The 245246-nt window shown below is 45.4% G+C and overlaps 6 protein-coding genes across 14 annotated transcripts; 1 reads left to right on the top strand and 5 right to left on the bottom strand.

The window, feature by feature from the left end:
* The first annotated feature begins 5010 nt into the window (after positions 1 to 5010).
* Positions 5011 to 18504, top strand: LOC115102563 (aldehyde dehydrogenase, mitochondrial-like). Its single transcript, XM_029622657.2, has 13 exons — positions 5011 to 5236; positions 5849 to 5953; positions 7709 to 7849; positions 10288 to 10367; positions 11279 to 11390; positions 12562 to 12690; positions 12786 to 12899; positions 13033 to 13135; positions 13972 to 14156; positions 15074 to 15238; positions 17453 to 17610; positions 17751 to 17865; positions 18059 to 18504. The coding sequence occupies exons 1-13, from the start codon at positions 5120 to 5122 to the stop codon at positions 18089 to 18091; spliced, it is 1557 nt and encodes a 518-aa protein (XP_029478517.2). The 5' UTR covers positions 5011 to 5119; the 3' UTR covers positions 18092 to 18504.
* Positions 18505 to 18547: 43 nt separating this feature from the next.
* LOC115102547 (taste receptor type 1 member 1-like) lies at positions 18548 to 21587 on the bottom strand. The gene is made up of 5 exons (XM_065027993.1): positions 21298 to 21587; positions 20370 to 21116; positions 20044 to 20256; positions 19788 to 19908; positions 18548 to 19627 (listed from the first exon to the last, which is right to left on the bottom strand). The coding sequence occupies exons 1-5, from the start codon at positions 21556 to 21558 to the stop codon at positions 18705 to 18707; spliced, it is 2265 nt and encodes a 754-aa protein (XP_064884065.1). The 5' UTR covers positions 21559 to 21587; the 3' UTR covers positions 18548 to 18704.
* A 9213-nt stretch (positions 21588 to 30800) lies between these two features.
* Positions 30801 to 130526, bottom strand: LOC115102532 (dual specificity tyrosine-phosphorylation-regulated kinase 1B-like). 5 transcript variants are annotated; one of them, XM_065027992.1, is made up of 11 exons: positions 129795 to 130526; positions 44058 to 44203; positions 41808 to 41927; positions 40869 to 41057; positions 38594 to 38741; positions 37821 to 38107; positions 36405 to 36551; positions 36157 to 36318; positions 34600 to 34918; positions 33770 to 33873; positions 30801 to 33625 (listed from the first exon to the last, which is right to left on the bottom strand). In XM_065027992.1, the coding sequence occupies exons 2-11, from the start codon at positions 44118 to 44120 to the stop codon at positions 32873 to 32875; spliced, it is 2292 nt and encodes a 763-aa protein (XP_064884064.1). In that variant the 5' UTR covers positions 44121 to 44203; positions 129795 to 130526; the 3' UTR covers positions 30801 to 32872. The 5 variants fall into 5 exon arrangements, with proteins under 5 accessions (XP_064884064.1, XP_064884059.1, XP_064884061.1 ...); XM_065027987.1 differs by lacking the exon at positions 129795 to 130526 and adding an exon at positions 85277 to 87562; XM_065027989.1 differs by lacking the exon at positions 129795 to 130526 and adding an exon at positions 85277 to 87562 and having other exon boundaries at positions 34615 to 34918.
* A 1548-nt stretch (positions 130527 to 132074) lies between these two features.
* Positions 132075 to 135886, bottom strand: LOC115120446 (rRNA 2'-O-methyltransferase fibrillarin-like). Its single transcript, XM_029649387.1, has 8 exons — positions 135779 to 135886; positions 134699 to 134854; positions 134446 to 134583; positions 134020 to 134285; positions 133749 to 133881; positions 133548 to 133660; positions 133183 to 133328; positions 132075 to 132525 (listed from the first exon to the last, which is right to left on the bottom strand). The coding sequence occupies exons 1-8, from the start codon at positions 135786 to 135788 to the stop codon at positions 132501 to 132503; spliced, it is 987 nt and encodes a 328-aa protein (XP_029505247.1). The 5' UTR covers positions 135789 to 135886; the 3' UTR covers positions 132075 to 132500.
* Positions 135887 to 155786: 19900 nt separating this feature from the next.
* On the bottom strand, positions 155787 to 183292 carry LOC115120447 (G protein-activated inward rectifier potassium channel 4-like). Its single transcript, XM_029649388.2, has 5 exons — positions 183170 to 183292; positions 182901 to 183033; positions 165605 to 165752; positions 164581 to 165460; positions 155787 to 156839 (listed from the first exon to the last, which is right to left on the bottom strand). The coding sequence occupies exons 3-5, from the start codon at positions 165692 to 165694 to the stop codon at positions 156478 to 156480; spliced, it is 1332 nt and encodes a 443-aa protein (XP_029505248.1). The 5' UTR covers positions 165695 to 165752; positions 182901 to 183033; positions 183170 to 183292; the 3' UTR covers positions 155787 to 156477.
* A 47350-nt stretch (positions 183293 to 230642) lies between these two features.
* Positions 230643 to 239838, bottom strand: LOC115140896 (protoporphyrinogen oxidase-like). 5 transcript variants are annotated; one of them, XM_029679349.2, is made up of 13 exons: positions 239680 to 239838; positions 237906 to 238013; positions 237604 to 237738; positions 237415 to 237530; positions 237142 to 237274; positions 236904 to 237048; positions 236586 to 236779; positions 236383 to 236443; positions 236120 to 236238; positions 235894 to 236007; positions 233112 to 233261; positions 232105 to 232147; positions 230643 to 231932 (listed from the first exon to the last, which is right to left on the bottom strand). In XM_029679349.2, the coding sequence occupies exons 2-13, from the start codon at positions 237990 to 237992 to the stop codon at positions 231799 to 231801; spliced, it is 1431 nt and encodes a 476-aa protein (XP_029535209.1). In that variant the 5' UTR covers positions 237993 to 238013; positions 239680 to 239838; the 3' UTR covers positions 230643 to 231798. The 5 variants fall into 5 exon arrangements, 3 of the variants coding, with proteins under 3 accessions (XP_029535209.1, XP_064884068.1, XP_064884069.1); XR_010465762.1 differs by lacking the exon at positions 230643 to 231932 and adding an exon at positions 232271 to 232911; XR_010465763.1 differs by lacking the exon at positions 230643 to 231932 and adding an exon at positions 232271 to 232380.
* Positions 239839 to 245246: the final 5408 nt, after the last annotated feature.

Here is a 245246-nt window from a genome sequence, read left to right as displayed (position 1 = left end):
TGATTACAAATTACACGACCCTTCCCTGGACTAGATTTAAAAAATACTAAACCCTCCCCTTGACTGAAATTGAAGAAGCATGACTCTCCCCCATTTTCCTCCAATTAATGATTCTGTCAATTCTGATCCATCCCTAACCTGCCCATTGTTCTCGTGACAGCTAAGCCAGGTGTAGCCCAAAGGCCAGCAGATGGCGATATTGAGTCGTTTCATTTTACCATCCAACGGGAATGCATGCAGCCGGCTACACACATGTATCCCCTGTGGACCGCTTCACACATTAAACATTCATCATTCAGGTTGCAAAGTTGTCGATTTCCTCCTTAACTCGATTTAATGGCAAGAAAGCGAGAAAAAAAACGGGGAAAATAAGCATACTTTCTTTATGAAACACAATTTTCCACTACCATGCTAGAGCGGCTAATGCTTCTTCAAGATGTTGCGCCAGCCTTCAGCCAGGGGTAAACAACAGACCGCTGCAACCTGATTGGCTAAACGCCATATGCAACATCTGGGACTAACAGTCCTAGGAATTATAGCCACTCTAGTATGGTGGAGGACGGTAAAACGAAACAACTCAATATCACCATTTGCCGTCCTTTGCACTATGGACGATGTAGGTGATTGGCTACTTTTCTGTAGAATGAGCAGTGGTGGAAAAAGTACCCAATTGTCATACTTTAGTCAAAGTAAAGATACATGCATAGAAAATGACTCAAGTAAAAGTGAAAGTCACCCAGTAAAGGGTGATTCTGCAACTTCAGGCACCTTGGCCCAGCAATTTTTAACAAATTAAAATGTTTTGAACCACCATTTTACCTGTATTATAATCGTCTTTGATTTGTCTAGAAATAATATCTGATCTTGGCTGCGGTCGTACTATTCAGGAATTTATATATTTTCGTAATTTTTCTCAGACGGCCATAGACAAATGTCATTTCCATCACATCATTAAACATCCATTTTAGTTGAAAATGCAATATCATACAAATATTTGACAACACATTTCTTATACATTTGTACATTAACTTGCATTGAATATTATTTTTATTTTATTATATTTTTAAGTTTTTCCTAAAGTAAATAATTCAACACAATGCCTGAATGTATAAACTTGCCTTTGTGACAGCTGAAAATATTTATTTATCATAAAATAAGATATTTCCACCCAACCTTTTTGTGAGATGATAACAACCATATGATGATAACAACCATATGATTTCCCTATCTAAAACAAATCAATCAATGTAAATTATACACAATATACTAATTTACCTAAAAAAATATGGATGTGGTGGAAATGACAAGGTGTGGTGGAAATGACATTATGTAAAAAATAAACTTATGAAAATAATATTTTATTGCAAACATTTTGAACAACAACAATTGTAGAACATGGTTGAAAAAGTAAGATTCCAAAAGTGGGCAGAGCTTAAGGAAGTAGGTCAGTGGTTTTGAGAGATAAACCCAGATTGCAGAGGGGTCATCCGCACAGAAGAGCTCAGTGAGCAAAAGGAAACGGTATTATTTGTGGTATGTCCAACACAGGTGTTGAGGGTCATCTGCATGTGAGAATAACCAAAGTGAACTGCTTGGATTTAACGGGTGTATTTATGCAGGTAGTTCTCTCAGTGGGGGGGGGATAATTATTATAATTTGTTTTATCCAGTTGAATAAACAATCCAAAAAGCATACCCGACCTCTCAGAGGTGTCTGCATGGTCCTAAAGCACACCATTTCCTCATTTTGTATCACATTCAAATGATAAAACTGGAGGGGACAAAAATGCTATTTCAGAACCCCCGCCCCCGTCCCCCTTCCCCAGTGATAGTTGCGCCCCTGAGTTCTCTGCAAAGTCAATCTGCACGATGATCTCCTCTTTCCACAGATGACCTTTTAATTCTCTCTGTTTGGAGTATTGGTGTTGAATGTTGTACACGTGTTTCCCCAACTTCTCTTTCAATCATTTGGAGAAGTCCTCCAGTAGAATATGTAGTGTGCCTCACACCTTTTCTTAAACTGTCAAATGTACAGTGAACTTTTCCATGTTTCCCTCTTTGTTTTTCCTTCTCTCTCTCTCCAGCTCTTCAGATATTTAAGCTCTTTGGCTTGGCAAAGGGAGAACTCTGTGTACATGCAGTCTTTCTTCAGGTTCTCACAGCAGAAAGACTCATTAAGGTTCTCATTGTTGTTGCAGCTTATCACTTTGTGATACTGTAGTTTGTCCGCCATGAACTGGAGGTTGGCGTGGGTTTTGCAGAGGCATGTGTCCCTATCTTGGACTGTTGGCTTGACAACCCAAAAAGGACGTCTTTTGCAGAATTCACAGTAGGAAATTGGAATTTCTGAATATTCCCTCAAACTTCAGATAAAGGTTCTGAATTGTGCCATTCAAGAAGCGCTTCTGCTTTTTCTTCTTGTTCCTCGTTAGTGTGTCCTTTTTCCCTGTTGTTGCTCTGCTGTTGTCATCACGTTCATAGAATCTAGTGATTTTTCTCTTCCTGTGGCTGTGCTAATTCTGTTACACATATTTTTCCTGGAGTATTGAAGACTTGATGGCCTGTTTTCATTTGCCCTCATTGCTTTTGCTGAAAAGCAAAAATCTCTGTTTGCGGCTTTGACCAGGCCATACTTTCTCAGGATGTTGCCCATGAGCATTTTTGAAGCCACTTGTTTGACCTTGGCACTGCACTTTAAAAAAAAATTGTATTTCTCAGCTTTCCGTAAAGCATTATCAAGTTTGACATTTGTCATACTAAGATGTCTGTATGCTTTTGAGCGACCTCTTACAACCCTTTTCCTTGCAGCAAGTATTCAACTTCTCATTCCTGTTGCAGACCATGAGGAAGGGGTATCAGGGCAGGTGAGTTAGGGGCAGGTATGTTAGCCCCATGTTCTGGCTGCAGGTCATCTGGTGACTGAGGTGGTGTGTCGCCTGATAGGTAGGTCTCATGTTCTGGCTGCAGGTCATCTGGTGACTGAGGTGGTGTGTCGCCTGATAGGTAGGTCTCATGTTCTGGCTGCAGGTCATCTGGTGACTGAGGTGGTGTGTTGCCTGATAGGTAGGTCTCATGTTCTGGCTGCAGGTCATCTGGTGACTGAGGTGGTGTGTTGCCTGATAGGTAGGTCTCATGTTCTGGCTGCAGGTCATCTGGTGACTGAGGTGGTGTGTTGCCTGATAGGTAGGTCTCATGTTCTGGCTGCAGGTCATCTGGTGACTGAGGTGGTGTGTTGCCTGATAGGTAGGTCTCATGTTCTGGCTGCAGGTCATCTGGTGACTGAGGTGGTGTGTTGCCTGATAGGTAGGTATCCATTGCAACTGTTCTCTTTAAAGTCTGTCTTCTATTCCGTTGGTTACATTTTCATTGCCATCTCTTGTTTCTTTGTTCTCGCTTTGTAAGCTCAGAGATAGATTTCACTTCTCCCTTCTCTTTTTTTTCTCCAGTATCTCTCCCTGTCTTTTTGCAGATGTCCCTGGTATCGTATAGGATTTTTATTTATTTTGTTTCTATGTCTGTGACCTCTGTGCTGTTTTATGTGGTATCTTCTAAAAAATAAAGACAAATACTACTTAGTTTTCAACTTGTGCACCCCTTGGAGCATTTTCTAGATTAAATGAATTTCAAACATGGTTAAATAAGCCTAAAGTTTAAAAAATAAAAAGGTAAAGTAAAAACGAATAAGATAATGGATTTGTCTCATTTCCACCACTTTCTGTAATTTTTACCACACTTAAGTTTGGAAATGACTGTGATGCAAATGACACTTCTACAGTTTCTGGGGAAAATTAACAGACTGCTTAGCATGCTTTGGTTAGTAATTACAGCTAGCATATAATTTACACTAAATGCATAAAATATCAAATTAAAGAAATTAAAGCCTGTTTGGAAATGACTGACAATTAAAATATTCTCTACACAAGCAATATTTACCTCGATTTTTCTTCAACTTCTGGACATCACATCTGGAACAACTGTCCACTGCAGCCATGTGGGTCAGTGTCACAATATGTTTCCATGGTAACTAAATGAACATTCTCTTGAAAAAACTTTATTAATTAGGAATTTGTCATCAGTGGTGGAAATGACACCACTCCCAAAGGACAGGTCTATTTTGTGTAAAAAAAACAATATAAAGAGCATACTCACAAATATTAATATAGATTTGATTTAATTGACTCTTTCTGTAGTACATAACATTATATAATGTGTAATTATTAATGTTTTCTCATAGAAAGACATAGTAGAAGCTTAAAAGTCTGGGTCAGGGACAAGGGCAAAATAGTGAAATTGAAGTATAAAATGCATCTGAAAAGTAGCTAGAATACTTGATAGAGGTGTTTAAAAAATGATGGGGTGATTCCACTGTGAACTTAACATACAAGTATTTGTTTTATTTTGATAAAATCCCCAAAATTGACCAGAGGACATAGTAGTGCCCATAGTTGCATAATCACCCTAAAATTCTACCTGAGTAAAATCATAAAGGTATTTGGTTTTAAATATACAGTACTTAAGTATACACAAGTAAATGTAATTTCTAAAATATACTTAAGTATCAAAAGTTAAAGAAAAAGTATAAATAATTACAAATTCCTTATATTAAGCAAACCAGACAGCACAATGTTTTTTAAATGTATGGATAGCCATGGGCACACTCCTACACTACTTAAGCACTTTACACCACTGGGAATGAGGGTGTGCATAACCTGTCTGCTTGTTTTTGCTCATGGTTTCTTGTGTTGAAAATGTGCCCTCATTTATAATATTGCTTTGTTAATGTTTCGCTTAATAGTTTACTCTCCATTATGTTGGATGTTGGGGAGGCTGTTGCAAAGATGAAGTGAAATATTGTAACAAAATGTGTTTTTGACGTCTGATTTGCTATTTTTTATTTAATTTATGTAATGTTTTACCCCACTGTTTCCCTCTTTATGAATTTGAACGGTATTGATGCAGGCGCTATAGCCTACATTTCACTTTGAAAACGTAATCTAAGGAAGGCTCTACTGCGCATGCTCTTGGGGTCGGGTGACAGATGACGATCGACTTCACTGTACAATACTTTGTGAAAGCCCGCTCTCCCTGGTTGACAAACACATTTGTGTTGAAGAAGAACCATGCTTCGAGTTGTGTTATCCCGAACTTTTCCTCGGATCTCTGGCATTTCCAATTGTCAGTATTCGGCGGCCGCCATCCCGGTTCCAAGCGCACAGCCCGAAGTCCATTATAACAAGGTAAGCGATAAGCATTGACCTGTTTAATGACCTGTTGATTAGCTATTATCATTTTTGCACACGACTGAAATTATCGGTTTAGTGTATTTCTGTCATGTGCAATTCATTGCAAGGCAACTAGGCATACGTGAGAATTGCAATATCTTTTGGACTAGATGCATTATTATTAACTCTTGTTGACATTAAAACACTTGACCTGATTGAACCTTGTGAGAACGTACTTATCCGATACATTAGGTCAACTGAACTACATATACACTAGATAATTGTTGGGTATGATGGTGTTATACAAAACTGTAATGTGGCAGACAGCCAGAAACCTTCCTGGGTTGCATTAATAAAACGTTTGCTAGAGTTGAAAGACCAGCTTGTACATAGAGAGCCACAACACACATAATGTACATGCATGTGTTTCTGTTCAATTGTTTTGGAGAAATGTATAAAGAGACTTCTAAACCATTGTAATATTTTGTCAGAGACAGTATCTGGGATGCAACTGGACAACAGTGTTTATACTGGCTCCAATTTATTGGATCTATTGGATCAAAGAGTTGTGATAACATATGCCATCTAAACATAGAGCCTAATCAAATCTCCTCTGTCTCATTACAGCTGTTCATCAATAACCAGTGGCAGGATGCCGTCAGCAAGAGGTCCTTCCCCACCATCAACCCAGCCACAGGAGAGGTCATCTGTCAGGTGGCTGAGGCAGACAAGGTCAGTGGCTGGAACTGCCTTGAAACCTGGCCCTGTTCTGTCTAATTACAAGACTTACATTCTCGATTCATTGGAGTAATCACTGATCTAATATAATTGGATTGGTGAAAGCAGGGGTTCCACTAGCCTACATAGCTTGGACCTATTTAGTCGTAAAGACTGTCTCAAGGGAGGGAGGAAGACGGCATTTTTCAAAGCATTTGAACAGGCCCCTCACTGTTCCTGTATTCAACAACACTACATCCTTGGCATGCTAAGACAACAACAAGTTGCCTGAAGCAGTAACATGACAATTAGGTGTGGTAGGAGGACGAGAGGGTAAAATAAACATGGAGAAAGTTAACTGTAACAACAGGTGTAATTAGAGCACAATCTTGCAGCAGTGTGCATTGTTTTCCTTTCTGTTTTCCATTTTTTAAATTATATAATCTAATATTTCTGATTTGGTTTGCTTGTCTTTTCATCTCCCTCTGTTTTCCCTCTGGCCTCCTTCTCCGTCTTTTTTTAATTTATTTTTTTAAATTTTTAAAAAAATTTTTTTATTTTTATTAACAACAAATCAATACATAAAGCACATGAGGGAACACAAGCATACATAGATTACAAACAATGGACAATCGAGCTAGGGGGTACAATATCACATTACAATTACACAAGGACCTTAAGGGACATGCATATACTTACAATTCTAACAGCTTTTTTGTTAGTAGAGCATTTAACCGTCTTAAAATACAGTTCAATTTATTTTTGTAGGATACGAAAATGTGGTTTTCTGTTTGTAAATTTACATTTGTGTATATGAAATTTGGCCAAAAGAATAATGAAATTAATTACATAAAAATGATTCCGCTTATTTCTATTGTATGTAAAGAATCCAAACAGTACATCTCTCCACAATAGTGTAAAATCTTCATAAATGTGTTCAATTATAAACCTACTGATGTCTTGCCACAGTTTTCTTACATGCATACAATGCCAAAAAAGATGCAAAACTGTTTCTGGGTGGTCATTACAAAAGGAGCAATTTGAGTTGATGTTTTCCTTAAACTTCTTCATATAGTGGTTGGCAGGATAGTATTTATGAATAAATTTAAAGGTAACTTCCTTAATTTTGTTAACAAGTAGGTATGTTTGTGGCAACATCCAAACTTTTTTCCAACAGATATTATCAATAAATCCATTCCAGTAAGGCATGACATACGGTATAGATACAACATCCTGCTGAAACAAGGATCGTATCGCTCTGTTGTTGAATGGACCAAAAGAGAAACAAATCTTTCCTACTGATGAGTCAACAGGGTCGATAGAGGGTAGGCTCTGAGGGTCAGGTCTTTCCTACTGATGAGTCAACAGGGTCAATAGAAGGTAGGCTCTGAGGGTCAGGTCTTGACATGTTCCTGAATAACATAGCAACACCTGAGGGAATGGCATCTAAAACAATTGCAAAATCTTTAGGTGTTACAGGGACCTTGTAAAGTGATAAGAATTCTTTATAACTGAGTAAAAGACCCTCTGCATTTACCAGTTGGCTCACCAATAGGATATTATTTCTGAACCAATATTCTAAAAACAGAGAGGTATTTTTATACAATATATCCCGATTATTCCATATATAATATCTGTGTGGAGAAAAATTGTGTTTATAAATTAAGGACCATGACAAGAAAACCTGCCGATGAAAAGCAGAAAGTTTCACTGGAACTTTGTCAATATTATAATTGCAAAACAACATGAAGTCCTTCTCCGTCTTTCCAGGCAGATGTGGACAAGGCTGTGAAGGCTGCCAGGGCGGCCTTCCGGTTTGGGTCACCATGGCGACGCATGGACGCGTCGGACCGCGGGCTGCTCCTGAGCCGGCTGGCAGACGCAATCGAGAGGGACACAGCCTACCTAGCGGTCAGTGACGCCGTCCCATTACTGCTGGTCAATGGAAATGATTAACCTGAAGTGGTGTTATGAGCGGCTAATTAGATGCACAACATTCCTGGTCTGGCACCCATGCCAAAGAAAGCAGTTGTTTGGGTTGTATTAGAGTTTACATGTGTGGCACAGTGCTTTGTCTGATGACAAATGTTACCTTCCAGTGGTGGAAACGTTTTACTCAGAAATATTATCTTCAAAAAAAAGTATGTTCATATAGATTTATTTGGCTTGTAAAACAGCAGCGCCATATTTTGCAGAGTCACTGTTAGTCCTGTATTCCACAGGTTGCTGACCTGAGCAGCTCCCACGCTGAAGCCACATGGTAGAGATAGAGACGCAGAGTCACTGTTAGTCCTGTATTCCACAGGTTGCTGACCTGAGCAGCTCCCACGCTGAAGTCACATGGCAGAGATAGAGACGCAGGGTCACGGCTAGGTCACATGATCAACACTGAGAAACCGCTGAGGAAGTGGAGTAAAATAATTCCTTAGTGCTGCTCTTACAAGACATACACAAAACATATTTGTTGGTGTTGTTTGGTGAAAGTAATAGGGGGAAGGCTATGTGAAAGGGTTTTCTCTGGGCTTGTTTTGATAGAAGAATGAACAGCTTCAGCATAGGAAGCTGCCCTACTTTGCCTGGTAAATGAGGCCCTGCTAAAATCAGATTTCCTTTTGTTTACGCAAGTGATTGGTTCTTGGAGAGAGAAACAAGCTTCTTAGTGTGTGTGTGGTGTATTACAAGACATTAGGATTGTTAGTACAGTATTTAGATTGTACTTGATTAACTACTATCATATTGGCTTGTCAGGGGTGCAAGGTCCATCAGGACTGGAAATAGCAATGATTCTGTCCACTGAACCGGCCCCACCTACATGTTAAAATGGATATGGTGTGTATTTGAGAGGGATTCTGTCCAGAGCCAAGCCAGTGACTCGTCAGTACTTGTAAGACTGGCCAATCTGTTCAAGTAAGTTCAGTCCAATGTCTTCAACATGAACTGTATGTGGCTGTAAATGTTGTATCTAGATACGTTTTGTCGTATGTGTTATGTTGACCACATATACCCTTGTGTTCCCATTTGCCAAGCCAAATAAATGGTGCGTGGACAACGATAGTCTTTGATTCACTCTGTTGGCGATGAGCCAATTAATTTATTATTGCAGATGGCTTCCAGCAATGTAATTGTCTGCATTGTTTCCAATTCCCCATATATATTTTTTGTATAAAACAACAAATGTATGTACATGTATAGTATTTTATATATATATATACACACACTATCGTTCAAAAGTTTGGGGTCACTTAGAAATGTCCTTGTTTTTGAAAGAAAAGCAAAAATATTGTCCATTTAAAATGACATCAAATTGATCAGAAATACAGTGTAGACATTGCTAATGTTGTAAATGACTATAGTAGCTGGAAACGGCTGATTTAAAAAAAAAAAGGATTATCTACGTAGGCGTACAGAGGCCCATTATCAGCAACCATAACTCCTGTGTTCTAATGGCACGTTGTGTTGGCTAATCCAAGTTTACCATTTTAAAAGGCTAATTGTCATTCGAAAACCCTCTTGCCATTATGTTAGCACAGCTGAAAACTGCTGTGCTGATTTAAAGGAGCAATAAAACTGTCCTTCTTTAGACTATTTGAGTATCTGGAGCATCAGCATTTGTGGGTTCGATTACAGGCTCAAAATGGTCAGAAACAAAGAACTTTCTTCTGAAACTCGTCAGTCTATTCTTGTTCTTAGAAATGAAGGCTATTCCATGCTAGATATTGCCAAGAAATTGAAGATCTCATACAACGCTGTGTACTACTCCCTTCACAGAACAGCACAAACTAGCTCTAACCAGAATAGAAAGCGGAGTGGGAGGTCCCGGTGCACAACTGAGCAAGATGACAAGTACATTAGAGTGTCTAGTTTGAGAAACAGACGCCTCACAAGTCCTCAACTGGCAGCTTCATTAAATAGTACCCGCAAAACACCAGTCTCAACGTCAACTGTGAGGAGGCGACTCCAGAATGCTGGCCTTCTAGGCAGAGTTCCTCGGTCCAGTGTCTGTGTTCTTTTGCCCATCTTAATATTTTATTTTTAATGGCCAGTCAGAGATATGGCTTTTTCTTTGCAACTCTGTCTAGAAGGCCAGCATCCCGGAGTCGCCTCTTCACTGTTGATGTTGAGATGGTGTTTTACGGGTACTATTTAATGATGCTGCCATCTAGATCCTCTGAGGCTGTGGACTTAATTTTGAACTTAAAAGAAAACATGAATCATCCGTGTATAATGACACCTTTGTTTGACAATTTTACGTAATACAGAATACAGCCTTGCTACTATCTGTCCTCAATCAAACTTCATCAGTTAGGCCATGACGGAACTTGTGACACTTTGACCTTATTTTGCCATAGGAACTGGAGACCCTGGACAATGGGAAGCCCTATGCCTTGTCCTACAGCGTGGACGTGCCCATGGTGGTCAAGTGCCTCAGGTCAGTCACAGTAATATACATTGCAGTGTGTATGTGTGAGAGCAGTGAAATACACGCATGCATTTTATCCTTGGGGGATCAGGCTTTCAGCTCGACTGCCCCCAGCCTCTGGAATGCCCCTTCCGGATCAGCTGAAGGCACCACAGACTCTGGGATCCTTTAAAATGGGCATAAAAACCTTTCTCTTTAGGAAGGCTTTCTGTTGATAGCTGTGCTCTTTGGTGACCCTTGTAGTGTCAGCTGTGTTCTTTGTGTCAGTTGCCTTCTAACATTCTATTTGGTTTTTATTTTATGCACTTTGATATTATTCTGTATATTGTAAAGGGCTTTACAAATGTAATACATTTATTATTATTACTTTTTGCCAACCAAAATGTATGAGTTGTCATGAATCTTAAGTGCCAGATGTGGCGTTATGCTATATGGTTGAAGTTGTAGGGTGAAGCAGAGACAGAATGGTGGGAAAGAGGGTGAGACTGACTGTGAATTAGTTCTTAAAAGAATGTGACTGCAAGCTGCCAAACCTCCCTTATTTGATTGGCTGGCACACAGCACCATGACCTAGACTGCTTACTGTATACTCACTGTGGATCCAATCACTATCTCAATCTACTGTCTGCTTGTTTACCTTTTAATGGATTGGAAATAGACTCATTTACAGTTTCCTTCTTTGAAAAAATACACATTTCCTTCTACTCTTGAAATCTGAAACTATAGTTGTTGCAGATCTATTTCATAATAAACATGTATACTTGGTAGCCCAACTGAGTCTAGTGTCCTGGTACTTACTGAATATGGAATGTAGTGAGTACTTAATGCAGTTGAGAAATATTGACACCCCCCAAATCCCTTTTGATGTATCTGAAAGGTGTAATATTTTTACGTTATGTTTACTGTCTGTGTGTGCACAGGTACTATGCGGGCTGGGCAGATAAGTGGGAGGGGAAGACCATTCCCATCGATGGAGACTTCTTCTGCTACACCCGTCATGAGCCCATCGGTGTGTGTGGCCAGATCATCCCGGTGAGTGAAGGAACTGTTCAGGGGTTAGAGATGGACCTCCTTGATGAATCTTAAACCGTTCAGGGGTTAGAGATGGACCTCCTTGATGAATCTTAAGCTGTTCAGGGGTTAGAGATGGACCTCCTTGATGAATCTTAAGCCGTTCAGGGGTTAGAGATGGACCTTGATGAATCTTAAACCGTTCAGGGGTTAGAGATGGACCTTGATGAATCTTAAGCCGTTCAGGGGTTAGAGATGGACCTTGATGAATCTTAAACCGTTCAGGGGTTAGAGATGGACCTCCTTGATGAATCTTAAACCGTTCATGGGTTAGAGATGGACCTCCTTGATGAATCTTAAACCGTTCAGGGGTTAGAGATGGACCTTGATGAATCTTAAGCTGTTCAGGGGTTAGAGATGGACCTTGATGAATCTTAAGCTGTTCGGGGGTTAGAGATGGACCTTGATGAATCTTAAACCGTTCAGGGGTTAGAGATGGACCTCCTTGATGAATCTTAAGCTGTTCAGGGGTTAGAGATGGACCTCCTTGATGAATCTTAAGCCGTTCAGGGGTTAGAGATGGACCTTGATGAATCTTAAACCGTTCAGGGGTTAGAGATGGACCTTGATGAATCTTAAGCCGTTCAGGGGTTAGAGATGGACCTTGATGAATCTTAAACCGTTCAGGGGTTAGAGATGGACCTCCTTGATGAATCTTAAACCGTTCATGGGTTAGAGATGGACCTCCTTGATGAATCTTAAACCGTTCAGGGGTTAGAGATGGACCTTGATGAATCTTAAGCTGTTCAGGGGTTAGAGATGGACCTTGATGAATCTTAAGCTGTTCGGGGGTTAGAGATGGACCTTGATGAATCTTAAACCGTTCAGGGGTTAGAGATGGACCTCCTTGATGAATCTTAAACCGTTCAGGGGTTAGAGATGGACCTCCTTGATGAATCTTAAGCAACATTCTCAATATACTTTCTCAATATGTAATTTAAGGTGACACCCTGCCTCCAAACCTGATAGAGCTGCAAGGCTGTGTTGTATAAATATAGTGGCAGCCTGGACTTTAATGTGTTGAGTGCCTGCCTGGATTCATGTCTGTGTACTTTGCATGAGTTTATGCACACGTTTGATATGGTCTGTCTTCACTCTACCGTTCACTGTTTTCCTCTCTATCTTCCCTCAGTGGAACTTCCCTCTGCTGATGCAGGCATGGAAGCTGGGGCCAGCTCTGGCAACAGGTAACACTGTGGTGATGAAGGTGGCTGAGCAGACCCCCCTCACTGCCCTGTATGTGGCCAGTCTCATCAAGGAGGTTGGTACACTAATACACTCACACACACACACACACACACTCCTTACCACATTCCTTAAGCTCTCTCTCTATCTCCTCTCTCTCTCTCCTCTCAGGTTGGTTTCCCTCCAGGTGTGGTGAACATCCTGCCTGGTATGGGTCCATCTGCTGGTTCTGCCATCGCCTCCCACATGGATGTGGATAAGGTGGCTTTCACAGGATCTACTGAGGTAAGACAGACCGCCCATACCTCAGGCATCTCAAAGAACAGAGTCACTGCTTTCAAAGGGCCAATGTGTTTTGGTGTATTAGTGTGTGTATGAGAATGAACCCTGTACTGTCTAAGCGGCTCTATGTGTCCAGGTAGGTCACCTGATCCAGCAGGCATCTGGCTCCAGCAACCTGAAGAAGGTCACTCTGGAGCTGGGAGGAAAGAGCCCCAACATAATCATGTCTGATGCCAACAGTGAGTACGGCTCAAGGCGACTTTACTTTTGGGATTGGCATCCAGTTAGAAATATGTCAAAAATGGGAACACCTCATTTGGATAGTCTGTTACAGATTATTTAGCATTATCTTAAGCAAAGTGTGGTGTCTGTTTTATTTATGAAGTACCAATTGCAGCAGGCAGCTGCTACTTTTACAACAAAGGACGTCTACCACAGGAGGCTGGGGGGATGAGTTATAGGAGTACAGGCTCATTGTAATGACTGTAATGGAATTAATGGAACGGAGTCAAATGTGGTTTCCATATGTTTGACGTGTTTGATACCGTTCTGTTTATTCCATTCCAGCATTACAATGAGCTCGTCCTCCTATAGTACCTCCCACCAGCCTCCTCTGAAATCTACTAAGGCGTGTGCATGTTTGCCTGTGTGTCTTTATTTGTTTGATTGCGATTGCTGTGTCTGAGTTAGCTGATATGTTTTGACTTGAGGTTATACACCTTCCGCTTCAAGTCAAAACTTTGCTCAGCTATAATGTTTGCACCGCAGTGACAAATGCAGGATAGGGCTAGAAAACATACCTCAGTCCAGGGATGGAAGATGTCACTGTACTCCTAATTATCCCATTATCCGACATGGAAAACCGAGAAGATTGAAATACTGCTAGTTTTTTAAACTGCCTTTTTCGTCAGCATGCTAGGCTAGCTAATGCTAAAGCAGCCCATTGGATTCCACAACTCTTCCGGCAGCTACTCACCCCAAGGCCAGGTGTCAATTTCATGGAGTCCAATGCTGCAAAACGTCAAGTGGAAACATATCTGCTATGTATGACTGTGTTCTCTCTCTCTTTCTGCAGTGGCGGAGGCGGTGGAACAGTCCCACTTTGCCCTGTTCTTTAACCAGGGCCAGTGCTGCTGTGCCGGCTCCCGTACATACGTGCAGGACACCATCTATGATGAGTTTATGGAGCGCAGTGTGGAGCGGGCCAAGAGCAGGGTGGTGGGAGACCCCTTCAACATGAAGACTGAGCAGGGACCGCAGGTTAGAAATACTGCATGGTGCACAAACACACACCTAGACGAGTAGAATAGGAGTTGAAGACACACACCCAGACGAGTGGAGTAGGAGTTAAAGACTCACCCAGACGAGTAGAGTAGGAGTTGAAGACACATACCTAGACGAGTAGAGTAGGAGTTGAAGACGCACACCTAGACGAGTAGAGTAAGAGTTGAAGACGCACACCTAGACGAGTAGAGTAGGAGTTGAAGACGCACACCTAGACGAGTAGAGTAGGAGTTGAAGACGCACACCTAGACGAGTAGAGTAGGAGTTGAAGACGCACACCTAGACGAGTAGAGTAGGAGTTGAAGACGCACACCTAGACGAGTAGAGTAGGAGTTGAAGACGCACACCTAGACGAGTAGAGTAGGAGTTGAAGACGCACCCATACGAGTAGAGTAGGAGTTGAAGACGCACCCATACGAGTAGAGTAGGAGTTGAAGACGCACCCAGACGAGTAGAGTAGGAGTTGAAGACGCGCCCAGGCGAGTAGAGTAGGAGTTGAAGACGCGCCCAGACGAGTAGAGTAGGAGTTGAAGACGCGCCCAGGCGAGTAGAGTAGGAGTTGAAGACGCGCCCAGGCGAGTAGAGTAGGAGTTGAAGACGCGCCCAGGCGAGTAGAGTAGGAGTTGAAGACGCGCCCAGGCGAGTAGAGTAGGAGTTGAAGACACACACCCAAACATAAGACACTGGATAAAAATAGAAGAGCTGCACACTCTATTATACTGAAATAACTGTGGTACCAGCATTTCCAAATGCAGAACCTTTATCAGAAAACAACTACAAGAACGCACTTGCATGCATACATATACACAAGCACATGTAATCTGGTTTGGTTTATAGCTCTCTCATTAATAAGGCACCCACTTACGAGCACTGTAAAACGGTTCCCTCTCTAGGTGGATGAGGAACAGTTCAAGAAGATTCTGGGCTACATCAGCAGTGGGAAGCGTGAGGGGGCCAAGCTGATGTGCGGGGGAGGGGTGGCTGCAGACCGTGGCTACTTCATCCAACCAACCATCTTTGGAGATGTCCAGGACGGCATGACCATTGCCCGTGAGGAGGTACAGCATGGCATTTTCTTTATTAACAACTCACTCTGTCAAGATTCACCATTTTGGCTCCTGGGGCTGCCTTGGCAGAACCCATGAAAATGGAAAGAAAAGCCAGTATATTTTGGTTGTCTAAAGTATATTTGTGTGGCTATTCTGAAGCTAGAATCCTTAGTTGCTACATTCATTTTTGAACGTGTAAATTAATAATATACAGTTGAAGTCAGTAGTTTACATACACCTTAGACAAATACATTTAAACTCAGTTCTTCACAATTACTGATATTTAATACTAGTTAAAAATCCCTGTCTTTGGTCAGTTAGGATCACCACTTTATTTTAAGAATGTGAAATGTCAGAATAATAGTAGAGAGAATTATTTATTTCAGCTTTTATTTCCTTCACATTCCCAGTGGGTCAGAAGTTTACATACATTCAATTAGTATTTGGTAGCATTGTCTTTAAATTGTTTAACTTGGGTCAAACGTTTCAGGGTAGTCTTCCACAAGCTTCCCACAATAAATTGGGTGACTTTTGGCCCATACTTCATGACAGAGCTGGTGTAACTGAGTCAGGCCTCCTTGCTTGAACTCGCTTTTTCAGTTCTGCCCACAAATTTTCTATTGGATTGAGGTAAGGGCTTTGTGATGGCCACTCCAATACCTTGACTTTGTTGTCCTTAAGCCATTTTGCCACAACTTTGGAAGTATGCTTGGGGTCATTGCCCATTTGGAAGACCCATTTGCGACCAAGCTTTAACTTCCTGACTGATGTCTTGAGATGTTGCTTCAATATATCCACATAACGTTCCTTTCTCATGATGATCTATTTTGTGAAGCGCACCAGTCCCTCCTGCAGCAAAGCCCCCCCACAACATGATGCTGCCACCCCCGTGCTTCAAGGTTTGGATGGTGTTATTCTTCGGCTTGCAAGCCTCCACCTTTTTCCTCCAAACATATCGATGGTCACTATGGCCAAACAGTTCTATTTTTGTTTCATGATACCAGAGTACATTTCTCCAAAAGTACGATCTTTGTCCCCATGTGCAGTTACAAACCGGAGTCTGGCTTTTTTTTTGGTGGTTTTGGAGCAGTGGCTTCTTCCTTGCTGAGCAGCCTTTCAGGTCATGTCGATATAGGACTCGTTTTACTGTGGATATAGATACTTTTGTACCTGTTTCCTCCAGCATCTTCACAAGGTCCTTTGCTGTTGTTCTGGGATTGATTTTCACTTTTCGCACAAAAGTACGGTCATCTCTAGGACACAGAACGCATCTCCTTCCTGAGCAGTATGACGGCTGCATAGTCCCATGGTGTTTATACTTGCGTACTATTGTTTGTACAGATGAACGTGGTTCCTTCAGGCATTTGGAAATTGCTCCCAAAGATGAACCAGACTTGTGGAGGTCTACAAAAAATCTTCTGAGGTCTTGGCTGATTTCTTTTGTTTTTCCCATGATGTCAAGCAAAGAGGCACTGAGTTTGAAGTTAGGCCTTGAAATACATCCACAGGTACACCTCCAATTGACTCAAATTATATCAATTAGCTTATCAGAAGCCTCTAAAGCCATAATTTTCTGGAATTTTCCAAGCTGTTTAAAGACAGTCAACTTAGTGTATGTAAACTTCTGACCCACTGGAATTGTGATACAGTGAATTATAAGTTAAATAATCTGCAGTAAACAATTGTTGAAAAAATTACTTGTCATGCACAAAGTAGATGTCCTAACCGACTTTCCAAAACTATAGCTTGTTAACAAGAAATGTGTTGAGTGGTTGAAAAATGTGTTTTAATGTCTCCAACCTAAGTGTATGTAAACTTCCGAATTCAACTGTATACCCATTGATTCTTAAAGAATAAAACGTATAAATGCCTCATGAGCTTAGTTCATACCCCATCAGAACCTACAATATAAGCTTGTTTTACTCCAGTGTTTGTAAACAACAAAGGTAAACAAACAATGTATAGCCTCAAAACATGGTTAAAACTATACATGGGATATCACGGATGGTCAGTTCTTGCATCCATCTGTCTATGAATTTGAGTGGTTACATTTTTTCCATGGCGAGGAGAACACTTTTGTTTCAAGGAAGTATTCTAGGTCTAAGGAAAGTAGCCAGACAAGCTCGTACATGTGTAACATGTTCTCTTCAGAGAACAGATCTCTTTAGGTTAGATTCTTTAAATTAATTTATCCTCAATAACACTGCCTGTGTCTGTGTTCAGATCTTTGGGCCGGTGATGCAGATCCTGAAGTTTAAGACTCTGGAGGAGGTGGTTGAGAGAGCCAACGACACAAAGTACGGCCTGGCAGCTGCCGTCTTCACCAAAGACATCGACAAGGCCCACTACATCTCTAGCGGAATTCGCGCTGGCACTGTCTGGTATGCTGATTTTCTAGCTTAGTTTATTTTACATTATGTCTATCAAATTATCAATTTCTTTCCGTTGTATAAAGGTCCAGAAGTTGGCCCATTATAATACGATAATTGTGTATGTGGTTTGTCCATTTCTTTCTCCTAAGGATTAACTGCTATAATGTGCTTGGAGCACAAGCCCCCTTCGGTGGCTATAAATATTCTGGTAACGGTCGTGAGCTGGGAGAGTATGGCCTGGACAACTACACTGAAGTGAAAACGGTAAGGACCCCATCACTACCACAATACTGTAGGAGAAAATGTTCAGGCCCCATTGGGCCACATACGTAAATGTATGAACGCTGTTGCCACGTTACATACGTAATAAACAGCAACATCTCATAAGTAGCTGTATCTATGTTCACAAAATGTGTTAATGTCAAAGCTTCAAAACATATTTTATTCTTTACCTCAGGTAACGATCAAGGTCCCTCAGAAAAACTCGTAAAGACGTCTGAACTCTGCCTCCAATCAAGGAAACTGACCATAGGAAGGCTCTATGGAACTAAATCAGTCTTTATTTTGTTTATCACAGAGTTCTCAGTTATTCAGTTGGACTTTAGTGTTACTTAGCCTCTGTACTCATCTCTAACTTCATGTAAAGAATTTCCAAACAAGATGAGAAAACAATTACAGGCATGGTGCTGTTAGTTTACACCCAGCTTGTTGTACAGCCGTGTCAAACTTCAACAGCTTATTTTAAGCACTTCATAGAGCGTGCCATAATATTTCATAATAGTTATTTCAGTCATTATGTTCATCCTGTTTTAATATGGTGAATCCCTGCTACAATGCAGAGTAGTTTTGTACTATTGTAGAGTGAAAGTGTGAACTTTCAATAAATGCACTTGATACTCGCTATTACTTGTTTTTAACCTAGTCTCATCTGATTGGACACAAACAATAATTTAGAAAGTGTTTTATTAATGGGAAAACAATAAATGCTTTTATGGAGGAAAACAGTATGGGATTAAAAAATATAGATATTGACTGAAAAGAAACATCACAGAACTAACTGGCAGTTCTAGTGCCACACAACAATATGTCTCAACATATGTACATTATCTAGGTTGAAGTGTGTAACTCTGAATTGCAGTTTGAAAATAGGCTGCTGTATTACGTTCCGGTGTAATGATAATGATATAGCATTTAGGAAAGAAATAACCAAAGAGTATACCATACAGACTGCACAGTACAGAGAAAGGATTGACAGAGAGTGTGTGCTTTCCTTTGGTAGACAGGTGCACCGTCAGAGAGATGACCCAAGAGATGAAGAAGATAAGCAAGCTGAAAGTGATAGATTTACCCTCGTTGTAGTTTTTGGGCAGGTCAGTTCCCATGTAGGCAAAACTAAAGCATGCAATACCCAGCAAAACGGCAAACAGTACTATGACATAAAAGATGGGGATGACTCCATATGTGCAATCCAAAATTATCTCGCTATACAATGTTATCTGATTGGGCTTGGGTCCTTCAATGGCTATCCACAAAATGCACAGAAACAGCATTATGACTGTGGTTGTGATAATCGTGATCCACTGACCACCATGCTTGACCCAGAAATCATACGCTTTGGGCAGTTTGGCGGCCATTTTGAAGATACAGACAATCTGGAAGGAGCGAACAGCGAGACAGGACAGGCAGGCCACATAGAAGACTACAAACACAGAATTGCGTACGGTGCAGATGGCCTCTGTGGGTTTGCCGATGTGGAGGAAGACGCTGATGGAGGACATGGACAAGCAACACAACATGAAGAAGCAGAGCCTCCCACCGGCTGACTTTACCACAGGGGTGTCCTTCTTACAAAGGAACAGAACCAAGATGGACATTGAGATGAGGATGATGGAGCTGGCCTGGAACATCAGAAAAATGGCCAACGAAGCATCAGAATGCAGATACTCTATAGAGCGCTTAGTGCATGAGGTACTGCCATTCCTGGCCCACTCGTCCTTTTGGCATGCTATGCAGCTGTAGGGATCGGCTGTTGGGAGAGGAAGGGAAGAGAACATCTGGGTGACAGATTCTAATATGTGTACAGATAACAATCATTCTTGTCATATGATTCATAGGTGTTCTTTCTGACCTCTTGACCTGTCCAGGAAAAACTCCAGGCAAAAACAGAAAGTCATGTTGCTCAGTACCTGTGTGGTTGATGTACTTTCCATCAGAGCAGATCTCACACTCAAAACAGCAGGTGTGGAAGCCAGTTTGAACTCTTCTGGAGCCAGATTTACACTCACTAGAACACTGCAGAACTGGAGCCTGCAAGAAGTATGAACATCTTAAAATATCACTGTGGAAAAGACCAGCATCAGTTATCAATCATTTGAATTACCACGCAGTGTTTTGATGGTGTATAATGTATACTTGCATGTTTTTGAACAATGTAGTACAAACCTTTGTGCCCTCAAACCAATGTATGAGAGTTTCATTAATATGGAAGCTTGGTGTGGGGTTGGTAACGTATGAGCCAATGTCCACATTAGAACATGTTTTATTTCTGCAGTCCCAGTGTACAATGTCGTAATGAGCCGGTGGGTCCCCGTTCTCATCAAACTCTATACTTTGATTGTCCAATTTGAATTTGACCTGTTTTAGTGCCTCAGTGACCTGGGAATGCAAGACAAAATGGTCAAAAAAAAGATAATGTCAATTAATAATCATATTTTTGGTGATGTGGTTGACCATAAGGCTTCATGTTGAAGGAGATGCAGCTCACTTACCATGTAAGGATAAGCAATGAATTCTGAGTTGGCACAGTTCCGTGTCCCACACCGCAAAACATTGTGGAGTGCATGAGCCACAGCATACACTGCAGAGTAGATGACAAAGCTGTATGTCGGGTCCTCTCCAATAATTGTCTGGGCACTGGTGGAGTTGCAGTCAGAGCAAATCTGACCACATCTTTCCTTCAAGTCCATGTCAGTGCATGCATTCTCATGTCTGGATTTTACTGTGTTGTTAATGAACTCATCAAATCCTCTCAGGTCCTTGTGCCTCTGTACAGTGACACCTAAGACCGTCCCTATCCTCTCAATCTGACTCTTCTTGATCAACTCTTGGTTCATGGACCATGTCTCACTAGCGATCCATATCTTCTCCTTCACTCTGAGATCTATGGCCTTTTGGATGAAAGGAATGACAAACTCCACATTGGCAAAGACTACAATAACCTGGATGTTGAACATGGCTATGTTGTTGAATAGACGCCCTATTAAGGATTGGTTTTGGGGAATGGTGTCTTGGTACGCCAAACATATGTTAGCTGGTCTAATCTTATCCTGAAAAACTGTCAAGGCATCTCTGCTGTAGTCATTGTCACCACCGATGAAAGCCACCCAGTTCCAGTTAAACTGTTGGAGTATACGGACTATAGACTCCACCTGATATTTGTCGCTGGGAATGGTTCTGAAAAAGGAGGGAAATCTGTTTTTTGAGCTCAGTTGGACACTTGATGCCCCATGAGTCACCTGTTGAAGTAAAACACAAAACGAAAATGCTTTTGTGAGAACAAGGATTGTCTTATTACAGTGCAGGTACATTTATATTGCAGTGTTCTACAGAACCATTCCTGAAGAGTACAAACACAAGGCAGGTACTGTATAAATAGCACCATCATGAGGTTATATTGTGCCATAAAATACTACTTACCATTGGAATCATCTCAGACATGTACAGAGGGGCGACACTGATGGTTTGGCTGCTTCCAAACGGGCCAGTGACTGAGATGACTTTAGGTCTGTAGTTTGTACCGTTCCACACGGGGATGGCTCCTCTTCCCTTTTGGGTCAGAAAGTCCAGAGCAGCCCCATAACTGAGCAAGTCAGAGCAGTAGTCAAAAATCTCATAGCCCAGGCTGACACCAGGCAACAGCAATGTGGAGTTGTTGATCTCTTCAATAGCAAACCTCATGACTTGAATCTGCTGGTAGCTTGCTGAGGAAAATTTAAACCTGGGATGTAGAAGGTTGCATAGTTTTACTGTCAATGTGTGCAAACAAAAAAGTTTGACATTTACAGTATTGTTTTTTTCCCCCAGTGGTGAAAGCAGACTTTGCCTTACCTGTGACATTGAAGCACCTCAGGTTTTCTGTTTTCAGTGTCAGTCGCTGGACCAGTCCTCCATACTTCTCATGCAGCTGGAATAGTCCCCCCACAATGTAGTCTCCATCCAGGCTCAGTCGTGGTAAAGAGGAGCATGTGTCACTTTGTTTCACCAGGTGAAATGACACCATCACCACAAGAAACAACATTGTAGGTTTCTAAGTAAGAGAGAGTTGTTAGAGCAGAGGCTGAAATGCTCTCCATCTACCGAGGTGACTGATATCAATCATCTCACTCTGTTTTACATGTTGCGTTACTTCCTTGTTCGTGTTCCATGCCCCAGATACCTGGATAACCACATCCACCTATCCATGGTTAGGCTATTATGGAAAAATGTCTTGAGGTTTATGAAAATATCTTTCACATATCCCTTTATACAAAATAATTAGACATTTCCACCAGAGGAGGCTGGTGGGAGGAGTTATAGGAGGATGGGCACATTAATGAATGGAATAAACAGTACATTTAAGTACAGTAGCGGCGCGTGGGTAAAATCACTGGGGAAGCCAAGCCAGAATAAAAAGCCATATTACAACCCATTTTGTGATAATTGCATTGTGCTCTATAACCTGTGCTCTATAACCTGTTAGTTCATATGCCTTGTGACTGTGATAAATATTACTAAGGCCGAGACAATAAGAAGACACAGTGGCAGAATAAATTCAACCACACCTTTGTTTCATCACAAACCCAGAAAGCAACCTCTGTCTCAACCTCTGTCCGGTGGAGTCCACAAAGCATATTGCATGTAACAATCCGTTACATGACCTACAGCATGGTCAAGCAAGTTACTGATTCTGACATTTTAGGACCACTAAACAACTATTGATTTAGAACCGTGGTGAGTTACCGCAAGTCGCAAAGGAAACATGAGCTGCCTCCACTATTCCAGCACCTTTTCACCTTCAACATTATCAAATCACCTCTGCTTTGTCTAATACAGTGACAGCTAAAAGACACCAAAAACAATTTAGTCCAATCAACATAAGCTAAATATGATGTGGCCATGCGCGTTCGTGCAAATAGAAAAAACATGTTGACTCACCCTACTTGTAGAGAAACGCCAATGCCATCCTCCTCTCATGTTGATGAAACGGTTTTTCACTCTGTCATACAGTACACACTTTCATGTTTTGATGTCCTAGGCTACCCTGGATAAAATGCTTGCTCGCTAGCCTAATTTTCTTTCATGGGCAATGTTAGCTAGTTAACATTAGCCTTCTACAACTAGCTACACATTGAACTTCCATCCTCTCTGGCCAGAGGCACAATGCATGAATTTATGGTTGGATCAGAATCGCCATTATAATCATTGGCCAGTACGGAGAATGAATTAAAACCACAAGTCCAAATCCCTATCATCCATGGCTAATTTAGGAAAGGGACAATGTTAGATAGCTAGCCACCAGAGGACAACAATACAATGAGATGCACAACGAGTTTCGGTCAATGTTTGCTCTCGATGCAATGTGATTGGAGTGAAGCCAAATCCAAACGGGCTTCCCTTGACACTTTTTATGTGTGCGCCAGGACCACTCACAGTTGAGCTCTACACTGATTGGCCATTATTTTATACAAAAGGCTTGCCTTGCATTCAATGCTACTGGCGCCATCAATTTCATACTCTTTTGGACCAGACAGCATCAGATAGATGGCCTACACATACAGAGACAGACAGTGCTGTTTAGCTCGCTTGGATGCTTTCTTCTGTGAGATTTGGGGAATTTTTTGGGGAAACCTGGCTTTCCTTTGCATCCATGAATACACACCACTGGGAATAAATGGAATGGTTTCGAACATGGAAACAACGTTTGACTTTGTTCAATGTACTGTATTTCACAATGAGCCCGTCCCTCTATAGGTCCTCCCACCAGCCTCCTGATTTTCAATCAGTTTTTAAACCCAGAGGCCCATCATTGTGAGACTTACAGGAATGCTTGCGAAACAGACAAAGCAGAACAGGATGGGGTTTGGTGTTTGAGAAGTCAATGAGAAGTGAAAAATTCTTCCTTGGTTAATTTTCTCAAAATCTAAAGATACAATCTAGATCTGAACCAATGTCTTAAGTAGTTGAACATGTTATTACGCCAACCTCATGAAAGTGACAAGATTTCCTTTTTTGTCAAAAACAACATATCTAAGGAGTGCATTTGACTTGACGGCCTGCATATGTGCAGTTCAGCGCAAGACGACAGTTACACCTCGATCACACCGACTGCGTCATTGCATTTTGGTCCACCAGAATTATATCTATTTCCAATGGAACGCTGCGTTTGCCTTGCAGCATTGCATTGCAGGGCGTTCTGTGTGGTGCATATGTTGGATTTATCGAATGTATGAGTCAAACTGTATGCTTAGACGGCTTGACAGAAATGGTAGGTAAATGTTGAACTTTTGTTGCACAAATATCCAGATGATGCTGCGTACCATTTTAAGCTGTCGGCGTGATCGAATAAGACCTGATGACGAGTTTCTGTACATGAGTTTAGCTAGCACACTTCGCCATAACATTGCCTACAAGCGTCATCTCGGATTTCTATTGGAGAAGTAGGCCAACTATGCTGAAAGAGTAAAGTGTGTGAGAGTGAGAGAGAGAGAGCAAGTTCTCCCACACTGTACTATGCAATTTACATATGCTCATCATCATTTGCATCTGAAAGGCACTGTTCATTCACCACTTGTTGCCATCCCCACATTATAGCTTGAAACAGAGTTTTACATCAGTCCTGCCTAGGGTTGCATGTAGCGACCAAGGTGGCTCCGATAGACATGGCAGCTCTGGTTCTAGCTCCAAATGCTAGATGGGACCAATACAATTTCAATGGGAGGGTATATTACTGGTAACCTTCAAAGTTTACCAGTAAACTACCAGAATTTGGGTAATTTCAAGTTTCTTTGGAATTTTATCACAGGACTTCTAGTGGCCTTTTTGGGTACTTCTGATTATCACAGATTATCACAGGTCTCTGGCCCTCTGTGTGGCCTTATCACATGTAAATAGATAAATGAATAAGATAACATGATTTTAAAATTAAAATAAATAGAATGACAAGCTGTAAAACATTTTCCTCAATATAAACCATTTAACTTAGTGAATACCATTGGTATTTAATATGAGGATTTCAGCATTAAATATACTTTATTTATTTTACAAACTTATCTCTGTTCATGTTTTTGCACCCAACTGGTGGCAGTTGTGAAAGACAATCAAGTTGGAAGAGTTGCAGAGTTTATTGAAAATAATGCCATTGTTTAGATTTCTTCATTCATTAAGCTATTTTCTCATTAACCATAAGGTTTATCCACCAGAAACTCATGGACAATATGGACCCAAATATACACTTTAAAAAAATACTATGAATGCATTTAAAAAAGTTATTCAAGTATAAAATGACCAATGTTACCATAGATTACATTTTAATTACCAAAATTACAGAATGTTCCAGGAACTTTGGCAAATTACCTTTGCAACCCTAGTTCTGCAGTCTTGTGTGTAAAATAGTTATGGCATTCTGTTTAAATATTCAATATACAGTGCCTTGCAAAAGTATTCATCCCCCTTGGCATTTTTCCCATTTTGTTGCATTACAACCTGTAATTTAAATGAATTTTTATTTGGATTTCATGTAATGGACATACACAAAATAGTCCAAATTGGTAAAGTGAAAAAAAAAAGAAAATATCACTTGTTTCAAAAAAATTCAACAAAAAATATAGAAAAGTGGTGTGTGCATATGTATTCACACCATTGCTATGAAGCCCCTAAATAAGATCTGGTGCAACCAATTACCTTCAGAAGTCACATAATTATTTAATAAAGTCCACCTGTGTGCAATCTAAGTGTCACATGACTAGTCACGTGATCTCTATACATACACACCTGTTCTGAAAGGACCCAGAGTCTGCAACACCACCAAGCGGCACCATGAAGACCAAGGAGCTCTCCGAACAGGTCAGGGACAAAGTTGTGGAGAAGTACAGATCAGGGTTGGGTTATAAAAAAAAATCTGAAACTTTGAACATCCTACAGAGCACCATTAAATCCATTATAAACAAATGGAAAGAATATGGTACCACAACAAATCTGCCAAAACTCACAGACCAGGTAAGGAGGGCATTAATCAGAAAGGTAAAAGAGAGCAAAGATAACCCTGAAGGAGCTGCAAAGCTCCACAGCGGAGATTGGAGTATCTGTCCATAGGACCGCTTTAAGCCATACACTCCACAGAGCTGGGCTTCACAGAAGAGTGGCCAACAAAAAGCTATTGCTTAAAGAAAAAAATAATCACACACATTTGGTGTTCACAAAAAGGCATGTGGGAGACTCCCCAAACATATGGAAGAAGGTACTCTGATGAGATTAAAATGTAGGTTTTTACCATCAAGGAAAACGCTGTCTGGCGCAAACACAACACCTCTCATCACCCAGAGAACATCACCCCCATCACACTGTGGGGATGTTTTTCCATTGGCAGGGACTGGGAAACTTGTCAGAATTTAAGGAATGATGGATGGCGCTAAATAGAGGGAAATTATTGAGGGATACCTGTTTCAGTCTTCCAGAGATTTGAGACTAACATAGGTTCACCTTCCAGCAGGACAAGGACCTTAAGCATACTGCTAAAGCAACACTTGAGTGGTTTAAGGGGAAACATTTAAATGCCTCGGCATGGCCTAGTCACAGCCCAGACCTCAATCCAATTGAGAATCTGTGGTATGACTTAAAAATGGCTGTACACCAGCAGAACCCCATCCAACTTGAAGGAGCTGGAGCAGTGTTGCCATGAAGAATAGGCAAAAAGCCCAGTGGCTAGGTGTGCCAAGCTTATAGGGAGGGGGGGATAGTTATGTAACCTCAAGTTTCCTGTTTTGTCTTATTTCTAGTTTTTTTCACAAATATGTTGCATCTTCAAAGTGGTAGGCACACAACCTTTTGGGGATACCTGTACTTTACTATTTATATTGACAACTTTTTATTTTACTACAGATATTCCGAAAATAAAACGCTTTACTCCCATACATGTTCCCTGACACCCAAAAGTACTCGTTACATTTCGAGAGCTTACCAGGACAGAAAATGTTCCAATTCACAGACTTATCAAGAGAACTCGCGGTCATCACAACTGTCTCTGATTTTCCAGGCTTACTAAACACAAATGCTTTGTTTGTAAATTATGTCAGTGTGCCCTTGGCTATCCATAAATAAAATAGTGCTGTCTGGTTGGCATAATACAAGGAATTTGAAAAGGTTTAGCATTTATTTTTGATACTTAAGTATATTAAAAATAAAATACTTACTCAAGTAGTATTTTACTGGGCGACTTACCTTAATACTCAAGTAAAAGTATCTTTACATTTAATCAAGTATGACAATTGAGTACTTTTCCCACCACTGGATATAGAAATAGATCAGATTGGTCGAGGTTACTGTTGAGACTCTAAAAATACAGTTTACCTTCCCACTGTGCTATTGTACGGGATTTGGCGCTGCTCTTTGAAGTGGATTTCATGACAGTCACAGTACAGTGCAGGTAGACGCTGTGGAACAGAGTACGGATTATATAAATCACTATTCACTACCGTTGTGGAAACATTTGTTTACCATAACATCATATAGCCTAACCGTGGCAGTGATTCGGGGGGACAGGAAAGCATCCACAGTGAAACGCAGGACATTTGACTCTCGGGAGAAGAACAGAGACTGACTGCCTTTCCGCCTGCTGTCCACCATACATCTAAAACACATACACCCGGATATACCCACCACTAGAATAGATACAAATGCTATAGCTACATCAGTGTGTGAGAACTTAAGTGTTTGATTACCCAAAGTTGTGAATGACTTCATGGCGGGGTGTGGTATGTGGGTCCTTGGATGTCGTAACAAAGCAGGAATCAACAAACACACCCATCTCTGGGGATAAAAGCTGCGTAGGCTTTGAAGTACATTGGCTCCCCAAGCATGTAGCTCTCTTCTGACGACAATTGTTCCCATCTCTCTAGATGTTGAGAAAAAGATGTTCCCCTCATTCTCTGCACCTTAAATCAACTTACCAACTCTTGTAATGGGACATGTTTACTTACCATTGCATGCAGTGAGCCTAAATATGTGTTTGCCATTCATACTATTCAAGAGAGTGCGGTCATGCACCTCGGGTACATAACCAACTTTGTAGGAGTAGTGGAATCTTAAGGAAATAGATGGTAAACGGCAAAAAACACTAATTCACACAGTAGTAAGACTGAAGTATAAATGTCTACTGTAGGCTAGTATACTGGGCACTATACCGGTTATATATGCACTGAATGGGTAGGTTGCGAGGTATGGCTCTTATCATTGGCCCTTGTGGTTCTGGAGAAAAGTGAAGTGAGCTGGAGTACACCAGCTGGCCATTCATGGTCTGGAAGTCATTAACAGAATAAAGAGTACATATTTTAGGGTCAGTTTAAGAGTGTGCTCCAAATGGATAGTGAGGGCAAAATGTATCCCAACACATCTTACAGTTTGAGTACTGCCACCGTCATTCAGGTCATAATGGAAGTAAAAGAAAAGTGGGGTGCCCAGGAAGAGCATGGAGGCCAGACACCTAAACCTGAGCTGACCTCTGTTGATGCGCACGGAGATCTGGTTGTACCCGCACCACACCTCCACTCCACGCGGATTACGCACGGGAGAGAAGTGGTTGCGCTCTGGACTATTTTGTGGCGGAAGCAAGAGGTTGGTCAAGATACTGGGGAAACGTATTTCCCGGTGACTGTTCTGAACAAGTCCCTATCGACGACGGGAACCGCCGAGTGCTGGAACATGGGAAGGAAGTAGTATGGTGGCCTCGTCTTCCCCTATCCGAGGCCTGATCACCCCACGCACTGGTACATTGTCCGGGAGGTGCCGCTCCGCAAATTGGTATTCCTGATGCTCTTGATCACCCCATCTGTCAACGTTAAAATCAGCTTCCGCTGATACTTGTGTGAATGGAAAGCCAGAAAAAAACCATACAAATAGGCAAAACATCCACGCAACTTGTGCCATGTTCAACGTGACCAAAGCCGCAGAAGAAAAAAATCCGTTGTCCAGAGCGCAACGTGGACACACTATTGTTAGCAAACTAGTGACCATTCAAAGATTAATGTTGTAGGCGCTTGATAATTGCGCTCAACTGGTTTTGGCGCAACAATTACGCACTTGGCACACACGGTGACGTTCGTTGCATGTAGGCTACTGGGCGTAGGTGATCAATTAATGATTCACTTCATATTTGCAATGATATATGAAAACGTATTATGCATAGCCTACAATGTTGTTACAATGTATGTAATTCACTTATCTTTCCACCAGATGCCAGTATAAACTGTGCTCTCAATTTTACTCAGTGACTTGTGTGAATACAACACTTAGCCTTCACCTGTTATATTCATATTCAATAACTCTCAACTAGGAAGAGCGCAAATGTGTTGTTGAACATGAGTCAAACGGTCCTAAATTGGTTCTAATTGCATGTCGTTTTATGGTATAGGTGACCCCACAGACAACCTTTTGAACTAAACAGCATTTACCATTGACAATGGAATAGATACACGGAGGATTGTGCTAATGTAAGCTGCGACCAAAGATACAGCTAGGGGCATAGAGTAGGCCTTCAGGGTAACAATAACCTGTCTTTAACAGCTAGGGGCATAGAGTAGGCCTTCAGGGTAACAATAACCTGTCTTTAACAGCTAGGGCCATAGAGTAGGCCTTCAGGGTAACAATAACCTGTCTTTAACAGCTAGGGCCATAGAGTAGGCCTTCAGGGTAACAATAACCTGTCTTTAACAATAACCTGTCTTTACAGCTAGGGCCATAGAGTAGGCCTTCAGGGTAACAATAACCTGTCTTTAACAGCTAGGGGCATAGAGTAGGCCTTCAGGGTAACAATAACCTGTCTTTAACAGCTAGGGCCATAGAGTAGGCCTTCAGGGTAACAATAACCTGTCTTTAACAGCTAGGGCCATAGAGTAGGCCTTCAGGGTAACAATAACCTGTCTTTAACAGCTAGGGGCATAGAGTAGGCCTTCAGGGTAACAATAACCTGTCTTTAACAGCTAGGGGCATAGAGTAGGCCTTCAGGGTAACAATAACCTGTCTTTAACAGCTAGGGACATAACAATAACCTGAACAGCTAGGCCTTCAGGGTAACAATAACCTGTCTTTAACAGCTAGGGCCATAGAGTAGGCCTTCAGGGTAACAATAACCTGTCTTTAACAGCTAGGGCCATAGAGTAGGCCTTCAGGGTAACAATAACCTGTCTTTAACAGCTAGGGAGTAGGCAACAATAACCTGAGTAGGCCTTCAGGGTAACAATAACCTGTCTTTAACAGCTAGGGCCATAGAGTAGGCCTTCAGGGTAACAATAACCTGTCTTTAACAGCTAGGGCCATAGAGTAGGCCTTCAGGGTAACAATAACCTGTCTTTAACAGCTAGGGGCATAGAGTAGGCCTTCAGGGTAACAATAACCTGTCTTTAACAGCTAGGGCCATAGAGTAGGCCTTCAGGGTAACAATAACCTGTCTTTAACAGCTAGGGGCATAGAGTAGGCCTTCAGGGTAACAATAACCTGTCTTTAACAGCTAGGGCCATAGAGTAGGCCTTCAGGGTAACAATAACCTGTCTTTAACAGCTAGGGCCATAGAGTAGGCCTTCAGGGTAACAATAACCTGTCTTTAACACTTCCAGTAGCACGTGTTCATCAATCGTCACCTCTAGGAAGACACTTGTTCAAATACAGTGGAGACACGGTGTTCTCAGTGTACCCATTTGATTGTAAACCACTAATCAATGTATCTAGCTATAATGCTATGTTTACACTTACACTTTACTCAGAGCTGCCTGCTACTGTATATTGGCAACAATAAAATATTGTCACAAGAGTGCAAGACTATCCAATTGACGAGACTGATTCCTAATAAGTTAATTAGTAGCAACACCAACTTTGTGGTTCTTCATAGACATCATCCCCACCACACCCAACCAACACCAGTTACTCAAGTACAAAAAAATGAATGAAATAACTTGAGGTCAAACGCAAATCTCAGATTTATTATGCCATGTCAGTGATCACTTAGCTTGCCACATCAACAGTTTGCCTTTGTGGTAGGCCTGCTACTGTATGCACATGCTCAGATGAGGGTCTGTCGACTGAAAGCTGAAAAAAGCAGAAAGCTGTGATTTGCATTTGACCTTTGTGTGCAAAAGTATACTCTTTATTCTTATATATCCAACTTTATTCTTACCCAGTTTCCCCCATTCAGGCCCCGCCCAGTGGCTGACTTAAACTAAGTCAGTGTTTTAATACCACCTTTAACTGTTACATTTAGTCAATGCCCAACTTTCACCAGCAGGAAGAAGGCAACCAAACAAAAAACAGAAAACAGGTTAATTTTTACCTTTTCTTTTTCTTGTTAAATAGTAATAAATACATGAGATGCAGTGGTTTATTTTTTCAATTTTTTCTGAAGCAGGAGGGTTAAAAAGTTTCATTTTTATTTATTTATCTGTCTGTCTGTTTGTTTTCTTTAGCAGCAATCCGAACATGGTTGAAAGTGTAGATAGCAGCCGAGAGAGAAGTAGTTCACTTTTTTTTTGACTTGATGGCAAACAGCACTCACAGAGTGTCGTGAAGGAGGGAGGGAAGGGGAGAACAAAAGACAGGAGAAAGAAAAGAGGCCAGAGAAGTCAGAGTCACGGGGGCTGTAGGGGTAAGGAGGGCATGAAAGTGTCCCCTCATAAGTATGTACTCCTCCCTCCTGCTATATATTGCCCCCCTCCCCCCTCTCTTCCAACAGAAAAATGGGGCAGAGGAGAAGAGAGCGAGACAGAGAGAGCGAGCAAGATTTGGCTTAGCATATCCAGTTACTCCAACCCAAAATGTGTTACATTTCTGTAGTTTATGGTCCAAATCAAAATGGAGTAAGAAAAGACAGAGAGAAAGACAGAGAAAGAGGGTGAAAGAGTCTGGTTAGATGTTGAAGTAGAAGGCAGACTAATTTTTGTTTTTAAACAACAGGGAAGCATTTTGGTTTTCCTTGTGGCAAAATGTTTTGTTGTTTTTCATTCTTGAATCACTTCCTCCTTTTGTGTAGAAGTTCTGTTCCCCCTCTCCTCTTGAAAGCGTCTCACTTCGTCAAATGTTTCAGCCTCCTCATCGTATAGTTTCTCACTGTGTGGTGACTACGGTTTTTGTCATTTGCTTCATTTCATTTCTATGATCTGTTTCGTAGTTTCAGATATATAAGCCAGTGTCAAGCCAAAGAAGATTGAAAAAAAAAAAAAATGTAACAAAAGTGTGTGTGTGTTTCGGGGGTGAGATATACTGAACTGAAAAACTAACTAAAAAGACCCTAGTTTGTTTGTTTCTCTGCACAAGTGTTTACTGTCCATCAGCGGGGGAAAAACCTGTATGAATTCAAATGAATAAATAAACCACCTCTCAATTTAGCGCTCTTCCGATCTCCCCGCTTACCCTTCTCCTCATGTAGTGATGTTTAATAAATAAAACATGTACAATTAAACCTAGACTTCAGAAAAACTAAACAAAAACAAAGAAAATAAAAAAGATTGAAAAAAATAGCATAAGGGTACTCTCTCGTGCCTCCCTCTTCTTAACCAACAATTACCACTTTTCAAACCATTCATTTACCTTTGCGGTCTTCATTCCAAAAAACAACCCAAACAACAAAGATCTCGCTGCAAACCTTTCCTTAAATCACATAAAATCAAATAATATAATATTAATAACAATAAAAACAAACTTATCTGAAACTTTCCATTCCAACTACTGAGCCCCATTTCTTTCCTTCAACAAAAGAAAAACAAAGAAACTGAAAAAAGGATAAAAATGGTTTCAAAGCCTTCCCTCTCTTACTCTCCCTCTCTTACTCTCCCTCTCTTACTCTCCCTCGACCTTCTCCCATGCAAAACAAAACAAAACTCCTTTGATATTTCACAAGTTTGTCTCTGTAACTCTGTATGTGTGGCCGTATTTGTTTCAAACTCAAGTGTGTATAATGTATATGTATGCGTGTTGAAATTGTAATGTTGTCGTTGTTAAAATTGTATGGCTTTTGGAATTTGTTCAAGATTTATCAAGAGTTGGCCGCGTTCTGACCACCGCCTCCTCCACTGCCGCACACACCCATCATGGTGGACTCCTCAGAGTCCGGCCTCCCCCCACCACCCCCTACTCCCCTGGGTGGGGGTCCCCCGGTGAGCATCCCGCCCCCGACCACGCTACCCTGGGGAGGGTTGTTATTGTTGTTACTTCCCGGGTAACATGGGGGGATGTATCCAAGCCCGGAGGCAGCGACCAAGCTGTCCTGAGAGGCTGGGGGCTGAGCCAACTGTTGCTGGGAGCCGGCGGGGGGCGGCTGGGGGGCCATGACCGTCCTAGTCCGAAAGGCAGAGAGGCCCAGGTGGAGGTTGGAGGAGCCGTACTGGCTGGAGTCCAAGCTGGATGGGGGCGGCATGATGGAAGACTGACCCAGATGGTGGTGGTGTGTGAGGCTGAGCTCGATGCTGTCTGGCATCTGTGGGGAGGAGATGGGCATCAGGGGCTGGCCCTGTGAAGCCTGGCCCTGGGGCTGGTTCCCCTGCCCAGTCTGCCGCAGGCCCCGCCCGTTGCCGTGGTGACTGCCGTAGATGGGGTGCGGGTGATGTGGTTCCATCATGCCCCCGACGCCACCGCCTCCCAGGAAGTGGCGCGAGTGCTGGGTGGCCGCCGGCTTGTGCAGCAGCAGCTGGGGGTATGGGGGGTCGCCAACGCTACTGCCGCTGTTGGACAGGGGACCCATGCCCCCCTCTCCACCCGGCCAGAGGCGTAGCTGCTGCTGAGATGGAGCCTTGGCAGTGGGCGGGAAGAGAGGTCATCGTTAGAAACAGAGAACGCAGCATCTACAGTACATCATGTATAAAGGAAGAACATGTTGTTCCATGTGATGAGATCTGAGACATCAGAGTGAGGTCAGATTTAAACCTCTGCTCACCTGTGGACTCTGCATCTCATAGTCTGAGTGAGTAACTGCACTGTTGTAGTACCGGTTACTGTACCGGTAATTCCGGTTGTCATTGGAAGAACCGCTAGATCCACCTAGACAGAGGGAGTAGGGGAGGAGAGACGGAGTAGGGGAGGAGAGACGGAGTAGGGGAGTAGGGGAGGAGAAGGGGAAAAGACACTCGGTCAATCAGAATACACAATAGTTGTGTTACGTCATCATACTGACAGTCCATCACTGCTGGGACCATAACCTGTTGCTGAGCTGCTGAACATGGTGTTGTAGCTAAGATGACTAGCTGTTGCCATGGTGAATGGGAGCTGTAGCTGTGGCAGAGGCCGCTGAGGCTGAGCTGTTGCTATGGTGATGGTGTGCTGCAGGCTGTAGGGACTGAGCTGCGGCTGAAGTGACTAGGAGCTTGTTTCTATGGAGACTGTGTAGCTGTTGCAGAGAGCGAGGGGCTGTAGGGGCTGGCTGAGATGTAACATTGAACCACCATCACTATGACGCAGTAGACTGCAGTGTTCCCCTGAAGACTATGTAGGTGGGAGGGATCTCCCAGACAAGATCCTTTACAGTACTGTACTAACCAACATGGCCTCAACGGACTTTGAATAGCTCTCAATCTAAGGAATCTTGGTGTTTTTCACAAACATAGGAGATAATTATCTGGGGGGAAACACTGCAGTAGGAATATGGGATCAAATAGGCTGCCAATGCTTAGTTTGCTCTATTGAGGTTTGACCTCTGCAGTGGTTTCTGCTAGATGTTTCCCCATGCAGTGGACTGTGACTTATGGTAAGGGTATACTGTATACTAACTGCTGTGTCCCGTACCGGAGCTGGAGACGGAGCTGGTGGTGGAGGTGGAGTGGCTGTGGTCCATGGCCGGGCTGGTGGAGGTGGAACTGCTGGTGTTGGTGCCCTCGTCCGTCGTCTTCTTGAAGAAGTTGTGCTGCAGCGCATAGAAGGGCGTGATGCGTGTCTTGGGGTCATAGTCCAGCATGCGCAGGATCAGGTCCTTGAACTTCAGGTAATCGCAGGGAGCATGCCCCTGCTCTCCGCCCCGCCTCCCGCCAGGACCCCCGGTCTCCACCCCCAGGATCTCATGGAGCCGCCGCGTCGCAGGAGGCTTGTACTCCTGAAGAGGGGGATAGAGGGAGTGAGGGAAGGGGGAGAACAGAGAATATGGATGTGGGGAGGTGCAGAGAAACACTTGAGTTCTCATTTTCTTCGAGGCAGTTTTAGTGACTTTGAGTTATTATTATGGTTGAATTTCACACATGCATATTGTTATGACGGTGAAATGGTTGATGGTCAGTAGAATGCATATTATGAATGGATAGACTCACTATTAGGCCTACATTATTCACATAACACCAAGCTGGAATGAAGCTGGAATGTTGAAACCAACATGTATCCTTACATGGTCTCCGGTCTAAAGACCATCAGTTCCTAGTCCTACAACTAACAATACGTTTTCTTATCCTGCACTATATCATTCACTTAAACCCTAATCATCTAGTGAAAATACATGCCAACACCCATAGGTGTAAACCCGTGCTCACACACCCACACAGGTGTGCCTGCCTCTGGGGTGAGATGGCTGATCCCCCACCATCTCCAATCCCTTTTGGACAAAGTTAATTAACCTCTGATCCAAACCTTTCTCCCCCTCTTTCTCTCACCTCCAACGTAACCCAGGCCTCTCCCTTTCTTCAACCTCCAGCTTCCACCAGCCTCCGCTGCTCCTTCACCTCATCCCTCTCTTATTAAGGGCTATGTAATGCTTCTGATACACACAATAATGGAACGATAAGGACCCCCTTTTTAAACGATTAGGGAAAGTTTATGACGAGGGGTTTTACAGTTTAGATGATGATGACTGGAGAGGAAGATGCTGAGGACTCAGATCTCCTTCCTAAGAGTGGGAGTTTAGGTTGTAAAGGAGAAAAGGGGGAAAATACCGCTTCTGCACAAACTACTTTCCAAAATCAAGCTAACCCTCCTCTACCTCGGTTTTCTACCCATCTCTCTTTATCTACGGGTAAATGGTTAATACAAGTAGGAAGTTCGTAGAGATGTTACCTCTAACCTCTGACACTAGGGTCAAATTCTTTCCATCCCCCTAGTAGTTAAGTTTAGGTTTGGAGGCAAGGTAATCTGATCCAAGATTTATGGGGTGACAGGAGAACTTGAACCTACTGCGTTGTGAGTGACAGGAGAACTTGAACCTACTGCGTTGTGAGTGACAGGAGAACTTGAACCTACTGCGTTGTGAGTGACAGGAGAACTTGAACCTACTGCATTGTGAGTGACAGGAGAGATGTAGTTCGGAGATGAGATGAGAAGATTAGGTAAGAGCAGAGTTTTACTCACGGAGGCCGAGGGGTAAAGTACCTTCTTTATGTCCTTGTTCTTCTTGACGGTCCACAGACCGTCGGACAGCTTGTCAAAGTACTTCCGTGCTTTGGGAGCCTGATCCAGCATGTGGTTGGGAGGGACCCCCAGCACCTCCACGATCTTATTCATCTGATCCACCTGGAGAGAGAGAAACAACAGGACAGGACAGGTCAGGGAGAGATTCGGCATCGACACCCAATGCTGTGTGTGTTCTCACAACCTACCTCGTTGGAGCCGCTGAAGAGGGGTTCTCCCGTGTGCATCTCCACCAGGATGCAGCCCAGGGACCACATGTCAATGGCCAGGTCGTAGGGCATGCCCAGCAACACCTCCGGAGATCTGTAGAACCGACTCTGGATGTACTGGTAGATCTGTGGTGGAGGAGAGGATGGAGGGACAGAATGAGGTGATGTAAGAAACAAAAAGAGGTGGAGAGGGAGAGAAGGTAGGTAGAAAGGGCGAGAGGACAGAGGGATGGACAGGTAGGGGTGAAGTAAAGAAATAAAATATATGACCAAAGAAGAGAGCGAGATATAAAGACGAGGGTAGAAAATGTGATGACAAAAGATAGAGGTATTAGCTCCAGTATGTTGGTCACAGCAGAACAGAGCTGTGGCCCTTTAATAACATTTCTAATCTAAATTAGAGCACACTCACTGGTGGAGTGAGACAGGATGGTGGTGGAAGTGGTGCAGTGACACCGTTTGTCCACACGGGGGCAGGCCAAGCTGAGTAGAAATATCTAAACTGGGTGCAGCAGAGCCGCTGGGATTCTATACTTGAGCACTGTAGTGAGGCCCATTTCCTCATCTTCCCAAGAGTCCTCAAAGACGTGCTGTGAATGCCAGTTCCTATTCAACCTGGCAACGGCCTCCCTCCATAGCTTCCCTCTCCATGTCTATTTACCCTCTGCAGAAAACTGAGCTCATTCTCTTTTGAAAAGGAGAGAAGGAATCATCATCTGTGGGCTATTCTGTCCCTCATCCATCCATCCGTCTCCCCCACCCTTCTCTTCTCCCTCATCCATCCATCCGTCTCCCCACCCTTCTCTTCTCCCTCTTCCTGAGATATCCAGAGGCATTAGCAGACAAATAATACAATGTTTTAGAAAAGGTTCAAATACAATGAACATTTATCTGGTTTAAAAAATGCTGTCTCTTATTAATTCTACCTCTACCATTTCCTCCCTTCCCCGGCGTCTCTCTCGGTCTATCCCCCCAACAGCTCCCTCCTCTCTCCCTGCTCCAATTTTCTTCTCTACCCAACCTCCCCCCCAGCATCTAGAGGGGGTATAGCGTGCATTAAGGTCCTACTATATAAACCACAGTCGACTGCTGATGTATGCATTGGTTTAAGTTGATCTTAAATATATAACACACAGGAGCATGCAGATATAGCCAGAACCATTCACAAAGGATCCATTGGGAGTGGTGAACTGCAATGCACTGATTTCAGGAGTGGACTGTGTATATTGATGTGCTTGGTAAGGTGTAGTCCTCCCTCCCCTTGCTTCTCCCTCTCTCCTAGCCCAATGGTGTTCTTTCCTCAACGCCCCTCCCCTGACCCCCACCCAGCACATGGATTGGGTTCATTATGGTCTTCTATATCTTTGTGCTTGGTTAGTCAGCTAGTCTCCTCACCCTCTGGCCTAGTTGACAGGAGCTGCCGAAGTCAACAATCTTGATGGCGCTGCGCTTGGGGTTGCACAGCAAGATGTTCTCGGGCTTGAGGTCGCAGTGGATGATGCTGAGCTCGGGCGTGGCCAGGAACAGCAGCGCCGTGCACAGCTGCTGGGCAAACTTTCTGGTCAGGTTGAGAGAGACGCCGCGGAAGTTGGTGTTGCGCAGGAGGTCGTACAGGTTGTAGGAGAGAAGCTCGAACACCAGGCACAGGTGGTTCCGGAACATGAAGTGCCTCTTCAGGTGGACTAGAGGGGGAGAGGAGGGAAGAGGGGGGAGGTTAGTAGGGGAAGCGGCATATTGCAGTAACCTATCTGGGTGCTCTGCTCTACATGGGTAGTGGTTGAGGTGACTTCCAGAGTGACAGTGTGCCCTTGGAGTGGAGAGCAAGGTGCTTTGACCACATGGAAAACAGCTCGGCCATATAAACGCCATCTATTATTATATTATTGTGTGTCAATCACCTCGCTCAGCGCTATAGGAGCTTAGTGAGGTAGAGGTGATTCTGTGACAGGTTTATCATTGCGAAGGCTACTGGATTGATATGTATGTAGCATGAAATTTATACATATGAGAAGTAGGGCATTGGTCTATATTTCAATTGAGATGTTAAATGTGGAGCAGATTGCATGTGACGTCAAAGAGGCACAGTATGAACTCATTTTAGTAGATGGTATACAATGCAATAGTGTTAGATCATAAGTGGGGGCTTAAGGCAGAGTGTGTGTCCTCACCTATGTAGTACTTCATCTCTGTGTCGTGTTTGTTCATGAGCTCCAGCAGTCGCAGCTCTATCTGGGCCTGGTTCAGGAAGGCTTTCTTGTTCTTGATGATCTTGATGGCCACCCACTCCTGCTCGTGGTGGTCATAGGCTTTCACCACCTGCGGGATGCAAAAGGTCACAGGTCAGACAGGCAGCCATGTTGTTTGTAGTATATGCAGGTGGTAGGGGCCAAGGGAAAGCTCCTTCACCAAACAAAATACAGTCATTATCCCTCTCCTCTTTCCTCTGGCCCACAAGAGCAATGTCCCGTTTATTCTCCACACGTCTGTAGACATACTTCATTCACCCCATGCAACTCTTCACCTTAAACTTTGGAAGTGTTTCTCCTCTCTTTTCTTCCATCCTCTTCTTTCTCCCTCCTCCCCCTGACCTATCCTCCCCACCCCTGACCTATCCTACCCTATCCTCCCCCACCCCCTGACCTATCCTCCCCCACCCCCTGACCTATCCTCCACCTAACCCTTGACCTATCCTACCCCTACCCCCTGACCTATCCTCCCCTAACCCTTGACCTATCCTCCCCTACCCCCTGACCTATCCTCCCCCACCCCCTGACCTATCCTCCCCTACCCCTGACCTATCCTCCCCCTAACCCTTGACCTATCCTCCCCTACCCTGACCTATCCTCCCCACCCCTGACCTATCCTCCCCCACCCCTGACCTATCCTCCCCTACCCCTGACCTATCCTCCCCCACCCCCTGACCTATCCTCCCCCTAACCCTTGACCTATCCTACCCTATCCTCCCCACCCCCTGACCTATCCTCCCCCACCCCTGACCTATCCTCCCCCACCCCCTGACCTATCCTCCCCACCCCTGACCTATCTCCCCTAACCCTTGACCTATCCTCCCCTACCCCCTGACCTATCCTCCCCTACCCCTGACCTATCCTCCCCCACCCCCTGACCTATCCTCCCCTAACCCTTGACCTATCCTACCCTATCCTCCCCCACCCCCTGACCTATCCTCCCCCTAAACCTTGACCTTGACCTATCCTACCCTATCCTCCCCCACCCCCCCACCCCTGACCTATCCTCCCCTACCCTCTGACCTATCCTCCCCCACCCCCTGACCTATCCTCCCCCCTAACCCTTGACCGATCCTACCCTATCCTCCCCCACCCCCTGACCTATCCTCCCCCACCCCTGACCTATCCTCCCCCCCTAACCCTTGACCTATCCTACCCTATCCTCCCCCACCCCCCTGACCTATCCTCCCCTACCCCTGACCTATCCTACCCTATCCTCCCCCACCCCCTGACCTATCCTTCCCCGACCTATCCTCCCTCTAACTATCCTTCCCCCTACCCCCTGACCTACCCTCCCCCTACGACCTATCCCCCCTACCCTACCCCCCCTGACCTATCCCCCTACCTATTCTTCCCCTACCCCGACCTATCCCCCCCTACCCCCTATCCTTCCCCCTACCTATCCTCCCCCTACCTATCCTTCCCCTACCGCCTGACCTATCCACCCCTTACCCTATCCACCCCCCTACCCCCCTGACCTATCCTTCCCCTGACCTATCCTTCCCCCTGACCTATCCTCCCCTACCCTATCCTTCCCCTACCTATCCTCCCCTACCTATCCTTCCCCTGACCGCCCCCCTCAACCTATCCACCCCTTACCCTATCCACCCCCTACCCCCTGACCTATCCTTCCCCCCCTACCCTATCCTTCCCCCTACCTATCCTCCCCCTACCTATCCTTCCCCATCCACCCCTTACCCTATCCACCCCTACCCCCTGATCTATCCTTCCTTCCCCCTACCTATCCTCCCTCTAACTATCCTTCCCCCTACCCCTGACCTACCTTCCCCGACCTCCCCCTCAACCTATCCCCCCTACCCCTGACCTACCTTGACCTATCCCCCCCCCTACCTATCCTCCCCCTACCCCCGACATATTCTTCCCCTACCCCGACCTATCCCCCCTACCCTATCCTTCCCCCTACCTATCCTCCCCCTACCTATCCTTCCCCTACCTATCCTTCCCCTACCGCCTGACCTATCCACCCCTTACCCCCTGACCTATCCTTCCCCTGACCTATCCTCCCCCCACCCTCTGACCTATCCTCCCCCTATCCTCACCCGTACCCCATGACCTATCCTCCCCTCTATCCTCACCTATACCATCTCTCCACTGACCTGTCCTCCCCTATACAGTCTGTTCCCCATGTCCACTGACCTGTCCTCCCCTATACCGTCTGTCCCCCATGTCCACTGACCTGCCCGAAGGAGCCCTTGCCGATGAGCGAGTCAATCTCGTAGCGGTCCAGCCACTTCTCCCCGTTCTTGACGATGTAGTCGTAGTTGTCGTCGTCGTAGCCATCGTTGTACACCTTCCGCTCCTTCTTAGTGCTCGAGTCCTCCGGGGGCACCTGCTGGGCACGCCGCTTCTTCTTCGTGTAGTACACCTGGACACAGAGGAGAGGAGATGGAGAGAGAGATGGAGAGAGGAAGGCCGGGCGGGAAAAGAGAAAGAGGGGTAAATCACTGATATTTCTCATTTTGCCACACTACTGTTTGGCTAGATTTCGGAGGACCAAACCAATGATGAAACTGATATCCTTCACTTGTACATCAGTTTATGCTAATGCAGTTATATATACCTAGGGTTGAAAAACGGATAACTTTCCAACTGGGATTTCTGGAAAACCAGGGACATTTGGGAAAGCAACCAGAATCTAATGTTTATACCAGGGGCGTAAAACAAATTTTGCCCTGGAGGCCTCATTCGGGCTTCATCGAGGTCCGGAGGGTGGCACTGAAAATTGGTTATACTTCCTCGCTGTCAATATTTGCAAAAAAATGTCTGATGTTCCCTAACCTGCTAGCTTTCATTTTGGTGCTAAGTTAGCTGGACAGTCAAGAAACTGTATGAATGTAAGTCCATTATCAATTCTAGACAGTTTTGATTATTTTGTTTTAGTTATTTAGTCATTTGAAAGTATATTGAAAGCCTCCCCCAACATAAATAATAAAAAACAATAAACACAAATAAAAACATTTTTATTTTACTCAAACCACCCGTGAGCCGGATTGGACCCTCGCGGGCCGGATCCCAGCAGGTAACCTGTGAGGTGACGTTTCCTGGAGATTATGACTCCTGCAGCAGCAGAGTCCTGTAGGACCTGATGGCTGGCTGACACACACACTCCACTCACCTCATTGATGTGCTTGTAAGTCTTGATCAGATCGACAGAGAGTTTTCTCAGCGGGGCGCTGGCGGGATCTCTAAAACTTGGGGGGATCCTCCTCTGCAGTATGGTCGCATCAGACAGCACCTGGAGGGGACAGGTGGTGAGGGGAGCCCCAAAACTGTCCAAGACATCCCTGCAGTATTCTAACTAGCGGTTATAAGAACTAAAGTAAGTAAAGGTCACTATACAATATGAGTGGAAGGAGTAATTTCCAATGAAATAACTGGGCATGTTTGAGTTAACCTATGTATACAGGCAACACTGTTGCTTAGCGACAGAACAATCTATCAGTGATGGTGGTTGTAGTTGCTTGTCAATAGAGTACAGTACCAGTCAAAATTTTAGAACACTCATTCAAGGGTTATTCTTTATTTTTTTTACTATTTTCTACATTGTAGAATAATGGTGAAGACATCAGAACTATGAAAAAACACATACGGAATCATGTAACCAAAAAAAGTGTCCAGGAAATCAAAATGTATTTTATATTTGAGATTCTTCGATGTAACCACCCTTTGCCATGATGACAGCTTTGCACACTCTTGGCATTCTCTCAACCAGCTTCATGAGTTAGTCACATGGAATGCATTTTAATAAGGCACATCTGTTAATTAATTGAAAGTTAATTTGTGGAATTTCCTTCATTCTTTAATGAGTTTGAGCCAATCAGTTGTGTTGTGACAAGGTAGGGGTGGTATACAGAAGATAGCCCTATTTGGTAAAAGTCCATATCATGGCAAGATCAGCTCAAATAAGCAAAGAGAAACAACAGTCCACCATTACTTTAAGACATGAAGGTCAGTCAATGTGGAACATTTAAAGAACTTTGAAAGTTTCTTCAAGTGCAGTTGCAAAAACCATCAAACGCTATGATGGAACTGTCTCCCATGAGGACCACCACAGGAAAGGAAGCCCCAGAGTTACCCCTGCTGCAGAGGATAAGTTCATTAGAGTTACCAGCCTCAGATTGCAGCCCAAATAAATGCTACACAGAGTTCAAGTAACAGACAGATCTCAACATCAACTGTCCAGAGTAGACTGCGTGAATCAGGCCTTCATGGTCGAATTGCTGCACCACTACTAAAGGACACCAATAAGAAGAACTTTGCTTGGGCCAAGAAACACGAGTAATGGACATTAGACCAGTGGAAATCTGTCTTTTGGTCTGATGAGTCCAAATTTTAGATTTTTGGTGCCAACTGCCGTGTCTTTGTGAGACTCAGAGTAGATGAACGGATGACCCCTGCATGTGTGGTTCCGCCAGTGAAGCATGGAGGAGGTGGTGTGATGGTGCTTTGCTGGTGACACTGTTGGTGATTTATTTAGAATTCAAGGCACACTTAACCAGCATGTCTACCACAGCATTCTTCAGTGATACGCCATCCCATCTGGTTTGGGCTTAGTGGAACTATCATTTGTTTTTCAACAGGACAATGACCCAAAACTCACCTCCTGGCTGCGTAAGGGTTATTTGACCAAGAAGGAGAGTGAGGGTGCTGCATCAGATGACCTGGCCACCACAATCATCCGACCTCAACCCAATTGAGATGGTTTGGGATGAGTTGGACCGCAGAGTGAGGGAAAAGAAGCCAACAAGTGATCAGCATTCCTCATTAATCTGGTTGAGAGAATGCCAAGTGTGCAAAGCTGTCATTAAAGCAAAGGGTGGCTACTTTGAAGAATCTCAAATATATTTGGATTTGTTTTTAACACTTTTTTGGTTATTACATGATTCCATATGTGTTATTTCATAGTTTTGATGTCTTTTGATGTCCACTGTTATTCTGCAATGTTGAAAATAGTAAAAAATAAAGAAAAACCCTTGAATGAGTAGGCGTGTCCAAAATTTTGACTGGTACTGTACATGATACTGACGTGTTTGAGGTTGTGGATGTATAGTACAATCCAACAGGTTGGTCAGCCTATCATTATGTCCATTCAGTATGTGATGCTAATACCTACGTTCACGTGATGAGTTGTGGGTGTGTATAGCGTCAGTATAAGGGTGTGTGTGTATAGCGCCAGGTTGTGTGTGTGTGTGTGTGTGTGTATATAGCGTCAGGTTGTGTGTGTATAGCATCAGGGTGTGTGGTGTGTGTATAGCATCAGGGTGTGTGTGTGTATAGCGTCAGTATAAGGTCAGTTCCTAAACAGAGTATTATTCTAAACAGAGCATTAGAGGAGTGTCCTGTGAGGGCGTTAGCCGCTGGGTACCTGCTGCTGTTCAGCCATGGAGTGGATGTTGCTGAAGGAGGGGTGGCTGTGCTGGCTCGACATGGTTGGCTCAGCGGGGGAGAAGCCCAAGGCGGCAGGCTGGCAGAGGGTAGAGGAGGGGGGCTTGCATCCTGAGCTGCTTCCACCTTCACAGGACAGACGTTGAGATGGAGGGAAGGGGGAGAAAGGATGAGAGAGGGGAGATGATTTTAGAAAAAAATAAATCGACATGAAGCTTCCTAACTCATCATACATACACTGGCACTGCCATGGGTGTGGGCACGAGCACTGCACTGCAGAGGAAAAGCACACATGTGCTCTCTCACACACCCTTCTTGGCTGTTCTTTGAAGTCACACACATACACCCTATCAAGGATGTAGAGCAAGAGGGTGGGGTGGCTACTTAGTAGGGTACCACTCCACAGGGCCATTTAGCTCCCTGCCAGAAAGACCACACAAATAATGGTGGAGTGAAATATCTCTATGCAAGAGGGTGTCCTGTTTCAGTAGAAAAAGCATTAGCGCAGGTCAACCTGACAAACCCGGTGTGTCTGTGAGTCTGTGTGAGTGTGTGTGTGACATAGAGAAAGATATGAGACCTTTGTGGAGGTCAGTAGTCCACATTGTCACACCTCAAAACCAGGAGGGTATTTCCAAGCAGAACTCTTTCGCTCCAACTCCTGTTTTTATATGAAAAGGAGGTGGCTTCTCACAAGATATAGAAGATGGAACTTAACCCAACCATTTTTGTTGCTGAATGTTGTGAGCACTAAAATCTTCTGATTCCATCAAGGTAGCTAGCAAAGATGGACAACGTGGGTTAGAGCTTCAATGGGACAAACCACTGTGTGACAAAACTGTTGCATCATCCTTCCAAAGAAAATGACTAGTCACTGTTTAGTGTGCTGCTTCGCTTCGTCATTAAGTTCCACCAGACTGTTTGTTCTGTCAGAATCCCAGGTTCAACTTGACTGAGATTTTCTGCAGTCTTGAGACTTTGCTTTGCCTGCAGTTTGACTGCAGTCGAGCTAAAATCATGGCTGGGACACAGCAGGCTTGGTAAGAGCAGTCGAGGGTGGTATTGACAGTGCTACACGCTCAAGCCTGATTTCTACCAAAGCCAAGACACAGCAGTTTGGGCCGCTGGCTCCTGGGTAAACCTTGGCCTCTGCAGAATGTTGAACTCACTCACTTAGCTAGAGGTGGGCTGGTCGCTTGTACAAAAACCAAAAACATCCGCCAGTGGCTCAGCAAACCAGCCTGGAAACTCATTCCACTGGCATTCAACATAAAATGAGTCAGACCACGCTTTGACCTAGTTGTGGACGTAGAAGGTTTACAACAATATGTTCATCCTGGTTGTTCTAAGTTAAAGTTTGAATCAAATTTAAGTTCAGACCAGGGTTTCCGTTAGCCTGTAATAGACTGCTTTTTAGCCAATAAAAAAAATAAAGAAAAGCTGGTGAATAAAATTGGTGCCGGCCAAAACATTGCAAAATAATGCTTTTTAGCCTATTCATTGATGGAAATACACTTGACTGGTCATGCTTATTGGTCTATTAGGTTCATTTGCATAATTCTGTGGAATTAAATTGGCGCATATACAGTACATTCGTTATGTATCATATTTACCACACGTACAGCATACAAATACAGAGCGGAAAATCTGAAAACATACTTAATTGTTGGAAACATCAACGTTTTACTACCTATGAGGCATGTCTTACCTTGCCTCAAAGTAGCCTGGCCAAAATTAGACCATATTCCAGGGAATTATTTTAAATCAACTTTTCTTACACTGTCCAGTAGCCAAAGGCACAATACTAGTCACATTTGCAACCCGTGCTAGTTGTTGCATATTAGATTTCCCTCTTTCTTAAATTTCAAACAGATTTTTCCATCTGTCACATGAAACCACTCGTATGTGCTTTACGCTTTTGCTAACGGTCTTTCCTGCGAATTGCATTATGGAATGAACATTTGCGTGTAGCCTACTACCATGTGCGCTTTGCTGCGCTTATAATGTGAAATAATATTTTATCAACATTTGAAGCTAAATGTTCTGATCGGTTGCATCAGACTCGTTTTCATGTAGCCTAAGTCTACTGGTTGTATGAATTTGGGATATATCGTTCCACAACTGTCCCAGAGTCTGTTTGGAATGGGCCATTTCTTTCTCGACAAGCTGACTGATAAACTTTTCCACCATGGGGATAGTAGATTGACAGGCTAGTGATGTTGCTGTTCGGTACTCTTCTTGTTCTTGTTAGAATAACTGCACGTTTACTTTTCCAACGTCTTCAAAGTGCACGTCAGAATTCAGTAAGAAGGACGCGCATCGTTGCATCCTCGACTTGCATGTTCTGTTAATACGAATGACCATCATGTAAAATGTGATTTCTGTCATTCTGAGGACTGTGGGTGGACTCCCTGATCAGGTTACGCACCCAATACATGTGGGTCCGGTAAATCTCTCAACTGTCTGGTCAATTAAAAATGCTGCTGGTCAAATGTCAAGACAGGGAAATGATGTCCCTTAACTTATACAGTCTGTCCGTCCCCAACTCTGTTCTTCCCTCCAGATGTGAGGAAGATTAAACAGAGTACATGGTGCTCCAATGACCTTATACCGCTGAACAGTACCAACAGCATGTCCGGTTCAACGGTTTGGTTACTTTTAGTGCAAACCCTTTCAACACATCTTATGGTGCAATGTCCTAAGTTGCTAATGAAGATCTCAACCACTGTGCTTAGAGTCCTGCAAAACCAACACATTAATTGCACGTCTCCAGTAAAGTGCAGAAAAAAAATCATATGAAAAGGGGTTAATGAAATTGATGAGATATTTCACAGCCAATGCTTTTATCACTGGATTTTAAAGTGACGAGTAACGGGGGTGAAATGTATCAACGACACATTACAACTTGAAATAGCCCGCCGGTCAATGGGCGTAGTTTAAACAAAGTGCAAAACAGCACGTCTGAGCACCATCAATCCTGAGGGGTGACTGCACGCATTCCCTCCTATTATAGGATGAGTCCCAACACCGACATCCGGAGCGGGCTGAGAAGGAAGGAGGAAACATTACATACGTGACTCATCTCAAACTGCTTTCTGTCTCGGCACAGATACAGAGAGAAAGAAAGAAACACACAGACACAAATATTTAGAATATTTCTTATTGTTGTTGAATTGTCAAGAAGGAACCTGCAAGTAAACACTTCGTTGAACAGTGTATGCTATGTGTATCCTGTACATACGACTAATAAAACCTCAAACACACACAGTATGTTTATATGTACACTAATAATTCAATATTAAACTGATTATGTCAGTAGGCAGATCATTTACTGAGCAATCTTTTTCATTATTAGGACATGTGAACAGCGACATTCCAGAGGTGTCTTTGATCTGCACATGTGCTAGCACCAGCAGGGCGAGCCTCCCTCTGTAGCCCGAGTGAAGTCTGTTTTAGAAGTCCTTTTCACATACAAACTTTGTCCGAATTCAGAATGAAAAATGCTCGCTGTGGTAGAACATTTATTTCCAGGAAGCCTGACCTCAGATGTGTCCATGTAAACAGGATTATTAGGGAAATTCTTCTTCTTGCAAAGCATGTAAACGTTTTAATCAAACTATTATATTAATCTGACTATCCACAATCATTTGCATTATTGTGAGCAGGTAACCACACACCAGACCTGTATCCAGAGCTTACAGTGTTACAGTTAATCAGCCTTTCAGATCAATACGACCATGTTCTACAGCAAAGACTGTTTAATACATCTCCATCAGCATTGGCCATGCATTGTGAGAGGTTAACAAGCCCAGCTTTAAAATGGTCAACTAAAATGGTCAACAGCTGCACCTGCAATGTTGTGGTTTTATGCTACAGTAATGACTGTAGATGCACTGGGATCAGAATTCCAAAGCAGTAGAAAACCAGTCTACAAAAAAACAGAAGATTCAGAACGCATGGAAACTGCTGTTGTTATGAGAGGCCTTGTTCTGCCCTGGCCTCAGTTGGGAGGGATATGACGATAGTTATGAGGGCTATCTGCCGAGCACTGAGAAATGTCACACTGTGCCTTTAAATGCTGAAGTGAACACATTGAGAACTTCCTGAGTGTGACACCCCCTTCCTCTCTAGCTGCTCATTGGCTGCTAGTATCCAAGGGCTGGACGGCGAGGTCTCTATAAATAAACCTGGTAGCTTGTGCTGTATCAGCAACCCTTCCCACAATGCCACTCTCGCCCTCCCTCTTCCTCCTCTATTTCGCTCTGCATGTTACCTCTCTCTCCCAGTCTCTCTCGCTCTCTCAGTCTCTCTCGCTCTCTGTCTCCCAGTCTCTCTCGCTCTCTGTCTCCCAGTCTCTCTCGCTCTCTGTCTCCCAGTCTCTCTCGCTCTCTGTCTCCCAGTCTCTATCCCAGTCTCTCTCGCTCTTTCAGTCTCCCAGTCTCTCTCGCTCTCTCGCTCTCCCAGTCTCTCTCGCTCTCCCAGTCTCTCTCGCTCTCCCAGTCTCTCTCGCTCTCCCAGTCTACCAGTCTCTATCCCAGTCTCTCTGTCTCCCAGTCTCTCTCGCTCTCTGTCTCCCAGTCTCTCTCGCTCCCAGTCTCTCTCGCTCTCTGTCTCCCAGTCTCTCTCGCTCTCTGTCTCCCAGTCTCTCTCGCTCTCTGTCTCCCAGTCTCTCTCGCTCTCTGTCTCCCAGTCTCTCTCGCTCTCCCAGTCTCTCTCGCTCTCCCAGTCTCTCTCGCTCTCCCAGTCTCTCTCGCTCTCCCAGTCTCTCTCTCTCTGTCTCCCAGTCTCTCTCGCTCTCCTCCCAGTCTCTCTCGCTCTCCCAGTCTCTCTCGCTCTCTGTCTCCCAGTCTCTCTCGCTCTCCCAGTCTCTCTCGCTCTCCCAGTCTCTCTCGCTCTCCCAGTCTCTCTCAGTCTCTCTCGCTCTCCCAGTCTCTCTCGCTCTCCCAGTCTCTCTCGCTCTCTGTCTCCCAGTCTCTCTCGCTCTCCCAGTCCCAGCTCTCTCTCTCGCTCTCCCAGCCTCTCTCGCTCTCCCAGCCTCTCTCGCACTCCCAGCCTCTCTCCATCTCCCAGCCTCTCTCCATCTCCCAGCCTCTCTCCATCTCCCAGCCTCTCTCGCTCTCCCATCCTCTCTCGCTCTCCCAGCCTCTCTCGCTCTCCCATCCTCTCTCGCTCTCCCAGCCTCTCTCGCTCTCCCAGTCTCTCTCGCTCTCCCAGTCTCTCTCGCTCTCCCAGTCTCTCTCGCTCTCCCAGTCTCTCTCGCTCTCCCAGTCTCTCTCGCTCTCCCAGTCTCTCTCGCTCTCCCAGTCTCTCTCTCGCTCTCCCAGTCTCTCTCGCTCTCTCAGTCTCCCAGTCTCTCTCGCTCTGTCTCCCAGTCTCTCTCGCTCTGTCTCTCTCGCTCTCAGTCTCCCAGTCTCTCTCGCTCTTAGTCTCTCTCGCTCTCAGTCTCTCTCGCTCTCAGTCTCTCTCAGTCTCTCTCGCTCTCAGTCTCCCAGTCTCTCTCAGTCTCCCAGTCTCTCTCGCTCTCAGTCTCACAGTCTCTCTCGCTCCCAGTCTCTCTCGCTCTCAGTCTCCCAGTCTCTCTCGCTCTCAGTCTCCCAGTCTCTCTCGCTCTCAGTCTCCCAGTCTCTCTCGCTCTCAGTCTCCCAGTCTCTCTCGCTCTCAGTCTCGCTCTCAGTCTCCCAGTCTCTCTCGCTCTCAGTCTCCCAGTCTCTCTCGCTCCCAGTCTCTCTCGCTCCTCAGTCTCTCTCGCTCTCAGTCTCTCTCGCTCTCAGTCTCTCTCGGTCTCAGTCTCTCTCGGTCTCAGTCTCTCTCGGTCTCAGTCTCTCCCGGTCTCAGTCTCTCCCGGTCTCTCTCGCTCTCAGTCTCTCCCGGTCTCTCTCGCTCTCAGTCTCTCCCGGTCTCTCTCGCTCTCAGTCTCTCCCGGTCTCTCTCGCTCTCAGTCTCCCGGTCTCTCTCGCTCTCAGTATCCCGGTCGCTCTCGCTCTCAGTATCCCGGTCGCTCTCAGTATCCCGGTCTCTCTCTCGCTCTGTCTCCCGGTCTCTCTCTCGCTCTCAGTATCCCGGTCTCTCTCGCTCTCAGTATCCCGGTCTCTCTCGCTCTCAGTATCCCGGTCTCTCTCGCTCTCAGTATCCCGGTCTCTCTCGCTCTCAGTATCCCGGTCTCTCTCGCTCTCAGTATCCCGGTCTCTCTCGCTCTCAGTATCCCGGTCTCTCTCGCTCTCAGTCTCTCTCAGTCTCTCTCAGTCTCTCTCGCTCTCAGTATCCCGGTCTCTCTCGCTCTCAGTATCCCGGTCTCTCTCACTCTCAGTATCCCGGTCTCTCTCACTCTCAGTATCCCGGTCTCTCTCACTCTGTCTCCCGGTCTCTCTCACTCTGTCTCCCGGTCTCAGTCTCAGTCGTTCTCAGTCTCAGTCGCTCTGTCTCAGTCGCTCTCAGTCTCCCAGTCTCTCTCAGTCTCTCTCGCTCTCCCAGTCTCTCTCGCTCTCCCAGTCTCTCTCGCTCTCCCAGTCTCTCTCGCTCTCTCAGTCTCTCGCTCAGTCTCTCGCTCTCTCAGTTTCTCTCTCTCGCGCTCCCAGTCTCTCTCGCGCTCCCAGTCTCTCTCGCTCTCCCAGTCTCTCTCTCGCTCTCCCAGTCTCTCTCGCTCTCCCAGTCTCTCTCTCGCTCTCCCAGTGTCTCCCAGTCTCTCTCGCTCTCCCAGTCTCTCTCGCTCTCCCAGTCTCTCTCGCTCTCCCAGTCTCTCTCGCTCTCAGTCTCCCAGTCTCTCTCGCTCTCCCAGTCTCTCTCGCTCTCCCAGTCTCTCTCGCTCTCCCAGTCTCTCTCGCTCTCCCAGTCTCTCTCAGTCTCCCAGTCTCTCTCTCACTCTCCCAGTCTCTCTCTCACTCTCCCAGTCTCTCTCTCACTCTCAGTCTCCCAGTCTCTCTCTCACTCTTAGTCTCCCAGTCTCTCTCTCACTCTCAGTCTCGCTCTCAGTCTCCCAGTATCTCTCTCAGTCTCCCAGTCTCTCTCTCACTCTCCCAGTCTCTCTCTCACTCTCAGTCTCCCAGTCTCTCTCTCACTCTCAGTCTCCCAGTCTCTCTCTCACTCTCCCAGTCTCTCTCTCACTCTCCCAGTCTCTCTCTCACTCTTAGTCTCCCAGTCTCTCTCTCGCTCTCAGTCTCCCAGTCTCTCTCTAGCTCTCAGTCTCCCAGTCTCTCTCTCACTCTCCCAGTCTCTCTCTCACTCTCAGTCTCCCAGTCTCTCTCTCACTCTTAGTCTCCCAGTCTCTCTCTCGCTCTCAGTCTCCCAGTCTATCTCTAGCTCTCAGTCTCCCAGTCTCTCTCTCAGTCTCCCAGTCTCTCTCTCAGTCTCCCAGTCTCTCTCTCACTCTCTCTCTCACTCTCAGTCTCCCAGTCTCTCTCTCGCTCTCAGTCTCCCAGTCTCTCTCTCGCTCTGACTCCCAGTCTCTCTCGCTCTGACTCCCAGTCTCTCTCGCTCTCAGTCTCCCAGTCTCTCTCTCGCTGTCAGTCTCTCTCTCGCTCTCAGTCTCGCAGTCTCTCTCTCGCTCTCAGTCTCGCAGTCTCTCTCTCGCTCTCAGTCTCCCAGTCTCTCTCTCGCTCTCAGTCTCCCAGTCACTCTCAGTCTCCCAGTCTCTCTCAGTCTCCCAGTCTCTCTCAGTCTCCCAGTCTCTCTCTCAGTCTCCCAGTCTCTCTCGCTCTCAGTCTCCCAGTCTCTCTCGCTCCCAGTCTCTCTCGCTCTCAGTCTCTCTCGCTCTCAGTCTCTCCCGGTCTCAGTCTCTCCCGGTCTCAGTCTCTCCCGGTCTCAGTCTCTCCCGGTCTCTCTCGCTCTCAGTCTCTCCCGGTCTCTCTCGCTCTCAGTCTCTCCCGGTCTCTCTCGCTCTCAGTCTCTCCCGGTCTCTCTCGCTCTCAGTCTCCCGGTCTCTCTCGCTCTCAGTCTCCCGGTCTCTCTCGCTCTCAGTCTCCCGGTCTCTCTCGCTCTCAGTCTCCCGGTCTCTCTCGCTCTCAGTCTCCCGGTCTCTCTCGCTCTCAGTCTCCCGGTCTCTCTCGCTCTCAGTCTCCCGGTCTCTCTCGCTCTCAGTCTCCCGGTCTCTCTCGCTCTCAGTATCCCGGTCTCTCTCTGTCTCCCGGTCTCTCTCTGTCTCCCGGTCTCTCTCTCGCTCTGTCTCCCGGTCTCTCTCTCGCTCTCAGTATCCCGGTCTCTCTCGCTCTCAGTATCCCGGTCTCTCTCGCTCTCAGTATCCCGGTCTCTCTCGCTCTCAGTATCCCGGTCTCTCTCGCTCTCAGTATCCCGGTCTCTCTCGCTCTCAGTATCCCGGTCTCTCTCACTCTCAGTATCCCGGTCTCTCTCACTCTGTCTCCCGGTCTCAGTCTCAGTCGTTCTCAGTCTCAGTCGCTCTCAGTCGCTCTGTCTCAGTCGCTCTCAGTCTCCCAGTCTCTCTCAGTCTCTCAGTCTCCCGGTCTCTCTCGCTCTCCCAGTATCCCGGTCTCTCTCCCAGTCTCTCTCGCTCTCTCCCAGTCTCTCGCTCAGTCTCTCGGTCTCTCTCAGTTTCTCTCTGTCTCCCAGTCTCTCTCAGTCCTCGCTCTCCCAGTCTCTCTGTCTCCCAGTCTCTCTGTCTCCCAGTCTCCCTGTCTCCTAGTCTCTCTGTCTCCCAGTCTCTCTGTCTCCCAGTCTCTCTCTCGCTCTCAGTATCCCGGTCTCTCTCCCAGTCTCCCAGTCTCTCTCGCTCTCAGTCTCCCGGTCTCTCTCGTCTCAGTATCCCGGTCTCTCTCGCTCTCAGTATCCCTCTCTCTCGCTCTCAGTATCCCGGTCTCTCTCGCTCTCAGTATCCCGGTCTCTCTCACTCTCAGTATCCCGGTCTCTCTCACTCTCAGTCTCCCGGTCTCTCTCACTCCCAGTCTCCCGGTCTCTCTCACTCCCAGTCTCCCGGTCTCTCTCCTCTGTCTCCTCCCTCTCAGTCTCAGTCGTCTCAGTCTCAGTCGCTCTGTCTCAGTCCTCTCAGTCTCCCAGTCTCTCTCAGTCTCTCTCGCTCTCCCAGTCTCTCTCGCTCTCCCAGTCTCTCTCGCTCTCCCAGTCTCTCTCGCTCTCCCAGTCTCTCGCTCAGTCTCTCGCTCTCTCAGTTTCTCTCTCTCGCGCTCCCAGTCTCTCTCGCTCTCCCAGTCTCTCTCGCTCTCCCAGTCTCTCTCCTCTCTCTCGCTCTCCCAGTCTCTCTCTCGCTCTCCCAGTCTCTCTCTCGCTCTCCCAGTGTCTCCCAGTCTCTCTCGCTCTCCCAGTGTCTCCCAGTCTCTCTCGCTCTCCCAGTCTCTCTCGCTCTCCCAGTCTCTCTCGCTCTCCCAGTCTCTCTCGCTCTCTGTCTCCCAGTCTCTCAGTCTCTCTCGCTCGCTCAGTCTCTCTCGCTCGCTCAGTCTCCCAGTCTCCCTCGCTCTCTCAGTCTCCCAGTCTCCTCGCAGTCTCCCAGTCTCTCTCTCTCTCGCAGGCTCCCAGTCTCTCTCGCTCTCTCAGGCTCCCAGTCTCTCTCGCTCTCTCAGGCTCCCAGTCTCTCTCGCTCTCCCAGTCTCTCTCGCTCTCCCAGTCTCTCTCGCTCTCCCAGTCTCTCTCGCTCTCAGTCTCCCTGTCTCACTCGCTCTCAGTCTCCCAGTCTCCCAGTCTCTCTCTCGCTCTCAGTCTCTCAGTCTCCCAGTCTCTCTCTCGCTCTCAGTCTCTCTCTCGCTCTCAGTCTCCCAGTCTCTCTCTCGCTCTCAGTCTCTCTCTAGCTCTCAGTCTCCCAGTCTCTCTCGCTCTCAGTCTCCCAGTCTCTCTCTCGCTCTCAGTCTCCCAGTCTCTCTCTCGCTCTCAGTCTCCCAGTCTCTCTCTCGCTCTCAGTCTCCCAGTCTCTCTCTCGCTCTCAGTCTCCCAGTCTCTCTCTCGCTCTCAGTCTCCCAGTCTCTCTCTCGCTCTCAGTCTCCCAGTCTCTCTCGCTCTGACTCCCAGTCTCTCTCGCTCTGACTCCCAGTCTCTCTCGCTCTCAGTCTCCCAGTCTCTCTCTCGCTCTGTCTCGCAGTCTCTCTCTCTCTCAGTCTCCCAGTCTCTCTGTCTCCCAGTCTCTCTGTCTCCCAGTCTCTCTGTCTCCCAGTCTCTCTGTCTCCCAGTCTCTCTGTCTCCCAGTCTCTCTGTCTCCCAGTCTCTCTGTCTCCCAGTCTCTCTGTCTCCCAGTCTCTCTGTCTCCCAGTCTCTCTGTCTCCCAGTCTCTCTCAGTCTCCCAGTCTCTCTCAGTCTCCCAGTCTCTCTCAGTCTCCCAGTCTCTCTCCTCTCGCAGTCTCTCTCCCTCTCGCAGTCTCTCTCCCTCTCGCAGTCTCCCTCGCTCTCGCAGTCTGACCAGTCTCTCTCAGTCTCCCAGTCTCTCTCACTCTCAGTCTCCCAGTATCTCTCTCAAATTCCCAGTCTCTCTCGCTCTCTCAGGCTCCCAGTCTCTCTCGCTCCCAGTCTCTCTCGCTCTCCCTCTCGCAGTCTCTCTCCCTCTCGCAGTCTCTCTCCCTCTCGCAGTCTCTCTCCCTCTCGCAGTCTCTCTCCCTCTCGCAGTCTCTCTCCCTCTCGCAGTCTCTCTCCCTCTCGCAGTCTCAAACCCTCTCGCAGTCTCAAACCCTCTCGCAGTCTCAAACGCTCTCCCAGTCTCAAACGCTCTCCCAGTCTCTCTCTCGCTCTCAGTCTCCCAGTCTCTCTCTCACTCTCAGTCTCCCAGTCTCTCTCTCACTCTCCCAGTCTCTCTCTCACTCTCCCAGTCTCTCTCTCACTCTCCCAGTCTCTCTCTCACTCTCCCAGTCTCTCTCTCACTCTCCCAGTCTCTCTCTCACTCTCAGTCTCCCAGTCTCTCTCTCACTCTTAGTCTCTCAGTCTCGCTCTCAGTCTCCCAGTCTCTCTCTCAGTCTCCCAGTCTCTCTCTCACTCTCCCAGTCTCTCTCTCACTCTCCCAGTCTCTCTCTCACTCTCAGTCTCCCAGTCTCTCTCTCACTCTCAGTCTCCCAGTCTCTCTCTCACTCTCCCAGTCTCTCTCTCACTCTCAGTCTCCCAGTCTCTCTCTCACTCTTAGTCTCCCAGTCTCTCTCTAGCTCTCAGTCTCCCAGTCTCTCTCTCACTCTCCCAGTCTCTCTCTCACTCTCAGTCTCCCAGTCTCTCTCTCACTCTTAGTCTCCCAGTCTCTCTCTAGCTCTCAGTCTCCCAGTCTCTCTCTCACTCTCCCAGTCTCTCTCTCACTCTCAGTCTCCCAGTCTCTCTCTCACTCTTAGTCTCCCAGTCTCTCTCTCGCTCTCAGTCTCTCTCTAGCTCTCAGTCTCCCAGTCTCTCTCTAGCTCTCAGTCTCTCTCTCAGTCTCCCAGTCTCTCTCTCACTCTCAGTCTCCCAGTCTCTCTCTCACTCTCAGTCTCCCAGTCTCTCTCTCGCTCTGACTCCCAGTCTCTCTCGCTCTGACTCCCAGTCTCTCTCGCTCTCAGTCTCCCAGTCTCTCTCTCGCTGTCAGTCTCCCAGTCTCTCTCTCGCTGTCAGTCTCTCTCTCGCTCTCAGTCTCTCTCTCGCTCTCAGTCTCGCAGTCTCTCTCTCGCTCTCAGTCTCCCAGTCTCTCTCTCACTCTCCCAGTCTCTCTCTCACTCTCAGTCTCCCAGTCTCTCTCTCACTATTAGTCTCCCAGTCTCTCTCTCGCTCTCAGTCTCCCAGTCTCTCTCTAGCTCTCAGTCTCCCAGTCTCTCTCTAGCTCTCAGTCTCCCAGTCTCTCTCTAGCTCTCAGTCTCCCTCTCACTCTCAGTCTCCCAGTCTCTCTCTCACTCTCAGTCTCCCAGTCTCTCTCTCGCTCTCAGTCTCCCAGTCTCTCTCTCGCTCTGACTCCCAGTCTCTCTCGCTCTCTCTCCCAGTCTCTCTCTCGCTGTCAGTCTCCCAGTCTCTCTCTCGCTCTCAGTCTCCCAGTCTCTCTCTCACTCTCAGTCCCCCAGTCTCTCTCTCACTCTCAGTCTCCCAGTCTCTCTCTCACTCTCCCAGTCTCTCTCTCACTCTCCCAGTCTCTCTCTCACTCTCCCAGTCTCTCTCTCACTCTCAGTCTCCCAGTCTCTCTCTCACTCTTAGTCTCTCAGTCTCGCTCTCAGTCTCCCAGTCTCTCTCTCACTCTCCCAGTCTCTCTCTCACTCTCCCAGTCTCTCTCTCACTCTCCCAGTCTCTCTCTCACTCTCAGTCTCCCAGTCTCTCTCTCACTCTCAGTCTCCCAGTCTCTCTCTCACTCTCCCAGTCTCTCTCTCACTCTCAGTCTCCCAGTCTCTCTCTCACTCTTAGTCTCCCAGTCTCTCTCTAGCTCTCAGTCTCCCAGTCTCTCTCTCACTCTCCCAGTCTCTCTCTCACTCTCAGTCTCCCAGTCTCTCTCTCACTCTTAGTCTCCCAGTCTCTCTCTAGCTCTCAGTCTCCCAGTCTCTCTCTCACTCTCCCAGTCTCTCTCTCACTCTCAGTCTCCCAGTCTCTCTCTCACTCTTAGTCTCCCAGTCTCTCTCTCGCTCTCAGTCTCTCTCTAGCTCTCAGTCTCCCAGTCTCTCTCTAGCTCTCAGTCTCCCAGTCTCTCTCTCACTCTCAGTCTCCCAGTCTCTCTCTCGCTCTCAGTCTCCCAGTCTCTCTCTCGCTCTGACTCCCAGTCTCTCTCGCTCTGACTCCCAGTCTCTCTCGCTCTCAGTCTCCCAGTCTCTCTCTCGCTGTCAGTCTCCCAGTCTCTCTCTCGCTGTCAGTCTCTCTCTCAGTCTCCCAGTCTCTCTCTCGCTCTCAGTCTCCCAGTCTCTCTCTCGCTCTCAGTCTCCCAGTCTCTCTCTCAGTCTCCCAGTCTCTCTCTCACTCTCAGTCTCCCAGTCTCTCTCTCACTCTCAGTCTCCCAGTCTCTCTCTCGCTCTCAGTCTCCCAGTCTCTCTCTCAGTCTCCCAGTCTCTCTCTAGCTCTCAGTCTCCCAGTCTCTCTCTGCTCTCAGTCTCTCTCAGTCTCCCAGTCTCTCTCTCACTCTCAGTCTCCCAGTCTCTCTCTCGCTCTCAGTCTCCCAGTCTCTCTCTCGCTCTGACTCCCAGTCTCTCTCGCTCTCAGTCTCCCAGTCTCTCTCTCGCTGTCAGTCTCCCAGTCTCTCTCTCGCTCTCAGTCTCCCAGTCTCTCTCTCACTCTCAGTCCCCCAGTCTCTCTCTCACTCTCAGTCTCCCAGTCTCTCTCTCACTCTCCCAGTCTCTCTCTCACTCTCCCAGTCTCTCTCTCACTCTCCCAGTCTCTCTCTCACTCTCAGTCTCCCAGTCTCTCTCTCACTCTTAGTCTCTCAGTCTCGCTCTCAGTCTCCCAGTCTCTCTCTCACTCTCCCAGTCTCTCTCTCACTCTCCCAGTCTCTCTCTCACTCTCCCAGTCTCTCTCTCACTCTCAGTCTCCCAGTCTCTCTCTCACTCTCAGTCTCCCAGTCTCTCTCTCACTCTCCCAGTCTCTCTCTCACTCTCCCAGTCTCTCTCTCACTCTCCCAGTCTCTCTCTCACTCTTAGTCTCCCAGTCTCTCTCTCGCTCTCAGTCTCCCAGTCTCTCTCTAGCTCTCAGTCTCCCAGTCTCTCTCTCACTCTCCCAGTCTCTCTCTCACTCTCAGTCTCCCAGTCTCTCTCTAGCTCTCAGTCTCCCAGTCTCTCTCTAGCTCTCAGTCTCCCAGTCTCTCTCTGTCTCCCAGTCTCTCTCTCACTCTCAGTCTCCCAGTCTCTCTCTCACTCTCAGTCTCCCAGTCTCTCTCTCGCTCTCAGTCTCCCAGTCTCTCTCTCGCTCTGACTCCCAGTCTCTCTCGCTCTGACTCCCAGTCTCTCTCGCTCTCAGTCTCCCAGTCTCTCTCTCGCTGTCAGTCTCCCAGTCTCTCTCTCGCTGTCAGTCTCTCTCTCGCTCTCAGTCTCTCTCTCGCTCTCAGTCTCGCAGTCTCTCTCTCGCTCTCAGTCTCCCAGTCTCTCTCTCGCTCTCAGTCTCCCAGTCTCTCTCTCGCTCTCAGTCTCCCAGTCTCTCTCTCGCTCTCAGTCTCTCTCACTCTCAGTCTCCCAGTCTCTCTCAGTCTCCCAGTCTCTCTCAGTCTCCCAGTCTCTCTCAGTCTCCCAGTCTCTCTCAGTCTCCCAGTCTCTCTCGCTCTCAGTCTCTCTCGCTCTCAGTCTCCCAGTCTCTCTCCCTCTCGCAGTCTCTCTCCCTCTCGCAGTCTCTCTCCCTCTCGCAGTCTCCCTCGCTCTCGCAGTCTCCCAGTCTCTCTCACTCTCAGTCTCCCAGTCTCTCTCTCTCTCGCTCTCTCAGGCTCCCAGTCTCTCTCGCTCCCAGTCTCTCTCGCTCTCCCTCTCGCAGTCTCTCTCCCTCTCGCAGTCTCTCTCCCTCTCGCAGTCTCAAACCCTCTCGCAGTCTCAAACGCTCTCTCAGTCTCAAACGCTCTCCCAGTCTCAAACGCTCTCCCAGTCTCAAACGTTCTCCCAGTCTCTCTCTCGCTCTCAGTCTCCCAGTCTCTCTCTCACTCTCAGTCTCCCAGTCTCTCTCTCACTCTCCCAGTCTCTCTCTCACTCTCCCAGTCTCTCTCTCACTCTCAGTCTCCCAGTCTCTCTCTCACTCTCAGTCTCGCTCTCACTCTCCCAGTCTCTCTCCCAGTCTCTCTCGCTCTCCCAGTCTCTCTCGCTCTCCCAGTCTCTCTCGCTCTCCCAGTCTCGCTCTCCCAGTCTCTCTCTCCCAGTCTCTCTCGCTCTCCCAGTCTCTCTCGCTCTCAGTGTCTCTCTCGCTCTCCGTGTCTCTCTCGCTCTCCGTGTCTCCCAGTCTCCCAGACTCTCTATCGCTCTGTCTCCCAGTCTCTCTATCGCTCTGTCTCCCAGTCTCTCTATCGCTCTGTCTCCCAGTCTCTCTCTCAGTCTCCCAGTCTCTCTCAGTCTCCCAGTCTCTCTCAGTCTCCCAGTCTCTCTCTCGCTCTCAGTCTCCCAGTCTCTCTCTCGCTCTCAGTCTCCCAGTCTCTCTCTAGCTCTCAGTCTCCCAGTCTCTCTCTAGCTCTCAGTCTCCCAGTCTCTCTCTCCCACTCGCTCTCAGTTTCTCTCTCGCTCTCAGTCTCCCAGTCTCTCTCTCGCTCTCAGTCTCCCAGTCTCTCTCTCAGTCTCCCAGTCTCTCTCCTTCTCTCAGTCTCCCACTCGCTCTCAGTCTCCCACTCGCTCTCAGTCTCCCACTCGCTCTCAGTCTCCCACTCGCTCTCAGTCTCCCACTCGCTCTCAGTCTCCCAGTCTCTCTCTCGCTCTGTCTCCCAGTCTCTCTCTCGCTCTGTCTCCCAGTCTCTCTCTCAGTCTCCCTCTCAGTCTCCCACTCGCTCTCAGTCTCCCACTCGCTCTCAGTCTCCCAGTCTCTCTCTCGCTCTGTCTCCCAGTCTCTCTCTCAGTCTCCCAGTCTCTCTCTCGCTCTCAGTTTCTCAGTCTCTCTCTCGCTCCCAGTCTCTCTCGCTCTCAGTCTCCCAGTCTCTCTCTCGCTCTCAGTCTCCCAGTCTCTCTCTCAGTCTCCCAGTCTCTCTCTCGCTCTCAGTCTCCCAGTCTCTCTCTCCCTCTCAGTCTCCCAGTCTCTCTCTCGCTCCCAGTCTCTCTCTCGCTCTCAGACTCCCAGTCTCTCTCTCGCTCCCAGTCTCTCTCTCGCTCTCAGACTCCCAGTCTCTCTCTCGCTCTCAGACTCCCAGTCTCTCTCTCGCTCTCAGACTCCCAGTCTCTCTCTCGCTCTCAGACTCCCAGTCTCTCTCTCGCTCTCAGTCTCCCAGTCTCTCTCTCGCTCTCAGTCTCCCAGTCTCTCTCTCGCTCTCCCAGTCTCTCTCTCGCTCTCAGTCTCCCAGTCTCTCTCTCGCTCTCAGTCTCCCAGTCTCTCTCTCGCTCTCAGTCTCCCAGTCTCTCTCTCGCTCTCAGTCTCCCAGTCTCTCTCGCTCTCAGTCTCCCAGTCTCTCTCTCGCTCTGTCTCCCAGTCTCTCTCTCGCTCTGAGTCTCTCTCTCAGTCTCTCTCTCGCTCTGACTCCCAGTCTCTCTCTCGCTCTGACTCCCAGTCTCTCTCTCTCCTCTGTCTCCCAGTCTCTCTCTCAGTCTCCCAGTCTCTCTCTCGTCTCCCAGTCTCTCTCTCTCCGTGTCTCTCTCTCCCAGTCTCTCTCTCGCTCTCAGTCTCTCAGTCTCCCAGTCTCTCTCTCACTCTCAGTCTCCCAGTCTCTCTCTCACTCTGTCTCCCAGTCTCTCTCTCACTCTGTCTCCCAGTCTCTCTCTCACTGTCTCCCAGTCTCTCTCTCACTCTGTCTCCCAGTCTCTCTCTCACTCTGTCTCCCAGTCTCTCTCTCTCACTCTCCTCCCAGTCTCTCTCTCACTCTGTCTCCCAGTCTCTCTCTCACCTCCCAGTCTCTCTCTCTCAGTCTCCCAGTCTCTCTCTCACTCTCCCAGTCTCTCTCGCTCTCTCAGTGTCCCAGTCTCTCTCGCTCTCTCGCTCTCCCAGTCTCTCTCGCTCTCCCAGTCTCTCTCGCTCTCCCAGTCTCTCTCGCTCTCCCAGTCTCTCTCGCTCTCCGTGTCTCTCTCGCTCTCCGTGTCTCTCTCGCTCTCCGTGTCTCTCTCGCTCTCCGTGTCTCTCAGTCTCCCAGTCTCCCAGACTCTCTATCGCTCTCAGTCTCCCAGTCTCTCTATCGCTCTCAGTCTCCCAGTCTCTCTCTAGCTCTCAGTCTCCCAGTCTCTCTCTAGCTCTCAGTCTCCCAGTCTCTCTCTCGCTCTCAGTCTCCCACTCGCTCTCTCGCTCTCAGTCTCCCACTCGCTCTCTCGCTCTCAGTCTCCCTCTCGCTCTCAGTCTCCCTCTCGCTCTCAGTCTCCCTCTCCCAGTCTCTCTCTCAGTCTCCCAGTCTCTCAGTCTCCCAGTCTCTCTCTCAGTCTCCCAGTCTCTCTCTCAGTCTCCCAGTCTCTCTCTCTGTCTCCCAGTCTCTCTCTGTCTCCCAGTCTCTCTCTGTCTCCCAGTCTCTCTCTCTGTCCTCCAGTCTCTCTCTCTGTCCTCCAGTCTCTCTCTCAGTCTCCCAGTCTCTCTCTCTCTCTCCCAGTCTCTCTCACTCTCCCAGTCTCTCTCTCACTCTCCCAGTCTCTCTCTCACTCTCAGTCTCCCAGTCTCTCTCTCACTCTCAGTCTCGCTCTCAGTCTCCCAGTATCTCTCTCAGTCTCCCAGTCTCTCACTCTGTCTCCCAGTCTCTCTCTCACTCTGTCTCCCAGTCTCTCTCTCACTCTCAGTCTCCCAGTCTCTCTCGCTCTCAGTCTCCCAGTCTCTCTCGCTCTCCCAGTCTCTCTCGCTCTCCCAGTCTCTCTCGCTCTCCCAGTCTCTCTCGCTCTCCCAGTCTCTCTCGCTCTCCGTGTCTCTCTCGCTCTCCGTGTCTCTCTCGCTCTCCGTGTCTCTCTCGCTCTCCGTGTCTCTCAGTCTCCCAGTCTCCCAGACTCTCTATCGCTCTCAGTCTCCCAGTCTCTCTATCGCTCTCAGTCTCCCAGTCTCTCTCTAGCTCTCAGTCTCCCAGTCTCTCTCTAGCTCTCAGTCTCCCAGTCTCTCTCTCGCTCTCAGTCTCCCACTCGCTCTCTCGCTCTCAGTCTCCCACTCGCTCTCTCGCTCTCAGTCTCCCACTCGCTCTCAGTCTCCCACTCGCTCTCAGTCTCCCACTCGCTCTCAGTCTCCCACTCGCTCTCAGTCTCCCACTCGCTCTCAGTCTCCCAGTCTCTCTCTCAGTCTCCCAGTCTCTCTCTCAGTCTCCCAGTCTCTCTCTCTGTCTCCCAGTCTCTCTCTCTGTCCTCCAGTCTCTCTCTCTGTCCTCCAGTCTCTCTCTCAGTCTCCCAGTCTCTCTCTCAGTCTCCCAGTCTCTCTCTCTCTCTCCCAGTCTCTCTCTCGCTCTCAGTTTCTCAGTCTCTCTCCTTCTCTCAGTCTCCCACTCGCTCTCAGTCTCCCAGTCTCTCTCAGTCTCCCAGTCTCTCTCTCGCTCTCAGTTTCTCAGTCTCTCTCTCGCTCCCAGTCTCTCTCGCTCTCAGTCTCCCAGTCTCTCTCTCGCTCTCAGTCTCGCTCTCAGTCTCCCAGTCTCTCTCTCGCTCTCAGTCTCCCAGTCTCTCTCTCAGTCTCCCAGTCTCTCTCTCGCTCTCAGTCTCCCAGTCTCTCTCTCGCTCCCAGTCTCTCTCTCGCTCTCAGACTCCCAGTCTCTCTCTCGCTCTCAGACTCCCAGTTTCTCTCGCTCTCAGTCTCTCTCTCGCTCTCAGTCTCCCAGTCTCTCTCTCGCTCTCAGTCTCCCAGTCTCTCTGTCTCCCAGTCTCTCTCAGTCTCCCAGTCTCTCTCAGTCTCTCTCAGTCTCCCAGTCTCTCTCGCTCTCAGTCTCCCAGTCTCTCTCGCTCTCTCAGTCTCTCTCCCTCTCTCTCTCTCTCTCTCTCAGTCTCTCTCCCTCGCTCTCTCAGTCTCAAACGCTCTCCCAGTCTCAAACGCTCTCCCAGTCTCTCTCTCGCTCTCAGTCTCCCAGTCTCTCTCTCGTTCTCAGTCTCCCAGTCTCTCAGGCTCCCAGTCTCTCTCGCTCTCTCAGTCTCCCAGTCTCTCTCAGTCTCTCTCGCAGTCTCCCAGTCTCTCTCGCTCTCCCAGTCTCCCAGTCTCTCTCGCTCTCTCAGTCTCCCAGTCTCTCTCGCTCTCTCAGGCTCCCAGTCTCTCTCGCTCTCTCAGTCTCCCAGTCTCTCTCGCTCTCTCAGTCTCTCTCGCTCTCTCAGTCTCTCTCGCTCTCTCAGTCTCTCTCGCTCTCCCAGTCTCTCTCGCTCTCCCAGTCTCTCTCGCTCTCCCAGTCTCTCTCGCTCTCAGTCTCCCAGTCTCTCTCTCGCTCTCAGTCTCCCAGTCTCTCTCGCTCTCAGTCTCCCAGTCTCTCTCGCTCTCAGTCTCCCAGTCTCTCTCGCTCTCTCAGTCTCAAACGCTCTCCCAGTCTCTCTCTCGCTCTCAGTCTCCCAGTCTCTCTCTCGCTGTCAGTCTCCCAGTATCTCTCGCTCTCAATCTCTCTCTCGCTCTCAGTCTCCCAGTCTCGCTCTCAGTCTCCCAGTCTCTCTCGCTCTCTCAGTCTCAAACGCTCTCCCAGTCTCTCTCTCGCTCTCAGTCTCCCAGTCTCTCTCTCGCTCTCAGTCTCCCAGTATCTCTCTCGCTCTCAGTCTCTCTCTCGCTCTCAGTCTCTCTCTCAGTCTCTCTCGCTCTCAGTCTCCCAGTCTCTCTCGCTCTGTCTCCCAGTCTCTCTCGCTCTCAGTCTCCCAGTCTCTCTCCCTCTCTCAGTCTCCCAGTCTCTCTCCCTCTCTCAGTCTCTCTCAGTCTCCCAGTCTCTCAGTCTCCCAGTCTCTCTCTCGCTCTCAGTCTCTCTCCCTCTCCCAGTCTCTCTCTCAGTCTCCCAGTCTCTCTCTCAGTCTCCCAGTCTCTCTCCCTCTCCCGGTCACTCTCGCTCTCAGTCTCGCTCTCAGTCTCTCTCAGACTCCCAGTCTCTCCCAGTCTCTCTCTCGCTCTCAGACTCCCAGTCTCTCTCTCGCTCTCAGACTCCCAGTCTCTCTCTCAGACTCCCAGTCTCTCTCTCAGACTCCCAGTCTCTCTCTCAGACTCCCAGTCTCGCTCTCAGACTCCCAGTCTCTCTCTCGCTCTCAGACTCCCAGTCTCTCTCTCGCTCTCAGACTCCCAGTCTCTCTCTCGCTCTCAGACTCCCAGTCTCTCTCTCGCTCTCAGACTCCCAGTCTCTCTCTCGCTCTCAGACTCCCAGTCTCTCTCTCGCTCTCAGACTCCCAGTCTCTCTCAGACTCCCAGTCTCTCTCTCGCTCTCAGACTCCCAGTCTCTCTCTCGCTCTCAGACTCCCAGTCTCTCTCTCGCTCTCAGACTCCCAGTCTCTCTCTCGCTCTCAGACTCCCAGTCTCTCTCTCAGACTCCCAGTCTCTCTCTCGCTCTCAGACTCCCAGTCTCTCTCTCGCTCTCAGACTCCCAGTCTCTCTCTCGCTCTCAGACTCCCAGTCTCTCTCTCGCTCTCAGACTCCCAGTCTCTCTCTCGCTCTCAGACTCCCAGTCTCTCTCTCAGACTCCCAGTCTCTCTCTCGCTCTCAGACTCCCAGTCTCTCTCTCGCTCTCAGACTCCCAGTCTCTCTCTCGCTCTCAGACTCCCAGTCTCTCTCTCAGACTCCCAGTCTCTCTCTCGCTCTCAGACTCCCAGTCTCTCTCAGACTCCCAGTCTCTCTCTCGCTCTCAGACTCCCAGTCTCTCTCAGACTCCCAGTCTCTCTCTCGCTCTCAGACTCCCAGTCTCTCTCTCGCTCTCAGACTCCCAGTCTCTCTCTCGCTCTCAGACTCCCAGTCTCTCTCTCGCTCTCAGACTCCCAGTCTCTCTCTCGCTCTCAGACTCCCAGTCTCTCTCTCGCTCTCAGACTCCCAGTCTCTCTCTCGCTCTCAGACTCCCAGTCTCTCTCTCGCTCTCAGACTCCCAGTCTCTCTCTCGCTCTCAGACTCCCAGTCTCTCTCTCGCTCTCAGACTCCCAGTCTCTCTCTCGCTCTCTGACTCCCAGTCTCTCTCTCGCTCTCTGACTCCCAGTCTCTCTCTCGCTCTCTGACTCCCAGTCTCTCTCTCGCTCTGACTCCCAGTCTCTATCTCGCTCTGACTCCCAGTCTCTATCTCGCTCTGACTCCCAGTCTCTCTCGCTCTCAGACTCCCAGTCTCTCTCTCAGACTCCCAGTCTCTCTCTCGCTCTCAGACTCCCAGTCTCTCTCTCGCTCTCAGACTCCCAGTCTCTCTCTCGCTCTCAGACTCCCAGTCTCTCTCTCGCTCTCAGACTCCCAGTCTCTCTCTCGCTCTCAGACTCCCAGTCTCTCAGACTCCCAGTCTCTCTCTCGCTCTCAGACTCCCAGTCTCTCAGACTCCCAGTCTCTCTCTCGCTCTCAGACTCCCAGTCTCTCTCTCGCTCTCAGACTCCCAGTCTCTCTCTCGCTCTCAGACTCCCAGTCTCTCTCTCGCTCTCAGACTCCCAGTCTCTCTCTCGCTCTCAGACTCCCAGTCTCTCTCTCGCTCGGACTCCCAGTCTCTCTCTCGCTCGGACTCCCAGTCTCTCTCGCTCGGACTTCCAGTCTCTCTCGCTCTCAGTCTCCAAGTCTCTCTCTCGCTCTCAGTCTCTCTCTCGCTCTCAGTTTCCCAGTCTCTCTCTCAGTCTCCCAGTCTCTCTCTCGCTCTCAGTCTCTCTCTCGCTCTCAGTCTCCCAGTCTCTCTCATTCTCCCAGTCTCTCTCTCGCTCTCAGTCTCCCAGTCTCTCTCGCTCTCCCAGTCTCCCAGTCTCTCTCGCTCTCCCAGTCTCTCTCCCTCTCTCAGTCTCCCAGTCTCTCTCCCTCTCTCAGTCTCCCTCGCTCTCTCAGTCTCAAACGCTCTCCCAGTCTCTCTCTCGCTCTCAGTCTCCCAGTCTCTCTCTCGCTCTCAGACTCCCAGTCTCTCTCCCAGTCTCTCTCTCGCTCTCAGACTCCCAGTCTCTCTCTCGCTCTCAGACTCCCAGTCTCTCTCTCGCTCTCAGACTCCCAGTCTCTCTCTCGCTCTCAGACTCCCAGTCTCTCTCTCGCTCTCAGACTCCCAGTCTCTCTCTCGCTCTGACTCCCAGTCTCTCTCTCGCTCTGACTCCCAGTCTCTCTCTCGCTCTGACTCCCAGTCTCTATCTCGCTCTGACTCCCAGTCTCTCTCGCTCTCAGTCTCCAAGTCTCTCTCTCGCTCTCAGTCTCCCAGTCTCTCTCGCTCTCAGACTCCCAGTCTCTCTCTCGCTCTCAGACTCCCAGTCTCTCTCTCGCTCTCAGACTCCCAGTCTCTCTCTCGCTCTCAGACTCCCAGTCTCTCTCTCGCTCTCAGACTCCCAGTCTCTCAGACTCCCAGTCTCTCTCTCGCTCTCAGACTCCCAGTCTCTCTCTCGCTCTCAGACTCCCAGTCTCTCTCTCGCTCTCAGACTCCCAGTCTCTCTCTCGCTCTCAGACTCCCAGTCTCTCTCTCGCTCTCAGACTCCCAGTCTCTCTCTCGCTCTCTGACTCCCAGTCTCTCTCTCGCTCGGACTCCCAGTCTCTCTCTCGCTCGGACTCCCAGTCTCTCTCGCTCGGACTTCCAGTCTCTCTCGCTCTCAGTCTCCAAGTCTCTCTCTCGCTCTCAGTCTCCCAGTCTCTCTCTCAGTTTCCCAGTCTCTCTCTCAGTCTCCCAGTCTCTCTCTCGCTCTCAGTCTCTCTCTCGCTCTCAGTCTCCCAGTCTCTCTCATTCTCCCAGTCTCTCTCTCGCTCTCAGTCTCCCAGTCTCTCTCGCTCTCCCAGTCTCTCTCGCTCTCCCAGTCTCTCTCGCTCTCCCAGTCTCTCTCCCTCTCTCAGTCTCCCAGTCTCTCTCCCTCTCTCAGTCTCCCTCGCTCTCTCAGTCTCAAACGCTCTCCCAGTCTCTCTCTCGCTCTCAGTCTCCCAGTCTCTCTCTCAGTCTCCCAGTCTCTCTCTCGCTCTCAGTCTCCCAGTCTCTCTCTCGCTCTGTCTCCCAGTCTCTCTCTCGCTCTGTCTCCCAGTCTCTCTCTCGCTCTCAGTCTCCCTCTCGCTCTGTCTCCCAGTCTCCCTCTCGCTCTGTCTCCCAGTCTCTCTCTCGCTCTCAGTCTCCCAGTCTCTCTCTCAGTCTCCCAGTCTCTCTCTCAGTCTCCCAGTCTCTCTCTCAGTCTCCCAGTCTCTCTCTCAGTCTCCCAGTCTCTCTCTGTCTCCCAGTCTCTCTCTGTCTCCCAGTCTCTCTCTCAGTCTCCCAGTCTCTCTCTCGCTCTCAGTCTCCCAGTCTCTCTCTCGCTCTCAGTCTCTCTCTCAGTCTCCCAGTCTCTCTCTCGCTCTCAGTCTCCCAGTCTCTCTCTCGCTCTGTCTCCCAGTCTCTCTCTCGCTCTCAGTCTCCCTCTCGCTCTGTCTCCCAGTCTCTCTCTCGCTCTCAGACTCCCAGTCTCTCTCTCGCTCTCAGACTCCCAGTCTCCCTCTCGCTCTCAGTCTCCCAGTCTCTCTCTCGCTCTCAGTCTCTCAGTCTCCCAGTCTCTCTCTCAGTCTCCCAGTCTCTCTCTCAGTCTCCCAGTCTCTCTCTCAGTCTCCCAGTCTCTCTCTCAGTCTCCCGGTCTCTCTCTCAGTCTCCCGGTCTCTCTCTCAGTCTCCCGGTCTCTCTCTCAGTCTCCCAGTCTCTCTCTCAAGTCTCCCAGTCTCTCTCTCGCTCTCTCAGGCTCCCAGTCTCTCTCAGTCTCCCTCGCTCTCTCAGTCTCAAACGCTCTCCCAGTCTCTCTCTCGCTCTCAGTCTCCCAGTCTCTCTCTCGCTCTCAGTCTCCCAGTCTCTCTCTCGCTCTCTCAGTCTCCCAGTCTCTCTCTCGCTCTCAGTCTCCCAGTCTCTCTCTCGCTCTCAGTCTCCCAGTCTCTCTCTCAGTCTCCCAGTCTCTCTCTCAGTCTCCCAGTCTCTCTCTCGCTCCCAGTCTCTCTCTCGCTCTCAGTCTCTCTCTCGCTCTCAGTCTCCCAGTCTCTCTCTCGCTCTCAGTCTCCCAGTCTCTCTCTCGCTCTCAGTCTCCCAGTCTCTCTCTCGCTCTCAGTCTCCCAGTCTCTCTCTCGCTCTCAGTCTCTCTCTCGCTCTCAGTCTCTCTCTCGCTCTCAGTCTCTCTCTCGCTCTCAGTCTCCCAGTCTCTCTCTCGCTCTCAGTCTCCCAGTCTCTCTCTCGCTCTCAGTCTCCCAGTCTCTCTCTCAGTCTCCCAGTCTCTCTCTCAGTCTCCCAGTCTCTCTCTCAGTCTCCCAGTCTCCCAGTCTCTCTCTCAGTCTCCCAGTCTCTCTCTCAGTCTCCCAGTCTCTCTCTCAGTCTCCCAGTCTCTCTCTCAGTCTCCCAGTCTCTCTCTCAGTCTCCCAGTCTCTCTCGCTCTCTCAGTCTCCCAGTCTCTCTCAGTCTCCCAGTCTCTCTCGCTCTCCCAGTCTCTCTCAGTCTCTCTCGCTCTCCAAGTCTCTCGCTCTCAGTCTCTCCCAGTCTCTCTCGCTCTCAGTCTCCCAGTCTCTCTCGCTCTCCCAGTCTCTCCCTCTCTCAGTCTCCCAGTCTCTCTCCCTCTCTCAGTCTCCCTAGCTCTCTCAGTCTCCCTCGCTCTCCCAGTCTCTCTCTCGCTCTCAGTCTCCCAGTCTCTCTCTCGCTCTCAGACTCCCAGTCTCTCTCTCGCTCTCAGACTCCCAGTCTCTCTCTCGCTCTCAGACTCCCAGTCTTTCTCTCGCTCTCAGACTCCCAGGCTCTCAGACTCCCAGTCTCTCTCTCGCTCTCAGACTCCCAGTCTCTCTCTCAGACTCCCAGTCTCTCTCTCGCTCTCAGACTCCCAGTCTCTCTCTCGCTCTCAGACTCCCAGTCTCTCTCTCGCTCTCAGACTCCCAGTCTCTCTCTCGCTCTCAGACTCCCAGTCTCTCTCTCGCTCTGACTCCCAGTCTCTCTCTCGCTCTGACTCCCAGTCTCTCTCTCGCTCTGACTCCCAGTCTCTCTCTCAGACTCCCAGTCTTTCTCTCGCTCTCAGACTCCCAGTCTCTCAGACTCCCAGTCTCTATCTCGCTCTCAGACTCCCAGTCTCTCTCTCGCTCTCAGACTCCCAGTCTCTCTCTCGCTCTCAGACTCCCAGTCTCTCTCTCGCTCTCAGACTCCCAGTCTCTCTCTCAGACTCCCAGTCTCTCTCTCAGACTCCCAGTCTCTCTCTCAGACTCCCAGTCTCTCTCTCGCTCTCAGACTCCCAGTCTCTCTCTCGCTCTCAGACTCCCAGTCTCTCTCTCGCTCTCAGACTCCCAGTCTCTCTCTCGCTCTCAGACTCCCAGTCTCTCTCTCGCTCGGACTCCCAGTCTCTCTCGCTCGGACTTCCAGTCTCTCTCGCTCTCAGTCTCCAAGTCTCTCTCTCGCTCTCCCAGTCTCTCAGTTTCCCAGTCTCTCTCTCAGTCTCCCAGTCTCTCTCTCGCTCTCAGTCTCCCAGTCTCTCTCTCGCTCTCCCAGTCTCTCTCGCTCTCCCAGTCTCTCTCCCTCTCTCAGTCTCTCTCTCAGTCTCCCTCTCAGTCTCCCAGTCTCTCTCTCAAGTCTCCCAGTCTCTCTCTCGCTCTCTCAGGCTCCCAGTCTCTCTCGCTCTCTCAGTCTCCCTCGCTCTCTCAGTCTCAAACGCTCTCCCAGTCTCTCTCTCGCTCTCAGTCTCCCAGTCTCTCTCTCGCTCTCAGTCTCCCAGTCTCTCTCTCAGTCTCCCAGTCTCTCTCTCGCTCTCAGTCTCTCTCTCGCTCTCAGTCTCCCAGTCTCTCTCTCGCTCTCAGTCTCCCAGTCTCTCTCTCGCTCTCAGTCTCCCAGTCTCTCTCGCTCTCTCAGTCTCCCTCGCTCTCCCAGTCTCTCTCTCGCTCTCAGTCTCCCAGTCTCTCTCTCGCTCTCAGTCTCCCAGTCTCTCTCTCGCTCTCAGTCTCCCAGTCTCTCTCTCGCTCTCAGTCTCCCAGTCTCTCTCTGTCTCCCAGTCTCTCTCAGTCTCCCAGTCTCTCTCAGTCTCCCAGTCTCTCTCTCGCTCTCAGTCTCCCAGTCTCTCTCTCGCTCTCAGTCTCCCAGTCTCTCTCTCAGTCTCCCAGTCTCTCTCTCAGTCTCCCAGTCTCTCTCTCGCTCTCAGTCTCTCTCTCGCTCTCAGTCTCCCAGTCTCTCTCAGTCTCCCAGTCTCTCTCTCGCTCTCAGTCTCCCAGTCTCGCTCTCAGTCTCCCAGTCTCTCTCTCGCTCTCAGTCTCCCAGTCTCTCTCTCGCTCTCAGTCTCCCAGTCTCTCTCTCGCTCTCAGTCTCCCAGTCTCTCTCTCGCTCTCAGTCTCTCTCTCAGTCTCCCAGTCTCTCTCTGTCTCCCAGTCTCTCTCTCAGTCTCCCAGTCTCTCTCTCAGTCTCCCAGTCTCTCTCTCAGTCTCCCAGTCTCTCTCTCAGTCTCCCAGTCTCTCTCTCAGTCTCCCAGTCTCTCTCTCAGTCTCCCAGTCTCTCTCAGTCTCCCAGTCTCTCTCAGTCTCTCTCAGTCTCTCTCGCTCTCCCAGTCTCTCTCAGTCTCTCTCGCTCTCCCAGTCTCTCCCAGTCTCTCTCGCTCTCAGTCTCCCAGTCTCTCTCGCTCTCCCAGTCTCTCTCAGTCTCTCCCAGTCTCTCTCGCTCTCTGTCTCCCGGGCTCTCTCTCGCTCTCTGTCTCTCTCGCTCTCTGTCTCTCTCGCTCTCTGTCTCTCTCGCTCTCTCTCTCTCGCTCTCTCTCTCTCTCTCGCTCTCTGTCTCTCTCTCGCTCTCTGTCTCTCTCTCGCTCTCTGTCTCTCTCTCGCTCTCTGTCTCTCTCTCGCTCTCTGTCTCCCGGTCTCTCGCTCTCTGTCTCCCGGTCTCTCGCTCTCTGTCTCCCGGTCTCTCTCTCTCGCTCTCTGTCTCTCTCGCGCTCTCTGTCTCTCTCGCTCTCTGTCTCTCTCGCTCTCTGTCTCCCGGTCTCTCTCGCTCTCTGTCTCTCTCTCGCTCTCTGTCTCTCTCTCGCTCTCTGTCTCTCTCTCGCTCTCTGTCTCTCTCTCGCTCTCTGTCTCGCTCTCTCTCTCGCTCTCTGTCTCGCTCTCTCTCTCGCTCTCTGTCTCTCTCGCTTCTCTGTCTGTATTCTCTCGCTTCTCTGTCTCTCTCTCGCTCTCTGATGTCTCTCTCGCTCTCTGTCTCTCTCTCGCTCTCTGTCTGCGCTCTCTCGCTCTCTGTCTCTCGCCTTCTCTGTCTCTCTCTCGCTTTCTGTCTCTCTCTCGCTCTCTGTCTCTCTCTCTCGCTCTCTGTCTCTCTCTCGCTCTCTGTCTCTCTCTCGCTCTCTGTCTCTCTCTCGCTCTCTCGCTCTCTGTCTCTCTCTGTCTCTCTCTGTCTGCTCTCTCTGTCTCTCTCTCTCGCTCTCTGTCTCTCTCGCTCTCTCTGTCTCTCCCGGCTCTCTCTCGCTCTCTGTCTCTCTCTCGCTCTCTGTCTCTCTCTCGCTCTCTGTCTCTCTCTCGCTCTCTGTCTCTCTCTCGCTCTCTCGCTCTCTGTCTCTCTGTCGCTCTCTGTCGCTCTCTGTCGCTCTCTGTCGCTCTCTGTCGCTCTCTGTCTCTCTCTGTCTCTCTCTGTCTCTCTCTGTCGCTCTCTGTCGCTCTCTCTCGCTCTCTGTCTCTCTCGCTCTCTGTCTCCCGGGCTCTCTCTCGCTCTCTGTCTCCCGGGCTCTCTCTCGCTCTCTGTCTCCCGGGCTCTCTCTCGCTCTCTCAGGCTCTCTCTCGCTCTCCCAGTCTCTCTCGCTCTCCCAGTCTCTCTCGCTCTCCCGGGCTCTCTCTCGCTCTCTGTCTCCCGGGCTCTCTCTCGCTCTCTGTCTCCCGGGCTCTCTCTCGCTCTCTGTCTCCCGGGCTCTCTCTCGCTCTCTGTCTCCCGGGCTCTCTCGCTCTCTGTCGCTCTCTCGCTCTCTGTCTCTCTCTCGCTCTCTGTCTCTCTCTCGCTCTCTGTCTCTCTCTCGCTCTCTGTCTCTCTCTCGCTCTCTGTCTCGCTCTCTGTCTCTCTCTCGCTCTCTGTCTCTCTCTCGCTCTCTGTCTCTCTCTCGCTCTCTGTCTCTCTCTCTCTCTCTGTCTCTCTCTCGCTCTCTGTCTCTCTGTCTCTCTCTGTCTCTCTCTCGCTCTCTGTCGCTCTCTGTCTCTCTCTGTCGCTCTCTGTCGCTCTCTGTCTCCCGGGCTCTCTCTCGCTCTCTGTCTCCCGGGCTCTCTCTCGCTCTCTGTCTCCCGGGCTCTCTCTCGCTCTCTGTCTCCCCGGGCTCTCTCTCGCTCTCTGTCTCCCGGGCTCTCTCTCTCTGCTCTCTGTCTCCCGGGCTCTCTCTCGCTCTCTGTCTCCCGGGCTCTCTCTCGCTCTCTGTCTCCCGGGCTCTCTCTCGCTCTCTGTCTCCCGGGCTCTCTCTCGCTCTCTGTCTCCCGGGCTCTCTCTCGCTCTCCCAGTCTCTCTCGCTCTCCCAGTCTCTCTCGCTCTCCCAGTCTCTCTCGCTCTCTGTCTCTCTCTCTCTCGCTCTCTGTCTCTCTCTCTGTCTCTCTCTCTGTCTCTCTCTCTGTCTCTCTCTCTGTCTCTCTCTCTGTCTCGCTCTCTGTCTCGCTCTCTGTCTCGCTCTCTGTCTCGCTCTCTGTCTCTCTCTCTCGCTCTCTGTCTCTCTCTCTCGCTCTCTGTCTCTCTCTCTCGCTCTCTGTCTCTCTCTCTCGCTCTCTGTCTCTCTCTCTCGCTCTCTGTCTCTCTCTCTCGCTCTCTGTCTCTCTCTCTCGCTCTCTGTCTCTCTCTCGCTCTCTGTCTCTCTCTCGCTCTCTGTCTCTCTCTCGCTCTCTGTCTCTCGCTCTCTGTCTCTCTCTCGCTCTCTCTCTCGCTCTCTGTCTCCCGGGCTCTCTCTCGCTCTCTGTCTCCCGGGCTCTCTCTCGCTCTCTGTCTCCCGGGCTCTCTCAGGCTCTCTCTCGCTCTCCCAGTCTCTCTCGCTCTCCCAGTCTCTCTCGCTCTCCCAGTCTCTCTCGCTCTCCCAGTCTCTCTCGCTCTCTGTCTCCCGGGCTCTCTCTCGCTCTCTGTCTCCCGGGCACTCTCTCGCTCTCTGTCTCCCGGGCTCTCTCTCGCTCTCTGTCTCCCGGGCTCTCTCTCGCTCTCTGTCTCCCGGGCTCTCTCGCTCTCTGTCGCTCTCTCGCTCTCTGTCTCTCTCTGTCTCTCTCTCGCTCTCTGTCTCTCTCTCTCGCTCTCTGTCTCTCTCTCTCGCTCTCTGTCTCTCTCTCTCTGTCTCTCTCTCTCGCTCTCTGTCTCTCTCTCTCGCTCTCTGTCTCTCTCTCTCGCTCTCTGTCTCTCTCTCGCTCTCTGTCTCTCGCTCTCTGTCTCTCTCTCGCTCTCTGTCTCTCTCTCGCTCTCTGTCTCTCTCTCGCTCTCTGTCTCCCGGGCTCTCTCTCGCTCTCTGTCTCCCGGGCTCTCTCTCGCTCTCTGTCTCCCGGGCTCTCTCTCGCTCTCTCAGGCTCTCTCTCGCTCTCCCAGTCTCTCTCGCTCTCCCAGTCTCTCTCGCTCTCCCAGTCTCTCTCGCTCTCCCAGTCTCTCTCGCTCTCCCAGTCTCTCTCGCTCTCTGTCTCCCGGGCTCTCTCTGGCTCTCTGTCTCCCGGGCTCTCTCTCGCTCTCTGTCTCCCGGGCTCTCTCTCGCTCTCTGTCTCCCGGGCTCTCTCTCGCTCTCTGTCTCCCGGGCTCTCTCTCGCTCTCTGTCTCCCGGGCTCTCTCGCTCTCTGTCGCTCTCTCGCTCTCTGTCTCTCTCTGTCTCTCTCTCGCTCTCTGTCTCTCTCTCGTTCTCTGTCTCTCTCTCGCTCTCTGTCTCTCTCTCGCTCTCTGTCTCTCTCTCGCTCTCTGTCTCTCTCTCGCTCTCTCTGGCTCTCTGTCGCTCTCTGTCTCTCTCTGTCTCTCTCTCGCTCTCTGTCGCTCTCTGTCGCTCTCTGTCGCTCTCTGTCGCTCTCTGTCTCTCTCTGTCGCTCTCTGTCTCCCGGGCTCTCTCTCGCTCTCTGTCTCCCGGGCTCTCTCTCGCTCTCTGTCTCCCGGGCTCTCTCTCGCTCTCTGTCTCCCGGGCTCTCTCTCGCTCTCTGTCTCCCGGGCTCTCTCTCGCTCTCTGTCTCCCGGGCTCTCTCTCGCTCTCTGTCTCCCGGGCTCTCTCTCGCTCTCTGTCTCCCGGGCTCTCTCTCGCTCTCTGTCTCCCGGGCTCTCTCTCGCTCTCTGTCTCCCGGGCTCTCTCTCGCTCTCTGTCTCTCGGGCTCTCTCTCGCTCTCCCAGTCTCTCTCGCTCTCCCAGTCTCTCTCGCTCTCCCAGTCTCTCTCGCTCTCCCAGTCTCTCTCGCTCTCCCAGTCTCTCTCGCTCTCTGTCTCTCTCTCGCTCTCTGTCTCTCTCTCTGTCTCTCTCTCTGTCTCTCTCTGTCTCTCTCTCTGTCTCTCTCTCTGTCTCGCTCTCTGTCTCTCTGTCTCTCTCTCTGTCTCGCTCTCTGTCTCTCTGTCTCTCTCTCTCTCTCTCTCGCTCTCTGTCTCTCTCTCGCTCTCTGTCTCTCTCTCTGTCTCTCTCTCTGTCTCTCTCTGTCTCGCTCTCTGTCTCTCTGTCTCTCTCTCTGTCTCGCTCTCTGTCTCTCTGTCTCTCTCTCTCTCTCTCTGTCGCTCTCTGTCTCTCTCTCTCGCTCTCTGTCTCTCTCTCGCTCTCTGTCTCTCTCTCTCGCTCTCTGTCTCTCTCTCTCGCTCTCTGTCTCTCTCTCGCTCTCTGTCTCTCTCTCGCTCTCTGTCTCTCGCTCTCTGTCTCTCGCTCTCTGTCTCTCGCTCTCTGTCTCTCGCTCTCTGTCTCTCGTCGCCTCTCTGTCTCTCGCTCTCTGTCTCTCGCTCTCTGTCTGTCTCTCGCTCTCTGTCTCTCTGCTCTCTGTCTCTCTCTCGCTCTGTCTCTCTCTCTCGCTCTCTCTGTCTCTCTCTCGCTCTCTGTCTCTCTGTCTCTCTCTGTCTCTCTCTCTGCTCTCTGTCTCTCTCTCGCTCTCTGTCTCTCTCTCGCTCTCTGTCTCTCTCTCGCTCTCTGTCTCTCTCTCGCTCTCTGTCTCTCTCTCGCTCTCTGTCTCTCTCTCGCTCTCTGTCTCTCTCTCGCTCTCTGTCTCTCTCTCGCTCTCTGTCTCTCTCTCGCTCTCTCTCGCTCGCTCTGTCTCGCTCGCTCTCTGTCTCTCGCTCTCTCGTCTCTGTCGCTCTCTCTCTCTGGCTCTCTCTCTCGCTCTCTGTCTCCCGGGCTCTCTCTCTCTCTCTGTCTCCCGGGCTCTCTCTCGCTCTCTGTCTCCCGCTCTCTCTGGGCTCTCCTGTCGGGCTCTCTCTCGCTCTCTGTCTCCCGGGCTCTCTCTCGCTCTCTGTCTCCCGGGCTCTCTCTCGCTCTCTGTCTCCCGGGCTCTCTCTCGCTCTCTGTCTCCCGGGCTCTCTCTCTCGGGCTCTCTCTCGCTCTCTCCCGGGCTCTCTCTCGCTCTCTGTCTCCCGGGCTCTCTCTCGCTCTCTGTCTCCCGGGCTCTCTCTCGCTCTCTGTCTCCCGGGCTCTCTCTCGCTCTCTGTCTCCCGGGCTCTCTCTCGCTCTCTGTCTCCCGGGCTCTCTCTCTCGCTCCCAGTCTCTCTCTCTCGCTCCCAGTCTCTCTCTCTCGCTCCCAGTCTCTCTCTCTCGCTTCTCTCGCTCCCAGTCTCTCTCTCTCGCTCCCAGTCGCTCCCAGTCTCTCTCTCTCGCTCCCAGTCTCTCTCTCTCGCTCCCAGTCTCTCTCTCTCGCTCCCAGTCTCTCTCTCTCGCTCCCAGTCTCTCTCTCTCACCCCCAGTCTCTCTCTCTCACCCCCAGTCTCTCTCACCCAACCGGCCAAAGCACTCACACAAATGTTGTCTCTAATGGGGCTGGATATTAATAAAATATAGTAGGTAAGGGCACACAGACAAACAGACAAACACACAGGTGTACTGCACAGGGTAGAATTCATCCTCACTTATGCTCACTCACTTAAGTGTCATATCGGACTGGGTTAAATATATACATACTGAAGTAATCATTTACACCAATTAACCGTGCATGGACCATGAGGTATCCCACCACACCGCTCTACAGCTGACCAAATACAGCTGCCAATCAGGGTGTCACCATAGCAACAGACTAGCCCACTCCCTGTCTCCAAGGAACAGGAATGAAATGGGGTGGGGAGTGTAAGGCTAACAGCTGAACCCACCGTCCCTTCTCCCTCCCTGGCGATCCCTCTTATACCCTGTTAGGGTAACAGGAGCAGTGGTGCCACCAAACCAAAGTTGGACACAGGGCAAAAGGCGGGGGGGGGAGGGGCAAGCTAGGGAATGATGGAAGGAAGGGATAGAGTGGAGGTAAAGAGGCAGGTCTATATGCTCCCATTCAGGCAACGACAGTGTGGAAGCCTGGCTGGTACACTGACACACTAACAACACGCATTAACACACTCACCGCCACAACACGGGCAAGGAGGACCACCGTCATCTCTCCACTGCCCGGTCAGGATCTCATACAGGCACAGGTAACAGGCAGGTAACCCAGTACCGTTAGAGCTCCCTCTGTGAATGGTAAGATCACCTTGAACTTTGAAGAGAGCAACTCATTCACAATGCTGCCAACAAGTTACTTCAGTGAACAACAGTAAATAGAACACTTTCCCTCATGCTGACGACAGCCAGACTACTTTCCTGACTGATCTTGTCCATTGTCAGTGGTCACAAGAGAAGGCACCACTGTCTATAGAAAGTTCCAAAAGCTAAATCTTCTTCTAGAAATGTCTCTGAGCTGACCTCGTGCAGGGCGAGGGAGAGTGGCAGGGGAAGCTAAGCCCATGCCCTCTTGGTGCCGACTGTGACTGGGCCAGGTCAGGTCACTGAGGACACTCATTCTCCTCTCTCCCTCCATCTCTCCCGGCATGGCCGGCACTGAGGGACAGGCACAGCTGAGACACAGATACTGCGCACTCTGACACTGCGCTTTTCAGGCCCAGACTGTGAGGGGGGGGGGGGTGAGAGCAAGACTGGCTGCTTGCACATCATGAATATGACATTCCATCTGTCAAGTTCTATGTCATAACGTACCTGTGTGTCCCTCCACATGACATCTCTAGATGTCCAGAATCTCAGTATGTCCCTCAGTGTAAAGGCTCTGGACCCTCACTGTACTGACCCTGACCATTAGCTACTTCTCAAAGGTCAAATGTCACACTCTTGCTTCCACATGCCGGGCAACAATCCAATCAGGACACAGCGGTAATGTCCGCTTCCAGCCTGCACTGCCGACATGATTGGTGCATCAGATCATTGTCATGACATGACTGGATTGTACATCTGGTCATTGTCAATCACTGGAATGAAAATACAACCACCTTGGCTTCGGATACAATCCAACAGGATGAAGACAGGTACTTTCCTCCGGCCTAACATCATATGACCGAACACAGTAGTTTGATAAAGGAGGAAGTTCTGGGCATTCACTGGAAGTGTGAGCCATCCTATGGAGTGGAGTCCAGGTCAGGAAAAACTCCTTGTCCTCCTGGTAACAATCTCCACCTGCCAATGCCCAGACACCAGCTAAACCTCCTCATATCACTGGCCTGCTCATAGCGCCGGCCGGCGGGCAGCAACAGAGTGCTTTATTTATTTGAGAGCAGCTCAAATCATTCTCCTCTACCCCAGCACCTCGGCTATGCCCCCAATGAACTTCAGACAGTCAGCCCCCCAAAGCTGAGTCAGACTGAAAGCAATAAATAACACCCATCTGGGTCGACCTCTCATCAAATAGTGACACTGGTAAATTGAGCGCTCACACAGTCCATACAAATATAACTAAATCCTCTCCCAAATGCAATGGGAGAAGAGGGCCGACGACAGCCCTGATACAGGACGATTTGTGGCCGTGGTACTTTCTGGGCTCTGGCTCGACAACTTCTACTACAGAGAGAGCTAATACGGATGAGGATGTGCTTAGTACCGCGCGTTTGATGTATTTTTTTATTATGTTTCTCTTCCTGTTGGTCAATCCAAATGCCCATCTTGTCAGCAACGACTGAAGCTAATCTGCTGCCTGAAACCCCTGATGGCACACAGGGTGGCACAACAGTAGGTATCAAACACACACACACAATGTCATGGAAGCTTTCCCATGCCTCTTGGGTCAGGTGGCCATGTTTGTTATTATTTCCAAAAACTTCACGACCTACAGCCACTCACCTACACCACTCCCCCTTTCCCAATAAGTTTCAACTGTGAGCCAAAGGACCTTAGGTTCTCACCCCCCTTTGAGAAGGGCATGTTCACATCTTAGGACTAGAGGTCGACCGATTATGATTTTTCAACACCGATACCGATTATTGGAGGACCAAAAAAGCCGATACCGATTAATCGGCTGATTTTTGTATATTTTTTATTTGTAATAATGACAACTACAACAATACTGAATTAACACTTATTTTAACTTAATATAAAACATAAATAAAATCAATTTAGCCTCAAATAAATAATGAAACATGTTCAATTCGGTTTAAATAATGCAAAAACAAAGTGCTTGGAGAAGAAAGTAATATGTGCCATGTAAAAAAGCTAATTTCATATACCTTTGACTATTGGATGTTCTTATAGGCACTATAGTATTGCCAGTGTAACAGTATAGCTTCCGTCCCCCTCCTCGCCCCTACCTGGGCTCAAACCAGGAACACATCGACAACAGCCACACTCGAAGCATTGTTACCATTGCTCCACAAAAGCCGCGGCCCTTGCAGCGCAAGGGGAATAACTACTCCAAATCTAAAAGCGAGTGACGTTTGAAACAGTATTAGCGCACACCCAGCTAACTAGCTAGCCATTTCACATTGGTTAGACCAGCCATTAGGCGGATAGGCTTGAAGTCATAAACAGCGCTGTGCTTGCGAAGAGCTGCTGGCAAAACACACGAAAGTGCTGTTTGAATGAATGATTACGGGCCTGCTGCTGCTCAGTCAGACTGCTCTATCAAATCAGACTTAATTATAACTTAATAACACACAGAAATACGAGCCTTTGGTCTGGTTTATAAGCGCGGTAATCAACTCTGCCGCACGAGCATGCTTTTGCGGCACAGTCGACAGCGCGCCAGACCTCGGACTAGAAGGTCGAGGGCTCGAGACCTGCTCCTTGCCAGTTTCATTATCCGGAAACTATCATTTCGAAAACAAAACGTTTATTATTTCAGTGAAATACGGAACCGTTCGGTATTTTATCTAACGGGTGGCATCCCTAAGTCTAAATATTCTTGTTACATTGCACAACCTTCAATGTATGTCATAACTACGTAACATTCTGGCAAATTAGTTCGCAATAAGCCAGGCAGCCCAAACTGTTGCATATACCCTGACTCTGCGTGCAATGAACGCAAGAAAAATGACAACTTCACCTGTTTAATATTGCCTGCTAAACTGGATTAGTAGTTATAACTAGTGATTATGATTGATTGTTTTTTATATGTTTAATGCTAGCTAGCAATTTACCTTGGCTTCTACTGCGTTTGCGTAACAGGCAGGCTACTCGTGGAGTGCAATGGTTAGAGCGTTGGACTAGTTAACTGTGCGGTTGCAAGATTGGAACCCCTGAGCTGACAAGGTGAAAATCTGTTGTTCTGCCCCTGAACAAGGCAGTTAACCCACAGTTCCCAGGCAGTCATTGAAAATAAGAATGTGTTCTTAACTGACTTACCTAGTTAAATAAAAGGTATATAAAAATATTTTTATTTATTTTAAATAATCGGAAATCAGCACCCAAAAATGTCGATTTCCCGATTGTTATGAAAACTTGAAATCGGCCCTAATTTAATCGGCCATTCAGATTAAATCGGTCGACCTCTACTTAGGACGGCTGCAGGTTCTCCTCAGCTCTGGACTAAGTCATTAGACTGACCAGCTCTAATCGATCTCAGAGTGATCAAGCTCCTTTGGTGGGCAGCCTGGGCATGTCAGCTCCTGATTCTTCAGGTGGAGGAAGCAGAGAGGGAGGTCACAACTCACCACTGAGGTGTGAACTTACATACAGCCTCACAAACTGCCTATTTTACTTATGAAAGAACAAGAGAAAGACAGAGAGAGAAGGATAGAGTCAGAGAAGCAGGGGAGAGTTTGCTTGCTAAATGTTTTATGTGCTTTCCGTGATGGAAGTGGCTGTGTCAGCGTGGATACTGTGAGTTATGCGCAGCAGGGGGGGGTTGTCTGCCAGAAGATGTTGGATGGCTGGACCACCGCTTGGTCACGCAGATAGATGCAGGCTACAAGCACACGTAGCTCTGCTTCTGCTGCACAATAAATGTTTTCCTTTCAAACTTGTGTCATCAAAGGGGGTGTTGGGGAGGGAGGTTGAGAGGAGGTCGAAGGGGTGGTAAACTAACACAATGTATAACTTAAAATTAAACCAAATTGTTTGCACTCATGACTATTGGTTTCAATTACATTTTCAGCCAGCTTAAAAGCAAATACTTAATCAATTTATTGTACCAAATCAACCTGCAAGGTTGCTAGCCAACTAGCCTGCTAACATTAGCCCTACCAGACTGCTAATGTTACCTTAGCACTACGAGTCAGCCAGTTGCAATTAATAACAACTAGCTTATAGCTACATTAAAGTAAACCAAAGTTTTAGAAATACATAACGCCATCTAACCAGTTATCAAAGAATGTTAGCTATATGCAGTTGTCTTAGCCAGCAAGCTAACTAGACAGCTAATGTTAGAGAACATGCCCAAAAAGTTGACAAAACAAAAAGGAGAACAGACAAGCCCACTGCACGAAGGCACTAGAGCCTGCCGTGTCCATGGCCGTACGTGCCCCATCTACTTCTTATTCACGTCACACTTCCTGTGATTGGTGGATTGTAGGTCACCACCGCCAACACATGGTCTGGAATTTAATTACATGCTAGCATGGCTAGTGGCTAACATTAGCCAGCTTAAGATGGCTACTGAGCAAGCATACAAACTCAATAGCAAAGCATATATCCTCCAAATGACTGAAAAATAGTGCATTGTGAAACTTTAGAAGTTATCCAGGAATAAGGTAATAAATATGTAATAACCCAAATACATAACTATGTTTGTACTTGTAAGTTGACCACACGGTGTTACATTGGTGAGTAAAAACTCATGCTTCCTACCCGTTAACGTTTTCGAAACCCCACCACAACACAAACCACCTCAACCCTCCCCACCTCAACCCTCCTCACCACAAACACTTAGCCTACGTACTCGCCTCGCTAACAATCTCTAGTCCACACATCCCTATTGCTTAATCACCACAGTCTAAAAGTTACAGCCACAGAAAAGGACAAACTTACTTTCCCCCTTAGCTAGTCTGAGGGAGATGGAGGGGTGAAGCCTGAAGGGCTATTTTGACAGACTTGGGAGTGTTGCAGAGAGGTTCCCCCTAACCCTGTATACCAGCGCCTCCCAGCTAAGCTACAACAACAAGGATACTCAATCCAGACTGATTTATTGGACAGTGCATTTGTTTACTTCCACATGAATCACATTCCACAGAGTGGGACAACCTCAAGGGACAGCAGTTTATAGAGCACCACTCCACCACCACATCCTCTACACCAGAGGAGGCTGGTGGGAGGAGCTATAGGAGGACAGGCTCATTGTAACAGGCACCTGCCACTAACTGTAACCACACCAAACACAACACAGTCCAACAGGCAATACTGTCTGGGGATCTTGTTTAAAACACAGCAATCAAGAGCATTGATTGCATCACTTCAGTCACATTCTGGAGGGGGGAATGAATGATAACTTCAGTATCTTGTTTACTGGAAAGTCAGATGGATAAACATAACTCGACCACAATAAGCAAGGGGACGAGACGTTTCTCACCTTTAGACCATAAATTAGTGCAGGAAACAAACTAGATGAAGGGAGGGAAAGGAGCAAAGGCCAGCGGTGGGGACATGGTGTTTGTGTGACTGCTTCAGATACCGCTGCTTTCAGTCTCACAGTCCAAACTCCACTAACGGAGGGCCTAACCTGAGATTTGTTTTCTTTCCCCAGCTCTGATATGGCCCTTGTCTTCGTTGTGTGTTTTTCTACTTTTGGAAAAGAAGCTCCCACCATGCCTTTACCTTTGGCCTTAAGACTTAATTATTATCACATCTTCAACATTTCAAGACAGAAAATAAATGAACCAGACAGAAAGTCACTCTTTCTCAAGCATGTTACATTTCTCTCAGGCATCTTTCAGACAGTTAAATCAAATGTTATTTGTCACATGCTTCGTAAACAACAGGTGTAGACTAACAGTGAAATGCTTACCCAGTTACTCAAGTCAGTAACCTACACACGGCCGGTCAGCCTGCACCACACTGTGAGGACGGAAATAGGCAGCAGAGAAAGAGAGTTGGATACTCAGATAAAAATAACTTAAATTAAAAGGGGGAAATAGCTGAAACGTCACCCAGATCCGTGGGCATAAAGACTGCACTTTCTATTCCTGTCTCACAGAGTCTGATACCTCTTAAAGTCCAGAGAGGAGCTTTGAGTTACAATTGACAACTACAGCCATGTGTTGATTTACAATTAGCCTGCTAAATTGCTGTTACTAGGAAGTGATAATTGCAGCATTGAAAAGTTATGCACTCAGCTGTAAACTTGGACTCGAAGTGTCACCATCTCCCTACCCCCTTCCAATATAGATAGCAATATTAGGAGTGAGCCCGAGGTCTGGCCAATGAGAAATACTTATGGTTGAGGGGAACCGGGGCGGGGCGACTAGATAACTTTCCAACTGCCAAAACGTTCTGGCCACCAACTTAGGTAATCACCAAGTCAAGTTATTTCAGTGCATGATCATTTTTGTTTCTGATCAAGCAGAAGCCTTGTTTAATATCTACTAGACTGCTACCAACCATGCTATGACAGACAACAGTAGGTGAGCTAAGTTTCAACGTAACCCCCAGACACCGTGCCCACTTCAGTGGTGGCTCACTGTGTCATGAGAGGGAGTCTCTCAGCAGGGGGATGGGACGACAGGCCAGCGAGGGACACAGACAGCCCTTTCCTGAGCCAAGCTGCAATCCAATTTAAGGCTTATGGGGAGAACCTACATTAAACTACTGTACACTAAGCAGTCTACAAGGTGAATCCCGTCAGCTATTCAACAAGTGTCCTCCTCGTGCTTCACTTTTCAACCCAACTTTTCCCCTGGCCTCTCAGCCACATGCCGATAACTCGCTTAAGTTTTATGGGAAACTCCTGAGACAAATGGCACCATGGAAAGCTGTGACCTTAAAATAAGTGGTACAATGTCAAGCATCAAGGGCACAGCCATGAACAAAGTGCATGACTGACTAACTGACCAATGGCGGTGTCAGAGGTGGCTCCCTGCTACCATGCAGGACCAGCTGGTCAGACTCGGATCAGTGGGGGTGGTGGCTGGTGTGGTCGTCCTCGTAGAAGCTTTAGATTGCTTGCTTGCTTGAAAACTTTCTTAAAAATGGGCCAATTAAGTAATTTACATCTAAAGAGCATTAAGTGGATAGATAAATGATTGACGGATAATTGAATTCCCTTCTTGAGCCAATGCCGGAACTGGGCAAGAATGGGAAACCCCTATACAAATAAATAATCAAATGAAAGGATAAACCAATAAACTCCAAACTCAGGATTCATTCATGCCTTCATCTACCCCCATCCCCAACACTCCCTCCACTTCCATCTTTATTCTTCCGTCCATTGAATCGGCATCACCATCTCCACAAGCTGCTTCCTGTACTAAACACAGACCTGGCTATTCACTGCCTGAATGTCACCACACTAAGGTATCTTTGTCATTAATAAAATAGGCTACATCCTCTGTAATAACACAACAATAAGCCTGGTGTTCAAAAGTAGTTCAAACCCCTGCACCTGTAGGTCCATGTTTAGCTTTTGATTGGCCTGTATTGATCCAGCAGGTCCAGACAGTGAGAATCTATCTACAACAGTCAGATACTGTGAAACGTGACAGAACATAAGATGTGCAATTCCCCAGGGGCAGGGATTCCGTGAAGCATTTGACTTATACAGCAACAACATAATCTGTCATGATACTCATAAAATAAACTGAATTTCCCAAATGTCAAATATTATGTAACCCTATGGAACTTAAAGGGAATCTCCACAACAGAGGTGATAGAAACGTAATCTAAGAATTAAAAATATGCTTCAGACCCCAAGAAAAGGATAGGTGGAGAAGGGCCCCATCACAGGCTTTGAGGTTTAACACTCAGATCAATAAAGTTGTTTTGCAACCACACACACGGACTGTGGAACTCCCAGCTTCGCTAGGATTTCCCAGCTGCCGGGCTGTCATGGTAAAACACGCTCTAGTGTGAACCACACGACTCGTACAAGTAGAGCACAGCTGTGCAGAACATAAAAGGCATGTGTCCATCCATGGAAACACTGGGACCAAAAGATCAATGGACTGCAGTAGTAAAGCCTGGGCAACAGTAACCTTGAAAGGGAATGAATTTATTCCCACAATTGTTTGAACAAGTGGCTGGAGACAATTGTGGGAAAGGAGAAGGGGAGAGGGGGTTGGCAGGGGTCTCCTATGTGGAACTCCTCTAGGTGGGGCTTGCTTGAGTTTTTGTGATGAGTATTCCTGGGAATCCCAGGCCCTACTAAAATAAACCTAAAACAACTTAAAATGATAGAGCATAAAAGTTTAACACAGCTATTGTTGAAGTAGTGGTTTTGTCCAACCCGAGGTCCAAAATGAAGTCAGAACAATATGAACAGGTTGAGTCTGTAATTACATCATTGTTATGCCAGTGACAAAACATTACAATATCTGTATTAGTTCCATTCTACTTGGTTAAAACACGTGTACGCTATTCCACCGAAGTGCTCTACAACAATGATGAAAACTGTACTTGATGCATCCATGAGAACAGTAGTAGGACACCGACCAATGGAGCTCTGCAGCTTCAAGTTTAATCCTCCGACTCTTATGGAAATAATGGATAGGTCTTTCCCCCATTCTCTCGCCCTCCTCTCATTACGTCATCACTATAATGCTTGGTTCTTTTTTGTTTTTTACAGTTACGATGGCACGCAGTTTTGTGATTGTTCATGACTTTTGGAGGATAAGCGCCACAGTGTAATCCACACCACAGATTGTAGAAACTATGCATGAACAACGCACAAGTCAAAACTGTGCATAAACAACGCACAAGTCAAAGAGACCAAATTGCTTCAGCTCACAACACTGAACATTTACACGCATTGAACCAACCAAGAGAAACCAGGATGTTGTGCCATAGGCAGACACTTCTTGATTCAACTCATACTATGATGAACATCGGTCTTATCAGTTTGTGTCATTCAGGATGAACGTGTAAGGATACACAATACTCATATCTCAACTAAGAGCATTGAGGATATCACATGCTACAAAAGTTTCATGACAACATCCCACAGAGGTGGGGAACCTTTTGGAAGAGAGGGGGTCTCACAGAGAACTACACAGGTGAAGCAATAGTGACATACTTTACTACTTATAATTCCACACTCATCATTCAAGTATGACAAATAACTATTTTTGCTTAGATTGATCCACTAAAAGTTTACAACACATGTGATTAGTGAGAGCGAGAGTGTGAGTGAGTGTTTATGTGCATCTGTATGTTCAAGTAAGAGTGTGTATACTCATTCACAAACCAACAATATTGGTACTAACTTTTTGTCGGTTTCCGGAGAAGGTGTGACTGAGTTGGTAAGTAGCGACTTTGCTCTGGGTTGTTGATCCAGGAGTCGGTCGGCAGATTTGCGACCATTCTGTTAGAAGGCTGTGGCTTCTCCTCCACTGACGAAGTGATCACCATCGGAAACTCTTGTGTGTTGGGCCGCTGTATCCCAGAAATCAAGTCAAAGTTTATAATTTGGGGATTCCAAAATTACTTTGGAAAACTATGAGGATGCATCAAGTGTAGAGTGAAGGGGTAATCCTCGGCTCAGAAATCTTCAGAAATCTCTGCAATTGAGCAATATACATCCAACGACAATATAACTCAAGTTTGAACCGGAAAGGCAGGTATATATATATATATATAGGGTTTCACACAAAAATATTTCTTTGTCAACAATTCAACCCTGAAGTGGTGGAGACATTAGGAACCAACGAAACTAAAAAGGCACCATTAACTTGTTTCCCAAAAAGTTCCACGTCGTCTTTCCTCTGTATTCTTTATTACAATGTTTCTCTAAGGCAATGAACTGGGTTTCAGGCAACAATACTTATTTCTGACGTAAAAATATAATATAATTATTTAAACTACATATTCTTATATAATTCATAGCTATTTCTTATTTAATATATATATATTATATATATATATAACATATATATATTATATATAAAAATATGCTTCTCTGTGTATATGGGGAAGAAAATATTTGGTTACTCAAGTTTGCTTCTTATAAGTGCGGAGTTTCATGCATTGTTCCTTGTTGAATTTATTTTTTAATTCCAGTCAAAGAAGATAGAAGATACAGTCAGATAGTAGACAAGGGTGAGATGTATATCTGGGAGCTTGACTGAGACGGGACCCCCACTCGGATTTCCAGTTTTGATAATTCAGCAGCTGACAATGGAACCAGAGCTAAAGCTGGAAGTGTTGTTGGGCTGAGGGTGGGGGTCTCAATTTCCAACTACCACCATTTACCCCATCACTCTCCCTAAAAATAGCCTTTGCCTCTTAGATTCTGTGTAAGTATCCTATTGTGAACTAATCACTCAAAAAATAAGCAGGTGAAAGCAATCCAAAAACATCTGTGCTGTTTTCTTTCCCAGACTTCAACCTGGTGGTTTAATCCAGTGACACAACAGGTACAGTTCAGAGATAAATCATCCACAGTAAAAGCTTTTTGTCTTTGTCTCCTCCACCAGATGCACAAACATGAAAATCTACCCTTCTCCCTTGAACGGAACTAGCGAAGTCCACAGTTAACTGGTGCCCTTTAAGCCTGCCAGGTCGAGAGGTGGGAGGAGAGGGACACGGAACTAAAAACACGAGTGACAACAACCTTTAGCTTGTGAAAAATGTTATCGTGTGCAGGAAGAAGAAATAAACATGAGCATGCAAAAAGAAATACGGCAAAGCAAAGTGTTCATGTGCAAGTAAGTGTATTCCAAGGCACAACAAAAGTAAAACCGTTTTCAGTGTCAGTTTCTTGCGCTCTATTCCAAAGTCTCTGATCTAGGTAGAGTCAATGCGCCTCTCTTGATAATAAAAAAAGAGAAGTGAATCTTCAATTTTTGATTTGCTTTGATGTGCCAGAGACGCGTCCACATACGCAGCAAAAATGTATCCTTCTCTCTCGCCAGTTCACTTGGGTGGCAAAGGCTGTTTGTTAACTACAGAATGTCAAATACTTGAATATAATGTTTTACATATTCAATAAATCCGGTCCGCACTCTCCCATATATATATTTTTATTTCAAATTGATGTATTTCGTCTGACAAGACATTTGCGACAGTACAATTTTCCGGTTTTGGAGTCTCTTCGTCAGTTTTGATACAAAAACTGTAGCGATTGCTCAACAAAAAATAGTGGGTTTCCGGAAGTGAGTCGTGATCCCCACGAAAGTAAAATAAAAACGTGCATTTAAAACAAAACCCAATACTCCGTAGTTCCAAATGAACAAAAGCAATATACTTTTCAACACTGTCACCTCCCTCTCACACCGTCTTCTACGCAGTCGTTCGCTGCCAGTCAGTTCGGAGCTTCCGTATGTGTCTCGATGCTCTCTCCTCACGCTACTGTTGCCTTTGATACCTCCAGGTCAAACAATGAACTATATTTTCATTCAATCCTCTGATTTATCTCGCAGGATATTCACCTCCTAGGTGGTGTTCTTCCCGGGTAGCATTAACTCATATTCGCCCCTCTCCCGTTATTACTCCCTGTGCTGGCTACCCTTTCTGGACCGCTCCGGATCCACACCCTGCGATGCGGATTGTTCCAACAGCTATTCGAGCGCAGGGGGGCTGTGGAGATACAATCCGATAGCAGCTGGGTTGACGCAGCTCCACGCACATTAATGTTTAAAACGTTCAAATTAGCAGGGCTACCTAGTCACAGTACAGCAAGGAGACATTACGGATAGTTTTATTTCTCTGTTGATGTGAAATTACACGCGGGGTACTTGAAATATTGTAACACACACAACTACATGATGGCAACCCTGAGACTTTTCGCATACCCCCTTTTCGAGAGTAGTTGCGCCACAAAGTTGCTCCTCTCCATTTATAGTAACAGGCAGATATATATACATTACATATATATACATACACACACACACACATATATACACATATATACTGTACATACACACACACATACATACATACGACAAGGACTACATTGATGGGGCGAACTAGGTGCACGTGCCCAAATAAAAGCCCTTACCACTATTCACACAATATCTGAAAATGACAACCGCAACAATATTCCTTAACGAGATACTAGTATACATGCTGTGGGAAAAATCTGTCAACTCGTCTCAGTCTATAACAAAAGTTCGAGTCCGATGGCGCATAAGGAAAATATGCAAGTGAGTTATATCTAACTAATAACTAAGGTATTGGATAAAGTCAAACAAGTTACATTAGAACCAGTAATGTAATCAGTAAAGCAAGCATTTTGTGACACTATATTTGAGTCAACTTGAAGCTGTAGCCTATTTATGACTATATCTTTCAGAAATGTATTACAAGTCATGATAATGACAAAAGTTGCTTCCTGTTCCTCAGGTTTATTCAGAAAATAATTACTAAGACAGCTATTTGTTTGCTGTCCTTCACCATGTCTATTTATACAAGCTTCATTTAGTTCTACCAGTCCTTGAGAATGATTTCACAATTTTCTGTGCTAAAGCACGCACACTGGCAAAACCCTTCCCCTTCTCTTATTGCTTTCCACCGCCACTACTCTCCGCTTTCCCTGACGCGCCTTCCTCGATCGTGAGCTCAACACTCCTCACCCCCAGTGTGCGCGTTCGCAGGCTCTGTTGCTATCCGACGCCGCGGCAGCTCGAGCGTGATTGGTCAGACGACGTCCCTTCAGCTGCTTGAATTGGTCAAATTGGATATGTGGGCGGAGATAGAAAATGAGGCTGCCCTGTCCCCTTGCCTCCCCGTCGTCGCCAAATGCATCGCGGAGGCAGAAAGACGTGGCCGCGGAAACAGTTAAAGACCTCAGGTAGACAGATAAGGGAAGGGGGAAAGACCACTAGAAATGCGACCAAAGGGGTAGCTCATGAAGTCATGCAAAAAAGATCGATATAGAAAAGTTCAAACAATACTTTAAACTTTAATACTTTAAATAGCATGCATAACTTGATAGAGCACAAAAACACAGAAAACGAGAGGACATCTTCCAGGTGACCGTTCACATCTAGTTAAAATATTATGTCCAGTAAATTAAAAACAAAACTTGCCTGCAAGTCACACAAACTAGGCTAACGTAAGCAAAACAGGCAATTACAGGATCCAGTATATCTGAAAACACTGACAATGTGATCAAACTGAGTTACTTTTTTGGGAATATTAACAAAATATACTTTGTTTCTTCTTCAGATCAAATACAGGGGGAAAACTATTTTACACCCTTATGACACCAATAAATGGCAATGGGGTAAATTATTATCTATATGACATAAGATGACTTCAAAAATATATATGTATCTCAATCCACTAAAACACAAAGGGCAGGTTAAGTAATGTTGTGATAATTTAGCCTTGGTATTTTGAAAGCTCTGAAAATAATTCCCTGTGACATGTGGAACCGAAACAACATTGTCTGTTCTCAAGAAGATTGAATGTTGTGAATCCCTGCGTGTTCATGTTGGGTATTAGTTTCCATATTCTCCCCCAAAAGAACAGCAACTGAAGAGATGGGAGGGGGATGTACAAAATGAGGTTAACCATGCCGTCATTCATCCACCACGGTAGCCAGTGAATGTGCGTGTTCCCCCTTCAGAAAAACTTTAACTTCACTTCACTGCAGACAGCTACTGTCGTCATGCAAGGATTGGGATAGATTTCAGCACACAATTTAATCAAACTGCGAGCTGGAGATATTTGCAATAGCTATGCAGCACTGTGTCACTTCCATAAGAGAGCACTGTTGATGCAAAAACTAAACCCCAATTACAGGTTATAGGTTAGCAGTGTTACTGAGGTGGTATGTGACATGGGAAGGGGGATGTGGGTGCTCACACCCAAAATAAATGTACAATTTGCATGCAGGACAAGAACTTTAGAATGACTTTTGCAATAGCACCCGGGGTAGCTCTGCTGTTGCACACTGTGTATGCATTTGCTATGTTCTGGTAAAACAGGCAATTTAAAAGTAGCAGGGTATTGCTATATTTCTCAATTATGAATGTCCTCTAGACCACAAATTAGGATGTAAACTGTCACCAACAACAATGATTCAATGTTCTGAACATAACAACAACCTGTGTTACCAGAAACATACACATGAGAAAATTAAACAATACATTTAATATCTAATAGAATAAATAACAATTATTTCCCCAAATGTATGTGTAAACTGCTTACAACTTAATTCCAAAATGCCAGGGACTTTGACCGTCTTTAATCGGATCTGGAGACTGACACCACAGCCTCTCTCCATCTTGGATCTGGAGACTGACACCACAGCCTCTCTCCATCTTGGATCTGGAGACTGACACCACAGCCTCTCTCCATCTTGGATCTGGAGACACCACAGCCTCTCCATCTTTGTTCCAAAATATGACACACCAAATATGAATAGCAACATCATAACGTTATACTAAACTTGGTTGAGCAATTAGCCAGCAAATTCAGTCCCTCTTTTCCCTTAGCCCCGAACAGAGGCACAGCATGGCACATACAGTCCAAACCGAACTGGTGCAGTCTCCTTGTGTCATAACACTATTTTGATTGTATACGCACAAATGTATAGATAAATGTGTACGTGTATTATGTGAGCTGACTCTCCAAAGGGAGTGTGACTCGGTTCCAATAAATCACGTTTGCAAAGCTCCCAGACACCCGAGATTAAAAACGCAAGGCGAAGACTCCGGGACTCACGTGCCTTGCAGCAAAATTCCACCCGGCAACTACACACTGTACCATGGTAACAGCCCTGCCATTGGTCCCGGGTGCGTTTTGGAATGACCAATGGGAGGGCCGGCAGCGGGTGATGCGTGTTGCTAGGTAAACATGATGCAGTGGGAAGATACGGTAGTCGAACTCTACAGAAGAAGCTAGTGAGCGCCAGAGGAACGGAGGGGTAACACAGCAGCGAATTACAATTACACTGCGGGGAGGTTGCCGGGGTTGCGTTTCAGCTCAGCTAAAGCCTGGGAATATGTTTTATAAGGTGTGTGTCTATACTGTTGAACTAACTGTCATTTAATTTCTGCGATAAGTAGACCCAGAGACAAGCACTGATTTCACCCATCTTAATCATCACTCATTCCCACCCAGCGCAGGGATGATGGAATCTTTACCAACAACGAATCACATGCTTCTCTGCTGTATTTTCAACCCCCATATCTACAGGCAGAATATCCAAATATATATCATAGCTCTCATTGCCGACCAGTGAAATCCTGACAACTAAATAAGGTTACATGGCTCCTTGTGACGCCAAGGTCTCTACATTTTTAAAATAGGCACTAACCTTTTTACTACCCTTTGACATCCCATGCCAGTCCCTTTGGAATGGAATATAATACAATTAGCCAATAATACTATTCACTTTGTAAAACATAGAAAATTATGCAATAGAAAGTGATGTCAGATGCTTGATTTATTAAAGTTATCTGGAACTTGCAGTATGTTACATCAAGCTGCAACTGTTAAAAGTAACACACTGACAAGAAACTGATATTTGAATCTAACTTTGACTTGAGTGAAACAATGTAAAACAAAATATACATCTATGCCTCATCCTGTTACAACATGCCCCTCTGATCATCACAACAGCTTAAGGACCTCAGGGAGGAATGGGAAATGTGGCAGAATTCCTGGTCATGCCTAGAAGTGATCCAGCTTTTGTGAAATTAACATCAGAGTTGACTTTTCGTAGCATGTTAGGAGAATTAGGTTAAGGTTAGGAAAAGGTTTAGGGCTAGCTAAAATGCAAAAAAAGTATACTTTTGACATTAATTTGACAAAAGCTGGATCCCTTCTAGCCATGACCCATAATTCCACCCGGCAACTACAGGCGTTTACAAAACAGGCGCAAGGCATGTCATAGGTGATGAGCATGAGCATGTGTTATGTTTCCCAGTGGGCTATATAGTGTACAGGAAAGGTTGGAGTTACATGTGACAAAAATGGCCTAATGTTGCTACTGCCACTAGAGTTCTGCCAAGAAGCGCAAGAGCAGGCAGAGTCAAGTTGAACACTGAAAGAAGTTTGAGGCGCTTCGTCCATAAATAGGACCCGGGAGGTCCCTGCAAGGACAGGTGTAGGAGTGTAGCAAAGGGGAGGCAAATACTCGGGCCGTGCCGGGAATCCTGGACAAACAGATTGTTCAATCTAGATAATATTAGTGTCATAAAGTTATGACATTTCTTTTATAGCAGGGGTAAATTTAAAAAATGTTTGCTTCCTTGCGAGTAACCATGCAGATTTACAAATGAAATTCAACAAAGAATTTCATAAAGTCCCACAATCTCTTATGTTATGTTTTTGTTATGTGATGCTTAGAAATGATAACTGTTGAATAGAAAAGAGGAAATAACTTTTTTGTATGATCACATAAAAAAAGGATAATCTTTCAAGTCAAACATCTCCTTCAATGTCTGCTAATGACACCTAGAGGTCTCCATTCTCCTGTATGAAACCGCTGAACATAACGGAGGTATAAATGTGTTCTGCTTAGTTACCATCATTTCCATTTCAATTCTAATAAATTCAGGAAGCAGTCTACAACAAATTATCATTTTCATCACAATTTAATTCATTAATGATACTGCTCTATAATTTTCCAATATTTTAATTCCCAAATTTATTTTGGCTCCCTATTTATATATATATATATATTTTTTTTTTTTTTTTCTCCCAGAAACTTGTAACCTGTTCTCAAGCAGGTGCAGGTCCACCCTCATTTGTGTGCATTACTGTGTCTGTATTACTGTGTCTGTATTAAAGGGGGAGGGATAATGGTACAGAGAAATGGCTTACACGGCATCACTATGCACGTGTCTTTGCGCTTATGCCTGACCCTTTTCTGGAGAGAGACAGAGAATCCCCACCCTTAATCCCTGATGAGGCTCCCCATCCCCCCCTGCTCGACCTTTCACCTGAAAATGACAAGACAGACAGACCAGACAGGACAGACCACAAAACTGTGTCCCACAGAGACCCAAAAGCATTAGACAGGATCCTCATCCATTGTACATAACACAATGTTGTCTTGGCATGCATGTAGACATTTCCAATGTTGCACTATGTCATGGTTTACAATGCCAGGATTAAGGGTTATTTTTTCTTAAGGGGTCAGGGAGAGTTTATGTTGAGATCAGGTTTCTGTTTGGGATATACCCATAAGAGGCAATGGCACAGTTCTAGTTGTGACAGTCTGTCTGTGTGCAAAACAATACCCTCCTGCTCTTCCATTTAAATGAACAGCATACATTTCAGATACAAGTAAAGGCAGAAAATAACAAAATATTTTTTAATCAACTGATGGTAGTAAGAGGAATTGGAACTGAGGCTTTGTGACGGCTGACTTTAGGACCAGGATAAACATCCAGAGAAGTAGATTAACAGGTGTGATGCAGGCCAAACATTGTTACATTTGAGGAGGGTCTGGTGGTCCCTCCTTTGCTGCCCCCAGTGGCCAACCATAGTTATTACAACAAACCACTGGCTGGGCACTGCCAGAGGAAGAGTGATGTCTTTTCTGACTAGCACCAAGCAACTGCACTGTGTTCTAGGGGAGAAACTCACTCCAGTGCAAAGTGCAATTAAATACTACATGGATGTGGCTAGGATCACATCACACAATGCTTTTTTAAATGTAGGTCAACATTTTCTAGATTCCGTGTCAAGTATAGAGAAACTCCTTTTTACCATCAGCTCCTGCTTCAACATGAACTCCTAAAATAGCTGCAGTTTATACTGTCAGGATGGATTTGGAGAGGGATAGGCAGGCAGACACATTTCACAGTCACCATTAACATGATTAGAAATGGCTCCGGCAGTATGACTTGCCAAAAGACAAACCCATTACAAAATCTATTGGAAAACAGAACACATAGCACCACAGCCAGGACTAGACCTTGTACTGACTAGCTAACTGAAATAGCATCACAACAATAATTTGCAGATTTTCTGGAAACAGGCTGAAGTTATTTGTAGCCTACAGTTTGGAGAGTCAAATCTACCTGCTCTCCATCCTAGATGCATTACAATATATATGCATAATGATGAAGAAACAGTGACATAACATTGACTGAAATTAATAAATTGTAGCCTAAGTACCGGTCGGTTGTAGACACCGACTCAATTCTTATAGGGGAGTGAGGACATTATATATTGTAGTCTGTGGTCTCCTAAAACCCGCAGCTGAACACCACACGGTTAGCTGTTATCAATGAACAGCAGTGGCAGTTTTCTTTATATAAATCTAAACATCTGCCTTAAAGAGATACTGAGAGATTCTGGCATTTATCTGGAGTCCTAAAATGCTTGACTCTGTGTGCAGTATGAAGGAAGTTTCGCAAGCCAATGCTAACTAGCGTTAGCACAATTACCTTAAGTCTACAGGTACGGTAGCATTGCTACAAAATAAAGTACAGTAAGGAAGAACAGACAGACAAGGACAGCTGCAGCGACTTTTCAAATGTCGAAACAGAGACATAAAAATAACAAGACACTCAATTTGCCATCCAGGAAGCAACCGATCCAGTTTAAAGCTGCAATATATAACTTTTTGGGCGACCTGACAAAATTGACATAGAAATTGTGCTTGTTTAATTATTTGTTCCTTTACTTTTTTTTTTTTTTACTTATCAATTTTAAATTTTTCTTCTTAACTTATTAAAGCATTGCTGGTCAAGGGCTTGTAAGTAAGCATTTCACTGTAAGGTCTACCTACACCTGTTGTATTCGGCGAATGTGACAAATAACATTAGATTTTTTTATGTGAGTTATAGATCTGTCACTCATTGAAAGCAAGTCTAAGAAGCAGTAGATCTGTTCTATGTGGGCTATTTCTATGCTTACCGTTTTTAAGTTGAGTTTTTGCGTCTTTTACTTTTGGTTTTGTGCACCAGCTTCAAACAGCTGAAAATACAATATTTTAGTTTTTTTTTTAAATGTATTTCACAGCGGTTTAGATGGTACAATGATTCTCTACACTTGTTTGGGTCACAAACTGAAATTAGGCAAACTATTAGAATTTTAGCGACCAGGAAATAGCAGAGCGATTTCTGCATATTGCACCTTTAAACTGATGACAAAAATGCACTGGAGGACCTCCGCCCTCCAATCACCCCAAGGTCTCAAATGTGGTGGTCTTTTCCTCACATAAGCCCAACACTCTGCAGCAGTATTTCATTAGAGTCTTCCTCTCATGTCCAGTGTTTCACACCAGGCACATCTGAGTATTGAATAATGTTTCATTAACTTCAGGTACACGGGTTAACAGGCCACTGTGGGTTAATTGACATGGATCTGTCACAGATGTGGCCTCTTCCTGCAGAGGGAGGGCTTGTGGAGGATGTAATCAAATACAAATCCAATCAATACTACTTATCACATTCGTTGGGTAATAATTGCTACACTTGGAAGGATCCAGCCAGTCCAGCACTGCATCGGCACTAGGATACAAGGTTGCCCTGTAACTGACACAGCACCGGACATAGGACTACTTACACAGACAAAATGGGTAAAGATGGATCACGGTTTATAAATAGCTGCACAATTTAATTCCAACTGACACCTTAGGAGTAAAGGAAAGTCCCCAAGAGAAAATCTGACTGTAATTTAAAGGATCATGCTTGACAGTCCGTCGATAACAAGGACCGCGTTACTCGTGTGGTTTGCCTCACAAAAGCATGTTTGGCTCTGCGTTATGAGTTAAGATTGATGTCATCAAGTTTATCTGAAGAGTTCTGACTTCAGTGACTCGGGTAACAGTGGTGAAAAAACTTTGCGAAATGTGTTACAGCACAAAGAGCACCGGAGTTGAAAAACCTAAAAACAGAAGGTAGCTGATGTTGGCTTAAGGGTAAAACAGGCTTTTATTAGGGGAACCTGCACCTACCATTCATTCTATTAAAATCCAGTGGTAGAGTTGTAGCCTGCAAAGTACCTAAAATAACAATTTCCCATCTACTTTTAAAGTCCCCTCCCAGTCTTCACTGTAAAATATATATATTCCTCCCGCTCTTGGTCGCTGTTCCTTTCCTATTCACCCTATATTGCACATATGATGTGATTAAGCTTCGGTTAAGCCAGCCATAATCTCTAGAAGCTCTGGCTACTTAATTCTTGCTGTGCCAGTTTAGAGCTGGCATGGTGGCTGGCAAAGGGTATGTGCAGGCATGCAGGCACACAGACAGTCACTTTGGCTGTCATTGTTGAAGCTGGGAACAGTCTCACACTCCCACAGAGACAACAGGGCCTTTCACTTACAAGCATACACACACACACAAACACACGTATGTGAGCACAAATGGCCTGTCCATGGGAGTACACGGTCTGCAGCACAAGCAAAGGTGTAGAAGGGCAAGATGTCAAAAGGGACAAAAGACGTAAATATTCACAATCATTAACACAGATGGATAGCCATTGCCTAGAGTCTACTGGGCAGACAGACAAGCTAGCTAATTTATTTATTTGAATGACACGTTTAATCCAAAGCCACTTACAATTTGTGGAACCCATTTCTTTAGTAGGGGTTTATCTCTAGGGCAATCCGGGTAAAGTGCTGGGTGTTACCTTGGGGCAGACGAACCAGAGGGGGCACATCCACCACCCCCTTTCCCCACCCATCACGCCACGCACCTGGAAATTCCAAAACACTGCTTCCTGACACTCCCGCATATCTCTACCTCTTAGGGCCCTGCTCCAATAGTTGGACAATATTTCCTCATTCCTAGAGGTAATCACAGATCTGTGTGTGATTGGATAAGAGAGAGCTTTGACCACTCCATACCATCTCAGATCTGTGTTTACTTCAAGGAAGGGATTAAGGAATGGTGCTCTTTGTCCGTAGTCCAACTGGGTCTGAGTGGTCTGGCTGATCTACTGGTCACTCCTGTGTCCAAACAAGGGGTCTTTGTGGCAGGTGAGTGGGCTGGGCACCTCAGACTGGTGGCACGTTTTGGACCCTGCCACTGTTTGCCAGTGTCATATGGATGCATTCGGGTATGTGGATACATGGAGGTGTGTGCAGGGGGTGGACATATGTCAAGGTGGGTTGGCATGTGTCTGCTTGTCATGGGCTCAGCGCATGCATGGATATGGGCTCAGTATGCTCAAGGGTAATGTGGCCCCTCAGGTGTCTGAACATCTTTATGGTATGGATAATTGTTTGTGTGGGTGGATCTCTATGGCGGTGTTCACACATCAAGCCCAATTCTGATATTTTTTTCACAAATTGGTCTTTCGACCAATCTAATCAGCTCTGAAAAAGAGCTGAGGTGAAAAGATTTGATGTGATTGGTCAAAAGACAATTAGTGGAAAAAATATAATAATTGGTCTGCCTGTATAAATGCAGCCTAAGTGTTTGAAGGGACGCAATTATGAATATGTGACTTGGTCTCTACTCTCTACCCTAGTGTTGCACGAACAGTATACGAAACTTCTGTATATTGAAACGCTTTGCCCTCAGAACAGCCTCAACTCAAACGGGGCATGGACTCCACAAAAGTGTCAAAAGCCTTCCGCAGGTTTGCTGGCCCATGTGGACTCCAATGCTTCCCACAGTTGTGCTTCAAGTTGGCTGGATGTTGTTTGGGTGGTGGACCATTGTTGATACACATAGCAAACTGTTGAATGTGAAAAACCCATCAGGGTTGCAGTTCTTGACACAAACAGGTTCACCTGACACCATACCTCATTCAAAGGCACTTACATATTTTGTCCTGCTCATTCACCCTCTGAATGGCACTAAAAAGCCCACTCTCAAGTCCTAAACATCCTTCTTTAACCCGTCTCCTCCCCTTCATCTACACTGACTGAAGTAGATTTAACAAGTGACGTCAATAAGAGATCATAGCTTCCAGCTGAATTCACATGGTCAGTTTGTCATGGAAAGAGCAGGTGTCCTTAATGTTTTGTACGCTCAGTGTAGAACAGCTTGTTGTGTTGTGGTCATAGATATAATCCACAGAGGGATTTTGGAAGTTCTAACCCTGGCACTTTGTGCGTCGGACTGTGTGCACCCGACTTGAATGGGAACCTCCATCTATGAATGATATTTTTATGGTTGGTTGCAGCTGTCGGTTTGCCTTTCACAAATTTCAAAATACAATTGTGAGAAAAACGTAGGACTACAGTTTGTAAAGAAAATGCCTGCTGCTGAAAAGAGAAGACTAATCTGTCTGTAGAAGCGAACCATTTTTTTCTCAACTTTTGAGCGAGTCGGAGCGAACAGCACTGTTTTTCAAAGTAGCTTACCTTGAGATATTGGCAGGAGTGCATCGGCCATCTCCGGTGAGTAGTCTATGCTTCATCTTCATCATTGGGTGTGTCAGTGTCACTGGAAAGTTTATTTTGTAGCCTAATGAATAATTCAATGCATGCACATACTACTATTGAATATGCATTCACCCGTATTGTGGATAGGCCTAGACTACAGCTTGATTTACCCAGTTTATCAATAGAGATTTACCATTCAAATAAGTGATTACCATTATGTAAAACAATGCAAATGTACTGATATTGAACACACCCAACGATTGAATAAAGCAGTAGCTGAGTTTGTCTGGACAAACTCAGCTACTGCTTTATTCAATCGTTGGGTGTGTTCAATATCAGTGCTATTCTGTGACTTTGGATAATATGCCTTTTTATGCTGTGGTATCGTTTTGGTATTGAGTAATGTGATACTAAACCTGGTATTGAAGTCAAAAACACTACTCTACCCCACATTGATGTTGTCAGATTTATGAATTGTAATTAGTGATGCACCAATATGACATTTGTCCGATACCAATATTTTCCTTGCCAAAAGAAAACCGATACCGATATTTAACATTTTAGCACCCTTTTAAGCATTCTAGTCGCAGTAATAGCTACTGTAAATTGGACAGTGCAGTTATATTAACAAGAATTTAAGCTTTCAGCCGATATGTACTGACATTTGTTGTCGGTCAAGGCGCTGCATGATTTACAACTAGCCCGTTGACGGGACGCCGATCCCTATTAAGCATTCTAGTCCAGTTAAATAGTTACACACACACACGGACACAGCGCTCTCAAGCACTGCATCTCAGTGCAAGAGGCATCACTACAGTCCCTGGTTCGAATCCAGGCTGTATCACATCCAGCCGTGTATGGCATAAAAGTATGGCATAATTATACTCTTTATTAATTTGCATCACTGTCAAAAACATACTTTTATTATGAAGGCAAACCGCAAATTCTACTATTGTGCCTAGCTTCACAACACATAACCTGGTCCGGTCGAGCCTTACTAGCCAGATGAAGCTAGCTGGCTGCTTATAACATTAGTTTTGTGCAACAGGGTTAAGTAGCTGGCTAGCTATGTATTTTCATGAACTGAAGTTCAATTTCAAGAGATGAACAAGTGGCAACATAGCTAATACTTACTCAAAAGGATTCCGAAAATCATTGCTAAGAATAATGAAAATGACTGCAGTTTCTACTGATCATTGGTTTCAGGCTGGTTGTACTGGGGCTAGCTAGGTAACAAGCTAAAGCCAGCTACCCCAGAAGTTCCGGTTGAACAAATGATGCATTATTACCAACACGGTAGTGTAAACACATCAGTCGTGGCCAGTGTTTGCTTGTTTGCAGACTTTTTTGTACAGATTTGACAGTGCTACTGTTTCTTTTTTGACAGAGATATATTTCTAGCTAATAATCATCCGATTCCGATATGTTCACCGATATATCGTGCAGCCCTAATTGTAATAGGGTCGTTCCACAAGCACAAGAAAGAGGGTTTTGACACCCACCATCTCAGATTGTGCTGAAATTGTGTCTGTAATTAGGAAACCGATAAGATTAGCATTCCTGAAACATTTAGTTGAACTATCATTTGATTTGAGAAATTAAGTTTATTGATTTCACCCAAATTGGCCATTTTAATTCATATGATTAATATCTTCAATAAATATAGTACCAACATTTGATTTGGACCATAATATTCCTAATAATGAGTAAGACATGAAGAATCCAATAAAATGAACAAAAGCCACTTGCGGACCCCTCCACACCAACAACCAGTTCTCTACTATTCCAGAACAATCTGTCATGGCTTGCTTTCTTCCAGTGTCATGGCTTGCTGAAATGACATGGAAAAAAGACTTGTCTTTACTGCTATTTTTTTTGTCAAATGTATGCAATGATATACAGTACCAGTCAAAAGTTTGGACACACCTACTCATTCAAGGGTTTTTCTTTCTTTTTACTATTTTCTACATTGTAGAATAATGGTGAAGACATCAGAACCGAAAGGTTGCTAAATCAAATCCCCGAGCTGACAAGGTAAAACAAATATATATATACACACACGTCGTTCTGCCCCTGAACAAGGCAGTTAACCCACTGTTCCATTACAGGTGAAGCTGGTCGAGAGAATGCCAAGAGTGTGCAAAGCTGTCATCAAGGCAAAGGGTGGCTACTTTGAAAAATCTGAATTATATTTTGATTTGTTTAACACTTTTTTGGTTACTACATGATTCCGTATGTGTTATTTCATAGTTCTACAACGTAGAAAATAGTAGAAATTAAGAAAAACCCTTGAATGAATCGGTGTGTCCAAACCTTTGACTGGTACTCTATATGTATTCACTAGATGACTGACAGAGGTTGTTCTGAAGTCACCATCCTCCATATTGATACTACTCATTAGGAACAGACTCCGTAGGAATTAATGGGAATTTACACTATTTCAATGAAATGTTTCAAGGACAAAAATACATGCATTGAAGTATTTATTTGTTGTAGTGGGGACAGCAACATACAAACTCAAAAAATGTATTGAAATGTGGTTAATATTTTTCATATTTATTGAGAAAGGATTGACTTCTGTTCAGTTCATACAATATTATGTATTGTTTAAAAAGTATGCATTACAGTGTTTGTAATGGGAAAGAAAGTAGATTGAAATGAATACATTTAGCTCACCCCTCTACCCTACAAAGCAGCACAATGTTAATTTCTAGAATGTAAAGCTGGAGAAGTTAACACAGGATCCCATAAAATTTTAAATATTGTTGACCAATTTAAGATCAATCTGATGTAAATTTACTCCCCCCATGAAGCCATTAAAAATAAATTGCAAGAAAGTCAAGATTAATAAATTACTCTTAGTATAATAAACCAAGGAACTGGTTCACTGTTGGCCTTCTTACTAGGCAGGCTGCTGACGTTAACTACATCCATTGTCACAACAGTGAAAGGACTACATATAATTCCGTAAGAACAGCAGTTAAATGGTACACATTTATCACCACCTTATCAATGCTTAATAACATCAACAATAGGTTATTGCTTTGTAAGCTAGCTAGCATATCATTAGCCGTTAACTAGCTAGCTAATGTAATTTAGTTCAACCACGGACACTTGATTACATGCTTTACTATGGTTACACAGGACCACTAGCTGTCAGGAGTAGTCTCTCAAAACAGACCTACAATTACATTTTCTACACAAATAATTTCAATATTTACATTTGAAAAGTCTTCCCATATCCCTTGAATTGGGGCTGGCTGCATCCATATGCCGTACATCGTGGTATTGTTGGGTTGGGTATTTTAATGTGGAGATATCGTTTTTCCTCGATTCACTCCCATTACTCAAAGCCTCAAAAGGAGGAGTATGAATATTGCTGCTGGGTGGCTTCAAAAGGCTCTTATTGGCCAAGACATAGCGTCTGCTATCCAGGGTTTATATACGTCATTGGTCAAATGTTTGACTAGGCCATATGTCACACAGCTTCACACACGTCATAGGCTCTTCAACCCTCTCCTAAGCCCCTGTTACTTTGTCCCTGAAAAAAATTGGTATCCTCTCCTCGTATCCGTTCCATCGAAAACCTTTTCTGAAGGATGAGGTGAAACCAATGACTCATTAAAGCCCATTTATTTCAGGGATCACAAAGGCTGTGCTGCAAGCAGGCTACTTACCAGTTAGGGGACAAAGGCCCTGGGTTGGCCTGAAAGGGATCAGGGTAATGTTCTGTTCTGTTCCTCGACGGGGTCTTCTAAGAACCCACAGAAAGACGCAGATACATGTGTCAACCTGGGTGTGGAAAGGTGGCCACCATGATCACGTCTGTGTTTGAGAGCATCATGATGAAATAATAGAGGCCCGCTCCATCCGTGGTTGTCTCTGTGTGGCATGTTTTCAGTGTAAAGCTTCTCTTCTCTTCCCCCAGTGCTGACCCACTTTCTGCTCCCTGTGAGGAGAGTGACCCAGCCAGCATCGTCCCTGATACAGATCCTATATGCGCTCCGCACTGCTCACAGCGTACATCCTATCCTATAGCCATCATACGCCACAGCAAACAGCCCTTATAGACAGCACACACATAGCCACCCTGTTCCATAAGTCAAATTACATCACAGTGATGCCTTCAGCGCCTGAAGAGCCAGGCTGTGAGAGGGAGAAACAGAGACAGAGAGAGGGCGAGGCAGAGAGAAAGAGAAAGACAGAGCGAGACAGAGAGAGAAACTGCAGACTTGTCAATGGTCACTGACACATCCCCACCACCACCCACTAGATCTAAAGTGAAGCGCCAGGAACAGCACAGTCACCATCAGCGACAGCCCATTTAGAGCTATTGAGGAATAAGCAGGTGTCACACTAAATAGCTTCCCCCACTATTACAACTAGAATGTGAAACACCATCTTTACTATGTAGATTACGACACTTCTGCTAACAATACAGTCCTCTTTTGGGGGGAAATGAGCAACGTTACTTTACATGCGAGGGGATGGCCTCAATGATTTACCTTTACAGTGATGTAAGACCCCTCAGTTCAAGAATCCGTTCACCTCAGAAAAGTCACAATACCACACCTGTCAGTGGCACCACGCACAACGGCACTGTAAACATCCTGCTAAGAGAAGTCACATAACATATACTGGTAGACCATTCAATGCTTTCAAAATCGCTCATGCCAAGATAAATGGGATGCAAAATTTTCCTGAGTCCTGACACTGACATTTTTCCAGTGTCAAGACTCAGAACTCAATCCATTCTACTTCTCTCTTCTCTCCATAAGAGGGCTGGGAGGCAGCCCTAGCAACAGCACTACCCCCCTGCTGTCCACCACCGTAGCATTAGTGTCCCAACATCATGCAGGCAGGGAGCTGCAGACTGGAGGGGGAGAGGGGAGGGATGAGTTGCATAAGTCAAACATGAGGAAGGGTGAGTAGGGATGTTAGGGGGATGGGTAAAAGACAGAGTGAGGGGGTATAGAGAGTAGAGCCTGGTCTTACCCCAGCCTGGTGAACTAAAGCCTGAACCCAGGCTCGGTCCTACATCACAGAAATGTATTAAGCCCGAACCCGGGGGAAAAGCCTGATTTGTAGAACTGCATATTAATTTAAAACTGGTGTTGAGAACAATGCAGCGGAGGCAGGAGGCAGTTGAGTGAGGAGAGGAAACAGCCCTCATCGCAGAAAAGCAAGAGAGGAAAACTCACCGTAGTTATGAGCAACTGAATGACGGAAAATATTGGAATCAGGTCGGCTAATGCAATTGAAGGCAATGCATGTATCACAAACTGTTACTTATAGTGAAACTCCCAAAAGTCATATCCAACCATTACACAAAATGTAAAGTAATAGCAGTGTGTGGTCAACAAGATGATCATTTCAGCACCGTTTTGATTGGGACAGTGCCATCACGCTGCTTTGAGACAAGCGTGGGGACTCGTCTTGATAAATCAATATCAGACTTTTCTTTTCACTGAATCTTTGGATATCTGGGAAAATGTTAGCTAAATTGAGGTGTGCTCATATTCATCTTTATTCTAGTTTGCTCATATTGGCCTATCACTGATCAGAACATTTTGATAGCATTTTATGTAGTGATGCACCGATATGACATTTTTGCGATCTGCGATCTTGACATAAGGTGCTGCATGATTTATAAATAGCCCACAACTGCTCAACTTGAACTTGTTTAGTAGTTGGAAGTGTGCGCTTCATATTTTTCTGCGTTTGTTCTGTGTAGCTTTGACATCAGTTTTGCACATCAGCATTAAACTAGACATCGGGCCGATGTTGGCATTTTTAGCTAATATCTATCGGCTGATTCCGATATGCTCACCGATATATCGTGCAGCCAAAATTGTATGTAGCTTAACAAGTAGATTTTGTTCTTCACTCGCGTAGTAGCAGCCTGTCCAACTCCCAACCAAAAGCCTGTGCCTGATAATAACTCAAATGTGATTTGGTTTAACTAATTGATCTCTACATGGCTGGGCAAACAAGTGGAGGTGGTAGCTCATTTATTAATTTGGCCATCTATCACTGATCAGAAACATTTAGTATTAAATTATGTAGCATAAATCAAGTTTATTAACCATTTTATTTTGAAAAGGAAATAAAAAGAGCTTTTAATAAATAAAAAATAAATAAATAGATTTTCTGCCAAACATGAATGCATGTTTTATTACAAAATAACTGCATGAAGCCTATGCCTGATTAGGAAAAAAATTTGATCAGTTTAGGGTCCAATTTCAATAGTTTACCAGGTCCAGCAAGGCACAGTAGCAGGGCAGTCATAGGGTGTAATTTCTTAGGACGTATCGGTGTTAACACATGCCATTGGAATATGGGTTTCTCCTACTTCTGGGATGCACTGCTAGTCGTGGTCTTGTGGATCATCATTCTCCCGAGTACACTCCAGCATATTCGTAATGCAATTTGAAACATTGAAATCCCCAGAAAAATGTGCTTCATCATGGCCACAAATTTCTCTAGTCCAGACAATATTGGAATCCTGGAGCCGCTAGTGGCTGCAGCTGCTGAGAGAGCGCAGTAGTAAAAGGTATGCAGACACAGAGTTATTATTTACGGCAAGCCCGAAACCCGGTGGGCCGTATGAATTCTCAAAATTTGAGGCTGAATGAAAACTAAGAGGGGTGGAGAAACAGAGCTGAGGGTGGAATAAGAAAGGAAGAGGTAGAAAGGTGGAGGGAGGTGGGAGCGAGAGCAAGCTGAAGAAGGTAGGGGAGAAAGGAAAAGAGGGTGAGTGAGATGAGGTAGATATAGAGAGTGAGATAGAAGGGCAAAAGTGGAGACGTTAAGAGAGAATAAGAGGTAAGGTAACTTCCTTGGAATGAAGAGGGTTCACTCTTGTGGAGTTTGCCCTTAAACAGGACCTGACCTGCGTCAGTGAAACACCCTGCTGTGGGAGATGTGAATGGACAATGTTCACAACAAGCAAGCTACTGTGTGGATGGATACTGCCATAGCAACAGCTTTAAAGTGATAGTAACAAACAAGTAGGCCTACTACCTATAGTCAAACGGACCACCAGATACCCCTTCCTCTCTCGTAAACTTTCCCCATAGACACTGTGATAGCGGTACACAGACGGTGCCTTGAGGGTCATCTCTGATGAAAGATGGGTTTGTTGCATGCTGAAAGGAGGACACACTGGATTTGGGAGCTTTAACTCTAGCTATAACTTATGGTCTCATTATTCAGACGGCTGGTCAAAAGAGATATCATGGATTTTCTGTGATATTCAACATCTGGATTGCAAGGACCTTGGCATTTACACACAGTGCATTAGGAAAGTATTCAGAAACCTTCACTTTTCCACAATTTGTTACGTTACAGCCTTATTCTAAAATGTATTAAATTAATTATTTTCCTCACCAATATACACACACACACACAATACCCCAATGAGAAAGAAAAAAAATGTTATTTTAATTTGGAATATATATAAAACAAAATAAAACGAAAATATTCTATATACATAAGTAATCAGACTCCCTTTACTCAGTACTTTGTTGAAGCACCTTTGGCAGCGATTATAGCCTCAAGTCTTTTTGGGTATGACGCTACAAGCTTGGCACACCTGTATTTGGAGAGTTTCTCTGCAGATCCTCTCAAGCTCTGTCAGGTTGGATGGGAAGCGTCACTGCACAGCTATTTTAAGGTCTCTCCAGAGATGTTAGATCGATCGGGTTCAAGTTCGGGCTCTGGTTGGGCCACTCAAATACTTGTCCCGAAGTCACTCCTGCATTGTCTTGACTGTGAGCTTAGGGTCATTGTCATGTTAGAAGGTGAACCTTCGCTCCAGTCTGAGGTCCAGAGCGCTCTGGAGCAGGTTTTAAATCAAGGATCTCTCTGTACTTAGCTCTGTTCATTTTTCTCCTCAACCCTGATTAGTCTCCCTGCCGCTGAAAAAATCATCCCCAAAGTATGGTGCTGCCACCACCATGCTTCACCGTAAGGATGGTATTGGCCAGGTGATGAGCAATGCCTGGTTTCCTCCAGAAGTGACACTTGGCATTCAGGCCAAAGAGTTCAACCTTGGTTTCATCAGACCAGAGAATCTTGTTTCTCATTGTTTGAGAGTCCTTTAGGTGCCTTTTGGCTTCTGTCTGGCCACTCTACCATAAAGGCCTGATTGGTGGAGTGCTGCACAGATGGTTGTCCTTCTGGAAGGTTCTTCCACCTCCACAGAGAAACTGTCAGAGTGACCATCGGGTTCTTGGTCACCTCTCTGACCAAGGCCCTTCTCCCCCGATTACTCAGTGTGGTCGGGTGGCCAGCTCTAGGAAGAGTCTTGGTTGTTCCAAACTTCTTCTATTTAAGAATGATGGAGGCCACTGTGTTCTTGGGGACCTACAATGCTACAGAAAGCTTTTGGTATCCTTCCCCAGATCTGTGCCTCGACACAAGCCGCTACAGACAATTCCATCAACCTCATGGCTTGGTTTTTGCACTGTCAACTGTGGGATCTTATATAGACAGATGTGTGCCTTTCCAAATCATGTCCAATCAATTAAATTTATCACAGGTGGACTCCAATCAAGTTGAAGAAACATTAAGGATGATCAAGGGAAATGGGATGCACATGAGCTCAATTTCAAGTCTCATAGCAAAGGGTCTGAATACTTATGTAAATAAGATATTTCTGTTTTTAATTGTTCATAAATTTGCAAACATTTCTAAATACCTGTTTTCGCTTCGTCATTTTGAGGTATTGTATGTAGATTGATGAGGAACATTTTTATGTAATCCATTTTAGAGCAAGGCTGTAACGTAACAAAATGTGGAAAAAATTAACGAGTCTGAATACTTTCCGAATGCACTGTAAGAGTACAAGAGAAATATGTGAACCTGCGGGGATAAGAGGTCACAATCCTGTCATTCATACACCAACCTATCATTAAAAAATACAGTACTGTGTATTCCACAAGTGCAAAGTCATCCACAGCAGCAATACATTCCAGGTTAACCTCTTCCCTCTACCCTCTACTTTTTTGAACATTCTGTTAAAAATCGCGCAACATTTCAGCGCCCTGCTACTCATGCCAGGAATATAGTATATGCATTTGCTTAGTCTGTGTGGATAGAAAACACTCAGATGTTTATAAAACTGGTTAAATCACTGCTGTGGCTTTACCAGAACGGCATTTACATCGAAAAGCACAGGAAAAACTGATCACTGAAAATGGAAAAATATATCCATGCGCTACTTGAACCCATTGATAAAGGTGAACCACAATTAATTGACTGAGGTTGCAGTACCTACAGCTTCCACACGGTGTCTAGAGTCTTGTCATTTGCCTTAGAGTTTTTTCTTGGTCAAACACATGCAAGGCACCGTATTTCTTCAGGTCTAGGACCGGATATTTTGGTTGAGTTTCTAGCCGGACATTTTTCCAGACGGACAGCTAATGATTTTAACATCGCCTCCTGATGAATTTTATCGCTTATTAACGTTTACTAATACCTAAAGTTGCATTACAAAAGTATTTCGAAGTGTTTTGTGAAAGTTTATCGTCGACTTTTTGAATTTTAAAAAATGACGTTACGTTTTGAAACAATGTTTTTTTCGTTTATCACACAGTCTACATATAACGATATCTAGGCTTTATATGGACCGATTTAATCGAAATAAAGATCCAATAGTGTTTATGGGACATCTAGGAGTGCCAACAAAGAAGATGGTGAAAGGTAATGAATGTTTTCTATTTTATTGTGCGGTTTGTGTAACGCCGAAATGCTAATTATTTTGTTTACGTCCCCTGCGGGTCTTATGTGTTGTAGTGTATTGTTTCATGCTATCAGATAATAGCTTCTCATGCTTTCGCCGAAAAGCATTTTAAAAATCTGACTTGTTGCCTGGATTCACAACGAGTGTAGCTTTAATTCGATACCGTGCATGTGTATTTTAATGAACGTTTGAGTTTTAACTAATACTATTAGCATTTAGCGTAGTGCATTTGCTTTTCCAGAGCTCTAGTTGGGACGCAAGCGTCCCGAGTAGAGGGAAGAGGTTAACCTTCAAAGTAAAGAAGTTATGGCTCAATTCAATCAAATCTGCAATGGTGAATTTAGTCTACACATTAGCTTTTTTGTAGATGGGAATTACCACGGTAAAGGAAGTACGCTTTGACTTTCTAATTTTAAATTGTATGCTAAACAAAAAAAAATACACTTCAAAGTTTAACACACCATACTTTGAACAATTTAAAATAAAATCTCAAAAACACGTTTACTATATTTTTTAATGCTTCTTATTTTTGTGTGAACGTGTTTTCCAAAATCTCAGAATTAACTTCTTGACGCTAGCCATCCCCGTCACAGGATCATTTTCAGCAACCGCTGAATAGCATAGCGCAACAGTCAAATAATATTACTAAAAAATATTAATATTCATGAAATCACAAGTGCAATATTGCAAAACACAGCTTAGTCTTTTGTTAATCCACCTGTCGTCTCAGATTTTGAAATTATGCTTTACAGCGAAAGCAATCCAAGCGTTTGTGTAAGTTAATTGATAGCCTAACATAGCATTATGTACACTTAGCATCAGGAAGCTTGGTCACGAAAATCAGAAAAGCAATCAAATTAACCGTTTACCTTTGATGATCTTTGGATGTTTTCACTCACGAGACTCCCAGTTACACAACAAATGTTCCTTTTGTTTCATAAAGATTATTTTTATACCCAAAATACCGACGTTTGTTTGTCGCGTTATGTTCAGAAATCCACAGGAAAGAGCGGTCACGACAACGCAGACGGAAATTCCAAATAGTCTTCATAATGTTAAAATATACACTGCTCAAGAAAATAAAGGGAACACTAAAATAACACATCCTAGATCTGAATGAATGAAATATTCTTATTAAATACTTTTTTCTTTACATAGTTGAATGTGCTGACAACAAAATCACACAAAAATTATCAATGGAAATCAAATTTATCATCCCATGGAGGTCTGGATTTGGAGTGATACTCAAAATTAAAGTGGAATACCACACTACAGGCTGATCCAACTTTGATGTAATGTCCTTAAAACAAGTCAAAATTAGGCTCAGTAGTGTGTGTGGCCTCCACGTGCCTGTATGACCTTCCTACAACACCTGGGCATGCTCCTGATGAGGTGGCGGAGGGTCTCCTGAGGGATCTCCTCCCAGACATAGACTAAAGCATCCGCCAACTCCTGGACAGTCTGTGGTGCAACGTGGCGTTGGTGGATGGAGCGAGACATGATGTCCCAGATGTGCTCAATTGGATTCAGGTCTGGGGAACTGGCGGGCCAGTCCATAGCATCAATGCCTTCCTCTTGCAGGAACTGCTGACACACTCCAGCCACATGAGGTCTAGCATTGTCTTGCATTAGGAGGAACCCAGGGCCAACCGCACCAGCGTATGGTCACACAAGGGGTCTGAGGATCTCATATCGGTACCTAATGGCAGTCAGGCTACCTCTGGCGAGCACATGGAGGGCTGTGCGGCCCCCCCAAAGAAATGCCACCCCACACCATGACTGACCCACCGCCAAACCGGTCATGCTGGAGGATGTTGCAGGCAGCAGAACGTTCTCCACGGCGTTTCCAGACTCTGTCACGTCTGTCACGTGCTCAGTGTGAACCTGCTTTCATCTGTGAAGAGCATAGGGCGCCAGTGGCGAATTTGCCAATCTTGGTGTTCTCTGGCAAATGCCAAACGTCCTGCACGGTGTTGGGCTGTAAGCACAACCCCCACCTGTGGACGTCGGGCCCTCATACCACCCTCATGGAGTCTGTTTCTGACCGTTTGAGCAGACACATGCACATTTGTGGCCTGCTGGAGGTCATTTTGCAGGGCTCTGGCAGTGCACCTCCTGCTCCTCCTTGCACAAAGGAGGAGGTAGCGGTCCTGCTGCTGGGTTGTTGCCCTACTACGGCCTACTCCACATCTCCTGATGTACTGGCCTGTCTCCTGGTAGCGCCTCCATGCTCTGGACACTACGCTGACAGACACAGCAAACCTTCTTGCCACAGCTCTGTGCCATCCTGGATGAGCTGCACTACCTGAGCCACTTGTGTGGGTTGTAGACTCCGTCTCATGCTACCACTAGAGTGAAAGCACCGCCAGCATTCAAAAGTGACCAAAACATCAGCCAGGAAGCATAGGAACTGAGAAGTGGTCTGTGGTTACCACCTGCAGAACCACTCATTTATTGGGGGTGTCTTGCTAATTGCCTATAATTTCCACCTGTTGCCTATTCCATTTGCACAACAGCATGTGAAATTTATTGTCAATCAGTGTTGCTTCCTAAGTGGACAGTTTGATTTCACAGAAGTGTGATTGACTTGGAGTTACATTGTGTTGTTTAAGTGTTCCCTTTATTTTTTTGAGCAGTGTATAATCAATAATATATCAACAGAGTATGTAGGTTTTTCAATAACAGTGGGAGGAACAATGGCGGCTTTACTCTGTTGTGCAAAAACTCACTCTGAGAGTCCCCACCTATCAACTTACGCAATGTGATCTTTCACACTAATTTTTCCAAATAAAAGCCTGAATCTATGTCTAAAGACTGTTGACACCTTAGGGAAGACAGAGAAAAAGGAATCTGGTTGATATAAGAGGAACTTCCTGATTGAATTTTCCTCTGGGTTTCGCCTGCAATATCAGTTCTGTTATATTCACAGACAATATTTTGACAGTTTTGGAAACTTTAGAGTGTTTTCTATCCTAATCTGTCAATTATATGCATATTCTAGCATCTGGTCCTGATAAATAGGCCGTTTACTTTGGGAACGTTATTTTTCCAAACATAAAAATAGTGCCCCCTAGCTTCAAGAGGTTATTAAGAACCAATAATATCTGCAGAAAGAATGGGTGTCAGCTGACATCTTGAGTTTGAAAAATATATATTTTGGTTACTGAACTACAGTGGGTCCCTGACCTGTAAATATTCAGAACTGCATAATTATGGATATGAATATCATTCTCTTCATGGCAGGAGTTGCATTAGAGTTCAGAAATAAGCATTTTCAAAATGCAGACCATAAAAACTATCTATGTTTAAAACCATTTCACCTATGTTTATATTGAAAGTCAGTGGATTTTTTTTTTTCAACAGAGTGAAGAAATATAATTTTCCTTAATAGAAATACATTAGTTCAAAACATTCCGTAGAAAATTGCTTCATTTTCATCAGATGACAACAGAAGTGCAACACTATTAGGCTAGCAGCCACACAAGTAAATGAGCTTACAATGAAAAAGCAAGGTTTCTTTTGCAAAAACTATCCATTGCCATAATATTTCTAATGTTTATCATAGAAAGAATGTAGCCAGCAACATTTCCTAATGTTTTGTTTGAAGTTAATCTAGCATTTTTACTGGAGAAAAGATGCTACACACCAGCTAGAGCGTTGTCTGCTGATTGAATGCCGTGAATTCTCATTAGAGCGGAGAAGTGCAACTGAAGCACAAAATTAGCCTGATGCAGAGCAAAGAAAATTACAATAAGAAGCATATTAGATCTGCGTTTACAAAACGCAACAAGATATTTCTTATGCGTTTGAAAATATATATATTCTGCGTGAAAAAACAGAATTCTGTGTTAACGTGACCCCTGCATGGTGATGTATCCTGAACAGGTACACAAAGGTAGAAATAAGCTATATCCTTTTTTGCATATTATTGTAATGAGCTCCACCCCTAAAGAAGGCCACATACGTTTTGTCCGGACCAGACCAAATCTGAAACAATCATAGACATGCTTCCCAAGTTTGGTCATTACAGTACAGCAAAGTAGAGCACACTAGAGTACAGTACCATAGAGTTTATAGTAGTGTGCGCTACTGTACTGAGCTCTACAGTAGTGTACTTTTCTGTTTTCTACTGTGCTGTACTGTCCAAACTCAGATTTGGTCTGGCCAAGGCGGACTGACCAAATTTCAACTACTTTTCAACATCCATGGACTTCCGGTATTTGTCGGTGATGAGTGGGTGAGGATGCTTGTTACAGTAGATGGAAACAGGGTAGGTGGTAGGTGTCAGTAAGGGCTAGGAGAGGTGACAACTGGAGAGACAGAGAGAGAGACAAGAGACAAAGAGTGAGGGAAGGATTGTCCAGACTGTTTTCAGTCTTGCTTTGACCACCAGACAACAGAAAGACAAAATAACTGTTCTGAGCTGAATAACAGTATACCAGTGGAAGGGAGAACAGTAGCAGGTGACCCAACTGGGGTTTATGACTACAATTTCATAACAGAGTTAAGAGTTTTAGTCACATAATTCAAAAACAAACTTGATATCAGTAAAAACACTAACTAATCTACCATTACTTGTTACTTTGTAAACTTTCATTATCCTCCCTAACGAGGGAGACAAATTAGAAAAAATCTTACACAGATGTGTGTTTTTGGTAACGGAATTACAAGGCACAAGGCAATGTTTCTTAAATTTACAGAAGGTAAATCATTTCTCCAAAACGAAATATAACTGTTGATATTAATTAGTTAAATAATGGTTAACCAGGTGAAATTGTCATTTCTCTTGCGTTCATTGCACGCAAAGTCAGGGTATATGCAACAGTTTGGGCTGCCTGGCTCATTGCGAACTAATTTGCCAGAATTAAACGTAATTATGACATACATTGAAGGTTGTGCAATGTAACAAGAATATTTAGACTTAGGGATTCCACCCGTTAGATAAAATACCGAAAGGTTCCGTATTTCACTGAAATAATAAACGTTTTGTTTTTGAAATGATAGTTTCCGGATTCGATCATTTTAATGACCAAAGGCTATTTCTGTGTGTTATTATGTTATAATTAAGTCTGATTTGATAGAGCAGTCTGACTCAGCAGCAGCAGGCCCGTAATCATTCATTCAAACAGAACTTTAGTGCGTTTTGCCTGCAGCTCTTCGCAAGCACAGCGCTGTTTATGACTTCAAGCCTATCCGCCTAATGGCTGGTCTAACCAATGTGAAATGGCTAGCTAGTTAGCTGGGTGTGCGCTAATACTGTTTCAAACGTCACTCGCTTTTAGATTTGGAGTAGTTATTCCCCTTGCGCTGCAAGGGCCGCGGCATTTGTGGAGCGATGGGTAATGATGCTTCGAGCGTGGCTGTTGTCGATGTGTTCCTGGTTCGAGCCCAGGTAGGGGCGAGGAGGGGGACGGAAGCTATACTGCTACACTGGCAAAACTATAGTGCCTATAAGAACATCCAATAGTCAAAGGTATATGAAATACAAATGGTATAGAGAGAAATAGTCCTATAAATACTATATTAACTACAACCTAAAACCTCTTACCTTGGAATATTGAAGTCTCATGTTAAAAGGAACCACCAACTTTCATATGTTCTCATGTTCTGAGCAAGGAACTTAAATGTTAGCTTTTTACATGGCACATATTTTACATGGCACACATTTTTACATGGCACATATTACTTTATTCCCCAACACTTTGTTTTTGCATTATTTAAACCAAATTGATCATGTTTCATTATTTATTTGAGGCTAAATTGATTTTATTGATGTTTTATATTAAGTTAAAATAGGTGTTAATTCAGTATTGTTGTAATTGTCATTATTACAAATAAAATAAAATAAAAATCGGCCCATTAATCGGTATCGGCTTTTTGGGGTCCTCCAATAATCGGTATCGGCGTTGAAAAATCATAATCGTTCGACCTCTAGTGCAGGGATAGTAGTTTGTTAACAAACAATGTAAACATTGCTATGGGTGGTTTGATTGAATTCCAAGCCTTGGTCACATGGAAATTTATAAAAGCTACAGTAGAACAGTCATGAACCAATCCATCAGTCAAGTTTTGTGTCTCTGTACGCTCCACAATCTATAAAAGTTCATCATATATAAAATATGCATAATGAAGAGATGTTTTTATTCATAGGATGATCATCTAGTACAGTACAGGCACGGATCAAGGCTTGCTGAAGTAATGAAGTAGTAAGGTCTATTTAAGAGCTGCTGTCCCTCTTCCCTCCCCCACACTAACAAACAGTGGCTACCTACACTTTCTTATCTTGACATGTATTGTTGTCGTCTTTCTCCCCCTTTCTTTCTCCTTGTAAACCCCATTCCACTTAACTTGATTAATCTCCTTATTTATTTTCTTCCTCTGTTACCTTGTTTTTCAGTGTCTCTGTCTCCTTCTCCATCAGCTCCCTCTCAGCTGAGTTAAGCAGGTCAGCAGGCTGCCGAGGAAAAAAGCAGCACCAAGGAGAGCAGCCGCTCACTGCAAACACACTCACACAGAAACATGCATTTTTCTCACACACACACACCCACCACCCCTCTCACACCATTCTGCATCTTCCTGGTGCATCAATAACATATTCACTAGGCTTGGGCGGTATCCAGATTGTCATACACTACATGACCAAAAGTATGTGGAGACCTGCTTGTTGAACATCTCACTCCAAAATCATGGGAATGAATATGGAGTTGCCCCCCCCCCCCCTTTGCTGCTATAACAGCCTCCACTCTTCTAGGAAGGCTTTCCACTAGATGTTGGAACATTGCTGCAGGGACTTGCTTCCATTCAGCCACAAGAGAATTTGGGTGATTAGGCCTGGTTCGCTGTCGGCGTTCCAATTCATCCCAGGGTGGTAGTTAGCCTAGTGGTTAGAGCATTGGGCCAGTAACTGAAAGGTTCAAATCCCAGATCAAACAAGGTGCAGGGGGGAACTATGTTGATGTGCCTTTGAGAAAGGCACTTAACTCTAATTGCTCCTGTAAGTTGCTCTGGATAACACAGTCAGCTAAAAATAAAAATTCCTAACTGTGGGGTTGAGGCCAGGCTCTGAGCAAGCCAGTCAAGTTCTTCCACACTGATCTCGACAAACCATTTCTGTATGGACCTCGCTTTGTGCACAGGGGCATTGTCATGCTGAAACAGGAAAGGGCCTTCCCCAAATTGTTGCTGGAAGCACAGAATCATCTAGAATGGTCATTGCATGCTATAGCATTAAGATTTCCCTTCACTGGAACTAAGGGGCCTAGCCCGGACCATGAAAAAAACAGCCCCACGCCCTTAATCCTCCTCCACCAAACTCTACATATGCATTGGGGCAGGAAGTGTTCTCCTGGCATCCACCAAACTCGGATTCTTCCGTCGGACTGCCAGATGGTGAAGCGTGATTCATCCCTCCAGAAAACACGTTTCCACTGCTCCAGAGTCCAATGGCGGCTATCTTTACACCACTCTAGCCGACACTTGGTTATGCGCATTGTGATTTTAGGCTTCTGTGCGGCTGCACAGCCATGGAAAACCATTTCATGAAGATCCCGGCGAACAGTTATTATGCTGACGTTGCATCCAGAGGCAGTCTATATTCAGTGTTGCAACTGAGGACAGACGATTTTTTACAAACTATGCGCTTGTTCTGTGTGCTTTTGTGGTCTACCACTTCGCGGCTGAGCCACTGTTGCTCCGAGACATTTCTACTTCACAATAACAGCACTTACAGTTGACCTGGGCAGCTCTAGCAGGGCAGAAATTTGACCAACTGAACTTTTGGAAATGTGGCATCCTTTGATGGTGCCACGTTGAAAGTCACTAAGCTCTTCAGTACAGGCCATTCTACTGCCAATGTTTGTCTATGGAGATTGCATGGTTGTGTGCTCTATTTTATACACCTGTCAGCAATGGGTGTGGCTGAAATAGCCAAATCTACTAATTTGAAGGGGTGTCCACATACTTCTGTATATATAGTGTACCTTCATACTGACCTTTTGCCATATTCAGTAATACCGGCACTGAACCCAAAGGACGCTGCCACGTTGAAAGTCACTAAGCTCTTCAGTACAGGCCATTCTACTGCCAATGTTTGTCTATGGAGATCGCATGGTTGTGTGCTCAATTTTATACACCTGTCAGCAATGGGTGTGGCTGAAATAGCCAAATCTACTAATTTGAAGGGGTGTCCACATACTTCTATATATATAGTGTACCTTCATACTGACCTTTTGCCATATTCAGTAATACCGGCACTGAACCCAAAGGACACTGTTTTCAAACCCCACTGATAGCATTGCTAACCTTCGGATTACAGACTAACAAGTACAGTTGAAGTCGGAAGTTTACATACACCTTAGCCAAATACAAAAAAAAAATTGTTTAATTTTACCCCTTTTTCTCCCCAATTTTGTGGTATCCAATTGTTGTAGTAGCTACTATCTTGTCTCATCGCTACAACTCCCGTACGGGCTCGGGAGAGACGAAGGTTGAAAGTCATGCATCCTCCTACACAACCCAACCAAGCCAAGCCGCACTGCTTCTTAACACAGCTCGCATCCAACCCGGAAGCCAGCCGCACCAATGTGTCAGAGGAACCACCGTGCACCTGGCCACCTTGGTTAGCGCGCACTGCGCCCGGCCCGCCATAGGAGTCGCTGGTGCGCGATGAGACAAGGACACCCCTACCGACCAAGCCCTCCCTAACCCGGACGGCGCTAGGCCAATTGTGCGTCGCCCCACGGACCTCCCGGTCACGGCCGGTTACGACAGAGCCTGGGCGCGAACTCAGAGTCTCTGGTGGTGCAGCTGGCGCTGCAGTACAGCACCCTTAGCCAAATACATTTAAACTAAATTTTTCACAATTCAATTCATCCTCTATTAAAAATTCCCTGTCAGTTAGGATCACCACTTCATTTTAAGAATGTGAAATGTCAGAATAATAGTAGAGTGAATGATTTATTTCAGGTTTTATTTCATTCATCACATTCCCAGTGGGTCAGAAGTTTATATACACTCAATTAGTATTTGGTAGCATTGCCTTTAAATTGTTTAACTTGGGTCAAACGTACCGTTTAGCCTTCCACAAGCTTCCCACAATACGTTGGGTGAATTTTCGCCCATTCCTCCTGACAGAGCTGGTGTAACTGAGTCAGGTTTGTAGGCCTCCTTGCTCACATACGCTTTTTCAGTTCTGCCCACAAATTGTCTATGGGATTGAGCTCAGGGCGTTGTGATGGCCACTCCAATACCTTGACTTGGTTATCCTTAAGCCATTTTGCCACAACTTTGGAAGTATGCTTGGGGTCATTGTCCATTTGGAAGACACATTTGCAACCAAGCTTTAACTTCCTGACTGATGTCTTGAGATGCTGCTTCAATATATACAACTAATTTTCCTCCCCAATGATGCCATCTATTTTGTGAAGTGCACCAGTCCCTCCTGCAGCAAAGCACCCCCACAACATGATGCTGCCACCCCCGTGCTTCATGGTTAGCATGGTGTTCTTCGGCTTGCAAGCCTCCCCCTTTTTTCTCCAAACATAACGATGGTAATTTCAGTTCTATTTTTGTTTCATCAGACCAGAGGACATTTCTCCAAAAAGTAAAATATTTTTCCCCATGTGCAGTTGCAAACCGTAGTCTGGCTTTTTAATGCCGGTTTCGGGAACAGTGGCTTCTTCCTTGCTGAGCAGCCTTTCAGGTTATGTCGATATAGGACTCGTGGATATAGACACTTTTGTACCTGTTTTCTCCAGCATCTTCACAAGGTCGTTTGCTGTTGTTCTGGGATTGATTTGCACATTTCGCACCAAAGTACATTCATCTCTAGGAAACAGAACGCGTCTCCTTCCTGGGCAGTATGACGGCTGTGTGGTCCCTTGGTGTTTATACTTGTGTACTGATGAATGTGGTACCATCAGGCATTTGGAAACTGTGCCCAAGGATGAACCAGACTTGTGGAGGTATACAATTTGTTTTCAGAGGTCTTGGCTGATTTCTTTTGATTTTCCCATAATGTCAAGCAAAGAGGCACTGAGTTTGAAGATAGGCTAATTGACATATTTTGTATCAATTGGAGATAGGCCTTGAAATACATCCACAGGTACATCAGAAGCTTCTAAAGCCATGACATCATTTTCTGGAATTATCCAAGCTGTTTAAAGGCATAGTCAACATAGTGCATGTAATCTTCTGACCCACTGGAATTCTGATACAATGAATTATATGTGAAATAATCTGTCTGTAAACAATTGTTGGGAAAATTACTTGTGTCATGCACAAAGTAGATGTCCTAACCGACTTGCCAAAACCACAGCATTAGCTAGCATTAAACTTGTCTTAAAATAATAAATCAATCATAATCACTAGTTAACTACACATGGTTGAAGATATTACTAGTTTATCTAGCATGTCCTGCGTTGCATATAATCGATGCGGTGCGTATCGTTGCTCCAATGTGTACCTAACCATAAACATCCATGCCTTTCTTAAAATCAATACACAGAAATATATATTATTAAACCTGCATATTTAGCTAAAAGAAATCCAGGTTAGCAGGCAATATTAACCAGGTGAAATTGTGTCACTTCTCTTGTGTTCATAGCACGCAGAGTCAGTGTAGATGCAACAGTTTGGGCCGCCTAATTTGCCAGAATTTTACGCAATTATGACATAACATTGAAGGTTGCGCAATGTAACAAAAATATTTAGACTTAGGGACATCCAATAGTCAAAGGTTAATGAAATACAAATGGTATAGAGGGAAATAGTCCTATAATTCCTATAATAACTACAACCTAAAACTTCTTACCTGGGAATATTGAAGACTCATGTTAAAAGGAACCACCAGCTTTCATATGTTCTCATGTTCTGAGCAAGGAATTTAAACGCTTTCTTACATGGCACATATTGCACTTTTACTTTCTTCTCCAACACTTTATTTTTACATTATTTAAACCAAATTGAACATGTTTCATTATTTATTTGAGGCTAAATTGATTTTATTGATGTATTATATTAAGTTAAAATAAGCGATCATTCAGTATTGTTGTAAAAATTGTCTGATTAATCGGTATCGGCTTTTTTGGTCCGCCAATAATCGGTATCGGCGTTGAAAAATCATATTCGGTCGACCTCTAGTTGAAAAACTAGTTTTCATGACTCCAACCTAAGTGTATGTAAACTTCCGACTTCAACTGTACATGTAAAACCACATAGAGAATGCTAGTGAGCGCATTGTGAACATTTTGTACAGGTTCTGACCTAAACTCTACAAGTAACAAAAAATTGATAAGTCACAGTTTGCTGAAGGCACAATTCAAATATTAGCCAGCAAGGCTCTTGATCCAGAAGGGGATTCTCTGCTGTTACCAAGTGAATGCTTGATTTTGGAAGAAGCTAACTAGCTACTAAATAGCAAACTAAATGCACAACTGCAGAGCATTTAGCACATTTTAGACAGTTAGCTAAGTCGTTACAAGATACCTGGCTGGTAAACATTTAGTTGTGAATTCCATACTGTAATTAGATCACCTGGCGCATGCTGCACAACAATGTGTGACTCACAAGGCTTTGGTCTCTAGTTGTTGTGTGCTTGTAAACAATCACCAGGTGAAACGTGACTGGGGACTACCATATTCTTCATAATAATGTGACAGGTGAAATGAAGAACGCAAGGTTATTTATCTTCTAATGTATTGCACAAGTTGACTACAGGTATTTATTTTAAAAAACTAATAAAATAGTTAACGGTATTGAAGGTAATGAAAAACCATCCCATGGCTTTTTCAGCAACATGGAAGTAGACCACAGAGCCACTGACAAAACTGGTTACAATATAACTAAACAAGCACCCTTTACGGACTGAAAGGTGTCCTGCTTAGGGCCCTAGCCAGGAGGTCACATTAATTTTTCTTAGCCAGGAGGACACGTGTCTAATAAGCTATAAGTTTGTGATGTTACAAGTTCTCTACCCATAAACTGATCAACATTCAAAGTTAATACTAACCAGCCAGTTGGGAGGGAGCTGTGCTACAGAACAACTAGCATCTGTCCACAAGATCCAATGATTACAGAGTCCACCTTACACTTAGAGTGATTATGGACTACTCTGGCAACAACATAAAAGTCTGGCCCTCTCAGAGTGACAGTGAGATGTTGACTGTGATGAGTGGAGTTGCTCTCTCAAGTCTTCCATCCTGGTTAGTAGGAACCAAATATGTGCAGGCTTTTGTTCCAGACGACTACTAACACATTAAAATAAAAAAAGGTTATGGTGATAGAGTCAGTTGTGTTAGTGCTGGGCTTAAGCAAAAGCCTGCCCTTCACATTCTGTGAGTCTTCAGACCCAGGGTTGAACAACATTTAATTTCTCCAGTCCACTACCTCTTTCCAGTAAAGATAAATGGACAGACTGGAGCCCCAGACCAGCCAGGCTCAGCCCAGCAGTGACTCACCCCAAGGAGGGCACACACCCAGGGCCCTGTCCACCACACTGTCAGCTCTCCAACAGGCCCAGCACTGTTCAGAAAAGCCACTGTGCCTACCACTACACAAACAAGGGCAGGGGAACATGGCGTCATGCTTAATAAACCACTCATAACACACACTTAATCAACCACCCCAATGACCCCATGTACGCCCATATATAGTGTAAATACACCTACATACTGGAAATGACCCAGGGCCTCCTCAAGAGACAACTTTCCAATATTGTGGAGGGAAGCAGTGACCTGTGGGAGGGTAGTAAGCTTTTTGGAATTTATTCAGGATTCATGAAGACAATCAACATATCTACAACAATCCACAGTAGAGGGACTACATACAGTTCTCACAGAGCTATAATATAAATCAAAACTGTTCATTATGGGACAAGTTTAGGATAACAAACACTAACCATTTCACCTTATATCCCTGGCTAGCAGGTCACCTGTATGATCATACAAGTGATGATCTCCATCCCCCAATCAAGAGCCAGGCTGAGCACTCCTCCACCTGTCAGCCAGTGGTGAAGGAGCCAGTGTTGCCTTTCATTAGTCATTTATGAGCCATTCGAAGAACTGAGAGAGAAGTGCATTAAAGGGGACAGGAAACTAACAGGGGCAGGGCAAGAAAGTGAGAATTAGCCTGGCACGATCCTTTCTGGAAGTTACTAATTAAAAACACTGATCTGGGGTCAGGTGTCCTATTCCTCGAACTGCACAAACACCAAACTGATCAGTAAACAGTTTGTCACCATCGAAACCCAAGACCTACACCTTCGGTACAGACGAATGATAGAGGATGGCGGACAGACAGGAAGGGATATATGTGAATGAATGACATACAAAAGCAGTTCTGCATTTTAAGGTTAAGCTGATCCTAGATCTGTGCCTAAAGTAGGGCCCTATAAAATCTGTTATATGTTTTGCTTAAATCACACCAGGAAACATCTTTTGAGGTCTGGGAAAAGTTTGAGAAATGTTAATTTAATTCCAGTGCACACCTAGATTGAGGCTGTTTAGCGTGTTTTTTAGCGCACATGTGAAAAACAAATACCCACTCGATTGATGCAAATAATCATGATCTTATTCTGCCAGGTATGCATAGGCTACTTTGTAGTTAACATTTAATTGAGTGGGAAAACCTTTCTATCTACGAGAAGACTTTTCATTAGCATCGTCGCTAACGGCTACACAACGTGGCGCGTACCGCACATACTAGAGGTCGACCGAATAATCGGCATGGCCAATTAATTAGGGACGATTTTGAGTTTTCATAACAAATCGGTAATCAGCACTTTTGGATGCCGATTATGGACGATTACATTGCACTCCACGAGGAGACTGCGTTGCAGGCTGACCACCTGTTACGCGAGTGCAGTAAGGAGCCAAGGTAAGTTGCTAACTAGCATTAAACTTATAAAAAACAATCAATCAATCTTAACATAATCACTAGTTAACTACACATGGTTGATGATATTACTAGTTTAACTAGCTTGTCCTGCGTTGCAATTAATCAATGCGGTGCCTGTTAATTTATCATCAAATCACAGCTTACTTTGCGAAACGGGTGATGATTTAATAAGCGCATTCGCAAAAAAAAGCACTGTCGTTGCACCAATGTACCGAACCATGAACATCAATGCCTTTCTTAAAATCAATACACAAGTATATATTTTTAACCTTACATATTAGTTAAAAGAAATTCATGTTAGCAGGCAATATAAACCAGGGAAATTGTGTCACTTCTCTTGCGTTCTGTGAAAGCAGAGTCAGGGTATATGCACCAGTTTGGGCCGCCTGGCTCGTTGCGAGCTGTGTGAAGACCATTTCTTCCTAACAAAGACAGTAAGGAATTTGCCAGAATTTTACATAATTATGACATGACATTGTAGCAATGTAACAACAATATTTAGACTCATGGATGCCACCTGTTCGATAAAATACGTAACGGTTCTGTATTTCACTGAAAGAATAAATGTTTTAGAAATTATAGTTTCCAGATTTGACCATATTAATCTAATCAAATGTATTATTAATGCCTATGGTAGAGAGAGAAATAGTCCTATAATAACTACAACCTAAAACTTCTTAACTGGAATAATGAAGACTCATGTTAAAAGGAACCACCAGCTTTCATATGTTCTCATGTTCTCAGCAAGGAACTTAAACATTAGCTTTTTTACATGGCAGATATTGCACTTTTACTTACTTCTCCAACACTGTGTTTTTGCATGATTTAAACCAAATTGAACATGTTTCATTATTTATTTGAGACTAAATACATTTTTATTAAAGTATTATATTAAGTTAAAATAAGTGTTCATTCAGTATTGTTGTAATTGTCATTATTACAAATATATATATTTAAAAAATATATTATTATTATTATTTTAGTTCGGCCGATTAATCAGTATCGGCTTTAAAAATATATATATATTACAAATATATATATATTAAAAAATATTATTATTATTATTTTAATTCGGCCGATTAATCAGTATCGGCTTTTTTTGGCCCTTCAATAAATGGTATCGGTATCGGCATTGAAAAATCATAATCGGTCGACCTCTAGCACATACACAGACGGGGAATTCTTGTTGCCTCTTCAGAAAGTTGCAGGAAATACGAATCACTATTGCATTCTGTTCATGTCTTATGATAAACTTGGGCTAATTAATTAATTTAATACGTTTAGTGACTCCCTACTAAGTTCAATAAATGTTTTACAATTGTTGGATTCAGTTTTAAAAGGGTAGGTAGCATAAACACATGTAACATATGGATTTGCAATAGTTATTTATTCTATAAACCAATCAGAATTCCAAGTAATGCCGAAGTCATGTCAGAAAAATATTTTTCCTGGGGGGGTGATGTAATATTGAGAACCCGGAAAGCCAGCCTATTCCCTATAATTTAAACTCCAACAGAAATACAGAAATGTCAAATTAAACCAATGACTTTTGGTTTTAATTACATTTTCAACTAATTTACAAGCAAATACTGTATGAGTTTATTGTTACAAATCAACTTGTAAGGTTGCTAGTAGAGGTCGACCGATTAATCGGAATGGCCGATTAACCTGTTAGGCCTATAGGGGCAGTATTTCATTTTTGGATAAAAAGACGTGCCCGTTTTAAGCGCAATAATTTGTCACGAAAAGATGCTCGAATATGCTTGGAATTGATAGCTTTGGAAAGAAGACAGTCTTACGTTTCCAGAAATGCAAAGATTTTCACTGTGAGTCCCTTAGAACAAATGTTTCGGGCAAAACCAAGATGTATGACCAACCAGGAAATGCACAGGATTTCTGAGGCTACGTTTTCCATGATCGCCTTATATGGCTGTGAATGCGACAGGAATAAACGGACTCTTTCTCTTGTTTCCCCAAGGTCTCTGCAGCATTGTGACGTATTTGTAGGCATATCATTGGAAGATTGACCATAAGAGACTACATTTACCAGGTGTCCCGCTAGGTGTCTGCGTGCCAATTGGTGCGCAAAAGTCAGGTCCCGGTATTTTTCCATTCAAATCTCAGAACAAACCAGGCTACAAGGACGGTGCTTTCAATGGAGAGAAATATGACAAACCACCTTCAGGATTGATTCAAACAACGTTTTCCATGTTTCAGTCGATATTATGGAGTTCATTCGGAAAAAAGTTCGACATGTAGGTGACTGAATTTTCGGTTAGTTTCGGTAGCCATATGCATAGTAACAAAAGGGAACGATGTGTCCTACACAAGAATCTTTCAGGAAAAACTGGACATCTGCTATGTAACTGAGAGTCTCCTCATTGAAACGTCTGAAGTTCTTCAAAGGTAAATTATTTTATTTGATTCCTTGGCTGGTTTTTGTGAATATGTTGCGTGCTAAATGCTAATGCTAACGCTAAGCTAGCTATCACCACTCTTACACAAATTAGTGATTTTCTCTGGTTCTAAAGCATATTTTGAGACGACAGGATTGTTAAGAAAAGGCTAAGCTTGAGAACAGGCATATTTATTTAGTTTCATTTGCGATTTTTAAAAATCGCTAACGTTGCATTATGCTAATGAGCTTGAGGCTGTAGTAACGATACCGCATGCGGGATGGGGCGGACTAAGAGGTTAATTAGGGCCAATTTCAAGTTTTCATAACAATCTGAAATCGGTATTTTGGGCGCCGTTTTTATATATATATATATATATATATATATACACCTTTATTTAACTAGGCAAGTCAAGAACACATTTTTATTTTCAATGACGGCCTAGGAACAGTGGGTTAACTGCCTTGTTCAGGGGCAGAACAGATTTTCACCTTGTCAGCTCGGGGGATCCAATCTTGCAACCTTACAGTTCACTAGTCCAACGCAATAACGACCTGCCTCTCTCTCATTGCACTCCACAAGGAGACTGCCTGTTACGCAAATGCAGTAAGCCAAGGTAAGTTGCTAGCTAGCATTAAACTTATCTTATAAAAAACAATCAATCATAATCACTAGTTAACTACACATGGTTGATGATATTACTAGATATTATCTAGCGTGTCCTGCGCTGCATATAATCTGACTGAGCATACAAGCATCTAAGTATCTGACTGAGCAGTGGTAGGCAGAAGCAGGCTCGTAAACATTCATTCAAACAGCACTTTCGCGTGTTTTTCCAGCAGCTCTTTGTTGTGCGTCAAGCATTGCGCTGTTTATGACTTCAAGCCTATCAACTCCCGAGATGAGGCTGGTGTAACCGAAGTGAAATGGCTAGCTAGTTAGCGCGCGCTAATAGCGTTTCAAACATCACTCGCTCTGAGCCTTCTAGTAGTTGTTCCCCTTGCTCTGCATGGGTAACGCTGCTTCGATGTTGTTGGTTCGAGTCCAGGGAGGAGCGAGGAGAGGGACAGAAGCTATACTGTTACACTATACTGATATACTGTTGCAATACTAAAGTGCCTATAGGAACATCCAATAGTCAAAGGTTAATGAATTACAAACGGTATAGAGGAAAATGTCCCATAATTCCTATAATGACTACAACCTAAAACTTCTTACCTGGGAATATTGAAGACTCATGTTAAAAGGAACCACCAGCTTTCATATGTTCTCATGTTCTGAGCAAGGAACTGAAACGTTAGCTTTCTTACATAGCACATATTGCACTTTTACTTTCTTCTCCAACACTTTGTTTTTGCATTATTTTAACCAAATTGAACAGCACCAATGTGTTGGAGGAAACACCATACACCTAGCGACCTGGTCAGCGGCCCACCACAGGAGTCGCTAGTGCGCGATGAAACAAGACTATCCCTGCCGGCCAAACCCTCCCTAACCCCGGACGACGCCGGGCAAATTGTGCGTCGCCCCATGAGCCTCCAGATCGCGGCCGGCTGCGGCAGAGCCTGGGCTCGAACCCAGAATCTCTGGTGGCACAGCCTCAGACCACTGCGCCACCAGGGTGGCCCCGCTGGGATTTAATTCTGACTTGGTGGGTATCATCCACAACCCTCACCTCACCAACCCTCACCTCACCTCACCAACCCTCACCAACCCTCACCTCACCAACCCTCACCTCACCAACCCTCACCTCAGTTCTTGAAATATACCTTGATTCACATCTGTTCAAGAAAAAAAGTGTCCTGAAAAGGAGGATATGGGTTAAATGGAAGGAGAGAAGGGGGGAGAGTGAGGAAATTTTGTGGGTTTCTTGTAGCTTGCCTGGTTGCTCCTGGCAACAGCAGGGGGAGAAATTGGAACTGTGGGATTACAGTAGTGTCCTTCAGTTTTTAATATGCTGGTCTTTCTCCAATAGTTATCATTCAAAACTAGATGAAAAAAATAAAATAGTTATGGTCATGCTAATCACTGTAGTTAATACATATAATGAATCAAAGAGGAATCAACTTATGTAATTATGGTCGCTACGCTCACTTACTTAAATGACTGATGACAAATGTACATGCGAATCCATTGATCGAATCCATTCCAAGTGCTCCTCCTTTGTAAATTGATCTAACCATGCAGATTTTACTGACTGACCTAGCATACGGAATGTCCGTTGCCTTCTCTCACATTCAACATTTTGCAGTTTCCATAACATTACGTTAGACGATCTGACAGTTATAAACACAATTCTAAGAACACAAAGCTGATTAGATGTTGAATTGGCTGAAGAAGTAGAGGTTTAGTAGCCAACTCTGTGGTTACACTGTGCAGGTAGCCCAGTCTTGAAACTCAAACTTCACTGAGACACGTGCCAGTCAAGGTGGGGTGGTAATGAGCCAAAGGTGCAAGCAGAGACCTCATATAGTCTGTGACCAAGAGAGCATCAGTGAACGTACTGGTACACTCACCAGTGTGTCCCTCAGATTTTATCTTCAGAGGGACACTGAAGGCCCCAAAATCAGTATCCAGTGGCAACTAAAAACAACATTTTCTATAAAAACGAATCTAAGACAAGATACAGGGCAACATATCTAGGCTGAGATGAGGGTGATGTTAGGGGAAACACTGCAGGTGGGCAACTTGAGTACTGATGAGGTAGTGAAGTTGCTGTGCATCCGGAAATGGGTTCATTCAGAGCCAGATCAAAATCAAATGTACTTTTAGAGGACTGGAGAAGTGGGTGGGGATGTCCTCTCAGAGAGAGATGGAGACACTGAGGGCAAAGTCACATTGGGACTGCTGGACAGGAATAGAATAGGGAGGGGAAGGGGCGTATTGGGCAGGTTTAATAGGGGACCGACAGGCTGCAGTTCAATCAATCCCGGTCCGAGTAGCGTTCCAGGCCCTACCCACTTGCAAACTTTCATTCTACTGTAAACTCCCTGGACCCGCTTCCTTCCAGTCCCTCTCTAACACACTTTAAGGGCTTGTGCTCAAAGGGGACTGCCTCAAAAAGCGTGGGCTATGGACTGTGCCTTCTCGGTAACAGGCAAGACACTGCTTGCGCTGTATATCAAGTTTGCCACAGTGTAAACGCTAGGCGCGGGAGGTGGGGGCAGGGGACTGTGAACTTGTGTGCGAGTGGGTGTCCCCTGCAACCCCTCCCTAAGCTATCAAACTCAGGAGTAAATCAATAGATGAATGGGGAAGGCCCCCTCAAGTGGTCTCTCCAAAGACAAACAAGATCTGTTGCCTCACCAGGTTCACCAGAAAAGGAGCATGGGAAGGGTGTGGGGGTGACAAGCTGGTACCTGGGGTGAAGTTACTAGATTCAAGTAAGAGTCCGACAGCCACCCCCATCATGATCGCTACTAGGCTTCATGACACACACACACACCTGCACAAACTTTTCACACATGCTCACCAGTAAAACAGTGGTATGCCCTTTGACTGGACCAAGTGCTCATGAGCCCTAATACATATTTGCAACATGACCGGAAAGTCATCCTTCCAGGTGAGCATCTCATCATCCCGGAATCACACTCCCACAAACACCCAGCTTGACTGACACAAAACAGCACCTCTTCACACAGTCAGTATTTTGGTGACCAGTCAACACCAACTTGCTGCACTTCAGTCGTGTCAAGGTTCGGTACAATGAAGTTAGTCAGTCCATTCACAGCAGCGTGTCACTCTGCTACCGGTACCAAAAGAAACCTCGAACAGAGCTTTTATCTCACCCAAAATTGAGAGGGAAAGAGAACTAGAGGGGGGTGTACAGGCCTACAACATGAAGCTATGTTATGGAGGGATGTAATGCACACTCAAGTTGGTCTTTCAATATATTGGCAAGAGAATGTATCACAACTGTGTATTCAGCAAAGCTGTTGACAAAATAAATGGGTCCTTGTCACATGCAGTCAAATGTTCATAATATGGTTCAGAATGCTAATCCACAATAAATTACAAATGACCAATTCCATGGAAATCATCTATGCAACTTGGGAATACAACATTTACTGAGAATCATCCATTTTAATGCTCCAAATGTATGAGGACATGCAACACTTCAATAAAGAATCATGACTCGGTAGCTTAGAGACAATGTCAAACGGCACCCAACCTTTCACCTAAAAACCAACGAGGGAATGATTTTTCTGGTTAGGGTTAACAAACATATGATGGACGTGGATGAGGGATGCATTCATTAAGATCAAAATACATCAAATTCTGATGTGTACAAATCATAACGACATATGCATTAACGTGTAATAACCGTTTCACTTCAATGCAGTGGTAACAGTAAGAGAATGAAGCCAACATGGTAAGGACAGAGGAAAGTGAATCCATTTTGAACCGGCATTTCTACTTCAGCACCACAGCAAGGGGCTTTGCTCATAATGCTACATGGAAATCAAGGGTGTCGGCACCGAGATTTATCCAGGGTATGACTTTGCGACAAAGGTTATTCCAAATATTCACCAACAAATACACAATAACAGACTGCTTTTCACAGTCTTAGGTGGCAATTTCATCAGAAACTGCATGTCCCTCCCAATTCACACGCGTGTGAACGTATGAAGATCCTAGGGTTGTAATGTCATCCTTCATACCGAAATCAAAATATATATATAATTATGACATTCTTTAATGTATCAGTTTTTTTCTGAATCACCAACCACAGCCTTCATCAGAGATTACAATACCCTTCCACGCTGTCTTGCTGTGAATTCTAAAATGCAGTTTGCAGCAATGCAGTGGCTTTTGGACATTCTCTTTAAAATATTTGCATTAGCTAGGTAAAGGAAACACTGCAGATAAAATTAGGCAGGAGTGATTTAGAATATGGCATCCATAATTTCTCAATTTTACCACAAGTAGGAACAGTGGCTGTGATGCATTGAAAAGGGAGGATATCCCAGTCATACATCAAATCGTAATAAGTCCATGATGAGGCATGCTCATGGACAGCTTACATGGCCAACACTGCCCATACTAATATTGAGACTACTGGGCAGGGTGACTTCTGATAATCCTACTTCATTCCTACTGAGAATGTGATTTCTAAAAGATGGAAAAGGATAGTCTGAACTAGCCTCGGATACATTGTAGCTGTCTATTGCAGTTTTCCATCATGGCGAATCACAACCAACTACATTGCAAGGCATCACTACGGGGGAAATGTAGCTACTTGCTCAATTGTCCACAAAGTGTACGAATCGATAAATAATGTTACAAGCCAAATGAATGTCCTGTACAATTAACTAGAACCATAGTGATTGAAATGGCATATTGATGCTGAAGGTTGGAGGACATGAGAGGGTACGGAAGGTGCTGTTTGTATGGATGTCAGTTTATCATGGTCTTCTTCAAACACATGACTGTTGACAAAAAAACGGCATCTTCACAACAAATGAGTTAAAACCCAGTGAGTGAATAAACCAAGCTTCTCTTACCTCAGGCGGTGGTTCGTTTCCAGCTTCCCGGAGCAGCCATTATCAGTATTCCTCTCTCCCTCCGTCCTAGCCTCCACCACAGGTACCGGGCAGAATAAAAACCGGTAAACCAATCCCCCCCACCCCCAAACTGTCACCCCTCTGATGGGTGAGATATCCTAATAACGAGAGGTTAGTGTAGTTTTTTGCAGTAAATCCCCGTCAAAAACTCGGGTCTTCAGTGAGTTTAGTCTCCAAAACGCAGTCCAGAAAGAGCGCAGGATGAAACCGGAGGTTCGGCGCGGTCCGCCCAGCGCAAACTAGCTAGTTAATTGAGCAGTTCACAGGTAACAGATGTGGTACCGCTTGGGTAGCATGGCGATGGCTAGGTTGTCATCCAAAATAGACATTATCTCTCCGTTGATTCTTTCGTGGCCGCTGTTTCACTTAAGAAACCATGTAACGTTGGCAAACGGGTAACGTTCGGTTTATCGTAGCTTCTGAGTCTGGGAGGCTAGCTAACGTTAGCTGGCTAACTAACTAGCTAGCTTTCACTGTAACTGTTAGTACTAATATCCAACTACGTGTTGCATGTTGTGGTGAACGGGGGGGTGAGTAAGTGTTTAAATAAAAAATAAACGATTAAAATAAAATGTGGGTATTTGTTGCACCGCTATAACTAGCGATGTGCATTCGCAAGGGACCCCCCCTCTCTGGCCGTTAAACTCGATCACACCACCGACAGCACTAGCTCTCGCTTAGACAAGGGTCTGCACGAAAAGCGCGCCCTCGACACGAAGCTCGTTCCCGCCTGTCTGAACTGCATTCCCCCTACAAAATGGCCGCCAAAATAAACCTGTAACAGCCAAACTATCTACTACCCGTGGTGTGAAATTAAATAGCACATGGATAGCCTGTTCATAATCTAACGCAGCGGTAATACATTATGTAAACTGCCTCTGTATTTAAAAGGGCAACATTCGGTTTTAGGGTGAGTTAGCCACGGCAGGTACCAAGCCAACGTTGCTAGCTACCCGTAACATAGCTAGCAAGCTCGCGCATGTTTCCTGAACAGCAGCAAACATTGACGTAATCACCAATACGGTAAGCACCTTAGCGAACAAACTAGTCACGGACATGCTGATAGATATGTTTAGCTATTTAAATGATCGTAATACTGGTAAATGATAAATAGCAATTAATTGAAACATTGTGCTTGAAACTTGAATGACTGTTTAACGTTAGCACATTTTCTTGAGGGACTTATCATACTACCAGCACCTAACTAGTTATCAGTTCATAATATCCAACCAACTAAACACCAATCATGTTCAAATTACCCGCCCTTTTCGCGCGTTGGCGAAAACCACTGACCAATCTATGGTCGTTCACTCAAAATGGCGGCGGTCACCAGTGGGATAAATTATTTTGTCGCACGAGCTGACACAATCGGTGTGTAGGTTGTTTTAGTACAATAGCAGCTAGTCACCACTTTTAGAACCCGTCATTTGGTAACGGTGAATACAATTGTCATTACTCAAGAGCTCGTTCACATTAAGTTAACCCAAACTACACAGAAAAATAAACGCCACATGCAACAATTTTACTGAGTTCATAAAATTATTTCAGACCCCATCTATGGACTTCACGACAGCGCAGCCCGTAGGCAACGGGAGCCAGGCCCAACTAATCAGAATGTGCTTCCCCAACAAAAGGGCTTTATTGCAGACAAATGCTCCTCCCCTCAACCGATCCCGCAGGTGAAGCCAGGTGTGGAGATCCTGAGTACACGTGGTCGGCGGTTGTGAGGCTAGACATACTGCTAAATTGGTGGCTTATGGTTGAGAAATTACCATTCAATATCCTGGCAACAGCTCTGGAGGACATTCCTGCAGTCAGCATGAGGCGGCAGGGTAGCCTAGTGGTTAGAGCGTTGGACTAGTAACCGAAAGGTTGCAAGTTCGAATCCCCGAGCTGACAAGGTACAAATCTGTCGTTCTCCCCCTGAACAGGCAGTTAACCCACTGTTCCTAGGCCGTCATTGAAAATAAGAATTTGTTCTTAACTGACTTGCCTAGTAAAATAAAGATAAAAAATAAAAACATGTCAATTGCACTTATTTGTTCTGAGTGACATTTACATTTAAGTCATTTAGCAGACGCTCTTATCCAGAGCGACTTACAAAGTGACCATAATTTTATGTCATAACACATTGTTCCTCTGACCCGGTCTTAAAGTGCAGAACTAAATCAATTATACAATCACATACTGTTTCAATAAAAAAGTCAAGGTACACAGAGGTAGGTGTAAGCCATAGTCTTGTTTTAACATCAAGGAAAAACAATTCTTTGACCTTAATGAGAAACGAAAATAGTTGCTCTTTAAAAGCATAAGATTACAAATGTGAATATTAAACAAAAACCTAAAAAAGTTCAATCAACATATCAAGCTTTCCCCCTGTACAGTACTTTACATGGCACTACAGAGTTAATTAGCGAAGTGATTTCCACCCCAATACCCTCTCCCCAGACACAAAAACACAGTTATGTACTTCTAAAGCGACAGACAAGCAACTGTCCGAGCTCTGGAGACAGCAATACTAAAATGGTCAGTTCGGATATGGGTGTAAGCATGTGGGGGTCCAATCAGTGCCCCGGTGCTGCCCCCCCCCACGGCAGAGGTGGGTCCACAGAAAAAGTCACTATGCCACAGCTGCTAAGGGCCAGTTCACTTCTTATTCTTGGGTGCAGGTCTGTAAGAAGGAAAATTTGATAAATTGTTATTAAAGACGAAATACATTCTGCAGGGTAAAAGCTTTTAAATGAATTTGATGCCAAAACTCAGATTTATCGAGATGAATTTATGCAACAAATCCAGGCAAAATAGTTAAATATACATCAGGGGTCATGTTAAAATTCAGAAATCTGAATTTACAAAATGTAGACCATAAACAAATCTGCATTTTAAACCATTTCACCTGCATTTTATATTTAAAGCAAGTTGATTTGCTTCAATAGTGACCAGGGGCATGCAATAAGTTTTCCATCACAGAAAATACATTTGTGCAACACATTCAGCACAAAAATCGCTTCATTCATCAGACAACAGAAGTGCAATGCCATTTGGCTAATAGCCACAAGTAAATGGGCTTACAATGAAAAAGCAAGCTATTTTTTTCCAATGTTTACCACAGGAAATGTAGCTTGCTACATTATATCTAAGGTTTTGCTTGAAGTTTAGAACACAGTCTGAATATGTACCGTTCGTCATCCGAGTGGAAAAGTGTAACAGAAGCTAAATTAGCGTTAGCAGAAAATTGTAATAAGCAACATTTTAGATCTACAAAACGCAGCCAGATACTCATTATGCACATTGACCCATGTACATTTATAAACAAGAATTTCCTCACCTGTAGATTCCTACTACGATGGCGTGATCTCTCTCATAAGGCTCCAGTGTCAGCTGCTCCTGGGGCTTCATGTTTTCGGAGCCCATCTTCTTCACCTCCGCAGCAAACACAGCCTCCGGTGCTGCCGTTGAGTCAATGCAGTTTGCCTGGAGGGAGACGAGACAAACATACTTTAATCCCACTGTACCTGAAGCACTGGCCCTCAGTAACTAATCTAGGTTGCTCCTAAACCCAAAAGCTTTGCAGCTCAATGCAAATGTTCAATGTCTAATATCTTAGATTGCATGCTTAATTAAGAAGAGTATTCCAAAAGATGGCACCACTAACTCTGAATAACAGCTTTTTGCACAGTCTCAATGTTTTACCTTGATTGAGATGACAAAGTGCCCTCCGTTCTTGAGGAAGTTGTGGGCGTTGAGTGCAACAATTCTGGTCTGATCAGGCTGGGCCACATCAGCGAAGATGACATCTACCATGCCTGCACAAAGCGGGGACAGCCAGAGTTGGTAAAACATACATAAACCACCAGAGTATTTTGGCATCAGTGAATGATTTTGATGACTTACCAACAAGCATGCGGTATTTGTGTGGATGCCGGGCGTCCTCAATGATGGGAATGATATTGGTTCTCTTTTTGGCAACGTTGAGCAGATCACGCCCTGACCTGTGAGAGAACTCTACAGCATACACAAGACCCTCCTGCAAAACAGGACAAGTCATTACATTTACAGGGGTCAAAGGAATTCATTGTGATAGTTAATTGTTCTAAACAAGACCATTATCGAGTAGCCCAACTAAACCAGTGAGTTCTGATTATGTGGGAAAAAATATACTCACAGGTCCAACGATGTCTGACACGTGGGACACTGTCGTCCCTGATGCAGCTCCCAGGTACATGACCTTCGAGCCAGGTTTGATGTGGATCTGGTCAACCCCCCCCAAGATGGCTGCTGCCAGCTTTGACCGGAAAGGGTTCCACGCTCTGTACTCAATCTTCGTTTCTCCTTCCTCGACATTCATCCTTTTTTCTCCATACACAGACTCTCCAATTACCATGTTCTTTGTCACCAGGGCATCCTCCTTACCACGGCAGATGAACACACCTGAAGGCAGAAAAAAAAGACGCATGAAATTAACACTCCAATATATTGGGAACATTACAGTTAAGAAATTGTGTAGAGTAAAAAAAACAAACAATAGTGCAACTACAGGCCTCTGCTGGAGACACCTTGTATTGCACAGCTCCCCAACTTTTCCACTCACCTTCATGTCTATGAGGCTCCACTGTGACTTTCCTGCCCGCACCGAAGCCCCCGCGTCCACCTCTACCCCTGGGGGTGCCACGACCACCTCCACGGCCTCTGAAGCCACCCTCGCCACTTGGAGACCTAAATCCACCTCCTGTAACAAAAAAATAACACTTAATGTCCAGTTCTTGCCCAAATTAACCACATGCGGAAAACAACTTTCATCCAACCAAAAAATGTCAAATAAAACCTAGCTATGTTTGACTTACCACCACCTCTTCCTCTGAATCCTCCCCGTCCGCCTCTATCTCCAAAACCTCCCCGTCCGCCTCTATCTCCAAAACCTCCCCGCCCACCACCCCTGTCTCCAAAGCTCCCTCGGAAGCCTCCTCTGCCTCCTCGATCACCACCCCGAGGGCTGAATCCTAAAAGGAAGATGAAAGATTAACATTCAAATGTGTATGGCACATGACATGTTGCCAGGGCATGGTGCAAACAACTGCATGAGCGATGCTTCAGATTTATGGTGAATGCTACAGTATAGATTACTTATAGAATCATAGATCCCAACAACTAATGCATGCTTATTTGTCTTACAACCATGATAATTAAATACAGGTTAATTTCACCAACTGTGACGAATTGATACCCTAATAGCGGATTAAAGGGGTACAGCAAAGAACTTGGAAATGGAACCGGATATTGAATATTTTTGTATGTCTCAGCGTTAGTTTGCCATCTAACTAGAAGACTGCATTTGAGCTCGAGTGGTAAACCAAAGATAGTTGGTAAACAGCATGACATGGCCGTCCATGAATCTAGCTAATGCAATGGGTTAGTTAGTTAATGACCTGGATACCAATGCTAGCATGTGGAGTACCAATAACGTAAAAAAATATTTGGCTGGGCACTCAAATAAACCCAAAACACGTTCAGGCAATATAACAACAATGCGTGCGTTGTGTGCGAACAACTACCTAGACTGCTTGCTAGCTACTTAGCTAACGTTAGTGCGTATGAACACGTGCTTAGTTTTCGTGCCATGCGGGCTTCACCATTGCGGAAAGTGTGCATTAAATCACAGCAGATGCAAATACAGTCCAAACACTTTAATATGAATAATCATTAGGTGAAATTAAACACACACGTCCTACTTGTAACTATCGTTAGCTATATGCACGATTTACTTTTTGTCCGAGTTGTGTGAGAGAAACCATAGCTAACGTTACTGCTCGCAACACCAGGAAGATTAAACAACTTGACAATAATATTTGGGCTTCATAATAGTAGACTTTGACCCGCATTTCGATTATGTATCCCCGTTTACTCAATTTATCAAATAAACTTACCTGGTGTCATATTTGGTCGATTGCTGTGCTCTCAATCTAAAACAGATCGAATTTGCTTAACTGGTTTTCTCTTCTACCTTCTTGTGAAGACTCAGCAGAAACTACGTAATAAAGTGACCACGTGTCATCAGACTCCTCCTTCCCATGATACACCACGGTCTGGACGCTTGGGATTTTTTCGCCACCTAGCTTGGACGTCCATAAAATACACCCCAGTCATTTTTGCTCATCTTTATCAAGGGTGTCAATAATTTCGGACTTTCTTTTCTTGAGCCGAACACTGTAGAGGTTAAAAATATATATATACTGCCTACAGTCAGTCCTGACGGATCATAAAGTCATATGGCTAACTAAGAATGTGCAGTAATGGTGATACGAAAAATTCTGGTGGTAATAATAAATAAATAATAAATAATAAATTGAATAACTGCATGATGATTAAAAACATCTGTTTAATAGAAATGTAACCACCTCTAATGCAGAATATGGGAAATATTGGGAACGGCTGAAATTTAAAATCCACTCAGCCTGTATTACTTACGGAAAATTGCTTGGTTTAAGGAGATGTAAGGTAGCTGAGTTCTATAAGAAGCTTGATCTTAATGAGAAAGCTCAATTGAAGGAGTCACAATTTACACAATTCACAATACCGTAAGTCACAATTTTATCTTTGATTGTCTTAAGCATTTGAAGTTTGGTAATTTTTTGTTGTTGGTGCTATTAGAACTCTGTATAATGGTGGCAGTAGCTGTAGCAAACTGTCATGGAACATCCTCAATGTTTAACATTTACAAAGGAATACAACAAAGTTGTCCAGTCTCACCTTTTTTATTAGTTTCTCAAACATTCTGCTCATTAGTTTATCAAAGTCTATTTGAAGGCATGACATTCTAGGTGAGAGAGATTAAGATATCCCCAACTGGCAGATGACACCTCACTTTTGTTTGAAAAATGTGTCAAACTAGATTAGCATTGGATATTGTGAAGCAGTTCTCCAAAATGTAAATAGTCCGGGTGGTCATTTGATTAGTTATTCAGCAGTTTTATGGCTTGGGGGTAGAAGCTGTTAAGGAGCTTGACTAGACTAGACTTGGCGCTCTGGGACTGCTTGCCGTGCGGTAGCAGAGAGAACAGTCTATGACTTGGGTGACTGGAGCCTGACCATTTTTAGGGCCTCTCTGACACCGCCTAGTATATAGGTGGATGTCAGGAAGCTTGGCCCCAGTGATGTACTGGGCCGTACGCACTACCCTCTGTAGCACCTTACGGTCAGATGCCGAGCAGTTGCTATACCAGGCTTGGGATGCAACAGGCAGGATGCTCTCGATAGTGCAGCTGTAGAACTTTGAGGATCTAGGGACCCATCTTTTCAGTCTCCTGAGGTGGAAAAGGTATTGCCGTGCCCTCTTCACAGCTGTCTTGGTGTTTGGAGCAGGATAGTTGGTTGGTGATGTGGACACCAAGGAACTTGAAACTCTCGACTCGCTCCACTTCAATTACGTTAATATTAACGGCGGCCTGTTCGGCCCTCCTTTTCCTATAGTCCACAAACAGCTCCTTTGTCTTGCTCACATTGAGTGAGAGGTTGTTTGGTATTATATCTTTCCAAATGTGAGATGTTTGTTCTGAAAGGAGCTGTCAATCCAGCAGATTGTAACATCACTGAAAAATATACCGTAACCTACCTAGGTGTAAAGACCACCAAAAATCTTAAGGCTGTGAATGAGCTTAATATCACGTTTCAGGACAAGACACAGGCAAAACGATAGGTCAAGGGCAGGCAGAGGTCAGTAATCCAGATCAAAGTCCATGAGGTACAGAATGGCAGGCTGTCTCAGGGTCAGGGCAGGCAGAGGTCAATAATCCAGGGTGGTGTGACAAGGTACAGAACAGCAGGCAGGCTCAGGGCAGGCGGAAGGGTCATAAAGAGGAACTAGAAAAAGACAGGAGCAAGGGAAAACCGTTGGTAGACTTGACCAACAAAAGAACTGGCAACAGACAAACAGAGAACACAGGTATAAATACACTGGGGATAATGGGGAACATGGGTGACACTTGGAGGGGGTTGGAGACAAGCACAAAGACAGGTGAAACAGATCAGAAACACTTCATTTCAATCCTGTAACTGAATCTATCTAAATAAATTAACCACATGGTTAGGGAGGGATTTAAATATTCAATGGAGGGTGCTTTTATCCAAAACTGAAGGGCTATCTCGTTCATCCTATATTTTTCCGCAAATCCACCTTAGATAAGCTATTGTACAACTTCATATGGAAAAGTGGGATAAAATCTTTACTTCAGAATAATGCATATTTTGGAAAATCTCCTATTGTAAGTGATACCCAGGTGAATGGCATAGGTTTGCTAGATAATAAACGATTGCTGAATTTCTTAAGGGATATTTTCTACAGGAATTCTATTCCTTCTGCTATATTTTGTTAGGCTTCGTCATTTGATATAAACTGGTGCAGTGCTTGGCTCACTCCACGCAAATTGGTTTCAACTGAAATGTGTCTTCCGCATCCCCTCTGAATCGACATCCACGTCTTCGGCGCCCGGGGAACAGTGGGTTAACTGCCTTGCTCAGGGGCAGAATGACAGATTTGTCAGCTCAGGGATTCCATCCAGCAACCTACTGGCGCAATGCTCTAACCACTAGGCTACCTGCGCCCCTCAAAAGGAGATCTCCTTTAAGATTGTCCATAGATTTTACCTGTGTAATAGCTTGATTTCTAAATATATACCTGATGCTACCAGTGAATGCAGTGTTTGTGAACTAAAAACTGAATATATTGAACACTTATTTTGTAATTGTTTACATAGTGAGGTGTTCTGGACTGATGTGAAACTATATCTTGGCAACAAAATGCATATAACCATTGAAATATCTCAATTTTACATTATTTTACTACACTGATTCCACAATTGAATGTCAGTATGTCATAAATCTCTTTATTTTCATAGGAAAAAATTTCATACCCAAATGAAAATGTATTAAGAAAAATGCCCTTTTACATTTTTTAAAATCTGATTTGGAAAACTATTTAGAATCATTCAAATGAATGCAAAACAAAATGTCTAAAAAATAATTGTATTCGCTACATGTCTGTATTTGATTTGGTATAATGTGGATTTGTATTATTATAATTATATTCAATTAGAATTATACTTCCTTATTTTTTTATGTAATCCCTCTGGCTCTTCTGTCTTTTGTGTTTTGCACGTTACTGTTTAATAATAATAATTTTTTTTAAATTTAAAAAATATATAAAAAAAAATATATATATATATATATATATATATATACAAATTCGGACTATATAAGTGGCGTGTATTCATGGATGCCAAGGGAAGCCAGGCTTCCCCAAAAATGTAACCAAGGAAAAAAAGTAAGAAAACATAAGATAATGTATCCTGGCGCACCTAAAAAAAAAAGTGTCAAGGGAAGCCAGCTTGGATTTTGGTGTCACACCAATCAAATCGCATTGAGAGCATAGAGTGCATTCGGAAACTATTCAGACCTATTTACTTTTTCCACAGTTGGTTACGTTACAGCCTTATTCTAAAATTGATTAAATCATTTTTCCCTCATCAATCTTCACACAATAATGACAAAGTGAAAACACGTTTTTAGAAACACAGTAGAGTTCAGTACAGTAGAGTTTATTTGGATTTCATGTAATGGACATAAACAAAATAGTCCAAATTGGTGTAGTGAAATAAAATAAAAAACTTGTTAATTAATTATTATTTTTATGGAAAAGTGGTCCACATGAAGACCAAGAAGCTCTCCAAACAGGTCAGGGACAAAGTTGTGGAGAAGTACAGATCAGGGTTGGGTTCTAAAAAAATAACAGAAACTTTGAACATCCCACAGAGTACCATTAAATCCATTATTTTAATAAATGGAAAGAATATGGCACCTGCCATATTCACGGAAAGAAGGGCATTGATCAGAGAGGCAACAAAGGGACCAAAAATAAACCTGAAGAAGCTGCAAAGCTCCACAGCGGAGATTGGAGTATCTGTCCATAAGACCACTTTAAGCCGTACACTCCACAGAGCTGGGCTTTACAGAAGAGTGGCCAGAAAAAAGACATTGTTAAAAAAGTAAATAAGCAAACACGTTTGGTGTTCGCCAAAAAGCATGTGGGATACTCCCCAAACATATGGAAGAAGGTACTCTGGTCAGATGAGACTAAACATTTATTTGGCCATCAAGGAAAACGCTATGTCTGGTGCAAACCCAACACCTCATCACCCCGAGAACACCACAGTGAAGCATGGTGGTGGAAGCATCATGCTGTGGGGATGTTTTTCATCGACAGGGACTGGGAAACTGGTCAGAATTGAAGGAATAATGGATGGCGCTAAATACAGGGAAATTCTTGAGGGAAACCTGTTTCAGTCTTCCAGAGATTTGAGACTGGGACGGAGGTTCACCTTCCAGCAGGACAATGACCCTAAGCATACAACTAAAGCAACACTCGAGTGGTTTAAAGGGGAAACATTTAAATGTCTTGGAATGGCCTAGTCAAAGCCCAGACCTCAATCCAATTGAGAATCTGTGGTATGACTTAAAGATTGCTGTACACCAGCAGAACCCATCTAACTTGATGAAGCTGGAGCAGTGCTCAAATATGGGGTGCTCAAATATGCATGCTCAAATTGTATTTTTTTTTGTGCCTTTTTGTGCCTTATTTTGCATCTTCAAAGTGGTAGGCATGTTGTGTAAATCAAATGATACAAACCCCCCAAAAATCTATTTTATTTCCAGGTTGTAAGGCAACAAAATAGGAAAAATGCCAATGGGGGTGAATACTTTCGCAAGCCACTGTACATCACCATGCAGGGGTCGCGTTAACGCTGGAAAAAAATACAAAACTCATAAGAAATATCTTTCTGCATTTTATAAACGCAGATCTAATATGCTTCTTATTGTAATTTTTGTTTAGCATCAGAATAATTTGTTGCTTCAGTTACACTTCTCCACTTGGATGAGAATTCACATAAGGGCATTATATCAGCAGACAGCGCTCTAACTGGTATGAAGCCATTTTTTCCAGGTACTTTTCTCGGTGTGGCCTACTTTTCCACAGTAAAATGCTAGATTAACTTCAAACAAAACATTAGGAAATGTAGCTGGCCACATTCTTTCTATGATAAGCATTAGAAATATTATGGCCATGGATAGTTTTTGCAACAAAAAAATTAATTCTAAGCTCATATTCTGTTACCAAACTTTGCATCTGCACAGTTCTTCCAGTAAATGTGTTTTTGTGAAATTACATTTTATTTCTTCAAAGTAGTCCTTCAGCATAGTTGTATGGTTTTTGTTTGGCGTACATTTTAAAGTGAAAAATCTGAGTCAAAGCGGAATTCTGTTACCGTGAATTCCCATCTACAAAAAAGCTAATGTGTAGGCTAAATACACTATTGCAGATTTGACTGAATTGAGCCATAACTTCTTTACTTTGAAGGTTAACTTGGAATGTATTGCTGCTGTGGATGACTTGGCACTTGTGGAATACATATTGTAATAGTTAATGATAGGTTGGTGTATGAGGGACAGGATTGTGGCCTCCTATCCCCCCAGGTTCACATATGGCCTTGGTTGTATTCTTACAGTGCATTCGGAAAGTATTCAAACCCCTTCACTTTTCCCACATTTTGTTATGTTACAGCCTTGTTCAAAAATGGATTACATAAAAATGTTCCTCATCAATCTACATACAATACCCCATAATGACAAAGCGAAAGCAGGTTTTTAGACATTTTTGCTCATTTATAAAAAATAAATAAAAAACAGACACCTTATTTACATAAGTATTCAGACTTTTTGCCATGAGACTCTAAATTGACCTCAGTTACATCCTGTTTCCATTGATCATCCTTGAGATGTTTCTAAAACTTTATTGGAGTCCACCTGTGGGAAATTGTATTGATTTGGAAAGGCACACACATGTCTATATATGGTCCCACAGTTGACAGTGCATGTCAGAGCTAAAACCAAGCCACGAGGTTGATGAAATTGTCCGAGGCTTGTCTCCAGGCACAGATCTGGGGAAGGGTATCAAAAACGTTCTGCAACATTGTAGGTCCCAAAGAACACAGTGGCCTCCATCATTCTTAAATGGAAGAAGTTTGGAACCACCAAGACTCTTCCTAGACCTGGCCGCCCGGCCAAACTGAGCAATCGGGGGAGAAGGGCCTTGGTCAGGGAGCTTACCAAGAACCAGATGGTCACTCTGACAGAGTCCCAGAGTTCCTCTGTGGAGATGGGAGAACCCTCCAGAAGAACAACCGTCTCTGCAGCACTCCACCAATCAGGCCTTTATGGTAGAATGGCCAAACGGAAGCCACTCCTAAGTAAAAAGGCACATGACAGCCCGCTTGGAGTTTGCCAAAAGGCACCTAAAGGACTCTCAGACCATGAGAAACAAGATTCTCTGATCTGAAGAAACCAAAATTGAACTCTGGCCTGAATGCCAAGCATCACTTCTGGAGGAAACCTGGCACCATTGCTACTGTGAAGAATGGTGGTGGCAGCATCATGCTGTGGGAAGGTTATTCAGGGGCAGCGACTGGGAGACTAGTCAGGATCGAGGGAAAGATTAACAGAGCAAAATACAGACAAATTGTTGATGAAAACTTGTACCAGAGCACTCAGGACCTCAGACTGGGGAGAAGGTTCACCTTCCAACAGGACAACAACCCTAAGCACACAGCGAAGACAACGCAGGAGTGGTTTTGGGACAAGTCTCTGAATGTCCTTGAGTGGCCCAGAACAGAGCCCGGACTTGAACCCGATTTAACATCTCTGGAGAGACCTGAAAATAGCTGTGCAGCAACGCTGCCCCATCCAACCTGACAGAGCTTGAGAGGAACTGCAGAGAAGAATGGGAGAAGCTCCCCAAATACAGGTGTGCCAAGCTTGTAGCATCACACCCAAGAAGACTTGAGGCTGTAATCGCTGCAAAAAGGTACTTCAACAAAGTACTGAGTAAAGGGTCTGAATACTTATGTAAATGTGGTCTTTCCATTTTTTTTTATACATTTAAAAAATGTCAAAACAGCTGTTTTTGCTTTGTTATTATGGGGTATTGTGTATAGATTGATGAGGGGGAAAAACTATTTAATCCATTTCAGAATAAGGCTGCAACATAATGTGGAAAAAGTCAAGGGGTCTGAATACTGTCCGAATGCAGTGTACAGAAAGAACTTGAATTGTTGCAGCTTAATGTATTGTTGTCCTTCGATGGCTAGCTAGCTACCTAAAATGGTCCCTTTCCTAAATTAGCCATGGGATGGAGACTGGGATTTTTTCCTTAATTCTCCCTACTGGCCAATGATTATAAAGGTGATTCTGATCCAACCAATATATACAGTGCCTTGCGAAAGTATTCGGCCCCCTTGAACTTTGCGACATTTTGCCACATTTCAGGCTTCAAACATAAAGATATAAAACTGTATTTTTTTGTGAAGAATCAACAACAAGTGGGACACTATCATGAAGTGGAACGACATTTATTGGATATTTCAAACTTTTATAACAAATCAAAAACTGAAAAATTGGGCGTGCAAAATTATTCAGCCCCCTTAAGTTAATACTTTGTAGCGCCACCTTTTGCTGCGATTACAGCTGTAAGTCGCTTGGGGTATGTCTCTATCAGTTTTGCACATCGAGAGACTGAATTTTTTTCCCATTCCTCCTTGCAAAACAGCTCGAGCTCAGTGAGGTTGGATGGAGAGCATTTGTGAACAGCAGTTTTCAGTTCTTTCCACAGATTCTCGATTGGATTCACGTCTGGACTTTGACTTGGCCATTCTAACACCTGGATATGTTTATTTTTGAACCATTCCATTGTAGATTTTGCTTTATGTTTTGGATCATTGTCTTGTTGGAAGACAAATCTCCGTCCCCGTCTCAGGTCTTTTGCAGACTCCATCAGGTTTTCTTCCAGAATGGTCCTGTATTTGGCTCCATCCATCTTCCCATCAATTTTAACCATCTTCCCTGTCCCTGCTGAAGAAAAGCAGGCCCAAACCATGATGCTGCCACCACCATGTTTGACAGTGGGGATGGTGTGTTCAGGGTGATGAGCTGTGTTGCTTTTACGCCAAACATAACGTTTTGCATTGTTGCCAAAAAGTTCAATTTTGGTTTCATCTGACCAGAGCACCTTCTTCCACATGTTTGGTGTGTCTCCCAGGTGGCTTGTGGCAAACTTTAAACAACACTTTTTATGGATATCTTTAAGAAATGGCTTTCTTCTTGCCACTCTTCCATAAAGGCCAGATTTGTGCAATATACGACTGATTGTTGTCCTATGGACAGAGTGTCCCACCTCAGCTGTAGATCTCTGCAGTTCATCCAGAGTGATCATGGGCCTCTTGGCTGCATCTCTGATCAGTCTTCTCCTTGTATGAGCTGAAAGTTTAGAGGGACGGCCAGGTCTTGGTAGATTTGCAGTGGTCTGATACTCCTTCCATTTCAATATTATCGCTTGCACAGTGCTCCTTGGGATGTTTAAAGCTTGGGAAATCTTTTTGTATCCAAATCCGGCTTTAAACTTCTTCACAACAGTATCTCGGACCTGCCTGGTGTGTTCCTTGTTCTTCATGATGCTCTCTGCGCTTTTAACGGACCTCTGAGACTATCACAGTGCAGGTGCATTTATACGGAGACTTGATTACACACAGGTGGATTGTATTTATCATCATTAGTCATTTAGGTCAACATTGGATCATTCAGAGATCCTCACTGAACTTCTGAAGAGAGTTTGTTGCACTGAAAGTAAAGGGGCTGAATAATTTTGCACGCCCAATTTTTCAGTTTTTGATTTGTTAAAAAAGTTTGAAATATCCAATAAATGTCGTTCCACTTCATGATTGTGTCCCACTTGTTGTTGATTCTTCACAAAAAAATACAGTTTTATATCTTTATGTTTGAAGCCTGAAATGTGGCAAAAGGTCGCAAAGTTCAAGGGGGCCGAATACTTTCGCAAGGCTCTGTACATTGTTGTGCCCCTGGCCTGAGAGGATGGATGTTCAATATGTAGCTAGATGTAAAAGGCTAATGTTAACTAGCTAACATTGCCCATGAATGAAAGTTAGGCTTGCGAGCAAGCATTTTAGCCAGGTAGCCTAGGACAACAAAACATGAAAGCATGTACTGCATGACAGAGTGAAAGACCGTTTCGTCAACATGAAAGATAGGAGGATGGCATTGGCGTTCCTCTACAAGTAGGGTCAACATGATTTTTCTACTTGCACTAACGCTCATGCACAGATACTATCTACACACGCACACAGAAATCAGAAACATTGACCACCACATCATATGTAGCTTATGTGGATTAGACTAAATTGTTTTTGGTATCTTTTAGTTATCCCTTTATTAGACTAAGCAGAGGTGATTTGATGATATTGAAATGTTCAAGTTTAAATGGTGCAGGTATAGTGGAGGCAGCTCCTGTTTTCTTTACGACTTGCGGTAACCCTCTTTGGTTCTAAATCAATAGTTGTTTAGTGGTCCAAAAATGTTGTAAACATTAACTTGCTTGACCATGCTGTAGGTCATGTAACTGTCTGTTACATGCTTTGTGGACTCCACTGGGCAGAGGTTGCTCTCCAGTTTTGTAATAAAACAAATGTGTGGTTTAATTTATTCTGCCACTGTGTCTTCTTATTGTCTCTGCCTTTAGGCCTTTATATTGGAGGTCGCAAGGCATATGAATTAGCTAGTTATAGAGCAAACAATGCAATTATCACACCACATAAGTTGTAATATTCCTTTTTTGGGGGACTTCCCCAGTGATTTTACCCACACCCCACTACTGATTTTATCCCAATGTAATCAAGGTTTGGAAATGGAATCACGGAGATGCCAGAGATAGCCGGACTAGTAATTTGGGCTAAGAAACAGAAGTTGGGCTTTGGAGAAATGCCGATGCATGCTCTGCAAGCAATGAAAGCGTGGCAAGAGCGTGCGTGGTGAACAGATATACGTGGTTATGGACAGCGAGGAAGAAGGAGAAGAGTGTAGTGGGAAGATGTGTGTTGATTAAGAATTGGGCCAAGTACAAACCCTATTCTACTGTCTCTGATGGCTCAGAAATTGAACACTCTTCCGGCGCCGACAGAGATGGCGCCTCACTTCGTGTTCCGCTCCCTAGCATACTACTCGCCAATGTCCAGTCTCTTGACAACAAGTTTGATGTAATCCGAGCAAGGGTAGCATTCCAGAAAGACATCAGAGACTGTAACGTTCTTTGCTTCACGGAAACAATGGCTCACTCGAGAGAGACGCTAACAAGAGTCGGTGCAGCCAGCTGGTTTCTTCACGCATCACGCCGACAGAAACAAGCATCTTTCTGGTAAGAAAAGGGGCGGGGGGGTATGCCTTATGATTAACGAGAAGTGGTGTGATCATAACAACATACAGGAACTCATGTCCTTCTGTTCACCTGACTTAGAATTCCTCACAATCAAATGTCGACCGCATTATCTACCAAGGGAATTCTCTTCGATTATAATCACAGCCGTATATATAACCCCCCAAGCAGACACATCGATGGCCCTGAACAAACTTTATTTGACTCTATGTAAACTGGAAATCACATATCCTGAGGCTGCATTCGTTGTGGCTGGGGATTTTAACAAGGCTAATCTGAAAACAAGACTCCCTAAATTTTATCAGCATATCGATTGCGCAACCAGGGCTGGTAAAACCCTGGATCATTGTTATTCTAACTTCCGCAACGCATATAAGGCCCTCCCCCGCCCTCCTTTCGGAAAAGCTGCTACAGACAGAAACTAAAACAAGAGGCTCCTGCGCTCAGGTCTGTTCAACGCTGGTCCGAACAATCTGATTCCACGCTTCAAGACTGCTTCGATCATGTGGATTGGGATATGTTCCGCATTGCGTCCAACAACAACATTGACGAATACGCTGATTCGGTGGGCAAGTTCATTAGAAAGTGCATCGGCGATGCTATACCCACAGCAACGATTAAAACATTCCCAGAAACCATGGATTGATGGCAGCATTCGCGCGAAACTGAAAGCGCAAACCACTGCTTTTAACCAGGGCAACGTGACTGGAAACATGACCGAATACAAACAGTGTAGCTATTCCCTCCGCAAGGCAATCAAACAAGCTAAGTGTCAGTATAGAGACAAAGTAGAGTCACAATTCAACGACTCAGACACAAGAGGTATGTGGCAGGGTCTACAGTCAATCACGTATTACAAAAAGAAAACCAGCCCCGTCGCGGACCAGGATGTCTTGCTCCCAGACAGAATAAATAACTTTTTTGCTCGCTTTGAGGAGAATACAGTGCCACTGACACGGCCCCCTACCAAAACCTGCGGCCTCTCCTTCACTGCAGACTACTGTGAATAAAACATTTAAAGTGTTAACCATTCCAGTCTGCTGTTCCCACATGCTTCAAGAGGGCCACCATTGTTCCTGTTCCCAAGAAACCTAAGGTAACTGAGCTAAATGACTACCGCCCTGTAGCACTTTCTTCCGTCATCATGAAGTGCTTTGAGAGACTAGTCAAGGACCATATCACCTCCACCCTACCTGACACCCTAGACCCACTCCAATTTGCTTACCGCCCCAATAGGTCCACAGATGACTCAATCGCAACCACACTGCACACGGCCCTAACCCATCTCGACAAGAGGAATACCTATGTGAGAATGCTGTTCATCAACTACAGCTCAGCATTTAACACCATAGTACCCTCCAAACTTATCATCAAGCTCGAGACCCTGGGTCTCGACCCCGCCCTGTGCAACTGGGTACTGGACTTCCTGACGGGCCGCCCCCAGTTGGTGAGGGTAGGTAACATCTCCACCCCGCTGATCCTCAACACTGGGGCCCCACAAGGGTGCGTTCTGAGCCCTCTCCTGTACTCCCTGTTCACCCACGACTGCGTGGCCATGCACGCCTCCAACACAATCATCAAGTTTGCGGACGACACTACAGTGGTAGGCTTGATTACCAACAACGACGAGTTGGCCTACAGGGAGGAGGTGAGGGCCCTCGGAGTGTGGTGTCAGGAAAATAACCTCACACTCAATGTCAACAAAACAAAGGAGATGATTGTGGACTTCAGGAAACAGCAGAGGGAGCACCCCTATCCACATCGATGGGAAAGTAGTGGAGAGGGTAGTAAGTTAAGTTCCTCGGCGTACACATCACGGACAAACTGAATTGGTCCACCCACACAGACAGTGTGGTGAAGAAGGCGGAGCAGCGCCTCTTCAACCTCAGGAGGCTAAAGAAATTTGGCTTGTCACCAAAAGCACTCACAAACTTCTACAGATGCACAATCGAGAGCATCCTGTTGGGCTGTATCACCGCCTGTTACGGCAACTGCTCCACCCACAACCGTAAGGCTCTCCAGAGGGTAGTGAGGTCTGCACAACGCATCACCGGGGGCAAACTACCTGCCCTCCAGGACACCTACACCACCCGATGTCACAGGAAGGCCATAAAGATCATCAAGGACAACAACCACCCGAGCCACTGCCTGTTCACCCCGCTATCATCCAGAAGGCGAGGTCAGTACAGGTGCATCAAAGCAGGGACCGAGAGACTGAAAAACAGCTTCTATCTCAAGTTCATCAGACTGTTAAACAGCCACCACTAACATTGAGTGGCTGCTGCCAACATACTGACTCAACTCCAGCCACTTTAATAATGGAAATTGATGTAAAAATGTATCACTAGCCACTTTAAACAATGCCACTTAATATAATGTTTACATACCCTACATTACTCATCTCATATGTATATACTGTACTCATTTAAACTGCTGCATCTTGCTGCATCTACTGCATCTTGCCATCTTTATGTAATACGTGTATCACTAGCCACTTTAAACTATGCCACTTTATGTTTATATACCCTACAGTACTCATCTCATATGAATATACTGTACTCTATACCATCTACTGCATCTTGCCTATGCCGTTCTGTACCATCACCCATTCATATATCTTTATGTACATATTCTTTATCCCTTTACACTTGTGTGTGTATAAGGTAGTAGTTGTGGAATTGTTAGGTTAGATTACTTGTTGGTTATTACTGCATTGTCGGAACTAGAAGCACAAGCATTTCGCTACACTCGCATTAACATCTGCTAACCATGTGTATGTGACAAATACATTTTGTTTTGATTTGAGGATGAATTACCTGTGGTGGCAGGTGTGGTGAAGTCCTCAGAGTCCGAGCCTCGCCCAAATGGTCATCCAAATGATGATTCGGGCCCAGTGGGAGAGACATTTTTGGAGAAAGTGGAATCCTGCCTTTTGGCTAATCAAAATGTAGTCTCAGGCTGGGTAGAAAATAGGTTGGGTACTGTTAAATTGGTGAAGGTAGCTCGAAGTGGACTTGTGATTATTTTCTGTATTTCTTCCATCCAGAGGGAGCATCACGTGACTAGGGACAAGATCTGTGACTTGCTTTGCTTTCCGGGGGCAGGGGGCCTTTGAAAGTAGTGATTACTGGGGTGACGTTAAGTGTTGAGGTGGAGCAACTGAAATGGAAAACTCCCTATGCCTCTGACACCCACCGTTTGGTGCGACGCAGACCCTGTGGCGAGCGTGGTGAAACTGAGGAGACATTGTCTGTCCTTTTGAGGTTTGAAGCAGAGTCATGTTGAGGTTTGACAAAGTCCTGTTAGGATATATCAGTTACCCAGTGAGAGCTTTTGTGCCAAATCCACTAAGGTGTTTCAGATGCCAAGCTTATGGTCATATTGCAACAGTGTGTAGGAGGGAGATTCCGAGATGTGTGAAGAAGGGCACGGGACAAAGGAATGTGTAGTATCGGTGGAATAAACTGTGTGTAAATTGTGGGGGTGCCCATGCTGCTGTGGGAGAGACAGGTTAAGATTGCCAGAGTCAGAGTAGAACACATTGTGCCATATGCTGAGGCAGTGAAGAGAGTAGAGAATGAGAGGTCAAGGGTGAGCAGTAGGCCTAGGCCAGTACAGAGTGATACGAGGTTGTGCTTCAGTAAGGTTAACTTCTTAGCATTCATTGCCATGGTTATGAGTTGTACCTCAGAAATGAAATGTAAATCACATAATTGTTTCTTTGTGGTGGCAGTTGCGGAGAAGTACTCAGGTGTACAATGTTTTACTGCAGAAGAGTTACAAGTTGTGTTGAATGAAAGAGTACCGTCCCACCAGGCCGTAGGCCTGGTGTAGGATCAGTTAGGGTCAAAGTAGTGGAATGGGGTGGTGATTTGTATGTATTTATGAAATAGTGGTATATACTGTAGGCGGAGGGTTAGTTGGTGGTGCAATTCTTTTCTTTTCCCTCTCCTTTTACATTTTTGTATCACAAAATGTAATGTGATTGAACACACACTACCACACAGTAGGCGGCAGCATGCATAAACAAAATGTGCAAACTCCATGATACCAAAGAATATGAAGAAGTAATCAAGATTTAAATTATTATGTTTTTGTCAAATTCTATAATTGTTTGAGCTTCATGTGGTCAATTTGCAGTGTACAAATGATTTATAATAATGTTCCAGCCCCCCGACCATCCACTCAAGAAAAAATCACCCCGCGGCTGAATGTAGTTGATGACCCCTGCCATAGGGACTATGGTGACGACATACAAGATATCGAAAAGTTGTTCTCCATGGATATTCATTTGCATTTAGCGATCCAACTTAATTTTCTCTTTAAGATTATATGCATTTTTAGACACTACACGTAGGCCACTGGCTTCTGATTTAGCTCTGTGTGAAGGAGCCTATCCTCGGCTTTACCCTTCTGACTACAATGCATTAGAGTTATTGAATCTTTCTTTTGATTTAGCTGAGGGGAACTGATCAAAGCGTGAAACACTCTGACACTCTGATTCTGATACGGGTTTGGAAACCTTGAACACTCAACTTAATTATCACCCTAAAAAAACTTTACAAATAGACTGCAAAATATACACTGGCTACTGTTAGATATTTCACGACAGATTTCCACCAAGGTTTTTTGTGTAGCACAGCTTCAAGCCAAGGTTTTTTTGTTCCCTCCCAAATTTCCAATTGTAGTTCAGGTTAATGTGCAATGCAAAATAGCTCTGTGGGATTCTGTGTTAAAACAGCAGACAGTAAGTGTATCTGTCACTCCTGCTCATGCTCCCCTCTCCAGCGACGTCGCCTGTCTACTAACCACTGGTCCTGGCAACCCACATTGTGCACACCTGGCAATCCTCAGTGCGCACACCTGCTCCCCATCATTAAGCACACCTGGACTTCATCACCACCCTGATTACTCTCGCTTCATATAGCCCCTCACCACCAGTCATCAGGCAGTATTGGTTCTGTTTTCATGTCTCAACGCTTCTCTTGTTTTGTAACTCTCCATGTTCATTATTATAAAACTCCCCATCTGCACCTGCTTCCTGACTCCCTGCGTCTTTTTTTACAGAATACTGCCTCAGAAATGATGGAAGCAGCAGATGATTACACTATCTTCCAGACAGTCGAGGAACAGGGTCATCTACTCCACCAATACCACGACCAGCTGGGTCTACTGGGTACGACCATGAAGGAGGTCCTCCTCGTTGTCAACCGCCTGGACAACACCAGCAAGGTTCTCCATACCTTTGACAGAGGGCCTCCTACCATGGGTCGTCACAGTAAGCCAGTCCCCCAGTCTACCCAGCCATCCGCCCAGCAATTCCTGACTGTCTCTTCCTGAGAAGTATGACGGAACTCCATTGAAATGCCGTGGCTTCCTACTCCAGTGCTCCCTCTATTTTACCTATCAGACGGGAGCCCCCACCAAAGAGATGTCCAAGGTTGCCACGGTCATTTCCCTGCTGACCGGACGGCGTTGGAGTGGGCTACAGCCATCTGGGAGAGAGGAGAGGAAGAGCTGGGTTCCTATGAGAGATTCATGGCTCTGTTCAGGGCAGTCTTCAACCATCCTCCAGAGGGCAGAGAGGGAGGGCTTTTCCAACTCCAGCAGGGTGCCCAGACTGCTGCGGAGTACGCCTTCACCCTTTGGACTGTGGCAGCCTCCAGCGGCTGGAATGAGCTGGCGCTCAGCACTCTATTCCTCAGTGGACTGCGCAAAGAGGTCCAGACCGAGTAGGAATGGCGGAATGACAACATATCCCTGGACGCTCTTCTCCATCCATCTGGATAACCTTCTTTGGGAGTGTCCACCTCGCCACTCACCTCCCTCCTTTGGCTGTCCTTAGTCAGAGCCTGAACCCATGGAGTTAGGGGCCACACCTCTCCGTGTCAGAGCAGAGTCACTGGAGACAGCTGGGGCTCTGTCCCTATTGCGGCCAGGAGGGGCACCAGCTTCAGTGGTGTCCGACGCATCCTAACCCGGGGTCCATTAGAGCAGAGGGGTGGCCCCGTGACCTTTCATCTCCCAGGGTAGGCGTGAGCCATTATCATCGTTTTCCACCAAACCCTTTCTGGTTCCCATTTCGCTGGCTGTCCCTCAAGTGTTGTCTCTACAGCTCTAGTGGACTCCAGTGCCACGGAACTTTATCGACCAGGCCTTCGCCTCCTCCCTGAACTTAACCTCATACCCACTCTCCTCTCCTTTTCCTGTCCAAGCCCTGAATATGTGACCATTGTGAACCGGCACAATTAATCATGTCACAGCACCACTCACCCGCACTATGGGACCCAAGCACCAGGAAAGCCTTCCCTTCAACACCGCACCCGTACACAGTCCATAACTCCATAACCCCATCATCTCCTGGTCAAAGATGAGAATCACCGCCTGGGGACCAGGATGCTGGAGGACCTGCTTTCCCACACCCTTTGGTTTCACGCTGTTAGAGGGTCATGCGAGTCTCCTCCAGCCTCTCAAGCCATCCTCCCGTATTGTTGGCTCAGTGTTTTGGAACGTAGATGTGGACATCCGCCAGGCTCTGGAGAGAGAATCCACTCCTGCCATCTGCCCTCCAGAGCGCATCTACATCCCCACGGGGTGAGAGATTGGCTGTTGACCTGGGAACACATCCTTTGCCGCTGTACACCCAGGTATCACCCGCACTATCCAATCCCTCTCCGATAAATACTGGCCGCCCACTTGGTGCAGGACGTCACCCACTGTGTCAACTCATGTTCGGTATGTACTCAATCCAGATCTCCCGACATGCTCCAGCAGGTAAACTACCTCCGCTTCCCGTGTCTCAGCGACCTTGATCTCATCTGTCCATAGACTTTATGTCCATATACTTTAATGTCCCTGAAGCACTATTCCAGCAGGTCTTCTGGCACTATGGCCTTCTGGAAGACATCAGCTGGGGTGGTTCCTAAGGAGTCACTGCCAGGACCGGCAGGGGGAGTGGGCCCGAGTTCCTTCCCTGGGCGGAATACGCCCAAAACTCACTTCGTCACTCCACCACCAGGCTGACTCTCAGCCAGTGCATCCTGGGATATCAGCCGGCCCCTGGTTCCTTGGACTCCGAGCCAAAAGAGGCCCCTGCAATTGAAGCGTGGTTCCGTCGTCAGAAGGATCAGGCGGTCCACCACCGCAGTGAGGCTCCCGTGTTCCATCCTGGTGATCACGTCTGGCCCTCCATCAGGAACCTCCCGTTCCACCTGCCGGAAGCTGAGCCCCTGGCTTGTGGGGCCCTTCAAGGTCCTCTGGAGGGTCAATGAGGTAACCTATTATTTAGAACTCCCCACCAACTACCAGATCTCACCCTTGTTTCACTCTTCAGGCTGGTGGTTCCTGGTCCCCTGGCTGATGCTATCCCCTGCGATTACCCCTCCCCTGGACTTTGAGGACCCCCACTTATGCTGTTAGGTCTCTCCATGACTCCCAAAGTTGTGGGGGTCGGCTCCAGTACCTCAACGCTGCTTTTGTTTTGTAACTCTTCATGTTCATTATTATTAAACTCACCATCTGCACCTGCTTCCTGACTCCCATGAGTCATGTTAGAGTTCAGAAATCTGTATTTTCAAAACACAGACCATCAATAAATCTGCATTTTAAACCATTTCACTTGATCATAGAGTGATCAGGGGTGTGCAACTAGTTTTCCTTCACAGAAAATACATGAGTGCAACACATTTGGCAGAAAATAGCTTAATTTTCATCAGCTGACAACAGCAGTGCAATGCTATTTGCCTAGCAGCCACACAAGTAAATGAGCTTACAATTAAAAGGCAAGATCCTTTTTTGCAAAAACAATTCATGGCCATTATATTTCCAGTGTTTATCATATAAATAATGTAGCCAGTTACATTTCCTAATGTTTTGTTTGAAGTTAATCTTGCATTGTACCAGAGAAAAGTAGGCTACGCTGAGAAAAATACCAGAGGTACACGTTGGTGAATTCTCATCCGACTGAAAAAATGCAAGTCAAGCACAATATTTGTCTGAGGCCAAGCAGAAATTACAATAAGAAGCATTTTAGCAAGATATTTCTTGCTGAACAAAGGCAGAATACTGTGCTAATACGACCCCTGAAAACTATTTTGGTGTGCTATGAAAGTATAGTTTCTGAGGTTTCCAAATGCATATTGCATGCAATGATTACGAGGGGGTGTGGTATAATGAGGTATATATTAGAGCAGTAAAAATAAATGTTTTGTCATACCCGTGGTATACTATGGCTGTTAGACAATCAGCATTCAGGGATCGAACCACTCAGTTTATAATAACGGTTATACAATGGGTGGGTCTAATCCTGAATGCTGATTGGTTAAAACCTCATTCCACCCCAGTAATCATTCCAGCCAGTGTCTATTCCACAAATTACCACTAGCTAAATCTCTGATGTTAAAATGGCAGTCTGTTCCATCTGACTGCGCAATCCACTGTCTCAACCCAGCCAGTCAATTTATAAACTTGATCTCCACTATAAAAAGCATCTAGACATTATCTCACATTTCTTTTATACTAACATTTAGTTTTCAACATCTGAGACTTGTATAAACCTTGCTGTCTGTCTCTTCGACATTTGCAACATTGTTTCAATATTCCCATTCGATCTCCAGCTGTAGCTACCTCTGCCCTGGACTACATGACAACATGTAGCGATCACATTTATAACCGATCGCTGCAGCTGTACATAGTCTATCGGTAAATAGCCCACCCATTTTTACCTACCTCATCCCCATACTGTTTTTATTTATTTACTTTTCTGCTCTTTTGCACACCAATATCTCTACCTGTACATGACCATCTGATCATTTATCACTCGTGTTAATCTGCAAAATTGTAATTATTCGCCTACCTCATGCCTTTTGCACACAATGTATATAGACTCCCCTTCTTTTTTTCCTTTTTTTTCCCTACTGTGTTATTGACTTGTTAATTGTTTACTCCATGTGTAACTCTGTGTTGTCTGTTCACACTGCTATGCTTTATCTTGACTAGGTCACAGTTGCAAATGAGAACTTGTTCTCAACTAGCCTACCTGGTTAAATAAAGGTGAAATAAAAAATAAATAAAAAAATGTAGGACTTTGTGTATGATTTGATTTATGTATAATTGGATTTTTATGTGATTTAACGGTATTATGTCATTTTGAGCTTTGCTTTCAGTGGCAGTGCAGTATTCCTTGTTTACAACTAGAATGGGTGCAGTTTTAAGGGACCCCTGCTGCTTCATTATGATAAACACACCTTTCACCATACTTGACAATGTCACAATTTGCTTGTGTTTGGGGGTTTTACGCCTTGTCAGATGATTAATGACTGACTTATATATGACTGGGTAACAAAATTGGACTGATTATTCATTCCCCTCATCTTTTTCTCACTTGATCAGGCTTGGAAGGAGTTGGAGAGAGACCCGAGAGGACCAGGTTGCTCTTGCCATGACGTTCTACAGCCAGTAGAGGGAAATCTTCATCAAGGTAAGACTCGATATGGCACAACTTCAGAGTGAATGATCAACCTCTAAAAACCTATCTGTGTGGTCACTGTGGTGTGAATGTAAAATGCAAAAATATACAAAAAAGGCTTCAATCATTTCAATTTCCATGATAAGCGCTCAATTATTTATTAGGTGGTTGCCAACGCCCACTAATAGCAAACCCTTCCAAAATGCCTTGAACAGGATCATTTGTGAAGCCAACAAAATGGTGCAAGAAATCCAAAACATAACTTTAAACAATTAATTCAAAGGCAAAGGCCTTTCAAACTTAGTGATTTAAGATTTGAATACAAGGTCAATATTCATTCACGAAAATGAACACATGTAAGCAAAACATGTGTATCAAAATGCTTGAAATGGATGGGCATTTGGCCAGGCCTCCTTTAATTCATCCTCTTTCACATTAATTCTTACACACATTGCTCTAGTCTATTACAAAGTATTCAATCATTTACATACCATTATTTGAAACTTTTAAAATCATATTCACCCAGTTATTCAAGTTGTTTTAGATCAGAATATTGGCACTAAATGCTGTAATAAAAAAAATGATGAGTCCGCGTGAAGACTTACCTTTGGTCCCTCTAATAGTAGTCAAAAACTATAGGATATCATAGTTTATGTTTGATATCAAAGCCATTTGAGACATTGAGTCACTTGCACAAGTACTTCTTGCCTATCTTCATGATGTTGTGGTTTTGAAATCTTACCTCTTGTAGCCTTGTTTCCATGTATGAACTTGTTTTAAACCAGTGAGCAGCATCATCGGATGAGATGGTTTGTGTTTTCACCAATGCACACTCATTCATGCCCATCATCCATCCTGTTGGCATCTCCATTGCTAATGTTATCCCCCTCTCCATCTCCTAGTTCCTCCACCCCAACCTTTTCCTCCCCTCTGTCTTCCTCCTTCTCTGGACCTGGTGGGGGTGGCTCCAGGACTGGAGGTGGGGACTGGGGAGGTAAGGGGATGGCCTCTCCCTTCTTGGCCAGCTCGGCCAGCTCTCGGGCAGAGCAGGTGGGGGTCGGGGTAGGGTAGGTGTGGTGGAAGGATTCATAGTCCACCTCGTAGAAGCCCTCCTCTAGGGAGAGCACAGGGGTGAAGCGCTCCCCCCACATGACCTCTGAATCTAGGTAGGAGCTGCGCGCCTGGCATGTCATTCCTGGAGAGAGAACGGGGGAGGGAGACAGACAATACTGACATGAAATATAGGATATGAACTTGAAACGACTGTGTGATTGGGTATAATCTAAATGGGTTTTTTTTCAAAGCCCTTGTCATGGAATTATACTAAGACCTGGATCCAAGCTGCGTCGGTGTGATTTGAGGATCTAATTAAGGTTCGCTATGCTTTGTCTTACTGACTTTAAATGAGCTATACTCCTTTCATTGAGCAAACATTTTAGCAGAGTTTCCAGGGTTGTACTAAATCAACTGAGACAAGAGAGAGAAACAGGATCTCACTGGGGAAAAGGAAATAGGCTGACGAGTGGTTCTAATACAGAGATGTGCATCTTCTCTTTCAATCACACACGTGTACACACATCAAACACACAGATGCAGAAACACACACAGATAACCACACACACACACACACACACACACCTTTCTGAATATTTATACGTGGATTGCCTATAAATAGCTTGTATTAGTATTTTCATCCTCTGCTCAAGTAAACCGTGAAGAGCCACATCAATTACAGTACATATTATCCACAGGAATGAAGAAACAAACCGACAGACCATGCACAGCCAGCACCAGGGGTATATCAAGGCAGACAGACCCCCCCCACCCACCCACACACACACACACACACACACACACTGTGTGTGTACAGTGGGATACCTACATACTGTGCCTGCTGATGATTTTTAATATACAATCAACATACCAATTAGCCTATGTATTTTCATGAAGCATCACACCTGGCAACCATCATTACGCACACCTGCCCCCCATCATTATGTACACCTGGACTTCATCAGTACCTTGATTAGTTCCCTTTTATTTAGCCCTCAGTAGCCTCAGTCTTCAGTCTTGGTTTTGATTCCCAGTACGCTGCTCTTGTTTTGTATATCGTCATGTTCCTCCTTATTAAACTCACCAACTGCACTTGCTTCCTGACTCCCTGCATCTATGTTGCAGAAGCTCCCATTCTTTAAGCACCTGAGAGATTAACAGCAAACCAGTAAACTCTTTCCTACTTCAGGCAAATCCCACTTCAAGGCCTGATTGGGTTTGATCCCTGAGGGAAAAGAGCTTTTAAAAATTCAATAAAGCATTATCTTTTAGTTTGTCCCTTGACTAAACTGTCAATATTGACATGGGATACTGAGGAAAAAACAGCCCTTGCTGTGCGATGGATCAAACGATCTCCCCCTGTTAAACCAAAGTCTATATATTGAGTAGAATATCAAAAACAAATCTGAAGCAATAACACCCACCCGATGGCATCCTCATGAACAAACCCAAAGGTAAATCACCCACAGTGTGTCTTTGAGCAGTGGTTCAGTTCACTGCCACCACCCACTCCTGGACTTATAATCCTTGCCAGTGGGAGGGATAGGGTGGGAAAGGGAATTGGGTCATTCCATGAAAAGAGTGCCTTTTGTGTCCCATTGGTATTTTAAGTAGAAATTGTGCACCAATATTTATTTTTAAAAGTCTGTTATATTAAATGAAGTACCCTTTAATATAGACCATATGGATAATTCAATAAATGAGATGACTAAAGGCTTGCTTGTCACGCCCTGACCTCAGTTATCTTTGTTTTCTTTATTATTTGCTTAGGTCAGGGTGTGACAAGGGTGGTTTGTGTAGTTTTGTATTGTCTCAGGTTTTTTTTATGTTTATGGGGTTTTTCTAGTCTAGGTGTTTTTATGTCTATGGTTGCCTAGATTGGTTCTCAATCAGAGGCAGCTGTTTATCATCGTCTCTGATTGGGGACCATATTTAGGTAGCCATATTCCTTGGCTAGTTTGTGGGTTGTTATTCTATGTTTAATTGCCTGTTTGCACTAGTCATATAGCTTCACGGTTCGTTTTCTTGTTTTGTTCAGTGGTCGTTCTTTTCATTAATAACCTCTTACAGCTATCCCTACTTTTTTCAATTTCCACCTGAAGACATACCCAAATCTAACTGCCTGTAGCTCAGGCCCAGAACCAAGGATATGCATATTCTTGGTTTCATTTGAAAGAAAACACTGAAGTTTGTGTGAATTGAATGTAGGAGAATATAACACAATAGATCTGGTTTAGATAATACAATTAAAAAAACATGTTTTTTCATTTGTATTGTTGTATCATCATCTTTAAAATGAACAAGACAAAACAAACATTCAGATAGCATGATGGGGACAATTTCAGTGAAACACATAAGAGGGCAACAGTACTTGTGCAAAGTTTCAGAATGATAACTTCCAAAATGATTGTGCTACATGACATTTATCATGAAGTCACCCAGGTGTCCCACACAAGTTGCCCAAATGTACCCAAGTGGCCAAATTGGTGAAGTTATACATTTTGAATGGAATAACTATATACAAAATACCAAAATGGTATTCTAACACACCCCACCAAAAAATGGAGAAAAAACATGAAAAAATATATATACATTTACAAAATAACACTTTCAATATTTGGAAGACCCTCAGTCCTCTACACAATATTGTGCTGCTGATGGCCTCCTGGGTGGTGCAGTGGTTAAGGGTGCTGTATTGCAGCGCTAGCTGTGCCACCAGAGACTCTGGGTTCGCGCCCAGGCTCTGTCGTAACCGGCCGCGACCGGGAGGTCCGTGGGGCGATGCACAATTGGCCTAGCGTCGTCCAGGTTAGGGAGGGCTTGGCCGGTAGGGATATCCTTGTCTCGTCGCGCACCAGCGACTCCTGTGGCGGGCCAGGCGCAGTGCACGCTAACCAAGGTTGCCAGGTGCACTGTGTTTCTTCCGACACATTGGTGCGGCTGGCTTCCGGGTTGGATGTGCGCTGTGTTAAGAAGCAGTGCGGCTTGGTTGGGTTGTGTATCGGAGGACGCATGACTTTCAACCTTCGTCTCTCCCGAGCCCATACGGGAGTTGTAGCGATGAGACAAGAAAGTAGCTACTAATAATTGGATACCACGAAATTGGGGAGAAAAAGGGGTAAAAAATTCAACAACAAAAAATATATATATATTGTGCTGCTGATGCCAGGTGCCATAGCAGTCTCTTTCTGCTGTAAAGCAGAGGGTCACCAAACATGTGGTGCAGGTGATGGGGGACTTAATTTAGCAAAGAACACAGCGATGCCTCCATGCTGTGCCCTTTTGGCCCTGAGGCACATCCATGCCTGCAGAAATACATTTGGGCAGATGAACACCACTTGTGGCAGGAGCTGGATGAACCAGCTTCAGTGGTGGATGGACACCTTGGCACTGGAGGCTCCCATTCGGAGTCAGTGTCACTGTGAAAAAAAATCTTCAGTTAATATAGTTTCACATATGAGCCCTGTATCAACAGGTATAATAAACAGATATATATAGAGTACAAGGAACATAGGGTTGAATATATTATTATAGACCTGCTAGATCTACTGTCTCATTTATATTATGATAGACCTGCTAGATCTACTGTCTATTTTATATTATAAAATTTCAGCTAGATCTACTGTCTCTATTATATTATGACTGACCGGCTAGATCTACTGTCTTTATTATATTACAACAGACCAGCTGTATCTACTGTCTCCATTTCACTTTGGCCATTGTTGTGGGCCTGCCCTCCCCTCAACAGCCTCAAATAGGCTATTTCATGTGAGGGTGGGGTGGGGTGGGGTGGAGCGGCAGACACACGCATCTCGGCCATGCTCCCTTTAATCCACAATATGTATATATACACACACAAACATAGGCTATGGGTCATAAACATACATACAAACATACCCCCACCCACAATGTATAGCCAACGTGTACTTTACACATTTCATTACATTTTTATATATTGCTACTAAAATGTAAAAAAATCACAAATAATATTTTATATTATTAATTTCAAACAACGGCATTAGCATGAGAAGAACTTACCAGTCCAAAACGATGTCCTGTCCATTCAAAAAATATTCCTCCATTTGGGAATCGCTAAATGAATCATCCTCCAACAATCTCTATCTCACTTTCCCGATCAATTTCTTCAAAAATTGTGTATACATCTGTATATCTAGACTTAGAGTTAGCTTTCCCTGACGTAGTCGCCATACTGATTGATATATAAACAGCTGAAGATGCGCTTTACCAAAACAATGCTGTCCGTAACATGCGTGTCTCCTGACCCTCTTTAAGCCGGAGTTTACTACGTGGGTTGGTCTTCCAACACATAAACATTACATATTGCCGTTTACCTCAGCTCATTGGCTATCTACCCAGCTAGATTTCAAGACGATCAGTGGTCATTGGGTTAAAATACAGTCAATCAACGAAACAGCGGTCATATCGGTGCATATTGGTGCACAATGATGTCATTACTTGTTGTCTTCAAATCGGTTTCTTTCAGTCAATACATCCCGCGAAATGACCCATCACGTTTGGTTGTGTTACAAACAAACCAGTTGATTGCAATGAAACCAAACATGACTGGAAATGCCACGTTTAGTGTGTGTATTTACATCGAATGTGTCGTCGAAAATGGAATGAGACGGAATTCACGACACAGGCGGTTCACAAAATGTTTCGTGTTAAAGCTATAAACATGGATTTGATCAAACAAAAGACCATTCATTGTGTAACAATGAGCATTGGGATTGCAAACAGAGGAAGATCGTCAAAGGTAAACTATTTATTTTAATGCAATTTGTGATGTTGTTACGCCTGTGCTGGTTGAAATAGTTGTTTTTTATGGGGCTTTGTTCTCAGATAATCGCATCGTATTCTTTCGCAGTAAATCCTTTTTTAAAATCTGACAACGCAGTTGGATTAGCAAGATTCTGGGCTTTCGACCCATGTGAGACACTTGTATTTTCATTCATGTTTAACATGACTATTTATGTAGCGATCACCGTATGTTGTTGAATTTAATCCCGCTAACGGGTTCGGTGCGCAGAGAGGTTAAAAGATTTATGTCCGCTTATCACACTGCGCCTTGGTCTCCTCATTATGACGACCGTGACATTGCTAAAGTGCCAAAATCCAGCATTTTGACATGTCCCTCTGTCAACCCTATGTCACTTCTAGGAAGATTTTAACCCACTTAATCCCAAAATGTCTCCAAGTTTCACCATCATTGTAAAGACCTAGTTAGTTATTTTGTTACTTTGACAAAGTCATTTTTGAAGATTATTATTTATTTCATGTGATTATTGATTCATTTACGTCTGTCCCGCATTTTAAGGTCAACCCTGTTAAGTGAACTGAACTCTCGTTTTAATATGGTGAAACTAATCATTTTTAACAGAAACATTGAACATCTAATATTCAAATCCTAATCTTTTTGGCCATTTTCTGGTGTTTTGTGGTGGAAAACTGAAAGGGTCAAACATAACACGTCAACCGTAGATAGACAGGCTAGAACTGTTTTAACAAATACTTTTTTGGGGGAAGCTTGCATTCAATTGCCACTCCCTGATGCACACAACAAGCTTCCATTCCCCCTGTCACAAGGGGATTTATGGCTGATTTAAGAAGAAATTGACAACCCTGTTACGTTAAACCCTGTTACTTTATTTGGCACTTAATAGGCACTTACTATATATATATATATATATATATATATATATATATATATATATTATCCTCTTGAAATGCGAAAACAAGTTTTTTATTAAGTTGATCATGTGCTCTTTATGTGGGTGAAATCAAAAATGTCTTTTGTCCAAGTTACACTTCACAAAAGGCACAAAATTGCTGGAACGACCCAATTCAATCACCATTTCGACCAGAATTCCCTCAACGTCTTCTACTCATTTAATTTCCCAGAGGCGGTGCTATTGACAGGTCTGGGATTCTCCCACAAACACACAGACGGGCTTCCGTGGAGTCCCTTCCGCTTCTCACAGCAGCCAGAAGACCCTAATAGAGGATATTACATTTACATTTACATTTAAGTCATTTAGCAGACGCTCTTATCCAGAGCGACTTACAAATTGGTGCATTATTAGTGTCATGACGTTGGCCTGGCAGGGTAGGTTTATGGCAGTCATAAATACCTCTTCCCCCCTTTTTCCTCTCTCTACCCTACTGATGTTACATTTGCAAACCCCTTGGTTAACATAGAGATTCGGGGAACATCAGAAGGTGGGGGAAATGAACTATATTCTGGTAATCCGACCAATTGAACATATGCGGTGGTACTTAATGAATATGATGTCAGTTCGGTTGTCATCTGAGACATTCTCATCAATGATAAGATGACATAAACTCTACACTGGAAAGTCTACACATCAGAGTTATCGGATTCACATGGAATTGTTGTTCAATTTAAATGTTTGAATATGAAATGATTTGTGATGGGATGAAATGTGATTTTAGCTTCTAAAATGTGAGATTTGCGTTTTCATAAGATAGGGCTCTGCTCAATCAGTGGCCCGCCCCTGTGAAGGGACATGGGCTATAAAACTTTTCAAACACTCCCTCCTCTCCCTTCCTATATAAGCCATTGACGACAATATAACTTCCTGTTCAGAGGACGACGGTCCTATGTCAGAATGGTTCAGATAATAACTACAGAACAAAGCCAACATCAGCGTGAGCTTTGGTTGCGAATGGTATGAACTTTGAACTCTTATTCACTACAGAAGTGATACCTCCTAGCTGTTGAGTTAGCAACAGCAGATGCAAACGCAGGTTAGGAATGAACAGACAGAGTAGCCAGTCTACCACACAACGACGTTACTACAACGTATTCAATTGACAACCAGAGACATTCTTCAAAGGACTCGGTTGGGCAACACGGCCTTCCATCTACCACCAACCTACCGAAGCGCAGCTCAGAGTAAATATTTATTGCATTTTCCTTTTCCAAATGGGCAGTAATTTAGAATGCATTAGATACTGTATTTACGATAGCACAGCTTCGGCTTTGTTTCTCAGTCTTCCCGCTCCTTCACTCAAACCCAGCCCCTTTTCTTTTGTGTAACAAGCTGTCATATCTGTTCCTCCCGCTAGGGACGTTTTCCTTGATGACGTAATTTGTAATCAAGTTATGATTTAATTATGTGTATGTGTAATTCTGTGTGATTAGTTAGGTATTTAGTAAATAAATTATTAAACACAATTTTGTATTGCTGATTCAACTAGTTAGCCAGGGTTCATACAGATAACTAAGAATTTACAACTTTCAGATGAGACTGAATTAAGATGACGATTGATATTGACTGCTATTGATGTGAAATATTACTGGGTCTTTAAGAGTTTATTCGGAAGATAACAGTTCTATAACTATTCTTTTGTGGTGCCCGACTCTCTAGTTAATTACATTTACATGATTAGCTCAATCAGGTGATATTAATTACGGATAAATTATTTTATAGAATAGCATGTCATATCACTTAATCCGGCATAGCCAAAGACACGACATTAGCGTACAGGACAATGCTGTGGCCATTTAGGACAGTGTAATTGCAGTCCTTGTCAAGTGCATTCACAGCCAACGTTAATTGGTGATACCCTGCAAGTCTCAAGGGATTCCTGACGACTGCATCCTCTTCATCCCACCAAGTGAATGAATGCTTATAAACAATGTCACACACAAACCTGCATTAGATTCACATATTATACGTTAAAGTACCTGTAATTATAGTGTTATTAATGTCATTTTAATAATCATTTTCTACATCATTATGATTACAATAAAAATCTCTCTAGGTAGAAGTTTGTCGGCACAGATCTAGGATCAGCTTATTCTCCCCAGGTCCGAACCTTAAATTAGATGAACCCACCTGTGGCTTCCACCATGCCCTCCAGGATGACCACTACTTCAAACTCCTCTCTCTCCAGCTGTTCCTGTGAGATTTCCCAGAAGGGACTGCCCTCGTTGAACTCGTGACAGATGATGAGTGGCGACACCAGGAAGAGCCTGTCGTCCCCCGTATCGAAGCCCACATTGATATCCGTCTGATTGAGAGGGATAAACTCCCCTTCCTTGGTCTGCTTGGAGCGGATCAGCTTGGCCCGGATGGAGGCCTCCACGATGTGTGAGTTCCTCAGGTCTCCGACCCTGAACATCAGACACAGCTTGCTGTCCCTCACAGAGATCACCGCCTTGTGTGAGAACATGAGAGTCTCGGCTCGCTTCTTTGGCTGGGAGATCTTGACGAACATGCATCCCACCATGAAGGCATTGACGATGGAGCCCAGGATGGCCTGGACTAAAAGCAGGAGAATCCCCTCTGGGCATTTATCAGTGATGACCCGGTAGCCGTAGCCGATGGTGGTCTCCGTCTCGATGGAGAAGAGAAAGGCGGAGACAAAGCCGTTGAGGTTGTTCACGCAGGGGATCCAGTCTCCATCGTCGGTGTGGTCCAGGTCTCCGCGGATGTAGGCGATGAGCCACCAGATGAGACCGAAGAACACCCAGGTGGTTGTGTAGACCAGGGTGAACACCAGCAGGTTAAAGCGCCACTTCAGGTCCACCAGGGTAGTGAAGATATCTGTCATGTAGCGGTATTTCTCGCGCACGTTGCCGTGATGCACGTTGCACTTGCCATCCTTCTCCACGTAGCGCTGGCGCCGTTTCCTCAGGGTACGTCCTGAACGGTTGGAACCTTTACCGCCCCCACCTTGCCTGCCACCCACCACCATGGTCCGGTCTGTGGGCACCTGTGTGTTGTTCGTGTGAGAGAAAGGAAGAAAGAAAGAAAGAAAGATAGAAAGAAAGAGAAAGAAAGAAGAGGGTTAATGACTGTGTGATTTAACAAAGTAAGTTATTGCTAAATTGATACATTCCATCAAAACTTCCATCACCTTGTTTTTGGGTGTATCCCATCTTGGTTTTGACAGCTTTTGGTCCTGTTTCTCCACATCCTGTCCAAAACGCCTTTTGAAGCAATTCATGGCCTCAAAGCTTTGGGCCACAGTCGCTGTTTCTGGCCCCAAACAGTACGCTTTCTAGCTGGAAAACATAAAAGCATATTCACATGAAAGATTATTCAAATTCCACTGTGTAGCGGACTAGCAACAAACCTGTGACATTTCATATCAAACTGAAATGAGGTGTGGTGGTTTTTTAGTAATACATCATAAAATATAGAAGAGCCAACGCAAGCTTTTATGAACAGCTCTCCAGATCAACTCATTATTGCTGTTCACCTCTGTCAGCCTGGGCAGGCGAGGTTCAGAGACATGGTTCATTTCTGTCATTGATCGGCAACAGCAGACACCCTCAAGCCAAACAGAGAACACGACAGTAATTCATTATGCTCAGAACAACTTCACAGTGTTAAATCCCACCTTCCCACATACACATTGGGGCATAAACACTGGGACACACACACACACACACACAAACACACACATGCACCATGACCCTCTCTTTTTCACAGCTAACTACGTGACTCCTGGCTCACTTTAGAAAGGATCAAGTGAAACCCTTTTAAGTAATCTGCCTCATTATTGTCATCCTTCCAAATCGCTCCAGTCAATCCAGATCTATCCACCACCGCGGTGTGTGACTTGCAAGATTCTAAAGATGAGATCGACTGAACTTCAGATGGGTTGCAGACTACTGGAGATGTAAATTGCATGATCATCAGCCTGAGACAAATCTCAGTTAGTTGCACTGCGGCTTGCAATGTCTGCCACCAGCAAAACAAAACAACTCAGCTTCCTCATTTGTCGTTATGTAGATTCCAGAGCTGATTACTGGTATCTAAAGGCAGTATAGCAGGTGTAATGTGAGAGGGAGTGAGCTTAAGGATTACTCAGATAGTCCAAGGATACTGCTCCATGGCCATCTGTTCCTTTGTATTGACAGAAGTTTCTGTTGTGAGCTGCTGGGATCAAAGCTCCTAGTTCCAGTCTCCCGTGGTAAGTGTGGGGTGCAGGGGAGGGGACAGGGCAGAAAGCCACACTCTCCCTCCCTCAGGAACACTCTCACAATCTCACTCACCTCATGTCAGCTTGTTGCACTTTTGTTGTTATAAAGGCCTACAAGCAGCGCTTAAGATAAACTAATGACAAGATTGAGTGTATCCGTGTGTATGTATGTGTATGTCTGTGTACGTGTGTGTACCAGTGGAGGAAGGGGAGGACCACCTTACGCAGTGAATTAAAAATAATGAAACATTAAATATATTCACATCACCAAATACCTGATTAAAACACACTGTTTTGCAATGAAGGTTTACAGTTGTCTCAACAACACCCTTTAGGCTATTACTATGGTGTAGCCAGAGGACAGCTATTCCCCGTCCTCCTTTGGCGACATTGATTTCAATACAAAACCTAGGAAGCTCTTAGGCCTTAACCCTTCCATAGACCTACATTATAATTATGACCACTTCCGGAGGATATCCTCCAACCAATCAAAGCTTTTGCCATATGAACAAACATGTTGTCCATCAAATCACACACACGAACCTAGTGTGTTGTATTGCAGTTGTGCCACAGAAGCTTGGTGACTTATTGGATAGAGATTGACAGTGAAGAATGATAGCTGAACATTTTTAGGGATATTATTCAAATCAAATTCGTTTTTTTAAACTATAGGAGACGGAGGTAGATTATATATTGTTTTCTTGGTTTTAGAACTTTATTTTTGGGTGGAGTTAGTGCAATTTATTTCAATTTGCCTTGCTAACTAGTAGAAAGTACTAACATCGCTCACGAGTAGCGCAGCGGTCTAAGGTACTGTATCTCAGAGGCATGCTAGAGGCGTCACTACAGACCCTGGTTCGATCCTGGGCTGCATCACAACTGGCCGTGATTGGGAGTCCCAAGGGGCGGCGCACAATTGGCCCAGCATCGTCCGGGTTAGGGTTTAGCCGGTGTAGGCCGTAATTGTAAATAAGAATTTGTTTTTAACTGACTTGCCTAGTTAAATAAAGCTTAAATAAAAAAATGACTAAATAAGCATTAGCTAGTTACCATATATGTATTTATAGCCCATTTGTTTGTCAGGAGAAAATGTGAATGTGATCAAATTTGGTTTATAGTCAAACTTGGGCTGGCTATGCTGCCTATACCTTTTCAATCCAAAATGATTAACTGGAATGTATTAATCAACATAAGAGTGATGACATAGACTGAGTACATTTTTTTATGAGGCCTACAGTTGCAAATATGCATAAAGCAAGCTCCGCCCTGAGTTATATTGTCTATCAGTTGTTGTCTCTGTGTCTGGGTAGAGGAAATCCCCCTGTTAGTCTAGTCTAAATATAATTAATATGAACATGTACAAGGTTGCTGCAGTTTGACAGGGTTTTCTTCAGGAGATTTTTATAACTATGTGATGTGATTAGAAAAAATGGTCCCATCATAGCCCATATAAAAGCTTTTTACAATAGTCCTGTAGCCCAGCCTGTTCTCATAGACTAGATGTAATCACTGTCAAAAGAAAAACTCCAGGCCCCAGGGAGAACAATGTTTCCCACGGCTTTATCGGGGCTTTATTCAGGAACGTTTCTTGGGCTACTTTAATGTGTCAAGTAGGCGAGATTCGCAGTCTGTGTTTGACTTTGTGAATTCTGAGATGTCTAAGTTTAACTTCATGGACAAACTTGTTGCCCAAACCTGTGATGCCGCAGCTGTAATGGAATGTCCTGTTCCCTGATTAAGAGGTGATGACCACTCCACTCCACTACCATTGCCAATGCTCTCCTGACATGAACTGAAGCCATGTCTCATGTGCCCACTCATCCACTGGCACGTTGAATGTTTCCTCTCCAAGGACTGTGAGTAGCAATGTCAATTTTCTCTCATTATTACTGTATGTAGATTCAATCACATACAAAAACCCAATCACATTATTAAACATCAATGATTTTACTCCTTGCTTGGACTAACTCATTCTTAGCTCTTTAGTCTGTGTAGTGTATTGTGTTGTTGTTTTTTGTCAAATCCTGTCATGCCCTCAGTGGAAGAGTTGAGCTCCTCTCCAACACCATCCATCCATTATGAGCCTGTCCTGCACTGAAGGCTATGAACACCTCAATCCATGTCCTGCACTGAAGGCTATGAACACCTCAACCCCTGTCCTGCACTGAAGGCTATGAACACCTCAACCCCTGTCCTGCACTGAAGGCTATGAACAACTCAACCCCTGTCCGGCACTGAAGGCTATGAACACCTCAATCCATGTCCTGCACTGAAGTCTATGAACACCTCAACCCCTGTCCTGCACTGAAGGCTATGAACACCTCAACCCCTGTCCGGCACTGAAGTCTATGAACACCTCAACCCCTGTCCTGCACTGAAGTCTATGAACACCTCAACCCCTGTCCTGCACTGAAGGCTATGAACACCTCAATCCATGTCCTGCACTGAAGGCTATGAACACCTCAATCCATGTCCTGCACTGAAGGCTATGAACACCTCAACCCCTGTCCTGCACTGAAGGCTATGAACACCTCAACCCCTGTCCTGCACTGAAGGCTATGAACACCTCAACCCCTGTCCGGCACTGAAGTCAAGCCTCTGATCAACTCATGCCTCATACCCTCATTCAATCGCTGCTGTGATCCCTTTCCAACAGAGTGGAAGTAGCCCTCTCATTCCCACCCTTCTCAACTGTTCTCTCTCAGCTCAGCAGTGTCATATCTTAAAACATGTTTACAGGGCACACAGCCAACACTTTAAATAAATAGATGTTAATTATAGAGTAGGGTGGCAAAGTAATGGTCGCGGGGCACATTGAAAGTGAAAAGCTCAAGTCATCTTTCTTTTGAGCCAGACTGCCCCCGTTCTATAAACTGCCACCCAGCATTTACAGTGGGGCAAAAAGTATTTAGTCAGCCACCAATTGTGCAAGTTCTCCCACTTAAAAAGATGAGAGAGGCCTGTAATTTTCATCATAGGTACACTTCAACTATGACAGACAAAATTAGAAAAAAATCCAGAAAATCACATTGTAGGATTTTTAATGAATTTATTTTCAAATTATGGTGTAAAATAAGTATTTGGTCACCTACAAACAAGTAAGATTTCTGGCTCTCACAGACCTGTAACTTCTTCTTTAAGAGGCTCCTCTGTCCTCCACTCGTTACCTGTATTAATGGCACCTGTTTGAAGTTGTTATCAGTATAAAAGACACCTGTCCACAACCTCAAACAGTCACACTCCAAACTCCACTATGGCCAAGACCAAAGAGCTGTCAAAGGACACCAGAAACAAAATTGTAGACCTGCACCAGGCTGGGAAGACTGAATCTGCAATAGGTAAGCAGCTTGGTTTGAAGAAATCAACTGTGGGAGCAATTATTAGGAAATGGAAGACATACAAGACCATTGATAATCTCCCTCGATCTGGGGCTTCACGCAAGATCTCACCCCGTGGGGTCAAAATGATCACATGAACGATGAGCAAAAATCCCAGAACCACACGGGGGGACCTAGTGAATGACCTGCAGAGAGCTGGGACCAAAGTAACAAAGCCTACCATCAGCAAGGGCATTGAAGATGAATCGTGGCTGGGTCTTTCAGCATGACAATGATCCCAAACACACCGCCCGGGCAACGAAGGAGTGGCTTCGTAAGAAGAATTTCAAGGTCCTGGAGTGGCCTAGCCAGTCTCCAGATCTCAACCCCATAGAAAATCTTTGGAGGGAGTTGAAAGTCCGTGTTGCCCAGCAACAGCCCCAAAACATCACTGCTCTAGAGGAGATCTGCATGGAGGAATGGGCCAAAATACCATTAACAGTGTGTGAAAACCTTGTGAAGACTTTGACCTCTGTCATTGCCAACAAAGGGTATATAACAAAGTATTGAGATAAACTTTTGTTATTGACCAAATACTTATTTTCCACCATAATTTGCAAATAAATTCATTAAAAATCCTACAATGTGATTTTCTGGATTTTTTTCCCTCATTTTGTCTGTCATAGTTGAAGTGTAACTTGCACAATTGGTGGCTGACTAAATACTTTTTTGCCCCACTGTATAATGGACAAATAATTCATCATTACCAACACCACCTACTCTCAGCATATTTCTCTAATGACCCCTACCTAACAGCAGATTTTCATTAAGTCCCTGGTTTTAGATGTTGAGATGAAAACATTCTCTGCCACACACACACACCTGATTAAACTTCTTTGAAGTCATACGTTTAAAACGATCAGCCTCCATTCCCCGTGCTCTGTCCAGTGGTAAAACACTGACAGTAGGTGTGGGTGTGATGAGGAGTTGCCTGTTAGTCAGCAGCAAATGTGTGAAAGCTGAAAGCCATATTAATAATGCAGGTCTCTGTGTGGTACGTGGCGGGGGACAGGCAGAGACAGACGGAACACGCTGGGAGGCCACAAATCAGCCACTGATCCATCTAGAGGTGGGCCCGCCTGACGAGAGAAGATTAAAGAGACAAGGGGACAACATGCTGCATACATGTATGACTGGGAGGAGAGACATTAGCCAAGGACTGGCAGGGGACGGAGAGCAAGGGAATAAGGGAGGGGGACAAGTAAACAAACAGGGGGAAGGAAGTAGATAAAGAGATATAGGAAAGGGAAAAGAGAAAAACAAATGAGGAGTGAAAATGAGAAGGAAAGAGAGGGACAGAGTAAGGTGTAGCGTTGGACAGGGCAAAAGGCAAGGGTGACAGAGTAGATTGGCGAGCAGATCGGTCAAGTAGAGGGTTTCAAGGAGGGAGATAACGAGAGAGACAGTAAAGAATGGTTTAATAGGGACAGAAAGAGAGAGATGGAGAGAAGGGGTTCATGGTTAGAAAGGAAATGACAGGTGTGGTTGGAAAGAGGAGAGGCTAGAGGGAAGATGGTGACTGGTGGAGAGGCTGGAATGTGTTAGGTGAATCGGTGAGTGTTAGGTCTAGTGTTGACACCAGTACCACTACTGACAGTAGCAGTAGCAGTGGCCATGTCTGTGTGTGATTTCACAGGCTTCTCTCCAAGTTTTCCTTCTGACCACAGCAGCTTCCCCAGAGGCTCAGTCAACCAACATGGCTTCATCCTAAAGACAGGACTGACCCCAGTCCAGAGCAGCCAGGCAGCATCTGCTTCCTCAGCACAGCTCCACTGGCACAGCATGTTACAGCACTAATGCCACCCAGAATAAAGAATAGTTCTGTCAGGGATAAGGCATGGAGGCCAGCCTGTTGGGATGACATGTCATGTCAGCAGTATGAGAAAAAGATGAGGTCTCATTTTCTGTGTCGCCTTTGTGAGAATCTTGTCGTGAGCAGATTCTCTACTTTTTTCTTCTTATTTTCTCACTCCATGTATCACTCTCCCCTGCTCCTCCGTCTCTTTCCCTAGTCACTTTTCTCATTTCATCTGGGTTCCCATTTTGGCTCAGGATGATGAGGGTATAATGGCTTCATTGAAGTGTAATTCTTTATAATGAAATGACCTGTCCAGTACAAACTGAGAGCCACGGGTAGACAGTGAGACAGACAGACTTGCCAGGACAGAGAGAGGATATTTGAGCTCACTCCCCTCAGCCATTAAATTACATATCCAAAGAGAACAGCGGTTGGGTGAGAGAATGGGTAGACGGGAATTAAAGAATACTGCAAGAAAGTAGAAGTGAAAAGAATGAGAATGGAGTGGAGGTAAAAGGAAGTGGGTGAGGCTGAAACGAGAGCCAGGCAGACTCACTGCATTCCCACTTCACACTGTAGTCTACACACTATCTTTAATGAAGGGCTTTGTACCACACTTAAACACTCTGCCCTTGAGAGAACTTCATCATAGGGGGGCAGAGAATGAGTTGTAACTGCTATTTTTTAGTTTCAAACGGCTTGTGTAGCATCATTAGATATGAGCATAATCATTTACATGGCTAGATATGATCTTGAATGTCTAATGCAACCGTGGTTATCTTAATATCAAATAATTTCTGTTTGAAATTAAGTTCCTTACTGTAATTGTTTCCAATTAAAATGGTCAAAAATAAACTAAATGGCCTCTTAGCGAAGAGCAATTTCCCAAGCAAAAATGTTACTAAGACTGGTCTGTGTGGAAAGGGGAAAACTGAAAACTAGCTCTTATTGGTAGAGGTTTTGAAATCTCTTTCTTATTGGTCTCCTTTTCACCTCATTTAACACCTGATTTACTTAACAAGAGGCACATCTCAATAGGTGGCCCGGGTAAGTCATTACACAGCCCAAGTGGGGGGGGGGCTTTCCTCTTTTGTTTTCTATTGCTCCTCTATTGTTCCTCAAGCAAGAGGAAAGACCAATGACATCACAGATTCCCATTAGACCAACTCCTTGAATGCCCTGCAGTTCATTCTAAAAAACACTATATTGCTTCTAACATTTTTTTTTTTTACCCCTTAGTGTATATACTTTACAGTATTTATACTTGAGACTTTTCAACAGTTAAAGTTAGCTGAAGGATGTGTTTAACTAATTTAAAATCAAATCCAATTTTATTTGTCACATGCTCCGAACACAACAGGTGAAATGCTTACTTACTACAAGCCCTTAACCAACAACGCAGTTTAAAAAAAATTTAGTTAAGAAAATATTTAATAAATAAACTAAAGTTAAAAAAAATAAATAATAATAATAACAATAATGAGGCTATATACAGGGATTACCGGTGCCATGTCAATGTGCGGGGGCACAGGTTAGTCAAGGAAATTGTACATATAGGTAGGGGTAAAGTGATAATAGACATAAAGTAGCAGTAGTGTAAAATGAAAATAGTCCAGATGGCCATTTTATTAACTTTTCAGCAGTCTTATGGCTTGGGAGCTGTTATGAGCCTTTTGGACCTAGACTTGACCCTTCAGTACCGCTTGCCATACTTTAAAAAAATGTAACCTTTATTTAACTAGGCAAGACAGTTAAGAACAAATTCTTATTTACAATGTCGGCCTACTCCGGCCGCACCCAGACGACGCCGGGCCAATTGTGCGCTGCCCAATGGGACTCCCAATCACAGTCAGATGTGATGCAGCCTGGATTCAAACCAGGGGCTGCAGTTACACCTTTTGCACTGAGATGCAGTACCTTAGACTGCTGCGCCACTCTATGACTTGGGTGACTGCAGTCTTTGACAATATTTTGGGCCATCCTCTGACACCACATAGTATATAGGTCCTGGATGGCAGGAAGTTTGGCCCCAGTGATGTACTGGGCTGTACGCACTACCCTCTGTAGCACCTTATGGTTGGATGCCGAGCAGTTGCCATACAAGGCGGTGATGCAACCAGTGCTCTCAATGGTGCAGCTGTATAACATTTTGTGGATCTGGGGATCAGACTCCTGAGGGGGAAAAGTTGTTGTCGTGCCCTCTCCACTACTTTTTGTGGTGTGTTTGGACCATGATAGTTTGTTGGTGATGTGGACACCAAGGACCTTGAAACTCTTGACCCGCTCCCCTACAGAACCGTCGATGTGAATGGGGGCGTGCTCGGCCCTCCTTTTCCTGTGGTCCACAATCATCTCCTTTGTCTTGCTCATGTTGAGGGAGAGGTTGTTGTCCTTGCACCACACTGCCAGGTCTCTGACCTCCTCCCTATAGACTGTCTCATCGTTGTCGGTGATCAGGCCTACCACCAATGTGCCGTCAGCAAACTTATTGATGGTGTTGGAGTTGTGCTTGGCCATACAGTCGTGGGTGAACAGGGTGTAGAGGAGGAGATTAAGCAGGGGATCAGTGTGGCAGATGTGTTGTTGCCTACCCTTACCATCTGGGGGCGGTTCGTCAGGAAGTCCAGGATCCAGTTGCAGAGGGAGGTGTTTAGTACCAGGGTCCTTAGCTTAGTGATGAGCTTTGTAGGCACTATGGTATTGAACGCTGAGCTGTAGTCAATGAACAGCATTCTCACATAGGTGATCCTTTTGTCCAGGTGGGAAAGGGCAGTGTGGAGTGCGATTAAGATTTCCTCATCTGTGGATCTGTTGGGTTGGTTTGCGAAGTGGGTCTAGGGTTTCCGGGATGGTGGTGTTGATATGAGCCATGACTAGCCCTTCATGGCTATAGACGTGAGTACTACGGGGTGGAAGTAATTTAGGTAGGTTACCTTCGCTTTTTTGGGCACAGCGACTACCGTGGTCTACCTGAAACATGTACAGTAGGTATTACAGACTCGGTCAGTGAGAGGTTGACTTGCCAGTTGGTCCGTGCATGCTCTGATTACACATCCTGGTAATCCTTCTGGCTCTTTGGCCTTGTGAATGTTAACCTGTTTAAAGGTCTTGCTCACATCAGCTATGGAGAGCTTGATCACAAAGTCATCTGGAACAGCTGGTGCTCTCATGGATGCTTCAGTGTTGCTTTCCTCAAAGCTAGCGTAAAAGGAATTTAACCCGTCTGGTAGGCTCGCGTCACAGTCAGTTCGCGGCTGGGTTTCCCTTTGTAGTCCTGCCACATCTTACGAGCCTCAGAGCCGGTGTAATAGGATTCAATCTTAGTCCTGTATTGATGCTAAGCCTGTTTGATGGTTCGTCTGAGGGCATATCGAGATTTCTTATAAGTGTCCTGATTAGTGTCCCGCTCCTTGAAAGCGTCAGCTTTAGCCTTTAGCTTGGTGAGGATGTTGTCTGTAATCCATAGCTTCTGGTTGGGATATGTACGTACGGTCACTGTAAGGACAACGTCGTCGATGCACTTATTGATGAAGCCGGTGACTGAGGTGGTATACTCCTCAATGTTGTTGGATGAATACCGGAACATATTCCAATCTGTGCTAGCAAAACAGTCCTGTAGCATAGAATCCGCATCATACTTCCGTATTGAGCGAGTCACTGGTACTTCCTGCTTTAGGTTTAGCTTGAAAGCAGATTTTCCAAATGGAGGGCGAGGGAGATCTTTGTACACATAACTGTGTGTGGGGTAAAGGTGGTCTATTATAGATTTTTTCCCTCTGTTTTTCCCTCACGTGACATGTTGGTAGAAATGAGGTAAAACAAATTTAAATTTGCCTGCATTAAAGTCCCCGGCCAGTAGGAGCGCCGCTTCTGGATGAGCATTTTCTTGTTTGCTTATGGTCTTATACAGCTCATTGAGTATGGTCTTAGCACCAGCGCTGGTTTGTGATGGTAAATAAACGGCTAGGAAAATATAAATAGTGTGGTCTACAGCTTATCATGAGGTACTATACCTCAGGCGAGCAATACCTCAAGACTACCTTAATATTAGACATCGCGCACCAGCAGTCACTTCCTGCATTTAGTATCTTTAATTAAAGCCTCAGGTCAGGTTCTGTCCTGTTTTAGTCATGATGGAGGGATGTTAATTTGCTGAATGGTTGCATAACAACTGAGAAAAGCTGGGTAACATGAGAGAGCTGCAGAAACACTTTTGTTCTTACTGTATACTCCTTGCCAGGTCTTAGTGACGGATCAATCACTTTTACGACAAGGTATGGGACCCCTCTATGGCTGTTTCATATAGGACAAACTCTGTGAAATTTGGCTTGTAACTTTTGGCCAATACCAAGAAGTCAGAGCAGAGCAGGGAAATCCCATTAGTTGATTTGCAAGCCAGTGTGATGGAGGTATCACACTGACTTGCTTGACTTCTTTACTGTTACCATTCTGGCCCAAGGTGTTTCGGAAGGGTCTCCTGTGAGGACGATGTCTGTTTTTCTTTTTATTACCTTAAGAGTAGGCCACAACAGCCACCCCTGCACAAACCTCTGCCATCCATAGGATGAGAGATAATTTAAATACATTTTTACTCTCCGGAATGCCAATGTAACTCCCTTGAACTATAACTCTGAGACACAAGAGCCCCGCCCCCCACATCTTATTCCCCTGGCCCCTCATCTACACAACATAGATACTGGCGGTACGGTGTGTATGCTCTAGTGAAGTTCATAGCAGCCACGGAGGTTAGACAAGACCATAAGCTCCGATTCCCATAACTGAGAGAATCCAGGTTTCGCCTGAGTTAAGGATGGGTAGCAAATCAGTCATGACGTTTGAGAGTAGCGCTCCGGGGAAGTTTGGGGTTTATACAGTTGAAGTTGGAAGTTTACATACACTTAGCTTGGAGACATTAAAACTCATTTTTCAACCACTCCACAAATTTCTTGTTAACAAACTATAGTTTTGGCAAGTCGGTTAGGACATCTACTTTGTGCATGACTCAAGTAATTTTTCCAACAATTGTTTACCGACAGATTATTTCACTTATGTTCACTTACTGTATCACAATTCCAGTGGGTCAGAAGTTTACATACACTAAGTTGACTGTGCCTTTTAACAGCTTGGAAAATTCCAGAAAATGATGTCATGGCTTTAGAAGCTTCTGATAGGCTCATTTACATTATTTGAGTCAATTGGAGGTGTGCCTGTGGATGTATTTCAAGGCCTACCTTCAAACTCAGTGCCGCTTCGATTGACATCATGAGAAAATCAGCCAAGATCAGCCAAGGAAATCAGCCAAGATCTGACAGTTGTAATTTCCAAACGCCTGAAGGTACCACGTTCATCTGTACAATTAATAGTACGCAAGTATAATAAACACCATGGGACCACGCAGCCGTCATACTGCTCAGGGAGGAGACGCGTTCTGTCTCCTAGAGATGAACGTACTTTGGTGCGAAAAGTGCAAATCAATCTCAGAACAACAGCAAAGGAACTTGTGAAGATTCTGGAGGAAACAGGTACAAAAGTATCTATATCCAAAGTAAACAAGTCCTATATAGACATAACCTGAAAGGCCACTCAGCAAGGAAGAAGCCACTGCTCCAAAACCTCCATAAAAAAAAGCCAGACTACGGTTTGCAACTGCACATGTGGACAAAGATCTTACTTTTTGGAGAAATGTCCTCTGGTCTGATGAAACAAAAATAGAACTGTTTGGCCATAATGACCATCGATATGTTCGGAGGAAAAGGGGGGGGGCTTGCAAGCCGAAGAACACCATCCCAACCATGAAGCACAGGGGTGGCAGCATCATGTTGTGGGGGTGCTTTGCTGCAGGAGTGACTGGTGCGCTTCACAAAATAGATGGCATCATGAGGGAGGATAATTATATGGATATATTGAAGCAACATCTCAAGACATCAGTCGGGAAGTTAAAGCTTGGTTGCAAATGGGTCTTCCAAATGGACAATGACCCCAAGCATACTTCCAAAGTTGTGGCAAAATGGCTTTAAGGACAACAAAGTCAAGGTATTGGAGTGGCCATCACAAACTCTGACCTCAATCCCATAGAAAATTTGTGGGCAGAACTGAAAAAGCGTGTGCGAGCAAGGAGGCCTACGAACCTGACTCAGTTACACCAGATCTGTCAGGAGGAATGGGCCAAAATTCACCCAATTTATTGTGGGAAGCTTGTGGAAGGCTACCCGAAACATTTGACCCAAGTTAAACAAGTTAAAGGCAATGCTACCAAATACTAATTGAGTGTATGTAAACTTCTGACCCACTGGGAATGTGATGAAAGAAATAAAAGGTGAAATAAATCATTCTCTCTACTATTATTCTGACATTTCACATTCTTAAAATAGAATGGTGATCCTAACTGGCCTAAGACAGGGAATTTTTACTACGATTAAATGTCATGAATTGTGAAAAACTGAGTTTCAATGTACATGGCTTTGGTGTCTGTAACCTTCCGACTTCAACTGTAGGTTGACTGTAAACTGTGAGTGTTACTGGGGGAGCTTGTCTGAGCTGTTTCCCTTCCATGCTATCATTCTAACTGTCTGTGTAATGCTACAGATAAAATGAAACACTATTAGATGTAGAATCAAATACACTTCCTCCGCACACAGAATACAAATTGACAGAATTAAATGGTGTCAACTTATTTGCTCTTCACCACGATTGTGTCATAAACCACGTTTGACATTAATTTGAGGGCAATTTGAAAGTGAAAAGGACAACTCAATACGTGACCCTATGCTCCGCCAATGCACAGTACTCTGCTGAGTGCGGCTGATAATGGGCTGTGGTGGCTGAGCATGAGCAGTAAGCTAGAGCAGCACCTCTGTATTCTTAATCAAATCACTGTCATTGCCAACACCCATAGTCCTTAATATTCTCCCAATCGCTCTCCCTCACTGCCTCATTTCCACCCCAATGAACTAAAATAGACAAGTTCAGGCAGATGAGGCATACAAGCAAACCCTTTAATTTATCTTTGGGAAATAGAAAGCCACTCAGTGATAGATTGACTGATGATGGGATAAGGAGGTGGGAGAGAGAGAATGTTTTAAACCTTGAATGGAACAAATGTTCTCTATGTGAACCGTATAGGTTAAGTTTAGAATCACAAAAAATGTATGCAGAGATTTGTAGCTAACAACATCAATGGAAAGTAAATATGAAAAATGCATAATGTGGTTACGGCTGTTGGTGAACTGAACAATGTGAATGAGAAGCGTTGTTGCAGCATCATGTCCAAAGCCAAACCTGGCAGGCTGACATGGTAATAGTCAGAGGCTTCATGCATTTACATTTTACATTTAAGTCATTTAGCAGACGCTCTTATCCAGAGCGACTTACAAATTGGTGCGTTCACCTTAAGACATCCAGTGGAACAGCCACTTTACAATAGTGCATCTAAATCTTTTAAGGGGGTGAGAAGGATTACTTTATCCTATCCTAGGTATTCCTGAAAGAGGTGGGGTTTCAGGTGTCTCCGGAAGGTGGTGATTGACTCCGCTGTCCTGGCGTCGTGAGGGAGTTTGTTCCACCATTGGGGGGCCAGAGCAGCGAACAGTTTTGACTGGGCTGCGCGGGAACTGTACTTCCTCAGTGGTAGGGAGGCGAGCAGGCCAGAGGTGGATGAACGCAGTGCCCTTGTTTGGGTGTAGGGCCTGATCAGAGCCTGGAGGTACTGAGGTGCCGTTCCCCTCACAGCTCCGTAGGCAAGCACCATGGTCTTGTAGCGGATGCGAGCTTCAACTGGAAGCCAGTGGAGAGAGCGGAGGAGCGGGGTGACGTGAGAGAACTTGGGAAGGTTGAACACCAGACGGGCTGCGGCGTTCTGGATGAGTTGTAGGGGTTTAATGGCACAGGCAGGGAGCCCAGCCAACAGCGAGTTGCAGTAATCCAGACGGGAGATGACAAGTGCCTGGATTAGGACCTGCGCTGCTTCCTGTGTGAGGCATGCCCATAGCGGACACAGTGAAACTAGGCCCTCAGATCACATTCCTTTCAATCTTTCAACAAGATTTTAGCAGAGAAGCATATTTAGTTTCTTAAAAAAAGAACCCCCAGTCTGGAAGATACAGTTTAAGAGGTATGCTTAGATATGCAGGAAAATAAACATACATTTTGAATAGAATTAAGCATAATGGCTCTAGATTGCAGGAAAAAGCTGGTTTTGGTGTTTGAAAAATGAAAAATTCTCCAACTAGTGTTAACATAATAATATTAACCAAATAGTTTGGCTCCTGGATGCTGATTGGCTAAAAGCAGTATGACAATTTTCATTTAGTGTTCTAATAACGTTGGTTACCAGTTTCTAATAGAGATAAGGCACCTCAGGGGTTTGTGGTATATGGCAACTCCGTGAATACTTGTTTCTGATTGGCTTGATGGGCATTCTAGAGCGTGCATTATTTCCCTATAACGCACAGTATATTTGCACGGTAAAATGAAATGGCTATAGTTAATTCTTACATGTTCTATGTTTGAGCTGCTTTTGAAAGCAAAGGTTGAAACGAAAACATTATTGGCATTGTTGAATTGGATTTTCATAATGGCAAGCCAGGACTGATGTTTTGGTTAGCTAAACTAGCAAGTCTGTTTGTTTGGTTACCACGGCAACTACTGTAGCTATCTAGTAAACTTGCTAGCTACTTCAGTGGGTGTTAAACACATTTATATCAGCAAATGAACACATTTATAGCAGCAAATATGTTGAATTATAGCCATGGTATAAAAGGGATCATCAACTCGGGGCGCTATACATTCTCTGGGAAATAATGCAGCTCCATACAAGGTCAGTTCCAGTCTGCTAGCGCGTCGTGATTTTTGGAACACACTTTCCACATCCTTCATTATTTTCCATAGAACGCATCTCAATTGATTATCCCTTAGGTGTAGGCATGCATGCCAAGTAATTAAATTCAATCAGCAAAGAGAATACAAATCACAATGCTGGAAAACAAAGACACAAAAAAAATTATTGAAAAGGAATACATTCCTAGAATTAAACAGAGGCTATTTCTACACGGGCCAGAACATATTATGACTGAAATGGCCTTGAAGAAACAACAGTACTGTGATGAAACAGCAGGGAGCAGATCTTGAACCCTCGACCTTCTAGCCCGAGGTCCGGCGCGCTATCGACTGTACCGCAAAAGCCTGCTCGTGCAGCAGGGTCGATTTCCGCGCTTATAAACCCAGGGTCGTTACACGACTCCCTCCTTTCAAAGAGCGCGTCCTCGCGCTAGTTTGCGACTCTACGTCTTACAGGAACGCGCTCACCGGACAAGCACACTCACTATCGTGGATGCAAGATCCGATCACTTCTGACACCAGTGTAATGAAACAGGCAGGGAGCAGATATTGAACCCTCGACCTTCTAGCCCGAGGTCCGGCGCGCTATCGACTGTGCCGCAAAAGTATGCTCATGCGGCAGAGTCGATTTCCGTGCTTATAAACCCAGGGTCTTTACAGTACTTAACATTTTCAGAGTTTATATATACTTATTGAGAGTTTACCAATGCGTGTTAGCTGAAAGTCCTTGATATAATTATTCAACACACATTCACGTTTGGAATATCATATTTTATTAACTTAAACTGTATATTGAACTTAGTGAAAACATACTGAAAATATGTTCTCGCAATATGCTCAAGGTTAATTTCATCAAAAGCTACTCATAATACACCAAGGCTTTAAATTCAACCCATTACAAAGCCTTGGTAGATGAATACCCCACTGACCTTAGAGTCATCTTCAGAACCATGAATAGTGGTTAAACTGGGTATGCAGTGTAACCCGTTAGCAATTCCCAGTCATATTTAATATTCAAGAACAAATCTAAACCATTCCATCTGATGCCCATATCCTATTCCAATGGTTCCATGATATCCAATTCGCTGTCATCAAATATGAAGCATGTCAATTGCTCTTGAGCAGCCATGCCTTCCTTTTAGAATTTCAAGAATATTTTATGTAAAAAATATAACCAATTTGACAACGTGTGAATAGTTAGAGAAAATCTATGATTCTAAACATCCTTGACATGGATAACAGGATGTGTTGAACACACAGCGCACAGGGCATAGTCGCAGTTGAATGTTAGTTATGGAACCCTTCTTTTTTCAGAACGTGAATCGTTGATGACGAACAGCAGCAAGGCGCAATTAAAGCAGAGCGCGTTAATAAATGGGGTAAGAAATAATACAGGAACATTTCACATGCTGTGCAGGAAGGAAGAGTAGGGCTGTTTTAAATGGTAGCTTACACGTGGGTACTGGGTAGGCTAAAGTATTGGACTAGCTGTCAAAATCCTAGGCGAGTGTGAAATGCGTTGGAGCATAAGAGGAACATGTGGGCACGTTTTCACTCACTCGCTGAAAAACAACATGAAAACAGGGCGATAACGCAACACACTAAAAACTGCCGAGAGAATAAAAAAGAGGGGAGAAGAGAGAGAGAGAGCGGGGAAGAGACTGAAAGAAAGAGCGTAGACAAATTGGGGATGGATGAATGGGGATAGAAAATAAATACAGTATAAATTAACAATGTATTACAATGTTTTAAATTGTTCATTGGCGTCAACAATGTATCAGTAATTAGTCAACTTTTATACCCATTTGTTCATTTTTTTTAAATGCTAGGCTTCTAGTTGCCTACTAGTTACTGTTCAAATGCATGCCTTTTAAGAGCCTAATTGATTGACAAGGTTAGGTTAGCTCACATTATCCGCTGGTTTTTAATTAGAACCACAACAAATGGAAACCTCAATAAACGAAGTTGTCCGCATGTTGACTTCACTAGTTTAATAGACACATAGCCTAACAACCCAGCATCACATAGGCTACACAAAACTGATGCAAATTAAGTTTGCCCCCCTGACAGACTCCGACCATACATGAACCCAGTTTGGTTGTCTAATAGCCTTGTCTGTCAGTCATATAGGCTACTATGGACATATATACGGCGTTGTCAGGGTTACTAATGTATTAAGCATTTAATAATTATGGTAGTTAATAAAATACCTCACCTCGGTTCTACAACAGTGCTTGGTTCGACACGTCTGCACGAGCTCTGACCAGTACCTGTCAAAGGTAGGTTACATCAAACACGACCACCGAGCGCGCCGCCAGTGCGTGTCCACATATCAACACATCTCATTTCTGTAATTTGACGGAAAACTGAATTAATAAAAATAATAAGTTGCATTTACTATCAATATAGTAGTTTGGAATTAACACGTCTGGTTATATTGGCATGGTGGTTATCCAAGGCATCCTTTGTTTGCGCTGTGCTTACCTTCTTTCCGAACTGGATTTGAGAGTCCCATGATCGCTGCCATAGCAGATTTGGTGGCGGATTTAAAGCTGTAAGTAAGACCACCACAGTAAACTGTCACTTTTTTGTTCCTCCTGTAGCCCACCCCGGTCTCACAGACTGGAAGTAACAGCCAGCTGTAGTCTACAGTTCATTGTGCGCGAAGGAACTGTCTAGGCTTGCCACTCCCACTGTACGCGTAATGCAAAAATCCCCTCCCCCTCATCCGCCCCCTGTACTTTACAGACTGCTAGGCTTTTCTCATTATGTGCGATCTAATATATGGGTTTCCGTGCTGTGCTTAGTGCTCAGCGCTAGACCTCTATTGCGGAGTGGCAATCGTCTTGGCATGATAACATTACTATTTGGCTTTTGACTGCCCTCTGCGCCGTGGCATCAGTAGTCCCATTTGACCCTGTGCAAACCATTCCCTCTCATCTACCGTTCATTAAGAGTGATCATTTTTTCTCAGCGGGAATGCTAAGATTGCCTGCTGAAAATGGTAGACTATAAGAAATGCAGAGGTAGGTGGCTGCATGACCTATTTATGAGATTACATTTTCAAGAGTTAATTTAAGAGCAATTACATTGTATCAGCCATTAATGTGTGAGAAAATCTTGCATGATGAAAAACCTTGGCTGAGACCATAAACTTGCTATAACTCACCAAGCTAATGCCTATCCTCTGGGCACAGCACAGACCTCAGTTCAACTTCTAGTTTTGATTCACATTTGGTTGAGTTGTCAACTAACCTGAATTCAATTTGAAGTCGACAACAAAATGTCATTAGATTTAGGTTAAACGTTGGGCGATAAACAATTAAGAAATTCCCTTACTTTTATCAGTTTTCCACATTGATTCAACGTCTTCACATCGAAATTGTCTGTTGAAATTAAATGGAAACCATGTTGATTCAATCAGTTTTTTGCCCAGTGGGTACGGCTTTAGTTCAGTGGGCTAACCCGTCTTGTGGCATACAGATGACCTAGGATGACTGTGGAGAGGAGGTGGTTAAAGGGGGAGTGTATGAAGTTTGCTTGACTACATTGTCACATAACTATAACTGAAATCAGAAGATGAATGTTAGCTCCCTGAGCGGATGCCTTGGGCTTTAGTTAACTGAGCTCAAATAGTCTCTGAAGTTACACAGACACCCTGGGTCAATACTGTCAGATTCACCTGTCTATCATGTAAAACATGGAATATACTGTATTTCAACCATTATGTAAAAAATGAGTAAGTGACTGGGGAAAGAAAGAAAACAATGTCAGTCTCTTCCTGTGTAGCCCAATGATTTAGAGAGAAAGAAAGAGAGATGCCACTTTCCAATTCCATCTTGAATCACAGGTGCAGAAAAGTAACTAGTGACAATGAATCAAGGTCGGAACATAATTGTATTTTCCAGAAATTACACTTCTCTCTGTATATGAATGCCCCCACCCCCTCCCACACATTCCTCTGTGAGCAATCGACCCACTCTCCTGTTCAAACTACCGTTGCTAATTGGCTCGCGGGGCTTTCATTCAAATCACATCTATTTTTTATGACTGCTGTGTAGTAGTGACTGAATTATTATTTTACCCCAGGAAAAAAAAACATTACATCTTCAAATCTACATGCACTTTATTTGTGAATATACTTCAGAACCAAATTATGGCGCCAGGGAGCTGACAGAATATAGATTTCATGATAATGAAATGGAAGAGATAAATGGCTGCTGCAGATATGGAATGTGGAATTATACTCTCACAGAGGATTCAGGGGGCTTTAATGTTTATTCAGCCTCGCAATGCTGTACACAGACAGGATGTACACAGACAGTATTAAGCCTATCTATCCAATTGTACACTCCCAAACAAGTGTTGAAGTTGAATACCATCAGTCCTCCTAATACCCACAAGAGTAAATCAATGATCTTGCTCACTCAAGGCTTACCGTCTTTTCCATTCCCAGTTGAAGTCGTGCAGCACACGAGTCCCCAAAGCACTGTCACAATCTGTTTTATGACTCCATTCCATCACATTGGGTGAATGCAGTGTGGAAAGGCTAATCTAAGGCTCCCAATCTGTTCACAGTAGTAGCTACAGAGTATATGCAGGAAATGTAAAACATGTAGTGTATTTGAGGTTTAAAAAGGCTTCTGAAGTTTGGAGTTTCCACTTAGAAATTTTAGACATGATTTTCCCTTACAAGAAATGTATCAACCCCAACAAAAATGCCCATGAATAATAATCCATATAATACACAGTATAGGCCCATGTCCTCGGAGTGGGGAACAGAGTGGGGCTTGGGTGTAGAGAAGTACGCTGAACTGATCTTCTAAAGGTCAAAGAGGTTACAGGGGGCGAGGAAACTTAATGATACATTTCTCCCATTGGTCGGTATTGATCCATGGCTGTATTTATACATCACCTGGCTGAGGGGAGAGAGGCAGAGAGTGACAGCCAGGGGAGGAGAGGAGGGAGGTAATCCTGTATTTATACATCACCTGGCTGAGGGGAGAGAGGCAGAGAGTGACAGCCAGGGGAGGAGAGGAGGACGGTAATCCTGTATTTATACATCACCTGGCTGAGGGGAGAGAGGCAGAGAGTGACAGCCAGGGGAGGAGAGGAGGACGGTAATCCTGTATTTATACATCACCTGGCTGAGGGGAGAGAGGCAGAGAGTGACAGCCAGGGGAGGAGAGGAGGAAGGTAATCCTGTATTTATACATCACCTGGCTGAGGGGAGAGAGGCAGAGAGTGACAGCCAGGGGAGGAGAGGAGGAAGGTAATCCTGTAATTATACATCACCTGGCTGAGGGGAGAGAGTGACAGCCAGGGGAGGAGAGGAGGAAGGTAATCCTGTACAGCCAGGGGGGAGGAGAGCCAGGGAGGAGAGGAGGAAGGTAATCCTGTATTTATACATCACCTGGCTGAGGGAGAGAGGCAGAGAGTGACAGCCAGGGGAGGAGAGGAGGACGGTAATCCTGTATTTATACATCACCTGGCTGAGGGAGAGAGGGAGGCAGAGAGTGACAGCCAGGGGAGGAGAGGAGGAAGGTAATCCTGTATTTATACATCACCTGGCTGAGGGGAGAGAGGCAGAGAGTGACAGCCAGGGGAGGAGAGGAGGAAGGTAATCCTGTATTTATACATCACCTGGCTGAGGGGAGAGAGGCAGAGAGTGACAGCCAGGGGAGGAGAGGAGGAAGGTAATCCTGTATTTATACATCACCTGGCTGAGGGGAGAGAGGCAGAGAGTGACAGCCAGGGGAGGAGAGGAGGAAGGTAATCCTGTATTTATACATCACCTGGCTGAGGGGAGAGAGGCAGAGAGTGACAGCCAGGGGAGGAGAGGAGGAAGGTAATCCTGTATTTATACATCACCTGGCTGAGGGGAGAGAGGCAGAGAGTGACAGCCAGGGGAGGAGAGGAGGAAGGTAATCCTGTATTTATACATCACCTGGCTGAGGGGAGAGAGGCAGAGAGTGACAGCCAGGGGAGGAGAGGAGGACGGTAATCCTGTATTTATACATCACCTGGCTGAGGGGAGAGAGGCAGAGAGTGACAGCCAGGGGAGGAGAGGAGGAAGGTAATCCTGTATTTATACATCACCTGGCTGAGGGGAGAGAGGCAGAGAGTGACAGCCAGGGGAGGAGAGGAGGAAGGTAATCCTGTATTTATACATCACCTGGCTGAGGGGAGAGAGGCAGAGATTGACAGCCAGGGGAGGAGAGGAGGAAGGTAATCCTGTATTTATACATCACCTGGCTGAGGGGAGAGAGGCAGAGAGGACAGCCAGGGGAGGAGAGGAGGAAGGTAATCCTGTATTTATACATCACCTGGCTGAGGGGAGAGAGGCAGAGAGTGACAGCCAGGGGAGGAGAGGAGGAAGGTAATCCTGTATTTATACATCACCTGGCTGAGGGGAGAGAGGCAGAGATTGACAGCCAGGGGAGGAGAGGAGGAAGGTAATCCTGTATTTATACATCACCTGGCTGAGGGGAGAGAGGCAGAGAGTGACAGCCAGGGGAGGAGAGGAGGAAGGTAATCCTGTATTTATACATCACCTGGCTGAGGGGAGAGAGGCAGAGAGTGACAGCCAGGGGAGGAGAGGAGGACGGTAATCCTGTATTTATACATCACCTGGCTGAGGGGAGAGAGGCAGAGAGTGACAGCCAGGGGAGGAGAGGAGGACGGTAATCCTGTATTTATACATCACCTGGCTGAGGGGTGAGAGGCAGAGAGTGACAGCCAGGGGAGGAGAGGAGGAAGGTAATCCTGTATTTATACATCACCTGGCTGAGGGGAGAGAGGCAGAGAGAGGAGGACAGCCAGGGAGGAGAGGAGGAGGAGGTAATCCTGTATTTATACATCACCTGGCTGAGGGAGAGAGGCAGAGAGTGACAGCCAGGGGAGGAGAGGAGGAAGGTAATCCTGTATTTATACATCACCTGGCTGAGGGAGAGAGGCAGAGAGTGACAGCCAGGGGAGGAGAGGAGGAAGGTAATCCTGTATTTATACATCACCTGGCTGAGGGGAGAGAGGCAGAGAGACAGCCAGGGGAGGAGAGGAGGAAGGTAATCCTGTATTTATACATCACCTGGCTGAGGGGAGAGAGGCAGAGAGTGACAGCCAGGGGAGGAGAGGAGGAAGGTAATCCTGTATTTATACATCACCTGGCTGAGGGGAGAGAGGCAGAGAGTGACAGCCAGGGGAGGAGAGGAGGAAGGTAATCCTGTATTTATACATCACCTGGCTGAGGGGAGAGAGGCAGAGAGTGACAGCCAGGGGAGGAGAGGAGGAAGGTAATCCTGTATTTATACATCACCTGGCTGAGGGAGGGGAGAGAGGCAGAGAGTGACAGCCAGGGGAGGAGAGGAGGACGGTAATCCTGTAATTATACATCACCTGGCTGAGGGGAGAGAGGCAGACAGCCAGGGGAGGAGAGGAGGAAGGTAATCCTGTAATTATACATCACCTGGCTGAGGGGAGAGAGGCAGAGAGTGACAGCCAGGGGAGGAGAGGAGGAAGGTAATCCTGTATTTATACATCACCTGGCTGAGGGGAGAGAGGCAGAGAGTGACAGCCAGGGGAGGAGAGGAGGAAGGTAATCCTGTATTTATACATCACCTGGCTGAGGGGAGAGGCAGAGAGTGACAGCCAGGGGAGGAGAGGAGGACGGTAATCCTGTATTTATCACCTGGCTGAGGGGAGAGAGGCATCACCTGGCTGAGGGGTGAGAGGCAGAGAGTGACAGCCAGGGGGGGAGGAGAGGAGGAAGGTAATCCTGTATTTATACATCACCTGGCTGAGGGGAGAGAGGCAGAGAGTGACAGCCAGGGGAGGAGAGGAGGAAGGTAATCCTGTATTTATACATCACCTGGCTGAGGGGAGAGAGGCAGAGAGTGACAGCCAGGGGAGGAGAGGAGGAAGGTAATCCTGTATTTATACATCACCTGGCTGAGGGGAGAGAGGCAGAGAGTGACAGCCAGGGGAGGAGAGGAGGAAGGTAATCCTGTATTTATACATCACCTGGCTGAGGGGGGAGAGAGGCAGAGAGTGACAGCCAGGGGAGGAGAGGAGGAAGGTAATCCTGTATTTATACATCACCTGGCTGAGGGGAGAGAGGCAGAGAGTGACAGCCAGGGGAGGAGAGGAGGAAGGTAATCCTGTATTTATACATCACCTGGCTGAGGGGAGAGAGGCAGAGAGTGACAGCCAGGGGAGGAGAGGAGGAAGGTAATCCTGTATTTATACATCACCTGGCTGAGGGGAGAGAGGCAGAGAGTGACAGCCAGGGGAGGAGAGGAGGAAGGTAATCCTGTATTTATACATCACCTGGCTGAGGGGAGAGAGGCAGAGAGTGACAGCCAGGGGAGGAGAGGAGGAAGGTAATCCTGTATTTATACATCACCTGGCTGAGGGGAGAGAGGCAGAGAGTGACAGCCAGGGGAGGAGAGGAGGACGGTAATCCTGTATTTATACATCACCTGGCTGAGGGGAGAGAGGCAGAGAGTGACAGCCAGGGGAGGAGAGGAGGACGGTAATCCTGTATTTATACATCACCTGGCTGAGGGGAGAGAGGCAGAGAGTGACAGCCAGGGGAGGAGAGGAGGAAGGTAATCCTGTATTTATACATCACCTGGCTGAGGGGAGAGAGGCAGAGATTGACAGCCAGGGGAGGAGAGGAGGAAGGTAATCCTGTATTTATACATCACCTGGCTGAGGGGAGAGAGGCAGAGAGTGACAGCCAGGGAGGGGAGGAGAGGAGGAAGGTAATCCTGTATTTATACATCACCTGGCTGAGGGGAGAGAGGCAGAGAGTGACAGCCAGGGGAGGAGAGGAGGACGGTAATCCTGTAATTATACATCACCTGGCTGAGGGGAGAGAGTGACAGCCAGGGGAGGAGAGGAGGAAGGTAATCCTGTATTTATACATCACCTGGCTGAGGGGAGAGAGGCAGAGAGTGACAGCCAGGGGAGGAGGGGAGGAGAGGAGGACGGTAATCCTGTATTTATACATCACCTGGCTGAGGGGAGAGAGGCAGAGAGGGGAGGAGAGGAGGAAGGTGACAGCCAGGGACAGCCAGGAGAGGAGGAAGGTAATCCTGTATTTATACATCACCTGGCTGAGGGGAGAGAGGCAGAGAGTGACAGCCAGGGGAGGAGAGGAGGACGGTAATCCTGTATTTATACATCACCTGGCTGAGGGGAGAGAGGCAGAGAGTGACAGCCAGGGGAGGAGAGGAGGAAGGTAATCCTGTATTTATACATCACCTGGCTGAGGGGAGAGAGGCAGAGAGTGACAGCCAGGGGAGGAGAGGAGGAAGGTAATCCTGTATTTATACATCACCTGGCTGAGGGGAGAGAGGCAGAGAGTGACAGCCAGGGGAGGAGAGGAGGAAGGTAATCCTGTATTTATACATCACCTGGCTGAGGGGTGAGAGGCAGAGAGTGACAGCCAGGGGAGGAGAGGAGGAAGGTAATCCTGTATTTATACATCACCTGGCTGAGGGGAGAGAGGCAGAGAGTGACAGCCAGGGGAGGAGGGGAGGAGAGGAGGACGGTAATCCTGTATTTATACATCACCTGGCTGAGGGGAGAGAGGCAGAGAGTGACAGCCAGGGGAGGAGAGGAGGAAGGTAATCCTGTATTTATACATCACCTGGCTGAGGGGAGAGAGGCAGAGAGTGACAGCCAGGGGAGGAGAGGAGGAAGGTAATCCTGTATTTATACATCACCTGGCTGAGGGGAGAGAGGCAGAGAGTGACAGCCAGGGGAGGAGAGGAGGAAGGTAATCCTGTATTTATACATCACCTGGCTGAGGGGAGAGAGGCAGAGAGTGACAGCCAGGGGAGGAGAGGAGGACGGTAATCCTGTATTTATACATCACCTGGCTGAGGGGAGAGAGTGACAGCCAGGGGAGGAGAGGAGGAAGGTAATCCTGTAATTATACATCATCTGGCTGAGGGGAGAGAGGCAGAGAGTGACAGCCAGGGGAGGAGAGGAGGAAGGTAATCCTGTATTTATACATCACCTGGCTGACAGGGGAGGAGGAGAGGAGGTAATCCTGTAGAGAGGCAGAGAGTGACAGCCAGGGGAGGAGAGGAGGACGGTAATCCTGTATTTATACATCACCTGGCTGAGGGGAGAGAGGCAGAGAGTGACAGCCAGGGGAGGAGAGGAGGAAGGTAATCCTGTATTTATACATCACCTGGCTGAGGGGAGAGAGGCAGAGAGTGACAGCCAGGGGAGGAGAGGAGGAAGGTAATCCTGTATTTATACATCACCTGGCTGAGGGGAGAGAGGCAGAGAGTGACAGCCAGGGGAGGAGAGGAGGACGGTAATCCTGTATTTATACATCACCTGGCTGAGGGGAGAGAGGCAGAGAGTGACAGCCAGGGGAGGAGAGGAGGACGGTAATCCTGTATTTATACATCACCTGGCTGAGGGGAGAGAGGCAGAGAGTGACAGCCAGGGGAGGAGAGGAGGAAGGTAATCCTGTATTTATACATCACCTGGCTGAGGGGAGAGAGGCAGAGAGTGACAGCCAGGGGAGGAGAGGAGGAAGGTAATCCTGTATTTATACATCACCTGGCTGAGGGGAGAGAGGCAGAGAGTGACAGCCAGGGGAGGAGAGGAGGAAGGTAATCCTGTATTTATACATCACCTGGCTGAGGGGAGAGAGGCAGAGAGTGACAGCCAGGGGAGGAGAGGAGGAAGGTAATCCTGTATTTATACATCACCTGGCTGAGGGGAGAGAGGCAGAGAGAGATGACAGCCAGGGGAGGAGAGGAGGAAGGTAATCCTGTATTTATACATCACCTGGCTGAGGGAGAGAGGCAGAGAGTGACAGCCAGGGGAGGAGAGGAGGAAGGTAATCCTGTATTTATACATCACCTGGCTGAGGGGAGAGAGGCAGAGAGTGACAGCCAGGGGAGGAGAGGAGGACGGTAATCCTGTATTTATACATCACCTGGCTGAGGGGAGAGAGGCAGAGAGTGACAGCCAGGGGAGGAGAGGAGGAAGGTAATCCTGTATTTATACATCACCTGGCTGAGGGGAGAGAGGCAGAGAGTGACAGCCAGGGGAGGAGAGGAGGAAGGTAATCCTGTATTTATACATCACCTGGCTGAGGGGAGAGAGGCAGAGAGTGACAGCCAGGGGAGGAGAGGAGGAAGGTAATCCTGTATTTATACATCACCTGGCTGAGGGGAGGCAGAGAGTGACAGCCAGAGGAGAGGAGGAAGGTGACAGCATCAGGCTGAGGGGAGGAGAGTGACAGCCAGGGAGGAGGAGGAGGTAATCCTGTATTTATACATCACCTGGCTGAGGGGAGAGAGGCAGAGAGTGACAGCCAGGGGAGGAGAGGAGGAAGGTAATCCTGTATTTATACATCACCTGGCTGAGGGGAGAGAGGCAGGGGAGGAGAGAGTGACAGCCAGGGGAGGAGGCAGGACAGCCAGGGAGGAGGGAGGAGGACGGTAATCCTGTATTTATACATCACCTGGCTGAGGGGAGAGAGGCAGAGAGTGACAGCCAGGGGAGGAGAGGAGGAAGGTAATCCTGTATTTATACATCACCTGGCTGAGGGGAGAGAGGCAGAGAGTGACAGCCAGGGGAGGAGAGGAGGAAGGTAATCCTGTATTTATACATCACCTGGCTGAGGGAAGAGAGGCAGAGAGTGACTGAGGGGAGAGAGGCAGAGAGTGACAGCCAGGGGAGGAGAGGAGGAAGGTAATCCTGTATTTATACATCACCTGGCTGAGGGGAGAGAGGCAGAGAGTGACAGCCAGGGGAGGAGAGGAGGAAGGTAATCCTGTATTTATACATCACCTGGCTGAGGGGAGAGAGGCAGAGAGTGACAGCCAGGGGAGGAGAGGAGGAAGGTAATCCTGTATTTATACATCACCTGGCTGAGGGGAGAGAGGCAGAGAGTGACAGCCAGGGGAGGAGAGGAGGACAGGTAATCCTGTATTTATACATCACCTGGCTGAGGGGAGAGAGGCAGAGAGTGACAGCCAGGGGAGGAGAGGAGGAAGGTAATCCTGTATTTATACATCACCTGGCTGAGGGGAGAGAGGCAGAGAGTGACAGCCAGGGGAGGAGAGGAGGAAGGTAATCCTGTATTTATACATCACCTGGCTGAGGGGAGAGAGGCAGAGAGTGACAGCCAGGGGAGGAGAGGAGGAAGGTAATCCTGTATTTATACATCACCTGGGGGAGAGAGAGAGAGTGACAGAGAGGAGGGGAGAGAGAGGAGAGATCCTGACAGCCAGGGGAGGAGCCAGGGGAGGAGGAGGAGGTAATCCTGTATTTATACATCACCTGGCTGAGGGGAGAGAGGCAGAGAGTGACAGCCAGGGGAGGAGAGGAGGAAGGTAATCCTGTATTTATACATCACCTGGCTGAGGGGAGAGAGGCAGAGAGTGACAGCCAGGGGAGGAGAGGAGGAAGGTAATCCTGTATTTATACATCACCTGGCTGAGGGGAGAGAGGCAGAGAGTGACAGCCAGGGGAGGAGAGGAGGACGGTAATCCTGTATTTATACATCACCTGGCTGAGGGGAGAGAGGCAGAGAGTGACAGCCAGGGGAGGAGAGGAGGAAGGTAATCCTGTATTTATACATCACCTGGCTGAGGGGAGAGAGGCAGAGAGTGACAGCCAGGGGAGGAGAGGAGGACGGTAATCCTGTATTTATACATCACCTGGCTGAGGGGAGAGAGGCAGAGAGTGACAGCCAGGGGAGGAGAGGAGGAAGGTAATCCTGTATTTATACATCACCTGGCTGAGGGGAGAGAGGCAGAGAGTGACAGCCAGGGGAGGAGAGGAGGAAGGTAATCCTGTATTTATACATCACCTGGCTGAGGGGAGAGAGAGTGACAGCCAGAGAGGACGGTGACATCACCTGGCTGGGAGGCAGGAGTGAGGGGGAGGAGGAGGAAGGTAATCCTGTATTTATACATCACCTGGCTGAGGGGAGAGAGGCAGAGAGTGACAGCCAGGGGAGGAGAGGAGGAAGGTAATCCTGTATTTATACATCACCTGGCTGAGGGGAGAGAGGCAGAGAGTGACAGCCAGGGGAGGAGAGGAGGAAGGTAATCCTGTATTTATACATCACCTGGCTGAGGGGAGAGAGGCAGAGAGTGACAGCCAGGGGAGGAGAGGAGGAAGGTAATCCTGTATTTATACATCACCTGGCTGAGGGGAGAGAGGCAGAGAGTGACAGCCAGGGGAGGAGAGGAGGAAGGTAATCCTGTATTTATACATCACCTGGCTGAGGGGAGAGAGGCAGAGAGTGACAGCCAGGGGAGGAGAGGAGGACGGTAATCCTGTATTTATACATCACCTGGCTGAGGGGAGAGAGGCAGAGAGTGACAGCCAGGGGAGGAGAGGAGGAAGGTAATCCTGTATTTATACATCACCTGGCTGAGGGGAGAGAGGCAGAGAGTGACAGCCAGGGGAGGAGAGGAGGAAGGTAATCCTGTATTTATACATCACCTGGCTGAGGGGAGAGAGGCAGAGAGTGACAGCCAGGGGAGGAGAGGAGGAAGGTAATCCTGTATTTATACATCACCTGGCTGAGGGGAGAGAGGCAGAGAGTGACAGCCAGGGGAGGAGAGGAGGAAGGTAATCCTGTATTTATACATCACCTGGCTGAGGGGAGAGAGGCAGAGAGTGACAGCCAGGGGAGGAGAGGAGGAAGGTAATCCTGTATTTATACATCACCTGGCTGAGGGGAGAGAGGCAGAGAGTGACAGCCAGGGGAGGAGAGGAGGACGGTAATCCTGTATTTATACATCACCTGAGGAAGGTAATCCTGTATTTATACATCACCTGGCTGAGGGGAGAGAGGCAGAGAGTGACAGCCAGGGGAGGAGAGGAGGAAGGTAATCCTGTATTTATACATCACCTGGCTGAGGGGAGAGAGGCAGAGAGTGACAGCCAGGGGAGGAGAGGAGGAAGGTAATCCTGTATTTATACATCACCTGGCTGAGGGGAGAGAGGCAGAGAGTGACAGCCAGGGGAGGAGAGGAGGAAGGTAATCCTGTATTTATACATCACCTGGCTGAGGGGAGAGAGGCAGAGAGTGACAGCCAGGGGAGGAGAGGAGGAAGGTAATCCTGTATTTATACATCACCTGGCTGAGGGGAGAGAGGCAGAGAGTGACAGCCAGGGGAGGAGAGGAGGAAGGTAATCCTGTATTTATACATCACCTGGCTGAGGGGAGAGAGGCAGAGAGTGACAGCCAGGGGAGGAGAGGAGGAAGGTAATCCTGTATTTATACATCACCTGGCTGAGGGGAGAGAGGCAGAGAGTGACAGCCAGGGGAGGAGAGGAGGAAGGTAATCCTGTATTTATACATCACCTGGCTGAGGGGAGAGAGGCAGAGAGTGACAGCCAGGGGAGGAGAGGAGGAAGGTAATCCTGTATTTATACATCACCTGGCTGAGGGGAGAGAGGCAGAGAGTGACAGCCAGGGGAGGAGAGGAGGAAGGTAATCCTGTATTTATACATCACCTGGCTGAGGGGAGAGAGGCAGAGAGTGACAGCCAGGGGAGGAGAGGAGGAAGGTAATCCTGTATTTATACATCACCTGGCTGAGGGGAGAGAGGCAGAGAGTGACAGCCAGGGGAGGAGAGGAGGAAGGTAATCCTGTATTTATACATCACCTGGCTGAGGGGAGAGAGGCAGAGAGTGACAGCCAGGGGAGGAGAGGAGGAAGGTAATCCTGTATTTATACATCACCTGGCTGAGGGGAGAGAGGCAGAGAGTGACAGCCAGGGGAGGAGAGGAGGAAGGTAATCCTGTATTTATACATCACCTGGCTGAGGGGAGAGAGGCAGAGAGTGACAGCCAGGGGAGGAGAGGAGGAAGGTAATCCTGTATTTATACATCACCTGGCTGAGGGGAGAGAGGCAGAGAGTGACAGCCAGGGGAGGAGAGGAGGAAGGTAATCCTGTATTTATACATCACCTGGCTGAGGGGAGAGAGGCAGAGAGTGACAGCCAGGGGAGGAGAGGAGGAAGGTAATCCTGTATTTATACATCACCTGGCTGAGGGGAGAGAGGCAGAGAGTGACAGCCAGGGGAGGAGAGGAGGAGGTAATCCTGTATTTATACATCACCTGGCTGAGGGGAGAGAGGCAGAGAGTGACAGCCAGGGGAGGAGAGGAGGAAGGTAATCCTGTATTTATACATCACCTGGCTGAGGGGAGAGAGGCAGAGAGTGACAGCCAGGGGAGGAGAGGAGGAAGGTAATCCTGTATTTATACATCACCTGGCTGAGGGGAGAGAGGCAGAGAGTGACAGCCAGGGGAGGAGAGGAGGAAGGTAATCCTGTATTTATACATCACCTGGCTGAGGGGAGAGAGGCAGAGAGTGACAGCCAGGGGAGGAGAGGAGGAAGGTAATCCTGTATTTATACATCACCTGGCTGAGGGGAGAGAGGCAGAGAGTGACAGCCAGGGGAGGAGAGGAGGAAGGTAATCCTGTATTTATACATCACCTGGCTGAGGGGAGAGAGGCAGAGAGGACAGCCAGGGAGGGAGGAGAGGAGGAAGGTAATCCTGTATTTATACATCACCTGGCTGAGGGGAGAGAGGCAGAGAGTGACAGCCAGGGGAGGAGAGGAGGAAGGTAATCCTGTATTTATACATCACCTGGCTGAGGGGAGAGAGGCAGAGAGTGACAGCCAGGGGAGGAGAGGAGGAAGGTAATCCTGTATTTATACATCACCTGGCTGAGGGGAGAGAGGCAGAGAGTGACAGCCAGGGGAGGAGAGGAGGACGGTAATCCTGTATTTATACATCACCTGGCTGAGGGGAGAGAGGCAGAGAGTGACAGCCAGGGGAGGAGAGGAGGAAGGTAATCCTGTATTTATACATCACCTGGCTGAGGGGAGAGAGGCAGAGAGTGACAGCCAGGGGAGGAGAGGAGGAAGGTAATCCTGTATTTATACATCACCTGGCTGAGGGGAGAGAGGCAGAGAGTGACAGCCAGGGGAGGAGAGGAGGAAGGTAATCCTGTATTTATACATCACCTGGCTGAGGGGAGAGAGGCAGAGAGTGACAGCCAGGGGAGGAGAGGAGGAAGGTAATCCTGTATTTATACATCACCTGGCTGAGGGGAGAGAGGCAGAGAGTGACAGCCAGGGGAGGAGAGGAGGAAGGTAATCCTGTATTTATACATCACCTGGCTGAGGGAGAGAGAGAGTGACAGAGGGGAGTGACAGCCAGGGGAGGAGAGGAGGAAGGTAATCCTGTATTTATACATCACCTGGCTGAGGGGGGAGAGAGGCAGAGAGTGACAGCCAGGGGAGGAGAGGAGGAAGGTAATCCTGTATTTATACATCACCTGGCTGAGGGGAGAGAGGCAGAGAGTGACAGCCAGGGGAGGAGAGGAGGACGGTAATCCTGTATTTATACATCACCTGGCTGAGGGGAGAGAGGCAGAGAGTGACAGCCAGGGGAGGAGAGGAGGAAGGTAATCCTGTATTTATACATCACCTGGCTGAGGGGAGAGAGGACAGAGAGTGACAGCCAGGGGAGGAGAGGAGGAAGGTAATCCTGTATTTATACATCACCTGGCTGAGGGGAGAGAGGCAGAGAGTGACAGCCAGGGGAGGAGAGGAGGAAGGTAATCCTGTATTTATACATCACCTGGCTGAGGGGGAGGAGAGGAGGAAGGTAATCCTGTATTTATACAGGCTGAGAGTGACAGCCAGGGGAGGAGAGGAGGAAGGTAATCCTGTATTTATACATCACCTGGCTGAGGGGAGAGAGGCAGAGAGTGACAGCCAGGGGAGGAGAGGAGGAAGGTAATCCTGTATTTATACATCACCTGGCTGAGGGGAGAGAGGCAGAGAGTGACAGCCAGGGGAGGAGAGGAGGAAGGTAATCCTGTATTTATACATCACCTGGCTGAGGGAGAGAGGCAGAGAGTGACAGCCAGGGGAGGAGAGGAGGAAGGTAATCCTGTATTTATACATCACCTGGCTGAGGGGAGAGAGGCAGAGAGTGACAGCCAGGGGAGGAGAGGAGGAAGGTAATCCTGTATTTATACATCACCTGGCTGAGGGAGAGAGAGGACAGAGAGTGACAGCCAGGGGAGGAGAGGAGGGGAAGGTAATCCTGTATTTATACATCACCTGGCTGAGGGGAGAGAGGCAGAGAGTGACAGCCAGGGGAGGAGAGGAGGACGGTAATCCTGTATTTATACATCACCTGGCTGAGGGGAGAGAGGCAGAGAGTGACAGCCAGGGGAGGAGAGGAGGACGGTAATCCTGTATTTATACATCACCTGGCTGAGGGGTGACAGCCAGGGGAGAGAGGCAGAGAGTGACAGCCAGGGAGGAGAGGAGGAAGGTAATCCTGTATTTATACATCACCTGGCTGAGGGGAGAGAGGCAGAGAGTGACAGCCAGGGGAGGAGAGGAGGAAGGTAATCCTGTATTTATACATCACCTGGCTGAGGGGAGAGAGGCAGAGAGTGACAGCCAGGGGAGGAGAGGAGGAAGGTAATCCTGTATTTATACATCACCTGGCTGAGGGGAGAGAGGCAGAGAGTGACAGCCAGGGGAGGAGGGAGGAGGTAATCCTGGGCTGAGGGAGGAGGCAGAGAGTGACAGCCAGGGGAGGAGAGGAGGAAGGTCCTGTATTTATACATCACCTGGCTGAGGGGAGAGAGGCAGAGAGTGACAGCCAGGGGAGGAGAGGAGGACGGTAATCCTGTATTTATACATCACCTGGCTGAGGGAGAGAGGCAGAGAGTGACAGCCAGGGGAGGAGAGGAGGAAGGTAATCCTGTATTTATACATCACCTGGCTGAGGGGAGAGAGGCAGAGAGTGACAGCCAGGGGAGGAGAGGAGGAAGGTAATCCTGTATTTATACATCACCTGGCTGAGGGGAGAGAGGCAGAGAGTGACAGCCAGGGGAGGAGAGGAGGAAGGTAATCCTGTATTTATACATCACCTGGCTGAGGGGAGAGAGGCAGAGAGTGACAGCCAGGGGAGGAGAGGAGGACGGTGACAGGCTGAGGGGAGAGAGTGACAGGGGAGGAGGAGAGAGGAAGGTAATCCTGTATTTATACATCACCTGGCTGAGGGGAGAGAGGCAGAGAGTGACAGCCAGGGGAGGAGAGGAGGAAGGTAATCCTGTATTTATACATCACCTGGCTGAGGGGAGAGAGGCAGAGAGTGACAGCCAGGGGAGGAGAGGAGGAAGGTAATCCTGTATTTATACATCACCTGGCTGAGGGGAGAGAGGCAGAGAGTGACAGCCAGGGGAGGAGAGGAGGAAGGTAATCCTGTATTTATACATCACCTGGCTGAGGGGAGAGAGGCAGAGAGTGACAGCCAGGGGAGGAGAGGAGGAAGGTAATCCTGTATTTATACATCACCTGGCTGAGGGGAGAGAGGCAGAGAGTGACAGCCAGGGGAGGAGAGGAGGACGGTAATCCTGTGTATTTATACATCACCTGGCTGAGGGGAGAGAGAGGCAGAGAGTGACAGCCAGGGGAGGAGAGGAGGAAGGTAATCCTGTATTTATACATCACCTGGCTGAGGGGAGAGAGGCAGAGAGTGACAGCCAGGGGAGGAGAGGAGGAAGGTAATCCTGTATTTATACATCACCTGGCTGAGGGGAGAGAGGCAGAGAGTGACAGCCAGGGGAGGAGAGGAGGAAGGTAATCCTGTATTTATACATCACCTGGCTGAGGGGAGAGAGTGACAGCCAGGGGAGGAGAGGAGGAAGGTGACAGCCAGGGGAGGGGGAGAGGGAGGAAGGTAATCCTGTATTTATACATCACCTGGCTGAGGGAGAGAGAGGCAGAGAGTGACAGCCAGGGGAGGAGAGGAGGAAGGTAATCCTGTATTTATACATCACCTGGCTGAGGGGAGAGAGGCAGAGAGTGACAGCCAGGGGAGGAGAGGAGGAAGGTAATCCTGTATTTATACATCACCTGGCTGAGGGGAGAGAGGCAGAGAGTGACAGCCAGGGGAGGAGAGGAGGACGGTAATCCTGTATTTATACATCACCTGGCTGAGGGGAGAGAGGCAGAGAGTGACAGCCAGGGGAGGAGAGGAGGAAGGTAATCCTGTATTTATACATCACCTGGCTGAGGGGAGAGAGGCAGAGAGTGACAGCCAGGGGAGGAGAGGAGGACGGTAATCCTGTATTTATACATCACCTGGCTGAGGGGAGAGAGGCAGAGAGTGACAGCCAGGGGAGGAGAGGAGGAAGGTAATCCTGTATTTATACATCACCTGGCTGAGGGAGAGAGGCAGAGGGAGTGACAGCCAGGGGAGGAGAGGAGGACGGTAATCCTGTATTTATACATCACCTGGCTGAGGGGAGAGAGGCAGAGAGTGACAGCCAGGGGAGGAGAGGACAGCCAGGGAGAGAGAGGCAGAGAGGACAGGGGAGGAGAGGAGGACGGTAATCCTGTATTTATACATCACCTGGCTGAGGGGAGAGAGGCAGAGAGTGACAGCCAGGGGAGGAGAGGAGGAAGGTAATCCTGTATTTATACATCACCTGGCTGAGGGGAGAGAGGCAGAGAGTGACAGCCAGGGGAGGAGAGGAGGAAGGTAATCCTGTATTTATACATCACCTGGCTGAGGGAGGGGAGAGTGACAGCCAGAGGAGAGGGACAGAGAGTGACAGCCAGGGGAGGAGAGGAGGAAGGTAATCCTGTATTTATACATCACCTGGCTGAGGGGAGAGAGGACAGAGAGTGACAGCCAGGGGGGAGGAGAGGAGGAAGGTAATCCTGTATTTATATCACCTGGCATCACCTGGCTGAGGGGAGAGTAATCCTGTATTTATACATCACCTGGCTGAGGGGAGAGTGACAGCCAGGGGCCAGGAGGAGGAGGAAGGTAATCCTGTATTTATACATCACCTGGCTGAGGGGAGAGAGGCAGAGAGTGACAGCCAGGGGAGGAGAGGAGGAAGGTAATCCTGTATTTATACATCACCTGGCTGAGGGGAGAGAGGCAGAGAGTGACAGCCAGGGGAGGAGAGGAGGAAGGTAATCCTGTATTTATACATCACCTGGCTGAGGGAGAGGCAGAGGACAGCCAGGGGAGTGACAGCCAGGGGAGGAGAGGAGGACGGTAATCCTGTATTTATACATCACCTGGCTGAGGGGAGAGGGCAGAGAGTGACAGCCAGGGGGAGAGGAGGAGGTAATCCTGGGCTGAGGGGAGAGGTGACAGCCAGGGGAGGAGAGGAGGAAGGTCCTGTATTTATACATCACCTGGCTGAGGGGAGAGAGGCAGAGAGTGACAGCCAGGGGAGGAGAGGAGGAAGGTAATCCTGTATTTATACATCACCTGGCTGAGGGGAGAGAGAGCAGAGGAGGAGAGGAGGAAGGTGACAGCCAGGGGAGGAGAGGAGGAAGGTAATCCTGTATTTATACATCACCTGGCTGAGGGGAGAGAGGCAGAGAGTGACAGCCAGGGGAGGAGAGGAGGAAGGTAATCCTGTATTTATACATCACCTGGCTGAGGGGAGAGAGGCAGAGAGTGACAGCCAGGGGAGGAGAGGAGGAAGGTAATCCTGTATTTATACATCACCTGGCTGAGGGGAGAGAGGCAGAGAGTGACAGCCAGGGGAGGAGAGGAGGAAGGTAATCCTGTATTTATACATCACCTGGCTGAGAGGAGAGAGGCAGAGAGTGGCCAGGGGAGGAGAGGAAGGTAATCAGAGAGTGACAGGCCAGGGAGTGACAGCCAGGGAGGAGAGGAGGACGGTAATCCTGTATTTATACATCACCTGGCTGAGGGAGAGAGGCAGAGAGTGACAGCCAGGGGAGGAGAGGAGGACGGTAATCCTGTATTTATACATCACCTGGCTGAGGGGAGAGAGGCAGAGAGTGACAGCCAGGGGAGGAGAGGAGGAGGAAGGTAATCCTGTATTTATACATCACCTGGCTGAGGGGAGAGAGGCAGAGAGTGACAGCCAGGGGAGGAGAGGAGGAAGGTAATCCTGTATTTATACATCACCTGGCTGAGGGGAGAGAGGCAGAGAGTGACAGCCAGGGGAGGAGAGGAGGACGGTAATCCTGTATTTATACATCACCTGGCTGAGGGAGAGAGGCAGAGAGTGACAGCCAGGGGAGGAGAGGAGGAAGGTGACAGCTGGCTGAGGGGAGAGGCAGGGACAGCCAGGGGAGGAGAGAGGAAGGTAATCCTGTATTTATACATCACCTGGCTGAGGGGAGAGAGGCAGAGAGTGACAGCCAGGGGAGGAGAGGAGGAAGGTAATCCTGTATTTATACATCACCTGGCTGAGGGGAGAGAGGCAGAGAGTGACAGCCAGGGGAGGAGAGGAGGACGGTAATCCTGTATTTATACATCACCTGGCTGAGGGGAGAGAGGCAGAGAGTGAGAGAGTGAGCCAGGGGAGGAGGGAGGAAGGTAATCCTGTATTTATACATCACAGGGGAGGAGAGGAGGAGGAGAGGAAGGTAATCCTGTATTTATACATCACCTGGCTGAGGGGAGAGAGGCAGAGAGTGACAGCCAGGGGAGGAGAGGAGGAAGGTAATCCTGTATTTATACATCACCTGGCTGAGGGGAGAGAGGCAGAGAGTGACAGCCAGGGGAGGAGAGGAGGAAGGTAATCCTGTATTTATACATCACCTGGCTGAGGGGAGAGAGGCAGAGAGTGACAGCCAGGGGAGGAGAGGAGGAAGGTAATCCTGTATTTATACATCACCTGGCTGAGGGGAGAGAGGCAGAGAGTGACAGCCAGGGGAGGAGAGGAGGAAGGTAATCCTGTATTTATACATCACCTGGCTGAGGGGAGAGAGGCAGAGAGTGACAGCCAGGGGAGGAGAGGAGGACGGTAATCCTGTAATTATACATCATCTGGCTGAGGGGCCAGGGGAGAGAGGCAGAATCCTGTGACAGCCAGGGAGGGGAGGAGAGGAGCCAGGGGAGGAGAGGTAATCCTGTATTTATACATCACCTGGCTGAGGGGTGAGAGGCAGAGAGTGACAGCCAGGGGAGGAGAGGAGGAAGGTAATCCTGTATTTATACATCACCTGGCTGAGGGGAGAGAGTGACAGCCAGGGGAGGAGAGGAGGACGGTAATCCTGTGACGTTCCGGGAAAGGCTGGTGTAGTGTGGTGTCGTCATTATCACTCCCTTCAGAACAAGCACTTCCTCAGTAGACCAGAGACGAGCAGCTAGTAGAACTGGTATAGTTGCTAAATGATAACTTCACTGAATCAAGCCAGAGAGAGATGAAGAAAGAGATGGCAAGGGGGTTGAAGAGAGAGGCATGGGGGGGAGTGGTGGAAAAAGTACTCAATTGTCATACTTGAGTAAAAGTAAAGATACCTTAATAGAAAATGAAAGTCACCCAGTAAAATACTACTTGAGTAAATGTCTAAAGGGGCACATTCCAACACTCAGACATAATTTACAAACGAAGCATTTGTGTTTAGTAAGTTCGCCAGATCAGAGGCAGTAGGGATGACCAGGGATGTTCTCTTGATAAGTGTGTGAATAGGACCATTTTCCTGTCAAAATGTAACAAGTATTTTGGGTGTCAGGGAAAATGTATGGAGTAAAAAGTACATTATTTTCTTTGGGAATGTAGTGAAGTAAAAGGAAAAGTTGGCAAAAATATAAATAGAAAAGTACGGATACCCTAAAAAACGACTTAAATAGTAATTAAAGTATTTTTACTGAAGTACTTTACACCACTGATGGGGGGGCATAGGATGGAAAGGGAGAAGGAGAAGGGAAGGAGAAAGAAGAAGAAAACAGGAATGGAGAGAAAGAGGAGTGGCGAGAGTGTGTGAGTGAGAACAGAGTGATGGAGATAGACTGGTAATGAATGTGATACATGACCAGACAATTGTGGAGTGAATTCTAGACTAAGGAATATCAATTAGCGTGTGTGGTATGCTTAAAAAAAATATTTTGACTCAAGCATAATTCCTTTTGTGTAAGGAATAGATATTTGAGTGATAGACTGAATGGCAGGGTAATCAATCAGGTGTCATATTGTATTCATCTCTATTGCATCATTTACCCAGATTGGTAATTGACTAAGTCAAAAATCATACTCATGTCCTAAATTTCACATTGTTCAAACCTCCCTCCCACTTATCGCATCCACAATGATATTGACTGTGAGGGCAGTGCTCTCTGTGTGTGCCCGTAATTTGGAGCTTGAGTATTGTAAAGTAGTTTTTACAGAGGAAAACTCTTAAGGTCCAGTGCTTCTGTGGCATTTACATAGATGAATGTTCTGCTGTCTCTTACCATGAACATTATTTTGTCAAAGGATTTTCTAACACTTTATAGTGCAACAGGAATTTATGTCCTTGTACATAACAAACAAGAGAAGTAGACCTTTTCATCTCTCTCGCTCTCTCTCTCTCTCTTTCTCCAATGAAAACTTTCAAGGATAACTGCACCACACTCGCACAATAAAATGTATTATGCAGAATATACTTGACGATAGTCTCGACTATTTTTATAATTCTACGAGCAACTTGAGGACTTTCTGTCCTTGTACATAACAAACAAGTGGTCCTCCCTCCCTCCCTCCCTCCCTCCCTCCCTCCCTCTCTAAAAGGTTATTGGGCTTTGAGGCCGTCCCCCTTGAGGAGCTTGTGGTGCTGTTTCTTCTTCTCAGCGCGTCTTCAAATGTCCCCCCTAATTATGAGCGACGAGGGCCTTTTGAAGAGCACTAAGAGGGCCCTCTGCCCACTCTGGCTCCACACAACATTACACTAAGAGGGCCCTCTGCCCACTCTGGCTCCACACAACATTACACTAAGAGGGCCCTCTGCCCACTCTGGCTCCACACAACAATAACTGTAACTGCACCCAACCTGAGAAGAATTATGAAAATGGCATCTTAAAGCGGTTTATTAAATACACACCTGCTTCTGTCTCCCTGTTACTGAGCCAAACACTCAACTCACAGTCAATGATGTGTCCATTAGCTACCACTCTCCATGGATGTCATCATTAGAGACCAGCTCAACACACAGAGGAACTATAATACCAGCAGGCTCACTTAGCTAGGATGCCTTTCTGCAGGGAAATGACCACAATCCATTCTTAATAAATATCTCCATCTGATGGACTGACACAGTAGTGCAGAGAATGTCCTCCAGAGTGACACACTAACGCTACATATAGTACTGTAGGTACAACCCTCTGCCCTACTTTGTTTTCAAGGCCAGTGGAAAAGCTTTGGCCACTGCCAATTATCCCTGCTAATATTCAGGGGGGGGGGGGGGCTAGCCCATTCTGTGGCTCAGTGAGGCACACAGTCATCCCGGAGACAGCCTTCATCACTGTGAAATGGGATTCCTTCAGGGGCCACGGCCCAGTGTAAATTACCACCAAATTACCCATCACAATGACTGTACAATGTCTAAATGGTGGAAATGAGGCTATTACAGTGCCTGCCTCCAGGAGGTTCCTGTGAAGGATATGTAGCGGTTGAAGCTCCATAGTGTGAGAAGACATCATGAGGATGAGAGGGAGAGAGAGATGGGGAGAGAGATGGGGTGAGGGAGAGAAAGATGGGGAGAGGGAGAGAAAGATGGGGAGAGGGAGAGAAAGATGGGGAGAGGGACAGAAATGGGGAGGGACAGAGATGGGGAGAGGGACAGAGATGGGGAGAGGGAGAGATGGGGAGAGGGAGAGATGGGGAGAGGGAGAGAGATGGGGAGAGGGAGAGAGATGGGGAGAGGGAGAGAAAGATGGGGAGAGGGAGAGAGATGGAGAGAGAGAGAGAAATATGGGGAGAGAGAGAGAGATGCGGAGAGGAGAGAGAGATGGGGAGAGAGAGAGAGATGGGGCGAGGGAGAGAGAGAGATGGGGAGAGGGAGAGATGGGGAGAGGGACAGAGATGGGGAGAGGGAGAGAGATGGGGGAGGGAGAGAGATGGAGAGAGAGAGAGATGGGGAGAGGGAGATAAAGATGGGGAGAGGGAGAGAAAGATGGGGAGAGAGAGAGATGGGGAGAGGAGAGAGAGATGCGGAGAGGGAGAGAGAGATGGGGAGAGGGAGAGAGATGGATAGAGAGAGAGATGGGGAGAGGGAGAGAGATGAGAGAGAGAGAGATGGGGAGAGGGATTGGGAGAGATGGGGAGAGGGAGAGAGATGGAGAGAGAGAGATGGGGAGAGGGAGATAAAGATGGGGAGAGGGAGAGAAAGATGGGGAGAGGGAGAGATGGGGAGAGAGATGGGGAGATGGAGAGAGAGAGAAAGATGCGGAGAGGGAGAGAGAAAGATGGGGAGAGGGAGAGATGGGGAGAGGGAGAGAGATGGAGAGAGAGAGATGGGGAGAGGGAGAGAGATGGAGAGAGAGAGAGATGGGGAGAGGGAGAGATGGGGAAGATGGGAGAGGGAGAGAGAGATGGGGAGAGGGAGAGAGAGATGGGGAGAGGGAGAGAGAGATGGGGAGAGGGAGAGAAAGATGGGGAGAGGGAGAGAGGTGCAGAGAGGGAGAGAGATAGTGAGAGGGAGAGAGATGGGGAGAGGGAGAGAAAGATGGGGAGATAAAGATGGGGAGAGGGGAGATGGGGAGAGGGAGAGAGATGGGTAGAGGGAGAGAAAGATGGGGAGAGGGAGAGAGATGGGGAGAGGGAGATGGGGAGAGGGAGAGAGATGGGGAGAGGGAGAGAGAGATGGGGCGAGGGAGATAAAGATGGGGAGAGGGAGATAAAGATGGGGCGAGGGAGATAAAGATGGGGAGAGGGAGAGAGAGACGGGGAGAGGGAGATAAAGATGGGGAGAGGGAGATAAAGATGGGGAGAGGGAGATAAAGATGGGGAGAGGGAGAGAGAGATGGGGAGAGGGAGAGAGAGACGGGGAGAGGGAGAGAGAGACGGGGAGATAGAGATGGGGAGAGAGAGACGGGGAGAGGGAGAGAGAGACGGGGAGAGGGAGATGGGGAAAGGGAGAGAGAGATGGGGAGAGGGAGAGAGAGATGGGGAGAGAGAGACAGGGAGATGGGGAGAGAGTGAAGGAAGATGGCAATCAATGAAGACGTTTGAGGGATGAATTTCATGTCTTTATGAAGCCGTCGTTTTATTGGATTATGGCCTTTGATGCAGCCTCAGAAGTTCTGGCACCATGTCACAGTGACATCACCGCTTTGATTCGAGACCCATTATTAAGTGCAGAATCTGAAGCACATTGATGCAGTTAATGGAGGATGCAGTCTGGTAGTTTTCTCCAATATTATTGTATTCTATTTCACAGAGGAGCAGGTGCTTCTGGGAACTTCAAGTGCAGTCAGGCAGTGTGAGAGTACTTACCGTTTTTCTCTCAGCCCAATAACAAATTCTACATATTTTTGTTCTTGTTTGACTTAAGACCTACACTTTCAGAGTTCCATGTTGAGAATACCCTTGGTCTCATTTCATCCATCTCCTTCCACTAAACATTAGCATCTGTTCCTTTTCCTAAAGGGATGATGAGTGTTGAAAGAACTTGTCTTGAGGTAGTTCATGCATTATCTAATCTGCAAAGCTGCGTTGTGAGGGGAGAACACTTTGGTCAGTAATGAATGGGAAGAAATCTTGCCAGTGCTGGTGTGTGTGAGTGCGGAATTGCACCATTCAAAGGGCAGACAGAGTGAAAGGGGGAAAAGGAGAGGAGGGGAGGAAAAGACAAGATGGACAGAAGACAGGCGAGGCAGGACAGAGCAGTGCACAAGAGATATGAGAGGGAGAAAGAAAGAGAAGGGGGAGGGAGAGAGAGTCAGAGTGTTTGAATTAAATAATTAATGTCAACAGTTCCGCACAAAATGAACTATGGCAGAGTGATGACATCAAATACAAAACTCTGGAGCCATATATAGAGATACACAGTATATTGCTCTGCAAAAAAGTATTGGAAGCAACACAGACCAAATCAAATCAAATTTATTTATATAGCCCTTCGTACATCAGCTGATATCTCAAAGTGCTGTACAGAAACCTAGCCTAAAACCCCAAACAGCAAGCAATGCAGGTGTAGAAGCACGGTGGCTAGGAAAAACTCCCTAGAAAGGCCAAAACCTAGGAAGAAACCTAGAGAGGAACCAGGCTATGTGGGGTGGCCAGTCCTCTTCTGGCTGTGCCGGGTGGAGATTATAACAGAACATGGCCAAGATGTTCAAATGTTCATAAATGACCAGCATGGTCCAATAATAATAAGGCAGAACAGTTGAAACTGGAGCAGCAGCACGGCCAGGTGGACTGGGGACAGCAAGGAGTCATCATGTCAGGTAGTCCTGAGGCATGGTCCTAGGACTCAGGTCCTCCGAGAGAGAGAAAGAAAGAGAGAAAGAGAGAATTAGAACACACTTAACCTCTAGCGACGAGCAATCCCGTATCCGGGAGCGTAATCATAGCCTCAAGCGCATTACTATAACGCAACGTTTCCTATTCATGAAAATCACAAATGAAATGAAATAAATATATTCAAACATAAGCTTTGCCTTTTGTTAACAACACTGTCATCTCAGATTTTCAAAATATGCGTTACAGCCAACGCTAGACAAGCATTTGTGTAAGTTTAGCATGGCATAATGCTATGCTAGGCTGTGCTGGCAGCAGGCAACATTTTCACAAAAATAAGAAAAGCAACCAAATTAAATCATTTACCTTTGAAGAACTTCAGATGCATTCACTCAGGAGACTCCCAGTTAGATAGCAAATGTTCCTTTTTTCCAAAAATAATATTTTTGTAGGCGAAAAACGTCACGTTTGTTCATCCTGCTTGGCTGAGAAATCGACAGAAAAATACTATAATGCATTAGCATAACGCAACCTTTTCTATTCATGAAAATCGCAAATGAAATGAAATAAATATATTGAAACACAAGCTTAGCCTTTTGTTAACAACACTGTCATCTCAGATTTTCAAAATATGCTTTTCAACCAAAGCTACACAAGCATTTGTGTAAGAGTATTGATAGCCTAGCATAGCATTAACCTCTTGCTCCTACCTGACACGCAGGCATCCCATCTAGACATCTGGAAATGCAAATGCACTACGCTTAATGCTAATAGCACTCGTTAAAACTCAAACGTTCATTAAAATACACATGCAGGGTATTGAATTAAAGCTACACTCGTTGTGAATCCAGGCAACAAGTCAGATTTTTAAAATGCTTTTCGGCGAAAGCATGAGAAGCTATTATCTGATAGCATGTAACACCCCAAAAGACCCGCAGGGGACGTAAACAAAATAATTAGCATAGTCGGCGCTACACATAACGCACAAATAAAATATAAAACATTCATTACCATCTTCTTTGTTGGCACTCCTAGATGTCCCATAAACATCACTTGGGTCTTTTTTCCGATTAAATCGGTCCATATATAGCCTAGATATCGATCTATGAAGACTGTGTGATCAACGAAAAAAATAGCGTTTTATAACGTAACGTCATTTTTTTTTAATTAAAAAAGTCGACGATAAACTTTCACAAAACACTTCGAAATACTTTTGTAATGCAACTTTAGGTATTAGTAAACGTTAATAAGCGATCAAATTGATCACGAGGCGATGTATAGTCTATAGCTGTACGTCTGGAAATAATGTCCGGGTAAATCTCAACCAAAATATCCGGTCGGAGACCTGAAGAAATGGGCTGTCTCTTGTTCGTTTGACCAAGAAACAAAGCCTAGGCAAATGACAAGACTGTTGACATCGTGTGGAAGCTGTAGGTATTGCAACCTCGGCCCCATTTAATGTGGTTCACCTTTATCAATCGGTTGAAGTGGCGCATTGATATATTTTTCCATTTTCAGTGATCAGATTTTCCTGCACTTTTCGATGAAACGCACGTTCTGTTATAGTCACAGCCGTGATTTAACCAGTTTTATAAACGTCTGAGTGTTTTCTATCCACACATACTAATCATATGCATATACTATATTCCTGGCATGAGTAGCAGGGCGCTGAAATGTTGCGCGATTTTTAACAGAATGTTCGAAAAAGTAGGGGGTAGGAGTAACAGGTTAAGCCTAGCATTCAGCAGGCAACATTTTCACAAAAACAAGAAAAGCATTCAAATAAAATAATTTACCTTTGAAGAACTTTGGATGTTTTCAATGAGGAGACTCTCAGTTAAATAGCAAATGTTCATTTTTTCCAAAAATATTATTTGTGTAGGAGAAATCGCTCCGTTTTGTTCATCACTTTTGGCTAAGAAAAAAAAAACGAAAATTCATTCACTACAACGCCAAACTTTTTTCCAAATTAACTCCATAATATCGACAGAAACATGGCAAATGTTGTTTAGAATCATCCTCAAGGTGTTTTTCACATATCTATTCGATGATAAATCATTCTTGGCAGTTGGGTTTCTCCTCCGTAGCAAACTGAAAAGTACTGCAGCTGGAGGTTACGCAATAATTGCAACGGAGGACACCAAGCGACCACCTGGTAAATGTAGTTTCTTATGGTCAATCTTCCAATGATATGCCTACAAATACGTCACAATGCTGCAGACACCTTGGGGGAAAACGTGGAAAACGTAAGCTGACTACTAGCTCCTCCACAGCCATATAAGGAGTCATTGCCATGAGGCGGTTTAAAAAAATGCGGCACTTCCTGATTTGATTTTTATCTGTTTTTTTTCTGTAACATCAGTTCTGTGGCACTCACAGACAATATGTTTGCAGTTTTGGAAACGTCAGAGTGTTTTCTATCCAAAGCTGTCAATTATATGCATAGTCAAGCATCTTTTCGTGACAAAATATTTTGTTTAAAACGGGAACGTTTTTCATCCAAAAATGTAAATAGCGCCCCCTATATCCAACTGGTTAAATTCACACAGGACACCGAATAGGACAGGAGAAGTACTCCAGATATAACAAACTGACCCTAGCCCCCCGACACATAAACTACTGCAGCATAAATACTGGAGGCTGAGACAGGAGGGGTCAGGAGACACTGTGGCCCCATCCGAGGACACCCCCAGACAGGGCCAAACAGGAAGGATATAACCCCACCCACTTTGCCAAAGCACAGCCCCCACACCACTAGAGGGATATCTTCAACCACCAACTTACCATCCTGAGACAAGGCTGAGTATAGCCCACAAAGAACTCCGCCACGGCACAACCCAAGGGGGGGTGCCAACCCAGACAGGAAGATCACATCAGTGACTCAACCCACTCAGGTGACGCACCCCTCCCAGGGACGGTATGAAAGAGCCCCAGTAAGCCAGTGACTCAGCCCCTGTAATAGGGTTAGAGGCAGAGAATCCCAGTGGAAAGAGGGGAACCGGCCATCAGAGACAGCAAGGGCGGTTCGTTGCTCCAGAGCCTTTCCGTTCACCTTCCCACTCCTGGGCCAGACTACACTCAATCATATGACCCACTGAAGAGATGAGTCTTCAGTAAAGACTTAAATGTTGAGACCGAGTTTGCGTCTCTTACATAAAAATGGAGCTCTATAGGAGAAATCCCTGCCTCCAGCTGTTTGCTTAGAAATTCTAGGGACAATTAGGAGGCCTGCGTCTTGTACGTGTAGGTATGTACGGCAGGACCAAATCAGAGAGATAGGTAGGAGCAAGCCCATGTAATGCTTTGTAGGTTAGCAGTAAAACCTTGAAATCAGCCCTTGCCTTGACAGGAAGCCAGTGTAGGGAGGCTAGCACTGGAGTAATATGATACATTTTTTTGGTTCTAGTCAGGATTCTAGCAGCCGTATTTAGCACTAACTGAAGTTTATTTAGTGCTTTATCCGGGTAGCCGGAAAGTAGAGCATTGCAGTAGTCTAACCTAGAAGTGACAAAAGCATGGATTAATTTTTCTGCATCATTTTTGGACAGAAAGTTTCTGATTTTTGCAATGTTACGTAGATGGAAAAAAGCTGTCCTTGAAATGGTCTTGATATGTTCTTCTAAAGAGAGATCAGGGTCCAGAGTAACGGCGAGGTCCTTCACAGTTTTATTTGAGACGACTGTACAACCATTAAGATTAATTGTCAGATTCAACAGAAGATCTATTTGTTTCTTGGGACCTAGAACAAGCATCTCTGTTTTGTCCGAGTTTAAAAGTAGAACGTTTGCAGCCATCTACTTCCTTATGTCTGAAACACAGGCTTCTAGCGAGGGCAATTTTGGGGCTTCACCATGTTTCATTGAAATGTACAGCTGTGTACAGCTATACAGACAAACTTCCCTTGGAACACAAATCTCCCAGACACAGTCAGTCTTACAATAGGCTCTAGTATACCATTGATTTACCTTCCATGACAACCTTGCAAAATGTGATATGTTAGCACTACAGCACTGACCTCAAACGGAGGTCTACTGTCCCATCCTCCCACCCACTCTCGTCTCTCTGTTCTCCTGCTCACTCTGCAGCTATTATTTGTTTCATTTCAAGCTAGAATCCTTAGTTGCTACATCAATTTTTGGACTTATAAATGAATTATATACTGTATACCCATTGATTCTTCAAGAATATAACTTATACATGCCTCATGAGCTTAGTTCAACTGTCGAACCCCATCAGAACCTACAATGAGCTTTTTTTTTTACTCCAATGTCTGTAAATAACTAACACTGTATAGCCTCAAACATGGTTGAAACTATCATTTTTATACCATGGTTAATCAGTCCTTGCATCCATAGCTCCGTCTATGAATTTGAGAGTTGTTACACTTCTCCAAGACCATCCTTCAATTTTTTACCAAAACCAAGGCAGGGTAGTAGCTTTGTTATTGTTTCAACTGCAGATTCTAGGTTTAAAGCACCTTTAGCTCTTCCAGGAAGCTAGAGAGCTGGTTTTACACTGCAAATACAGTAGGTATGATGTACAGCTCAATTATCCTCCTCTCTCCCCTTCTTTAGGCTTGTCACCTAAAACCCTGACAAACCTTTACAGATTCGCAATTGAGAGCATCCTGTTAGGCTGTATCACCGCCTGGTACGGCAACTACACCGCCCTCAACCGCAAGGTTCTGCATCCAGAGGGTGGTGCGGTCTGCACAACACATCACCGGGGTCAAACTACCTGTAGGTGTCCTGCCCTCTAGGACACCTACAGCACCCGATGTCACAGGATGGCCAAAAACATCATCAAGGACTACAACCACCCGAGCCACTGCCTGTTCACCCTGCTACCATCCAGAAGGCGAGTTCAGTACAGGTGCATCAAAGCTGGGACCGAGAGACTTAAAAACAGCTTCTATCTCAAGACCATCAGACCGCTAAACAGCAATCACTAACTCAGAGAGGCTGCTGCCAACATAGAGACTCAAATCATTGGCCCCTTTAATAAATGGATCACTAGTCACTTTAAACAATGCCACTTTAATAATGTTTACATATCTTACATTATCTCATATGTATATACTGTATCTTATACCATCTATTGCATCTTGCCTATGCCGCTTTGCCATCACTCATCCATATATTCATATGTACATATTCTTATAGTTGTAAATGAGAACTTGTTCTCAACTAGCCTACCTGGTTAAATAAAGGTGAAATAAATAAATAAATTCCATCCCTTTAGATTTGTGTGTACACGGTAGTTGTTGTGGAATTGTTAGATTACTTGTTAGATATTGCTGCAGTGTCGGATCTAGAAGCACAATAATTTCCCTACACTCACATTAACATCTGCTAACCATGTGTATGTGACCAATAAAATGTGATTTGATTATCACCACTACCTCCCAACTCTCTGTCCAGTCCTGGCTTGGTCCTTCTAATTGCCTGAAAACCAGCCATGTTAAAAGCACTCCAGAAATTCCCAGTGCGTGATTGGTCTCCATTTGTGCTGTGTTTTTATGCTCTGAAAAAAAAAACATCTAACATATACACACACACGCGGGTGGGAAATTCTCCCACTCTCCATTTACTTGAGTAGGGATCAGAGGGGCACTGGCAGGATGTGTTTGTACATTCAGAGACCGAGCTGCCACCTCATGCCACAATGCTGTTGTTCTGTACTGTTCACTGGAAGCTAATGGGGAACTACAAAATTACATCTCAGTCCTAAGACCCCCCACACGAATTAACTGTAATTCTACACTCTCATTTGCGTTCCCATGTGTGCTTGAATTAAGCACATTTATTCATTCCTCAATTTGAAAGAACAATCCGTTGGGGTAGAATTCGTGTTTTTAATGCCTCCATCCAGCCCTGATCATTCATTTTGAATTATTGTCCTGCTATATGCAAGTAGCGAGCTGATATGAGAGGTATGTTTAATTTTGTGTGACTGGCTACACACACTTAAGCTACAGAGCATTTACCTTGCACCCTCAGGACTGGAGACACCACTGTCTTCAGTTATGCTCTTGTTTTCATCTCTTTGCAGCGATATTAATCAGCCTGTACCGGTCCCAGGATTTCTAAGTAGGACTTCCCCATGCCTCTCCCCTGCTCTGTTTCATACACTTCCCTATGCCTCTCCCCTGCTCTGTTTCATACACTTCCCCATGCCTCTCCCCTGCTCTGTTTCATACACTTCCCCATGCCTCTCCCCTGCTCTGTTTCATACACTTCCCCATGCCTCTCCCCTGCTCTGTTTCATACACTTCCCCATGCCTCTCCCCTGCTCTGTTTCATACACTTCCCCATGCCTCTCCCCTGCTCTGTTACATACACTTCCCCAATCCTCTCCCCTGCTCTGTTACATACACTTCCCCATGCCTCTCCCCTGCTCTGTTTCATACACTTCCCCATGCCTCTCCCCTGCTCTGTTTCATACACTTCCCCATGCCTCTCCCCTGCTGTTTCATACACTTCCCCATGCCTCTCCCCTGCTCTGTTACATACACTTCCCCATGCCTCTCCCCTGCTCTGTTTCATACACTTCCCCATGCCTCTCCCCTGCTCTGTTTCATACACTTCCCCATGCCTCTCCCCTGCTCTGTTACATACACTTCCCCATGCCTCTCCCCTGCTCTGTTTCATACACTTCCCCTTGCCTCTCCCCTGCTCTGTTTCATACACTTCCCCATGCCTCTCCCCGCTCTGTTTCATACACTTCCTCATGCCTCTCCCCTGCTCTGTTTCATACACTTCCCCATGCCTCTCCCCGCTCTGTTTCATACACTTCCCCATGCCTCTCCCCTGCTGTTTCATACACTTCCCCATGCCTCTCCCCTGCTCTGTTTCATACACTTCCCCATGCCTCTCCCCTGCTCTGTTACATACACTTCCCCATGCCTCTCCCCTGCTCTGTTTCATACACTTCCCCATGCCTCTCCCCTGCTCTGTTTCATACATTTCCCCATGCCTCTCCCTGCTCTGTTTCATACACTTCCCCATGCCTCTCCCCTGCTCTGTTTCATACACTTCCCCATGCCTCTCCCCCGCTCTGTTTCATACACTTCCCCATGTTTCATACACTTCCCCATGCCTCTCCCCCTGCTCTGTTTCATACACTTCCCCATGCCTCTCCCCGCTCTGTTTCATACACTTCCCCATGCCTCTCCCCTGCTCTGTTTCATACACTTCCCCATGCCTCTCCCCTGCTCTGTTTCATACACTTCCCCATGCCTCTCCCCTGCTCTGTTTCATACACTTCCCCATGCCTCTCCCCTGCTCTGTTTCATACACTTCCCCATGCCTCTCCCCTGCTCTGTTTCATACACTTCCCCATGCCTCTCCCCTGCTCTGTTTCATACACTTCCCCATGCCTCTCCCCTGCTCTGTTTCATACACTTCACTGCCACTGGACCCAGACAGTCTGCTTAGTGCAGTACACACAAACACTCCACTGATATTTTATTTACTCTTCCTTCCATTTTCCCCTTTCCTTCTCCTCACCATTCACCCCTCCCCATCCTTTATTCAACTTCCCCTCCCCTGTATCTCAATTCTCATGAGAGCACATTCAGAGACTCTATTCCTCTCCATTCTCTCACAGAAATCATAAAAAATTCATACCGGGTGCGGCTGTGTAATCCTATGATGAAGGATGGTTGCCCAAAAAGTAGTTACCGTTTTTAACGATGTCGAACAGAAATACAGTGGCGTGTTGGTGTGTACATCACATTTACAGGCCTAATAGATGTGGAGAAACACCCTTGTCCTGTATCTAGGGTCTGGGGAGGAGATGAAGAGGGGCTGACGGTAGGACTCAGAGCCCCTGGGGATTCACTGGTGATCCTCCACACCTTTCTGCCTATCATAAACTCACTCACAATGCCTGCAAGGTAAACTGCTGCATCTGAGCAGGGATCCAGCAGTGAGAGACTCATGCAAATCTCCCTGGATTGTAGTAGATGGCAGGGGGGGATTTATTCTTTCATAAATCATAAAAAACATATATCTGAAGCCTATTGTGTGCGTGTGTGCATTATACCGAATTGAGTGACAAATATTTTGGCTTGTGGAGATAGAGGTACTATCATTAGTTGCTATTTGACAGAGATTAGATGTTTAGAATACCACATGCAGGGAAGCGTTTCAAGAGTTGGAAACGGTCCTGGTGATCTCATGTAGCAATCAACTCACTTTACTACTGTAGCGGCCCAATTACTTCCAATTTTAGTCCAGTTTAATTTGGCGATGCTGAATACACCGTGGCACACAATCTAAACAACTCTCCCTTTTCACATGAATCTGAGAATCTACTTCTGTATGTTACAAGCAAACTACTGACTCAGAGCCTATAGGCAGGCAGTCACACAAACACACAGAATTACTAAAGCATTTTAGAAATAAGGGAATTATTTCAGAAAATCCCTTGATCCCTCTTCAGAATGTGTCTGTGTCTCTGTGCATCTGCTTACTAACAAGCTGTTTGGAACATGGGATTAATGCAGCGATGCACTCATCTAATTAGGTGGTACATTCAGGTCTGTAGGAAGATACACTTCATACCAGGCGGATTACATTTTCTTAGTAAAAGGCATGACGTTCATCAACCTTGTTTATCGAGTTGACAACAGCGTGGGCAGAAAGATGGGATCTAAACGCTGTTACTAACATTACTGAATACGTTAACCTTTGGAAATGAAGAGCAAATGTCCAATGGCAGCTAAGGGAATGGTTCATACCAGGAGTCCAGATGGTTGTATGAAATAGAACAGGAGTTAAACCCAGGAGTCATCTAATAATGGACATTACCACCTGGACTGCTATAGTTTGGTTGATGTGAAAGGTCATTTTCAGATAGTATGTCTTCCGGTATAAAATAAATAAATAAATAAATAATAATTTAACTAGGCACGTATACCCTACAGTCCTTGGTTCTTACTAGGAAAAACACTGTACTGGTGTTGAATGAATGCCTCTCTCAGAACCTCATAGGGACTCTCTCTGATTAGATTTGAATTTCTCTCACATCCATCCTCTCCTACCCTCTCAGTCTTCTCCATAGACTCCTGATGTGACCAGTGAGAGAGAGCAGTAAAGGTCTCTGCGGTCTTGTTTATTGCCAGCCGCGTCCCAGTCACTTCAGAGAGACCCAGTTAAGTGTAAATGCCAATGACCAGTGATTACCAGGGAAAGAGCTGCTATTTATTCTTGTCAATGCCCCTCAAATGTTTCATCTCGCAATCAATGACAGACTAGTGGCAAATTATGCAAACATTTCTCCCCTTGAGTTTCTGCCCCCCCTCCCATTTCTGATTCTTTCGGATCCCCTTAGCTGATTACAAGTCCAAGTAATATATGTGATTTAACATCACCCCACTGTCACACACTACAAACTCTTCAGACCTATTTGTAAAACAGACAGATTGAGTGCAGCTCAAACAAAACATGATGCCATTCAATTGAGCCATTGGTCTGAAAGCCAACAGGACACAAAGGAATTCACATAAACACCGACAACCTCTCCAGTTTGTTACCTTGCATTTGGGTACATAGTTAAATGTATTTGAAGAGGGGCTTTGGTGAGGCCCAAGTCCTCCTCATGATTTGGCTAAGGACGTGGATAGATGTTAAGCAACTCCAGCTCTCTAAGGAAGCAGGCAGGCTGGCAACATGCTGTACTGTTACTACACTTCATCCATGAATGCCCTCCTCAGAAAATGCCATCCATGGCAAAAGATACAGACCATAATATAACACGTCTTATGTTTATAACAATTCATACTCATAACAATTTTACAAAGTAATTACACGGATGAAAACACCCATAGGGCTACATTTCATTCAAACAAATGAGACAGTTGAAGAGATCATCAGGAGGCTTGGTTTGGCCTTACTTTACCCAATTATAGTACTTTGAATGAAGTAATGAAACTAGAATGGCCAGATATGAAAACAGAAAAGGTGGGTGTTTTATAAAGCCTTTAGGTCACAGTGAGTTTTATTAAAAAGCCTTGGCTGATATCAGAGGTACTTAAAGATTAAGAATAGCAATTTTAACCTCACCCGCAAGCCAGACAGGAACTGAATTGAAGCCACAGAAGGGCTTAAGGAGAGGTTGGGGGAGGCAGCCGCAGCACTGCACTTAAAGACTCCAGGCTAAGCACAAAGTCAACAGAAAACCCACTGCTAGCACAGCTTCTCAGGAGGTACAGATTTAGGAGAGTATTTTCAGAAATATCTTCAAAGACTTGAAAGCTAGTCACTGCTTCAACTCAGAGGCTGTTTGGTGTAGATTAGTCATGTTTGGGACGGTCCAGTTTGAGGAAAATACAAAACAGCATTTAAATTGGCCATTTTCTGACTTTTGAGTTAACATTGCAAGAAAACGTAATAAATGTTTAATCCCATAGTAATATAATGCAGCGCTCAATTGGGTGACTTGAAACAATTCTGCTGTAGTTCAAAATGAAAAGATTGATATCTACAGCACTTGGTGGATCCAACAGGGAATTAATCATACCTCCATCCCTGTGTATGTCTGCATGCACCTTTGTGTGTCTGTGCGTATACCTGTGTGTGTGTGTGTGTGCCCATGCTGTGCATATACCTGTGTGTGTGTACTGCAATATGTGTCCATCTATCTTGCTCAGCCTCATTCAGGGATAAACAAGTTGATTATCCTGTTAGTGACGCACAGGGATGGTGCAAACTGTGGTAGAAAAGCATTAATAAAGCTAATAAACACCGCTCTGTTATCTGACATCACCAGTGTAGTTGGGGCTGGGGCCACGCTGCAGGGTGGGGACTCAGGTCCGCTCTGTTATCTGACATCACCAGTGTAGTTGGGGCTGGGGCCACAGGTCCGCTCTGTTATCTGACATCACCAGTGTAGTTGGGGCTGGGGCCACAGGTCCGCTCTGTTATCTGATATCACCAGTGTAGTTGGGGCTGGGGCCAAGCTGCAGGGTGGGGACTCAGGTCCGCTCTGTTATCTGACATCACCAGTGTAGTTGGGGCTGGGGCCACAGGTCCGCTCTGTTATCTGATATCACCAGTGTAGTTGGGGCTGGGGCCACGCTGCAGGGTGGGGCCACAGGTCCGCTCTGTTATCTGATATCACCAGTGTAGTTGGGGCTGGGGCCATGCTGCAGGGTGGGGACTCAGGTCCGCTCTGTTATCTGACATCACCAGTGTAGTTGGGGCTGGGGCCACGCTGCAGCCTGGGGACTCAGGTCCGCTCTGTTATCTGACATCACCAGTGTAGTTGGGGCTGGGGCCACGCTGCAGCCTGGGGACTCAGGTCCGCTCTGTTATCTGACATCCTGGCTGCGCTCCTTATTCTAACTATGTACTGAGTGTACAAAACATTTAGGAACACCTGCTCTTTTCATGACATAGACTGACCAGGTGAAAGCTATGATCCCTTATTGATGTCACCTGTTAAATCCACTTCAATCAGTGTAGATGAAGGGGAGGAGACAGGTTAACAAACAATTTCAAACCTTGAGAATTGAGACATGAATTGTGTATGTGTGCCATTTAGAGGGTGAATGGGCAAGACAAAAGATTGAAGTGCCTTTGATGGGGTATGATAGTTGTTACTAGGCGCACCGTTTTGAGTGTCAAGAACTGCACCGCTGCTGGGTTTCACACTCAACAGGTTCCCGTGTGTATCAAGAATGGTCCACCACCCAAAGGACATTCAGCCAACTTGACACAACTGTGGGAAGCATTGGAGTCAACATGGGCCGACATGTATTGCTCCTATATTCCAACCACACAGCTGGAGTTATTATATGGCTGTTAAAAGCACTACTCTACATGAAGACCATTACAGCCATGCTCAACAGGCGGACTGCGGACACTTTGGTCTTTTTTTTGGAACTCAGTTGAGCTTCGACCCCTGGTATATGAACACACATAAGGAATGGCAAAATGTGTAGAATTGCAGGAAATTGGCTTTAATACTGCAATTTCTTTCTGCCAACATGAGGGGTGTGAACAGTTTGAGGTTGAATGGGTTGTGAGGTGGGGTCTTATTACTATGCTGATAAATCACTATCCATTCGGGTCTTTGCCCCTTAGGACATTTGTGTGACCAGACCTTCTCAAATAGTACTTGAGTACCCCTGCCATAGAGCATCGTGGAGCACAAAGAGCATCAAATAAAAATATATTTTATAAAAAGTACTCTGAGCCTTTCTGGAACCCCCCCCATACACACACAATGGACCCTCTTACAGGAGAGATACCGAGTTAGTTAGTCATGTATGGTATCACGGTCTTCACCTCTACACCAGGGTTAAACTCCATGAGTCCTGATGGGGGCTGTTGGCTAGGGTGAGTGGCAGGGCGTCTAATTGAAACTGTTCATATCTTTTCCTCTGGAAACATCCCGAATGGCTTTCCCTTCAATTAGTCTCAATTTCCACCAGTCACTTACGGCCTCTAAAATATATATAAGATAAGCGGGGGAGAAGATGAGTGGAGGAGAAGATGAGTGGAGGAGAAGATGAGTAGAGGAGAAGATGAGTAGAGGAGAAGAGAAGATGAGTGGAGGAGAAGATGAGTAGAGGAGAAGATGAGTAGAGGAGAAGATGAGTGGAGGAGAAGAGAAGATGAGTGGAGGAGAAGAAGATGAGTGGAGGAGAAGAGAAAATGAGTGGAGGAGAAGAGAAGATGAGTGGAGGAGAAGATGAGTAGAGGAGAAGATGAGTGTGGGAGAAGAGACGATGAGTGGAGGAGAAGAAGATGAGTGGAGGAGAAGAAGATGAGTGGAGAAGAGAAGATGAGTGGAGGAGAAGATGAGTAGAGGAGAAGATGAGTGGAGAAGAGAAGATGAGTGGAGGAGAAGAGAAGATGAGTGGAGGAGAAGATGAGTAGAGGAGAAGATGAGTGGAGAAGAGAAGATGAGTGGAGGAGAAGAGAAGATGAGTGGAGGAGAAGAGAAGATGAGTGGAGGAAAAGAAGATGAGTGGAGGAGAAGATGAGTAGAGGAGAAGATGAGTGGAGGAGAAGATGAGTGGAGGAGAAGAGAAGATGAGTGGAGGAGAAGAAGATGAGTGGAGGAGAAGAAGAGTGGAGGAGAAGAGAAGATGAGTGGAGGAGAAGAAGATGAGTGGAGGAGAAGAGAAGATGAGTGGAGGAGAAGAGAAGAGAAGATGAGTGGAGGAGAAGAAGATGAGTGGAGGAGAAGAGAAGATGAGTGGAGGAGAAGATGAGTAGAGGAGAAGATGAGTGGAGGAGAAGAGAAGATGAGTGGAGGAGAAGATGAGTGGAGAAGAGAAGATGAGTGGAGGAGAAGAAGATGAGTGGAGGAGAAGAGAAGATGAGTGGAGGAGAAGAAGATGAGTGGAGGAGAAGAAGATGAGTGGAGAAGAGAAGATGAGTGGAGGAGAAGATGAGTGGAGGAGAAGAGAAGATGAGTGGAGGAGAAGAGAAGATGAGTGGAGGAGAAGAGAAGATGAGTGGAGGAGAAGGGAAGATGAGTGGAGGAGAAGAGAAGATGAGTGGAGGAGAAGATGAGTGGAGGAGAAGAGAAGATGAGTGGAGGAGAAGAGAAGATGAGTGGAGGAGAAGATGAGTGGAGGGAAAAAGGAGTAATGATTAGGGACCATTAGTAACGCATGGTGGGAGGGGCGCTGGATGAGCGGGTGAAGGGTGATGATAACACATTCATTAACGGGACGTAAAACCACGCGTTAAAGACGAAGGAAATCCATTATTATTTCAGATCTACCAGAGTGAGTGTAGGCAGCTTGGGTAAAAAGCAGAGAGACTGTCACACATGAATGGCACCTCCTCTCTCTCAGACAGAGATAATGCTATTAGCTGATTAATTAGACTCCTGTGGATCATGTTTATGAAGAGGTTGGATGCAAACTCGACAACAGTGTTTTTTTTATGTTCCTCGTAGACGGCCTGGTAATTGCATGCAGTGGTAATAAGTTTGTCAATATGATCCCTAACATGAAAGGAAACAGGGAGAGTGATATATAACCCCACTAAACACATACAGCCCAACAGCACAAACGGGGGTTTGAGGGCGATGTTGATGAGTCAAGTGCCTAGATACATTTACAACCGTCACAACCCACTGAGCACAGACGTCAACTCAACATCTATTGAAACAACGTTGATTTAACCAGTGTGTGCCGAGTGGGAATGGTCTTTCTCCTCCCCTCTGTCTTGATTGCATGTTAAACATGGATAAGATGGTAAGGGCTGTGGAAACGGCAACCTCTTAGCCGCATTTCAAAGGAGTGGGACATTGTCTTTGGTTTTAATTGCTGAGAAACTTCATCTCATGTGCTGCACTGCAGACCATATCCACTCTAGTGCTGCTGGGGCCCTTTTCTTCTTCCAGCAATCAGACTCGGCTGCAGTGAAGCAGTTAGCTCCCCAGTATTTTACATCATCTAGCCCTAATGAGGCTCAGAGGGAGAGTTCTCTCTCTCTCCTCTCCTGTCCATGGTGTGGCCTGACAGACTCTGTGTACTGCAGCAGAGCAGAGATCATTGTATAGTAATGGTCCGACTGAAACAGAAAGTGTGGGTTATGAGGGGAAGCCCAGATAAACTTGCTGTCCAGGGCACTGACAAACTAGTCCAACTGAATCCTCATAGGAGACCTGCAGAGAGAGTTGGTTGAGCTGAAAACAAGGCTCCACACAAATGGCCATTTACAGGTTACAGCACTGATGTGTCTCTTAGACAGTTCTGATTGATTGGGAAATACAATACAATCTCGAGCTAACAGAAAACTAGCAGCCAAAATGGAAATCAAACCATCACTCAGAAAGCGAAACCTTCTGGATTATCAGCTTTATGAAAATGTGTTATGGTTCACACCACTGTATTATATAATGCAATGCATCTCCCCTTTCCACTGTGGCAGCTGCAAATATTTTTTCACCCATAATTACTGTAGTACTCAGATAATCTTAAGTGCACAACAACTGAGGGCCTTTTTATGACCTTCGACTTTCCAAAGAACACAGTGCAAATACACCAGCTATCAATCACCTACGCAGACTTCACAACGATATTAATACCAACTCGAGTGCAATAACCTGGTCGACAACCGTGGCCAACTGCTATCAATATTTGTATTCTAAATAAAAGGGAAGGAAAACTCATTTTGGATAAGGGCAGTAAATTTCAAATGTTCACCTTCACGCAGGGAGTCAGAATTAAGAGCATGATGACAATCTTCATTTGTTTTCCACTCCCACAGAAAGTCAATGATTCTCTCATAATGCAGAATGTTTTACAACAGGCTTTAGTAAAGAAATAGTAAATATATACAGTATATATATCTCTCTCATTGAGACACAGTAAGGGAATATAGTCAGGCAAAGTGAAAGGATACATATTTGATTGGCAGTTACAGAGGAGAGACAGTAAACCATTACAATTTGCTAATTTAGTCGACACCTCAGAAGATAGAGGGTTAGCGCTAAATTAATGAAAGCAGTTGCCTAACCACCAGATTGTGATAATGAAAAACACAACTCTTCAAAGTGAGGCAAAACAACCAATTAAGTTGACTTAAAAACTTGTTCAGAGTATCTGAACCTGAAATCAACTAATAAAGTATAACCTTTCAAGTATTCTCATTTCAGTATAACCATTCAGATGAGGGAGGACAAACATTGAAGAGGCTGTTGATTTAAAGAGAGCAGAGATCACCCTCTGTGTAAAGGGTTCTACAGGGAACTCAAAAGGGTTCTATCTGGAACCAAAAAGAGTTGTTCAAATGGTTATCATATGGGGACAGACGAAGAACCCTTTTAGGTCCTAGATAGCACCTTTTTTTCTAAGAGTGTAGTCCCAAAATGTTTTGCTTGTCAGCAATCAAGTTTTCAAGATATGTAACTTTCAAAATACAGAAATCATCCCCGTATTTTGAAAACTTGATTGCTGACAAACAAAACATTTTGAGACTATGTCAACAATGAACTAATGAAACCAATACCAAAAAATGTTCCTTTAAGAGGGTGGTGGGGAGAGAATTAACCCTGTTTCTCAGTCTTGTCCCCTCTTGGCTTCCTGCTAATCCACCAACATGTGAATTACAGAGCACTCAAAGCAGGGGATGAAGAAGAGGGGTCAGAGAGGGAGAAAGAGTACAAACTTAAGACAAACACATTGGCTACAAAAATCAAACCACCAACTTTAAACTTTCTTCACAAATCTAAAATGAAATCTTACTTTCTTGATAGCCTACATCATTTTAAATGCTGACACACTGCCCTAAGACTGATGGACAGGGAACAGAAAGCGAGGAAATTACCTTCAGCCTATTCTTGGAGAGAGCAATACAGTAGATAGATGGAAAAATCTCATTGTCTTCCTGACTTCCTCCTCAATAGATTTTTTAATCAAATAGAAGCACAATCACTTCTCTCCTCCTCTTCGAGACAAGGGCCATCCGCTATGGAGGAAGCCAGTGTCCGGAACCATTTTAAAGTTTTCAACAGCAGCAGCAGTTGCCACTGCTCTCCATACAGTGGATGCCAGAAGCAGTAGGATAGTTAAGCAGGTTTTGTCTGGAATCCAAGAGAGGACGGTCGGTCCGCCAAATGGCCCTGATGAAATTTGAAGACGGTCAAACATCAAATGATTCAACAACAATTCTAGGGCCCCATTCATGCAGTTCCACATTCTACCCCGCCGCCATGTCACATTCCTTACAATGAATCGGCTGTGGCAATATGCTTGTCTGTTTTCATTCAGAAGCCAGCGACCCGGGGATGATAAACAAGCAGGAATTATGGAACTGAAAAATGTGTCACTGACCTGTAATACACTATATATACACCCCTTCAAATTAGTTGATTCGGGTATGACAGGTGTATAAAATCGAGCACACAGCCATGCAATCTCCAAAGATATATATTGGCAGTAGAATGGCCTTACTGATGAGCTCAGTGACTTTCAACGTGGCACCATCATAAGATGCCACCTTTCCAACAAGTCAGTTCGTCAAATTTCTGCCCTACTAGAGCTGCCCCGTTCAACTGTAAATGCTGTTCTTGTGAAGTGGAAACGTCTAGGTGCAACGTCGTCTCAACTGCGAAGTGGTAGGCCACACAACCTCACCAGAACGGGACCACCGAGTGCTGAAGCTCGTCCTCGGTCGCAACACTCACTATCGAGTTTCAAACTGCCTCTGGAAGCTACCTGCCCCAATGCAAATATAAATACTGATTAATTGGGGCATTAGCCTAGATAACCAACACAATGGGGCTGTCACCAAAGGGCTCGGAATGTAATTTGAGCACCAATTTCTATTCGTAGAATCGCGTGAAAAATGTCAGCATTCAGACGTCTACAGCGCACTGAACGATTGGCAGACGAATGCTAGATCCACATTCGGTGCGATGCGATTGGCCTTGGCGAGAAGGATCGAAAGGTGAGAAGCTGATTCAAAAAACGAGGTCAAATCATGACGTCAGTGATCTTCAGGTTGAAGTTCTAGAAAGATGCCAGAGAGCCCTAAATTATTTTCCAAGTCGGAGCTCACAATTGTCTTGAACGCACTGAAGTAGGAAGTCAGCGATGTCAGAGTTCCACGTTGTTTAGAATCAGGGGCGGACAGTACTTCAGGCCGGGAATTCGACTCCATCTCAGGCCACGCAAACCACCAGACTGTATACCCTTGGGCCTTGCTTCGGATGGCAGGTTTTATGGTCACATCCTTTCAATTCTTTCCATAGTGAATCAGTGATGACCACATCCGTGTAAAGTGCACGGTCACGCTTTGCAAAGCTTCCAAATACTTTCCTCAATTCCTCGTCTTTGGACCATCAGTGTGTTTCACCAATTACATCAAGCTGTCTGTGTCTCCTGTCCTCACTGGTTTCCTCCCATAGCTACATGCACTTGTAGGAATCTCGAAGGAACACTGCAATGTCATTCAGTAGTGAGAAAAGGGATTTACTTGCCACAACAACCCCAGTGGTGTCAGTTAGCACAAGGTTGAGGACATGTGAGTAACACCATGTGTGTACTTGGTTAGGAGACTCTCCTGTGAGCAATGCAGAGAAGCCCCTGTATTGTCCCTGCATATTAGCTGCTCCGTCTGTTGCATTACCAACACACTGTTTGATATCTATGTCCATCTTCTCAATGGTCTGTTTCACAAGGTCCACAAAGTACTGTCCAGTCGATGACTCACAGTCAATGACCAAAATGAGTCTCTTGTGGACAACATCAGTGACATATCGCAAAACTACTGCACACGGGTCTTTGGATGTTAAATCCTGTGTTGCGTCCATATGTATTGAGAACATCCCTGCCTTTCTCACTTCAACAGCAATTGTCTGCTGAATCAACATTCTGATGACTTCAGTTACTTTATTTGATGTTGTTTTGGACATCATAGTTACCAAGGACCCTCTTCCTTTACTTCCCATCTGCTTCTTGCTCTTCTCAATGCAATCACTAACATGCTATTGTAGGCAGACATCATATTTGCTTAACAACAATATAAGCTCAGGAAACTTGCCATGATTGACAGCCATGTTTTCCAAGTTATTTGCTGCTTCGTGTCTGTGTCCTCTGTAGCTAAGCCCACATTTCCCAATAACTTTATCAACAGCAATCACACGTTCCATGACCTGCCTCCTCTTTCTGACCTGGTCTCGTTGAACTGACATTTGCTTATCACTCAGAAGGGTAGAGATGTCTGCTTTGCTGGCTCTGAGGAAAAAAGATTCTGCGCTTTCTCTATGGGTCTTGCTTCTCTCATGTTCCTGTACTCTCAGATGGGCATGTTTCCAGGCCTGCATGTCTCCTTTGACAAATGCACTATCACTGGCTGGAGGTTTTGTGAATGCAAGACATACTGAGCAGAACAAGGAGGGAGTTACTTCATTGTATGTCAGCCATTTTCTTTTGTGCCATCGTTGGAGTGGAAAACATTGGGAATTACTCTTTGAGGGGGTTGTTTTGGGTGGTACTGGAAAAATAAGTAAAAATCCTTGGACTGAGGACGGGCAAAATATACAAATGGATTTTCAGTTTCTATTTTCCCTGTACTGGGCTCTGAACCTCTCTCTCTCTCTGCACAACTGGTTGCTCTGCAGAATGAGATTAACATGATAAATAACCTAAACTTAAACTTGTATTACTTGTGTAGTCATCAATTGTATGCCCCAGGATTACAGTCCTACTGATAATTTCATAAATAAAGCACATATTAATCTAAAATCATAGCCTACATGTTTATGTTAACGATTATATGTTAAAGATTGGAAAGCTGCCGCAGTCCTCCCCCTCTTCAAAGGGGCTGACACGCTAGACCCAAACTGTTATAGACCTATATCCATCCTGCCCTGCCTTTCTAAAGTCTTCGAAAGCCAAGTTAATAAACAGATCACTGACCATTTCGAATCCCACCGTATCTTCTTCGCTGTGCATTCCGGTTTCCGAGCTGGTTACGGGTGCACCTCAGCCACGCTCAAGGTACTAAACGATATCATAACCGCCATCGATAAAAGACAGTACTGTGCAGCCGTCTTCATCGACCTGGCCAAGGCTTTCGACTCTGTCAATCACCACATTCTTATCGGCAGACTCAACAGCCTTGGTTTCTCAAATGACTGCCTCGCCTGGTTCACCAACTACTTCTCAGACAGAGTTCAGTGTGTCAAATCGGAGGGCCTGTTGTCCGGACCTGTGGCAGTCTCTATGGGGGTACCACAGGGTTCAATTCTCGGGCCGACTATTTTATCTGTATATATCAACGATGTCTCTCTTGCTGTGGGTGATTCCCTGATCCACCTGTACGCAGACGACACCATTCTGTATACATCTGGCCCTTCTTCGGACACTGTGTTACTAACCTCCAAACGAGCTTCAATGCCATACAACACTCCTTCCATGGCCTCCAACTGCTCATAAATGCTAGTAAAACCAAATGCATGCTTTTCAATCATTCGCTGCCCGCACCTGCCGCCAGAATAGCATCACCACCCTGGACGGTTCTGACTTAGAATATGTGGACAACTATAAATTCCTAGGTGTCTGGCTAGACTGTAAACTCTCCTTCCAGACTCATATTAAACATCTCCAATCCAAAATTAAATCTAGAATCGGCTTCCTATTTCGCAACAAAGCCTCCTTCACTCACGGTGCCAAACATACCCTCGTAAAACTGACTATCCCACCGATCCTCGACAATGTCATTTACAAAATAGCTTCCAATACTCTACTCAGCAAAATGGATGCAGTCTATCATAGTGCCATCCGTTTTGTCACCAAAGCCCCCTATAAAACTCACCACTGTGACCTGTATGCTCTAGTCGGCTGGCCCTCGCTACATATTCGTCGCCAGACCCACTGTTTCCAGGCCATCTATACGTCTATGCTAGGTACAGCTCACTGGTCACCGTAGCACACGCTCCAGCAGGTATATCTCACTGGTCATCCCCAAAGCCAACACCTACTTTGGCAGCCTTTCCTTCCAGTTCTCTACTGCCAATGACTGGAACAAATTACAAAAATCGCTGAAGCTGGAGACTTATATTTCCCTCACTAACTTTAAACATCAGCTATCTGAGCAGCTAACTGATCGCTGCAGCTGTACATAGCCCATCTGTAAATAGCCCACCCAATCTACCTACCTCATCCCTGTATTATTTTATTTACTTTTCTGCTCTTTTGCACACCAGTATTTCTACTTGCACATCATCATCTGCTCATCTATCACTCCAGTGTTAATTTGCTAAACTGTAATTACTTCGCTACTATGGCCTATATATTGCCTTACCTCCTCACGCCATTTGCACACACTGGATATAGACTTTCTTTTTTTCCCTATTGTGTTATTGACTGTACGCTTGTTTATTACATTGTTGTTTGTGTCACACCGCTTTGCTTTATCTTGGCTAGGTCGCAGTCGGAAATGAGAACTTGTTCTCAACTATCTTACCTGGTTAAATAAAGGTGAAATAAAAATAAGTTGTGCCTGAAGGTTCCTGCTCTGAGTATGACTCTGAACTGACCACCACCTCCAGTTCTGCAGGAGCACGTGAAGCTCTAGTGCTGCTGCTTCCTTCTCCACCTTTACAAAGAAAATACTCTATTATCATACTCACTATCATTAGTGTATCAGTAGGCTACATTAATACAGCTCGGGAAAAAATTTGGAGCGGTCTCTTAGTTTTTCCCAGAGCTGCATATTATTGTAGTAACTTGTAATGCTGGTACTAATGGCTCTAATGATCTTTGTCTGTGCTGTATCACACAGGCTACTGTGTTAGGTTCAGGGATGTATTCTGGTTAGGTTAGTGTAGCCTGGTTCGCTGTACAGTGTACGTGCACTTTCCCTAGTTTATGTGGCACGAGTCATGACTGAATGCTGGCAAGTCCATAGTCTAGGTTTACTATTTTTTTTACTAGTTGAAACATATTGCATTCAATGCCATATTATTGTAATAAAATAGGCTGGGAGCAGGCCTCGAACACTCGACCTTCTAGCCCGAAGTACTGCGAGTTATCGACTGTGCCCCAAAAACATGCTCGTGTGGCAGTCGATATCCGCGCTTATAAACCCAGGGTCGTTACATTATGATCGTAATGTTGCACTCATTGCTATGACGCGCAAACTGTTCAGCCTACCGGCCGTTGTGTCACTATTATTAGATAGGCTACTTAGCTAGCCATGCTGGGTGTCAGTGTGTGTGTTTTAGCTAGTGTTTTTGACTGACCTGGTCCCTTACTGGCGAACATTTAGCTTATTTTGCAGCATTTATCTGCGTCTGTGGCAAGGGCCTTTCTCTTTTTTCTCTGGCTCTCTACTCCACCTTTCCTTTTCCGACCGTCCATTTCACCATGCGGCTTGTCTAAAATGTTATCCGTAGAGAAGCAGGAGACGGTTGTTATGTGCGTCGCGGAGAGACGCGATGTCATTTTGGGCGCGGGGACACTGCAGCGAGACGAGCCTGATGCGTGGATTCGCCGTCAACTCATTCCTGTTTGCTATATTATCGCTGGCCAAGTTGACTATTCACGGCAAGCCAAAACGAACCTCAATGCCACCGGGAAATGTCCCGGTGCTCCCGACGGCCAGCCGCCATTGTTTAGAATGCTGAAACCATTTAGTGCGCCCTGTCTGACTTTTGACGATAGTTCTGCAGCCTCTGCCACTCTTTTGGTGGGGTGCTGGTGAAGCACGCCTCTTTTTCATGCAGTGCGCCAGAGCAGTTATTCCACTTTCGAGAGGAATTGTAATGAATATTAATACATGTTAATTGCATGCAAATAAAGGTTGCTTCGCTACCACACCCACAACTGAAAAAAAAAATGGTATCGGGATCGCAGGTGGAGGACTTCTGTGAGAGGCCGCTGTTATGCCTGATTTCGACCCCAAACCAACGAGGAAGTCTGCTCCAGCGTTGAGTGGTTACATGAAACCAATGTGTATGTCAAGCAAAGCTCTTAACCGTGCCAGGGCCGCTCAACATTTATATTCATTTCGACTCGCCCTAAATTTGGCGTCTAAACTGTCCGCAAGATATCTAAGGAGAGGCAGCAGAGAGAAAAGCGCTCTCTCGTTTATGCGACTGACTTTCATCTGTCATCAGCTCACTGTTGTAAAGCGGTTACTCTGCAGGATCTTTCCTTGGACCCTGGCTATGGGCATTGGGTAGTAAAACATATTGGTATTAACGGTCAGTTGAAAAGGACATGATGCAGGCCAAACATTTTTTATTTTTTTACAGACAATTTGTCCTTCACTGAGACAGTCCATGACAGACAAGATAAAGCATCATATTTATTGCTCTGCAACATTCTCAAAATAATAAAGTTGTGTATAAAAATACATTATTAAGCCATCCCCTTGCCACTGTACATGCACTCTATAAATTAAAGTTTCCAATATCGTAATTAGATTCCAAATACATGATAGATCACCATATCGAGATCATCACATCAGTCTGTGTGGTTCGGTTACCACGCTGATGAAACATCAGCGCACATACTTTACCATAATAATAATATATTTTTGTCTGCTATATTCACAGAGAGGATAGGGTAAAAAATGGATGGCTGGAAAGGACAGTTGGAGTAGGGTTATACACACCACTGATTATCACATCTTTAACATGTCTCCCACATGAAATATGCCTGTACATTCATGAAGGGGTGGTGATTTCTGTTAGCAAAAAGGCACCATAACTAAAATATGAAATCTCATCCTGAATTTAAAATGTTACTCTACATTTTGAACTACTGCATAGAAAATGTAATTCTTGAAGTAAGGTTACGGGGACAAATCATCCAAAAACAGTTCAGATTGTGGTTCCATTTTACATAGTGACGACATATGACTTTCATCCAGCCCTTGATTTCAAAAACAATATTTTATTAGAATGAGAACTGTTCTGTGGGTTACCCGTGGTTTCCAGGCTAGTTGTGAGGTCTCAGACATAGAATCATCTCTAGAGGACCAATCTGTACTTTGTCCAAATGAGATAGAAATGGAAAACTTCATAAATATGCTGCTTATAAATCAGGAATATTGCGCAAAAAATGACATCCCTTTGCAGAGGGCTTAAATGCAGAGGGTGACTAGTAAATCGTATGTACATTTTTATTAGTATTTGTATTTAACTTGGCAAGTCAGTTAAGAACAAATTCTTATTTACAATGGCGCCCTACACCGGCCAAACCCGGACGACGCTGGGCCAATTGGGCACCGCCCTATGGGACTCCCAATCATGGCCGGTTGTGATACAGTTGTGTAAAAGCAAAACTAAATGTAGAACGCAATGCGATGAGGGAAAAAAACAAGATCTCTTTCACAATATAAGCTTATATCCATGGTTGGGAACCTGAACGTCTGGTTAGACTTTTCCCACAAGGCCCTCTGCTGCCGTCCGTCCACTGAAGATGACATCATTGACCGAGACGCCATCATAAGAGGACCCAGCCAGACTAAGTGGTAGATTGTGGTCTCTGATGTATTGTCTCATATTTTCTGTTGATAGAAAAAACAAGCCCAAATCAACAGATACACGGTAGATAGGTATATTATAAAAATTATACATTTTTTTCAGTACAGGGCACAGATATAAGACAGAACACACAATCAGATACCCAGCACAATAGAAAAAGTCAAATCTATTAAATGAAGACTGTCCCCGTCTTACCAAGTCGTTTCCAGTGTCCAAGGTAATATTGAGGAATGCAGTCCTAGAGGAGATAAATTGCATATTAAGACAATTATTTAGCTGTCCTGATCCCAGACCTGTATGAGCTAAAGCCATCGCTTAACTATCATCGTAATGCCAAGGAGTTGGCTAAGCACATACAGACCTGGAACCAGCCTACAAATGGTGGAGGACGTTAAAACTAAGAGTGACTGGACAGGAAAGCAGGCACTCAGATCACATTTATGGAAGATAGCACTGAATGATGAATCCATCCTGTCAACAAATGTAAAAAAAATAGGACATTTGTTCCCCTACAGTGTCAGTTCGGAAGTGATTATCGCGTCGTCTATCTATGCAGACCATACCATTCAAATTGAACTATTTGTCTTGCTCAAAACTTCCTGCTATCTCTGCTGCCTGGTTGTTGGTTGACATGGGAGCGCAGAGATAACACAAATGGAAAATGATTTGTTGGTGCTGATGAAATAAATGACAAGAACGTCTGAGCATACAACAGGGGGAATGACATGGTGCAAGGGAAACATCACGATTTGAGCTAGAAACCGGGAGATGCAGCACTATGAATACTGATGTAGCTGACTTAGGGTAGTGTGTGTCTGTGAAGATGTGTGTGTAGGAAAAGGGGAAGAGGATCTAACATCCCAGTCCCTCTCTCCATCCTGCCTATCCAGTTCCATAGAGGGAATGGGGAGAAAGACCAACACAGAAACAGAGGAGCCATCCATCCGGTGAGATGGTGATCATCAACAGGCTTGTTGATCTGTTTTCTCCAGTCTTGCTCCCCTGGAACATTGATAAGTTATGACATAGTGGAGCTCAACTGAATACATCATTGGTTGGTTTGAATACTAACTGAATACAGGGCCCAATGAGGACCTCTGGTGACACAGTGGTTAAAGAATGAAATTGAACAAGATGCTTTTCATTCAAGTCTCTTGAAACACAAATGAAGACATGTGAAACAGTTCGCTCAAACGTCTTACCTTGAGCAGTGCAACGACGCTCCAGATAGGTAGTGTGGTAACGCCCAGGTGTGATGTCACCGCCTGGGTGGCCCTGTCCAGGAGGAGCTGCTCGGTCACTTCCTCTGAATTCCCAAACACTTCCTGGAACCAGGCCCCGCCCATCATCACCTAGGGAACACAGACAGTACACAGTAAGGCCATGACACCAACCATTTAGAGCAGGGTTTCCCAAACTCTGTCCAACATTTTGGTTGTTGCCCTAGCACTACACAGCAGATTCAAATAATCAAAGCTTGATATTTTTTTTAAGTAAAAAAAAAAAAAAAAAACAGCTGTGTACTGCTAGGGAAAAAACCAAAGCGTACACCCAGGGGAGGCACCATGACTGAGTTTAGGAAACCCTGATTTAGAGAACTGTCTGTCTGCCAGCCAGCCAGTTAAATAATAAATTAATCATCAAACATCCTTTGTCCTAAAGGACCTATAAGACCGTTGCTGAAGAAATAGAACAAAACTCATTAAAAAAAAGGAAACGTCCCTTTTTCAGGACCCTGTCTTTCAAAGATAATTCGTAAAATCCAAATAACTTCACAGATCTTCATTGTAAAGGGTTTAAACATTGTTTCCCATGTTTGTTCAATGAACCATAAACATTTAATGAACATGCACCTGTGGAACGGTCGTTAAGACAGTAACAGCTTACAGACAGTAGGCAATTAAGGCCTTTCTACTGACTCTGAAAAACACCAAAAGAAAGATGCCCAGGGTCCCTGCTCATCTGTGTGAGCGTGCCTTAGGCATGCTGCAAGGAGGCATGAGGACTGCAGATGTGGCCAGGGCAATAAATTGCAATATCTGTACTGTGAGACGCCTAAGACAGCGCTACTGGGAGACAGAACGGACAGCTGATCGTCCTCGCAGTGACAGACCACGTGTAACAACACCTGCATAGGATCGATACATCCGAAAATCACACCTGCGGGCATCCTCCTCCCTCATATGGTACCCTTCCTGCAGGCTCAGCCTGACATGACCCTCCAGCATGACAATGCCACCAGCCATACTGCTCGTTCTGTGTATGATTTGCCATGGCCAGCAAAGAGCCCGGATCTCAATCCCATTAAGCAAGTCTGGGACCTGTTGGATCGGAGGGTGAGGGCTAGGGCCATTTCCCCCAGAAATGTCCGGGAACTTGCAGGTGCCTTGGTGGAAGAGTGAGGGAACATCTCACAGCAATAACTGGCAAATCTGGTGCTGTCTATGAGGAGGAGATGCACGGTGGCCCGTTCCTGTAGGTTCATGCTCTACAACATCCGCAGAGTACGACCCTGCCTCACACAGGAAGCGGCGCAGGTCCTAATCCAGGCACTTGTCATCTCCCGTCTGGATTACTGCAACTCGCTGTTGGCTGGGCTCCCTGCCTGTGCCATTAAACCCCTACAACTCATCCAGAACGCCGCAGCCCATCTGGTGTTCAACCTTCCCAAGTTCTCTCACGTCACCCCGCTCCTCCGCTCTCTCCACTGGCTTCCAGTTGAAGCTCGCATCCGCTACAAGACCATGGTGCTTGCCTACGGAGCTGTGAGGGGAACGGCACCTCAGTACCTCCAGGCTCTGATCAGGCCCTACACCCAAACAAGGGCACAGCGTTCATCCACCTCTGGCCTGCTCGCCTCCCTACCACTGAGGAAGTCCAGTTCCCGCTCAGCCCAGTCAAAACTGTTCGCTGCTCTGGCCCCCCAATGGTGGAACAAACTCCCTCACGACGCCAGGACAGCGGAGTCAATCACCACCTTCCGGAGACACCTGAAACCCCACCTCTTTAAGGAATACCTAGGATAGGATAAAGTAATCCTTCTCACCCCCCCTTAAAAGACCTAGATGCACTATTGTAAAGTGGCTGTTCCACTGGATGTCATAAGGTGAAAGCACCAATTTGTAAGTCGCTCTGGATAAGAGCGTCTGCTAAATGACTTAAATGTAAATGTAAATGCACTGCAGTACTTAATGCAGCTGGTGGCCACACCAGATACTGAATGTTACTTTTGATTTTGACCCCCCCCTTTGTTCAGGGACACATTATTCAATTTCTGTTAGTCACGTGTCTGTGGAACTTGTTCAGTTTATGTCTCAGTTGTTGAATCTTGTTATGTTCATACAAATATTTACACATGTTAAGTTTGCTGAAAATAAACACAGTTGACAGTGAGAGGAAGTTTCTTTTTTTTTTTTGCAGAGTTTGCATTCCACAACAGCCTAGTTCAGGGCTACTGAGACGTAGTCCCACGGATGGCTGCACCGTATTTGCCTTGGCAGCAGCTTGTCTGTTTGCATACATGTCTAGAGAAACAGGCATCTGCCCAGTAAACAAATAATGTCTTAAGGCAGCGAGGAGGAACATCAATAAGTGACATTTGTTGTAGAAGTCAAGTCACATGGCACCAGAGGCTATTTGCAGTTAGTTATATGTCTTCCACACCAGGGTATTCCAAACAGAAAACTCCTACCACCACCACCTCCTTGTGACATGACCCCATAAGCCTGACTGAGGCTGGACTGTGTTTGTAAGTGACTTGGAGATCTGTCATCCTGTTGTCTAAAGCATGTATAATTTACGCTGAGCGGAACACTGTATATATTGATGGGTTCTACTGTAGTTTATACATGGAAGGTTGGTCCCTGCCATGCTGTGCATTATTAACATAGGAAAGCATTCTTGCACGGCCTATAACACACACATTATGTAATTGTTTGTGTATGAGAGAGAGAATATAGTACATATATATTGTGTGTCTCTTACTGTTAGTCTGGTGGTGGGTCCTCCAGTGCGGTTGTGCTGGGGGAAGGGAACAGAGTCATAGACCACCCCTAGGAGACCTCTGTCTTCTGAGGATGGCACCAGGTGGCCAAAGCCCTGAGGCCACACAAAAAAAACACTCACATTAGATACACACATTCTGAAACACACACATATCCATAGAAAATAACAAAGAATCTTCAAAAAAAAATTGCTTCATTGTTCTCACCGTGACAGGCAGGACGGAACCCTCGTACTCCAGGTTTACCACGGCAACGGTTACTGTGGCGATCTCACGTAGCTGCTGTGACAGGGGCTGTGCAGCAGTGAGAAGTGCTGAGGCCAGAGCTAAAACACACAAGCACAACTGAAGACCAAAACCACACAGGCTTCCAGGTCCACAGGCAGAACGGCAGGGACTGAATTTAAGAATCACTGTGTGAAGTTAAAAGATTTAGGCTCAGTGATCAAGTTTAGTAAAAGTTAATTTACCTTTTGCTGGTAGAGCAGCAATGATATGATCAGCTTTGATGGTGCCGTCCTCCAGTTGAATCTGTGTTAAAAAAATCAATTGCACAGAGATCAGTTGATTCATTTACTGGATTTAATGAACCTAAAAATACACATACCACAACTCCAGTGCAATGGCAGTACACATACATGTGTCCCAACCCCCAGATGTCCAGCAGTCTCACCTCCCAGCCGGTGCCATTAGTACTTAGCCCCATCACAGGGGTGTCTTTGTGCACCTCTACACGTCCCCCATTCCTCATCCTCTCCTCCAGGGCTTCTGGAAGGTTCTGTAAGCCCCTCTTCAGTGACCACTGGGCCCAGTTCTCCTGAGCAGCCCTCTTGGTCAGGGTAGAGGGGGGTACGTCTGGTCCAGGGCCTGGGGGGACAGTCACACTTGTTATTCATCTACTCAATTAGACAGGTCAGCAATATGACTATTATGGGGACATTTAAGATTCAGAATTCCTATGTAGCTTCGGTGTGATGGCAGACTCTCTCACCTGGGCCCAGCAACATTCCCAGGATGATGGAACCTCTGGCCTTCTCTGCGTTGTAGAGTGGCGGGAGACAAGAGCGCACACTCAGCTTCCTGCAGTCCCCTGCAAACACTCCCCTGCACAGGCTGTCGATGGCAATGTCTGCAAGCTGCAGAGAGAGAAGAGGAGAATACTGTCACTCTGAACTGATGTGGAAGTTGTGTGGACATCATGCAGGGAATTGTTTTTAATGCCATCTCACCTCAGTGCCCAGCCTTCTCGACACGAAGGAATGAACAGACTCATCCTCCTCCTTTCCTCTGCTGATCAGTATCTCCTTCAGTACGCTCTGGACCAGAGGACGAGAGAACGGAGGGACTGTACGCACTACTCCACTGGATGGAGGGAGGCAGAGGGTGACTTGGATAGACAGACTACCTACAGTTGATTCAATTCACCATGTTGTGAATGCATGAACATAGCTGTTTGTGTCTAACGTGGTACTATTTTATCATTCATTCTTACCCCCCCTTACCCTAAGCCAGAAGGCATCTTGTGTAGCTGGCCTCCCACATAGAGGTAACGGTTCTTAGAGGCCACGTGATCATAGGTGACTGGGAGGACCTCGCTCTCCAGCCCCAACTCTTCCACCTGTAGAAAACAGACTTAGATTTCGACCTACTATCAATCACACACACACACACACACACATTACAGTGCATACCATGTTGAGTGTGTTTCGTCCCACGGCTCCTGCAGGTCGTATCCCTCTGGGTCCATGTTCAAACACAGCTCCATCCTCCCTACGAGTTGAACGTAGCCAGCCTCCGAACCGTCCATCCCCCTCCAGCAGCACTATCTACACAGACAGACAGGGAGAGATATTAATCTAATGGTGTACCTGTGCAGGGCCTAGTGGGCATCTCAATAGTGTAATAACAGCTTAATTACATTATGTTTGGACTTACAGTAGAGATGTAGTCTACCTGCAGCATATGTGGAGATAGTTGTGGTAATGATATTTACCTTGGAGACCTGGTGGCTCTTGCTGAGGTGGAAGCAGGCTGACAGGCCCCCGATCCCCCCTCCCAGGACAGCCACCGTCTTCTGCATTCAGCCCTAGGATGCCCAGCTCTGTGCAATGGGACAGAACAGGGCTGTAATGTTTATTCTGTACCACACAAATCCCTCAAGCATCCATGTGTAAATGGCATTAAGAGCAACTGAGCAAGCCAAGTAATGTTAATAGAAACTTCAGTGAAGTGACCAAGCTTGGCTTCGGTTAAAGTGGGGGGAAACAAGGACAGCTGCACACTGTCAGACCAGTAACTATCAAAGGCCTGGCCAAGCCTACTTGACCCCATGATGAAGTGTTTTTGAAGATGAGCTTCCCCTCGGGGTGAAGCAGTGACAAGGGTTTGTGGAATTCAGCTCTGACTACATCGATTTGCTCAAGGTCAATACTTCTAAAAAGTCATTGTTAAACACTTACCTTGTACCTATGTTTGTCCTCTGTAGTTGCGTGCCTGTTTGCTGAATTCCATACTTTGTAATACAACGTTCGTCAAATACAACCACCGACCATTTCCTCATTTCTGTTGCTCTAAAATGTGCCAATTGAATCTCAGATTAGGCAGGGTAATGTACGTTTTTGAGCAATAGAAAAGTTGAAATGGTTGTATTTGACCAACGTTTTGTTAAAAAGCATGGACAAAGAAAGGCACGCAACTACAGAAGACAAACATAGGTACACAGAAAGTGTTTCATAATTGACATGTTTTTTAAAGTATTGACCTTGGGTGAATCGATGTAGTCAGAGACTGACTTCCACAAAGCCTGGTCCCTGCTCAACTCCGTGGGTGGAGATAATCAGAAACTTCCTTCACCACAGAGTTGAGTTTAGTTAGCTACAAGGGCCCATTACTAAAACAATATGACGGTGTCTCTCACTCATCAAACAGATAACTGACTCAGAGAGTTGTAGCCCATGTCTCCCACTAATCTTGAGTGGAGAAGGAGGATTGGGTCTGGGTGGTGGCCCCTGATAAGATGATGACAGCCCCTTTCAAACGGCTTGCTGTCTGGAGACTCAGAGACAAGAGAAATGTACTTTCTTGAAACAAATACTTTCTGTACAGTCAGTGACAGTTTTCAATCTGATCCAGTTGAGCAGTAGCTGGATCCAGTCTAGCAGTAGCTGGATCCAGTTGAGCAGTAGCTGGATCCAGTCTAGCAGTAGCTGGATACAGCAATAGTCTATATACAGCTAGCTTGAAGATGATCTTGTGTTACTTTTTATTATTTTTTACTTTAGTTTATTTGGTCAATATTTTCTTAACTCTTCTAGAACTGCACTGTTGGTTAAGTGCTTGTAAAGCATTTCACGTTAAGGTCTACACGTTGTATTCGGCGCATGTGACAAATAAAGTTTGATTTGCTAGCTAATAACTAGTTTGATAAGTAAGGCCAGTGAACGTGCAAAGGTATGATGCCAAATTACACTAGGGGCCAAAGGCAGTCATTCGGTTGTGTGCAGTTTTACTGTAAATTACAATACACCGGCAACATATCAGATGGAACAAAGTAACGTTCGTTTTGAAGGAGTCTTCGCTCACAACACCTGTTCTCAGGAGTTACCCAATGCATTCAAAATAACCGTAAACGTTGTTAGCCGGTTAGCATGCAACACAACTGGGAAAAAGGTGTAGCATACGTTGCAAAGGAAGGCACAACTTCACGAAAGGTAAACAGACATATGGATATGCTTATTGGAATAAATGTAAAAATGTCTAGAATTTACCTTTTGCGGTCTAAAGTTGGAGTCACGACTCATATGAACCTCCGTGACATACCATTGACAGCGGACTTCGTCGTTGCTGCTTTGAACAACCAATTACAATCACCAATTTCGTCTTCTTTGCTGGAAATCCTTTGCTTGTTCTTTCTGTATGGTTGCCATCTGGTGTACGGGAAAGCAATTACAACATGGCTTTCTTTTATTGCTATGTGGAGTTCATAATCATTCAAAAATTCAATGACTCATTTGCACCGGTATTTGTATTTAGTGTTTTAAAATGTTATTTTATCAACCATTAATGACCCATAACTTCAAACTAGATACAACTTCCCCATACAATGTTTATTATCGACCTTCATCAACCTGGCCAAGGCTTTCGACTCTATCACCGTATTATTATCGGCAGACTCAACAGCCTTGGTTTCTCTAATGAATGCCTCGCCTGGTTCACTAACCAGTGTTGCCAATTTAGCAACTTTGTCACTATATTTAGCGAGTATTCAGACCCCTCTAGTGACAATTTTTTTTTTTATTGACTAGCGACAAATCTAGCAACTTCTTCTGGTGTTATTGGAGACTTATGGAGACTCTGACGTGAAAGCATGTATCGTTCTTACTCTTCTCAACAAGCAGCGGGTGCTGCCGTGGGCCCCACCCGGGTCTGTTGATAAAAGGATATTAGAAGGGTGAGCCGGTTAAGGATCGATTCAGACCAGGTGTTAAAATTGTACGACAAGCGACAGTTTATTTCAGAAGGAGAATATCTGGTACACGTAAATACGGCTCTTCCGTTAGTTCGTGTTGGAACAGCAGGCAGAGAGCGCATAAACAGTCAGCACAGCCCTTATATACGTCACGGGAAGTAGGTTGACTCTAGGAAGATCGGATCTCCGGATTGGTTCAGCTGGTTGTAGTCTGTAGTCTTCCGCCATTGGCTCAGTTGTCTGTCCGTCATCGTAGAATCTTCTTCGGGCACACAGTGTTCGGTTACAAAGGAGATTATGTGTGTAATGTGGGAGCTATCCTGTAGGGGACCCCACAGGCTTTACTGTGAGTTGTAGCCATTTAATTCGCAGTAAGTTAGTCACCTGCATACGAAATAACAATTCCTTACAGGTCCCAAAGTACTCCCAAAGTACTCACACCCGGCCCAGTCCTCGCGCAGCAGTCCCTCCCAGCTGCAGTCAGAGCAGATGTTCACCAAATGATTTGCGCATGCGGGAAGCCACCGCTGGCTGATCCCGCCCTTGGCTTACATTCAGGGCAGGTTGTAAATATAAAATGTTCTTTGTCTAAAATAAATCACTGCACAAAGATAAATCACTGTATTTGACTCACATAGCCTCAGTCACTTACTCACCTTGTCCACTGTGTGTGTGCCTCTCTGTGACATAAGTTAAACATCTAGCTGGCTAGCTCATCATGTCTCAGTCTAAACTGTACACTCAAAAATACAGAAAGGAGTGGGAATCAAACTCTGAATTCAAAGGCTGGTTGAAGCCATTTATTGGAGATGATAAATGGGCATACTGCCTGTAACCCAAACCGGCTGCGCGCGTGCGCATACATTTACTTTGTCCCCCTACACCAAACGCGATCACCACACGCAGGTTAAAATATCAAAACAAATTCTGAACCAATGAAATTCATTTGGGGACAGGTCGAAAAGCATTAAACATGTATGGCGATTTAGCTAGTTAGCTTGCACTTGCGAGCTAATTTGTCCTATTTAGCTAGCTTGCTGTTGCTAGCTAATTTGTCCTGGGATATAAACATTGAGTTGTTATTTTACCTGAAATGCACAAGGTCCTATACTCCAACAATTAATCCACACAGAACAGCCAACCAAATCGTTTCTAGTCATCTCTCCTCCTTCCAGACTTTTTAAATCTTTGATCTTATATGGTGATGGCATCTATACTTTCATAGTATTACCACGACAACCGGCAAAACAGTTTGTCTTTCAATCACCCACGTGGGTATAACCAATGAGGAGATGGGAGAGGCAGGACTTTGTTAAGGGATTTTTTTTAATCAATAATGACTAATTATGTATACATTTCAATCAGGACTGACTAATCAGAATACTATTATGTTAGTGTATAGATGTATGAATTTTATTTTAATCCTAGTACTGAATATAATGTGTCTAATTATAATCAAGAATTAGAACAATGACTGTCTGTTCCTTGGTAGAAACGAATTGACATATCGTCAGACTGGCTAGAATGCTTATCTACACAGGGAGGCCTTGGCCTAGTCATAAATTATCTAAACTAGTGAAGGATGAGGTAGGAAGGCTTGAGAACTATATTGCCATTGTACCGGAGTGGAGGAGGGACGGGACAGTTTGAAACCTAATGACGTCATTTTCAATTTATAACCTGTTGTAAATTGTATCATGTTCAGTACTCTCGAGAATAAACGCTAGTGCTTGATTTTGAGACTGGTCTCCACCCATTGTCTGCAAATAAGTTTCTTACAAATCCTTAGAAATGGGCTGAGTGTATTAATTTAATTGGGTAATAAACATATAGGAATTTAATTCCTCTAACAATTGGTCCTTCGAACGCCGGGTCTAAATAACTGTTTCTGCCATCTGAAGGTCGTACGCTGAAAATCATGCACGGGCGGGTCTAGTCCCGTTATTTTAAGACCTGGCCTCTGAATTGAGGTTAAAGAACAGGCTGGTACACACACCAGACTGACAGGGACGGTGACCTGAACCAACGAATATTGCTTTTCCCAGTCGGCGACAAGGTCAATAGCCTATATTCTCGATTCTGGGGGGAATGATTTAAGTTATCTTTGATTTGATGTTCTAAAATGTTTAGAATTTATAATTAATAGCTGTACTATTCCAAACAGATCCACAGGGTGTTGTATGACCAATATACACTGGGTTCTGTATGACCCATGTACACTGGCAGGTCTGAAATGACCTCAGGTAAAGTGCACTACCATAAATAAAATAAACTTAATCATGAGAGGCATATCCGCCCGAGATTAAGAGGGGATATTTAAATAGGTGCTGGGAGATAGGACGGTGATCTTGTGCAAAAAGGATAACCCATAGGATTAAGAGGGGATATTAACTAGGCTTGGGGAGACAGGAAGGGAATTCTATGCATACCAGATAACTTGAATAGTCAATTGGGAGAATTGACCGTCGTTTCGATTCAACAAACAGTACTGAAATAAAGTCCAAATAAGGAGGAGGGAAGCCAAAATCTAGAGGAATGGGATAAAGGCCAAATCTATAGACAAGAGGGTCCAGGAGAGAAGGAAACCTAAAATAGTGGCGTGAGATAGGAGATATTAGTGTACTTTAAAAGCCCTCCGACACAACGTGAAATAAGATGTTAATTAGGGATTTACGACCCCTGGGCTTATAGTTGTATATGTAAGACCTAATATCTGATCGACAGTCAAAGCTATTGATAAGGTTTCCAAAAAGGAGAAAACACAAATAGAAATCCATACACATAGATTGTAATCATTAAAGAGGCACACACATAGTCAGGCAGTAGAACAACCATAGTGACTAGGTAATGGTAAACAGCACATACATAGATCATAGAAATATATACACATAGATAGTGATAAATTCCATAGCTACTAGGAGCAGCAAGGATTTATTAAACATGAGTAGTAAATCCTCAGAGGAGGTCCCGAAATTAACGGGAGATGAGAAATATATGCAGGAAGAAGATGAGAGGAACACCTATTTTAGCCAGACATGGAGGAGTAAGTACGAATTTGATGAACGTTTAAATAAAGAAAAACTGGAATCAATGATTAAACAAATAAATAGGGTTAGTGGAGACAAGGCAGATAAACAAAGGCAGAGGGGCTAAATATAGCTAGGAAATGGTTAGCCGAGGCGAGGAAGAGAGCTGAGTACAAAGGGAAATGAAGAGAGGCGCCCAAAGTCTGACTCAGACAAAGACGATGATGAACCCTGAATAGAAACGGATACTGCTAAAATAGTCAGGAAGGACTAAATTAGGACTATTTTCTGGGAATTCTCGGTGCCGGAGTTTGCGACTACAGAAAATTATAATAATATGGTCATTGGCGGGGAGTTTCTGTCATTTCAAATAGTGTTGGTGGTTCAGTGGTTAAATAGCTGCCTTTCAAACTTGAGATATGAGTTTGCTTCCCGGTAAATTCTTTTGAATAAAATGTGTTTTTTTTTTATTGTAATTCAACTATTTGTACGTTTTGCCTGGAAAAATACGGTCGCTAGTGTTTGTATAAGATATGAACTGAACGGTTGTTTAGGTTGAATTGAGAGAATAATTCATTCAAATGTATCATAGAAGAGAAAGTTACCTAAACCTGATGAATTCTAAGGAATAACGGAGAGATACGATAAAGTTTTGTGCCATCAGGATGTTATATATATTTTTATGAATCGACTGACATGCGATATAAATTTAGCAAAGAACATGGTACGTTTAGTTTTTGGGGTATAGAAAGTTGGGAAGTTCGGTTGGTTTTACTTTTTCGATAGAATTTAAAGCAGAACTCAATCTGAATAGGGGATATATATTTGACAAGAGGCAGGCTGACTTGCTGCGTCATTACGTTGAATACACAATAACGTTCCTCAAATTATGACAGAGAAAATGGGTTGTGTCATTTACAGGGAAAATGCGTGCATTATAGCTTTGAGTCACTTTTCAAAAGTGGCTAAAAGTTCCATATACATTTTTAAAAAGTAGCTGAATATCGTCAGGATAGTCTGAAAAGATGCTACAGCTAGCAACAGAATTGCTATGCGTTCCATTGGGCTATACTTGGCTATAAGATAGGGAGGTAAGAATAGTTGAATCGTAAAAAGTTGTGGTTGTTTCCCGGGTATTGATTTTTGGTTAGATAACGCCAGTGAATTCGAACAAGAAGTTAACGTATTCTAAACATGTTTTTATTACGGGGAACAATGAAAGGTCTACAATAGGGTATGGCTGGCTGGTAGTGTTTTATTTTAAAGGGACAGTGCACGTTTATCACAGTTGTGTGAGTGTAATGGCTGGGTATAAAGTATTTGGGGGAGACAATTTGGAGAAAGACTGAATGAGTTACATGAAACATCGAAGAAATTTAAAACGAATGATTTGAGGGTATTATCATAATTATTAGGTTTTGTTTTTGTGGTAAACGTTTGGGTTAAGGGGATTTCCATGTTCCCAGAGACAAGATATCTTAAAGGGGTACACTCACATATGGAATTTTAGGAGTTTTATTTTCTGAGTTTGAATTAGACAAGTGACGTTTTTTTATAGAGAAAGGGTTCTTTAATATGTCTAATATGGTATGGAACACGAATGTAAAGGGGTGGTGGAACTTTTGACCAGTTTTCATGGCATTCTCAGGTGGTCTGATCAGGGGGGAGCCATTTGAATATGAATTTGTGGTCATGGGAGGTACTGGTTTTTATGGTAAATTAATTATAATGGAGTTTATAGCTCTTGGACATAATTATTAGTTCAGAACCACAATTATTAGTTTTGAACCACAGAGGATGGTCTTTTGAGGTTTGGACAGGACACAGTTTAAGCCAATAG

The sequence above is a fragment of the Oncorhynchus nerka genome, linkage group LG14 (assembly GCF_034236695.1).
Source record: "Oncorhynchus nerka isolate Pitt River linkage group LG14, Oner_Uvic_2.0, whole genome shotgun sequence".
Classification (NCBI taxonomy): Eukaryota; Metazoa; Chordata; class Actinopteri; order Salmoniformes; family Salmonidae; genus Oncorhynchus; species Oncorhynchus nerka.
Note: the sequence above shows the minus strand (reverse complement) of the source record. Positions and strands in the feature narration are given on the sequence as shown.

Bases quoted from the DNA above. Each gene is read 5' to 3' on its own strand.
- LOC115102563 (XM_029622657.2), top strand. From the start codon at position 5,120: ATGCTTCGAGTTGTGTTATCCCGAACTTTTCCTCGGATCTCTGGCATT. The intron at 5,954-7,708 runs GTCAGTGGCTGG...CCGTCTTTCCAG, and splicing joins AGGTGGCTGAGGCAGACAAG to GCAGATGTGGACAAGGCTGT. The intron at 14,157-15,073 runs GTTAGAAATACT...TTCCCTCTCTAG, and splicing joins AGACTGAGCAGGGACCGCAG to GTGGATGAGGAACAGTTCAA.
- LOC115102547 (XM_065027993.1), bottom strand. From the start codon at position 21,558: ATGAGGTTTGCTATTGAAGAGATCAACAACTCCACATTGCTGTTGCCT. The intron at 21,117-21,297 runs GTAAGTAGTATT...TTACTTCAACAG, and splicing joins TGTCTGAGATGATTCCAATG to GTGACTCATGGGGCATCAAG. The intron at 19,909-20,043 runs GTTTGTACTACA...TACTTCTTGCAG, and splicing joins ATTGGTTTGAGGGCACAAAG to GCTCCAGTTCTGCAGTGTTC.
- LOC115102532 (XM_065027987.1), bottom strand. From the start codon at position 85,421: ATGGTGATCACTTCGTCAGTGGAGGAGAAGCCACAGCCTTCTAACAGA. The intron at 33,874-34,599 runs GTTAGTATACAG...CCCTCTGTCTAG, and splicing joins CTCCGGTACGGGACACAGCA to GTGGATCTAGCGGTTCTTCC. The intron at 33,626-33,769 runs GTGAGCAGAGGT...CCCACTGCCAAG, and splicing joins ATGAGATGCAGAGTCCACAG to GCTCCATCTCAGCAGCAGCT.
- LOC115120446 (XM_029649387.1), bottom strand. The intron at 134,286-134,445 runs GTGAGTGGAAAA...TTCTGCCTTCAG, and splicing joins GGAGCCTCATAGACATGAAG to GTGTGTTCATCTGCCGTGGT. The intron at 133,882-134,019 runs GTGAGTATATTT...CCTGTTTTGCAG, and splicing joins TGTCAGACATCGTTGGACCT to GAGGGTCTTGTGTATGCTGT.
- LOC115120447 (XM_029649388.2), bottom strand. From the start codon at position 165,694: ATGAATTGCTTCAAAAGGCGTTTTGGACAGGATGTGGAGAAACAGGAC. The intron at 165,461-165,604 runs GTGATGGAAGTT...AACAACACACAG, and splicing joins GGGATACACCCAAAAACAAG to GTGCCCACAGACCGGACCAT. The intron at 156,840-164,580 runs GTGGGTTCATCT...TTCTCTCTCCAG, and splicing joins GGGCATGGTGGAAGCCACAG to GAATGACATGCCAGGCGCGC.
- LOC115140896 (XM_029679349.2), bottom strand. From the start codon at position 237,992: ATGCAGAAGACGGTGGCTGTCCTGGGAGGGGGGATCGGGGGCCTGTCA. The intron at 237,531-237,603 runs GTATGCACTGTA...TGTTTTCTACAG, and splicing joins GACGAAACACACTCAACATG to GTGGAAGAGTTGGGGCTGGA. The intron at 232,148-233,111 runs GTAAGACGTTTG...TATCTCCTCTAG, and splicing joins GCGTCGTTGCACTGCTCAAG to GACTGCATTCCTCAATATTA.